Below are 259,511 nucleotides of genomic sequence, written 5' to 3' on the forward strand. Positions count from 1 at the left end.
GACATAGTATAGTAAGGCGTTTTTAGCCGAAAAAAACTACATAGTATAGTAAGGCGTTTTTAGCCCGAAAAAAACGACATGGTAGAGTACGGCGTTTTTAGCCCGAAAAAACGACATAGTATAGTAAGGCGTTTTTAGCCGAAAAAAACGACATAGTATAGTAAGGCGTTTTTAGCCCGAAAAAAACGACAGTATATATAGTAAGGCGTTTTTTGACGAAAAAAACGACATAGTATAGTAAGGCGTTTTTAGCCCAAAAAAAACGACATCGTATAGTAAGGCGTTTTTAGCCGAAAAAACCGACATCGTATAGTAAGGCGTTTTTAGCAGAACAAAACGACATAGTATAGTAAGGCGTTTTTAGCCGAAAAAAACGACATAGTATCGTAAGGAGTTTTTCACCCGAAAAAAACGACATTGTATAGTAAGGCGTTTTTAGCCGAAAAAAACGTCCATGTATAGTAAGGCGTTTTTAGCCCAAAAAAACGACCATGTATAGTAAGGCGTTTTTAGCCCAAAAAAACGACCATGTATAGTAAGGCGTTTTTAGCCCGAAAAAAACGACATAGTATAGTACGGTGTTTTTAGCCGAAAAAAACGACATAGTATAGTAAGGCGTTTTTAGCCCGAAAATAAACGACATATGACCGAAAAAAACGACATAGTATATAGTAAGGCGTTTTTAGCCCGAAAAAAACGACATAGTATAGTAAGGCGTTTTTAGCCGAAAAAAACGACCATGTATATATAGTAAGGCGTTTTTAGCCGAAAAAAACAACATAGTATAGTAAGGCGTTTTTAGCCGAAAAAAACGACAGTATAGTAAGGCGTTTTTAGCCCGAAAAAAACGACATAGTATATATAGTAAGGTGGTTTTAGCCGAAAAAAAACGACATAGTATAGTAAGGCGTTTTTAGCCCGAAAAAAACGACAGTATATATAGTAAGGCGTTTTTAGACGAAAAAAACGACATAGTATATATAGTAAGGCATTTTTAGACGAAAAAAAACAGTCTAGTAAGGCGTTTTCAGCCCGAAAAAAACGACATAGTATAGTAAGGCGTTTTTAGCCGAAAAAAACTACATAGTATAGTAAGGCGTTTTTAGCCCGAAAAAAACGACATGGTAGAGTACGGCGTTTTTAGCCCGAAAAAACGACATAGTATAGTAAGGCGTTTTCAGCCGAAAAAAACGACATAGTATAGTAAGGCGTTTTAGCCGAAAAAAACGACAGTATCGTAAGGCGTTTTTAGCCCGAAAAAAACGACATAGTATAGTAAGGCGTTTTAAGCCGAAAAAAACGACATAGTATAGTAAGGCGTTTTTAGCCGAAGAAAACGACAGTATAGTAAGGCGTTTTTAGCCGAAAAAAACGACATAGTATAGTAAGGCGTTTTTAGCCCGAAAAAAACGACATAGTATAGTAAGGCGTTTTTTAGCCGAAAAATGACATAGTATATATAGTAAGGCGTTTTTAGCCGAAAAAAACGACATAGTATAGTAAGGTGTTTTTAGCCGAAAAAAACGACATAGTATAGTAAGGCGTTTTTTGGCCGAAAAAAACGACATAGTATAGTAAGGCGTTTTTAGCCGAAAAAAATGACAGTATATATAGTAAGGCGTTTTTAGCCGAAAAAAACGACATAGTATAGTAAGGCGTTTTTTAGCCGAAAAAAACGACATAGTATAGTAAGGCGTTTTTAGCCGAAAAAAATGACATAGTATATATAGTAAGGCGTTTTTAGCCGAAAAAAACGACATAGTATAGTAAGGTGTTTTTAGCCGAAAAAAACGACACAGTATAGTACGGTGTTTTTAGCCGAAAAAAACGACATAGTATAGTAAGGCGTTTTTAGCCAGAAAAAAACGACAGTATAGTAAGGCGTTTTAGCCGAAAAAAACGACAGTATAGTAAGGCGTTTTTAGCCGAAAAAAATGACAGTATATATAGTAAGGCGTTTTTAGCCGAAAAAAACGACCATGTATCGTAGGGCGTTTTTAGCCCAAAAAAACGACCATGTATAGTAAGGCGTTTTTAGCCCAAAAAAACGACATAGTATTATAGTAAGGCGTTTTTAGCCGAAAAAAACCACCATGTATAGTAAGGCGTTTTTAGCCCGAAAAAAACGACACAGTATAGTACGGTGTTTTTAGCCGAAAAAAACGACATAGTATATATAGTAAGGCGTTTTTAGCCAGAAAAAAACGACATAGTATAGTAAGGCGTTTTAGCCGAAAAAAACGACAGTATCGTAAGGCGTTTTTAGCCCGAAAAAAACGACATAGTATAGTAAGGCGTTTTAAGCCGAAAAAAACGACATAGTATATATAGTAAGGCGTTTTTAGCCGAAAAAAATGACAGTATATATAGTAAGGCGTTTTAAGCCGAAAAAAAACGACATAGTATATATAGTAAGGCGTTTTTAGCCGAAAAAAATGACAGTATATATAGTAAGGCGTTTTAAGCCGAAAAAAAACGACATAGTATAGTAAGGCGTTTTTAGCCGAAGAAAACGACATAGTATAGTAAGGCGTTTTCAGCCGAAAAAAACGACATAGTATAGTAAGGCGTTTTTAGCCAGAAAAAAACGACATAGTATAGTAAGGCGTTTTAGCCGAAAAAAACGACAGTATCGTAAGGCGTTTTTAGCCCGAAAAAAACGACATAGTATAGTAAGGCGTTTTAAGCCGAAAAAAACGACATAGTATATATAGTAAGGCGTTTTTAGCCGAAAAAAACGACATAGTATAGTAAGGTGTTTTTAGCCGAAAAAAACGACATAGTATAGTAAGGCGTTTTTTGGCCGGAAAAAACGACATAGTAGAGTAAGGCGTTTTTAGCCGAAAAAAATGACAGTATATATAGTAAGGCGTTTTTAGCCGAAAAAAACGACAGTATAGTAAGGCGTTTTTTAGCCGAAAAAAACGACAGTATAGTAAGGCGTTTTTAGCCGAAAAAAACGACATAGTATAGTAAGGCGTTTTTAGCCAGAAAAAAACGACATAGTATAGTAAGGCGTTTTAGCCGAAAAAAACGACATAGTATATATAGTAAGGCGTTTTTAGCCGAAAAAAACGACATAGTATAGTAAGGTGTTTTTAGCCGAAAAAAACGACAGTATAGTAAGGCGTTTTTAGCCGAAAAAAATGACATAGTATATATAGTAAGGCGTTTTTAGCCGAAAAAAACGACATAGTATAGTAAGGCGTTTTTTGGCCGAAAAAAACGACAGTCTAGTAAGGCGTTTTTAGCCGAAAAAAATGACAGTATATATAGTAAGGCATTTTTAGCCGAAAAAAACGACCATGTATCGTAGGGCGTTTTTAGCCCCAAAAAAACACCATGTATAGTAAAGCCTTTTTAACCGTAAATAAACGACCATGTATAGTAAGGCGTTTTTAGTTGAAAAAAACGACCATGTAAAGTAAGACGTTTTTAGAAAAACGGCTAACTTAGCCCTCAAAAGTCCTTAAAAGGTCCATAAATAAAAAGCAAGTGGAAGAGTTGGAACCCTGGGTCTACAATTTCCCTTGGTGTCAGTGTGAGGACGAAGAGGACAAGAAAATGAATGGTCACACTTTTTTGGAAATCTGGGCAGGCAAAGGCAGAACGTGCAACCTCACAACGAACAGCCAGAGCCGGAATCGAACCCTGCATGTCCACAGTACAACACCAACTCACTAACCATTCGACTACCAGGCAGGGAATGAATGCTCTATATTGTTCCTCAGTTTGAGTGCTAGCACGAATAGTTGTGCGGGGAAGATCACAAAATGGATAGCCATGCATGTTTTTGAGAACAGGAAGGTTCGAGAGGGAATCGAACCCTCGACCTCCGCAGTGCAACGTTGACGCACAAACCATTCGACTGCCAGTCAGGTGACGAACAAACACTTTACATTGTCCGTAGCTGTCTGTGAGCTCGAACAGCGGAAAAGAGGATCAGAAAACATAGGGCCACACACATTGTTGAGAACAGACAGGAAGGACGGAGCAGGATTCGAACCGTGTACCTCTACCGCACAAAGCCAACGCACTAACCATTCGACTACCACCACATTGAACTCTATGCATTGTCAATATATGCGGTTTTTTGAAATGTGAGCGCATGGACGGGCTTTTTTTTTTTTTGGAAGTATTTTTTTCAGTATAGGAAGGCATTTTTCACAACAACAAAAAAAGACCATGTACAGTAAGGCATTTTTCACAAGAAAAACCTATGTTCAGGTGTTTTGAACCAAAAAAAAAACAACCATGTCTCGAAAGGCGCCTTACTATACATGGTCGTTTTTTCGGCTAAAAACGTTTGGGGTTTTTTCGAGTAAAAACGCCTTACTATACATGGTCGTTTTTTTCTACTAAAAACGCCTTACGATACATGGTCGTTTTTTTCGGCTAATAAAGTCCTTACTATACATGGTCGTTTTTTTGGGCTAAAAATGCCTTACTATACATGGTCGTTTTTTTCGGCTAAAAACGCCTTACTATACATGGTCGTTTTTTTGGGCTAAAAACGCCTTAGTATACATGGTCGGTTTTTTTCGGCTAAAAACTCTTTTCGAGTAAAAACGCCTTACTATATATACATGGTCGTTTTTTTCCGGCTAAAAACGCCTTACTGTACATGGTCGTTTTTTTCGGCTAAAAACGCCTTACTATATATATATACATGGTCGTTTTTTTGGGCTAAAAACGCCTTACTATACATGGTCGTTTTTTTTCGGCTAAAAACAGTCGGGTTTTTTCAACTAAAAACGCCTTACTATACATTGTCGTTTTTTTCGGCTAAAAACGCCTTACTATACACGGTTGTTTTTTTTCGGCTAAAAAAACGCTTTACTATGCATGGTTGTTTTTTGGGCTAAAAACGCCTTCCGATACATGGTCGTTTTTTTCGGCTAAAAACGCCTTCCGATACATGGTCTTTTTTTTTTCGACGAAAAACGCCTTATTACATGGTCGTTTTTTGGGGGGCTAAAAACACCTTACTATACATGGCAGTTTTTTTCGGCTAAAAACGGCTTACTATACATGGTCGGTTGTTTTTTTGGCTAAAACTGGCTTACTATACATGATCGTTTTTTCGGCTAAAAACGTTTGGGGTTTTTTCGAGTAAAAACGCCTTACTATACATGGTCGTTTTTTTCTACTAAAAACGCCTTACGATACATGGTCGTTTTTTTCGGCTAATAAAGTCCTTACTATACATGGTCGTTTTTTTTGGCTAAAAATGCCTTACTATACATGGTCGTTTTTTTCGGCTAAAAACGCCTTACTATACATGGTCGTTTTTTTGGGCTAAAAACGCCTTAGTATACATGGTCGGTTTTTTTCGGCTAAAAACTCTTTTCGAGTAAAAACGCCTTACTATATATACATGGTCGTTTTTTTCCGGCTAAAAACGCCTTACTGTACATGGTCGTTTTTTTCGGCTAAAAACGCCTTACTATATATATATACATGGTCGTTTTTTTGGGCTAAAAACTCCTTACTATACATTGTCGTTTTTTTCAGCTAAAAACGCCTTACTATACATGGTCGTTTTTTTTCGGCTAAAAACAGTCGGGTTTTTTCAACTAAAAACGCCTTACTATACATTGTCGTTTTTTTCGGCTAAAAACGCCTTACTATACACGGTTGTTTTTTTTCGGCTAAAAAAACGCTTTACTATGCATGGTTGTTTTTTGGGCTAAAAACGCCTTCCGATACATGGTCGTTTTTTTCGGCTAAAAACGCCTTCCGATACATGGTCTTTTTTTTTTCGACGAAAAACGCCTTATTACATGGTCGTTTTTTGGGGGGCTAAAAACACCTTACTATACATGGCAGTTTTTTTCGGCTAAAAACGGCTTACTATACATGGTCGGTTGTTTTTTTGGCTAAAACTGGCTTACTATACATGATCGTTTTTTTCGGCGAAAAATGGCTTACATTTTGATTTTTATGAGTTTTAAATGTTGCTAGCTTCTCGAGTTAGCTTTCGGCTGACGTCACTACCTTCTACTGTTCATTCCACAAGAGTTGGCAGCTATGCTTTGACAAAATCATCATCTATCCAAAAATCCCACTTACTTTTTTGCAAATCCTTGATCATAAGCAGACCGGTTGAGAAAGCAGTCATCTTTGAAGTGTAGATGGCAGAGAACACTCGTCGATGATGGAGTGAAATTCATTCCCTTCATGCGAATAAAAGATGTCCACTTACGTGCTCTGCTGTCCTTCGACCACTGGTACAACTTTTCTGTCGTTTGCGAACAATACATCACCACACACCACTGTGGCCACTTACCAACAAGCAATGCAACAATGGTGTTCAATGGCGGACTTCCCTCGCAGTTCTCCATGTGACGTCATTTCCGAAGAAAAGCATTTTCGTTGTCAAGGGCGTTGCTATGAGTTAAACAAATAGTCTGGAAAGGGTTGCGTTAAAAAAAATAACGGAAATATGTTTATAATTTTTCAGCCTTTTGATATTACTCAAAAACATAGTTGGCCAACTTTACTTCACACTTGGCCTATAAGGACCCGTGGGAACCCTGATCGGGCTCTCGAGCTGCAGGTTGCAGAGCCCTGAACCATGTGCTCCAACTAAATAGTAACTGAGTTTTTCAAGTAGTACTCGGTCCACAAAAAGCATGCCTTATGCCGAGGCAATATCTTTATTGATCAACTCAAGAAATTATTTAAATGTGTGGAGGGGGAAAACAAAGACATTTTAAATGAGCCGTTCATTTAAATACAAACGCAAGACGCTGCAGCTGGAACAGATGCTGACAACAACACGAATGGAGAAGCGCCAACGGCGAGGACACGGACACATTATTTGGTGCCACCTTTCTGTGGAGGTTGGATGGTGTGACCCTGTATCAAAGAAGCAAAAGTCAAAATTTTGTACGACTGGACTACAGGTCCCACTGGAGACTTGCCTTTTGGGGTTTTTTTCTTCTCTCTTTCTATTCATAAACATCCTTCTTGTCTGCGATGTAATTTACAATCTCCGAAGGAGTCATTAACTTCTCGGCTTCCGCGTCAGGAATCTCAAAGCCTGCAGAGGTAACGCATTGCTGAATATATGGCGACAGGACGGAGGGATGAAGACACTTACCGAACTCATCCTCCATGGCCATAATGATCTCCACCTGGTCCAGGCTGTCCAGACCCAAGTCTTTCATAAAGTGGGAGGACGTCTGCAGCTGAGACACATTCAAAGACACTACATTAACAAAGTGCCTTTTGCTAGTTTCCCAGCTTATTCATTTTAGCTTACCTTCTCGGGGTTAATCTTGTCGTAGAGTTTGAGGACATACATAACTCGGTCTTTGATGGTATCAAGGGTGAGAGGAGGCAGGTCGCTGTATTGCCGGCAAAGCACGCCTGAGGAGATCTGGAAGCGGGGAGGGAGGGAGCTCAATCAACACACTAACATAAGCGAATGTTATGTCCTTAGTACACTTTTCCTCTCTTGCCCTCACATCTTTCCCCGATTGCTGACTTGGTCTCGTTGCAGTCTTTTGTCTCAACTATCATACCAGCCTCCCACTGTATTTTTCTTCTGAAAATCAAAAGCTTCCGCTATATTCGAAACTGATTAATGAATGGCATTGACATTGTCCATTGGAGGAGATGATCTGAGATGAAAGTGTTAAGATTCACGTGTGGTCACATATCAAATTTAAGTTGTATAACCATACTGCTATTTTTTTCTCCGTTTTGATATTCAAATTTAAAAATCTGTCCCACCTTTCGAAACAACGTTATGCGATGCGTCACAATCAAAACAGTCGATTTGTACAATAATTTAGCACCTAATGTTATTTTTGTAATAGTATTTAACTCACTGACAGTAGTGCATTAACTAAATTTGAAGCCGAACGTGAAAACTGCCATAACAAAAGAAAGAATGTAACCATTCATACCACCTTAAGACTTGCATCGACAAACACGCATCAACATTGTTTCGCGAGCTAGCCAACCTGACGTACATAGTGTTGATTTTGATAAACTGCTTATGGGATGCCATTTTAATTGTCCAGCTCAACAACTTGTTATCCATCATTATTTTTCTCATGCTACGATAACGCAACCGTTTTGAAAGGCGTCGGTAGGTCATGGCGACGCACGCTAGGCCCAGCAACTCAATGATAGGGGACACTTACAGAGCTCTGACCGAGCCACCGCGTCTTCCTGCTGGCTGCGGTGAAGGAGAGAGGTCGGAGGGCGGCTGCAGCAGAGACCGGAGCGACTCTCACTGCCAGGTTGGTGGGCAGAAGCCGCAGCGAAGGTCGGCCGAGAGAGCGGACACACTGGCGCAGGACACGGGACGCCATGTTGAGAGAAGTCGTCAGGTACCCAGGATGCAGCGCGAGGAAGGGGACGTAACAAGGGCTTGCCAGTGCGCATGTGTGGTGAGATTCGATTTTTTAACCAGTAAACGGTATGTTTGAATATAAGTTTATTTTTGAAATGATTCTTGTAAATAGTATAATAAAAATATACAAGTAATAAAAACATGAGCACGACATACGCTTCCAGGCCTGTTCAGGCAAAAGTAATCAAAGTCCAACTACACAGCATTAATTAATGGAATAAAGTACATGACTAAGTACTTAAAAATCACAAATAAAAGTTCACAATAACCTTATGTTAAAAATATAACATTAATAACACATTCTAATTCAATATTCTGTTCTGGGGTGTGGCGAAATCAATCGATAACTTTTTACTCAACTCATACTGCCTGATCATCCATCCATCCAGTCCGGCTGTCAGTCTGTGGAGCGGAGCTAAACGAAACAAATGCTTCACGGTTGCCTTTTACTTATTTTCCCATAAACAACTCCTCGGTTTCGCAGCCATGGAGTTGTCTGAAATATTATACAACAAAGCGGAGTATATTGAGACGGTAAAGTATTCTTTCTGGACGCCGTTAGCTAGTGTGCTAGGTGGCTAACTAGCCGTACGGGGCGTGAGACCACAATGGCATCATTGTGTTAACTTGTGCAAAAATCACGCGTCTATGGATCTTGATGTTATATTTATGGTTCATTTCAGGCGTCTGGCAACAAGGTTAGCAGGCAATCGGTACTCTGTGGAAGTCAAAACATCGTACTTAATGGCAAAGTAAGTTAAAGTACACGATGGCATAATTCGTGGTATATTTTCATGACTTTGGTTGTGATTTTAGTCGTTTCTATTGTACTATCTCTCCTCCAGACCATCGTCATGAATGACTGCATCATCCGGGGCGACCTGGCTAATGTCAGGGTGGGTAGACATTGTGTCGTCAAAAGCAGGAGTGTCATTCGTCCACCTTTCAAGAAGTTCAGCAAAGGGTAACATGCATGTTTATTCTTATGACAAATATTTCGTGAACATTTGGATGAAAACTGGCAAATTGTTATAATCCCGCTGAACATGAATGTAATTTTTTTAACAACACATTTTCCTTTGTTGTTCTTGTTTGAAAGTGGATTGTGACTTGGCAACAATAGCAAAATGCGGCATATTCAAGTCTATTCCTCCCTCACAGAGTGGCCTTCTTCCCACTGCACATCGGTGACCACGTGTTCATCGAGGAGGACTGCGTGGTGAATGCGGCCCAGATCGGATCCTACGTCCACATTGGCAAGAACTGCGTAATAGTGAGTTTGCTCGCAGACTCACAACAGCGGCTCACCCGCTCTCGTCAGTCACATGCTAGTCTGGATGAGACCAGATGTTCTGCTTTATTTTGGATTGTTCTGGAATCACGGTTTGCATACAAAGTGTATGCAGAAAAGTGGTGAAGATTGCACGACTGTCTGTGTCCTATCTGTTGTGTTGTGTTATTTTTGTTATTTTGGCTTCAAAATGGCGTCGCGAGAGTGGCTGCCTTTCCAGCAGCTCCTATATTTTGTTGTTCTACTTCTTCCTTTCATAACTTTGCTGCTGTGAATTGGTAATTTCTCCATTGCGAGACGAATAAAGGTTTTCTTATCTTATCTTATACACAGTGTGTGTGTTAGCAATTGTTGATTTCATTTTCAGTCATGAATAGCCGACAGATGATTTGATTTTGAAAGAAGTGCATTGGTTCATGCATATGCAGTGAAGACTCTACATAACTAACAAAAACAAAAAAAGAAATTATCCATAATTGGTTTGATAATATAATTTTTTAACATTTTCTGTTTGTCGTGTTGTTGTCAGGGTCGTCGCTGTGTGCTGAAAGACTGCTGCAAGATCTTAGACAACACTGTTCTTCCTCCAGAGACAGTGGTGCCTCCTTTTACCGTCTTTTCAGGATGCCCAGGTCTGGGTTTTTTTCCTCTCTTTTCTTCATGAAGATTTTTTTAACCGTGTTTGCCTTTCAGGTTTGTTTTCGGGGGAGCTTCCAGAGTGTACACAGGACTTGATGATTGACGTCACGAAGAGCTACTACCAGAAGTTTCTTCCACTTAGCCAGATATAAGACCCGCCATCTCAACCTTCTTTTGCTTTGTACACGGTCCATCTTGCGGTCTCTGGATAGTCGGCAACGCCTTTGACTCCCGACAAGCTGAACATCTGTGCCGAAGAAGAAAAAAATGTTCAGACACAGTTTAACAGCACATCTTGAAAGATTACTGAACATGTTCTTTCCCCTTGCTCAAATATCATATCGTAATTTTATGATGTCAACTTTTCAGATTATGTGTCAGAGAGAGGAAAGAGAAGGCATATTTGGAAGGAACTTGTCACCTGTCATTGAGGAAGACTAACTTGGACCAAAATTAACACAATGTAAATTTCTAGTCTATTATTCCCAGCTATCTGGATGCATCGATGCAGTGTACATTTGTGTGCTGTCGTTGTCTAAGACCAAAGACAGCATTTTATCCACTCCTAGGAATGTCTGGTATGCTCTTGCTAGATTAAATTATATTGAAAGAATTTGCATCATTTGTTATTTGTTCCTCTCACATCTGCCGACCAATTGTGAGGTTCAAGGTTCAAATCTCGGTTTGGGCCTTTCTGTGTGGATTCGGCATGGTCTGCCCATGCTTGTGTGGATTTACTCCATCTTCCTCACACCCTCCAAAAACATGCATTGGAAACTCTAAATTGTCCATAGACGTGAATGTGGTCATCTGTAAATGTACAGATTTTACTCTGTCTGCGTCTGGGGGCCAGAAGTAGAACTGCGAGCAACTCAGTTTCACGGTCAACGAGAGCTCAACAATGCATCATGAAGGGATGCTCAATATTTATTGGACCGATTTGGGGGAAATAACGTCACTTTTATCGGTCTGATGCTGCAATATTAGGCCGAAATGGAAATAGTGTTCCCAACCGTCTCCTGAAAATCTTTAGGCATATATTTATATATATTTAGGAATATAAGTACCCGTTTCGTATTGAGTTGTAAAGGGACGTACTTTGTCCCGTACTACCGTGAGAGTTAAAAATAATCAGAAAAATGTCGATGGAATAAGTGAACAACAGGGCCCTTTATATGGTAACGTTCCGAGGACCTCCCCTGCTATGTGACCAAGGAGCTGACGTCACATTTATCCACGGATATGACGATTCAGAATCCGCTCATTCTATTGGTCGAGGTACTGTTGGTTTACAAAGTAGATCGCGGAAGTCAACAAAGCAGCATGGATGACAGTGACACACCTTCGAGCAGCAGCAATGCGACCGGTATCATCACTTATTCTCCGAAAAAAAAAGCAGAAATGGTTGCAAAAATGCCGAGTAGGCTGGGAAGCAGAAAACACACGTGCCGAAAGAGGACGAGAAAATCAAGCGCACTGCACTGTCTGCCGGCGCACTTTTACCAGTAAATACGTCAACAAATAGATAAAGACATAAAAGTAATACATTGATGAATAATAGATAAATGTCATCCAGATGTTCCCCTTTTACTAACTACTAGAAATGACAACTTACTTTTCATCCCTTTTGGTAGGCTGAACGTCTCTCAATCAGTTGTGTGAGGATTGTCTGTCAACAGCCTTCTGGAACGCCTCATACCTCGGGAGAAGGAAAACTGGCATGGAACAGGAACTACAGAGACATTTCAACATTCAGGACGATAGCCGACCAGCGGGACCTCCGTGAATTGTTGTATACGTAATTGGGTTCGTGAAAATGTCTTCACGTAGGCTTGTCACAATTATTATCAACGTGTCGTTTGATGAGAAAAGATGGACAACGTAGATGTGACATTAACACGAAAAAACCCGCAAATAAATTCGGCTCACTTTTCAAATTCTCAACAAAATAGTTTTCTTGTTTCAATGACTCATTCCAGCCATTTTGCAACTCAATTGTTTTATTTCAGCTTTACAATGTGAACCACATATATCATACCAACAATTAAATGTTAAGTATATAGATTAGCCATTTATTACCTTTTTGACAATTACGTATGAAGAAAGAGCTGACAATAGTGTTGGCTTCAGACGTGGCTCAAGTCTGCCCGTGTATAAAGTGACAACCAAAAAAAATTAGGCTTAAATTTCAAATGCTTCTGTTTTAAATTGTAGCTCTTGTCCTCACACGCACGTCACGCAAAGTTCCCTTAACAGCTGTGACGTGCAACAACCACTATGTTGCCTTTCAGTCAAAAGTGCTGCAGATGCGAGTGAATGTTAAACCACAGAGCATAGTTAAATGTGTGGGAAAAGAAAGTGAAGCAAATTATCCAAAAAAAAAAAAGATGATTTCAAACAATAGAAGCAGGCTGGAACAAATCCTCCTTTCACCATATATGATCACATTCAAGCAGGGGTTGAGGAACCCACGGGCCTCAAGAGCCCGCCATGCAATTTTAAAACAAATAAAGCCGCAGAGGAATTGCGATAAAAGCCCGAAAATATTTAACCAACAAATGCCGCAATATAGGATAAACATTTGTTTAGTTACATTTCTTTATCAATCTAACAACACCCTCTGAGGACTGACTCAAAGGTTCCCCACCTGTGATTAAGAGACTAACACTTCCATAGATGAAGTGTTTTACTTTAAGGGAAATTTCCTTAAAAAAAATCCTTCCTATGATAAATTAAGATGACTTTTTTTCCCCCTCAAAACGTACATTAACAAACAGCCGTCAGCAATGGCGCCCTTCACATGTGGTCAGATACTGCCGTCAAAGCAAATGCTACTTTTCAGTGGTTATGCAACAAAAATGAAAGACGGTCAGTTAGAAGACAAGCCAGCAATCACGCAGGACTATGAGAGCCAAAGTTAAACATGTTTGAAGTTTCACCAAAAACTGACATACACTTGGCCAGTTTCCATGTCGTCCAGATAAGAGCGCCGCCGATGTCACGGTTGCTCACTTCAAGTGTAAATGCCTCCAACACAGCAGAGCCTAACTGGGAGTAAACGCATCATTAAATATCGTAGGGCTTTCTTTTTAAAATCGGACTCATTTTTGGAAAGTATTCCGAAAAACAAAAGAAAAAAAAAATCAAACTTGAGCCAATCTGTCATCAGAGTCTTTGAGATCCATCATCTTGCATGTTGCATGCTGATGAAATCAAACTACAGCTCATGTAAGCGCAAACTATAAGATGGCTTGTGAGCACATCTCGAGTCTGGTGAGAAAATTTCACGACTCATTCGTGACATGTTACTTTTATTATTAGAGCACCGGCGTTCTCACATGAAGTTCAACCTTTTGTGGAAACAATACAGACGAGGACGAGAGAACGAGTGCTCTGCCGCGCGCGACGGCAAGCGCTCGCCAGCGTCCGCGTTGGAACAGGTAGAGGCTACAACTGCGATGCGATGGAAGAGCCGATTTTGTTTGCATGAAACCTTAAGTGCAAAAAGCCTTATTGCAACTCATCGGAAAAGTTGCACAATCACATGAACCAGCAGCTGCTTTTGAGAATACGACTGCAAAAATGGGGGGGGGGGGGGGTCGGCGAGAGAATCTCTTTCAAATCCTCTCAATAATCCTCAACCAATACTAGAATTAAACAAAACAAAGAAGGCGTGAAACTTACATTTGGCTATCACTGTTGCACAGCAGTGAAAACAATTCTTAACACTGGTGGTAAAAGAAGAGAAAGTGGTTGAAGCATCGGCAAGGACAGGATATCAAGTCGGGGCTGCAAGGGAGCAGCGAGTAACAGAAAAAAGTGTTTGACGTCCTTGGTGACACCTCACTTCCTTATTAAGGTGGTGGGTGGGGGGGGGGGGGGGGGTTATAAGGGCACAAATGTGTCAAGAATCAAGTGGCTTTAGCACAGTGCGTCTTCACCCACGGGACAACTGCCTGGAACCCTCCAACACGGTGGAGCGGGTTGCATGCGCGCACACGCGCGCACGTTCTGATTTGACGAGAGGAAGGGAGACGGCGCTTTCCGCGGTCTTCGCGGAAAGCCTCGTGGCCTCTTCGGGGCAGTTCAAATCATCCGGTTACGTTTGTGAGTGGGCGAGTCTGTGATGACATCACCGCACTGAGTGGAGTTTCGTTTCCTGGCCGCGCCCCCTCCCCCGGCCGTGGCGGAGCCAGACGAGTCCAGGTGCAACGCCATCTCCTCAGAGATGAAAGTGTTCAGGTCCACGTCCAGGATGCCGTTGCGTCGGCTGCGGCACAGTGCCCCCGAGCCCGAAGAAGCCCCCCCGCCGGCGCCGCCACCGTTACTGCTGCTCCCGCTGACGTGCGTGGGAGACCCCGGGGGGCCCGAGCGCACGCTGATGCTCGCCATGGCTCCGCTCAGACCTGGACGACGAAAAACACGCACGTTAATGAGAAGTGCCACCATAATTGTTAACATTCAATCACACAAGTGATATTTTTGTCCAAAACAAGGAAGACGTTTTATCCCTAAAAAGTATAAAAGTAGCTTGTAAATTCAAAAAGAAAAAAAACAAATCATGCACCGTTCATTACTATTGAAATCACGGAGACATCACATTGATCTGCTCTGCGGATATTTTGCATTTTGTGCACTTTTTGTGATCCGCCGCAATGTCTTTCATTTGTCAATAGATCAATGACATCATTGATTGGCTCCACCAAATGACATTACGGCTGCAGTGTTCCCCACATACAGATGTACAGGTACCTGTGGCGGCCGCCACAACTGAATTTTGGCTGCCACTAAAATATATTGGCGCTACCTTGTTTGCACGCAACTATTGGAATAACTTTCACTCGCACAACCGAGATATGCCGCTTGTGCGAGTGTGATAATGATTTAATTTGTCGAGCAATACTGCAAGTTGTGCGTTTCAAATGACTGAAGTATCAAAAGTATCATGACATAAGTTTGGGAATCGAGCTTCAAGGTGTCAGAGGCAGACACCGCCGACAGTTTCAATCCTCCACGCCACTCCGGCATGCGTTATGGCCGTCTCATCGCTTTCACACACGTAGCGTGGTGAAATAAAAACATGGTACAATATCACTGCAGTCTGTGGGATCGGGAAGTCTCAATCACGGCCGGGACTGAATTAAAAAGGACCAGACTTGGAGAACGGAGAGTGTATTGACTTGTTTACAGCTGTTGTCAACCAAGATAGCGTTCAGGAGCCAAAGTGGTCACTCGATTGACTGGCAATGTTCAAACTTTTTTTGGAGGTCTGGGGGGGGGTCAGTTGAAACAGCCCCTCCTTCGCTCAAAGCAACTTCCATGTAGTTATTGGCATGGTGAACAAAAGCATGAGAGACCCGCGGTGACCGCCACATTAACAACTTCGATTTGAGGGAAGTCAAACAAACACAGCGTGTGCTTTTTCTTCACCACGGACATTTTACAGACCACAACCCGCGAGCCCAATTGTCCGCAATTATACAGTTTTAAAGTTGCATAAATGATCTGACGAATAAAGACGAATATAAATGAATGCAGCTGCTAAGGAACGTGACGAACTCGCTTCGTAACGCTCTCACCGCCGTCAAAGGTATTAAGCCAAAGTCCCGCGTCTGTCATTACGGTAGAAGGCGTCGCACTACTTCATTCTACCATGCAGGTTTTCTGACTGAAATGTTTTGAAAGCGGTGATATTGCTACGACAAATCAAGCTTCGCTGGGCTGTTAACAAATCAATATTTTACATTCAAATCACATTCAGCTATAATCTGGCGTCTTTACATGCAAATGTTCACTGACAGGTGCTGTTCCTTTTTAAATAAAGGAAATTTTAAAAACACAAACATGTCAGCAGTAAATGAAGAAATTATTGAAATAGAGATCCTGTGATTATCCTTGTGAACGGTTATCTTGTTTTGGTTTGATTTAGCTAATTGGTGGGTGACCAGCCCCCAAAATCGTGACCGTGTAAGGCATAGTTCTTATGAGAAATCCTGTTTTGAAATACAAACAGATAAAGGTCAGGAAGAGGATGCTTTGCCAACAGGGATGATCTTTATCTTATAGGTTTTGGGCTATACATGTGTGAGAATATGATGGTCAATCACATCACATGTGCTATGTGACTGAAAGACACAGGCCCAAAACAGCAACAGCAGCAGGTCCACCCTAAAAAAGCAGAACTCAGGACGACCTCAGAGATATTCTTGCTCACGAACCCAGAGGAGTGTCCTCCCCCCCTTGTCACTGGCCCACATTGAACTCACCTTATCTCTAAAACGCATGTGAACAGACGTCCATCGATCCAAGTACACACTTGTATCTAGGTGCCAGCCGTTGAAACCATTTTGCATCCGACCGTAAAACCCATTCGAGTGTACATTTAAGAGTGTTTCATCGTCGATGGCTTGAATATAAGTGAGGGACAATTTTGTATTTCAACTACCATTTGACAATAAAGTTGGATTCAATTCAATTCAATTCAATTCAGAGCAGTGAGCATTTCGGCCAAAAAAAAAAAAAAAGAAGAATTGCTTCTGTTGACAGGACACCCATTTGATGTTGCTTACCATGCAGCGCGATGGCCTCCCTGAATGGCTGCAGGTCGGCTTCTACAGACGAGCCGGTCTCAACCGGCGAATTAGCCCGGCTGGGGGCCACCATGGCCAGCCTTGTGTTGGCCCTGCTACTCCGGTGGGGGGGTGCTTTGCCACACAGGAAGCTAATAAGATCCTCCCTGCGGATGGTTCTCCGGCGCTTTTTGACCCAGGCCAACATGTCCTACAAGGTGGAGTACAAGCAAGCCATTCAGTGATTTTTTTTTTCCCTTCTTCAAATACATAAATTTTCATTCGGCAACTTGATCTTAAGTCAAGTCAAGTCAACAGTATTTATAGAGCACTTTCAAACAGCCATCGCTGCATACAAAGTGCTGTACATGGAGCAATTTAACATGCACAATAAAGAGTAAGACAAATCGGTAATAAAGGCGGTAGAAAGCACCAAACAGTAAAACCAAGAACAAATCTAAGTCATGCTGAGTCTAATGCCAAAGAACACGTGGCCAACCTTATTACGCCGCTGGTGCCCTATCTGGATGCCTCTGTCGAAGCTTCTCTGATGGGCCTCGACACTCTCTGATGATGAAAAACAAAATTAAAAATGACTGACAAATGAAAGACAGCAGTCGCATCATTAACAGAGTTCAGTTCAAAGAAAACCACTGTCAACGCAATCTTCCAGATGCTTTGACAGAAATACACAGACGACAGAACAAAGAATCCAGTGCAATCTCATTCTTGGTGCCGCGCACAGCATTTGAATGTAGCTGTAGCTCGTGAATTCCTAACATTGTACCAGAAGAATATAGTAGCATTGTTATTAATCATACAACGAACGTGTCATTCAGCAGCATACTGAATGACAAGTGGTGACCTTCCTTTCAGGGGGTGGTTGCAGGACAGTCCTAAGGACTTTGTTTGTGATGGTAGATCAAGATCCACTATGGGCCATGAGATAGGTCCGTTTCCAAAAGTACGGGCCAAGTATCAACGAGCTGCTATTTGAAGTTGACTACCTCCAATTCACTTTTTTCTGGCTTCTTGGCGCGTAGGGGGAGACAGAGGAAGGGAGCAAGACGAAATACGGTAAACACTAATGCCTTTTTGCTTATTTTTGCTCATAGTTATCATACCAAGAGATGTCAAAATTAATCAACTAGTAATTTAATAATCAAGTAATCATTGAGAGCCATTCTTGAACTTAATATTGTCCAAATTCTCACATTTCAGCCTCTCAACAGTAATTCTCCGATTTCTGTTGTCCTTCGTGAAAGCAGACTGACAGTTAGGGAAACAATGACCAAATCGGTTGGCGAGAAGAATTAATGTTAATCTAATATTTTATATCGGCCCATGCCTAAATGGAATCTAGACTGGTGGTTAGCACCTCTGCCTCATAGTTCGGGCTTCAAGTATCAGGTCCAACCTACCAGTGTGGAGTTTGCATGTTCTCCTTGTGCGGTTTTCTCCAGGTAACCTCCGCTTATTTCCATATTCCCAAAACATGCATATTATTTTTCAAAAGAAGACTCTTTGAAGACTTGAAATTGTCTATAGGTCTGTATGATGCAAGTACCGTATAAATTGTTATTTATCTGTATGTGCCCCGCTCAGAACCACTTCAGGGCGGACTGGACCTCCCTTCCGAAGTTACCAGATATCAGTTCCAGCTCACCATAATGAGCACATGCTATAAAAAAAGGATATATGGCCGAATATAGACAGGCTGTATGTTAAGTGTTAGTCACTCTGTATGAAATTGTTTTTTTTAAGGTTTTATTATTAACTTCTTAGACCTGTAAAACTGTTTGTGTGGGAACGTTACCCGTAACATTGCATGCCAGGTTCAATGATGGTTTCTTTGTCCTATTACTTCTTAGGTATTAATAATTCTAAATTCAAACGAATAAGAGATGAACAGGTTTCCGGTATCCTAGAAAAGACTGTTCGACCTCACGAGAGGACTGCATCACTATGACATGTAAACAGAGTACATATTGAAGATTGTTGTTGATGTTCATTTGGCTGTATTTCCAAAAGCAGAAGAATGAAAAAGCAACAGAGGACAGGCTACCTTTGTACAGGTTGGTGACTGCTGTAGCAGCGTTCTGAAATGGCACCCACAGTGACAGGCCCTGTTGATGACATACTCGATCTGTGGGAGAGATTCAAGATGGTGAAGAGAGGGGAGGGGGTCATTTGGGTTATGCAGATATGACAACATGAGCCCAAACAGCAGCTAAACAAGATGAGGCCATTTTATCTTGGTATACTGGCGGCACCAAAATAAACACTTAGCGAGCTTGGCAGCAAAGAAAAGAATCGCACACTAGCTAAAGTGTCCTCTCAGCAGTAAAGTTGCAAGGCAATGTCAAACATATGTCAGTGGACACAACACGCTCTAAAAATATAGATATCGACTGTCACAAACTACCAGACAGTCGTGTCTGGCCGAAGTCAAACCAAATTTCATCCAGGCAAGTAATAATATTCACGCCATTTTGTGATTGGAACGCTGGCTAAGCTACGCGTTGTTTAGATAAGTGTCCAGTCAGCAGCTGACCGGGTATCTAAATGCGAGCATGTGTGTTGTGCTGATTAACTTTCGTCGCCATTATCCGAGACGTGGAATGTAACGCACGGCGAGGAAAACAGATGGCAACACTGACAGTTCCACAAACTGTCAGCTGGGAATGTCGCGTAGATACGATTGTTGTTACCATCGCCATTTTGTAACTAGCTTGGCTAACGACGGGTTAGCAAAACGGTCCAACAATCGAGTCAACATACTAGTTTATTGACACAGTACAACCTTCATTTATTTTTATTTTTGTTGTTTTTAAACGGCCGCCGTTACATTTCTCCAGGAACCTACACGTACGGGGATCGTTGACAGTCTCCCAACTTGTGGCCATGAATCAAGTTCATAGTTCATCATAACATCTGACACGAGTTCACATAAATTCTGCACATCTCAGTCAGTTGTGCAAGTTCCTCTGTACACTAGCCGAGTCCATAAGAGTTCGATCAATGTGTCACTAAGTCAGTCGGGCTGAGCTAAGTTGCTAATCAACAAGCTAAAGGGTAGGCTGGCGGTGTGGCTACGCTGTCATCATGCTAACAAGCAGGCACACAAGAAAGCGACGGCTTCAACCTTTGTATAACTGTGCCACGGCGGTGGCAGAGTTTTGAAAAAGATGCCATAGTTTGTCGTGGTCGTTGTCGGCCTCCTCCTCGCTCGGCTCTCTCTGCTCCGCCTCGGCCAAACACTGCCGCTCCCATTTTGAGAACCAGTGCTCGGGTCCGTGTTCCTGGATCTCCGAGTCCCCGTCTTCCTTCTTCTCCTCCATGAATACACAAAAAACTTGGAGAAACCTGACTTTTAAGAGTTTAAGGTACGTGTGTGTGTGATATAACGAACTGTGTAAGAATCGGTAAGGAGAATATTAGCGTTTTTTTACGGCTTCGCACTCGATTGTGCCCTACCGTGCTTCGACCATTTCCGAAGCTATGCTTAGCCGACTATTTTCTGAGTTGCCGACGTCAGGGATATATACAATCGTAAACTACCGTGTTGTTCGCTTCGACCCGCCCTGTAGTCAGTAATTTGACGGTGATTGGCTAAATCTATCACAAGAGGCGGGGTTTATCGTCAGAGTCACAAGTCCATTGCGTTTCCGACTTGCCCTTCACAGTTTTGCCACAAAAGAAATGTCCCCCATTTCGAAAGCTTGCAAGAGAGCGCAAGCTTCTCCAAACTACAATGCAAAATGTAAATACTGTTCGAAATTAATTGATAATCCTCTATATTTATTTTGGAAACTATGCATGTGTTTTCGTGAATATTCATTGAACAATTATACTGCCCCTTTATTTGACAATATCATCGTGATTATACTTTTATCGGAGTTGTTTTGTGCTTGAAATGCAATGCAGGGTAGTAATCATTCATCGTGCTTAGTTTTGCACAATAAATGTGTGCACGTACAAAAAAATACATTTGAAGATATAAACGCTGTAACATTTCCAGCAAAATTATGTTTACTTGCTTTTAATGCGTAGGGTATTTATTTGTATAAACCACGTTTTTAATATCCCATTGATGTCTGTATATACGCATAAAACAAACAAAAAAACGAGTGATTTTCTGAGCAATACATAGCACAACGAAGTGGATGGGTCAATACGAGCATGACGTCACACTCAGGTACACTATACGTTTCGTTTTTGAGTTACCCTTCTTGACAAGTTCAAAACAAACAATATCCGCCTCACGAAGATGGCATGGCCCGGCAAGAACGATGGCACGAAGGGTATGCTTATTTCTCAACGACATTTAGGGTGTCAAATCTATCTTTATGTGGAGGATGAACACCGTTTATTGCCCAAAGTCAGCTGGGATACGCTGAAAAGAATACGTGGTAAAGTTTATGGAAAGTGTCATTTTTATAAGATATGATAAGAAAACCTTTATTTGTCCCACAATGGAGAAATTTGCAATCTAAAGCCGCAAAATTGAACGGGGTGTGTGTGTGTGTGTGGGGGGGGGGGGTAGAAAAGAAAAACAAAGTATTGCATGCACAAAATAAATGTTTCATAACTCTTTCTCAGCATATATCAAGTTAGCAAAGCTGCTTTAGATTACAACAAAAGTTCTATATCTCGATGCCAATTCTAATGTTGATTTATTGTCATGTAATATGTTCCATTCGGTCTATAAATAGAAACATGATTCAGCAGCTATGTGTGGCGATAGCAGCTCAAATTAAAGAGATTACTATTGAAGTTACCTTAAAATGTGTGAGTCCTTATCAAATTCACTTCTCAAATTGCATAATTGTAGCAGTAATAATTTCATGTCGATCCGAACGTAGAACCTAAAATGCAAATTTTCCCCACTATCCTCATATCGTTTTCTCTCCAACTCACAAGTGGCCATTTTGTGAATATTATATATATATATATATATATATATATATATATATATTATAAATAACATATAAAAAACATGAACCACGCATGTTCACATCACAGACATAAAGGGTTATTACCAATACACATTTCTCGTGGTGGTGTTCGCCAAAGCCGACAAAGATGAGCACAAGCGAACGTGATGACATTTGCTCGGACGTTTGTTGCTTGACCTTTTCAAGCTATATAAGTATATGTATGTGCGGCCACCGCTTCTCAGAAAACCATTCGATTTTGCGTGAGTATTGTGTGTTTTGATTATAATTACGCGAGTCTCAACGGATAGAAGTTGGCTGTCACATACACACACCCAAAAAGTCCGCACTCAAAAAAAAGTGCACGTTATTTGGAGTGACGTTAAATAACGAAATGCACAATAATTAGTACGAGGGGAAAAAGCGCTAAAACACACACATGATAGTCAATATGGTAACAATTCATATTTTCTGAAACATTTTTATGCATTAAAAACAGCAATGAAATAATACAAAACAATACATAAATACAGTGATTCCAATGTTCCCAAAACATGAAACGTGTGTCTCAAGGTACCACCTGAAAAAAAAAATGAACATAGCTAATTGTCACCATCATGATCAACATTAAAATACAGTAAATAAAGTATATTTCATATTATAGGCCACTGTAACATTATTCACACTTTAAAACATCAATACATTAGATTGTACCTAAATAAATATAAATAAATTTATTTAATATTAAATGTTAAAAGTTCAATTTCTTCCTGTTTTTCATATTATTACGCTAGTTTTCCCTTTAGAAGAGCATCATGTTTTTCAACAATTTGGTTTGTTTTTATTTACGTTACTTCAAAAGTTAATTACAACTAAGTTTAATGAAGGCAGTGATGATCTTTTAAGTACCACTAGAGTGAGCCCGCGTATCACTAGTGGTACCCATACAACACTTCGAGAGTCCCATATTTCTTTCAAAAATATTTCTTCCAGTTTTTCCATTATGCTCATTTTTTCCCAATTTGATAGAGACTCACGTATTGAAACTTTTTTTTCGTTTCAACTACCCAAAATGAAATGAAAATGCTAATTATTTTATACTGGCTGTGAAAGGGTTAATGAAGGGGATTGAATGACTATTTGGGGTTTATTAGTGTACAGTACGCTTTTATTTTAATTACAATTATCACAACAGGTTATAATTTTTAAAATGGTGGTACAGGTAAATGAAAAACACGACGAAGCGAATATTAAACAGCGCGTATTTCAACGTATTTGTCTTTTTCGATGTAGCAGACGGTCAGCTGCAAATGTGCCTCTTTTAATCTGTCGTATTTATTTAAATTTAGCGAAAGATGGCACGCATATGATGAGTATTTCGCATGCCGGGTAAAGGTGGAAGTGAACCTTGGCGGGGCTTGGCCACTGTTTAGATCTCCATGCGGATGTGACATTTCATGCAAGATAGCGGCCGCCATTTTGACTTCCCACATTGAGCCTCGTACAAACCAACGGGAGGAGCGTGTCGAGGGCCAACGCCGCTCAAGTCACAACGATTGCATGATCAGGCACATTCCTCTTGGGGAACGGCACTTGTTTGACGGGAATGCGACGGCTTGCCGCTTTTTGTCAGTAGGGACGCTTTCGTGGGGAATTTGTTTGGATCGGGGCCGCGGCAACTCTCGTCTCCGCGAACTTCCAAATTAACGTCAGTCCAAGCTATTTCTATTTGCAACCTGGTTTGAATGGATAGCTTTCTCCTCCGCTCTTCCCCAGACGAGGGACACACGGAGGAGCACACGGACTGGGGATATCGCAGGCAAAGTTATTGAATGTGTGGCTACCGCAAGAGCTTTTGTTTTCATTGTTGTATCTTTAGCGTTTATTGGCTACCTTGTGTCAGGTAGCTAAGCTAGCTGTAAACCGGCTATTTGTTCCACCAGGTGCGGGTCGTGTTTTTGCTCCACACTTCCCGGTGGAAAGCCGGAATAATTTAGCTCCTTTCAGTGGGCCTCCCTCCTCGGAGCCCCGACCCGTACTGCCAGCCGCCGCCGCCAGACAGCTACTCGCATCCACCAAAGGCGCCGAAATTGGGCGAATAGCGAGCAAATACGTCCGCGTTTCTCTACCCGCTCCCCCACCGACCTCCCCTCCTCACTCCCCGGCGCTGACAGCGGACAAGGCCGAGGTCGCAGCAGAGCAGGCCCGGCCGCCGAGGCTCGAGCGGTCCACCCCATCTCCGCATCTTACCACACCTCATCAGCAGTCCAGAAACTGGTTCGCATCTGAACCGGACTCTGACGACGTTGACGGCAGCCGAGAGAGCAGGGAGCCCCGCATCGCAACGACAAAAGCTGCCAACATGAACCACCACCACCACCACACGCAGCAGCAGCAGAAAGCCGGCGAACAGCAGCTGAGTGAACCCGAGGATATGGAAATGGAAGGTTAGTGATTGCACTTGGAAGCGTTTGTCACACAATAGACGCCTTTGCGCGAAGTGTGCACGAAGTTGCACCCATGCGAGAGGGGTTGAACTTAACAGTAAACACGAGGGCCCGGAGTGAACCGGCTGCGTTTGTGCTGATTGCGCGTCCGTTGCAGCATACTTGCGTGGAGTTGACCTCGTTTTCCATTTTAAGCTTGTTAAGTTTGTGCGTGCCCGCATCCTCGTTATGCTTGAGGACTCCACAGAATACCATCCAAGCCAGGCTGTTAAAAGTCTTACAAAACATTCATTCACGTGCCGAGAAAGAACACGCCCGGTTTAATTTACCGCTGATAGTGATCCGGGAGACGGAAATATAGAGCGCTGATGCGCAGTTTCAATGTTTGTAAACAGTGGGCTCGTTAGTGTAATAATTAACATGGAAATTGCTGGATAAAACATTCACTGGGAGCTACGGGTGCGTTGAATTTTGACAGTTTCTGGCACCTGCATTTTTTGGTCAAGAGATCGCGAATCAATTTTTACGTGGCCGTGGCATGAAATGTTACACTCGTAAAGCTGTTTGTTCAACTAAACCTTGTTATGGCAGCCTCTCGCTGATGTTTGCGTTAGCATCGTGTTTGGTGAGGTGAGTTCACAAGCGGGGCCTGTAGAAACTCGGTGTGGGCCCTCCAAACACCAAAAGGAGTAGAATTGCATTGTTGCCAATTTACAACGTTGTCGTCTTCTGATAAAGACCTCGTGTGCTAAGTCGGTAAAACGTACGTATGCCGGTAGCAAGGCAGCTAATTTCAAAGCTATGCAATCAACCTCAAGGCCCACTTGGATTCGTACGTTCACTGTCTAGCACGTTAGTTAGCTTCACGCGCTAACCCTGACGGAGGGGGTGTGTGGCGTTCTAAAATGGTGGCCTGTTTTGCAAGCTTCTTCTTGAGAAGGACACCCGTTTAAAACTTTATTTTAGCACCTCGCATGTTTTTTTCCGTGTATATGTCCTGTAGTTTTGGGCGAAATTTGTCTTTTGTTGTTGATCGCAGGCTGTTACTTGGTACTTGCCACAGCGGCTAATGGTGGCCTTCAAGAGACTGGACGGTGGCTAAGTGTTTGCTAAAGAGCTAAGTGGCTAACGCAGATGCGTCAGTCCCGGTTTGCCAAATTGTCAATGGTTTAAATTGTGGCGTGAGTGCGATTAGGATAAGAAGTATTTAGAAAGACAGTTATACGTTTCTCCAAATGATAGTAAATGGTGCTGTGGTGGCTGTGTGTTTAGTTACTGTTGCCGCCGCAGTCGGGCCAAGTCCGCACTGGGGCAGCGCGGGGATTTGCTGCTTCATTGTATGGCAGACCAAACAGCATGGAGCTCGCCATTTTTAATCATCTCTGTTTTTGTTAGACCACTCTGTACTCGGGGCAGATTTGCCGGTAACGTTGCAGCAATACCCATAACACAACAGCGCGTAGACCATTTCAAAACCATTTACCCCCCCCTAGATGATTATTTTGGATCGAGTACGAGACTGCGAGCCCTCAGCATCACTGCGTCACTTATCCCTATTGATTTGGTTTTCTGGTTGAACACACTGCCAAGCGTTCTACACCAGCACGCAAGCCTACTCGTTTTAATAGTCACTTTAAGTTAGTGAATAACCCCGAGGTACTCAGACTTTTAAATTGTTGCATTTGATGCTTTTCATGTGAAGCAGGTCTCCCCAAAGCCTATTTATCATTTTACCATGTTCACTACCTAGGTTTGCAGTTTATTTTGTACTATAATTGACAAACGCCGTGTCAGTCGGATGATAGTTTAATCATAAACATAAAATCCTGTTGAGAGGGAAGAAATTTCATCTGTATGTTTTACATACAGTACATTTGACAATAAAGTTTATCCAATAAGTGTTGCATCAAATTCTACTACGTAGTTTAGGATTGTCACCTATAACTGTTAGCGTAGAGTCAAAACCTATATATCAATTTGCATGATTTCATAGTGACCAATCTAAAGTGTCATGATTTACTCTCTTTGATGCACTGTTAATGGTTTTTGGGGGTACAAGGATTTAACGATATATATTTTGATGTGGAGTTGAAATCGCCTCTTAAAAATATTTGGCAATGACCCCCCTCTGCTCCCCACTCAACCCAGCCGCAAATGCTGCTCATTGTTTTCACAGCACAATATGCTGTGATTTGTATTCTTTGTATTTTAATTATGGATAATAAAGTAGAAAACTTTTCAACATTGTATTTTCAAAGCTACGTATGAGTTCCTAGAAACACACAAAATGTCGACAATTTCTTTTTGTCTTGCAACTGCGATACCGCGTTTCATTCTGTTTTTAACGAACATACTAAGTGAGACGTCTTACATCAAGTCATTTGAGATCTTTCAGAAAATCTTACTCAGTGAATGGGAAAATATATTGACAGTTAAATGTAAATTTGTGTAATGTACCACACGAAAACAAGAACACTTGTTTATATCTCAACTGGAGAGATGGAGAAGACTGATACCTCTTGTTTCTTGACGTTTGAAGGGAGCAGACAAACACGGATGCGTATTAATGGTTTTAATGGCAGACAGGCAAACAGTTTTTGTCTCCTGACAACCTTGTTCGTCAAGTTTTCTAGGGTCAGACTTGACACCAGTGGCAGTGGTAATGAGTTAGATACTGTATTTATCTACGAGAAATTCTGGAAATCATTGAAAATAGACCTAGAACCACTGGTGCGCCTCCAATGAAATCTGTTTGTCATATATGGCGAGTCCCTCAATCTCGTTGCATTAAAACACGTTTTGTTCACACGTAATGCTCCGCGCTGACGCTCCTTTCTTCTCATCGTCGGCTCCTCAATCCATGCATCCATCCAGCCGCAGACTGTCCATCAGCACCGACCTTTTTGCTGAACAAAGCAGGGCTATGAAAATGCTGCCTACTTCAGGCGCAAGACACAAGCGCCCCGGGGATGTCCAGCAATGACAGTCAAATGGCACCGACATTCCTCCCAATCAAGAAATCAGTGCTGGTACACGTGTGCTGCCGAGACGGCGCAAACACCAAGCACACAGCTTTCCATGTTGCACCACCGATGTTTCAATATGATGAAAGGTCTCTGGCATAGTTGAGTTTTCTTAGAATGTATTGTTTTGTAGTTGTTGTGGTTGTAGGAGATTCATCTCCGGCTTTCCAGAACCCCCCCCCCCCCCCGAGTTATCCCAGTTGCCTGAGGGTATTGGGTGGTCCATGACTGGTCCCTCTGTTTTGTTTATTTTTTAGGCTTGTATGAGTCCTGCAGCTCCTTTTCGGATAAGTCAATTTTGCTTTAGTCACGGTCTGTAAATGTGCCGATTCACATGACCTATTGAGGAAACCCTCCCAAGGAAGGGCTTTGTCTTACGTTTGTGAATCCCAAGTTGTAAACAAATGTATTCTCCTGTGGAAATTGCTTCCTAGTTATGAATCCAATGTGCACATCCAGAGTAATTTTTTTTTCTTCTTTTAAATCCCCTACAAAATTTGACTTGTTTTTGCCCTTAGTCTACCTGTCACTAGGCATGGGTTAATCGTTGGTTGTGATGGTATTAGAAAATTATTGTGATATCGGTTTTAAAATTACACCTAAATTAAAAAATGATAATTGAACACAATTTTATTTATAAGTTTTATATACAGTGTGTATATATATATATAGAGAGAGAGAAATGAAGAAACACGCACATGGGCCTTTTTTTTTTTTTTAATACAGTGCAAGACATCTTTATTCATACAGTGCTTTCTCAATAGCTGCAGCTGTGACAAAGCATTTTCCAGAACATTTAACATAAAATAACAAATATAATACAATAGAACAGATCATAAATAGATAATAAGACAATTGGAAAACAACCACATCGTAACTCCTAAGTAGGCAATTCTGGGGACATGGCACTTGTTTTTTCTTTTGTGTTGTTAATAACAGTAGGCTGTTTTATAGTTGTTTGATGAATTTGAAGTATTGTCATTTTCAAAGGTGGGCATTCCGTCAGTGCTGACGGAAGGCTCATCAGTCCTTCACTTATGGACACCCGATTTGCTGCTGAATGGCGGGATAATTCAAAAAACTAACGGACTAAGCGTTGTCCGAAGTGGGTTTTTGTACATTAATTGGAGCAAAAAGGCATCTTTTCAGTGTATCCTCTGGGTCCCCCCAACCCATCCTCATCAGTTATGTGCTGAGAAGGGGGAAAAAAAGTTAATAGGAGCCAGTAAACTTCAGAGGTGGCTCATTTACTCAACTCTGCAAGCAGCCAATCATATGTGCTCTGCTTCAAAAGAAGAAAAGAAGAGCTCATTACAGGTGACGGCTATTATTAGCGGGTATCGAAACCATAACTTTTTAGAACCACGTCAAATCGGTAGTAGGCACATGCTTGGCTGTCATTCAGAATTATGGTATCGTCTCGCTCTCTCTCTCTTTCTGTCTCTTTATCTTTTTTCTTTCGTCCTTTTATTTCCAGCTGGGGACACTGACGACCCTCCAAGAATTCCGGCCAACCCAGTTATCAATGGTAACATGGCCATGGCAGATGGACACAACAACACAGAGGAAGACATGGAGGATGGTGAGGAGGGTGTGCATTGACACAAAATGTTGACGTTATCATTCTCGCTGCCTTTTCAGTGCGAACTCGAGACCTTCTCTTCCTTCATTTCTCCCTTTCACTCACCCCAGACACCAGTTGGCGGTCAGAAGCAACCTTTAGGTTTGTGGTGGAGCGCTTCAGTCGCCTCAGCGAGTCAGTTCTCAGCCCGTCCTGCTTTGTGCGCAACCTCCCATGGAAGATCATGGTGATGCCGCGCTTCTACGCCGACCGGCCACACCAGAAGAGTGTGGGCTTCTTCTTGCAGTGTAATGCAGAATCGGACTCCACGTAAGTGTATTCTCTTGAAATCAGGACTTTGTTAAGCTTCATACCACACAAGCGCACGCTGAATACAATTACAAAGTGGCATGTATTTATCCTGCACTATTCATGGAAAATGGTCACTAGGGGTTTGATAAGATAAGTACAGCAAGATGAAGAAAAATGTACACGGTAACAAATGCATGCTATTGCACATTAAGCTAAATTAATCAGCAAGCGGTAAAATACACAGAACCAGTACACATTAATTAAATTTATTTTTCCCTTTGTGCTTCTAATGCAGGATGTATGTTAGAGGTAGTACCGGTAGCTTGTTATCTTAGGACAATTAAAGGTAAAAATATTTGAAGGATATGTCTATTGTATACTATCAGGTCTTGCTTATCTATTTATCCCTATTTTCACAAATTCATGTTTGCTTACAGTAAGTGTGCTGTGTTTCTGCCAGTGTTTAATTTAGAAATGATCTGACATTGTTGACACCGACTCTCATCGTAACCAAACTGTTCTATAATGTGTGAAGAAAGCCTTTAGATAACAATGTCACCGAACCGTTTTTATCTTCAGGTCATGGTCATGCCATGCACAGGCAATGCTAAAAATTATCAACTACAAAGATGATGAGAAGTCGTTCAGTCGCAGGATTGGTCACCTGTTCTTCCACAAAGAGAACGATTGGGGCTTTTCCAACTTCATGTCCTGGAGCGTAAGTATACGTACATACTGAGATTCTAAACGGGACACCTTTTTTTTATTTTGCTTTTCACTTAGTTAGTCTTTTGTTTTAACCTTGGTGCTCTTGATATGAACTGAATGCCTTGCATTGTTTTGCAGGATGTCACCGACCCAGAGAAGGGCTTTATTGATGACGACAAAGTCACATTTGAGGTGTACGTCCAGGCAGATGCTCCGCACGGGGTGGCGTATGTAGCTTTTAATACTCTTTGGCTCATGGCTGTCTAAGCCTGGCTTTTTCAGCAGCACTGTGCCTATGAAGGCTTGCTGCAATCAGACAGTAACATTTGTTCTGTATGTGACTAGCTGGGACTCAAAGAAACACACAGGTTATGTTGGACTTAAAAACCAAGGCGCAACCTGCTACATGAACAGCCTACTTCAGACACTCTTCTTCACCAATCAACTACGTCGGGTGAGATATTTCATGTTTTCCCCACATCTCTGATAGTTGAACCCCCCCCCCCCCCCCCAAACACTTTTTCAATTCTCAACAGTTTTGTCAAAAAAGTTATTCTCAAAATGGTCACGGTGGGGGGGGGGGGGGGGGGGGGGAAGAGTCATTCTAATGTATGTCAATCCAATCATTGCAGGCAGTGTACATGATGCCAACAGAGGGAGACGACTCATCCAAGAGTGTTCCTCTGGCATTGCAGAGGGTTTTCTATGAGCTGCAACACAGCGACAAGCCTGTAGGCACCAAGAAACTCACAAAGTCCTTCGGGTAACTTGTTTAAACCTTTTTTTTGTTGTTGTTGATTATTTAGGTTAGATTTAGAACTCTAAATCAGCATTTTACAAGAAACTGAGACCAAGATCATCGATGGTCGGACTCAGGCCTGGGGTCCCTGTTTCCTCGTCATGGGTGCGTTCGGAAATATTCTGAGCACGCAGTGCTTCACTCTGACCAATCATAAAGTCAGAGCATTGTTTGTTTGTTCCATTATTCAGAGTGCTCAAAAAAAAAAAAAAAAAAAAAAAGAGTTCCGGAGCCCAGTGCGTCAGACATTACAGATGGAAACAGTTCTAGCATGAGCTGCTCATTGGTTTTATAACCGGCAGGGCTGCAGTTTGACTAGAAGCAACTGTGGCTAAAGCCAAACTGGCAAGGTTTTTATATGGGCCACCCCTGTTTATAACCTCGGCTGTGTTCAGAAATTAATGGGAAGGGAGCGTGCTCTGCCTCTCAGAATACACACACCCTCAAGAGTGGGGTCAGGGCATGAGTGAATTTCTGAATGCAGCACCCCCTGTTGACGGCAGTAAGCAAGTTATTTTGCATCTAACGTTGGAAACGTTTTTCTGTTCAGTTCAAAATGCCTTACCTTAACGAGAATCCTGCGTCGCATCGTGGCCAAAGCTTGAGTCTTTGTCGTCTATTGTCCCCATTTGGCGTTGTGCATCTTTGTTGTGGCATCATGAAGCTGCATGCTAAACTGACCATCGGTCACACATTTGTCTTTGAATGAATCACTCATGAAAAGTTAGGGAAAGCTGTACTTTGTTTTGCAGGTTGGCTGTTGCTTTTGGTGCATTAATGCTCCCTACACGGCCAGTGGAAGCGATGCACCAAAAGTGTTGCTAGCTTACCAAAAGAAAGTCCCAACTTGACTGAGTTCCAGTCCGTGGTCTAATTGGAAGATATACAAGTCACCCCTGAGCAAACGTTGCAGGACCAGCCAAACTATGAAACAAGTGTGACTTGTAGTCCAAAAAAAGTGCTAACGAAAGTCATTTTATTTGTATACTGTACTTGTCATTAGTAAGATGCAGTGGAACATCTGTCTATGCAATGATTTAATATTACACATTGCTTGAATGTCTTATTGATTTAGTGTGTTGCCTCAGTATGTCACAATGTATCTTTCTTGAGTGACATGCTTCACTCTGTTCTCGGAGAAACCTGGCTAACCTGATACTTTAGCCAAACATTACCATTACTCAGAGTCAGCTTTCTTTCTTTCGTTTTTTTTCCTTTCTTTTTCTTTTTAAATTTACAACTGCCCAAACGAGCGTCAGTAATCATATAGTTTTTAAAGTACAATATCATGGGGGATCTTGTGGCCACCAGCTTGAGAAACCCTGTACTGCTCCATTGACCTCTGCCATTCCTGATGTACTTTCCTGCCGTAGTGATCTCATGTGAAATTTTGCCACATGTTAGTGAACGGACCTTTTACAACTGTGTCTGTCAGGTGGTAAGTTACGATAGCAAAAACAATAATACTACTCGGCATTATGGAAATGTTGTTCTCAAAGCGGGTACTCAAGGTGTGCATCTCTTGGAGTGTGTTATTGTTCAGATGAATGAACTGTGGTGCCTCAAACCAGAGAAAAATCTGTCGCCATCTGTAGCTATCCTAAAAGATCTTTCTTTGTTTTTTGCAGATGGGAAACTCTCGATAGTTTCATGCAACATGATGTTCAGGAACTCTGCAGGGTGGTGAGTTCTCGCAAAACAACTGCGTTAATAAAGACGGTCTGTGTACATGTTATTGCTGGAAACGAAAATTATTTTGTATTTCAGCTCCTTGACAATGTGGAGAACAAAATGAAGGGCACATGTGTTGAGGGAACCATCCCGAAACTCTTCAGGGGAAAGATGGTGGTATGTTTTCTCCTCGCATCCTTTTCTTTGACAGTTGTCATGACTGAACTTCAGTAGTTGTTCAACAATTTTGGCCGTTGGCATGAGAATATGGTCTATTTGGCACGCTAATTACAGTAGATGCTCAATATGCATGGAAATAGATATTTAAGACATATGAAGTCCTGTATTTGCAGTTAATTTGGGCATATAGGCCATTGTGGTTTTGATAAGTGTGTTTGTGTGTCTCTTCAGTCATACATCCAGTGCAAGCATGTGGACTACCGATCAGAGCGAATAGAGGATTACTATGACATCCAGCTTAGTATAAAAGGAAAGAACAACAGTGAGTATATGAGCAGAACAACCCCTGCGCTTTTCTTATCCCGTAGAAGAGTGTTTCTGGCATTATGTACAGGGTGACCCAAAAAGATGCGTACCCATGAAAACTTCAATTGTGAGTTTGATTAAAAAGCTATTTATTTCAAATTACCACCACACATTATTCAGTTTATGGAAGACCATTCACCAGAGTCCATAGGTTCACCTTTCACGTCCTGCAACAGAAAAGACATTCGTTAAAAAATGGATTTTTTATCGAATAAAATATGGGTACGCATCTTTTTGGGTCACCCTGTACCAAGATGTCGGGGCTTTATCAGTCCTATTTGTTATTCCTAAATTAAATAGAAAACAAATTGTGACTCCGTTGAGTAGTGTGTAGGGCAAGAACCTGTATGTGCATATAAACATCACATAATCATGGTCAGTCTGCGTTGATTAAGTCCTTATAGTATATTGTATCATGAATGGTTTGATATTTCATCTTACAAATACTCTCCTTTCTCCAGTTTTTGAGTCATTTAAGGATTACGTTGCAACTGAACAGTTGGATGGAGACAACAAATATGATGCCGGAGAGCATGGCCTGCAGGTAAGGTTTAATTGTCACTTGGTTACCGTCATTTATTCCCAAGCATGCCCTTTGCAAATAAATTCAACCGCGCAATCTTTCAGCACAGTGTTTCCCAACCTATACTGCATCACCAAAAAAAAAATTTTTTTTAAGCATATACAAGTAAATGATGTAACTTTTCTTTAGTAGGTGAACATTTCCGTGGTCTGCCCGTCTTCATACTTTGATGGCATTGATTATTTGTAGTTAAAATATTTTTCAGACCTATTCAGTGAAATTGGATTCATTTCCTGTATTACGATCTCTCACAGCACACCGGGTTGCTGCCCAGTGGTTGGGAATCGCTGCTCTAGCCTAATACGAGTATCCCGCCACCTGAGATGCAAGCATTCAAGTCAAAATTCAAGATGCAATGTTCTCTCTTGCTTGCTTGTTTGGTCTGTAGGAAGCTGAAAAAGGAGTGAAGTTTCTCACTTTCCCACCAATCCTTCACCTGCAACTGATGAGGTTCATGTATGATCCGCAGACTGACCAAAACATCAAAATTAATGACAGGTACGGTAGTTAGAAGAGCTTTGTTGGGGTTTTTTTTTTTTTTTTTTTTTTTGTACGTGATAATCATCCTCTTGTCTTCCACAGGTTTGAGTTTCCAGATCAGTTACCTCTGGATGAGTTCCTTCAGAAGCCAGACTCCAAGGACCCGGCCAACTACATCCTGCACGCTGTGCTTGTGCACAGCGGGGACAACCATGGCGGTCACTACGTCGTCTATCTTAACCCGAAAGGAGACGGCAAAGTGAGTGTCAAGGAACCAATAGTGAGAACATTTTTTTTATACATTTCACCCAAAATTCTGTGCTTTTGTATTTGTGTGTGGATTGTTTGTGGCTGATGTATCTGTCAAGCTGTGTTGTTTGATCATGAAGCTCCACTATTTGAGATTCAGTTGGGGATGCTCATCTGTTTGGCCACGAAGAATATATTTTATCAATGAGCTTTATAGACTAGCGTTCGATGTATGCCTCTTAGATGTCCATCTTTGGAACCAACTCATTCAAAAGCAGCATTGCTTTATACTTCTCTTGTCTTGTCACCAGGCACAATGTAAGTGGCAGAACATCAGCCACAGCATGACTTGGAACAAAGTTTGACAACATTGAGTCACTTAACATACGTTAATGGTTGTCTCAAGTGTTCTGCGCTGCTCTCTTCTCCCCTCCCACCCTCCCTGCCTTTTGTTTGTTCTTCTGCAGTGGTGCAAGTTTGACGACGACGTGGTATCACGCTGCACCAAGGAGGAGGCCATTGAGCACAACTATGGTGGGCACGATGACGACCTCTCTGTTCGCCACTGTACCAACGCCTACATGTTGGTCTACATACGGGAGTCCAAGCTGAGTACGTAACACGGGGTTTATGGAATGCGGACGTCTCCCATGGCCATTTTGGAAGGCTACACGGGGGAGAGAAAGTAACGGGCTCAGCGAACACCCACTTTTTCTCTTCATCCCAGGTGAGGTGCTCCTCCCCATGACTGACGTGGACATACCCCAGCAGCTCGTGGAGCGTCTGCAGGAGGAAAAGAGGGTGGAGGCACAGAAGAGGAAGGAGCGTCAAGAGGCTCACCTATACATGCAAGTTCAGGTGGGAAATTAGAAGTGTTCACATGATTGATGATTGATGCTTTTTTTTTTTTAATGTAATGGTGGCATGGGGATTGACCAAATCCATCATAGTCATCATTTAACGGGGAGGTCAAATCAAACATTTTCTTTACCATATGTGGCCCCATTCATCTCAAACATGGCATTCTGTTTAATATTATGTTTGTGCAATATGAATTAAGCATCAAAGTCTCCCTGTTTTTATCCACATTCGAGCTGCTTGCAGATGGATTTGAATGAGTTGTTTACGTTGAACATTTGTTTTAAGTCGCGCGTTTCCCAAACCCTATGATGTGCTATTGCATAAAAGGGTATTATTCTTATTGGTAGCTATATTTGTGTTGTGAAATACTGATGCTGAGTTTTTAAGTTGTTAGAAATCGAGAGAAACAGTGGTGTGATTTTGTTGGATGGATAACCAGTCTTATCTGCAACATCCCGTCATGGCCTTACGGATAATGTTTTGGTACGCAGGCTTACAAATATGTCAATGTATTGTATTGTATTGTATTGTATGTATTGTGTGAGAGTTCTGTACATATTTTTAGCATTGTGTAATGTGGCAAGACATAGCTGTAAAATAATCTGTACATATTTGCAAATAACACAAAGCTGAGGATACTGCGGTCCCAGTATTTTGTATGTTGTGGAAGAAATCTTTTTCCTTATGAAGTGATGAGCTTTGTAGTGGGCGCCTCTCTGGAGAGGAAACTGCTATCGCCATAAAATCCGTAATACTTGGGTGACACTCCTATTTTCAGAGGTTGTAAGAATAAGTAGACGGGTGACGTTTTTTGTAGACAATATATTATGTATGTGTGTGTGGGGGGGGGGGGTTCCATGCACTTTTCGCAATTCATGGGCCGGCACAGCTTTAATCCCCGCAAATAGCAGATGTTGATTGTAAAGCCTTTTGAAAGCGATCAGTTTGGCTCAAATGTCAAATGAATGTCATTGCAGCGGTTTTGCAATTTTGCCAATCTGGATATTCAAACCGAAAGTAGCATCTGACTTGGCATTCGTGTGGCGATATAGTTGTAAAAGCATTGCCGTCTGCACGACACGTGAACTGATAGTAAAACAAAAAAACTTTCACCCTGCCATATTGTGGCATTGTGTTCTGACACTGCTATGCAGAAAGTTCTTCATTTTATATCTGCTTTGTATTTGCCGTTGTGGTTTGTTGTTCCACGTTCAGTGATTCAAAATTGCAAGCGTCGATGGATGAAACGTAACGCAGTTAATCGATATCCCCCGCAGATGGTGACAGAGGACCAGTTCTGTGGTCATCAGGGTAATGACATGTATGATGAGGAGAAGGTGAAGTACACAGTCTTCAAAGTCCTGAAGAGCTCCACGCTGCAAGAGTTTGTCCAGAACCTCTCCCAGACCATGGTGAGGAAAAAATACGCATGTTGAGCCTTTGCAATTTTTATCACTCTCTCCTATTGCGTTGCTGCTGCTTTCACGTCTTGAATTTTATATCCATGGTCACGGTCCATTGTTGGGATTTTAAACCTTGTCAATTTCCCCTCCGTTCATGTTGCCCTACAGAAATGCATGTATACCTAAATGCACAAAAATGTCAATGGAATGTTTTGGTGTATTGAGAAAATGAGAGAGTGCCGTCAAACATCAAATGGACCTTTAACCTGTTTGTTGATAACTTCACTTATCTGCTATACATTAGATCAGCAAATAAAGCATCTTTTATTGATGTCCGGAGGGGAAATGTCAGCGTGGACTTTCAGAGCACGATTCGAGCAAATTGTCCTCATTCACAGAGTGAAAGGAAGACATGCCGCCGTCAGACGTCTGAACAATACAAGGCAGCAGTTAACTGCACAAAGACGCCACTGTTTAGTCAGCAGTGTAATCTGTTTACATGACACCTGCAGTCATTATGATTTTCCAATTGCACTGCGAACATAAACTGGTGTGCTTGAAGGGTTTCCCACAGGAGCAAATGAGGCTGTGGCCCATGCAAGCCCGTAGCAACGGAACTAAGCGGCCCGCTATGCTCGACTACGAGGCTGACTGCAACAAGTCGGTGAGTGATTGAAAAGGGCCCTCTTGATTATTGATTGCGGCTTGTTATTTACTTTGATTTTGATTTCCCCCCCTCAGATGATTGGCTTGAGTGATAACGAGAATCCATGGACAATATTTCTGGAGACGGTAGATCCTGAACTGGCAGCCAGTGGTGCCACACTACCCAAATTTGACAAAGATCGTAAGTACCGAAATGCAGTCCTCATCCGACTCAGTCTCACGCTTTTGACATTATCACATTAGCGTTCAATTTGGATAGAACTGTTAAGTGCGAGATGCAAAAGACCAGAAGTATGAATTCCTCCTTGGGATGTCAACATTCTAGAAATGCGTTGTTTATTTCCTCAGTAGTCTTCCAATGCAAAATGAGTCAGACCAAGCTTGGGTCCCAAGTCCTCATTTTGTGACGCACTCACTTTAGAGAATGTATGTTGAGCATCTGATCTGAACCGATGGTACTGTCAGATTACCTTTTAATTAACAACAATAGGCATTCAATTTTGATGATTGCTTTTAACTTGAGCTCCGAGATGGAAATAAAATCTCATTTAAATTTGGAATGCAGTTGTTTGTTTTGTGAATTTCTCGTTTCTCTTATCTTTTCAGGTGATGTCATGTTGTTCCTGAAGATGTATGACCCAAAAACAAGAAGCTTAAATTATTGTGGACATATCTACACGCCTATATCCTGCAAAATAAGTCAGTAGCAGCCTCATCCAGAAGACGTCTATAAAAGGGTGCCATATTTATTTCTTCTCTTCCGTGTGTTACCAGGAGACCTGCTACCAGTCATGTGTGAGCGAGCAGGCTTTCAGCAGGAAACGAGCCTTATCCTCTATGAGGTGATCTATTTCTGTTGCTCGCACTTGTTGGCACGTTCCACGCTTTCTCACTTTGCTACTTTGGTGCACGCTGCCTTTGTACATTTATAGCATTGAATTTTCTCACCTACACAGCATGGTCAACACCTCAATTTTGCCATTCCAAAGCACTACGTGTCCCACAATCCCTTGTTCGTTACAGGAAGTTAAGCCCAATCTAACAGAGCGGATTCAGGACTACGATGTCTCTCTGGACAAGGCCCTGGATGAACTCATGGATGGGGACATCATTGTCTTCCAGAAGTAAGCAACGTGTGATCAGTTTTTGGTTTTCTACACCAAACCAACAAAGCCACGAATCGTGCCGTCATTTTCCTTCGATGATTCAGGGACGACCCCGAGAACGACAGCAGTGAGCTACCGACGGCCAAGGAATATTTCCGGGACCTCTACTACCGAGTGGATGTCATCTTTTGTGACAAGACCATCCACAATGACCCGGGCTTTGTGGTCACGCTCTCCAACCGCATGAACTATTTTCAGGTATACCTCTGCTAAAGGAGAGGGAGCGAGACAACACCTGGAAATTTTTGGTTGACTTCAATTCGACTGCCGTGGTGCAGTGAGGCAGAATTACAACAATGGTCTTCTCACTGCTATTGTCAAAGTGACATAAAAGACTGAGTTTAGACGAAAGGAGATGAAGTGTTCCCCGCTCGTAGTAACATGGTCATTTTGTTTTGGTGTCAGGTGGCGAAGACGGTAGCCCAAAGGTTGAACACAGATCCCATGCTGCTGCAGTTCTTTAAGTCACAGGGGTAGGAGGCTCGTCTCTCTCTCTCTCGCGCACACAATCATAGAGGCCTGCATGTGCTGTCATTGACACGGTTGACTTTGATGACATGCCGTCGAAATGTTGCATAACCTGTCCCCCCCCACCTTATTTTGTTGTTTCCCCTCTTCCTCCCACCTCTTCTGCCTCCCTGCATGTTTTCTCCCCACTTGGATCTTCTTCCCTCCCTTCCTCCCTCCCTCGGCCTCTGCCTCCTTTCCACCCTCTCCCTTTTCTCCATCCTCCCCCCTGCCTGGTGGTGTGGTGGCCAGGTACAGGGACGGTCCAGGGAATCCTCTCAGACACAACTATGAGGGAACGCTGCGGGACCTGCTGCAATTCTTTAAGCCTCGGCAGCCCAAGAAACTCTACTATCAGCAGGTGTGACCTCTTACTGCTTTTGTTGATCATGCTCTTCCTTAGTCCAGGTGCGCATTGTGTTGTAAAGTGTTCCGTAGGCCGCAGGTGCTCGCAGACCAGATTTGAAGCTGAAAAAAACAAGTTTCAAATGCAACACTTCCAGCTGCTCTCGTTCGTCTCAATCGAAGATTCTTTGTGCTTTATTTGTGCCAGAATTACACATCATTTTTTTTTTCAAGCACTCTTCAGCAGGGTTCCAATTTAAGTTAATATGCATAGCCATGTTTTTAAAAATAACTCATTTGAAGTTTCAGGTAAATGGGAAAAAGAAATAAATATTAAACAAACAATACAAATTCAGACATGACAGATATGAACTAATAACCTAAATGGCTTTGACGCCCTATTCCATCACTGTTTTTTGGTTTAGAGTACAGTAACGCTCCCTCCGTCGCATGGGTTACGCTTCAGTCATGATTTTTATTTATTTATTTTTTGCCCTAGATAGGTGCAACTTTTCAATTCAAAGGTGCCAACTGTTGTTCACACACAACCACACCACTTGTCATAAATTAAGATCAAAAGGGAGATTTTTATCATGGCCAGAGGAGCAAAATGTGTCAAATTGACAGAATGTAAAACTCAACATACAATAGTCATGAATGTTGTGGTTTCTCCCCCCCCCCCCCCCCCCCCCCCCCGCACACACACATGCAGTTGAAAATGAAGATCACCGACTTTGAGAACAGGCGGAGTTTTAAATCCATATGGCTCAACAGCCAGTTCAGAGAGGAGGTAAGAACGCACACACAAACACCCCTCCCGATGTGTTGATGTAGACGGTACACCCCTCCCTGCTCTCTGCAGGAGATCACCCTCTACCCTGACAAACACGGTTGCGTGCGCGACCTGTTGGATGAATGTAAAAAGGCCGTGGAGCTCTCTGAAAAGGGTTCTGAGAAGCTCAGGTATTTCGCCCTCACTAGTGTGTGGCCCCTTTTTTTTTTCTTGTCTGGGCCCTGTTTTGTATGATGATGGTGTGCGGGGCATTAATCCACCCTCCGTCTATCCTCCCTCCCCCGCAGGCTGTTAGAGATAGTAAGCTATAAAATCATCGGGGTTCACCAGGAAGACGAGCTACTAGAATGTTTATCTCCGGCTGCTAGTCGCACCTTCAGAATAGAGGTAATGTATGAGCACCTGTCTGTCTAGGCTTTCTTTACTTTTTTTCTTGTGCATATTGACCACTCCTACGTTGTTACTTTCTTCAGCGTGCTCTAAATGTTTGTATGTCTATGACCCGCTGCATGTTGAACACACTCCCAATGCAATTACTTAGATCTATTCAACCGTTTTAGTGTTACTTGTCCCGTAGGTTTAAACTTATTAAAACAAAAATTTAAACTCAAGCTTAAAATGTACAGAAAATATGGTAGCGCGTCTACATGTACATTCCTTTAGGAGGCGTGGCCTGGTTGGGCTAGCGTGGGATGCCATGAAATTTTTTTGGGAGTGTCTGGGCGTGAGCTGTGTGAAGGGCTTTCACCTTGATTCACGCTTCTGAAATGACACATTTGCCAAAGTTACAATTGTCTGGTGATCACCATGGCTGCTCTCACTCTCGTTGGTCTTGGTCGTCCAGGAGATTCCTGTGGACCAGGTCGATCTGGACAAGGACAGCGAGCTGCTCATCCCTGTCGCTCATTTCCATAAGGAAGTCTTCGGCACGTTTGGGATCCCATTCTTGCTCAAAATCCGACAGGTTTGAGTCTGCGTTATTTTGCCTTGTGAGCGCGCGGGCGCCATTGTCCATTTCTCAATTGTGTCTCCCCTCCCGACAGGGTGAGTCTTTTCGGGAGGTGATGAGGAGGATCCAGACAATGTTGGAGATCCAAGAGAAAGAATTTGAAAAGGTACATCTCACTTGGGGCTACTCGACTATCTGACAAGTGTTCTTCTCCAGTACGCGTGCTATGCTTTTGGGCAGTTATATGTGACGTGCTTCTTGTGTTCTCCTTGCTGCAGTTCAAGTTTGCCATCGTGATGATGGGCAGACAACAGTACATCACTGAAGACAAGTATGAGGTCAACTTGAAGGACTTTGAACCACAGCCAGGTATTTACTCATGGCGGGCACACTTCTAAAAGCCAAGTAGGTCATTTCCAGACGATAACATTCCTGAGCCCGATGTCCATTCACACATTTCAAGCAATTATAAATTCTATCATACGGTTGGGCCTTTTTTTTCCCGTCCTTAATAGCTGTTTGTGGAAAACAGTTTTAAGTCAAACTTCAAATTTACTGTAGCCATCGAAAAGACACCCCCCACTCCTCCAAACGAAAATGCTGCTGACACTGTACCGTATGCGTGCATGTGTGTATAATGTGTGATGTGTGTCCCTCTGCCGCATCGCAGGAAACATGTCACACCCGCGTCCCTGGCTGGGCTTGGATCATTTCAACAAAGCTCCAAAGAGAGGTCGCTACACCTACCTGGAGAAAGCAATCAAAATCCACAACTAAAGCAGCCCGTCCTTCCTCTTTTTCCTCCTCTTCCTCCCCGCCTACTTCACACCATAACTGACTGTAACCAACCTCACGTGTGTGCGCGTGTGGAAGTGTGCGCTTGATTGTGCGTGTGAGAATGTGGGCGCTCGTACGGTGTGCTCATCACTTTCAGCCCCCCACGTGGACACAAGCGAGCTCTGCACTGGCTCTTGTCTTCAGCCCATCTTGCTGCAGCTGATGGATTCTCCTTCAACTCAACCAACTGCAACTTTGGTTTTTTTTGTTTTGTTTTGTTTTTTGCCACTCCCTTAATTACATTTTTTTTCCTCTCTCTCCGGCTTCTCTTAACTGTTTACTGCCTGTGGTGTTGCCAGGAAGTGGCAGAAATTATTTGGATTTTAATATGTGGGGAAGTGTGACACAAGATAAAATATTACACTATAATGTATATATCTATATAAAAATACATAAAAGCTCTAGACTTTTCCCTGCTCTGCCTCAATTTTTTTTTATTTTTTTTTTGGTGGGTCGATTTTAAATGAAGACTTGCTGCTGTGAGGAGAGTTGAGTAGAAGTACATTTGCGAGGACTAACTGGCAGGGAGGATGAAAAAAATTCTCCACAACAAACCAGCTGGGAGCTGTTGGTATCCATCTTTTTACGCTGCCCGAGTGTGCTTCTTACATTTTCTGCTCTCGCCCTTTTAGCGCAACAATTAATTAAGTATTTCCACATTTACGCACAGTTGTCTCACTTAGTTTTGTTGGGAGGCTATTTTTTTTCTGCAGAACTTGTATTATGATATAGTAATAAGAATCCACTGCAAATGTTTAAAGAAAAAAAATAATAAAACGGCGTTAAAAATGAGGAGGATATTTGTCTGTATTTCATCTTGCACGCTGGCACTTAACGTCAGAGAGCTCAGGACCGGAAAATGTTTTGTCAGGTTGGATTTTTGAGTGACGCGGTCTCTGAGTTTCTCCAGTTTGATAGTTGGCCGCTTTCTCAGTCATTCCTCCCATGGAGCACCAAAGCAGTTCTGTCTTCATCCTTCCATCCCTTTCACATCTGCTCTGTCCCCCCCTGGTGGTTGAGAGCAGTAAGCCCACTGTGCTTGTGTGGTAGGGAGCAGCAGACTTGTAGAGCTGGCACATTTGAGGATTGTGTAAAGGACAAAAACCAGCATTGTAAGAAACACTTAAATCCCCAATGATTTTTTTTTAAGCACAGATGGAATGCGCCTCAGTGCTTAGTGTGGCTCTGTAAAGACAATTAAGAATTGTATATTTAAAAATACGAACATGTAAAATTGAAAGACACTCGCCTATGTTGTGGGGTACGGAAGGAGCCAGTTGTTCATATTTCTTGTGTGTAGTTTTTTTTTAACCCCTTTGCGTTCCTGATGTAACATTTGACAATTCTATTCTGTTACATTTGCATTTGTTTTCCAGACTAACTGCATCTGTTTTGTCTCGTCTCAAAGTGCAGTACAAAGATGACCGACAGAATCTCGTCTTTTTTTTTTTCCAATTGAAAATCCTCAGTGTAGCAGCAGTGTACGACAACTATTCCTGTATATTGACTTTTTGCTGGAAAATGTATGTTGAATAAAATTTTCTACAAAATACTGCTTGCTCTGCTGCTTGTCGATACCAAGTGCTTGGCCACGGTGACTCGACCTCTGATGAACACCACTCATTCTCAAAAATGCATCCCTTATTGAGGCCCATAATACATTTGAATTAAGTAAGACCACTCATCAAATTGCCAACGCACTTAAGCCACTAAATGTTTATTTCATACAAGTATGTGTAAGCTATAAATAAACTAATTGCATTTCAGGCAAATAAAATGCCTGTGTGAATGTGGAGGGGGGGGGCTGTAATTTATGGCACACTGGCAGACGTTTTATTTGACAAATACGGGTCCAAAATAATTAGCGATAGTGCAGCGGAGTCGTCTTACTGTGGGATTTATGTAACATTTTTATATATGTATTAATTTTCCTATTTAAGAGTTTGTTCCATAATTATTTTTCAAAAGGATCCTAGAACACAATATAGAAAATTTCATACTTGCGATGATATATTTGACAACATCCGAAAGATAACAGGTGATAAACCTCAGTTTTACGCAAGAAAAAAAAATGTCGCTTTTGGGGTCAAACTTGGTGCTGCCCATGACATCTTTTATCAGTTTTAATTCCTTCACAAAGAAAGACATACACTCATTCAATCGCTGCCTCTGTTGCATTGTGGCACAAACACAACAATTTCCACTTTTCAATTTGACATGATTGATCCCTTCAAACACTTAATATGCTTAAATGGTATGTACAATCCTTCATTTGAACTATGTATATGATAATCAATGGTGTCCGAGCTAAACAATCGAGGAGACTTTGTTGCTGTAAACAGGAGGAAGAAGTGCATGGGGAGGGGATGAATGCGATTGCACCATTGTTTAAGATGGAAAAACCATGCCAGCTCAATGGGGGGCTTATTTTGACCAGTGTGTGTGTGTGTGTGTGTGTGTGTGTGTGTATATATATATATGTGTGTCGGGTGGGGCTCAGTCACAGCATTTCCTCTTCTCCACATGCAGCAGTCTATTGCAACGGGGGCACGTGTGGTGCGCATCCTTGAATCTTTTGAAGAATAGGGGAAGCAGGCAGCAGCACAGCACCAACCTGCGCACACACACACGCACACACACACACACACAGGCAGATATGCATTGGTTGGCGCCCGAGGAAAAACAACTAATCAGCCACAGCAGGTGTGACAGTTGAGGTGTCAATCATTTCCCGCTAACCTCTGACCTTGGTCTCTGGGAGATATGCTGAAACTACACCGGAATATCCACCTCCGTAAAATTTAAAAAATGCAAACAAGGATGTAATTGATTTTTAATTAATTGCTGGTAAATACTTGAGGCACAGCTGCTAGTTTATGACATGAGGCCTATTTTCCCTCCACAAATCATTAATTTGTCTCAAGTACGGATGGTTGTTCGTTTATTTGTGCCCTTCCATTGGCTGGCAACCAGTTCCAGGTGTACCCCCGCCTACTGCCCAAAGATAGGCTCGAGCACGCCCGCCACCCTTGAGAGAATAAGCGGATTAGAAAATGGATGGATGGATAATATATTCTTGTTTGCTAATAATCTGATATATTTTAAGGTCACACATGGTCCACTCGGTATTTGTGTGTTGTGTGTTCAGCTGTCGCTCACCCGAGGCAGAAAAAGAGGAGAGTCATCAGCCAGGCATATTTCCCCGGTTTGTAAGAGACGTTGGTCATGACTTGCTGCTGGCAGGAGGGGCACGTGGTCATGCCAGAATGAAAACCCAGCGCTGTGTTGTAACTGGTCACGGTTGTTTTGCTCACTGATGGAAAGGACAACGGCGTAGAAGGATTAATGAATGAGAGGCAACCAAACATTAAAACGAGAAAACTTTTTAGAGCCGCCACTGTATGTAGGTATGTCTGTATGTATGTATTAATTGACAATTACATTCTCTGTAAATGATTGTGTATGTGACAGCGTGTGTTTACCTGGTACGACGGGTGTGATGGTCTCTGTGGTCACAAGGCGGAATGGAGTATGTAGATTATAGTTTGCAGGTGGGTCAACTAAAGCAGAAAAGAAAACAGCACATTGATGAAAAATGAGAAGATGACAATTGGAGACGACAACGATGATGTTGATGCTGAGCATACCGGGAATAGTGAAGGGAGGGGGATGTTTTACATCTGTTGCCATGGTGCTACGAGAGAAAAGAAGAGAATAAGATCGTCTGCAACTTCCATGCTTTGTAAGTTTGTTACGTTGGATTCGTTTTGTTTTCATGACTTTGTTTTGGATTTAGTTTTCTGTGTTTTATCAATACACTTCTTCAAGTTCACCCTGCTCCTCCCTCCTGCCTGCTTTTTGGGGTCCACCACCATCACGCAAACGTGACAGACACGGCTCATCTCGGCTAACTGGTTGCTCCCTTACTCTTCGCCTCTTACCAGAAGCAAGCGACATGAGGTACATTATTGTGGTGAGATTCCATGACACGCAAGAGATGAAAGGACGGGCTTTGACGGGATGCATAGGGGCACACAGCCCCCGTGGGGATGCTCTCGTCAGCAGATGATTTAGGCGGCTGCTGATAATGACGAAAGGGCTTGTTTGAATTGAATCAAAATCCCCTGCATGAGATCACAGCATGAGATTTGGGGAACCCTGTGAATATACTGAAAATACAATTTTCTAATGGAAGCACTTTTCAACCTCTTTTTGATACACTGAAAATAAAAACTGAACTTAAACGTTCACAACTAGCCACGCTGCTGTGTTGAAAAAATGTAGATGACTTGTAAAAGAAAAAGTTCATGATCAAGTCAGTCTGCATTCTGTGGTCACGACAACAAGAGTCACAACCCTCCACCCGCGTCACTTCAGCAGTCGCAGGCATCGCACCTCAGCCAAAGGTGTGGCATCTGTGCTGGTCGAACAAGACAGAAGGAGGAATGTTCATAATCCTCTGACTTCTTTTAATCAGCTCACAAATGAGCAGGCAGCCATGGGTAGTTGCCGAATTAAGAATGTCTTCACGGCAAAAGATGGGCTTATAATATAAGCCAAAAAAGTCCATCTATGCATCCATTTTCCGATCCGCTTATCCTCACAAGGGTCGCGGGGCGTGCCGGAGCCTATCCCAGCTTTCTTCGGGCAATAGGCGGGATACACCCTGAACTGGTTGTCAGTCAATCGCAGGGCTCACATAGACGAACAACCATTCGCGCTCACACTCACGCCTAGGGACAATTTAGAGTGTTCCATTAACCTGCCATGCATGTTTTTGGAATGTGGGAGGAAACCGGAGTACCCGGAGAAAACCCACACAGGCACAGAGAGAACATGCAAACTCCACACAGGAAGGCCTGAGGGGGAATCGAACCCTGGACTTCTGTGACCGAGTCAGCCACCACTTTAATGTCACAAATGGAAAATGCCATTTTCTGGTGACCCCATCAGACATGCGACCATAGAATTAGAACGTACTGTATCTGTTTTTGAGTATGAGAATTCCCTTAAAATTGCATTATTATTTGGTTGAACAACAATAAGAATTAAATAAAAACACAATTTCCGTACACGGTAAAAGAAAATGCCACTTTTATTTTCTTTTAAGATGGCGCCCCCTGAGTGGCTGCCTATCCAGCAGCACAAATAAAGTTGATCTTATCTTCACACCAAATCCATTGTTCTGTTTTAACAGTACACCTATGCTAACTAATCCACTGAATAAGTCAACTGATGTTTTGCAATTCAGAACATCCTCGCTGCTGCACTGCAGAATATATTCAGTCTGCTGTATTACGAGAATGCCTCCATTCTTTGGCAAGGTGACCACAACTACTGTGTTGCTGTGCTGCCTTAAAGTTTTGCCTGCATCTTCAGAACACAATGAGATTATTTGTATTGCCACTATAACCCAAGAAACTAACCTCCCTAAAAATAAAAATAAAACATGCTCATATTGCATGATCGCATCACCCACAAGGTTCTGATTGGTGCGCCGGATACAAAACGAGAAGTATTCCGTCTGGTAGTTGGCCTGCACAACTGTTTCTCTGCTTTAGCTTCTCATCACAAGTGAAGTCTGAGTTGGATTAGACACCTGACTTTCTCTTTAAAAAGAGAACTATTGAGCATGATCATCCAACATTCTAAGATCTGGATAAAATGAGCTACCTCGCAGTCAAGCGGGAGATTTAAAAGCTTTCCATCCACCGAGAACCAAACCACTTTGGACCTATTGTTAATTTTGTTCACTGGCCAATCTAATTTTGTTTTGCAAATCCGAACATGCCGCAGATGTGCCAGTCTCTTGATTATCAACAAAACAAAATTCAAGCCCTTCAAAGAAAATGGTCAGTTCCCTTTTTTGAACATCTGACAGTATAAATCCTGACCCCCGATTCATGACATATCCATACTCAGAGAACGATCCATCAGTGAGGGTCTCACCCGGTCCAGGCGCTGGTGTCACTGTGCAAAGTTGTGAGCGAGCTCCAGCCACGAACCGCCTCTATCGACAGTCCAGACACAACACCGCTGCCAGGTGGAGCTTTGTCACCTGTACCTCAAAAACATTTGCCTCACCCTCAACACACCCTCAGGCCCCGCCCTCTTCGCCGAAACGATATGCACGAGCCGAGCCGCAAGGCGTAACTAGAAAAGATTTCTACTTTGTTTTTTGGTCTCTGACTGATTATCGAAGGAGTGTGTGTGTATGTGTCAGTCATCGAAAGGACGTCAAACCTGTTCCGCTCCTGCTGAGGTGTGCCGTAAAACACATTGTCGAAACCGCCGGATTTGACGCTCTTTGGGCCCCAAAATGCAACCTCAGGGCCACAGACTAATATTCAATAACACGAGTTGATGTAACATCTGAGAAAACAAACAAGCAAACATTTGTCTCAAGACACTCATGGCAAGCATGTATAAGTACAATTACTCTTTGTGACTGTGCCTAAACCATTTTTCAGGCATCTTTACTATCAATGCTCCGAACAGTCGACTGCAGATCGCGATCGTCCGATTTCCACAAAAAAGTATGTGATCGGCATATTTCGATCAATGCCTTTCACCCCCGTCGATCGGAGCAAACGATCACCTGTCGCTCGTACTGCCGCTCGTACTTTGCAGCCTGCATTTTCTGCACTGTCATTTGGAAATAATATCACAATTTTTGGACAATCACGGGATGAATATTTGGATTTGGGAAAAAAAACCCCCACATCAGGGCCATTTCTTTAATTTCTTTACCTTTCTTACCATCGGCTAATTTAGCATTTGTTTTGTTGAGTCGGTGCACTATGGGAACACGTTTTGATAGTATGTCCAAGAATTTCTCCTCTCAATACAAGCACGATGCAAGTAAATATCCATGCGAAATCTATAGATGGATAAGCAAAAGGAGTGAAAAGGGGCGCTCTAGTCCGATGTTCCCCAGCGGAGCGAAATCGGACAATTTCCTGTGACTCACCTCATGATCTCTCGCAGCACATAAATGGGAATCGCTGGTCGGTTCTGAGAAAGTCTTTTGGAAGTGTGTCGTTTTCCCTAGACGACGCCAAACTATTGATCAACTGAACCTCATTGCGAGACTTCACACAGATTGTTGCCAGAGAAAAGCGGCCACTTTGCTTCGACCCAAGGGCTCAAACCGTGGTCCTCGAGGGCCCCTTCTCCTGCATATTTTAGATCCGCTTATCAGCAAGCATTGCAGGAGCCAGATAACAATCCTGATCAGGTGTGTTGGAGGAGGGAAACATCTAAAACACCTAGATCAGTCTCCTTTGTGAGCTTCAGCTCTTTGGAGACCGCGTTGAAGTGTGCCGCAGGGTTCTTCAAATTTCGTCATGCTTTTCTTCAATATCGCCTGCAACATTGTCAAAATCGCCTACACACTCTGCCATCATCCATCCAATCGGATGTGCCGTCTGAAGTCCCGACGGTGCTTCGCCCGACTTGAAAATATTATAATCCAGGCAGGACCCCACCCACATGTCAATGGGTTCATCATATTTTGGGGCAAGAGAAGGACCACTGAAGCTAATAAAGTGTGTCTTACTTTGTGTATCTTGCAAAATTGATTTGTTACAAATATTATTGTGCACCACATCCCTTCACATAGACTGAACAGTAGTTTTAAATCTAAATATTTGGTTGAGAGTTTTCCTGACTTGTGATTTCCAATACAATAGGGTGTTGGAAATGTACATCACAATAAATGCAAGGGCATTCGTGTTTTTGTAATCATGTCATGGGGTGATTATTGCGATGTGATTTTTAAAGTCATAAAGGCCCCTCTGAAGGAAACTATAACTGTGATGTGGCACGCCATGAAAATGAATTTGCCACCCGTGCCTAAGATAATGACAGCAAGCCGAAATTCAAAGGCATAAAATAAAGACTTGGATGACCCACAGTACATGTAGCAGTTTCCACTCTTGACGAGGCGGAGGACTGTACGCCTGTTCAGACAAATTTTTCAACCATTTGTCTCTGGATTAGTATGTACAGCACTGAGCACACGTTTTTATTTATTTTATGTTAAACTTTATATGCGCTGCAAGCTAAAGCAGGAGGATTTCACGGATGTGTCAGTATTCCTTGTAAAAATGTCAAATTTCACATGATTTGCAGGAAAATTTTCCCACCCCTTCCCATATTTGCAATATGATACATGTGACAACATTCTAAATATAACAGGTGGTTCTGTTATAAACTTCAGTTTTCATCAGGAAAAATGTTATTTTACAGGGAGCATTTTTTTATCAGTTTTAATTCCTTCATAAAGAGAAACATACACGCATTCAATAGCTTCGTCTATTGCATGGTGGCACAAACATGACAATTTCCACTTTTCAATTTCACATGATTGATTCCTTAAAACACTTAATAGGCTTATATGTATGTACAATCCTTCATTTGAACTATGTATATGATAATCAATGATGTCAGCGCTAAACAAAAGAGGAGATTTTGTTTGTTGCTGTAAACAGGAGGAAGAAGTGCAGGGGGAGGGGATGAATGCGATTGCACCATTGTTTAAGATGGAAAAACCATGCCACCTCAGGCAGGGTCACCCATAGAAGAAATAAGTGACTTTGTTGTTGTCAATTTGGTGCAGGGGTGGGTGGGGGTGGGGGGGGGCTTATTTTGACTAGTGTGTGTATATGTGTGTCGGGCGGGGCTCAGTCACAGCATTTCCTCTTCTCCACATGCAGCAGTCTATTGCAACGGGGGCACGTGTGGTGGGCATCCTTGAATCTTTTGAAGAAAAGGGGAAGCAGGCAGCAGCACAGCACCAACCTGCACACACACGCACACACACGCACACACACACACACACACACACACATTGGTTGGCACTCGAGGAAAAACAACTAATCAGAGACGGCAGGTGTAACAGTTGATGTGGCAAGCATTTTACGCTGATCTCTAACCTTAGTCTCTTGGATATATCGTGAAGTACTTTGGAATATCGGGCTCCGTAAAATTTTAAAAATGCAAACAAGGATATATTTGATTTTAAATTAATTGTTAGTACATGCTTGAAGCACTGTTGCTAGTTAATTACATGAGACCCATTTTTTCTACTCAATATATAGTGGATGGGCAATGAACACACATAAAATGGAATAGAGAATCTGTGTTGTTGCCATGGCAAGCTGCCTGATGTGAAGGAGCACCCTGCCAAAGGGGGATTCTGGCATGTGCTGCAACACCCCCCAAAATAAAGTAATAATAATAGTAATAATAATAATCCTAATCATTATTATTATTAGTATGTATTCTTGTTTGATAATAATCTGACACATTTAACCATTATGATGTATAAGAAAACACATGGTCCACTCAGGTGCGTTTTTCATCCGTATTTGTGAGTTTCTGTGTTGTGTATGCAGCTGTCGCTCACCCGAGGCAGAAAAACAGGAGAGTCATCAGCCAGGCATATGTCCCGGGTTTGTAAGAAACGTTCGTCATGACTTGCTGCTGGCAGGAGGGGCACGTGGTCATGCCAGAATTAAAACCCAGCGATGTGTCGTAACTGGTCAACTTTTTTTTGCCATCGCCGTCGAAGCCTGAGCTCAAGCCACCGCCTCCAGACGTGTACACTGATGGCAAGGACAAAGCAGGAGAAGAAATAATAAATTTATTAATTTTTCTCTTTTACAGTTGTACACGTATCACGTAGTGGCAACTTTATAAAATTAAACTGTATCAAATTAAACGTTATAAATTTATGGCGGACGTGACGCAAGAGCACACAGTGTGGCGCCTGCTTCCCGCCGTATGGTCAGTCAGCGCTAAAAGGAATGCACAATGGTGAGTTATTATACTGATGAATGGTGTGCCCAAGTACTTCCCCTTGATTGTTCTGAGCCCACATTGCTTTCTGTGTCGTTGTTAAAGTGACGTTTTGTCGACTGAAACTTTTTCCGTGTGGAGTTGATGAGCTAATGCTTGTTTGTTGCGCAGATAATTGACCTGGACTGAATGCGGCATCACCATTGCTTCCGCCATATTGAGTACTGAGTTGCAGGTAATGTTTATCTCTCGTCAATTTTGCTCTATCTTGTTGTTCACGTCGTTATTTTTCATTGATTCATCTGTATTAGTGGCGCTAGTTCGCAGTTCACATTAAGATTAGATACACAATTTTGTACTCGGGCAGAACTACGAGGAATGTACAGTACACACACACACACACACACACACACACACACACACACACACACACACACACACACATGCGAGTTACCACTTTCACCAAATACCTTGCCACCCCTACTTTTGCCAATGGACCTATCCATATAATAATCAACATGGTATTATAAACCTTTGAAAAAGAAAATGGTTGCGTCCTACCGGGCCAACAATTAGGGCAAAAAAAAAAATCAAGTGTATTTCATCTTGACCATCCCAGGCCGAACACAAACAGTTGAATAGGCTGCAATTTATTTGTGTTTGTTTTATATACATAATGTGTTAAAAGGGTCTGCCAAGTGTGACAATTTATGTGAAATGTGGTTGGGGGTATTTTTAGTATCTGCTGCTTAATGAGGTCTCGCGGCAGGATTAATTTAATTTATTTTACATTGAGGCCTCTATTGCTTGATAGTGTTTGTTTACCTGGTACAGCGGGTGTGACAGTCTCTGTGCCCACAGGGTTGAATGGAGTATGCAGATGATAGATTTTCACATTGTCTCCCTCAGGTTGGTCAACTTAAGCAGAAAAAAACAGCACATTGATGAAAAATACAAAGATGAAAATCGGAGAAGACAACGATGATGTTGATGCTGAGCATACCTGGAATGGTGTAGGGAGGGGGATGTTTTACATCTGATGCCATGGTGCTACAAGAGAAAAGAAGAGAATCAGTTTGTCTGCAACTTCCATGCTTTGGAACGACGCTTCCTGCCTGTAGGAGGCGTAAAAAAACATGAATGGTGGAGCAGAAAGGTAAGAGACCAAAGATTGAAAAAGTTTGTTTTGAGCCCACCAGAACCCCTTTACAAATGATCATTTTAGTCATCAATTAGATCATGGACAGACGGCAGTCTAATCACTAAATACAATTCAAAATGTGCTGTTTGGGGTTTGAATATCCGGCGCTCTCGGATTCGGGTAGTTCCAGAGCTGTAACTTCACAGAAGCCGCTTCATTCAGTGGCTCTTCATGTTCAGTTGCTCTCTACGTGCTTCAGCATGTTTAGCAAACATTTCGCAGAGAGCATCGGGTACATGTCAACGATTTTTTTTAGTGTAGTGTAATATGTCTTTATTCTGCCTACATGGCAAGCTGCTCCACACGGCAAAGCCTTTCTGTAGGCTTGACTCTAATAAACCAGGCTCCTCAGTGGCATTGTCTCAGTCATCACGTTCACTTTTTCTTCCACTGACAGGCTCCGATGTCCTGATCGGCTCAAACATGTAGGCATAGGTGTCAAACTCCGGTCCTAGAGGGCCGCCGTCCTGCATTAATCAGGTGTGGTGCAACGCGGAGGGATGGAAAGAAAACATGGAGGACGGTGGCACTCCAGGACCGGATTTTGACACAGATGATGTCGGGTTTGAAAACGCTCTTGTCAAGTTTTGTGTGTAAAAATCCCCTTCCTCGAATTAAAAAAAAGAAAGAAAAGTGCGGTGTTGTGTAGCCCATGGAAACTGCACACCATCTCAATGGTGTGGCGTGCTGGTTGGCTACTAAAACGTCACTTTCGGTAACCCTAGCGGTGGCTAAAGTAACAACAGCCACGATGCCTCAAGCTTACAGTACGTTCCGGAATGAAAACCTATATTTTTAATCGATCTGTATTTGACAACTTGCAGGAAGTGATGTATATGTATTACAAAGCATATTAGAAATGAAAATATGAATTTTAACCAGCTCCGAGTAATGTTTGGAATCTGAGCTGATCAATCACGCTTGCGATGTTAGGTGCTGTTGCATTGCATGCATGTTTGCTGTCAGCAGCCTGGACCAAGGCAACGCCCAGGTGTGGTCCCCGCTTGGCGTGCTTCCTTTTAGGTATGGCTAGTCATTAGCATGCTGATCAAGTGGGTTTAATTGCAGTCATGTGTTTTGCCTTGTTTTTTTTCTTCTTTTGCATATAAAAATATAAATTTAATGATTAGTAGACACACAATGGGAAGTTGTTTCCATAAAGCACCCTAGTCCTAAACTACAAAAGTGGTCCTGGTCATGTTATTGAATATCAAACACCCCACTAAATTCTTGCATAGGAGTTTTAGAAACAAAGAGTCACATTGATGTTTTTATCACTCATCTATATGTACTGTAGAAGTTATGGATGATATAAAAATGACTAGAAAAAAAACAAATACAAACAGCATTTTTCTGAACATGAACACTGATTCGGAGACCGGTGAAAGTAATATTTGCAAATTGTGTATTCATCTTTTGTCACAAAGTTCATCACAAGGCTGTCTTCTTTCCATCGGGCCGCACTGCTGGAATGCAAAAATGTGCTCGCACAAAAAAATGTTGACAAGGCGGTGCAAGGCGTTTAAAAAAAATGTAACCAATATTTAATTCAAGGGTAGGCCACAGCGAATGGAAGGTTGAATATTATTTTTCAAGTTGACCACTATTACGTGTCTAACATCGACAGTCCATTGATCAGTCGAGCCAGCCCACCTACACTTTTTATTGCATTAACCACAATGTAACAAACAAAAATGTGCAAGAGTTACCGAATGAGTGTGCATAAAAATAGACTCTGCATTCATACGCAAACACACTTACAATGACTCATTGCTGAGTATACAGTCTCTTGGCCACTTGACAAAGCAGATGATGGTTTCCTGTCAATGCTTCACATGCCCACATCCATGTATCCACACATTCTGGTCGAGGAATGTTGCTCAACCGCATGTTTTTTACAGATGGAAGGGTGTGCCGAGCCAAATGTTCGTGACTAACGTGTAGGATTGATTTGAATGCTCTGATCTTAATAGGTGAACACAACTGCCAATCTCGAGCAATTAATTCATAGTTGATATCAGCATGTATGCATTTCACGAGTGGAAAACGAACGGATTGTTTTCAGAGGCAAGATATACTTTTCTTGTCTTCGTTCGTGTGCGTCATGTGTGGCCAATGCAGCTCATCTCGGCGGACTGGTTGCTCCCTCACTCTTGGCCTCTGATCAGATGCGAGCGACATGACGTACATTATTGTGCTGAGATTCCATGACGCGCAAGAGATGAAAGGACGGGCTTTGTCTGGATGCATAGTGTCATCACAGCTGCCATGCGGATGCTCCCGTCGGCAGATGATTTGGGGAGCTGCTGATAATGACTAAAGGGCTTGGCTCCTAGAGACGTTTATATGCCAGGTTGTTTAAATTGAAACAAAATCCCAGCATGAGATCACAACATGAGAAACTGGCCGGGGATTTTGGGGAACCCCGTGAATATACTGAAAATACAATTTGCCAGGGGGCTGTCAGTTATGGTCCCTTCGAAGCACTTTTCAGCCTCTTTTTGATCGATACAGTTAAAAGAAAAGCTTAACTTACACGCTCACAAATAGCTAAGCCGTTGTGTTAAAAAAATAAATCCGGATGACTTGCGTAAAAAGTTCATGATCAGGTCGGTCTGCATTCTGTGATCACAACAACAGTCACAACTTCCCACCTGCCTGCACCTTCAGAACACAATGTTATTGTTTGTATTGCCAATACCCCTTGAGGTTAACCTACTAAAAAACAAAAATAATTTCGTATTGCATGATCGCATCAGCAACCAAGTTGCTGAAGAGTACGTCTGATACAAAATGAGAAGTATTCCGTCTGGTAGTTCACCTCCACAATCATTTTGGCGTAAATCTTTGCTCCAGCTTCTCATCACAAGTGAAGTCCGAATTAAATTAGAGACCTGACTTTCAAGCAGAAAAAAAGATATTCAGATTCGTAAATCTGATACAAAAAGAACTATTTAGCGTGATGAGCCACTTAATGGGAAGATTTTGTAAGTAAAAATTTTGAAATCTGGATAAAATTAGCTACCTCACAGTCGAGCAGAAGACGGAAAAGCTTGACAGAAACAAACCATCTTGTACCAAATGTTGATTTCGTTCACTGGGCCCTCGATTTTATTTAGCTTATCAGAACATCCTGCTGAGGTGCCAGTATCTTGCTTATCAACAGAACAATATTAAAGCCCTTCAAAGACAATCTTCTGTCAATATAAATCCTGACCCCCGAGTCATTACATATCCAAAAAAAGAGAACGATCCATCATTGAGGGTCTCACCTGGTCCAAGTGTTGGCGTCACTGTCCAAAGTTATTAGCTGGTGCCACTACTGCAGCTATCGAGGGTCCAGACGCAACACCGCTGCCAGGTGGAGCTTTGTCACCTGTACCTCAGAGCTCGTGCCCCACCCTCAAGACGCCCTCAGTCCCCGCCCTCTTCGCCAAGACGTTGATATGCACGAGCCGAGCCGCTAGGTGTAAGTAAAAAGATTCCAACTTTGTTTTTGGTCTCTGGCTGATTATTGAAGGAGTGTGTGTATGTGTCACTCAGCAAAAGGAAGTCAAACCTGTTCCGCTCCTGCTGATGTATGGCGTAAAACGCATTGTCTAAACCGGCAGATATGAAGCTCTTTGGGCGCCAAAATGTGACCGCAGGGCCACAGACTCATGATAACACGGGTTTACGCAACATTTGAGGAAAAAAATCACCTCAAGACATTCATGGCAAGCATAAAAAAGTACAATTAGTCTTTGTTACTGTGCCTAAATCATTCTTACGGCATCTTTACTCGTGGTGCTCCGAGTTTTTCACAGAAAAGTATGTGATTGGCATGTCGATCTTGCAAAATTGATTTGTTACAAATATCGTTTTGCGCCACATCCCTTTCACATAAACTGAACAGCAGTTTTAAATTTAAATATTTGGTTGAGAGTTTTCCTGACTTGTGATTTCCAATACAATAGGGTGTTGGAAATGTACAGAACAATAAATGCAAGGGCATTCGTGTTTTTGTAATCATGTAGTGGGGTGATTATATCAATGTGATTTTTACAGTTGTAAAGGCCCCTCTGAAGGAAACTATAACTGTGATGTGGCACGCCATGAAAATGAATTTGACATCCCTGCCAAAGATGATTACAGCAAGCCTAAACTCAAAGGCATAAAATAAAGACTTGGATGACCTGCAATTGACGTCAATTCCAGTCTGATAAAACAGTAGTTCCTGGGAGTAGCTTACCCGGGAAAGGTGTAACAATGGAAGCATTTCTTTGTTGGTCTTGGCCTGTAACGTCACCGCAAAGAATGTCAAAAGTTACAGATGACTCATCTTCTGCCTGTGTAATATTGGTCAAGACACTTGTGGCCTAAAAAACTCGATGTGCATGTAACAGGTTCCACTCTTGACGATTGGAATTCTCTCCCCCTTTTTGTAAAGACTCTTTAAATACCCGCATGAACAAAAATGCATTTGCTCTGATCTTAATCTGCGACTTTCCCCTGCTTTCTTTTGCTGTGCCTCTCTCACAGCATCTCTCCTCCAAATACGTCGGCGGAGGACTGCATGCCTGTTCAACCGCATTTTTTAACTATTTGTCATTGGATCAGCATGTACTGCACCGAGCGCTGGTTTTTAATTTCCATTTTTAAACGTTATATGCCCTGCAAACTAAAGCCGGGGGGCTTCCGCTGATGTGTTCACGTCTCCGGTTAAAAAGGCCAAATTTCACATGAATTGCCGGAGAATTTTTCAATCCTCCAGAGAAGAAACACATGAGCAGTGGTATCCATGTAGGTAAAGGTGTGTGAGAGGGTGTTGCCGGCGTATGATGTCAAATGGGTGAGGTGATGGTATGTGCGTGTCTGTTTCGACGGGCCTGATGGACAACATTCCTGACAATCGAGCCATCCTCGCAACGCTGTACATTATGCGACAACTGTTGCATTGTCAAGTGTTGAAATGCACATGGAGGCTGATCCTCTTATTTTTTTTGGCTCCGTGACATGAAAATCATGCTATTGTCATACTTTATAGTAGAGTCTATCCCCCCCCACCCCAAAAAAAAAGAGTAAAGATAAAGTAGAAAACCAGCACATTGCTTTGAAAGGGGCAAGTGGTGTTTCACATGCATGTATGCCAGATGTGAGCAGTAAATTGGGTCAAATCAAAGGACAAACTTGGTTGACGTTAAAGAAAGTACCGTGCAAAAAGTGGGTTCGGGCAGCTCTTTTAATCAGAAGTGGTTTAAGATGTTTTTACCAAATTTGTTGATATTAATCTGAAATGTATGCTCCCCTCTGGATCTAAAAGGCATAAACGCAGAAAGATTGCTTATCTCCAGTTTGTGTGGCCTATCTCATATTTTTGCTTGCAAGTCAAAGCAAAAAAAAATAAAAAATCCAAATGATTGTTTTTGTTTTGTTGTAAAAATAACATGACCTGTTTGTCGTCTTTATGTAATGCATTTTTATAATTATATTTGCCACTTGATCTGTTTGAAGAGCCTTGCCTTTTTTCATTGAATCTTTTCCACTGCCATTGTTATGCAGTTAAGTCGTGCTGTCATTGCCTTTGGGCATCAAGAAACATTTGTTCTTTTGACATCAAATCTGTTTCTGAAGCCACTAAGTTTTTTGTTTTTATTTTTTAAACTAGGATCTCCGTTTACCTTTAAATGACCACGTATCACTTGAAGGAAACTTTCAACCAGTTCCCGAAATCCAAAATATCATCTTGTCTTATTAGGATAAAGGAGACTATTAACATTAATTTTCATTCACTGTTATTTCATCTTTTGTACAAGACAAATCCAGTCGAGTATTTTTTCCCCTTGTCAAAAACAGCCAGAATGTCACTCAGTACTTTAAATATGCTGTCACAAAGACACGCATGCATACATGCAGCCGGATTGCAAACCTGTGACCACATCACTCCCTGTCTGTGGTAAATCAAAAAGAGGTGCCGACATATTTGTCATTACGCAACTATTTTACAATGTTTAAAATGTTTCACTGGCTTTCAGTATGCATGTATTCCATAAAGGAGTATTAAGACCGCACTGAAAAGTTATAAGAGGGGGGGGGGGGGGGGGAAGATGGAAGTATGAATGTCCGACCACATTAAAGTCTTTATACTGGTGCGATGTGATAAAATGTTTAAATGCAACTTGTTTGTGAAACTTATCTTAAAGTTTAACTTACCACAACATAGCTACACAGAAACTTAGAGGTAAATTTGACTTTATTCTTGTTTTTTTTTAAAATCAAAGTAAGATATACCATAATAATTTGTAATTGTTCCTTTAATATTGTGATTTTATGATTTTTTTTTCCGTGTAGTATTACGGTTAGTATTACTGTTGCAAATAGAAATGATCATTATCATCACTCTACCCATTTTCAAGAGTGTTTCCCCCAAGGGCAAGAGGCAGAGTACACCCTGGCTTCTGGAATGGTCGCCGACCAATCTTCAGTACCTCAAACTATGTGTCACACGCAACAAACAAGACCAAAGTTCTGCCATATTGATATCATATTTGGTGTATTTAGAAGAAAAAGACACAATAGTAACAGAAGCAGTAGTTTTGTATATAGTGAGTCTTTGTGAGTGAGAAGTCCTTCATGTCGCAAGTGCATTGGCATGATCATGATTAATAGTAAATCTGCGTGCCCTGAAATAGTTCTCGATTTCCTCCAGAGATCTGCCCCGGGTCTCTGGGACGCACCAGGCGGTGAAGAGCAGACACACCACGCATACCACCGTGAAAATAGAATACGGCACGTAAAGGCCGTAACTGTCCACCAGGTGAGTGAAGGCGTCCGTGAGCACGAAGGCCGTCAACCAGCTCACGGTGACACACAGGCCCGAGGCCACGCCCCTGACACCCAGTGGCAACACCTCTGACATGAGCAGCCACGTGATCGGGCCCCATCCCATGGCATATCCTACGAGACAAAGAATGGCTTGTGTGAATGCACCGAAGCACATATGTCTGTCAGTTGTGAGAATTTTTACATAAAATCTTCTGTGTTTGCGTGCGTACAGATCGCCGGATAAAGTTGAAGCTTGTCAGCTGAAGTCAGCCCAATATCCTTTACAAAAATGCACCTTGAAACTATTTTGAGACAGACTTGGTGTTATTGGGCCTGGAAATGGCAATGGATTAGTTTGACAGGGTGTTGCCCCTCAAAAAAGATTTTTCCCAAAGTACTGCGCCAAAGAACCAATAATTGTCCGGCCTACAAAAGTTCTCTCAAATGCCAGGCTAGAGGTGCACAAGGGAGAGGATTTTCCACTGGAATTATTTTCCTTCACAGTGATACAACGTGCAGTGATGGATAGTTGCTGTTGTCACATTGAAGCCATACAATCAGATAGTAGTATATCACTCACCAAATATAAATATCACAACGCTGATAATTGGAATGGGTCCTGCGGGTGTTTGATTGCTTGCCAGCCAAGTGACGTCAGAGTGAAGGTTGCGCTCCATACTTGCGGTGAAGTTCTGAGGCGCGGGCCTTGGTTGGTAAGGTGTGGTGCGTGAAGTCACGGTCAGGGTCAGTGTGGCCAGGAACATCAGAAAGCTGGAGGTGTACAGCAGAGCTTTGCGCCCCGCTTTGTCCATCAAAACCGCTGCCAAGCTGACAGAAACAAGGCGAACCAACCCCACAATTGCAGCATCGTACCTGACGCGGCAAACAGGGACAGGTAGCGACTTAAATACAGTATGCAAAAAATGCTCATTAATTAAAAGATAATGAGCTGTCATGCGCAGAATGAACGAGTCAGGTTGCATTTCACACCTGGGCTCCAGCGAGACATTGCTCTGTGAAAAGATGGGCTCCAAGTAGACAAGAATGGGGCTGATGCCGGTCAGCTGCTGCAGGAAACGCATGCCCACAGAGATGAGAATTGGCCGGTAGTAGACCGGCTTAGCCAGCTCGAACCAGGTGACGCGGCTCTGCAGACGGATGCTGTGCTGCATTGAAGTACACATGCAGTAAGTATACCTAGTTAGAGGTTTTTGAATCCTGAGAGTCGACAGTAGATAGAATGGCAGTTGTCCCTTATTGCCATTCTGCTCATGGCCTCTAGAGGGCAAACCTGCATGTAAGCAGGGGACTGTTATGATGCACTGTGAGCCAGTCCAACTGTATACCAAGTTTAAGTGCCAACTTTGTCCTGTAACTTCTTTATATGTTATTAACAGTTGATTACAGCACTCTCTGCTGTATGTGTTTGACGTTCTGATCCATTTCATCATTTTTATTGTACGTCTCACCTTGATGGCATCCAGCTCGCTTTGTATGTCATAGTCAGCTCCCCTCAGCCAGTGAAGGGCGTGCTCGGCCTGCTCCGCTCTGTCCAGAGAGAGGAGCCTTCTGGGGGAGTAAGGCATAAAGACTAGCAGCAGTACCATCAGCAATGCTGGCACACCTCCTGCCACCGCAAGCCACCGCCATGGTAACACTAGCCCTGTACATCACATAACATCCAGAATAGTACATACACGACGCACATAAAGTTAGGCTCCTTGTTAGAGAACAGAAAATTGTGCAAAAAGCATCGAGACATTGAACAGTCTGTATTCCAAAGTTTGTAGAGGGTCAAATTCACCTGTAAAGGTTCTAGTGCATTTTGGGTGCATTATAAATAGATTTTATGAAAACTTTTACCCAAAGCATAGAGCGCCAGCGCTCCGAATACAGCAGTAATCTGAGGGCAGGTTCCCAGTGCTCCTCTCAGTGATTTATGGGAGATCTCTGAAATATAAACCTGAAACAAAACAAAACACCCACTAAATGTGAAATTCACTGTGATGGAAATTCACCAGAACATAATGCATATGATCAGATGATAATAATAATATCCATCCATTTCCTAATCTGCTTATTGTCACGAAGGCCACAGGGCATGCTGCAGCCCATTCTAGCTGTCTTCGGGCAGTAGGCGGGGTACACCCTGAACTGTTTGCCAGCCAATCAGAGGGCACACAGAGACGAACAACCATTCGCACTCACAATCACACCTAGGGATAATTCTGAGTTTTCCATTAAGCTGCCATGCATCATTTGGGAATGCGGGAGGAAACCGGAGTACCCGGAGAAAACCCACGCAACCTACAGGAATGGACGCCGCTGTCACCCCCCCGGCGACACCAGTGAGGAAGCGGCCCAAGTGGAGCATCCATAATTCCGTAGCCCCTCCCAGCAACAGGTACCTGAAACGCACACGTTAGGAATGAAGTAACAACAGCCCTGACTGAAGTGTGCATGGACTATAATGAACTACGCAATAGCATCTACAATCCTTTCAAATACAGTTTCATATCTGACCCAATAGCAGAAGGGATGGCCGACACCATAATGCTCAGCTTTCTGCCAATCAAGTCATTAAGCAGCATGGTCCCGAGTCCGCCGCAGGCCACACCCAGCATGTAGATTGAGCCGAACAAGGCGGCCTGGGAGGTGTCCATCCTCAGCCGGGGGTCCGCATCAGGACCCTGGAGCACAGGCAGGACGGGAGACGGATAGACCAGGGAATAGCCGAAATTGAAGTTTCCTAAGACGGCTGCAAAAACAGCCAGGAACAGATTGGATTTGTTGAACTGGAATGGAGAGAAGAGGATGAATTAAAACACTGACGACGTTAGATTTTTACAGCTGTTGGCAGTTTTAGCATTCCTTTCCACTAAGCCATAAAATGTTTCCATATTAACATCATGAGTTCTCATAGGTTGCTAGCATGCTCGATGTTAGCATACGCATTTCAGTTGGGTTGGACTGTCCCCAAAGTTAAGACCGCTTTAGCGGCCAAACCCAACACCCAATGTCTGTCACAAACGCTACACGCACATGTAGCGGGTCCATTTAAACTTGGTTTAGTTATATTGCCAGTGATGAAAATGAGTCTAAAGTTCAAAAGTACTACATAAAGGTATCTGTTTTTGTTGTTGAGGTGAGTTTTGTATCGCTTACCGTGGCTTCTGGTGATGGCTCTCTTGGATTCAGTAGAGATCTTCCTTCATCCATGTCAGCACAGGAGGACTGCACAACTGCAGTACAGTCGAGCCTTTTATAAAATATCACAAATAAGGCCTATATAAAGTTCTTTTGCTGTTGTTTAAATCTGTCATATTTTAAAAAAAAAAAAAAAAAAGGGAACCTGTGAGATATGTCCAGTGCGGGAATGTCTGAGAATAAATCAACACAGTGGTTGCATAGAAGTGGCCAGCATGAAAGTGAAAGTAGGAAGTACGTCAATACTGGACTTTTGGAAATTACAACCAACTAGAATATTTCTGCTGACAATTACTCAGTCATCAAAATCTGACTCCGTGTGAGCCTTCTAGACCAGGGGTCAAGTTATAATCTTTTAAAAAATTATTTTTTTCTTTTTACTTGATTAATCATTTCTGTTGCTTGACATATCCATGATTTATTTATTTCTTACAGAGCTTGTCCTAAATAAGGTCACGGGTGAGCTGGGAATAACACCAGCTGACTGGGACTAGAGGTAGGCTACACTGACTGCTCGCCATCTTATCAATGAGCAATTCTAGACAAACAACAATCATCTATGTGCAATTTAGAGTCTTCAATTAACCCGTTTGAAAACACATTTCTGTGTTATTTTGCAATAAGCCCCCCCCCCCCACACACACACACGATTTGTAGATGAGATTTGCTCAACATAACAGCCTGAATGAAGCCACTCAAATCTAAAGTGAAAGCAGTGAAGTCCCCTGATTGAGTCAGGAGACAAAAAGTACAGTTGCTTTGCTCACAAATTCACATTTACCACTTCCACATACACCCTCACGATCAGCTCTCACGAACACATAAGATGGAAAATACCTCACATGCAGTCTGGAAGCGTAGCGAGGTAATTAGAAGAAGATTTTTTTTAAGTATTTAAACTAACTACTCAGTTAAACAGATCATAAACTAAAAAAATAATAATCGCAGGGGAGCACCAGAATATCTGTGGAGCTACACTAAGAACAAACGGGGATTACTTAAAGAGGTCAACTGAAAGAACATTGAAAATCCAGCAAATTAAAGGGGAAAATACAGTTTAAAAACAACCAAAGAATGAAAACAAATAAGTAAAATGAACAGGATTTCGGGGAGAATTGGAAAGAAATGTAGCGAGCGCTGAGGACTGGGATGGTCACAGAAGAGTCGATGATGTTGAAAGCTCTCATGCCCAGTCAAGAAATAAAAGTTTAATAAGAAAACTATAGATTGATAGTGCCACTCGTGGTTAGCAAGTGAGCCCCACATTCCAAATTTCCCTTGTTCAAATCTTGGCCTTTCTCTGAAGAGTTCCATGCTCTCACCGTGGTTGCATGGATTGTCGTTCTTCCTCCCATATCCCCAAACATGTATGGAAGGTTGAATTGCTCATATGTTGGTGCGAATCGCTGTTTGTGTGTGCTGCGATTGCCTGGCGACAGTATACACCCATTTTCCTTGCACAAATTTAGCTGGGAAATGCTTCAGCTCACTTGTGACGCAGTGAGGTCAAGTGCAATAAAGAATAAATTGCTTTGCTGTCAGTTGCTTAAAAACGATTCTCATTACTGGTGGGAAGTACATGGCTTATGTATGTCCAATGAAATATAGGTACATTAAAACTAAGTGCACTATAAAGTACATTAAAACGGATCTTTATTAAATTATTCATACCTCATGTTCGTACTTGTTTTATTTCTACCATCCAGAAGTAATGTGTTTTTAAATGTTATGTATAACCTTACACATATGCAAACGTACTGTATCGTCTTATGTAGGCTAGATCGTTAAAAACGTCAAGATCCATAATCCATTGCGACTAGCGGACATATTTGATCCGGCATGCGGCCGTTATGCTGCATTCGCTGAAAGTGGGAAATCAGAATATCACACTCGAAATGTCCCAGGTGTGACCTCAAAGCTAATGTAAACAATAAATATTTCTGATTCTGGTCAATTGTTTGTTGTTCTGGCTCACCACAACACATCTTCCCTCCAGCAAACCTTCATAATTCATTTTATTAATGTAAATGAAGGACACCCTGTGTAGGGCTGCCTGGTGGACGACTGGTTTGCGCGTTGACCTCACAGTGCGGCGATTTTAACTTGGCAACTTCTACCTCCCAGTTGAAACGGGTGCGCTAGTGCACTCATCCTGGTCGGAGTTTGGAAAAATCCGACTTACCCTGTTCCTCGAACGCAGCATTACTAAAGCGTCACGAGTCACAGGAATGACGGTCATGGGGAAATGAGAGGAACATGGCTCTATGTAACCGTTTATTACAATTCATGAAATAACACTGCAACCCTCGGAGGTACCGGGGGGCCACCATGGCTAACATCACGAAGAAAGTGTCGTGGTCGAGCCGAGCCGACGAGTCCAGTGCCGCTGGCGAAGCAACGCCGCTGATAAACGGCTCCGAGAAACGTCAACACGACGGGGAGGTCCGTACCACACAGATATCATGCTAAGCTAACAGTTGATGAGGCTTCTAAATGCATGTACAGTATATTGTCGCAATTATCTATCGTAAAATACTTAATGCTACACATTAGCACCGTGTATTTGCAACGACATAGCATAGTAGCTAACGTGTATTTTTTGCAAACAAGTTGTTCATCATCCCGTTACAGGCTGTTTTTAGGTATAAATAAGCTTTAAATGCCAAACAATCACAATGTGGCGTGATGCCAGAAGACCAATGTAAACAAATATATTTTTTGTTTTTCTTTGCGTTTTAAAACGGTACACGTGAGCGACGACAGTAATATTTGGGAATTTAACACGCTGAAAAAGTGCATCCCCGTCAGGTCTCTTAAGGCAGGCAGTGATTTCCTTTTTACAAACTCGTATCTATTTTTCTGTTTCATTTATGTTAGGTACGTAGTGACTGTTGTTCATCATGGCATGCGTGCGTATGCGCGCGCGCCCCGGGGTTATGCGTCACGTGTGGTAACGCGAGTGACGCGTCGGGCTTGGTTGCTTGAAAAGTAGATGTCGGTCAAAAAAGGTTGGACACAGCTGCCCGAGAATAATGACGACCTTAAACATTCACAAAATTACATGTAATACTTTTTTCATTTGATAATATGCCTGAAAATAGATTATTGTATTCTATAAATGTTTTTAATGGGAGAATTTCTGACGGCACAGAAGATGGATGAAGGAATTTTTGTCTGAATGTGGGGCTTTTGCCAGTGGTGTGCCAACAGCATAGATGTGCGTGCCGGTTACAGCCAAGTAGTGCTTAACCATTCCCTCCAATCGCCCACATGTTCAACAAAAATCTTAACCAATTTGCAAAGTTCCGTATATTTCCATCTGTCATTGTCTTCCATCATACAAACTGGCATAATTTAATTCTCTTAAAGTCTGTTCCCAAAGTGCCGCCGATTGTCTTGATGCGTCTGTTCTACTGTCAACATTAAGTCATGCAAGTGAGAGGATTATGAAAATCAATTAATTTTCATCAAATTAGTTGATGATTGTTGACAATAAATTCACTAGTCACTGTCCATCTGCTACATTCCTCCTAGTCAGCTGTTCCGTTTACGTAGCAGCACTGGAAAATGAGGCGTACTTCCACCAGAACTATTCATGTCACTGTCCTCACTAAAGGTGGAAGCACACTCAACTCTTTGTGTTTTCGGTACATATTTTCCATGCTAATTCTTACGTCTGTCATTTAGACTGCTTAATTACTGCAGCTAAATAAATCCTGCTATATCAAGAAAGTTTGATTGATTGATGAATTGGATTATGGTCATGACCCCCCATCCTCCATAATTGACTGTTGTTGTGTGTTGTCATGAAGTTCAAAAATTTATTAACAATTATATTTCTTGTTTATGTTTATGCTCCGTAGCCTGGAGGAGGCGCTGTCTTTCAAATAGGAAGACTCAGCAATGTGGATTTAGAGGAGATCACATCAGATGAGGTGAAGTGTCACTTGGAATGTTCTTAAAGGGGAAGTCAAGTCAAAAAAATTCTCAACAACACAATGTTTATGCACCCCCTACTAGTTTAAACACAGGATTCAGATTTTTATTGCATTTGTGCAATATTTATAAAGCAGACATTTTTGCCACTTGCTGCCAACTGAAAATAAATGCCACGGCTCACCTGGTTTCAGGTTTTGGTCATGTGAGTTTCGCAAGCTGAGCTCTCAGGGCCCTCTGTCGCTCTTTCTATGGCGTCAAGTAATGTTAAATGTCCGTTTTGGTTGCGTGTTGAAGGCAATTAAATCTGGTCAGGGTTTGCAAGCCAGCGGTGCTTATGCACAAAAATGTATGCTATGCCGTGGCATACTGTCATTTCAAATGTGGGATGGTATGTGTGGGGCACAAAGTCACATTTTCAACACTCTACAGGAAATATATATTTAGAGAGAATAAATCTGTTTTCCACTTGCAGGATTCCCATCGAGGTCGTCCAAAGGAAATCCCTCATAATGAGAAGCTGCTGTCACTCAAATATGAGGTAATATATATATATTCTTGGGAGGGCGGGGCTGGATTCCTGCAACAATCATCCAGATGTTAGCAAAATTTACTTTTTGAATGTAATTGTCCTTTAGAAAGGTTAAATGTTCATTTTCCCTGTCTAAATTTTATGATGGGGGCATAAGAATATCACCCTTGAATGATAACCAAAACAATCTTACTGACATATTGCATATTAAAAGGCTAACCTATATTTCTTGGTGTGTTTAGAGTCTTGACTATGATAACATCGAGAACCAGCTGTTTTTGGAGGAAGAGAGGCGTATGAGTTACCTGGTGAGTGGGTTGGAAACCCCGCTTGACACACGCACACATGCACAATCATAAAATAGATTCTGACAGCGCGCTTGTGCGTGTGTCTCCTTATTTATGGTGGAAGAGGTGTGAGTTGACACGAATTGTCTTTTCTCATTCCTTTAGGGTTTTCGCTGTTTAGAGATCAGTCGCTGGGTGATCTGCGGCCTGATTGGCTTTCTGACGGGCCTCATCGCATGTTTCATTGACATTGTGGTGGAGCAGCTGGCTGGAATGAAATACCAAGTTGTCAAAGAAAGTATCCCGGTACTTCCTCGAAGATGCATTTCAATAAAAGCAGCGGTGAAGAGTCGACAGTTAAACATTATGATGGGCACATCTTTCCTTGACCGTTGACCTTCACAGATATAGACAGGTTTACAGAGGTGGGCGGACTGTCGCTCTCTCTCATCCTTTGGGCTGTCCTAAACTCCGCCTTTGTTGTGGTGGGCGCAATCATTGTTGCCTTTTTTGAGGTAAGAGTCAATTTTAAAATCGGATAAGAAATGGTACTCATCTAATTGCTTCCTCCATCTGCTATCTGAAGCCAATTGCAGCAGGAAGTGGTATTCCGCAAATTAAGTGTTACTTGAATGGGGTCAAGGTTCCGAGAGTGGTTCGACTCAAGGTACGCACACTTACTTGGGATAACCCATGAAGAGACAAAAAGAAAACCCCAACCTTGTATTATACATGTTGTGTGTACTTTGTCAGACTCTGGTGGTGAAAGTGTGTGGTGTTATTTGCTCAGTCGTGGGTGGACTTGCTGTTGGAAAGGTAAGAAACATTCAATAGCTTTCAGAAATAGGCCAATCAACTGCATTGTGATGGACTGTCTACTTGTTTTCCCACTATCCTACAGGAAGGGCCTATGATCCACTCTGGTGCAGTAGTGGCTGCAGGTGTCTCCCAGGGCAGGAGCACATCTTTAAAAAGAGACTTTAAGGTCGGTGTCGGCCATGGATGCATGTGTCTTGTTGTAATGCTATACTGTGCTTTTTCTTTTAATGACAGCGCATGTTGAAAATATGTTGCTGCCTGTTTGCAGATCTTTGAATACTTCCGCAGAGACACGGAAAAACGAGACTTTGTTTCCGCCGGAGCCGCTGCTGGAGTCTCGGCTGCGTTCGGAGCACCAGTTGGTAAAATCAACAAGCTTATCGAAGTGGAGTTGGGCAATCGGGAAGTAGCCTCAGGTCTCAGAGGTATTTAGTGGGAACCAGTAGAGCCGCAGTTCATCCTGATCAAGCATGGTAGAAGGTTCAAAGGAAAGGCGTGTGCCTATTAAGAAGTAATGCTGACATTTGTGAAAGATGAGCAGCGGTTTTAAGTACGCACGACTGCTGGCACTGATATGAGAAGCGTGAGAAACCGTGTTGTGGTGACTCATCTTTGGTGGCTCCCTGAACTTGACTTTTTGTGGCCAAAAGACTCTCTTTTTAAATGGGTATGCTTCACAGCCACTCTTTTGCAGTCCGATCACCACAAAATCGCAATATGTCAAAATCACTGAGATTTTCTTTCTTGGGACAACAGGTGGCGTGCTTTTCTCTCTCGAAGAAGGTGCTTCTTTCTGGAACCAGATGCTCACATGGCGCATAGTAAGTCACATAAAGATCAAGATTTCCAAGTAGTAAAGTCTAAAATGATCACAATACCAAAGGTAGATAAAAATACCAACTGACAGTCATCCAATAAACAACACCGGTCAGTTGGCAGCCTCACACAAACATTTGGCCATAAATTGAGCTGCGTATTACTGTTCATGTCTGTGTTGAATGCATAATACCCAATAATTCAATTTTTTTAAAAATCTATCTTTGCCTGTGTAATGTCTTTCCTTTTCACCTGCAGTTCTTTGCATCAATGATCTCCACCTTCACCCTGAACTTCTTCCTCAGTATCTACCACAACAACCCAGGTGACCTCTCCAACCCTGGTCTCATCAACTTTGGACGATTTGAGAATGACGTAAGCACCTGAATTGCCAAAACGCAATTAACACCGATTTTTATTTATTTATTCATTTTTTTCTCAATCTGTATGAATGATGACATATAATTGTCTTCCTTTCACAGAGCGTGGCGTATTACCTCTATGAAATTCCCTTGTTCATTGCCATGGGTGCTATAGGTAACGTGATGTGATTCTTTCTGCATGCGTCATCTCAACAATCCGTTTGGTTCCAGTGTGGAGTACAAAAGAAATGTCTTTTCAGTATTTCACCGTGAAACTTTCCCATGCAGGTGGACTTCTAGGAGCTCTGTTCAACATTCTCAACTACTGGCTGACCATCTTCAGGATAAGGTAACCACTTGAATGGTGTCGTCGCATTAGTTGATGACGCACGTGTTATTGTTTTATGTCTGGAAGCAACGATAAAAAATATGTGCCCGTGCAGGGTACTCTCTCGTTGTTTGCGCGCACATCACCTGGAATCATGTGACTGAAGTATAAAAATAGTCCAATGTCAGAACAGGTTTGATCACTCTCGGGATGTGAGGGGATTTCTTCAATCACATTCAAACTCATGTGAAATGGAAGTCAGCAAACACTTGACACTAGGGATGTCCCGATCACACTTTGTTGCCACCCGAGTTTTTAGTTTGCGATACCAAGTCCCAATCCTTGGCAAAAAGAGCGCACAATTACTGTACTTACAGTGTAATCTTTTTATACTCATGACACGTCACACTTCATCATCATCTTTGATTCATTTTATGGAAGTATGGAACCCTGGCTATGAGCGCATGTTTGTCGTATAAACATTTTGCTGGTGGTAACACACTAGCATCCAAATATGGATGTGTGAAACCACAGCCTGATCTTGCGTGTTCCATCAGATACGTCCATCGGCCTTGTCTGCAAGTGATGGAGGCTATGCTGGTCGCGGCGGTGACCGCGACGGTGTCGTTCACCATGATTTACTTCTCCGACGACTGTCAACCTCTTGACCCCGAGCACATGGAGGAGTACCCTCTGCAGGTGAACGCCTGCGCAGAATTCAACATTCTGCGGATGATCGTTGTGAAATCCAAAAACTGTGCTTTTGCCTAATGCAGGAAATTAAACTGTCGTGCCGACGGGAATGCAGCACCACTTCCTTTTTGTTTTTCAGACTAAATTAGGTAGCAGAGTACTCTGTTAGATCACCTAAGATTGACATTTGACTCAAGAAGATGAGTTACAAGAGCAGACATATCCATTTATGAATGAATGTTTTTGCTTTTAACCTGCATGTTAAGAGATATTAAAAGAAAAAAAACCTAACCAGCGAACAATTGCGATTCATAGCGATAAATGACAAAGCGACTGTGTTTTAAGAGCGATTGAAGCTCGGATTGAGAAAAGCTGTATCTTCCTCTTTGTCTTCTCATATTTTCTGCACCTGCCTGCAGCTGTTCTGTGCCGACGGGGAGTATAACTCCATGGCAACAGCCTTCTTCAACACTCCAGAGAGAAGCGTCCGGAGCCTTTTCCACAACCAGCCAGGTAAATCGTGGTGATCGCTGTTCCTAAGGCATATTCCCTCCAAGTGCCTCAAGCCAATGCATATGACCAATATGTGAAGGAGAAAAAGACAAAAAGAATGTTGAATATTCCCCTCCCTCCTAAAGGATCGTACAATCCTCTGACGCTGGGCTTGTTCACACTCACGTACTTCTTCCTGGCATGTTGGACGTATGGCCTCACTGTGTCCGCCGGAGTCTTCATCCCATCTCTGCTTATTGGAGCAGCCTGGGGAAGACTGTGCGGAATTCTACTCTCTGCCCTCTCGGCCACCGGATCGGTACGTGCGCACCGAGAAAGGACGTCTTGTTCTGCGGTGAACGTTAAATATTCACTCGTAAAGCCACACCCTTTTCTTCACATTTAAAATGGTTCGTAGTTGCGCAAATAATATGTAGTTGCAGAAAAATAGGACCCTAATTATAACAGTAATGTGTTTTTTTTTTGTTTTGTTTTTTTAGATCTGGGCCGATCCTGGTAAATATGCCTTGATTGGAGCCGCGGCTCAGTTAGGTGGGTACATTTCACCGCTAATGGACAACGGCACTCACCGGTTTTTGCTTGATCTTCTGTCGTGCCGAAGGTGCAAGACTCTTCACCAAGTAGCGTTGTGTGTCCAGGTGGCATCGTTAGGATGACTCTCAGTTTGACTGTCATCATGGTGGAGGCCACGGGAAACGTCACATACGGACTTCCCATCATGCTCGTCTTGATGACGGCCAAGATCGTAGGAGACTACTTTGTGGAGGTACGCGCGGTCTTAGCCTCACTTGGCTTTGTTTAAAAAGTTTTCTTGTTGCAGTTGTCAAGTCAGTGTGGCGACCGATTGCATAAATGCTGTTGGAATGAAAAAAAAATGGCACAATTACATCTTATAGACAAAACTATTTCTCAAACGCAGATATTAAAATATTATTCCGCCTTTTTCTGTCAGGGTCTGTATGACATCCACATAAAGCTGCAGAGCATTCCCTTCCTACATTGGGAAGCTCCTGCCACCTCACACTGGCTGACAGCGAGGTAAAAATCCTCTTCGCATACTGGCGAAAACCACACCAATTTCACGGTGCTAAATAATCTCATCTGAATGTTGTCATTTTCCTTCAGAGAAGTGATGAGTTCTCCCGTCACCTGTTTGAACAAGGTAGAGAAGGTGGGAAACATCGTTGACATCCTGAGCAACACATCGACCAATCACAACGGTTTCCCCGTGGTGGTGTCGCAAAGTGATTCTGGTGAAGAGGTATGAGGGCTTCTCCGCTGTTCTTGGTCTTTGTATGCGTTTCATGAAGCTCGTCAAATGTGACAATTGGACTTGAATTAAAACGTGTCACAAATAATCCAAATATTTCCAGTGTGGCTGCCGGCCCTCAAAATTAATCCCTTTGATGCTTTTTCTTCCGTTCAGCCAGCAAAGCTCTGTGGACTCATTCTTCGCTCACAGCTCATCGTTCTTCTCAAACACAAGGTCAGTGGCGTGGAGACGGCGAGGTGGCCCATTGATCCGACGGGGTGTATTTTCACAGGCATCGGTGTTACGTTCAATCCATCGTCGCTAGTCCCCCTTTTGTGTGTTCGCAGGTGTTTGTGGAGCTGGCGCGGTCGCGGCTGACCCAGAGGAAGCTCCAGTTGAAGGACTTCAGGGACGCCTACCCGCGCTTCCCCCCTATCCAAAGCATTCACGTCTCCCAAGATGAGCGAGAGTGTTTGATGGACCTCTCCGAGTTCATGAACCCGACGCCCTACACTGTCCCACAGGTAATCCCCATCGGCGCATATCGTGTGGCATGTCTGTCTGATGTCTGCCGCTTGGGCGAAGCGACTGCAGTGAGATTCAGAGAGATGATTTGTTTGCAGGAAACGTCTCTTCCTCGTGTGTTTAAGCTGGTCAGGGCACTGGGCCTCAGGCACCTTGTTGTGGTGGATGATGAAAACAGGGTAAGCATGGAGAGTTGTCACAATTTATAAGCGCAAAATGTAAGGACACCGAATGTGTTTATATGCATGAGGAGGCTATATTTAGAGAATTACTTGCATAGTGACATCAGTACCAATGTCGGGTGTGAAGTATGAAACTTATAAAACAAGCCACAATAATAACGATGCTAATTCTTAATCCCTTTTTTTTAAGCAGGCGTCCGCAACAATGCAAAGCACTCTACTGCCACGTATTGGACTGGAATGTAACATTGTCCTGTCAATTTAACGACAGTTGAAATTTGCGACTGGGTTTAGTGGTTATTTATCTATTTACTTTTTAACATAGGAGAATATTTTTTACAAGCATCTAAAGTTTTACACACCAGCCATGAAGCAGGGAGGCAGGAATTTACTGCCCTCTGGCATTATTGTTTGGCCTTGGAAGTTTGCACTCGACCGAATGTGCTCTTTCTTTTTCCTTATTATGTGTTTTTATTGTGTTTTTTTATTTTTGCCCTTGATAAACGTGTCCATGTCGATGTTAATATTTGAGATTCTGATTGCCTGAACTGCTTGTTCTCTGTAACCTGCAGGTCGTTGGCCTAGTGACCAGGAAAGACTTGGCTAGATATCACCTGGGCAAACATGGACTGGAGGAACTTCAGCTGTCTCAGACATAGTGTTATACACACACAAAAAAATGCATGCAAAAAAAACGTGCCATAAAGCATCCCCGTAGCCCATCGATGACAAGTGCCTAACGTGATGGTCAAAGAGGATTACCATGACAACCAAACACACCTGCAGGCAAGGGCTTGATCATCAAAGAGCCCGTTTTGTCTTTGCCACACTCTGAGTGAAAATCATACAGTGACTTTCTCTACACACACGCGTTGTTGTCTCAAACAATCTCACACTACCCTGTATCACCAGAATTTGTTTTCACCCCTGAAGGTTGATTTTGTTTCAAGGAAAATCTTTGCACATCTTGACAGGCGGTAAATCTGTGGTGAAGTCATGGTGATGATGAAGTTGTTGTAATGCAAACTAAGTAGAATTGAATAATTTAAACCCAATGCTTTAGTGTACTGCATTGATTTTAGATGTTACAATTCCACAGTAAAACGGTACTCAAAGGTTTTTCATTTCATGTTTTTTTCCCCTCCATTCGCTATGTTCTGTTGTTTTGCACTGAAAGAATTGTGTTATTTATTCCTTGTTTTAGTTTTTACAGAAAATGCATGAGAAGATTTGGGTTTCATACAATTTGTCAAGTGTGTTTTAAAAACAAAAATGAAGTAACTGATTACGGTAGTTGCCTTTTTCTGTCTGCTTGTGATGCATTCTTTACTCTAGGTCAGGTACGCCCTTCTTCGCGAATTTGTCTGCTTCCCTCAACAGAATACTGTCAGGGGGGAAAAAAATATCTACGATGTATTATAGATTTTTTTTTAATCATCAAAAGTTTGCACTGTGGCTCGCTACTACTGAAAACTAATGTGTGACCCAGGAACTGTGATATGAATGTAAGCATAGTTTATAACCCAACCAATCATTACCCATTGATACCATGCAAAACTCAAAAATTCATATTTTTAATTTTTATCCAACTCAGTAATTATTGTCTGCCATTTCATACTCTGCTCTGTTACTTTCATTTTTGTGCTTTCTGTCACTTTTTGTGTTGTACAGTTCTCCATGTTAAATTTCAAGCCCGTGCTCTATTTTCTAACTACTGGATTAGATTTGTGAAATAAACGACATGATATATTGTCAATGATTTGTTTAATGCACAACAATTGTAAACTATCCATCAATTCCAATACCGCTTATCCCAAACAGGGAGGCTGGGCTGGAGCCCGCCCCAGCTGGTTTAGGGCGGAAGGCGGACTACACCCTGAACTGCTCGCCAGCCAGTCACGGCACACATAGAGACGAACAACCATTCACACCCACGTCCACACTCTCACTGAGTGGGAACAAATCACACGCAAGCAAGGCGAGTGTACCACTGATTATAGCATAAACGACACACTTGGAAACTAAATCCAGGCCTCTCATTCAGGCTGCCATGGGTGCCATTTTTTTTCATGGCATTTAAACTTCATAGCCTTCCTGGGTATTGCTCCAGACAATGCATTTTAATCGTTCCTTTTAGGTAACAGTGTAATTGGTCTCACGTGGTCTGTGGACGACGGTGTTGTGCATGATACTGTATTGACACAGCTACTCTAAAGCCCGCAGATTCCGTCATGGTGACATTCGCAAATGTCCACAAACTTCCCGGAAGAGCCATGAAACAGGCGAACTGGCGTCCAACACGGTTCTGAACAAGGCGTGGTATGTACTGTACAATGCTTTCTCACTTCATCGCTAAAAGAGGTCTCCACAAGATGTCAGCCAAGAGCCAAAAAGATTTACTCTTTGCTTTGATTTGGGTAGGGTCGTATAGTTTCCTTTTAAGTGCGGAACTGCCAACAGGCGTGTACTCCTCTGCTTACATTTGCTTCATTGGAAAGAGTACAATCAGCCAAAAATGACCAGCCCTTGTCTTGCAATCAAAATGGCCAAATATTTACACAAAGTTAATACATGTACAATCAAACAAATGTTCTTGATGGTACGAATATTTTTTTAAACAATGAAGCCTTCAGTGCCCTGAGGTACCTGATTGGCTTTGTTAACCCCACTGAAAACATTTTTGGATCTTATGACCAAACATGTCCAGCTTGCTAATTTAGCTTGTAAAATAGCACCAAAAATAAAAAGCTGAGCGAAGGCCACTTGGTATTGATATACAGTGCAACTGACTTAATAAGTATGCGTAATCAATTCCAGGCGGTCTTAACTCAGCTTATTTTTGGTGCTATATTACTAGCTTAAATTAGCTTGCTGAACATGTTCAGTTTTTCAGCTTTTACCCAAATTTCAAAACCCTGCATGTTGGATTGACTGAACCTTAAAAATCTCCGTACAACGTCAATAGTTGTTTGTCTAAGCGTCATGCAATGACTGGTAAGCATCTCCCTAGCTGAACCATGAGCCTAAATAACGACAAGCAGTGTTGAAAATGGATGGATGGAATATGTATGGTTCATTCCGCTTGGCCTGTGTTAGTATGTTTCCCCTGTGAAGTCGTTCACATATGATAGACTCTTTTAGTTGGATATTCACCTTTTATTTTCATGTTACAACCAATACGGGATTTAGCCCCGTGTTGGTACTTTAACAGTTTTGTCCCGTTTGATGAAGAAAATTGTGATAATGCACAGTTAAGCCCCAGGGGCCTTTACACTGACACACTCTTTATGACACCATGCAGGCTGCTGTGTTCAGGCATACATTTTTATAGATGGGCCCCCCACCTGGGACCACTGCTGCCTCTGATTTATATTTCCATAAAGCAATGGGAATATAATAGTTTTATGCTCCGCTTGCTTTAAGACAGACAGGAGAGAGACTCACTGCTGCCACTGACAGGCCGATTGATAGAGCGAGCCTGTTCTAGCACATTTATTTTTGTTGTCGTTAACCATTTTAAGATATTGGTTTAGCACATAGTGGTTTTAAGGCGACACTTTCACTGGTGGAATCTGCCCTGGTCTTCGGATTCAGTCAGGTTTATGTTTGCTCTGCACTTCACAATGCTGTTGTATCTCGATCACTAACTCGGATTTTCGTCCGTGTTGTTGTTGTTTTACACAGGGAGCGCGAATCATCCCGATAAAGAGAAAGCAGGATCACCTGAATTCCGCAGAATGCTTTTCAACAGAATTTGATGGAGGAATGCAGGCTGGGCTGCATGTTGGACCTTAGCAGGGCCACCTACAACATATTCTTGTAAAGGCAGTTTTTGAATTTGACTTTCCCTTTCAGCATTCTTGAATGCTTTGAAATAAGAAGAACGGTTAAATCAGCCAGCATCACAGAAGGGATTAAATTTGAATTTGAAAATTCCTTGGTTTTTGGCTTCCTTATTTTATTTTGTTGTTCAAAGAGTAGAAACAAAATGACACCAAATTGTAGTCGCTCGAATTTGTATTCAGCTCACTAGTTTATCACACTTCCTAATGTCTTTGTCATTTTTTTCGTTTTTTTTATCTCAACCTCCCCAACAACCTCATTCATCACCCTGAATAGCTTTTTTTTCCCTTTCTTTTTTTTTTAACAACATCAATTTGAATCCCATCTGGCTTCTGTTTCCCGGCATTAAATATAGTAGCCTATCCATTTTGCTTCTCTATATGCACATTTGGGAAAAGCCACTCTCCTAGTCTCTGCTTAACAAGAGACAAAAGAATAATGTTCGATTGTCTAGTGTCAGAGGTAACCACGATTTTTGAGGATGAAAATAGGAGGATGAGTAAAAGAGTTGTGGGTGCACCAGGGTGTGGTCACCCCAAGGGAGATAGAGAAGATGTGGGATAAAAAAAAAAAAAAAAGAGACGGCGATGACTGGGTGACAAATGTCTGGACGGAGGGAGAGGACACCTCGCGTGATAATAAAATATGAAGAGGCAAGTCAAAGAACGCACGAGTGCGTGAGAGGGAATGAGGTGTAAAGAGGTGAGAGGGGGTGCGGAGGGGGGGGGTTAAAGGATGAGCTCATTGCAGTCTCTGGGCTCATGACAGAGGTACTGTGAACGTTGGGGGGTGGGCGGCACAGCGACGGATCGATAGCCGGCGTCTGAGTATCACACTCGCACTAAAACACTGCGGACAGCCATGCTGCGGACACGCTAAAAAGGATCTTGCACTTTTGATTTGGGCTGTCTTTCTCTTTTTTTTTTTTTTTTTTTTTTCCACTGAGCCACACACGAGGAAAGAAGCGGTGGGAAGAAGTGTGGAAAGCTCCCTCACCCTCCTTGCTGACACCATTCTCTCTCTCTCTCTCTCTCTCTCTCTCTCTCTCTCTCCCACACATCCCCATCACATCCACACCCAAGGATAACCTCCTCTGCCACTCTCTCTCCCTCCAACATCAATCCGCTTTCCTGCCAAAAATCCCCCCCCCCACCCTTTCTGGCCCCCCCTCCTCTCTTTTGTTGTATTTGACTCCGAGGTGGAAAATGCACGCCTGACCCAGTTCTTTTCCTTCCAGCACTTCAGTGGATGCTCTACTTTTTTTGCGGGGTCGGCTACCTGTGGAGGTTCCCCGCTTCTCCGGTTCTTCCCCTACCCGGTTGGCACGTTGGGCGCAGCCCCGGCACGGAGGCAGCATGCTGCGATTGGACGCGTGTGAGTTTGGGGGTCAGCTGCTGGAGCTGCTGTGGCTAACTATGTGCTACAGAGGTGAGGCCATGGAAGTGCGTGAGCGTATGTGCTCTCTTTATCTAGCACAGTGCAAACTTGACCGATCCAAGATGATGTATGATGATGTGTTCAAGTCAACTCGAGAATGATGTTTTATTTGCCGTTTAGCACGTGCGGGTGCCCGCTTAAAGGGAGTGCAGAAATGCTCTCGGTGTGAGTTTGTGCGCGCGTGAGCGTGCACGCGCGCCATATGTCTCAATCGTGGCGGGTGTGGACATTTTTATGTCCGACATGAAACGCTGCCAAGACAAGCCGGAGATAGCAAATCAATAGCTATTGATCACATGTGTGCGCGTGCATATTTGTGTGTGTGTCTCCCCCGCATCATTGTGGTTCTGCCCATACAGCCACATTCATGTTTCTTCACTTCACACAACCTTGAATCGTTTTCATGTGGGGAGTTGCTTTCTTACTTCCAAAGGGATATTCTTTCATGTGCGAGAATAATTCTGTGTGTGTGTGTGTGCACATCTGATGACATCACGTATCCACCACACAAATGATGTCACCAACTTCTGAAGCCGCTCTGAGTGTGTTTGCGCCCGTGCCTGTGTGTGTTTGATGGCCTCTCTGCAGTAGTGCTGAACAAGTGACAGATGGCGGAAGGTTTCCGGGGGTTTCCCCGCACACAGGTGTATGTGCGGGGACTTTGAGGTTTATGACAGATGAAGACAAAAGGCTCTTAGGAAAAGGGAGAGTGAATAAAGTCCTCTGGATGTCGAGAGAATGTGACACTACAGAGAGAGAGAGAGAGAGAGCTCAGCCCTTTCATGAGAAAACTCAACTCGTCGCCAGAAGTGACACAATTTGAATAATCCGTCGCATGACTTGTGTTGGCTTTTGTCGGGTGGCACTTGGTGAGTCGTGTATCATGTCAAGTCAACCACAAATAACATTCACTGGAAATATTCCAATTTCTACAACCCATCTGGTCTAGTCGGACACCCAAAGTCGCTTGGGTTAGGCCTCAGTTCACTTGTGACCCGAATAAGGACAAGCGGTGATAGAAAATAGATGTACGCTGAAAAAAAATGTTTCATTTACTTTGCTTCAACAAACGTCATTTATTCAGGGTAGCGCAGTTTATTTGTACAGGTTCAGTAAATCGAAACGAACCGTGGTCAAATTCACACCTTTTCAGTTTCAGTCATATGCAAATTCTTGTCATCTTGTAGCAGCGGGTCACCGTATTGCCAGAGTTATGATAAGCGTCTTTGCATACTGCTGTTTGCATTGAAAGCTGTGCGCCCGCAAGGCTTTGTGTGGCCGCACGGAGCCACTAAAAGCCATTAGCTTGCAGTAAAAAAACCCCAGACATGCTTTTGAAGACGGCACTTTTGAGACTGAAGCACAGATCATTTCATTCGGTGGTTATAACTATCATGATGCAGCAAAAAGAAAAAAAGCCTTTGATAGTTTCTGTTATTTCTCCCAGTCAAGCAGTCTGAAGTTCCTGCCATCCCTCTTCAAGCTGTCTTTCCTCTCACACCGAGCCCCACCCTTCTTCGCCTGCCTTAATCATTTGACATGATAACAATGCGCACCCGCTCGTCTATTTCCCATCATTTTTTTTGGGACCTCATTTTCTTCTCTTACTCCCTCTTATCTCTTGGATTAAAAAGTCTCACCTCCACACTTGACTCATTAAATCCTTCTTTCACCCCGCCGCTCACTCACACAACACTATTTGCCGACTTTCTGTGAAATCCGAAAGCAACTCCTCGTTTTTAATGTTAAATTAACACACAGATGCGGTTCCGAGACCCACGAGGGACTCGCTCAACACGCGATTCAACATTTTAACGACACGGTCTTTGTCTCGCACAGGTGTCGCTGCTAAAAAAAAACAAAAAAACTAATTTAAACACCAAGTGAGAACTCGCCGCATTTCCTCCCCGCTCGTAAACAGTATCGACAAGCGCGCCATAATAATAAAAGGCTATCGAACGGCGCGACGGTGTTTGAGGTTTGCTGTAATAAAACAAAGAGGCCGGGGTACGTCACTCATGACACGCGAGTGTGCGTCGTGTGTCATTCGGCTCCGAAGCCTGGCGAGTTGGAGCGCCGACGTCGTTGTCGGCATTCGACAGATGGATCGCGGGCTAGTTGTCGCGTTGTTTCGGTGAAGGCCACGTGACTGCGAAGTACACCCACTCGTTTTAATGTCGCATCCGGTCGAGCTGAGCCAATTTGCGCTAAAAAGTGGTTGCTGTTGCTTTGGGAGCTTTGACTTTCCGTTTGTGTCTTTTCGGTTAGTATGTGAATGCACTATATGGTCCCACGGGCCTTTTTTTTTTGGGATGGTTTTAGAACAGAATCGTGACGCTGGGCCTCAAAGGAATAGAAATAGAAAAGTGATTGTAAAGTGTCCTTGAGTGTTTTGAAAGGCGCTTATGAATGAAATGTATTATTAAAGGAGAGAGAGAAATCAAATCCAAACACCAGGTGGGAAATACATTTTACGCTAACAAAATGAAAACTGAATTTCGATATCCCAATTTGCTGTCAGAGATATTCATTTTCTGTTCAATCTGAGTTCAATCCGAATCCAATGAATTTTTTTTTTTAAATGCCGTTTGGCGCTCTCCTTTAGATTATTGTTTGATGCCACCGCCGATGGGTACTAATGATGCTCAAGGGAAGCTCGATCATAATTATTAATAAAAAGAATTCTGCAGAAGAGCAGCTCTGGCTATTCAGTACAATATGAGCAGTGCAATTAATCAAGTCACATGGCCAAAGTTGACTCAACCAAGCAGATGTGATGTTTGCTCAAGATTTGTGTTCTTCATAACAGCAATGCCCATCAAGCATTATACACATTATTGCATTATCGGTGCATTTTATTGTGGAACCATTCGTTCAAATTTGAATGAAAATATTGCCTGCACACTTCATGAATATTTTTATGATGATGATAGATTTAGTCTGGGGGAAAAAATGATATTATTTCCAATGAGGAAACTTGTTTTTTTGAATTGGAAATATGGACATCAATGTGGATACTTTTAATGTGTGGCTGTGCAAATAGTGTTCCATCGTTTGGCTTTCTCATGTGAGCGTCATCTGCTCGTCTCCTCCGCCTGAAGCCATCTGTTGCCTGCCAAAGTCTTCTGTTGATTTTTACACAACATGTTGGTTTAACAAGAAAAGCCGGCAGCAACACTCACTCGGTCTTCCTAATTTGTCATGCAACCAAGCGGGCCTCCTTCTTGGCTAACGCGACTTGCGTTGCTGCAGTTTGGGACAGTCATTTCAGTCCAACTGGCTGCAACCGATGACAACTTAAAAAAAACAAAAAGGATTTGTTTTCTGCACCTGGAATGTACGCATAGGAATTGACATCTCCACCTAAATAATTAATACGGGAGGTCTGTCTGTGCATTTCAAAGTGTATCTTTTGTTGTTGTAAAAAATTTATCAAATGCGACACTTTCCACAGTTCATCATCCACTGACTGGACACTTTGTTCGGTACACATGCACACCGATGAGATCTAATTCAAGAGCTGGTTGCGCAAGGATATGAATACTTCAATTCGATAGATTTTTATTTTCACGTAAGACCATTTTGCAAGCATTTGTACGTATGCGAGTAGTTTCATAAGTCCACACACCAGATGGGATTTCTGTATAGGCCTGCTTTTTAAAAATAAATGAGAAGCGGGATAGTCCGCGTTCCAGGTCAGCAGCCTGGAGACCAAAGAGGAGAACATCGTGATCGTGGCTCTCAGACACATTCACAGTGCAGAGGGGGTGCGTGTATGAGTGAACGGCATAAATGTTGGTGGGCAAATCCTTTCTGTTACTGTACATTCATAACTGAGTTGAATTCCTACAATATTTAATGATGTAATTGGCTTTCACCGTTTGTATATGTGCATATGTTGATTGGTTTTCTTCTTCGAGGACCCAACTGGAATTCAACTCATACATCGTTATGATTAAATTTGATTTATTTCAGTCATTCGGAGAGAGATTCAATCCTTGAAGGCGTGTTTTCGGTTGTGTTTACCCTATGGAGAGATACCAAAGCCAGAGTGATATCTTTTTATATCCATTTGTCAAAGTCTGTTGGATCTCACAGTTTAAAAAAAATAAAATCCATTGAAATGAGTGACAGTTTCTGTCGGAAATAGAAAGCCGACAGGTTTTATTATTGCTGTCCACTTTAAACGAAGCTCATGAAATTCAAACCAGTGTGTAAGCGTTGGACAGAAATCAGCAATTCAGTCAGTTTCCAGATACCACGACCGGGAAATGTCAATCATCTTGGGTCTTTATGTCTCATCCATTTGATTGACAGGTGATGTGCCCCCCCCCCCCCCCCCCCACGCTCTGTCCCTCACACTCGGCCCCTTCGCGACCCTGCACGTGACACCGCTTGTTGAAATAGATTATGGCTGGCTGGCTGGATGTTTTATTACGTCCGGTGAAAACGAATGTCGCCAAGAGCGTCCGAGGAGAAGCAAAGGGAAAGCGATGACGTCACCGCGAAGGGAGTTGAAAGCGTTGCCACGGTAACGGACAAAGGCGAGCGCGTTTAGCTCAGAATTGGGTGTGGCGCTGCTGTAAGCGAGCGGCGCAGGGCCACACATGCACGCGCGCGACTGCGTTTCTTTTCAAGAGTCATCACGTGCATTCTTTCACACCTTCCGCGCGCGTGCACGCGCGCGTTTGCGTACCTCCTGTCTTCCAATTACCTCTCGCCGTCGCGACCTGATGTGCGATGACAGTCTCATTACAACTGACAAAGCAGAGTAAACAGCGGCTTGCCTCAGCCCCTGTGGCACATGCGCCGTATGAAAGGCGAGAATTTATTCCTGCTATATGGGCGCAAAAGATCACTAAAAGAGACTAAATTGGTTCTCTGTGCCAAGACTCGCCAAGAATCTCACAAGGAAGTACGGTTGCAATGTTTTGCAAACACTAACGATGGCACAATCACTGAAACAGTAAAAGGAAACAAAAAAAAAATCATAATATCCAACTTGTTCATGAGGGATGCATAAAAATGTTCCCGATAAATATGACGTAGTCCTATGAAATGCTGAGAAGCAACAAAACACACGTCATTTATCCATCCATAAATCAAGATGTATGCATTGCGTTGCATTGAAGGAAAAGGGACACATTTAGCGCCTGACAAGTTTAATCAAATGCATTTCAAACATATACATGACATCAACATATGTGATGAACAAAACATGCCATTATGGACCTCACAAACTTTGCAAAACGATTGATTATCAGGAAGGAGGTGAGTTCTATTATTTGCTGTTGAGTATTCGAGTCACGCGGGGCAGTAGATTGTTTAAAAAAAAAAAAAAAAGATCAGCCAAAAATTGTGTGGATGTTGAGATTGAAGAAGTTGATAAAAGCCTCGCAATGGAGAACGTGGGTGTTGGTATTCAAGTTGAGCAGAGGGTGAAGATTAGGCTGGGCCCTTTCCGATGAGTCTTTTACAGACATGTACATTTTAATATTTCACTCACACCATGTGCTGATCTTCATCCTCATTCCTCTTTTGCGACAGGATTCCTGATGGACAAGCGGGACCTGCCTTTGGAGGAGGAGGAGGAAGATGACAGGAACCTCAACTACAACCCGCCAGCTCACAAGACGTTGCAGGAGATTCGGGAACTGGACAAAGACGACGAGAGTCTGGTGAAATACAAGCAGACCCTGCTGGGGACGCGACCCATGATGGCAGGTGTGTGGATGTGTGTGATGTGGGTGTCCAGCGTGCATGTGTTGTTTTGTTGTCGTCGTGCGAGGAAAGCCAGTGGCCATGTTACTGCAGCTCGAATTCAATCGGTGCACCGGCTCCCATATGCATAGATGCAGTTGAAGTCATCGGGTTTCGATCACGCACACACACACACACACACACACACACACAGACTTGCTAGCTCAGCAGCATCTCATATCACACAGTCAGGCTGACAACTGATACGAGAACAACAACACAGACCGGAACGGAACCCAACATCACGCGCAGTCCATGTTGGATTCGTGTCGGCACGTTGTCCATTTTTATTGCACATCAAGAAAATATTGGTTTTAATACATGTGATATTCCGCAGATTTCTCAGGCCCAAATGTCCAAGTGACCAAAGTCACCCTGTTATTTGACGAGCCCCCTGGAGCCATCGCCATCAACCTAACAGGTACACGCGGCGCCAAGTGCTTCCTCAATACTTTCGACCGCTACTCTGCGCTGCCGACATGAACGCACAAATCGCTGGGCTGCCCCGGAGCAAGGCATCTGCCCAAGCTGTGCTGCATTCATGAGCGCAATGTCTGCATTGGGTGTGTCCGAAGAGAGAGAGAGAGAGAGAAACAGAGAGAGAGACAAGGAGGGAGAGCGAGAGCGAGAGACACAGCCAGAGAGCATGAGTGAGAGGGCTAAATGTTTGCTTACTGGGCATTATTGACATTTTCCCTTGGGCACAAGCGGAGGCAGCGGCTAGGGAGCTTCATGCATGTATTCATACACTCTGCAAGCGTATGGATTTGCTTGCAATAGCACTTTAACATTCACATTTCCTGTCTTTGCAAAGCAGTAACAACTTTGGATGAAACACTTTCCCGCCATGCAAATGGCCACATCCAAAAGTGCATCTTGTCATGTGGAACGTAATGTTTGCTGAACTGTTCAATCTGGAGACGGAACGAGCTGCTCCCTCTGGATGGAAATGATACAGAGCCGCCGCACCTAGCGCAAGATCGTGCAAACAACACAGAGTGGCCGTGAATTTTTTGTATCGGTGTGAAAACGGGGAGATTTAAAAATATATATATATTTTTTGCTTTCGCCTACAAGCAAAAAAATGTGCGAGCTCAACTTTGCCACGAGACAATTTGACACATCGTGGACAATTCTTCCATCTGTTTATTGCCACTCCTGTTTGAAATCTACAATCACATTAAACACGCAAAAAGAAAATTACACATTGTGTTTTTAAAACAATTGCAAGTCAAATTAGCCTCATGCTAACAAACAATGCAAAACACCATCGACGGACTAGTCAGTCAAATCAGTCTTGCGGTGGCGCAATGTTTAAAGCAACACATTTTTGAACACAAACGGAGGCACCAAACATGTAAATAGATAATACAAGAATACACACAAGCTTATATTCTTTATCCTCTGTGAAGAACGACTAACAGTACAGCATCTTACTGAGGTGTTTTGACCAGCCCCATGTACTGTATATCCATATGTTATAAAAATGTTTGTGTGGGGGCGGGGGTGCGTTGGGGGTGCGGATGGCAGGGTATTGCATTTCCATTCATGGGGAAAAATTATATACAAATGTATATGAATGTCTCTGAAGGCACCACTGTAATTACAGTGGAACTGCTTAGAGACCTCAGATTTCGATTTTTTTGTTTCTCCTCCTTAAAAAAAAACATTAGAATCGCCGGGCTATTTGTCGATCCCTCATGAAACCTTGATTAACAGTACAAAAACTGTCAGTTACCTTGACATCAATTGGAGTCTTCAAACCAAGGAAACCCGGTATTCTTCTCATCTCACATTCCTGTTAAAACCCCATTTTGAGGCCGCCGCATCATTTCCGCATAAATACATTCATTCATTATTGCGGCTCTGATAATGTGCGCCACAAAGCAAGCGTGCACGCCTACGTTCTCCAATTCTTGGGAATTGTTGTGCGTGGATGGGAAAAACTCGGGTGCAAGCTTGGCCGGTGTTGCAAATCAGAGTTGCACGTGAGCAGTATGCGCGGGTGTGCATGTGTATGCTACGCGCAATATGTCAGTGGGGATCAGCTAGACAGCGTGACCTATTTTCTCCGCAGCTTCTGTCTCCTCCGCGCCTCAGGGGAGGAATAAAAATGTATGGAGAGCGAGGGAGTCGAGGTTGAGGAGTAGGGCTTGACTAAACGTGCCACAATTCGTCTCATAGTCGAATAATTTAATTCTTTGGGAAGAGAACTATCGGAGCAGTGATTCAGGAGGTCGGACACGAAATAGTGGCAGAATAATGAATGTATGGTTTGACTTAAAATGCCTGAAGGTGTCACACGGACATCTATTTTTCATGCGGAAGCCTCCATCACCTGCAATGCCCTCGCACGTTTGGCCTTATGCGCGGACGTGCGTTCGTGTGCCTGCGCCTGTGTTCCCAACACATCCCCGCTGTTTTTATTAGGCTCATTCCGCTATCGTACTTCCTGTTTCACTGTCCATTAGGAAGCACTCAAGACCAAGGCTCCGATTTAAATTGAGATATAAAAGGATTAAGCAGTGAGTCCATTTCGGATTGCTTTTAAGACCTCTCGTCTCCTTCGGCACAAAAGCCAGTCAAGCCCACAGTGAAACAAAGTTCACCTTTTCTTTTCTTTTTTAAATACAGAAGAAAAGAGAGGTCTGTCTGGCTGTTGTAGTAAATAACAAATATACACATCAGTAGATAGCATGGATGACTATAAATTCGCCATACATCAAACTTTGGTCATGTAGCTAAGATCAGAAGTTTCGGGGGGTGGTGACAGTTTTGGCGCCAGAACATTCCTGTCGGCGGGGTGGGGGGTGAGGGGGTGGGGTGTTCGAGGACTCACAGTTTACTGCTCCAAAAAGCATGCATGTAAACATGCATATGCATCCAAAACAGGAATTCCCTCAGTAAAATTAAACACATGCTAATTGGTCCCATGAGAACCAATACAAGATGGACATTTTCAGAAAGGTATAAAAGCCTCCCGGACACCCAGACAGGGTTTAAAAAAAGTGGACCTGTCTGTGCAAAAGAGGACGTCTGGTCACCTTAAGGCAGGGCTGTCAAACTCATTTTTTGTCGTGGGCCATTTGGGCGTTACGGCTTCCCTCGGAGGGCCGGTGCAAAATCTCAATTATTTTTATTTATTATTATTAGTTATTTATTTATTACAATTTGACATTTTGGTCAAGATTTCAGCAAGAATCATGAAAGTTGACACACACAATTTGCTCCTGCGGGCCACATAAAATGACGTGGGGGGGCTAGATCTGGCCCCCGGGCCTTGACTTTGACACCTGTGCCTTAAGGTAACCCCTGCCTCACGACAGGAACAGAAATTGGCCTTGGTCATGATCATAAATGTATTGCAATTGAATGGTGGACCTAAAGTGGACTACTCAAGTCAAGCTCGGTCACGCTTGGCTCATGTGATCGCGAAGTGGTGACTCACCAGCATGTGGTCACGACTATGACGTCACTCCTCTTTCCCAGTCTGTGCGCTTTCACAGCTGAGGTCATCGTGTGTTTGTCCAGGAGACGTTCACAGCCCGACGGAGAAGACATTCACCCTGAAGGAAGGAGTCAAATACAGGCTCAAAATACACTTTAAGGTAAGAGGAGAGCCACGCTTGAGCGTTAAAGGTCAGCCTCCGTGTAGCTCATGTTGTGCTCTTGAACGCAAGCGCCTATCGCTGCGCGACCGTGTCGACACCTCGCCGGATCTCGCTGTCCTACAGCAGCTTCACGTGGTTTCTGCGTATGAGAGAAACAGCAGCGGCTTCATTTCATTGCAGTGAAAAACAAAAAGCAATAAAACAACTTTATGTGATGGGGAGTTGAAGGGCGGCGGGGGGCGGCTAACAATTTTCTTGAGCTCAATGCCAATAATATCAACATTCTGAAACATTCAGATGAACTGCCGCAGTCGCATTTTTTTTGTTTTCTCAGAGATGGTGTTTATTGTAGAAGCGTGTAATATGTACCCGAGCAACATAAAGCCTCCTTTGGATAGATTCAAGTGCTTTTCTGAATAGTTTTTGCTCTTGTGTATGCATCGTCTTGATTCTTCACGTCGTCCTGCGTTCGATCAGGAGTGTGGAACCAATCAACCGTCGGAGCGTTTACAACACAACTCTAAAAAGCAAAACAAAACACCCTAAGGGGAACGGATCACATGAAGCCCAAAAAGATTTGATCGAGGAATCTTCATCCAGTGCCCAAAATCGGGGACTACAAATTATTCATTGCAGTGTGAACACAAAAGCAATTTCCAGAAGTTGATGACGATTCGACTATAATTATTGTTCATTTGAAAGTGCGTGTGTGTGTGTGTGTGTGTGTGTGTGTGTGTGTGTGTGTGTGTGTGTGTGTGTGTGTGTTTGCAGGTGAACAAAGAAATTGTCGCTGGCTTGAAGTACCACCATGTGAGTTTCAGAAAAGGATTAAAAAGTAAGTCATCAGTTTGCCTCCACGATATTTTGCAACAAATCTCCGAATTCACTTCACAGGGTGCTTAACCCTTTCATGCACCCCATGACCTGATCACATCATCGGCTGTCCACTGTAGTAACTGCTGTCCCTGAAAGTGTTAACGGATTATACGATTCGCGAATGCGGAATTTGTTCCAATCGGCCGTTTGTCTGAATTGTTCACTTTGTGTCCGCAGTGGACAAGGTGTCCTACATGATGGGCAGTTACTGTCCTCGTGAGAAGGAACACGAGTTTATGTTCCCGACTGATGAGACGCCTCAAGGCTTGGTGTCGCGCGGCCTCTACCAAATCGAGTCCCACTTCACCGACGACGACAAGAACACCTACTCGGCTTGGGACTGGAACCTCGAGATCAAGAAGGACTTGGATGACTAGAGGTGTTCCGCTTCCCCTAACTGCCTCATTTTCTCACTCGTCCGCTCTCCTCCCTTTCTTGAAGAAAGTCTCTTCTTCTCTTGTTCCCCCCCTCCCCCCCAAAGAGCGTCTTTGTCACGACGGGACGCTTGTCTCCTCCTCTTAGCCGCATCCTACGTACGCAATTCTCTTAAAAACACAAACTGGGGACGTTCAGAGAAGTGTAGCTCCTCTTGTCTCCCTTTTGTCTCGCATTTGAAAAAAAAAACATTGTGTAATATCCATATCGTAAAGCTTTGGGAAGCCATCGCCCCCCCGCGCCCCACCTCCCATCAAATAACGTCACTCAGCAACAGCGGTTGTGAAGAAGCCGCAAGCAAAAAGAGAAAATCTGTGGGAAAATGAAGAGATGCTATTGTTGTCTGTTTATTATGTCATCAATTTTGCAAATCGGTGCATCCAGGTGCAGCGCAAGACACCACATTCACATTTAATGGCATCCAAAAGAAATGGAAAAAAAAACCCCATCAGAGACCGGCACAATAACCTCTGTCTCAACGTGTGTGCTGAAATATGAAGCTATTTTACAATTAGCTGCCAGAATTAAAGGTCATTATTCTTCCGAAACCTATTTAATATAATTGAGTACAAACATTGAACTCGCACATTATGGGAACCGCTTCATGAATCTTCCTGAAAGAGGAACATTTCGGGAATCGCTAACGTTATAATGTCCACTTTTTGCAACACGCTTCGCTTCGAAAGCAGCGGTTCCTTCAGGACTTTGTGAAATTTTTTTGGGGGGGCCGTAGAAAGACTTCCACCAGTTGGACTGTGTACAGTGTAGAAAGAAATGCATGTTTAGGATTTGATACTTAGCTCACACTCACATTTAATGTCAAGGCGGCAAATGTATCGCGAGGGCGGTCTAAGACGTGAGATGCGAATACGTTTGCTGTGAACGTAAACACGAGCCACGATGTTAGGCGCACCGGCGTTATCAGATCACATCCGATGCGAGCGCTGGATCCAAAATTCAGCTTTTGCCCCGCCCCCTTCCAAAAAACAACAACCTCAGCTCACATCACATAGGGGTCTGAATTTAACAATCCAATCCATTATTCATGATATTGTAGTTGAAGATGACAGTGGCGGCACTCCATAACGTCAAAATAAGAAGCGACTCGTTCTGATTTGATTCCGCCGGTCTGCCTAACATTGGTGAGTATGGAGGCCATTTTTTTTTTTTTTAGAGATGTACTGTATAGGAAACATCCATTCAGGTGTGATTTAGTCATCGGCAGACTCGTGCGTTAGACAGGATATTGTCGTTATTGATGAACGTCATGAACTATGAATTCATTCAACTTGTTGTAATTGAAGAATAATTGTAAACGTCAGCTGTTTGGTGTTGCATGGTTTAATAAGAGAGTATCTCTTTGTTTTTATACAACTCAATTGGAAAGAAAAAAAAACAACAAGAACAAGAACAACGCTGTGGCATCTCCGGATGTCGAGGCTGACTACGGAGATGGTGCGCTCTTCAGATGGATCGTCTTGAAAGCAGGGCAAGCTGAACAGCAGCGGTCAACGGAATTGTGTATGGATCACTGAAATGTTCAATATTGGTGTCAAATCTTGTACGCTGTAATCTTTTAATAAAGGCAATTGAAAAGAACCGAGACTCTAAGGATCTTTTTAAAACCTACATTCAAGGATTGACGGCAAAACACCCCATTTGTGTGCTATTTTTACCAACACATACAAATTAAGGACCATCACGAAAAGTACACGCAGAAAAATGTCTTTGAGTTCAGCTCATGAAAAATGTGACCAAAAGAACAAAAGTGTATTATTTATATTTTTGTTCAGTGTGTATAATTCTGTCCTGTTTGTCATTTTTATTATTATTATAATTTTTTTTGGGGGGGACACGTGTGATTGATTGTGTGCCAAGACAGATAGTTCAAATGGTATTGCAGTTTTTCAGACATTGGATGCAATCAAAAGGCAGACAACAAGACACTCCTGCCCCACCAAATTAAAAACACAACCGGTACTGTGTCAAAGGGGGCAGCCAAGAATGGATTGACCTGATCCGTGTCACACGACAACCTGCCTCACATAAACGCGCTTGAGATCGACTCACTGCATAGCAATTTGCCCCAAGGAACTTCCAGAACAAACATCTCCTTGAAACGCTACTCTTCAGCGAGCCAGTCCTCCTTTTCAGGCGACGTGAGCGCGCTGGTGTTGTTGCTGCGGGTGGCCTGCTCCAGAAGGGCGCGGTGGGCTACGGCGGGCAGATAGAGGAAAGCGTAGACCAAGGCTAGCAGCAGCAGAGCAAGCAGCAGCAGGAGGCCCCAGTCTGATGTCATGATGGGCTCCTCGCAGCGAGCCTGCAGGAAGGACTTGTTATGCATGCTACAAGAAAAAGCAAGTTGAGCAAGTTAAAGTGAGCCAGTTGGAAGTCAGTGAAATCCAGGTAAAACAGTAAAAAAAAAAGAGGAAAATGTTCCTGTTAGGGTCTCTTCACAAGCAGAAATCTGTAGAAAAATGTAGAAGCATATTTGGCAAGGATCATCTTGAACATCGGTGAGGACCTCCTCTTTGTGTCAGTGTCATCTCACTAAGAGATTGTTACTGTTTTGATGCTCTCACGTGCACCGCTATGTCTGTGCGCGTGTGTCCCAAGCTACCATCCAGTTTATTGCAGCAATTTCCTCTGAGGTGTTATGCAACATGTACAAGTAGACACACACACACATATGGTGGGAAATAATTCTTGATCGGCACCATCATATGGCGTGAGGAGATTATCTTCTGGAAGATTCAGAACAATATGCCCTCTAAAAATGGTAACGTTGACATTAGATCAAAATAGAAGAGGGGAGGGAACCTGTGCGTGTATTACATCTGCTGTCCATTATAAATAATAAACATTTGTTCTGTGGTTGAATGAATTGAAGAGTGTGAAAGAAAAAAACAAAACAGAACCTTACGCCACATTAGGAGTTTCATCTGAGCCGTTGACCATTGTCAGCGGTGAGTTTGAGGTGAGGGATTATGGATGTAGTAATCAATTGGTGCCTGACAAGGCACACTATTTACTCACACCACACAGACAGATTAAGCACATTCAATAAACGTAATGCCCTTGGGACCAGGGAATGTTTCATATTCACCTGTGTGTGGTTGAACAAGTTAGGAGGAAGATTAGTTACCCTCACTGAAGTAATAACCAGCAGCTACTTTGCATTTTCTATAGTGCTTGTCCTGACGAGGGTCATGTGTGAACTGGAGCATATTCCAATTTATTTATTATATAAAAACTGAGCGTTATTATCTTCGTTTTTTATCCTGGACAGAATTAAAGCGGCTTTATTCAAACCGTGCGGCATTTAGTCTCCGGTACGGTAGATGGCGCTCCATCGCTCTTTCACGTGAGCGTTCGAGTCACAAGCGGAAGCACAATCGCCATCGTCGTCACTACAACAATATGAGATGAGAATTTCAAGTTTGGTATGTATGGAAAAAAATATTTTCTTCAGTATGTGTCTGGAATTAATAAACGCGCGGTGTTGAGTCTATAAAACATATTTGGTGTTAGCTCATACTTGCTATCAATTAATTCTGGTGTTCAATGCTTAGTATTGAGTGGTAGAGTCATTTCCAATGGCAGGATTTGTTTTTAACTGTTCTTCTATTGTCGGCACTTTGACACAATAAAACTGTAATTATTTGAAAGGGATTCTTGAGCTGAGATTCGAACCCAGAACCTCTCAACTGCGTGGCAGGCATGCAAACCTACAATGCACTGATTCTCATGAAACATAATACGTTTTTCTTTGTGTTGCAAGAGGGAATTCTGCAGCAGAAAAGTAAAAAGCAGTGTCACAGGAACAACAGAAAAATTCGCCAAATATCTTAACTACAGTTTGTGCGTATTTACAACACAAAAATAAGAATAACGAGTCAATAGTGGGTAATGTGTCAACTGTACATGGGCCAATACCGTTATTCTAATAAAGAAATGTGTTTGCAAGGTGTGTTCTGTGACACCCAATGGAGCCAGCCAGTGTGGAGAGACTTCGTGTGCTCTTTCAGAGTGATGATTACATCGTGGTGGACAAGCACTGGGACATCCGCATTGATAGTAAGATGTGGTATGAAAAAAACACGGTGCAGGCCCAACTTCGCCACCGCTTCCCTCATCTAGCAGACCCCAGCACCTACTATGGATTCAGGTACTGTAGATTATTCCGAATGTAAAAGCAGCCTCATTGTAACCATAAAAGAGCTACAACCAGATTGAAATGGTTGCGAATCAATATTATCCTCTCCCTCTCTTCACGCCAGGTTCTGTCACCAGTTGGATTTCTCAACCAGCGGCGCCTTATGCGTGGCACTCAATAAGGCTGCAGCTGGCCTGGCATATCGCTGTTTCAAGGAGCGTACTGTCACCAAGGCGTACCTCGCTCTTGTATGCACGCAATAAAATACACTTTACCCTCACATTTCGTATGGGTGTCACTATGTATGTTTGTATGCATCTCATTGTTTGCAGGTCCGCGGATTGGTGGAAGAAGAGATACAAAACCTTGATTTTTCCATTGGCAAGAACACTTCAGAGGGAAAAACGCATATGATGTGTGTTGAGGGAACAGACGGTATGCTTGGAAGATGCATACAAGTAGAAGATAATGGAGAAAATTTATCTAAATACTGTTGCTGCAAATAGAGGAAATACAGGACAGCATCCATGTACTGTATTCTCGAAATATTTGCTTGTCTGTCTCCTGTCAGGTTGTGAGAATTCCAAACCATGCCAGACTGCGTTGACAGTGTTGGAGTACGGCTTGTATGATGGTGAACCTGTCACCAAGGTGCTGCTGCAGCCTTTTACAGGTAAAATGCAAAGCTCCCTGTTGGCCTGATGACACTGAGTGAACTTAGTAAAGCTTGTGATGCACTTGCCAATGGTGCTTTATAAATACTAGCTTTGTGTGCACCAGGTCGGACACACCAGTTAAGGGTCCACTGCAGTGCTATAGGCCACCCCATCGTCGGGGACTTCACCTACAGCTCAGGAACCGATGATGGCCCCTTCCGCATGATGCTTCATGCCCACCTCCTCCACATCCCCCTGGACTCTAAACCCATGCTTGTGTGCGCGGGAGACCCCTTTCTGCCCTCGGTGGATCCAAATTGGCTCCCGCAGCGCTCCTTACGACCCCTGAAAGCCACCGTGGATGCCCTGCTGGACCACAGGATGGACGAGCAGAGACAAGAGAAGGAAAGGGAGAGAGAGCGAGCGAGACAGAAGGAGGAAAATAGGCTTAACAAAAGCAGGAAAGAGGAGAGTGAGGAGCAGACGAAGCAGTGTAAGGAGTGGCTCAGAGAATGGGTTGGAGTCTCATAATATTGTTCAGTATCATTCAAATACCTGGTATTTGTTTTATTTAAACGATGTCAAGCTTTTATTTTCCACACCCAGTCCAAATTCCCTCAAGATTAAACCAACCATAAGGGTTTTAATTACCTATTAGCAAGATGACAAACGAGAAGCTTTGCTCACATTACACATAAGCCAAATATCTGTAACGTGCTCACCAAATATTTTTTCTCTATTGAAATGCTAGTAAAATGGTAGTTTGCTGTATATACAAAATTAAGATAATTTTAATTAGATCTCGACTAAAAGACAACCACATTGTCAATGTTAATTTTATCGTGTCAATAAAACCGATTGTTTTTCAGTTTTTCAAGCGGGTTCTTCCAGTCACTTGGCACTACATTACCCACAATGCCTTTGTACTTGACTAAACCAGGCATTGGAAGCCACACAAAACGGCAACTCTGTAAGGTGCAGAAGACTGGCTTTAGTTTAGATTTCGGATTAAACTCAGACTGAGGCGTTAACCTAGTTTTATTTCTCTTTTCTTTTTGTTGTTGCGAAAGTAGCTGTTCATTCGATAAATATGAGTTTTGAGATTTTGTCGTTTGAGGGTTTGGTGCATGCTGTGTCCGGAGCAATGGTAGGTTAGCTTGACGCAAAACTATTCTATATGAAAAAAAATGTTCAATAGCGACATTACGCAAAGCATTTTAATTGATATTTTTGTTCAAATGAGGGTTTAATTTTACTATTATCAATGTAATAACACGAGGTTACGGACCGGCATCTTTGCTTGCTTGTACAAGTTCCAACATTTAAATAATGACGTTGATTGTATGGATTTTTTCAATGTAATATGTATAAGAATCCGACCATTTGTAGCGACGTGATGCTTTAGTTTCCACTAATGGTAACTTCTTTTAGGGGAGTGTCACAGCCATGACCGTATTCTTCCCTCTGGATACTGCCAGACTGAGGCTTCAAGGTAAGAACGTCTGAACTGCATCAGTGTCTTGTGTAAATATTGAATGTTGTTTTTATATTGATTTGTACGTTGTGTGTGTGTGTGTGTGTGTGTGTGTGTGTGTGTGTTGAAGTGGACGAGAAGAGGAGGGCCTCATCAACTCCAGCCATTCTAGCTGAAATCATCAAGGAGGAAGGCTTGTGAGTTATTCTATACATATGTCACAGGATATTAATGAACTTGTCCATTGCCATGAAAGATTCACACGCTGCAAATATCCCGTGTTTGTGTGCTTTGTGCCTCTTTCTGCAGACTAGCTCCATACAGAGGTTGGTTCCCTGTCATTTGCAGCCTCTGCTGCTCCAATTTTGTCTACTTCTACTGCTTTCACAGCCTGAAGGCGAGCTGGCTGAAGGGACGTCAGTCAGCTCCTCGCACTGACTTGCTGGTTGGGATAGTTGCAGGTAACAGGCTCTGTTTTGTCATCAGATAAAATTGGTTATTTTCGGCAATCTTTAAGACATTTATTACACACAACTTATTGTGGCCTCTGTGAAAAATGGCAGTGGCACAAGGTGAATGCGACTGCTTTCCTTTCCTGTGATGTCTGACGACACTCGTAAAGCTGAACTTCATGGCGGAGAACAAAGATAAAATTACGCTGTATGCTGTGTGGAGCATTCCATCGCAAGAGCTGCGAAACATCTCATTTTTGACTTGATCGATATTGGGATCTGGAACAACAACACAATGATCTTGTAATAAGGGAACGCATTTCATTTCTTGTTTGTCTCCTTCAGGTGTTATAAATGTACTTGTAACCACTCCGCTGTGGGTCGTCAACACGCGGCTGAAGCTTCAGGGCTCCAAGTTTCACAACACAGATATTCAACCCACTAATTACTGCGGTATTTGGGGTAATCTGATCATGTCCCGTCTCGCTATTTATTCTCCATTCTCTGGTTGCGATTGATTTTCACTGATGTTTTGGCAGATGCACTCGGTCAGATCAGCCGTGACGAGGGCGTCTGGGCACTGTGGAGCGGCACCTTTCCCTCGCTACTGCTGGTCCTTAACCCCGCCATCCAGTTCGTGATTTATGAAGGTCTGAAGAGGCAACTGAGGAATGGAGTTACCAGAGAGGTGAGGAACAAGGTTCACTCCCAACACAGCCGCCTGCCTCACCACTTCTGGAAAAATGCTTTCACGTGCAGTCGATTTCTGCTACGGAGTGTGGTCTTCTCAATTACAAATGCTCCATAAAAGCATTGCCATGCAAGAAGTGAAAGCACAAACGGAGTTCATTGTGACGATGCGCCCAATGAGCCTTGCTAATTCAGATCAGATGATTCTTTTGAGGATTAAGCAGACGTCTAGGGGAATGTCGGAAGCGCGTCTGATCAAAACTACTATCGTGTGTGGCAAATCCCTTTTAGTTCGGCAGCTCAGTCACATCTTCTATGATCAAAGCACAAACCAAGCGTGAGAAATAAATGTGTTCGGCTCGATGCAAATCTGCATAATCAACGTCGCGCTTTAGTCAGGCAAGTATTTATAGTACGGATATAAAAAGTCACACACCTGTTCAAATGCCAGATTTATGCAAAAGAAAAAAACAAGACCAAGATAAATCATTTCAAACCTTTTTCAGCCACCAATGTGACCTATATTTTACACAATAACATTTGTATTTTTTTTATTGGAGGTGGGGGGGGGGGCGCTAAATAAACGGAGCTAATTAGGTGGCACAAGCGTACACACTCTTTTGTAACTGGGGATGTGGTGTTTTTAGAGCGAACCTGTTGCATGTTGTATTTTAACTCTATTTTTTTTTCCCCTATTTCCACTCAGCTTGCAGCATTTGAGGTTTTCATCATCGGTGCAGTGGCCAAAGCTGTTGCCACCACTGTGACTTACCCACTGCAGACTATACAGTCCGTTCTCAGGGTAGGTCTTCTGCATGTCTCCCTGCTTTTTTCATACATTACTCTGGTTTTCAGTTTGGTTTGGCCTCCCGAACAGAGCAAAAGCCAAAGACAAGTAAATACGTCACATACCAGGTTCATTTTGAACTTTGAATGAAGTTTACAATGTGGATGCAGGCCAGCCCGATCTTAATCCCTTTTGTGCAGTTTGCAGCAATTTAAATTTTATCCAGAAAGAAAAACACATTTAAAGTGTTGAAATATCCCATCACTTGGAAATCTCATCACATTGGTTTCCGCTTGATTGTCCTTATTATGGTCCCCATTACATTTTGTTTCTTTGGACCCAGAAGAAAGTCTTTTGAAAGCTAATTAGAACTATGAAGATCCTGGATTCTCGTGACAAATTTCTGTTTATTTATTTATATTTCCACAGTTTGGTCAGTTCAACAAGTCAACGAGCAAGTCAACGCTGCTGTCCGGTCTCATGACAATCAAGTGTCTGCTTGTCAACAGAGTGAGGTGGGTGCACAATTGACTTCATCTGAAAATGTCTCATTATAATATGCAGTATGTATTTCAAATAACACAATTAATAGATGACAACCATGTTAGACTGGTCTTGTATAATTGTGCATGCATCTCCGGGTTGGTGTGTGCTGAAAGACTTGTTTTACAAGAGACTTTTTTTTTATGAACAATTTAAGTACCGGTAATGTTTTCTCCCCTAGGAAATTTGGCATGTTGGGCCTGTTTAAAGGACTGGAGGCCAAGTTGTTGCAGACGGTGCTGACTGCGGCCCTCATGTTTCTTCTCTATGAGAAGATTGCCAGCTGCACCTTCAGAGTCATGGGATTGAGCAGTCACCACAAACACGCTCGATAGGAAGATGCCTTGGACTCCGGCTGCTTCACACAGTACTTATGCACCGAGGCACGATTGTAACCACCCTGTCATAGATTATATTATTGAAAGTTACTTTGACCAAAAAAAAAAACAAACAAACCTTTTATTTTGACATCTCATACCCTCCTGTGCGGGAGTCGTCTTTACCAGAACACACACTGCTTGCACAGCAAATGTGACTTCTATAAAGCCAACGTTAGACAAAGTATTGTGTATATGCTGTGGCACATGAAAAAGCTGTGAAAAATTGTAACATTGGTAAAATAATTAGGGATTTTTTTGGGGGGAGGGGGTGTCGACAGAGCATTCTGGCGTCCATTGACGAGATGAGAGCACCTTGCTGGAGGGGTGAGAAGTTGGACAGCGCTTTTAGTGTGGATTTAATCCATCCATTTTATATCATGTCACGGTGAGCTGGGTACAGTGGGTTAGTGACCAGTCAATCACAGGGCACAGGTAAACAACCGACAATTCACACACGCGTTCAAATCTATGGACAATTTACAATGTTCCATGAAACTAACATACATGCTTTTAGAATGTGACAGGAAGCGAGTACCTAGATAAAACTCCGAACCCAAACTGAGGCCGACATGCTGACCAGTAATCGACTGTTCTGCCATCAATTACGATGTATTTTTATTTATTTCATAATGTTTGTTATTGTGGATGTAGTTTGCATCAATGTAGACCTACACTCGTCCATCCCGAGCGCTGTTTCTCTCTCACGAAGCCAAATAAATTAACCAAAAGTTAAACATTTCTTTGGATGAGCCATCACGCTGTGTGGCTTTAATTTTACAGAACACATTGCATGTGTAAAAAAGGAAAAAATGCATTTCAATCACATATTTTAAATAAATTATATAAATGTTTAACTTTTTAAGAATGGTATTCATTTTGTTTTCTTCGGAATCGAATTGATTAAAATGAATTAAATTCAGAGCCGCTACGTCATATTTGTTTGACCAGTTGTATAAAGGCATATTACTCAAACCCGGATGAAGGCGCAGTCCGCATGTTGTCTCCCACGTGGAAGATCGTGCGCAGATTCACACATAACATGCTAGCGCAAAGCACCAGGCCTGTGGGCGGCTAACACTTCATCCGCATGACATACAGATCAAAAGGAAAGCGTTGCGTGTTACGTCATTAGACTTTCACAATTACGTAAGCACGACAGTGGCAGCGGCTGGACTCATTAGGCAATTTCCCCCTTCATTTTTACTCGAACATGGATTCCACAAACCCCAAGGAAACGGAAAAGCACTGCGTTTTGTGCTGCCAAGATATCGACATCTTCGCCTTCGGAAAATGTGACCACCCGGTGTGTTATCGCTGCTCCACCAAAATGAGAGTGCTATGCGAGCAGAAGTACTGCGCCGTCTGCCGTGAGGAGCTGGACAAGGTGCGGATTTCGACGCTACTGTGGCCCGAGGATGCCGCTTGGCCATGCTAGCCAGGCCGCGACATCCTGCGAGTGAATATTTAAAAGCCTACGTTTAAAAATAATGACAAAAAAACCCCAGACTGGTATCAGATCCATCATGGCCGAAGAATAATACGCAGCCTACGTGGACACCAGTCAAAAGTCATTCTTGTTAGCCTGCTAGTTCCGAGCCACTTGTGGTGCGTTCAAGACGACACCACTAGCCAAACTGCCTTCTTTTATGATAAGAGCGGCTGACAACGACAGCTCAATCTCTGCTTGTATATCTTTGTTATATGCATAAGTAGTGCTCGCTTTCTAACGAACATACCTGGCTGGTTTGTGTGTTAATGGATAACCTACCTGTCATTCCTATCTTCCCTGCTCGGACTTTAAACCCCAGCTAGACAATGTCGTACCAAAACGACCACCCTCACATCCGTTACTATAACGCTTGCTTGCTGAGTTGAGTAGCATTTTCAGGGACAGCATCGGAAACAATTGCCTCAGTCCTTCTCATGTCAGTAAAAAAAAAAAATCCCTTCAAAAGTTAACGTTAAATGTCCTTAATATTGTTCTCAGGTGGTGTTTGTGAAGTCTGCAGAGGCATTTTCTTCTCTGCCACATCAGCAGTTCACCTGTGACAAAAAGAATGACATCTATTTTGGTGATGAGAAGATCCATGCTCAGTACAGGTAACTTTTGTCCTTTTAGGCTGCCAATGATCTGTCCTGGCAATGCGGCTCCCTTCCTTTTGAATGAAGACTTTTCTTTCCCCCATCGGACATCAGTTCAAGCGGTGGTTTATTTTTATCTCTGTGTTTACTCAGGCACCTGCTGTTGTCACAATGTCCCTGCTGTGCTGAACCTAAGATCTTCTCCAAGTTTGTGGAGCTGGAGCAGCACATGAGGAAGCAACATGAGCTCTTCTGTTGCAAGCTCTGCACAAAGCATCTCAAGGTAGGGTGATAATTAAGCTGATTCGGAGAAGGTGCTGTTTTAAAACTTAGCAAGATGCACCTTTCTTGAGTACCAAACGTGCTATCTTTTGTTTAAAAATAAATTTGGCAAATTGTGCTCAATTGCAACAAAATGTTTGTTTTTATTCACGTCTTTTTTTTTTAGACCTTTTTTTTCACGTTTTGATGTAAAAACCGTATCAACACCCAATGCTGTCAATCAATCCAATACTTTCCGCCTCCAGATCTTTTCACATGAGCGGAAGTGGTACAACCGTAAAGAACTCGCACGCCATCGAGCTCACGGCGACCCAGATGACACCAGCCACAGGGGACACCCACTGTGTAAATTCTGCGACGACCGCTACCTCGACAACGACGAGCTGCTCAAACACTTGAGAAAGGACCACTACTTCTGCCACTTCTGCGACGCTGACGGCTCTCAAGAATATTATAGGTGTGACAGCACACGGGCCACCTGGCATTGAAGTGTGCAAATTTGTAATTATTTGTTTTGTGACTTAAAGCCCTGCAAGTCGTTGGGTTAAGCTTTGTCCTCCGAAATCTTGCCTTAACAGTGATTACCAGTACTTGAGCGAGCACTTCAGAGAATGTCACTATCTTTGTGAGGAGGGCCTCTGCGCCACAGAGCAGTTCACCCATGCATTCCGCACCGAAATCGACTACAAGGCACACAAGGCGTCAGCGCACAGCAAGAGTCGTGCCGAGGCCCGCCAAAACCGCCACATCGACCTGCAGTTCAACTTGGCTCCAAGACAACAGAGGAGAAATGAAGGTTTGACTCTGCAACACATCTATTGGTAGTGTGTGAAGTCAAACGGGAGTGTTTTGTTTCTATCAGGCATGGTCACCGGGGAAGATTATGAGGAGGCTCGTCACCACCGAGCAGGAAGAGGAAGACTTCAGGTGGGACAGAAGAGCTGGCGGTACTCTCGGTGAGTCTTAACTAGGTGGAAGGTGTGTTCATAAGAGTGGATTGTCCCACTCTGATGCGGTGAAACTGATGCATAAGCGACCTGAATTTTTTTTGCCGATTTGTTGCTGTCGGGCCAAATTCCAGTCATTCATGGGGGTTGTTTTGTCACACGCTTGTCTGCAGTGAGGAAGAGGACAGAGAGGTGGCAGCCGCTATGCGGGCGTCGATGGCAATTCATCGACAAGACGATCGACTGGCCGCGCTGGAGAGGAGCGCTCCCAAATATTATCGGGAGGAGAGGACCGACAGACCCCAATCGGAAGAGCCAACTCCCAGGACAGGGCCAATCAAACCGACAAGCAAACCTCCAGGTCAACAACATAATCTGCTTTATTTATTCACAGAGTAGCACCGATGCCTGGGTAGTATTATTGTTGTGTTTAGTTCCCTTTCATCTGTCCTTAGAAATGCTCTATGGACAGGCAGAGAGATGAGGCAGCACTATTGGTACGCATCATCACCAGCAGCAGCTGTAATTCATTTATTGCAACCTTTTTGCAGTCAGGACAATGAGGAGTTTAAATCCAATGGAGGAGGAGGATGACTTTCCGGTATTGGGAGCTGCTGCACCACCTGCAACGTAATATAACACAACACAGCACAAACGTCACCCTCACAAATTGAAACGGCTTCATATGTTTTTGTGTGTACAGTGTGAAGTCCTCTTCACCGGTGGTTCCCTCAGCTCCCAGGACCCTTAAGGAAGACGACTTCCCCAGCCTGTCAGCAAATAATGTCGCAGCCCCCATGACGCCGTCTTATCCCGCCCAACCAAAGAAGTCCTCTTTTCAAGAGGAGGATTTTCCCGCTCTTGTGTCCAAAATTCGGCCCCCCAAATCCGCAACGGGCAAGAACTCTGCGTGGTCCACTCACACTGTTCCGGCTCAGCCCAAAGCTCACCCCGCTCCTTCTTCCAGGCCTCCCCATCAACTCTCCTCAGCATCCCCCGGCCCCCAACTCTTGACCTCCTCAAGCTCCTCCTCATTGTCAAGGAGAAAAAAGAAAGTCGGGGAGAACTTAAAAGTGGCTCCCGTGTGCTCGCCTCCTTCCTCCGACGACGAGAGTGGCGGAATGACGCAGCAGCAGTTCCGCTCGGTGCCCACCATGCTTGACATATCATCTCTGCTGACAGTGAAAGGAAGTGGCGGCAAACCTTTCACCGCGAACAGCAGCGCGCCCACTTTAGCGCCTAGCGCTGACCTCCTTACCGCTAAAGCCAGCAAGAAGAAAAAACAAAAGAACACGGCTTCTCCTTCTCACTCCTCAGAATCAGGAACGCCGGTGCCCTCAAAGACGCTTTCGGTGGAAACGACGGCTCAAAAGGAGAATGTTCCTGAAAAAAACAGGACCAAGCCCTCCAGTGCTGCTGCGGCGGCGACGGCACCGAGCCGATTGGTAAATGGCTTCAACGAGAAACCAGCCATTAGTAAGGAGACGGTCACGGCTTCGCCACAAACCAACTCGGATGCATTTGTCGAACAAGAGGAAGACTTCCCCGCCCTCAACTCGAAGAAGCCACCTCCAGGTATCGATGTGTGCGCGCGTGTTTGTGTGTGTATAAGAATTTTTTAAGCCGTGCTGCCACATGTTAAAGGTTAAATCTTTCCACAAGGAAGGACGGGATACGTTTTCAGGCTCGCGGCCGCTAGTAACACTTGACATTATGTCACGCAGGCTTCAAGACCTCCTTCCCAACAAAGTCATCCGCTCCTGCCCCATCCTCATCAATGCCCCCGCCGCCGCCCGGCCTGGGACTTTTGGCCACCAAGCCCCCTCCGGGCTTCACTGGGATCCCCCTCAACAGTAACGTGGTGGAGAGCCCTCCTTTGGCAGTTAACCTGTAAGGCCGCCCTCTCGCCCGCACATTTTAGGTCTTGTCACAGCTTTATTTTTAGCTGCCTTACACTTGTTTTATTTCCCTCCGACAGCCTGCCGAAAACATCGAATTGTGATTACCTGGTTCCCGAGGACTTCCATCAAAGAAACCTGGAGCTGATCCAGTCCATTAGAAAGTACCTCCATGATGACGAGTCCAAGTTCAATCGGTTCAAGAACTATTCGGCACAATTCAGACAGGTACCGGTACTTAAAAATGTGTACACTGAATTTTCCAGGAAAGTCTTAAAGTGCGGTTGGTACACTGAAAAAAAAAGGTAGCTAAATATGGGTTACCTGGTGTGCTTTTTCCCACTTCACCTTGAAAATCAAACACAAAACCTAACACATGGGGACATTGGAGGTTTCTGTCCGACAGTGACGCGTTAAAATTGAATGCGTTTTAATTGTGCAAGTCAATTCAAAGGAGCATACTGAAAACTGCGACTTGAATGCAAAGCGGGAAAACGATGCATTTGCGTTGTGACTCACGACATCGTCGTCGTTCGTAATAAATGAAGAATGAGATGAACATTTTTTTATGGCGGTGACTCATTCCGCGACATTTCCTCATACTTGCTCCTTTGTCGTCATCAAACTTAAGGGTGAGTACACGTTTTCTCATTTTTGTATTACTATTAATGGTGGTAATGTATTTATTTACTTTTCTTATACTTGTGTGACTGTTCAGAATGTTCAAAAGCCAGTTAAGGGGTTCTTTTTCTATCATGTTACGCTGAATAAATCCTGAATTAAATGGCCTGAATTCAATCTCACCATCGTGATTTCTGATTTTCCTGTTTTGATTCGGATTTTAAATTACGATGAGCACATCCAGTTCTCGCACGTGCTTTTTCTCTTGCACAGGTGAAGCAAAACAACTTCAGGTCCAAAATCTAAATCAGAACAGCAGTTTTACCGAATGGATAGTGATACTCTCCACTGTCATTCAAATGATGCCATCCGTGTGACTTGGTATCTGCTTTTAACCTTGAAGCATCTCTTGACGCTCTCCATGTGTTTCCAGGGTGTCCTATCTGCAGCCCAGTATCACCGCAGCTGCAAGGACTTGCTGGGCGAAGACTTCAACCGCATCTTCAACGAGCTGCTGGTCCTGCTGCCAGACACCGTCAAGCAGCAGGAGCTCCTGACGGCGCACGGAGACTACAAGGCTCTGGAGAAACAGTCGGAAACGGGAGGAGGCGGTGGAGGAAGGAAAAGCAAGAACAAGAAAAACGCATGGCAGACGCATAGCACGCAGGCTAACGGCAACGGTAACGCCAACGCTGTCGAGCTGGACTGCCAGGTGTGCCCCACGTGCAGACAGGTGCTAGCCCCAAAGGATTTCAACTCCCACAAGACGCTGCACATGCGGGACGACGACGAGTTCCCTTCCTTGCAGTCCATTAGCCGAATTATCAGCTAGCCCCGCGGTGCCATTAAGTACTCTGTTGATGGCTCCCATCGACAGCTGCCAGCATGGAAGACGGCCGCGGTGGCTCACTGCTCAAAAGGGGGACAACGTGGTTCCCGATGAACACGACGTTCAAACATGTAACGGTTAAAATGTCGTCTGAAGTCGCGTTCCAACTGAAATGTCGGCGCTGTGCAATGTGATTTCAAGAGGACGGAAGACGCAACCTGATGATCTTACTTGAAGAAGGCCTTTGCTCCTGACAAGCCCCCCTCCCCCAGCTCACGAATGACACGTTTTCCCCTTTTGGTTACCATGACAGTTGATCCTATATCAGTATCAAGTCAGGATGCCTGGTTCAAAAATAAAAGCAGTTCCAAACTAAATTATCTAGCTCATTGTGTTAATGTAGCTGTTGAGCTCCATTGAAGTTGTGACTGTATGCAAAAATAGAACAAATGTCTTTTTTTTTTCATTTATATCTGTTCAAACTAATGGAAGTTTGCAATTTTGATTTTTTTTAATATATACTGTATGTATATATATACAGAGTATATAATTTTTTGTTAAAAGAGGTGACAGTACTACATGATAAATAAGGCGTCTCTGGCTCAATTATGTGCCAGACAAGAAACCACCGCGCCCGAGGAAAAACAACCAGAGAGAGTGGAGTTGATTCATGAGATTTCAATTATTTGTCGCGCAATCACAGACACACTCGTAGCAGAAATACTCCCACCACCCCAGGGTGACTTGTTACCACATAAAAGCACCTTATTTGTGATTGAGTGTGCATTTGGTATGGCCCTGGGGTTGTCCCCCGCTACGATGAGCGCAAGTGTACGACTAAAGATTGACATAAGTCACACCTTTTGACTGGTTATTTTTCCTCAAAGACAACACGGGGCCAATAGCTTCTAATTATTTTCCACAGCTACTACTGTATTCATCAGGTACTACTGTCAGGTTGTATTGGCTGTCTTAACAAATATGGTGAAAAGTGTTTTCTGTTTGCTCGTTTTTTTTTTTTTTAATTGCAAACCCTTCAACTTACTTGAGGACTGATTAAAACATTGGACCCGATTTATTTGATTTAAATTGAACCGCACTCAAATGAGCAGTGTGTTCTGTTTGCTTATTTTCTGTTTAAATTATACACTTAGTTTTGAATAAGCAGGTTTAATTCACCTCACAAAGGTTAAGAGTAGCACATTTGTATTTCAGCCCCCATAGTTTTAAACAAAATGTATACTTCAACACTTGCGTTGGCACTCTTCTCTCAGGACCTTCAGCTTGCAGTGCTGTGTATCAAGCATGACTAACTTCATGACAAACCACATGTAGTTTGTCTTTACATCATGCGGCTGCTGGTGCTACCGTTTTGATTTTCTGTCAGGCTCCAATAAAGCCATTTGTGTTGGATGCATGTTGCTGAATGTTTTTCTTTAACCTTAATTCTAATATTTGTTGTTGAGTCCCCGCGGTATTTAATTTTTTTTTGTCATTCTCTGGATGCATATCATGTATTGGTTATCACTACACTGCGTAAGTGTTGTGGCTGGCCAATATATGCTATTACCGTTTATGCTCCAACTTAATTTGACTCACGGAAAGAAACAGGCAATCATGTGTTTTCTTTTTTTTTTTAATTGGGAGTGATGCTCAGACTGCAGTCCAGAGACACTCATGAACGAGTGACACATGTCTGTACACAGCGTTTTCCTTTTCCTCTTTTTTTTTGTTACACAGAAGTCAAAACACCGTCAAAACAAGAAGGGGGTGAAGAACTCAAGGCATTTCGTAAAGGCAGCACGCAAAAATGAAAACTCACTTGTTAGTTGATGGGCTTTTGATTTCCATCACCAATCTGACGGAGGAAAAATTTTAACATCCATGCAAAGAATTATACTGGAACCCTCACAATTAACAGCACCAGCGTTACTACAAATCACTTGTATTATATCTCAGTCCAACAAAACTACAGCATGATCACAGACTTAAATTTTTGTGTCCATGGCCCATTTAGAAGTGCTGAAAATATTTCTGAACAAGAGCGCACTTTTGTTCAAAATTATTTGTCATGTATATATACTGTATATATATATATATATATATATATATACTGTATAGAGAGAGATTTTTTTCTTGAAAAGGAGTACAGGACAAACCAGAACTTGGACATCATCACATACATGTTCCAATTATTTGAATAACATACTGAATTGTACAATCAACCAACACACAGCAGTGTACATGGGCCAGAGCACAAAACACAGAAAATGTTGGACTTAGGTTTTTTGGGGTTTTTTTTTTGTCTACCACACTGACTGACAGAAAAAGAGAACAATACAACCTGACCCGACCATTAGCCTCACTTGACATTGCGCTACTGCTTCTACATTGCCTTTGAATTGGATTTTCTCCCCATGTGGGTCTTAATTTAAGTTAAAAAGACTCACACGGTTGGATAAATTGTTTGCTTTCATTGGGACTCAATTGATGTGATTGTGACATCAGCAATGTTGAAATTGAATAAAGGGTCAGCAGACTGTGTCACTCAAAGACTCTAAGGCCCATTATCGTCCCAGAGCCTCACAAGAAATGAAACACTGAAGAACAGCCCGAAGTTTACACAGCAGCATCATGCAATATTTTATTTGGGGCGGGGGGGGGGGGGGGGGGGGGTGTAGCGCGTTCATACGCATTGGAACTATGATAATTATTAGTAAAATGTGTGAAACAGTAGAGGACCCTGTCGGCTGCATTCGTGGCTGTTGAATCTTTACAGTGTTAGTTTCATACAATACTATCATGCATTTTCCTATGATGATTACTTTTTAAAAAGACAGCGTTAGTTGTCCCTCTGCAGCCATACCAGCTGTGTCCAGCCGAGGGCGCTGTTGCTAATTCAGCACAGGCAAGTCTGAAGCGCGAAGAAAATAATCAAACGGATTTGAAAATAATCAAACGGATTTGGTAGAATAGATCTATTAATTAGTGTAGCAATGTCCTTCCTCGGTGCTAAACCTTGTTCTTGAAAATAATTTTAACGCAACAACATGTTTAACGCATCCGCACACTCAAGCATACACACGACTGTCACGCTTGCACCTTGGCGGGCCTCCTCCCTCCCTCTCACCATGGCAACAGAACCCCAAAGGAGATTTATAGTTTTGGCGTGTGACCACACGACATCCTCTGCCCGCCCTTTCTCGCGAGTCCCCGTAAACAGACAGCAGTAATGTCTCCAAAAAGAAGAAAAGATTCATAGGAACAAAAGGGCAGTTTGGCAGCTTTCTAAAACGTAAACAGAAACACACCTGTCGTACAAACGAATCTGCCTACTCACTCGAAACAAGATTCGACCTAGGACGCCGTCTCAAATGACACACCACCTACATTCCCTGGTACAGAAATTGATACACGTACATTTGGCTGGAGTCCACCTCAAATTAGCGAGGAATATGTTGCATTTCACCATAACATGCACGACGAAAATAAATATTCGTTTAAAGCTTGAATTGGAATCAAAATTCTACAAGTCAAATTTGCCTGAGTTTTGGTAGTACAATTCAAAGCTGAATAGAGTGTGTCATTTGAGGCAGAGCCTACCAGTGGTTTGATGATGAATGTATAGAAAGCGAACACACCTGTGATAACGTGAATGAACTTTTTCCAAAAGAGAATGTGACATATAACCTTGACAATAATCTGAAATATTTTGTTCCAGGGACTATGCACAGGTAGGATACTCGTATGTGTCAATCATTTTGAATATCAAAAAACTAAAACTCATGATACAGAGATCATTTACTACCTTACATCTACATTAAAAATCATTTTGATTATTCAAATTTGGAGGGGCTCCCCATTTGTACAGATTATAGGTCACATTTTTTTTTCTCAAAAAGCCATCCAGATATTAGACCAGGGTATGGTTTCACTTTCTATATTCACCACAAAGTAGTCTACTTACACCACAGTACAGTAAAGTACACAGCAATCTGCATGAGAATGAAAGATATTGCACTTAGTCACAAAAAACATTGTCGTTGTGATGATGATGTTCAGCATGTGGAAATCTACTCAGTTAAGTCACTGTCAGTACAGTATGGCACTTCAGTTGCTATCTCTACATTTGCAAACATGCAGATTCAATACACATGATCACCGTTTAACTGCAGCAAAAGGAGGAGAACATGAAATGAATAAAAACATTCCTCTGAACAGTTTGCCATGAGAGAGAATAGTTTAGATTTTAAGTGGAGGTGCTTTTTGTCATACTGCTTACGAGTTGATCTCCGATTTTGGGTGTGAATACAGCAAAATTGCCTCATTTATGGTTCCTCCTCTTGTTTGCTTTACCTTTTTTTTTTAAATCAATTTTATCCTAATCTGCATGACAGTCTAGAAAAGTGCAGATCAAGCTGGAATGTTCACGTAAACAACAAAAGGAGGAAACAAAGTGGCTGAATTTTATTTGATTGAATTTTTTTTTTGTACCACCTTTGGAAAATCAGCCCACAGCGACTGCGAGCGGACCGCGACAGAGAGCAATTGTATTTTAATTCCCCTCGCCTCATCTTTTTCTACGTATCATCTCTAGTAAATGGGAACCTGGTATGTGGGTGCTGCGTTGTTCTCTGTAAACGGAGGGTTTTGGTAGGTGTCTGAGGGCTCGGCGGTGACCCCTCCCCCCGGCGAGTTGGAGGGTAACGGCTGGGTGGGGGCTGCGCCGTCCAAGTGCTCTGAGGTGAACAGGGTCATGTCAGTGCCCAGCAGGTACTTCTGCACCGCGCGCACTGTAAGACCGGCCTGTAAGCACAATCGGATGGACACGCTTAGAAAGGAGTGCACCGGAACCGATTCAGCCATACCTCCGATCATTTCCAACATCGCCAGTCCCCGTAGGATATATTTCTATATATTTTTTTCATGCCATTGTACGGAGTTGACTTGAAATCACTGCCGACATAGTCAAGTCAACTCGGGTCACTCGTATCTCAGAGCACCAGAGAGTGGTTGCAAATCGCCGCCTTAGTTTGCGTTCGGTTTCTTACCCAAGTGATGATGGAGAAGAAAGAGAAGGCGATTGCAGCCCGAGCTGCGTCAGCGCCCTGGTTGAGAGGCAGCTCAGCCGTGGTTGTTCGAGACCACTGGTTGGCCAGGAAGCAGAAACTTACAAAGTACAAGAAGGCCCAAAAACCTGCCAGAAACAGAGACACGGCCGCTTTGTCATGGGAGAAACCACACAGTTGTGTGAGTGTCATCAGCTGGTGTTTCGTCATTGAAACCTAAAAGGTTGTCGTCAAATCTCCTGACGTGTCATGGATCAGAAACAAAGACGTGGGTCAGGCTGGATACATCTGAAAGTTATTTTAGACATCGACAGTACCCTGGGGCTGGACCGTTGAATCAGCCAGCCAATTTAATCAGTCGATATATATATATTTTTAACTCATTCAGTACCAGCCAATTCTAGACCAAGTCTGAAAAGACGTTTAAAAACGTCTTTGGGAGTGAATGAGTTAATTGGCCGCATCCTCACCCGAGAAGCCGATCTCAAGCATGACTGCCTTCTTGCGGTCCTTGACGGAGCTGATGGAAGAGAATTTGTAGTCGAGCAGCAGGAAGAAGGAGCAGGCCAGGAGGCCCACCAGGCCCACGAACACACCGTAGTTACACGCGTCGGCGTTCTTGTTGAAGACGCAATAGAGACGCTCGCTGCCTATGTTGACGTAGCCCTCGTTCACGATGGAAGCGAACACCACCAGCGAGAAGATCTTGAGGACACGGACCCGGAAAAGGGAGATGAGACAATTTGCAAAAATAGAGTCAGGCTCAAAAGATTATTCTTATTTTCTAATCACTGGGCATTTCATTGGGTGTAGCTGGACAAGCAAAAGTAATTCTCTCTGTTTCTACGCCAGTGTTGATATTCAACCTTTGTTGCTTGAAGACTAAACGAGGGCCACCTCAACGGCCAAGTTATACATTCCCTTTTGCCTCAATTGCTTTGAGACACAATCAAGAGAAGCACAGTTTGCGTGGTCCCGCCCACTCAGAAGTTTTCAACGTGACACATTTATGTGATGCGTGGCAAAAATCCACATTCAATCTTACATATATCATGCGCTGTCGTCTGCCGAAAATTTTCGACATTTCGGCCCACAAGTGCTCGACTTTATTTAAAACAGGCAGCAATTATTTGTCGATTAGTTTTATTAGACACGTCTCTCTTTAACAAGCACGCTCGGCAGTGTTGCAAGTGAACGTCTCTTTGCTCGCGCTCAGACCAAAGGCATTAACCTCATTTCCATCCTTTCTGTTACAATTGACCGGAGAGTTGGATGCTTCGCTTCCTTTCCAGAATCAAACAGTCCTGAGGCATTGTGTGCGTGTGTGTGTGTGTGTGCGTCTGTGTGTGTGTGTGTGTGTGTTTGAACAGCATGAGCGATACAAGCAAATGCGAGAACATTAATCGTCTTTCTCTTCATGATTATCATCAATTCTCCTTTATAAGTCCGTCTTTATTCCTCTCGTACATGCACATACTAGTCAATTGGGTAACAGCGGATGGCAGAACAGGGCCATGTGATACGCACGCACCCCCCCCCCCCCACCCGCATGGGGGGGTGTGGGTCATATGATGGTGGAAGGACACACAAAGGGAGAATGTCAGAGCCACAATCACGTGAGAGCTTCTAATCTGCTTAGATACACAGGTGGTTCGAGTGGCTTGGTGCTTTTGCAGCAAAGCAATGCACCTGCAAAAAAAAAAAATCACATGACTATCATTGTTGAAATTATTTCAATATTCCCGATTGCATAAAAAAAAAGGATATACACATGTGTGACGTTTTTGTGAAACGTTTTGTGACGACAAGGAGAAGCAAGACTATCTACAGCAGTGGTGTCAAACATACGGCCCGCGGGCCGGAACCGGCCCGCAAGGAGGTTTGATCAGGCCCGCAGGATCATTTAAAAGTGAAAAAATGCATAAAAGACACGGAATGAATATTTTTAATGATGTGCAATTCATGAAATATCCGCTAGGGGGACACACTGTTTTGATCAGAGAAAAAGACAACCTTGTTTTGATCAGAGAAGAAGACAATACCAGCCTCAGTCTGTCACTGAGACAGACCCAACACAGCAGACGCTATCAAGGATATGTGAATACTTTATTCTTTACACATATTATAGCACTCTCCTTAGTTTGTAAGGTGTAGGCAGGGATTACATTTAGAATTTATATGCTCGTGTAAATGGTTTTAAAAATTCCTTTCTTTATAAATCTTGTTTAATCTTAAAAGTGCATTACTATATTTTTCAATACCAATTACTTGTTAAGGTTTGGTGCCTTTGTACAGTCAATGGGATCAGCTGCAATGCATATATGTGAATGATAAAAGTAAATTGCATATTTGTCTAAGGAAATCTAAGGTCCTTCATGTAATGTTTTGTAAAAAATATATTCATTAAATTTCAACATTTTCCTAGTATTCTTGTGCTTCTTTAGACCAAAACAAAGGATATACATATTATTTTGGTTATTTACAGCAGAGTATGGTGTCATTTTTAATGGTCCGGCCCACTTGACATCTACCGAGGCTATATGCGGCCCACAATGTGAAATGAGTTTGACACCCCTGATCTACAGTATGGCTACTGTATTTGGATTCATAGGGATACTCCAACTAAAGGCCTTATCCACTTTATGATCTTACACGTTGAAGCCGTTATGTTTGGAAGAAGAACCTGCAAAGTGTCAGGAAAAAGATGCGCTTCATCATGTTCGATGATTTAAATAATAAGATAATGATGGATGGATGGATGGATAATATGGGCAAATAGCTACGGATGGATGGATGGATTGCTGTAATAGACAAAGTGGCAGACTGATGGACAGCAATGGGGAGTTGTTTGTATTGAGCGCATGTTAGCCGTAAAGCCAGTTCTGATCAGATGTGGAACATATCATCAGTGCCAGCATCAACGCGATCATCTGAACCAAACAGCCCTTTCGTGTCTAACATTGACACCCATTTCTCGCCCTTACATCACAGACATTCCCACATTGGTCGTGCCAGTGGGGGGAAGAAGACCTTCTGCATGCCACCCTGAAGTGACGCTTGCTTTCACACGTCAGGCCGCGACGTGAGTTCGTGGGACTGGGTGCGTGCGCAGGGGCGTTCACGGACCAATCACAGGTGAGATGACAGACGACGTTTAACGCAAATCGGCGGCTAATTTTGCTGAACAATAAGGCTGTGCATAATGAATACGACTATACATGATCATTTAAAGGATGCAGATACGAGGCTTAACGTGATTGAGGATGTTTTTGGCTCATTTTAACGCAGCACAATGTGGCACGTTTAATAGATTTTTAAAAAACCCAGAAAGGCGGTGTTATATTGCGTTTGTATCTCTTGAACATCTGTAATAAGACAAACGCTCGTCGCTGGGCCTTGGTTTCATCCTCTGCACTAACACACCCAAGAACAGAACATTTGCCAGCCCTTCCTCATAAATACTCCATTTATCGTTCGTGTATTTCTCGTTTCTAATCGTTATCTGTAGATTGGTCCGAGGACCCCGTCACGAGGCTCGCGCAGCTACGTTAACAGAAATAACCTACGCGCACAAATAGCAGTACGGTAACTAATCATTTGAAAATAAAAAAAAATAGCATCTCTCACCCACGACAAGGCTCTGAGGATGGTTTGTGGCTGTTTGGCGAAGCTAATAGGGTCGATAGTGGACCCGGCGCGGCCCGCTCCGAACGATCCCACTCCGTCCATCTTCGCTGGTTCCGTGAACGCTCCTCGAAGCTCGCTCGCTCCTCGCGGCTCCGGGGCACGCGCTGCCCAGCTCTGCTCGGCTCTGCTCTGCTGCAGGGACGCTCCTGCGCGCGCGCTCACGCCTTCTGTAGCGGACACGCGCGCGACGTGCACGAGGCTTGCTCTCGCCCTCACTTCTGGGAGCGCATTAGGATCAATAATGCACGGTCGAGTCATGACTGTGGAATATTTAAACACATACCTAATGTTCTGGATATTTATCTATCTATCTAAATAACCGGTGAGCTATTTTTTTTAGAACAAGACCCACGGGCTACTCATGTGGCCTATGGGGGCTAACTGGTGCCTTCGGGCACCGCATTGTTGATCCCTGGAATAGAGAAATGTGTGATGCATACAAAACTGCTGAGATCACGTCAAGGGTCAACGTTAGCAGACTGGTATGCACGTGTGCCCATTTTAGTGTTTATTAATAGCCCGTCTATAGACAGGCTCACGCAAACAAACAGATCATATCGCAATTGACTTTAAAAGTCCTTTGGCTTGCAACTAATTTGTCTACCCATGAGAAATCAATTTTGGTTGAAAATGTCTTATGGTTAGACTCCAAAAATGTTATTTAATGATATGACAAAGTAGAATGACATATAAATTTGATAGGGGGGAAAAACCTTTAATGTGGAATTCGTTGCACCAATGAGAACAAACACCAAAGCATAAATATCCAGACTCAATACAGTGTCCCGTCACAGTCGTAATGTTTCCGTGTTAGTGTTGGTCCAGAACAGTTTGTACCCTTAATTTTGTTAATGGGAACAAATATATTCGTAGAGAACAAAAGGGGAAAATCCATGAAAAATTAATTCATATCCTGTCACATGATCTCGTTCAAAAGCTGGCAGCGTCGGTACTCAAAAGTTGTACAAGGGTTTCTCTCAGTCACAGGAACCATCTTTCCATCCATCCTTCCATCGCTCATCAACTCGAGAGCAATCAAACTCGGGCTTGCCCAGACGCACATTGATGTTGTTATGGAGTCGACAGAACCACTGGGACAGAGCGTGACGGCTCCCGGTGTCCGGCTGATTGGTTTTTAATCTGTAGGGAGGAAATGATGTCATATGATAAACTGCCTCGACAAGGACAAGATACAATATTTCCGAAAATAGCGAACTAATGTCTATGATCTGAGTTAATGTCATTACTCTTGTTTTTCTTCTGAGAAAAGTAGAGGCGTCTATTTGAGGGATGATACGCGGTATAGCTTTTAAAGGAGACATAACGGAAATTTGACTTTTTAATCACATGCCTACAAATACATATATCTAAAATTCACTACTATGATAATATCTGACCTGTTCCTAAGGTCTTCTGCACATTCATCACAGGGGAAGAATTTGGAGAAGAGGTTAATGAACTGGCCCATCTCTTGTTGCTGGTGGACAGTTGGTTTTTCGGGATAATATGCAGCCATGGTGTGCAAAAAGGACCAAGTGTTACGCCCCAGCTCTTGCCTGTCCAGTGGACACTCGGGATCTTGCTCCGCTTGGGACTCCTGAAATGGTTTAAAATGGAGGTTGAATAATAATGTGCTGGACAGTAGAATCTGCTTTCAGTTGATTTGTGGTATTTAGTTGGACACTTTTCAAGTCAAGTCAAGTCAACAGTATTTATAGAGCACTTTCAAACAGCCATCGCTGCATACAAAGTGCTGTACATGGAGCAATTTAACACGCACAATAAACAGTAAGACAAATCGGTAATAACCGATTTCATGGTTTGTCTTCTGAAACAACTGACCCCCCGCCCCAAAAAAAACAAAACATGATTGATCTTCAGAGTTTGAAAGAAGTCTTATTATCAAAACCAGCTGGATACGCTTTGCCTCTATGAACAAACCACTTGTTTGAGCCATGTGATTTTGTAGTAGAAAAAAGTAATCCCACAAGCTCTTGTACCAGTAATGAGCAAGAGAAACAAACTCCTTTGAAGAGCCATTGCCGCTGCAATTGACCTTCTAGTTGCCGCATAAGGGCAAAGTGAAACTTTTGACTAAATGAAATTCCTCAACTCACTTCAGCAGTTCCTTGACACCAAGCCGCCACAAGATGGTGCCAGAGTAAGACTTTTGCTTTGCGTTGAGCAGAAAACAGTGAATAGGTGAGTTTCAGACAATAACAGTCAGTAGGTTAAAAATCAGCAATTTGTTAAAGAGAAACAAGTGCAAAATTCCACCCTAATTACAACCACTACACTCAGTGTAATGGTGAATGTTTATTAATGTGTTTTTATGCGTATCTCTGCCGGTCTGTAGAAACCAACCTCCCCCCACCTCTTAAAAAAGGTTGACGACCGCTCTTCTAAAACACCTGCCAACAACCTGCGTTGACCTCATGTCACCTGCACAGCAGCTGTCGTCCGCTGCTTCTGTGACTTCATCCATGATTTAAAATCCGTACAAGCGCGGCACGGCTTCTTTTTCACTCCAGTTGGCTGCTGCTCCCCGCTGGAGTTTTCCTCAGAAGTTCTGCCGACCACCGGAAAAGGAAAACCGTCAAAAGCAGGTGAGTTGGAGGATGGTGAGTCTTTCTGGGATGCGGACGCAGACATGTTTGTCCTCCGACCCGCTAAATTAAAATAGTTATTTACTGACTGGTTGTTAGTCTGCAAAATGATTTTAAATGTATTATTCTTAGTAGCGAACCAACATGCTTAATCTGCAGATTCTGCATGCTTCCCCGTGTGATGTAAGTCCTATACTTGGCGTGTCTTTGACGGAAGCGAGAACCCAGTATGTGCTTACGGTTTTCCGGATCTAACGACATAACTGGGCGGAGTCTATACATCTATACTTTGGTAAACACTACCATCTAATGGCTCAAAACGGAACACCAAGGGGAAACCGTTCACGCATCGACGGTGCAGTGAAATCAATCACGCAAATGTGGATGATGGTGGATTCATTGACGCAGTGGTGAGACGCCAGGGCCAGAAAGTGGCTTCTCTGCTGTCTTGAACACTATCAGAACAGAGGCACCGATATACATTTACAACCTAGATTCGAACATGTGAACCATTCAATTGAAATCAATTCGGTCACATAGCCATAACAAATTTCTTCATTCTCTTTTGCTTCTTTAGGCTGCCAAGTTACAAATTAATAAATCGGTTATTTAAATGCAATTATTTTGTTTTTAGAATAAACTTTTTACATACACATGTTAACACTTAGGGCGGCCCGGTAGTCCAGTGGTTAGCACGTCGGCTTCACAGTGCAGAGGTACCGGGTTCGATTCCAGCTCCGGCCTCCCTGTGTGGAGTTTGCATGTTCTCCCCGGGCCTGCGTGGGTTTTCTCCGGGTGCTCCGGTTTCCTCCCACATTCCAAAAACATGCATGGCGGGCTGATTGGATGCTCTACATTGTCCCTAGGTGTGAGTGTGGGCGTGGATGGTTGTTCGTCTCTGTGTGCCCTGCGATTGGCTGGCAACTGATTCAGGGTGTCCCCCGCCTACTGCCCGGAGACGGCTGGGATAGGCTCCAGCACCCCCCGCGACCCTAGTGAGGATCAAGCGGTTCGGAAAATGGATGGATGGATGTTAACACTTTGTCTTTCAAAGTTGTTTAAAACATGGTGTCAAACTCAAGGTGTGTGATTGATATATTGTTTTATTTAATTTTTTGTGAATTTATTTTCATTTAATCAACAAATCATCTTGCTCATTGATTTAAAAACGTTCCCCTGAGCGTTCAGTAGTTCACACTCCCCTCACAAGAGAGCGGTATTTCCCCTTCTATGTTCGTGGCCAATGGCGTTGTAAACGAAGAAGTGTCCCCCCCCCCCCCCCCCCCCCCCGCTGTTGGTTTTGGTCTTCGGGAGCATGCTGAGCAGTGGAGTTTATGTTAAAGTGTAAACCTATGTTCGTGCAGCTTTGAAAACTAGACGCCATACGCTGTGAATGCGGATCCTCATTTTAACAATTGTGGGTTTGACTTATCGTCCTTTTTAAATTTTATTTTCCGACTGTTACATCTATTTGCATAGCTTTACAGCGGTTTCGCGAGCCGTGCTAGACTGACACGTTTTTGTATGGGTTTTCCTCATTTGACAGTGCAATTGCAGTCCAGCTGAAGTGCCATTATGGGGATTTTGGAGAAAATCTCCGAAATAGAGAGAGAAATTTCTCGGACGCAGAAAAACAAAGGTAACGTAGGAACAAGTGGCTATCATACTGTTAGCAATGAGCATAATGGAAGAACTTTGGAGTGTTTTATGCCAGTGGCATGTCACTCTGAAACCTGCTTTGAACACAAAATAATATTTTTATAACATGTGCTATCTACTCAAAGTGATGACAAACAATTCTGCCTTGTCTGTGAAGACGTTAACGTGACAGTTGCAGAATAAAAGTGCTGGTCCGTGGTGATTTACTTCCTTTCTTCCACAGCCACTGAGTACCATCTGGGCTTGCTGAAGGCCAAGTTAGCAAAATACAGATCTCAGCTGTTGGAGCCCTCCAAGTCAGCGGGGGCCAAAGGCGAAGGCTTCGATGTTATGAAATCTGGAGATGCACGTGTTGCTCTTATTGGTTTCCCCTCAGTGGGCAAGGTATGTCCTCATATTTCGGTGATGGCCCCTTATGAAAATCTGAACACTCGTGAGCATTTTTCTTTTAAACTTTGTGAAACTGTACTTGTACTTCATCTTTAATTTCTTCTTCTATTGTTAATCTCCTGTATATAGTCACTTTACGTAGTGCCCCCTTAGTGTTGAAACCTAGACACCACATAACTGAATTCATAAGCACGGCTGTTGGCTCATAAAGCCAATTTTATGTATTCAATCTTGTGTGCTCTAGTCCACTTTCCTCAGCTTGATGACATCAACAGCCAGTGAAGCCGCTTCCTATGAGTTTACCACCCTCACCTGCATACCAGGTGTTATTGAGGTACACTCATTCACATCAGGACACATCGAAAGTGTTCTCTTGGCTTTTGTCCCACCCACACTTGCATGTCTTTCAACATTCAGTACAAAGGGGCCAACATCCAGTTGCTGGATTTGCCAGGAATCATCGAGGGCGCCGCACAAGGTAATCAAAACTGCTCAATCATGTTTTGCTGAGTCAGTAACTGTCATCCTTCACACCAGACTGCCCCAGTGCGGATGATTATTGTGTAATTATGATACACTGACAGGTAAGGGAAGGGGTCGTCAGGTCATCGCCGTCGCCAGGACAGCAGACGTTGTGATCATGATGCTGGATGCCACCAAAGGGGACATCCAGAGGTGAGTGGTGTCAAGTCATTTTACGTGCGTGTGTCAGTGTGTCTCATTTTCAGACTATAGCCATGACGTTTGTCTTTTGTCCTTAGAACACTTTTAGAAAAAGAGTTGGAGTCGGTGGGCATTAGGCTGAACAGGGAAAAACCAAATATCTATTTCAAGGTAAGCGCTTTTAATTATTCCCACTCACATTCACACCGATGGACAATTTGGCGTGACCATGAGGCAGATGCGTTAACCTCTCTTTTTCTGTGCTGCTCTAAAATTAACCATTTTATAAGAAATGTCAATTTTATTTTATTTTTTTTACAAAAGTCGGGATTGTCTCGAGAGGCATATTTTTCCCGACATTTTGATCAACATCTGAATTTTTTTGACCTCGGGAGCTTTTGGCTTCAGAGGCTCCGCTCTTCTCTCTCCAAACGGACAAATGTAATGTTTTATATATATCATTTTTTTCCCTCCCCTGTACTTCCATAGCAAAAGAAAGGCGGTGGCCTCTCCTACAACTCCACAGTACCTCTAACCCACTGCTCGGAGAAGCTGGTTCAGCTCATCCTTCACGAATATAGTATCCTTCACAAGCAGGAAAGCAGAAAAGCAAATGAGCATCTGATGCGCTTGTTTTCTTTGACCATCCATCAGAAATCTTTAACGCCGAAGTCCTTTTCAGGGAGGACAGCACGCCGGATGAGTTCATTGACGTCATTGTCGGGAACAGAGTTTACATGCCTTGTCTATATGTCAGTTGTTTTATTATTATTATTATTATTATTATTATTGAAGGCTTGTTTTGAGTTGCTGGTCAACTTGTGTTTCTCATATATGCAAAATATTGATCTCTGCATCAACCAGGTGTACAATAAGGTGGATCAAATCTCCATTGAGGAGGTGGACCGCCTGGCTCGCAGACCTCACAGTGTTGTCATCAGGTCGGCCATTTTACCGGGCGCTATTGTGTGCGTTGGTTTACCGGTTCACTGACTGTTCTTCTTTGACTAGTTGTGGGATGAAGCTCAACCTGGATTACCTTCTCGAGACGCTGTGGGAATACTTGGCTTTGATTTGTATTTTTACCAAGAAAAGAGGAGGTTCTGTATACAAACATAATGCTTCTAATTGCTTCTAAATGCCTTCTGCAGTCATTTTTATCAACTTGTTTTTTTTTTTTTTCCTCACCACCTCAGAGCGCCCAGACTTCGCTGATGCCATCATCATGAGAAGAGGAGCAAGTGTCGAACATGTGGTCAGTAGGTTCTCAGCAAATGTGCTGCGGAGAGCCGCATGTCATCACATATTGCAGTGTGTCACGTTGATTTGAGGCCAACATTGCACATGTTTGTTTGTTTTTGTTTTTTTGCAGTGCCATCGCATCCACAGAACCTTAGCGAGCCAGTTCAAGTATGCTCTGGTTTGGGTACGTTTTTACACAGCACCGCCGTGTATTTGACTCCAGGAACGGGCATTGGACTACATTTCCTCGATTGATGCGGGGAAAGTTAACTATCAGTTGATTCTTGGTGATATTTTTAAAACAGGGCAAAGCTCTGTGTGATTAATTAATATCCTGTTGATTTTGATGCAGTTAGCTAATTGAATCACTTTAAATGGTAATTAGAGCTGATTCAAGACTTGTATCAAAGCCGTTCCCCATCATAAAATGTCGCGCCTGTTTGCAGGGCACCAGCACAAAGTACAGTCCTCAGAGGGTGGGCCTGACGCACATCATGGAGCACGAGGATGTCATCCAGATCGTCAAGAAGTAAAGACTGTTCTGCAATGGAAGCGCACCCACAAATCTCTTTATATTTCTTTTAACAAAAAAAAAAAAAAAAGATAAAATATATCAAGCCGTTCTGAGTTAAGCAAAAGTTGATTCATTTCCCTTTTAACTCAACGACTAAATTCATTGACAAAGACAGACATGATGAAGAAAGAATAAAGTCCACCTTAGTTTCAAACCAGAAAGTCCTCGTTTGTGTTATGCTCTAAACATCTCATGAGTAGTTGTCTCCCTGCATACCTCCGACCTTCTTCCCACCATGCCGCAGGTAAGGGTGTCTAATTTTTGAAACCTTCCCTGCCTCCATTCCAACTACCCAACTGCTTCTCTTTCTTTGTTTCTGTTTTTTTAATCTCTCAGCCAATGTACATGCTTCTCACACACACACACAAGCACAATGGCAACATTAAAAATTGAGCAGCATCTCTTGGATGAAGAGGAAGAGAAGTGGGGATACACTTTGCCAAAGGGGAGAGGGGCTCTAGGAATCCCCTCTGTCTTCTTTGAAAGATGATCTCATTCAAGATCTCTTCATCATGTGTAGTAGTAGCAGGCCATGGACCGAGAGCTTTGTAATAACCTGAGTGGGAAGAGAGGAATGATAGAGGGATGACTGCCGGGGGAAGAGGAGAGGACAGGTACAGCGGACTGAGTGTGCAATTGCGTGAGTGGAGCAGACACTTGATGCTACTTGAATGCTGTGTTTGCGTGCGCGTGGTGACTGAACACAGGCTAGAATTGCGCTCGTTCGTAAGCCTTCTCATGGTTTTATCGCGGTGTGTAAAGCTGTAAGTTCATTTCTGGAAATAGTTTTGGGCTAAAATAGATGCAACAGTTTGATGACTACAGCCTGTTCGAGTCAGTCATCGACAAAATGAATGTCAAGAAAGTGTAGGCACTTAAAATATGGCCTGCTCTATTATTCATTCCGACCCGGTATTAGTATACAGTACTTCTAAAGGCAGATTTTTGTTGATGCAAAAGTTTTATGGACTCTTAGTATCGTAGAAATGTATCTGATGTTCTGGCCGCTGATTGCATCTTACTCATGCAAGAGGTGGTTTGCGACGTTTAATGACAAATGACATGCGAGACCCTCGCATACAATGTCAGCTCATCCTTGTTTGCGTATCATGCGAGAGAAGAGCACATGTTTTATCACTTCATGCTGTGCAAACGTGGATGCGGTGTTTGAGCTTCGGCAGACCTATAGCGACCCTGTGAACAAACACGTTAATAGCAGCCTGTTTACTCACCTTTAGTTACGATCTATAGGAGGCTTTCTGGAGTCGAAGACCGGGTTTGAAAGTGGGTTTTTTTTTGCAACTAGCTCTGGAGTGCAATCATCCACCCACTGTTGTCTTTGTGTGTCTATTGTCTCTTTGTGTGGCGCAACCCATGACGTCCCACATTTATTGTGACAATTTGACCCTGCGTGTGGGGGTGCATGCGTGCCTGAGAGATGTCTTTTTGCGGCAAGTGTATGTGTGGCGCACTGATAAGCACGCACACACAAGCCTTACAACCTTCTGTCATGGGGGGGAGGGGGGGTTCACTACTTCAGGCTTTGACGTTGGCAGCCAGTGTGGGATGATAGCTTGTTTTGTGTGTGTGTGTGTGTGATCCCACCTATGAACACACAATAGGTCTGAGCAGTGGTTTACCCAGGCTACACATGCACACACACACACACACACATATATAAGTGAAGCATGTTTACTGTGAAATGTAATATTGCAGCTCTCATGTGCAGATGTATGGTGCAAATAGTGGGCGTTTGTCCTACGAATGCTCATATAATCCACAAAACATTGTTCTTTGTGTGCGTGTGTTTAGTGAGCTATAAAACGTGAACAGATGTACCAGAGAAGATCTCTGAGGTCCAGACAGACCGTATCTGTGGGCACAGCGAATGCTTCGATGGCTATAGGTGCACTATGACAAGTGACTGTGGCTCTAACTAAGCAGGAAGGTAAGTCAAGATCATGTTTTGTTATTGTTGGTTTTTCTTTACAGTACAGTATACAAATTGAGTAGAAAAGGATTGGAGGTTGATAAATGGATGGGCGGAAGGTCTCGCTTCTTTTGTTCTCAATGCAATTTGCCACTTTTCTGCATACACGCACAAAAAAAAGTGATATTTTCATGTTATCAGTGTGTGACATTATGTCAAGCCCCAACTACCCTTCCCAAAAAATATAGTCAAGGGAATTTTATAAGTCGGTCTGGTTGGAAAGGATGACGGAAAGTGACATTAAAAAACTTAAAGGACTTGTTAGATATTAATGACACGTTTGTCATTCTAGTTGTTTATATGAGGGTAAAACCACTCACACCCTTGACAAATTTGAAGAAAATAATTTTGTACTATTCTTAAGAACCCTGGCACAGGCATTATTACTAAAACTGCATTACATTTAATGTGCCATTTACAGTCAAAAGATAGCTGATTAAAAAAAACACGTTTAAACTGTAGATTGTAGGTCAGAAGCAAATCAATCAAGTTAAACTATGCCACTTATTAACTAGAGTAACTTATTTAAGATCCATCCAGCCATTTATTATAATGTGGGTCTTCATGAGCATCAACGGTAAATTCATGCTAGCATCACGTGATGTTTAAGGTGGACTGTTTTATAAATATAGCTTTTCAAATAAACAAGTGCTGCAATACATTTGCATTATTAGCAAATTCGTTAGTTTTAAGTCCTCTATTTAACTGAAACAAGCGTTGAGTTCTTTATCTGCTCCATGCTCAAAACCGGTATGTCATCAACGTGAGATCTTGTTCTAAAAAGCAGATTGTGTTGTGTGGTCCTCTAACCACTAGGTGGAATCACCGCATCTACGTCGTCACAAAGGCATTGGTCCCCCTTTTTTTAAAAGGTCATCGAAATCAATCTTTAACATGAAAGGAACACATGGTTATAGGGAACAGATAAATAGCACAATGGTCGTCCTTGCGTTCTGAAGTGTGGGGTTATTTTCTCCTTCCTGGAATTCAACAATGAGCAAAAAGATGACCTGCACTATTGTACAGCCTATTCACGATGCATTTTTCGTTATCACTCATTGTCTTTGCTGATTTTCAGAGTGAAATCAGCATGTTACAAGTCGAATTCATGCGCTATGCGGTAATGAGTTCCTTTCTTTTGTTCATCCGCTATCTGCCCTCCATCTGCTCTGTGCTATCTGGCTGTTAACCCCTGACACTTGCCTGCATGTATAATATGTCGTTCGGCGAGCGCGCCAGGGTGGGAGGTGATGCTTTGTGATATATTTAGAGTGGCCACCAATGAATGTTTTATCCACGCTGTGTAGGCAGAACACAGTGGCAGTCATCAAACATTCATATCTGCCACTGAGATGACCTCCTTGAATATCAGCCCATCACCAATGAATTAACATGATGCAGTTTTCCATAAAAACCTTTTAGGAAGGACCAACTTGTGTGTTTTTTTGTGAAGAGAGTCGGGCGTCCCTAGATTAAGCTGTTATTTTTTTGTCCCTACTTTAAGTGGAACTTAATATACTTGATTTTTGAATGTGTTGCAATTAATGGAAATGTTAAAAATGCCATATTGGATCATGAAGTAGGCTCAGTAATTGTGGTGTATTTGTTGTCCCGATCGTGATGTCACTGTCAATTGATGAACTGAGTAGAAAATTGGGCGATTAAGATGAATGGAATGCATCATCAGCCAGCCATAAACGCATGGAAGCCCCTGTGCAAAGTGTGTAACATTGATGAGGGTGAACGTTAATGTAAAGAAGAGACTGAGCAACAGGGTGTTTCTACTCAGTGTCTACCACTGGGCCTTCAGGTGTTTGTGTTTTGACTCTGTGTCGCTTTGCCTCTGACACACAGTTTAGGAACAGCTCAGTCAGCCTGCATTATTCATACACAAGCGAGTCCACAGATAGGGTTACCCTGAGACAGTACATTAAGGTGCCCCTTACAACAGAGGTAAGAGACTCTCTCACAGATACTGTCAGAATGTTCATGATGACATTAAATTAGGTTGAAGTCGCAGTGAGCAGTTACAAAAGGCAGCAGGAGGTCACAAAGCAGTGAGAGAGGGTGTCCAAACGCTCATCCTGGGACAAAAAGGAACGTACCCTTCCAGCGCCAAGATAAACTGCCCGCTCTCAGTTCTCTTCGCCGAGGGAACCTTCCAACAAAGTTTGCGTGGCAGCCAAGATGGGGATGCACTCCGGAACTTACAGGACATAATGACAATGGGAGCCACACAAAGGACTACACGTACTCCATTGCCTTGCCTTTTATTCTCTGTGTGACCCTGCGAATATACTTTCATGATGTACAAAAACAAACAAGGACCAGGAACTTATATTTTCTTCTGGATACGGCATTTGTGAGGATCCAGGGGACCAAAGGCAAGAAATTTAGATAACAGGCAGAAGTAAAATTATTTTATAATAGAACGTTTACATTGAATGCGCAACCAATGTCATTATTTAAACTTAAATGCCTTGTAAATAAATCTTTCTGATTATTTTCTAAAATATAGAAATACATTTTTTGTGGCTAAGCTTCGACAACATGTTTGAGTGAGCGCTGAAGGATACGCAGTCATTTTTTTGGATCCAGGACTGAAGGACCATGCTTTGTTTTTGTCTCAGTGTTGACTGAATTTTTTTTACAGTGTGCAGTTTTTCTGGAGTGAAACTTGATGACATTGAAGAAAACAAGACATGATGGAAGGAGGTTGTCTTGACACCAATCAATTTAATCACTGTGTGGCTACCTTTCCATACTAGCTGATATCATGCCATCCAAGAAAGCTGATTCAAAAGCGGTTGCCAAGAAAGGCAAGTCACAGGAGACAAAGAAGGGAGCAAAGGACACTAAAAAGGCAGGGAAAGATGCAAAGAAAGGGGCAAAGAAACTGGAGGAACCAACCAAGGGAAAGGGGAAGGACAGTGGGAAAGTAGGTAAGAAAAAGAAACCTGTCAGTGAGTCAGAGGAGGAATCTGAGGAAGAAGAGAGTTTTAGGAGTGAGGATGAAGATAGTGATGAGAATGAAGAGGGAGTGGTGGCTAAGGTGTCAGCTCCTTTTGATATCAATAAAGGTCGAGCAGTTGTTAAAAATGCCTATAAAGTGACAGCTGTAAAGGGTCCTCGGCCTCCCCCAAGTGATTCACCTTCAATGGATGATGAGGATGAGGTACTAGACATTGGGAAAGCACAAGTAAAGAAAGGGATGGATGCAATCAACCTGAAAAATGTGAGTGACATCCAAATCAAGGGCGCCTCAAAAGTCATGATGGGCTTAGCCGCAGAGGAACAGAAGAACGACATAGCGGAAGGGAAGTTGCAGAAGACGGCTCACGCCAAGAGTCACCTCCGAGGGGCCTCGAAGGTTATCAGCGGTCTCACAGGAAAGGCCTCTCCATTTAGTTTCCCAACCAAACAAAAGCAGCCAGAGAAACCTCAACCAAAGAGGAGCCTTAAAAGCACATCCAAGCTTTTCATACCTCTCTCTAAGAAAAATGAGAAGCCACTGCCTTTTGGTAAACCTCTTCTAAGCACCACCAAACTTTCAAATGGAATTGGGCCTAAATCCACCCCTGAGGAGCAAAAGCCAGGTCCATCGGGGTTCCAGCTTTTAAAAGGACATGGGTCAAAAGATGATGAGCAAAAGGCCAGTCTCTCGGATTCCAACCTAGTCAATAAAAAAGAGAACAGTCCAGGCAATTCCAGTCCCCCTCCTCCTCCCAAAAAGACATTGGACCTGTCCAGTTTAGGAGGGACGGGGTGCATGGCCACAGAGGCGAAGGGTTTGAGAGCTAAATTCAAAGGCATGTTTGGCCCCAAAAAAGTGGGATTAAGGTTCAAGACAAAGGGATGGATGCTAGCAAGAATAGCTGCTGCCACCAACTGGTTGATAGCGGGGTTGCCAAGTTCCAAGGGCCGAGGTCAACTAGGGGCATGGGCACAGCGTCAAGGACGAAAACGACTGTCATTTGCAAACAGATCACCACGGTATTACAACCACCCTTTGGATTATGACGAGGATGAGTTTGGGTCTGAGGAAGACTACCACAGTGGGCAGCCAGAGGACTTTGAGCACGATGATGATGATGATGATGATGAGTGGGAAAATGAATATGGTTACTACGACGATGATGGCAACTTTTATCCTGATGATGAGTTTTATGACGATAGTGATCTGGATGACTACACTGATCCATATGAAGAGTATGAAGATAATTGTAATGATGCGGTGGAGTATTACTATGGTGACGATGGAAAGCTCTATGCCATTGTGCACGAGCCATTTGATTACTCCGGTAATGCCATGGAGATGATCTATGATCCAGATGAATCTGAAATGTACACTGATTCTTATTTTCATCATAATATGGGTTATGACTATGGGTTGTCAGCACACTATGGTATGGTGAGTGCTGGTTCTGCCTCTCTCCCAGGGTTACCCGTACATCAAGATCCAATGCAGGGATATTTAGATGTTGCTAGAGTTCATTTACCTTACCAGCAATCATCCAATGTTGACAGTGGGCTGGCTCCAAAAGAAATGGAAGATCTTTACAGATATGAGCAAATCCCTTTTGCTGATTCTACTCCTGAGCAGTTCAGAGTCCCCAGGCCTCAGGTTAGATTATTTGGAAAGGAAAAACTGGATGTGGAAACCTTGCCGCCACCACCACCACCACCTTTGACCCCCATGTTTTCATCTCAATCTCTTGATTTTGACCTGATACATCATAATGAGCAGTTCCTTCCCACTTACATCCCAGCACAGCCCCATTTCCCAACTGCCATTAACCACCAACAACCCCTCATCATACCACCTTCACAAACAGCTGAGATGATTCAACATGACCACGTGCAACTAAACCACCCTACTCACCCTCCGCTGGCCACTTCCCCTCATCACCTGCCATCATTTTCTTTACCTCAGTTTGCCTCCCAGTTGAATAAACCATCTTACCGTCGAAACCCACCAATGTTTCAAATGAAGCAAATGCCATCAACAGTCCCAAGAGTACAAACCGATGACCTTTCATCGATGCATCCACCGTCATATCCCCCGCTGGCCGCATCAAAACCAGTACATGGCATCAACCCTCCTCCCTTACTCAGGCCAGGAATGTCAGCTAATCATATGGACTTTCAACCACACGTCCAGCCAGACCACTTTTCCCCTCACTTGTACAGAAGAGACTTTACATACCAATCCCCAATTACAAGCCAACGGCCAACCTCTCCACAGAGACTACAAAACCCTTATGTTTCACCACAGTTCCATGCGAATGGAGAGTCTTTTACTTCTCAGCCACCTGTTACACCAGTGAGGACTGGAATTGGGCTTCAGAAGGTTCAATCTCGATCCCCACTTCAAAGTCCCATAACTACACTAAGAGGATCCCTGAGGAAGGGAGAGGGTCCGCCCCCTGATGCAAGACTATATCTCAGACAACAACGGCGTTCAAATGCATCGCCGCTTCCATCTTCCAGAGCACAAAGTAGACAACGAAGATCCCAAGTGAGGAGATCGCCTTCTTCACCTCCATCTTTTTTACCAAGAGAAAGAGCTCCTCTATCTGAACGTGCTCAGTCTCCCCATCAAACTGTCCAAGCTACCCCCATCGATCATCCTCCCTCTCCTTCCCAGTCGCAGAACACCAGGCAGCCCCTCCCCAACCACACTTCTACTCACAAGTTTAAAGATGTTTCAGGAAGCCCAAATCACGTTCCTATGGGGTCTGTGAAACCCTCTCCAGCTAACGCCCACCCAAGAAGACGAAGTAGACGTAGACCCCCTGTTACTCAGCATGTAGCTCCATTCAGGTCGTCTATTCGCAGTTGCCGAAGCCCTCCCTCTGGACAGTTAAATGGTGTAATTGAGATCCCTATGCTAGCAAGGAAAGGGAAAGGTTTGCAGTCAAGGGACTCAAAACCTCAAGTGGGCTTCCAAAGACCTATTGGTAGGGGACAGCCACTAGTACGTATGCCCAGACATCAGTCCTCTCCTTCATTCAGAGCACCTCCTCCAAGGCCCCTGGTGTCTCGGCAGCCGTCATTCACACAGGCTCGCTCATTTCCTCCTCAACCATTTGGGAATGAGCTCCATAATGGACTGCAATCTCCACATCCATTTCAGGAATCATCTACCATACCTTTAGCTTCTCCTCAGAGCAATGGATTTTATTCACATCCCTCCCAACGAAATAGGACCAAGAGTCCCCAGAATGTCGGAGCAACATCTTTTCACCGTCCAATTCCTTATCCGATACCACGACCAAGTACTCCTTCACCCTCTCAGAGTGTGAAAGAGTTTGGCTACACAGTTAGTGAGCCAGCTACATCTTTACTTCTAACAAATTCATCTCAAAATCATGCCCCATCTCCCCTCTATCAACTTCCCTCTTCTCTATCCTATGTCACTCACCACACACCCCAAAGACAACAGGAATTTTACCCTCACTCATCTGCTGGTGAGATTGTGGCTGAAGCCCAGAATGGCCAAGAAGCGACTCAAAATGCCCCTCCAGGTCAATCCAAATATTTGATGCAGGGCACTCACCTACACAGCTCCTCTTACTCATCTCCCCTCCACCCCAACGCCAACCCGGACACAACTTTTCTTTCACAAACACATTCATCAGTTCCTGGTCCCTCATCAACATCATCACCCCCATGTTTATCCTCTGCTATGCATAATACCCAGCTACGTAATAAATCTTTTATGTCACCCCTTCAGCGACATCTCTCTCCCATGTCTCATGCCTCTACTACTGCTCAACAAACTGTCAGAATTAACTCCTCACTTCTCTCTGGACTTCAGACCTCACAAATCAAAGAATCAATGTTTAAACCCACGGTCGACACCTTAACAACACCCCCAAATCCTGTTGAAACTCAATTTACCATTGTCGATGGAGTTGATGGAGCTTGTGGAGCAAATCAGTCATCCCCTCTTCTCTCCAATGCTATGCAGAAGTCAAATTTTCATCAGGCTTCCTGTCAACTACCTGATGGCATGATTATAAATCAAAGTGAACCTGCTGAATACTCTCCTGTACAGTCCCATTCCTCCCCTGTGTTGTCCTCTGCACTTCTTAATCCCCATTTACAGCGAGGCACATATCGCTTACCGAGTGGCATGCTAGGGACCAGTTCAGAGGCCAAAACCACAACCATTCCTGCATCACCAATGCTTTCTTCAGCAATGCTTAATCCCAAAGTTAGGAAACCTATTTACAAACTGCCTGATGGTACGACAGTTTTGAGAACAAAGCCATCGTCTGAGACTGTTGCGACCTCCTCTCCTAGACTGTCTTCTGCACTGGTAAATGTTAATGCCCTAAAGTCCCCTTATCAACTCTCAACCAGTTCAATTAAAATTCAGCCAAAGGAAACAATGAAGAATCCTGAAAGTACATCCCAAATACTTCCTCATCTTCATGAGGCACAGTCTCAGCTTCCGGAAGGTTCATCACATAAAATTCAAGCTTCAACGTCAATGGCCACTGGACCTGTCCTTTCTGGTGCCTTGCTGAACACGAGCATCCGTGGTGCCACTTACAGACTCCCAAACCCATCACTACTGAGGGAGACTGCTCCTACAGTGGCTCCAGGCATTGACCTTTCCAGTGCTCTACGAAACCCGAACATCAGTCGTCCTACCTACCGTCTGCCAACCAACATTGTGATGGCCCCACACCAGTCCACCTCTACGCAGAAAACAATTGACCTGTCCAGTGCTTTGTCAAAAAGCGCTAACATCCGCGAAGCAAATTTCCATCGATCTGACAACAGTATTGTGCCTCGACTCGATACCCCCGGCACCCCGGAGCCCCATTCTTTTGATCTCTCTGGTGCCTTAAAGAACCCAGTCCTTCAGGGGGCCTCTTATCACCTTCCTTCTTCATGTGCTGTGGTTTCACCACATGTCCAGAATTCCGTTCCTGAAAAGCACTGGGCTCATGGCTCCGAAGTTAAAGTTGTGGACCTGCAGCAAGACACGGATGTATGGGGTGCAGAGAACATATTACATCACGGGACAGTACAAAACCTCAATAAATGGTCTGTGTATGGCGATGAAAACTTAATTGACCACCAGCACTTGATGACTCAGCAAAACAGCCCTAAGACAGGGGTGTGTAATCTCAATAGGGAAGGGGAACCTCAGGGTCCGTGGTTTGACAAGGTAAGCACTTTTGACAGCCCATATCCCATAAATATATAATTATGTGTATTTCAGGTCTGTTAGCAGAAAACGCCTGATGAGAATCGACAATCTTTTTTGCGAGTAATGCAATATAAAAGCATGACGTATTCCCCCCCCAAATGTTATTTCAGATGTACGCAATTAGAAGCCAGCCCATAGTAGCTGAAAGGGAGCAACGAGAGGAAGATGGCGTGGAAGACATGACACAGCTTGAGTAACAATTTTTTTTGGACTGTACAAAAAAAATCCTAATTGAGTATAAATCACCAAAAATAGTACACATGAAAATATGTTATTCACAATCATCTCATCTACTTGCTTCGTCTTTCATTAGGGAGATGCACGACAATGCTGTTCTTCTCAATCTAAAAACAAGGTTTGAACGGAATCTTATTTATGTAAGTGTCACATTCATTTATGTCGTTGTATTCAAAAGAGCAATCATTTCCATTTCTTTTTTGATGCGTCACTTACTTTTTTTTCCCCCTATACCTGTCAGACCTATATAGGTAGTATTCTGGTTTCTCTGAACCCTTATAAGATGTACAATATCTATGGGACGGACATGGTGCTGCAGTACAAGGGTCGCGCCCTGGGCGAGAACCCTCCGTAAGTCATTCTTTCAATTGGTTCACGACGGGTTTGGAATCAGTCCACGCAGTCGGTTATTGCATCCGCTTGCCAAAGTGACATATCTTTCCTCCTCAGACATTTGTTTGCAATAGCCAACGCTGCTTATTCTAAAATGATGGATGCCAAACATAATCAGGTCATAATTATCAGGTAAGAGACTGATATTCAAGTCGCAAATAAACTCTTTGAATAGTTTATTTTTTTTACTGTGCATAGCAATATGATATAGATTATCACCGCACAATTATGTATAATATGCATATAATGGACTAGCGGTTAGGTTGTACCTCATCTGATGAAGCTGTTTTCAAATATTTATGCATAAGATTGTGTTGGACTAATGAAGTGTCTGCTTCACTGAACAAGTGTAATACCTTTGCAACCCCATCAAACAACTTGGGGATGATTTTTTATTTTATTTTTTTTAACAGTGGGGAGAGCGGCTCTGGTAAAACTGAGGCCACCAAACTTGTCCTTCGCTACCTTGTAGCTTTACATCACACATGTAATCTTGCCCAACAGGTATGCATACATACTGCCACACGTGCGCACACACAGATGCACAGTCATTCATCCTAACTGAAAATATGGCTCAATTCCTTGTGTTTTTCTTTTTTTTTTCTTTTTGGGCACAGATTGAGGTAGTGTAAAGTTCCCTTGCATGATTTGTTCTGCGTACTATCAAATCCATTTCCACATGTGCCATTATCATCACCTTTGCCGTGTTTTGTTGTGGTGTGCAACATCATGCATTGACACGGAGACTTCATGTGCTTACCGTTTATGTCAACATATCTATATCCGAGAATTGCAATTACTGCAACATCTTAAGTTCAACGTTGGTCATAAAAGATTTCATTCTCACATATTTATCATTTAGCCGTGAGATGTTGAAATGCTGTGTCTTTGAACTGAACGGCTGCTAGATACTTGAGGCTGCTCCTCTTCTTGAGTCATTTGGAAATGCCAAAACTGTGCGGAATGATAACTCCAGTCGCTTCGGGAAACACATGGAGGTCTTTATGGAGGAGTGAGTATATGACAGTTCTGCAAATGTATTTTGGTTTGAGCACCCCGAAGCTCAGTTTTCATACACTATACTTTTTTCTTCCTCAATTCTTCTGCCCGTAGTGGTGTGATCAATGGTGCCATAACTTCTCAATATCTTCTGGAAAAGTCGCGCATCGTCTTCCAGGTAATGCAAGCAGACATCCATCATCAGGTGGCATCCTTTCATCGGGTGTTGAAGGAGGTGTTTCAGGCAATGTTTGTTTCCTCTTCAGGCCAAGAATGAAAGAAACTATCACATCTTCTATGAGATGCTGGCAGGTCTTTCATCTCAGCAGAAGCAGACTTTCTATCTCCAGGAGCCGGAGACTTACTATTACCTCAACCAGGTGGGCTACACTCGGCCGCAAAATCTGGAGATCTTCCTCAGGTTTCTTCAAGATGGTGATAGTGAAAGATGTACAGTATATCGCATTATTTTGTGCTTGCTTGCTTCCAATTCAGGGAGGGGATTGTGGGATTACAGGAAAAGATGATGGCGAGGACTTCCAGCGTCTGCTCGCTGCCATGGAGATCCTCCACTTCACCCTAGACGACCAGTCGGTCATTTTTCGAGTTTTATCTTCCATACTGCACCTGGGAAATGTCTACTTTGAGAAACATCAGGTCATGTTTCTATACAGATTTTGAAATGTCTGCTGTGTGTAAAATACTGTCTAGTACAGTAATTCTAAAAAAGCCGTGTCCCCCTTTCCTGCACTTCAGACTGACGGCCAGGAGGTGGCGACAGTGGTGAGCGCTCAGGAGATCAGGGTGGTAGCAGAACTGTTACAGATCTCTCCAGAAGGCCTGCACAAAGCCATCACTTATAAAGTCATGGTCAGTTTTTAAAAATCCGCACTCACGCCTAGTATGTAGTGTACCGCATTACGCATAAAGGACAAATTTTCTTCTGTTTTCACAGGAGACGATGAGAGACAAGATTTACACCCCACTGACTGTAGAAAGCGCTGTAGATGCCAGGTGATGCATGTTGTAGTGTCCAATAACATAACCGTGAATGGCCAAAAACGGCACTGAGAATGATACTGAATTTAGTTTCCACCAAACTAATGAAATGCATTTAAGCACCAAAAGTAGTTTTAACAGCCGCCATCTTCTCTCTAAATGGCGGTGCAAAAATGTCACGTTATCTCATTGATTATTTTGTCTCCCAGAGATGCTGTTGCCAAGATCTTGTACTCGCTGCTCTTTCATTGGTTAACAGAGAGGGTCAACACTCAAGTGTATCCTCGCCAACACACCCTCTCCATCTCCATCCTAGACATTTATGGATTTGAGGTAAACTGCTGTCATCTTCTCGTGTGGCCTTTTGTGTATAGATGAGACACGTATCCTCGTCCTAAAGTTTACATATTAGGTGATGACTCATGAATGACCGGCTTTGTCACTATCCCTTGTGTGTGGTAACAACAGGATCTGACATACAACAGCTTTGAACAGCTGTGCATTAATTATGCCAACGAGTACCTGCAGTTCTTCTTTAATAAGATCATTTTCAGGGAAGAGCAGGTAAGTCGCTTGCATACGGCAAACAGCTGTGAGAAAGACAAGTATTCATCCAAAAATGGAGCACAAAGCATTAGTGTGATTCCCATGCAGGAGGAGTACAACAGGGAGCAAATTCCATGGCAGGATATTCCATTTAATGACAACCAACCCTGCATTGACCTCATCGTCGCTAAACCGCACGGCATACTTAGAATCCTGGATGACCAGAGCTGTTTCCCGCAGGTGGGCAAGGGGAAGCCCTTCTGCATACATCCTGTATGCAAGACTTTGTTATTCTGCTGGTCAAACTTCTGGTGTGTCCATAGGCAACGGATCATACGTTTCTCCAAAAGTGTCACTATCACCATGGCAATAACCCATTGTATGTGAAGCCAAAGATGCCCTTTCCCGAGTTCACCATCAAGCATTTTGCTGGACGTGTCACCTATCAGGTACGTTGATCTGAATCGGTTTGGAGACACAGAATGACAATTAAGTGCAATTTAAAAAAAAAATCCTGTTAATGTTGCAGGTTTACAAGTTCCTTGATAAAAACTACGATCAGGTTCGTCAAGATGTGCTGGACCTATTCATGAAGAGCAGGAACAAGGTGAGAGAAGCATCTCCAAATATATTTTAAGTGTGAATGCTCATCGAACTGAACTTGAACCAGATTCCCATCTGATTGTGCACGATTGTGGCCTCTCAAAAAAAAAAAAAAAGAATCCAATCTTGTTCATGTTTTCCTCACCTCAGAACTCACTGTGTTTTAGATGGTGTCGAACCTCTTCCTGGTTCACGCACAAGTCCTGGGGCAGAAAAGCAACACGGTCACCAGGAAATACCAAGCATCCACCGTCAGCAGCAAATTCCAACAGTCCCTGTTGGAGCTAGTGGACAAGATGGAGAGGTGAAATACACTGTTGATACCTAGGTCACCCTGAACCATTTCTCATCCGTCTTACTTTGGCTCTATTTCAGGTGCAACCCGTTTTTTGTCCGCTGCATTAAGCCAAATAACACAAAGGTAGATGTTGACAAAGAGCTTCCTGACAAGCCCCCAAACACGGTCAGTCATGACATGTTGAGATGTACGTCTGCGTTCAGAATGCAGGTGTGTTTGAAGACGACCTGGTCAAAGGTCAGCTGCGTCACTCCGGTATCATGGAGACGATCAGGATCCGGAAAGAAGGCTACCCTGTTAGGATGCCATTTTCTATCTTCCTGTTCAGGTGAAAGGCCTTATTTTCTGGTTCAGTCTTGAATGACAAAACATCCCATCTGTATTCTTAAACTGGAAAATTCATCCAAACTCAGTTTGACTATCACCGAATGCATCAACATGTGTTCATCTGGCATAGATATAAGTCCCTGGTGGGAATTCAGCAGCTTCCATCAGCCAATGGAGACAGCTGTGTGCTGCTGCTCAGTAAACTGTGTCCTCTCAAACCAGGAGACTACCATGTTGGTGTCGCAAAGGTTTGCACCTCCCTCTCGTCCAAGAATTGTTTATTTTTTGTCCTTTTTTTAATTCTAGGTTGTCACTCACAATGTACTTTGCTGTGCTTGTTGCAGTTATTTGTGAAGGAGGCCATCTACCAGCTGTTAGAGTGCAAACGGGAACGCTGTCGCCACCTCGCCGCGCTCACCCTGCAGCGTTCCGCTCGCATGTACCTTGCCCGGAAACGCTACGTGAATCTACGCCACATGATCATCAGGCTGCAGGCGCATTGCAGAGGATTTCTTACGAGGTGGGCCACAAAACCCTCATCTCAAATCTCCACGATTGTCTCTAGCTCACCCACAACCCTAGTGGGGGTTTTCGAAAATTGGATTGGATACAACTTTATTGTCAAATGTACTGTATGTCTAACATACAGCACAGATGAAATTTCTTCCCTCTCAACAAACAAACAAACAAAAAATCAAAAAATGGATATATCGATAATAATCTTGACAGTTTTAGACTAATGAATTTGCTGGTGCTCATCTTTTAGGAGGCACTATGTGAAAATGAGGCACAGCCTGGTTCGGTTCCGGTCCCTCGTCCATTATTATATCGGCCGGAAACGATACGTCAAGGTACACCGGTGCAGACTCACTCTATGTGAAATCAAACAAGCAATAAAGGAAAAAAAAAAATCACATTCAAATGTGTTGCTTTTCTTTCGCATCCTAATGACGTCCTTGACTTGATTGTTGCGGTCTGCCTGCAAGACGAAGTTGATGGCCAAGCGCAAAGCTGAGGAGGAGACGAAGAAGAGAGAAATGGTAAGCCCAAACTCGCATTCCTGCGCACACTGTTGCTTTTTATTCCATTGTCGACCAAAGTAACTCTTCTCACAGGAATTGATGAAAAGAGAAGTGGTCAATGTGACGCACTTGGTGATCCCTGCAGAGCTTGGCACTCTACTGCAAGCAGCAGGAGGTTTGTATGCTCTCTGTATGGATAGATTGTCGTCCAGTACACACCGTGTACGGCAGTGCTTGGTGATTTATGACTAATCCTGCCACTTTTCTCTCTGTCAGCCAGGCGAGAGTTGCACTCTGACTGCTTGGCTCTGCTTCAGGCTCCTCATATCCGAGAGTCCTCTTCCGGTCAACTCACTTTGCCTCTGGACATTAACAACTACCCCTTCGATCGTTACGTGCTCAGATACTTCAGAGTAAGATCTGTCAACATAATCTTCAAACTCACTTCAATCCTGTAAATACTTTAATGTCCCTTTGGAATGACACTCCCCCTGTCAATGTATTCTTGTGGTAGGAGCCCAAGTTTGGGATGTTGAAGACACCCCTAGAGGCCCCTCTAACCTGCATCGAAGAGGACCTGAAAGCCGAAGCTCTGCAGCTTTTCAACATGGTCAGTGGAATCATGATATTGTTTGTATGTCGAATGTCACAAAACACCCTCAAATAGTGTGTCACAAATTGTGCATTATTATAATTTATTATTTTTTTTTTTGCATTTATGCATTCTTTTGCAGGTGTTAAGATTCATGGGGGACCCTCATCTGAATGGCGCGCAGGAGAACATGTTTGGCAATTACATCATCCAAAGAGGTCTCTCGTCTCCAGGGTTACGAGATGAGATCTTGTCTCAGGTGGTCAACCAGGTGTGGCGCAATGTCAACGCTGACAATGCGGAGAGAGGCTGGCTTCTCTTGCTGGCGTGTGTCTGCAGCTTCGCTCCCTCGCCACAGATGGACAAATATCTGCTCAAGTAAAAGGATCGACGACATGAATTCAGTTGCCATGAATCATACCCTGCCTGTATGGTGTTCAATATGGAACGACCTTCCTCAGGTTTGTTTCTGACCATGCTGCCACTGGTTGTCAAGCATTGCTGCAACACCGACTCATCCAAGCCAGTCAGAAGACGCAGCAGAGTTCAGGCCCCGCCCCCGAGACTTCTCGGACCTATCCGCTGTCCCTTCTGGAGTGGACAACCAATAGGAAGAAAGCTAACATGGCGTTACATGTGCATTGTTTTGATGGTAAGAAGAGCGTCAGCGGAGTTGATGACGGTTTGAATCGATTGATAGAACGGTTGTAAAATTCAATTCAATAATAATCTACTCCTAGTTGTGATTCAAGCCACCAACTGGCCAAGTGATTCCTCTTTTTATTTAGGATCGTCGTTCCTGTGCCCAGTTCACTCCTGGACCAGTGGCGAAGATTTAGCGGGAGACATCCTGCACCACAGGTGCTCATTCAAAGTTGATCAATTTCATGAAAGCCATTGGTGTCCATGCAATAGATGCAAAAAACCCTGTGGGTTGTTTGAGGAAATACAGAATTTGCATTGTGGGGGTCTTGCAGGGGCGTGTCAGACTGGTGGAGAGGAAGTTCAGTCCTGATGAAGGAGCACGGCCAGTGGGTGGAATTAGCGGGTCACGACTACGTGATGGACCTGATTGCAGACCTGGAACTTCCAAATGTCTTCCCAAAACAGAAGAGCTACTTCGTCATCAGTACTGACAACCCCACGAGAGTCAGGGCCAATGCCAGCCTGTCAGTACACTTAGGAACACCCCATGCACGCCCCAATACAGTATTATCATCGACATCGGGTTTTTTTTGTTAGTGTGTTTGTTTGTTTTTGCTATAAAGCAAATGTCTTCTTTCTTCTTATAGAACACTATTTGGGAGCGGCTTTGATTCAGATGATGAACCTCCGCCTTCCCTTCCTCCGAGCGGAGGCTGCAGACCAGCCTACAGCCTCTCTGAATCTGACGGTTACCACAGCCACGGTGCACACATTCGTTTATCTTTCACTACTTTATTGACCGAGTTGATTTGGAGATCACCGCATCACATTGGGAGACGTTACACCTTATTCAGCAACATGAAAGATGCCATAGTAGTCAGTCATGCAGTTGTACCTAATGAATTGGCCGGGGATTGCGCCACAATGCAATGGAATGAAGCTGAGTGTCTTTCTGCTTGATGCGCAGTGGAGTCCGATGCATTCAGTGACGGTCAGACTCAGAGAGGAATGGACCGTTATCTGGACAGCCTGTTCGATCCCGTTCTGTCTGACGGCAACATGGTAGGCGCATCGTTTTATCTAGATTGGTCAACATTTTCCAGCACTCACCAATTTCCTTTATTAAGAATTACGATAAATTAAACAAGAAAGCCAACGCTTTCAGTGTCGCCTAGTGTAATGTACTGTCGAACAATTTGTTGATCATGCCCAATCGATACACGTGTCATAGATTTTATTTAGTTGGAGATACTGCGCATTTCAAATGAAAACAAAATTCGCCCTGCCCTTTGTTTAAATTACTAAAGGTGTAGAAAGAAATCTGCCTTTGCGATATACAGTATGCTCATTTTAGATCAGGTGTGGGCCTATACACTACGGGGACAGTATTAGAGCTGCAATGATGTCTTGATATTTGGTGGAGCATCTCTTGCAGTGTTTACGGTACTTCCAGGGGCGTATTATGTTCCCTCGCTCCCGGTAGTCGAGTCAAGTGACCTCTTGAGCACGAAATCAACATTTTTGTACACTCTTGATGCCTCCTGACGTGTCCTCCTTCTTTTCTCTCTGTGCTGGTCCCTTCTTATTCCCACTTCTTATTGCCAGGACATGGAAAAGGCCGGAACTTTGGCAGCAAGAATGAAGGGAGGCGGAGGTATAGGTATCTCAGGAGGAGAAAGAGGAGAGGAGGAGAGTCATCTGGTCCCCAGTAGGCCACATCCACCTGGAATACACCCTGGAGGTAAACATTAGGAATAAAAATGGCTTTTTTTTCCCCCTCCACTGAGGAAATTCAGATTCAAATTGGCTGATGGTTGTTGATTCCGACATTATTCAAGGTCGAATGTTCTTGTGATATTCAATCGAGCCTGTCAAAGTTTTAACTGTACACTCGCTTAAGTTTAGAGACCGTAATGGGCAGTGTTCCTCCTCATGGTTAATGCATTGACCTCTATTCAGTAGAAGCACACATGGCTCACCCGATCTTCTTCACTCGCATTCCTATTAAAGCTAAACGCTCGGTTCTTTGCTTGCCAGTCTTTCAATAGCTACGTGCGGATAGGCGAATGTGTGTTTGTGTAAGTGTCTTTTAATTTCAGATGGATGTTTTTCTATCCATATTTCTAAACATTTTTTTTCCCATGTGACTTATTTGCAGTTCTTCATTCTGTTATTCAAACGGATAATGTGGGGGAAAAAATACCAATTTGGCATCTGTTATGAAAGATAAAGAATCTCTATAATCACTATGTGACTGTATATACACAATATCATATGTGTTGCATTTGTAGCACGTTCTTTTTTTTTGAATGAGTGTTGGAAAAAGAGCTCTTTCCGATGCTCCAAAAATGTGTGACCTGTAGTTGCACGTTCTGTTATGGCCATAACATATATAACCATCCCAATCCTATTCGGTTGAAACATTTTCCAACTCTTCCGTGTTCCTTGCTGCTTTCTCAAGCTGTGCCGGTGCTCCCAGTAGCAGGAGGCATGATGCCACCTATCCCTACCTTGCCCACCTCCTCTCACCACCATCGCCATGAACACCACCAACAGCAGCCGCAGCAGCAGCCACGACAATACCACCAATACAACCGACCCCAACACCCTTCCCATCAAACGACTTCGTCCACCTCCGCACACGTAACCCCCAGTCGGACTTCCTCTCGCGCTCCATCCGAAGCCCCTTCTACACCCCCCTCTGCGCACCCTGGTCCTCTGAGTGCTACTGATGTAGCATCACATGGCACCGGTGTTGCAGGTTTGGGGTTGCCCCCACTTCCGCCCATGCCTGTAATTCCAAGCTTGCCTGTTTTGGAAGGTGCGTCAGGTACAACAATAATGGTGTGCTCTTCGCATGCGTGGCCTGAGGGCATGATGAAGTAAGTTGTGTCAAACAGTAGTGGTGTGATGTCAAGTCCGTTCTTTGTTGCGCACTAACACTTGCAGTGCTTTTTTCTTTTTCAGTGCTCAGTTTATTTCCTTGTACAGGAACCTGAAGTATTTTATTTGCTTGCCCTTCAGGAACGGAGCAGGCAGCACTGACTCAACAGCAGCAAGCCATTATCAACCAGCAAGCCATTATTCTGGTACAGTGACTATTTATGGTACAATATCATGGAAACGTTCATACTCAGTACACATTTGAACGCGTTAAAACTGAAACCCGTTCCGGCTTATCTCATGCTGAATAAAAATGATCATTTGTGGTTTTGGCTCTTCATGAGACCATCTCCACTTCGGTAAAAATGCTACTGCTTGGCTGTTATCGAGACTCGGTCCATATTTTGACCTCTCTGATTGTCTGTGTGTTCTGCAGGCCCAGCAGATGACCATGCAGGCCATTGCAATCCAGCAACAGATGATATCCTCTTACCCCGCCTCTCACTCGCCGCCACTACATTATTACCCACACTCGCCGCAACATTCTCGCACACCCAGTCCAGTAAGCAGACACTCACCGGAACTGCCTGCAATCTACGGACTTTGCTGTTGTGCAAGCGTGCATTTTGGACAACCGCGTTCCGATTTGTGTGGCCTTCTCGATCTCTGCAGACTAAAGAAGATCGAGACAATTCACCGGCAAGGCCCAGCTCTCAGCGCAAAATAAGTAAATGTGTCACCTGTTTCGTGCAGCGTATTTTTCAGATCTTTCCAGAATCAGATTGACTCTCAATTCAAGCTTCGGATTTAAGACTTGGCTCTGGCTGGGCCGTTCAAGGACATTTAAACAAACTGTGACCCAGTTTCATTATAGATTCATACAAATTGTCACCACATGCTCTTATTTAAATAATTAATTTCCAGGTCCAACACACAGCCCGCCTCCAGACGCTGTGGTCCGCGCCAGTGTGAGTAACACTGAGCGCACGGAGCCCAGCCATGACATCAAAGACATCATCAAACAGCATCAGCCTGCCAGCATGACTCCCTCTGGACTTTCCATCAAACGGTAACACACAAACATAAAACGCACATGATTGTATTGATCAAAAGAACCCGATGACATCTGGTTACATGTGCTCAGAAAAGATAATGGAAAGGTGTTCATGAAGAAGCCAGACCCTCATGATGAAGCCATGGAGATCCTGAAAGACCAAATGGCCAGCCCACCTCAAACAGTACATTACACACGCGTACACAACCATACACAGAGTTACCGACCGGATTAAATTCGGCCTGACCTTTTTTTTTTTCCTCCTCAGACTCGGAAGAAGTCTTTGCATCATAAAGAGGAGGGAGGAGATCGCAAAATAACCAAGCTTAATGAACCAACTCACTCCAACGTAGACCACGCTCCTCCTACAGGTGAGCTTTTCACATGAGATTTGGATTTCTGTGAACATTAAATGACCGCGTAGAAATTTGCGACTGATTTGTATGCGTGTCCAGTCTGCAGAGAGTTGCCAGTTGAAAATGAGGTCATCCAGACTCAACTCCACAGCAGGACCAGCGATGAATATTATACCTACACCAACGTCCCCTGGAAACTTTACCTGAGGAAGGAGGTGCATGTGCATTTCAAACGGCCACCGCTATTCATCGATCAGCAAAAACAGGCTTTTATTCATTTGATCATATTTGTGATTTAATGTCCCAGGTGTTTTACCCGAAGGAGAACCTCAATGATCCGCTAATGTTGGACCTAATCTTCAGACAGGTTGATTGAAGTATTCATTGTACACTTGCATTGTACATTTACTCAACATTGTTTTATTTGTTCTACACACAGATTACACTGTTGAGCAAATGTTTTTTTTTCTTTTTTTATTCCAAGGCAGGGAACTAATAACCGTAGGGATTTTTATTGATCGTATTTCTGCAGGTAGTACATGACACATTCTCAGAGGCCTGCATTCGAATCACTCAAGAAGAAAGACAAAAGATGAAAGCTCTCTTTGGTAAGGAAACCAACCCAGCCATAAGGTGGAATGTAAATGCTGTACTTGCATCCAACAATTTGCGAGAGTGCTTCTCCTGTCCAGGGTCATGGGGAAGCTTTGTGATTTGCAGCCATATGGCACCTTGGACTGATCACGAGTCAATCCCATCCTGGACTCACGATTACATATTTCTTGCAGTGGAAAACCAGGTGGATCAGGCTCCAGGTACTCACCATGAGGATGTGAAGAAAAAGGTGGTTGCCGTGGCGAGAGACTCGTGGGAGATCTACTTTTCTCGTCTTTTCCCGGCTTCTGTGAGCTCTTGGCCTTTTTGATAATGGAGTCCAAACATTCTGTCTTAAAATGTTGAATTATGAAACTGTTATTCCATTCCATTTTATCGGCGTTTATTTGCCTGTGATATACTCAGCTGTTTATGTTGTCGTGTGTTGCAGGGCAGTGTGGGGACGGGTGTGCAGGTGTTGTCTGTGTCACATCAAGGCATCAAGCTGCTCAAGTTGGTGAGGAGCAGCTCCACCGCTCCAGACTACTTCAGGGTACTGAGGCCTTACAGGTGCATCTTAATTAGGGGATCAAAAAAAAAAAAGACGTCAAAATAATCATTTTTAACCCTTTCATGCACCAGCGGTGATAACCTGTAGCCTGGTAACACGATAAGCTGTCCACTGTAGTAACAGCTGTCTCTGAAAGGGTTAAAAATGGAAAGTATAAATTAGATCTCTGTTAAGGACAATTACCGATGTTTCTCAATATGTTTGTCCATCATGGATTGTAGCCATCATAAAAATAACTTCATTTGAAGTTTACAACATCCTCCATTTGTGTGTGACTTCCTGTGCAGCTACTCGGACATCCTGTTCGTGTCCGTGCCATCGAAAAACATGTTGGAGTTCAATCTCGTCAATGAGAAGCTGATCCTGTTTTCCGCCAGGGCCCAGCAGGTCAAGAGCATGATTGACGACTTCCTCACAGAGATTAAGAAGGTCAGCGAGTTTTTATTTTGAACGAGTGTGCATCTGTAGGTAATGACAAACCTTTTTGGGTGAGTGTCAATTACTTGTGGGCTTTCACTTCGCACGGCAGGACTGAGTCCTTGAACAACGTCGAACAGAGCAATGCATTATATGTCCACACGCTGCGTTTCTCAGGATTCAGAGTATGTGGTGGCGGTAAGGAACTGCATCAATGAGGACAGGACGCTGCTCAGTTTCCACAAAGGAGACATTATCAGACTACAACACATGGATGGCTTAGAGGCGGGTGAGACCCACACTTGTATCGCCTTTCTGTCAATCACGTTTACGCAGTCCACAATGTCTGGGCTTTATGTCATGTCTCTCAACACGTGTGTGTGTGTGTGTGCTTAGGCAAAAGTTACGGCTGCATTGTGAAAAAAAAGGTGATGCAACTGGAAGAACTCAAGAGCGACACCCCTGACTTTGGTGGGTTGGGAAGGGTTTTATCTTCTTGTTGACTGGATTGTCATGACGTGGTTCGTTCACAGTTGTAAAATGGTGCTAGCGTGCATTTGTGTATTTTTGTTTCTTGTGTCTTTTTTGTGCAACCCCTGCAAAGGTGGGCCAGGCATTTGGTATCTGGGCCTTCAGTTAAGAACTTAATCCCCATGGCAATTATGGAAACAATAATACAGTATGCAAACATGCAAAATGACATCACGACTATTTATGATTTATCTTTTGCAAATGTGTGTACAGGCTGGCGGTTCGGGGCGGTGTGTGGGATGTCGGGAGCGTTCGCCAGTGAACATGTTCGACCTGTGGCCGCTCCGGACTTCTTGCTACTCCCAACAGAGAGGGCGGAACCTCGTGACAGACAAGGTTGCGTCGCCGCCTCGGCTGCTGTTGCCGTAGCGCTGGGCTCAGCGGTCGCGGCCCAAGAGCTTGACCGCACGACGGAAGTATAAATGTGTTTAATCCTAGCGCAGTACAATCAAAACTGATCGTTCTTATCTTTGGAATGGCAGAACTTTTGATTCGGGTGTTGTGTTTATTGAGTGCAAAAATAACGGCGCGATTTATGATATCAGGTAGTGAAGGACACCTTTGTGGAGAGTCCAGATGAGTCAATGGATGATATGTTGCAGTATGGCAGCCAGTACCCCATGACTGAGTTTGCCAAGAGGTACTTCAGAGAAGCACAAAGAAACAGGAAGTACGACACCTCATCAGGATTTTTATGATCAAACTCTGACACGTTTGGATTGACACTTTTGCTATTATTGTGCCCACAGTGATTCAAAAGCCAAAAAGGGGAGAGCGGGAAGGGAACCCGCTGACATGATCAAATTTTCCAAGGTCCGCTTTCTTTAGGATCCTGTGGATTCATTTAACCTTTAAATTAATGCACCTCAGGTCTATGTGCAATTTTACAGGTGTTTCCTACTTCCCGTCTGTTTTCTTTTCTTTCCATTCCAGTCTCCACTCCAGGAGTCTCTGATTGACTTCTCAGACGGTTCAATGAACAGAGTGGCCGCCGACATCTCCTCAGGTAAGAGAAGACTTGCGTCAGCTAGTTTAAGCAATCACTTTTAAATACAATTTCGTATGCAATGTTTGCTGACAGCTGTAATGAAGTTCATGGGAGATCTGCCATTGAAAGGTCAAACTGAGCAGGACCTTGTCACAATTATACTGAAGGTACGGTAATCAACGCAAACGACGTCTTGTTTGATGTCATACATCCAGTATCCTTGTTCATGCGCGTGTGGTTGTTTTAGTTAAGTGCTGATCACGGCCTGATGAAAGATGAAGCCTATTGCCAGGTGATGAAGCAAGTCACTGCCAACAACAGCTCCAAACCGTAAGGACCCGTGACACGCGCGCACAGGAACTGCGGGGGTCCTTGTTTTACAAGACTGTCTGCTTGCATATGATGGCGCAGAGACAGTTGCCAGAGAGGGTGGAGGCTCTTGTACATCCTGACTGCTTTCCATCGCTGTTCACACGTCATGAAACCATTTCTCTTCAGCTTTCTACACAACGCCAGTGTCAGCATTGGACTGCAGTATCAAGGTAGAACAATTTTCTGTTGCATCCATTTATTCAGAAGTCAATCACACATCCACCCAACAGTCGTCCATAATCAGCGCCTCTTATAGCCACGCAGTCATTCTTCGCCAACCATCCAACACATTCTCTGTATTATTTGTGTACAGGTATTGCCAAGGCATGTGAGCAGAATCTGAGGAAAACATTTCAGTATGGAGGACGCGTACAGTATCCCAACAGCATGGAATTAAAAGCAATGATGGTTAGTGCCGAGAGTCTCTATCCTATCCATGGTACTCGGATACATGACCAAAAGCAGTCGTTTAGTGTGGCTTTGTTGAACAACAGCGTTGTGATGGGTTGCGTATGTTGCAGGCAGGGCGGAGCTCCAAAAGACAGCTGTTCCTGCTGCCAGGCGGGATTGAAAGGCACTTGAAAATCAAGACATGCTCTGTAAGTACACACACGCACTCGATCGTGTGTAGATTCAATGATAATTTCCTATCTCAGTTATGGGTTTGACACAAATGCGGTGTCCTCTAATTGTTTTGAGTGCCATCGTTTATGACAGGTCGCTTTGGATGCCATTGAGGAGCTTTGTTATGAAATGGACCTCCACAGAGTGGAAGCTTTGGATGAATATGCCATCTTTTTGGTTACACACAGAGGTAATAAGGATTGCTCTAGGTACGGCATATCTACCTGAAATACACATACAGCATTTTTTGAAATGTACAAATGTAAACTTGTATATCTTTATGTGCAGTGCACGTGGTTAGCATGTCTATTTTGCATTCAAATATTTTAGGCTCAGATAGTTCTACGTGCATTTGACATGTTCTCCCATGCTTGGGACGGGGTATATTTGTGTATTTTCGCAAAAAATATTGAGATACTTTGATAAATGCCCTGTGTGTTACTTTTGTCCATACTGCTTAGCAATAAGAATAATCATTGCAAGTTGCTATCTCACATATTGAAATGCTTAAAGCGTGTTTTTGCTAGGTCAGAATGTTCGGCCCCTGATCAAGAGGGAATACATCTTGGATGTTGCGACAGAAGCCGAACCGATGGATGCCAACTACAGTCTTTGGTTCCGAAGAGTGATCTGGAGTCTTGCTTTGAAACTTGATAATGAACTCTATGTTACCATGCATTATAACCAGGTAAATAGAAAATGTCACTTATTGTTGACTGAATGTTTTTTTGACAGCTTTCAACATATGGATTATCATACTGTACAAGTGCCAGTTTTACATTTCCTGAAGTGCAATGGATAGTAAAATATCCATCTGTGTCTGTGCCAGGTGTTGCCAGATTACCTGAAGGCTTTGCTGAGTGTGGTCCCTCTAGGTAAGGCAAGTGAACAACATCTGCAACAGCTTGCTAGACTGGCTGCTCTCCAGCACCGTGCCAAAGACGCCGTCTATCTGCCTACCATGTAAATACACATTGACACCTATGCTATATTTCCATATTCTTTTTAGTGACAACATCCCTAAATAGACCATAATGAGAACAGCAAATATGTATTCAAGCCACCACTATTACACAATGAAGTCCAACACCATTGTGGTGGTGGTGGTGTTGTTGTTGTTTTTTTTTTTTTTTAACAAAAATTCTCAATTTGGGTTGACATGAAGTTTGCAGTTGTTTACAACTGTACTGTACTGGACAATGAGAACTGTTTCCTTGCGTGTGTTCAGACATGAGTTGCAGGAGTGTGTCCCCCCACAGTTCTTCAGCAAACAGAATCCACATCAGTGGCTCAATATGGCAACTCAACATATGCAACAGGTCCAGCCTCTAAACCCACACCAGGCCCGTGCACAATTCCTTGGTAAGACAGAATGTCACAGTAGTTTTGGAGTCGATTTGTAGTGAGCCTTCATGTGTACTTCCTCAGGTCTGGTCAGTCCCTTCTCCATGTTTGGATCCTCCTTCTTCTACATCCAGAGTTCCAGCTCGGCCTCCATCAAGGCTCCGTGCATTCTGGCGGTGAATCTTAATGGACTCCATTTTCTTAACAAAGACACTCACGTATGACTTCTGCACACACACACACACACGCTCTCACACCTAAATAGTACACAGTACACTTTGATATTTTCCTCACTTAAATGTATTTCTTAAACAGCACAATTTGATGGAAAGCATTATTTGAATAATTGAACTGGTCAACTAGCATCAGCGTTGGCAGATCCCTAATGCAGAACCACGGTGTGGTTATGACTACTCAGCTACTCACATAGTCTTCCATTACAATTTGATACATTTAAAGCAAAGCATTTGGCTCCCCCTGTTGGACTCCTGCGCTATTCTTGGTTGTACAGCGGAGGCTCCAAATTCAAATGCCTCAAAAGTGTAGTTCAACTAAAGTTTAGTCAAAAGAAAATGCTTCAAAACAAGTTCAAACCATCATCGTCCGTCATGTCATGTGAAATCTTGTGTGTCATCCACTCAGTGGGTTGTCAAAGCACAGGTGTCAAACTCGAAGTCTGCGGGCCAGATCTGGCCCTTTGCATCATTTTTTGTGGCTTGTAAATGATTGATACCATTTCTGTACTATCCATGCAAAGGAAAGTAATCAAATACAGAGGCAATTATTTGTGTCAGCAACCTCGCCAGTTTTTGGGGTTACACCCCTTTGTTTGCATATTCCTTGGGCTAGCTCTGTCCGCAAGTGTCCATGCCATAAGAAACCAGATGTTAACATAAAGTCCCAAAAAAAAGAATTCTAGATGTCCTTTACGGGTAATGCTGTATTTTCAATAAGCTCTTTTCACTTCACTGTCACTCATCATCCTTGCCTTTTTGATATGAATGACATCGCCGACTGATGCCTTTGGTGATGTCATGATGCTTTGGTGACAGTTAAATACAACTTTTGGTGGGAGGAAGACTTATGGAACATTGGAAAAAGACACCATTTGAGAGTGAGCGTCATGAATAATGTTGGCAATTACTGGTGTTGCTACATTGATAGCTTCCTGGGCAATATCACCAAAGATCTGGATGCCAACAGAACTCGTCTACTGTCATGTCACCCATGGGAGAGAGAAGAAGTAAAAAACGAAATCAATGTCCAAGTTGCTGTCCTGGAGTATCTACAAGGAAGGAGAGTACATGACTTGAACCTGGCTCAGCTTTGGACGGAGCTCATTCCTCTTCGAGAGAAATTGAAGGCTTCGGAAGAAAAGGAGCAGCTTAGCGAAAATAATTTACATGCAAGTTGGAAGATAATCAATGACCTCAGACATCAGCTTCATGAGAGTCTGATCAAGGAGAGAGAGAGCGTGGAGACCGCAGAGAAGACCATTGCGGACCTCCAGGCTCAGAAGACCGAGCTCCAGTTTCAGGCGCACAAGATGAAAGGACAGTTTCTGACCTATGCCTTCAAACTTGTTTCTTCAGAGCAGGAGCAGCAGATGGACACATCGGAGATGGGAGAAAAGCTCCAAGCTGTACAAGCGTGCATGGATTTGATTGACAAGCTGGGGGAGCGACCAAGCACCAGAAGGGCGGTTAGTCCCAGGACCACAGAGGGTCAAGGAGCCTCTGAACAAATCCTGTCGTCATCAAGTACAGACAGCAACAGTGGTCCTGATACACCCACCTCAGAGGAAAAACGGGACCCTTCAATGGAAGGCGCAAAGAGGAACCACAGAAAGGGGGACTGGTTGTTGCAATGCTTTCCTTTTTTCCAACGAGCTCAGAGGGACCATCAATCAAGCCAACAAAACTGAGCTCAACTCACCACAACAAAGGTCAACAAAATCGTTTCCTGTTGAAATAAACCAACGCTCGTCTGAAAGAAATTCCGAGAGACACACCGTTCACCTTCTCCATGGCACCGTCCCAAGACCATTCATGTACTGCACCCTATTCATTTTGAGCTCCAAAATGGTCCTTTTGGTTCATGCATTTTCTAGTGTACCTGTCATTCAGTACTGCTATAATTTACATGTTGATATATTGCACTAGCTTATTTATGAAGTCATTACTCCAACGACCACTACACGATTTAACAATTACTTCACAATTTGCTGTACATTTAAATATTTGTATACATGGCATGCTTGTATTTATGTAATTAGGAGGCCATGGTGTATTTCCCTTTAAAAGAAGTCCAGTCAACCCGCACCCAGAGACCAACGTCTGGCTCAAGTTACCCATACGTTGAGATCACGATTGGAGATCTGCTCAACCAGCGCATCACACAGCTTCAGCTCGAGCAGGTGTGTGCCAGTGTATGATTGTGTGGTGGGTATGCTGAGAAATCGGGTGTATTGCTAGTTCCACTTCCACTCTGCAAATGATTTACATACATTGTGCTTGTGGTATGTGTTTTTCAGGGTCTGGAGCTGTGTAGAGTGGTTGCCATGCACATGGAGAACATGCTGTCTGCCAGCGAAAAGAGACTCACGCTGCCACCAAGTGAAATAACTCTGCTCTAGCATACAAACGATACATGGGCGCGCTTGGCATAATGGGACTGAAAAGAGCTCATCTTTGCCTTTTTTTTTTCTTATGTGGATCGTCCACACGGAAGTGTGATGTCATCGGTTATGCCGGTCAAAGACAGACATGATCCAACGTTGGATAAATGCACACGTACAGTATAGACCACCCATTACAATGACTTTCATTCCCCTAAAATGTACTGTATTTGCCTCTGTTTGCATCATGTGCTGTTTGTTTTCTCCTTCCGATTATGGCATCTGTAAAATGATATGAATCAAATCCCAAAATTTCAATGGTGAATAACCAAGAATCATTTCAGTCATTTCAGCACAGTAAAGGCTAAGTATGTTCTTTAATCCAGTCATCATCGTAAAACCTTGTTTCAGCAACTGTTAGACTTTTTACATACCGTATATAAAACATTTGAGCTCATTTGAAGAATATTTGACGTTCACTTAACTTTTATGAGTACATATATTTTAAAGCCCTGCAGTCCACATGACTACACTCATACAAACACACATCAATGAGTCAAATGTCTGCGTTGATGCAACGTGAGTCAAAAGTGGAAGTAAGACGGTGTCAGGAAGGTTCTTGTCAAAGATTGAAGTCCTCTTTTGGTAAGTCCCTGTTGTCACGTGCTTAATTTTTAGGACATTGGGATGAGTAGGACTTCCTTTCTAAGGAACAGAAAAGTTTTGACTTGCCTTGAAAACGGAGCAATTGAATTTAAATAGCTCATGTTCTATGTGAGCCAGGGGCTCTGCTGTGGTAGCTGCCAACTTATGTTTCCTGTTTGTCCTTTCAAAGATGAACATGACATGCATTCCAAGTGTACTTTAATGTAACCTTGGCTTTTATACTGGGGCAAACAAATAAGAAGGATGCTATTGATACAAAACAAATAATTTGTACTCCCTGTCATGAATTCACAGGGGAGACCGGATGCATATTTTGGCAATATTTGAGCACTGCCTTCAATATAAATACAATGCATAAAATGCTGTTGTGAATACTTATTGCGTATAATAATTGCATGTGAAATCATTAAAGTTTGTATCATAACCGAATAAACTCAGCAAATGTGATTATTTTATTGCGTATCCAAGGCCAAACAATCCCCTTGACAGACAACTGCAAATGTAATTTTCCCCATCAAGGTTTCCCCTAGTTCTGAAAGTAAGCAAGCAATAGAGCATAGTAGTAAAGACAACAAATTAAGAACTTGTCCTGTCACCCTCAACAATAGTCCATTCAAAAATGTGCCCCCTTCTTGGGGAAGTCTAATCGAGAATTTCTTTACATGTTCTATATACCCCCACTGGTCTAAACACGTTCTGATTAATATTGCATTTGTTGAATATGCTGCCCCCTGAGATAGATAGAAACGGATGGATTTTGCTGCTTAATGCATATTCAACAAACACCAATATTAATCACAATACCGTGTCTGATATTGTTGTAATGGACATTTTGACTTGACTTCCCCTTTGATTTAAAGGCTTTAAATTCCATGACAACTGAATGTTCATATTAAGGAAATGAAATTTTTAAAAAAAATCAACTTTTTGAAAATCATCAAAGGGGCGAGACTCTTCCACTGGCATAAAACAGGCCCAAATAGGTTTGGACATTTTCTCCTTCCTAAGTAACATTTTAATTCAGAAACTTCGTTTTGTGTGATGATCTGAAACAGGATTGTGATGAATATGCAAAAATATTTCGAAATCAGTCCCATTTTTTTTCGCTGACTGTTTTGATGGTGCGCTTCATTTTTTATACAGACTTGCCGATTGCCTGTCCATCTGATAGGTGTCAACCGAACCTAAAACTGGTTCGGTACGTTCGGTACCTCAAACCCATCACCCCCACGCTGTACTACTGGCTGTGTGGGCGTCTCTGAGTAATTGCCCACAGATTTCTCCGCTCCCATTGGTTACCAACAATGGGGTCCGTGTGAACGGAGAGAAGGGGAGCGGTGGCCAAACCATCTCCGAGCCGAGCCGAGCCGAGCCGAGCCGAGCCAGAGGGACTAAAACGGAGGAGAACCGCAGCCCGCAGTAGCGTCGCAGCTTCGTAAGCCTCGCGCTCACCCCGTATGGGCTAGCCGGCAAGCTAGTAAGCTAGTCTAGCTTCGCCGCCCTGGGTGATACCCGCTCCAGTGCGTGTTGCCCCCCCTCACTCGAGCCCTCCAGCCCGGCTTCAAAATGATGAAGTTCAGATTTCGTCGGCAGGGCACCGACACGCAGAGGGAAAAGATAAAACAGGAGCTCTTCGCCTTCAGTAAGGTAAAGTAACGGAGCGAGACGCTGCCTGTCCAAACTACAGCGAATGTTCTTTTAAGTCTCAGTTGAATGGAGCAAGTCGTGCCCACCGCGGTGTTCAAGCCTCTCCTTTTCGACGTCTGTCTTGGGTTTAACGGGCTTTTGCAAAAGGAGCAGTAACTGCCGCGGTTTGTGCTGTGGCGCAAGCAGGGGCGCTTTGTTGATAACTTGTGTGCTGGCTTCAGTTGTTTGCTCGGCGTGTTAATTGGCCGAAGGCCCGCGTCCCACATTAACAACACAACACCGAAACTGACTTCAAGATTACGACCAGTAACACTGCTCAGAACGGTCGTCGTCATTGCAGGTTAACATAAAACTGCGTTGAACGCTTTGGTGAGACGCCAACTAGTGAGTAAATCCACTTGTGCCCTCCTTAAATCGGTGCCAAAAAAACACAGTTCGTCTTACTTTTGTTGTGAGTTCAGATCTCTGAGCTTTGTGTGCACGAGTGTTTGGGGTCAGCACAATGTCATCTCATCCACACTGGTGTCCAAAATCCCACTACATCTTTATTGCCATGTATTTGTATCAGAGTAAAAACAAAACAAGGGAGCTTTTCCCACCATTTTAAAAGGAACAGAGAATCCTTTCTGCCGATGTAACTCGTAATAATATTTATACCTTGGTAGTCTCAGCCGTTGTGAAGATTAGTTATTTTTCTCCACTTCAAAGCGAGAATTTACATGACTAAAACGTTTAGCAAGATTTGAATGTGGGCTCACTTAACTAATCCTCCCCCTCAATCGTCTGATTTAAGCCACACCCCTCACTTATGTGCAATTGGAAAACGTGGCCATTCATGTGAGAATGAAACTGTGTAGGCAAAAATACGTTGTGTCCTTCGAATGCCACATTTTCGACCACACATCGTCACTTCCGGCGCGAATTGACCGCACATGCCCACAGGGGCATTTCCAGAGTGATTGTTCACTGTGATGATTCACAGGTTGTCAGTCATGCTTTCCATCTCTGATTGGTTGTTTTTCCTCGGGCATGGTGGCTTTAGATACAAGGTGATGCAATTGAGGTTTTTGTTTTTTCCCCTCCCCTGTTTTAATTAACTACTACTGTCAAGTATATTGACACATTTGTTTATTATTATTATTATTTTCACAATTGCAAACTCCCTTTTAATACTGCTCACTGCCAATTGTGTACCATTTCCATTGTGGTGCGACACTAAAGAGTGTTGCAGCAGTCTGAATTGTATTGGTTTTCGTGCAGATCACATTTCAGTTACAGGTAATCTACTGCGCAAAAACAACTGGCCTGAGTTCCGCGGAAGCCTTGAAGATTTTGTCTCCTGTCACTTTGCACAGTGTGCCACTTGTAATGTAGCTCACACGATACACAAATTGCTGCATACAAAGGGGGGGACACGCTGACCGAATAAACCACACTTGTCTAGTTGAAATAGTGTCGTTTTCATTGCGTGTATCATTACAGTGAGTTTCATGCACTTTTGGCTTTCTAATTTTCCTGATTCATAGAGTGAAACCTCCAAGGTTAAACCCGTTTTATTTCGGAACGCTGGTCACATTTTGTTGGCTTTCAAATGCATGAAATGGAAGTAACATCATAAAAACTCCATCAGCCGCACATATAATGCGGTGTTTAACATTTCAATCATGTCACATGATGCGTTTCCAACTCAGCCTTGTTCAAAACAAATATTTCACCAAGCATATAACTGTGCTCTGAATCATGAGAAATTCCGAGGTCTTATGGTGTTCCCACTTAAGTGGTCTTTTTTAAAAAGTTGTTTGTCATGTTCTTGGTCCATAAAGTGCTGGTTCCACTGTTAAAACAAACACGCTCACGCATACTTTTTAAGGTTGGACGCCAGCTGCCACAACTGACCCAGAGGTGGTCTCTCAACAGGAGTTTGCGCGTCTCAGAGCCTTAAACACTTGAGGGTTCATGTTTTACTTCCCTTCTCCAATCAAATAAGACCTTAAACTCAACCTAGAACTCTTCCTCCCATGTGTTGTTCCTTCTTTGTACGGCTAAATGCTTTCCCAGCTGCTGTGCGGGGCCACGAGGACCGACTTTGAATTGGATCTCATTAAACAAAGTCTGCAGAGCATTACCCCATAAAGCAATGGCTGCCATTTTTGAGAATTCACCACAAACTTTATTAAGGGCATCCTCCCTTTTTGACGCCTTCGTCTGACCTGTATAAACACATGCAGACACGGGCGTGTCTTACACAATGTCTTGCCTTGAAATGAAATGCATCCAGGCTGCTCATTAACTGTAGAATGAGACTTTGTGTTGTGTGGCTTTGTCGCCATTTCGGAAAGAGTTGCTCATTGGTCATCCAGCCGCTGTTGTCAATTTTTTTTCCCCCTCACCGTTTGGGGTAAGATGATCATAAATCTGTGCGCTCATTCATTTTTCTGTCTGTGCGTCACCTTCACAGACGGTGGAGCATGGATTTCCACATCAGCCCAGCGCGTTGGCCTATGACCCCGAGCTGCAACTCATGGCTATCGGCACCAAGGCAGGAGCCGTCAAAGTGTATCCTTCCTCAAGGTTGAGTTGATGCATCCAAGCAGTTCTTGCGGGGAGGTAGGAGCCGGCAGCCAGTACAATCCAATAAAAACTGTCAAGTGCGTCTGTTAAATGTACAATCCATTTTTAGTCCTCCTCGTGTGTTTTGAAATGGGACAAAGGATTACTCGGATTTCTTTTTTTTTTTTTTTTTTTTTTTTTAAACCGTGGCAGTGTTTTATTGAAGTGAATTACAAATCTGTTCTTTCTAGAGCCATGCTGGAAATAAAACTTTGGTGCTGCGTGAAAAGTTACACTTCTACTTTAAATCGGTTAAAAAAAAAAAAAAGGAAATCTAGTCCCAGCCATTTGGTCCCCGTGTGAATCTGCATTTTGAGCTGACAACATTCACGTGGAACTATCTCATGAATTAAAGCTCGCTACGGTCAAGCCTTTGAAGGACTTTTCGACGACGCAAGCACTTTTATTTGCTCGAGGCGCCACACCGTAGGGAGCGCTATCTACTTCTTGAAGGCAGCAGTTAGTGGCACCAGGACTTGAGGGAAAATTCCCCATTTTCACTTCACTGCAGGAATAAGTAGACACAGATTCCGGTTGTGCTTTTCTCCATGGATCCACATTTGTTTACACGCAATGGATCGCACACATACACATAGCTACTTGGTAAACATGAGCGCTCGCTTACGTTCGCTCTCTCTCGCTCTCTGGCTTCTCCTGAAACGGTTCGCACTTAGCATAACAAATGACACTGAATTAGATATTCAAAATCATTCAAATGTGCCTCTAATTCTGTTTCAAATTTTAGATGTGGTTCATTGCTAAACTGGTTAAATTTGTCTCATTTGGGATCGGTAGAAGTCTTTTCTGAAAATGACTTTCTTTTCGCTTCTGAGTGGCTAAAATGTGTAACTAAAGCAATTTTAAAGTTGTGGGTAACTAAATCTAATACTACCCTTGTCTCTGGGATTAATTTACAAAAAAAACACTCCTCAAAAGAAGTCATTGATTGGCAAAATGGCTCCTGAAAAAGTCATTTCAAGCCTCGTAAACAATGGATTGTCTCGATTGTTCGTAACATCTATCAATGTGGGTCGCGACTTTGCAACAGTTTGGCAATTTGGCTCCCGGGTTAGCAAAAACTTGAGAACCACCGTCAAAGATGGACGCCAGTGTGATCTTTCTGTTGTAGTGGATGCTGACTAAACTGGCGGCGAGAACCACGAACGTTGAATCGCAAAAGGAAAACACGATCAGCCCATATGCAATTTCACTCGTGGAATTTGAGAATCCCATAAATGCGTCGCTTCGGTTGCGGCCAAGAGGATTGTAGCACCCTACCGAATTCCTTCCTTTTGACACAACAGATGTGTTGATCGTTGTGTGGTGGCGAACATTGGCACCATTAGCGTGGTGGTTTTGTGATTAATTGCCGACTTCTTTCTCTACATCATGTTCTTCTTCTCCCGTTTGTTTTCAAACTGGGGGAATTTTAGTCCTTTAAAATAGGACAGGTCTGACAAGAGTGTTTGTGTTGTATAGTTTCTTCACATACTTCTTGTCATTCTTGCGTATTTATTTTGGGAATGAGTGAGGTGCAGCAGCAAATAACGGGATACGTCAACGTGCCACTGTCTGCTTAGCAACTGTACCGTTGTTTGGCCAATATGCGCTCATTTATCGTTGAGCGGGAAGCTCTGTCTATTTGTGTGTGCGTGCGTGCATTAGACAGGAGAATCAGCTCTTTGAAACGCAGCTTTCAGAGTCCCACAGAGGAGGGGGAAATCGGCAAGACAGGCTGGTGGTACCAGGCAATTGGAGAGCAAGCCAGAGAGTGATGGAATGAGAAATGGCGGAATGAAACAAGGCGGATAAATGGCCGCTGTATAGACAAACTCGACTTGAGTGTGTCAGCTTGGAAGAAAAATAACTCCGCCGCTGCTCCAAAATGACCGATGCAGCAAAATCCAGACAAGTCTTCCTCATTCTTGGAGAGTCCCAGCTGCTGCTGGAATTTCTGGAAAGTCGGCGCAGACTGCAAAGCGTGCAAAGTCGAGGAAATGCGCACCCGCAGAGAGTCTGGAAAACCTGAAAATGAGTCATTTTTGGTGGAACAGGCTGCAACCCTCGCACACGCAGAGCAAGGGCAGTAGTTGCCATGACCCACCTGCAGATCCCCCACGGTAATTTATAGAAAAAAATATATATATTTTGAAGTTGTGAATAATTCCAACCTATTACAGAAACGACATGCATCTTGAATAAATCACTTAAATGTGAACCCCCCCCCCCCAAAAAAAAACCCCTCCTCTTGTATTTGATTTGCTACATTATACTAGAGCTCGCTATCCATGTTGGCAGTCATGAGACTGACTTCCAAATGGAATCCAAATGTTACTTGTGCTTTCATGAAATAAAGACACAACCACCTTGATCAAAATGGAAAATGGAGTGCACTTATATAGCGCTTTGTCTACATCAGACTGTGCACAAAGTATTTTAAACATTAATTCAGTGTAAACATGTTAAGATTTTAGTAATATACACACAGAAACAATTTTTACGACTTTATACGTTCCATTGGGGATGGCCTCACAGTGCCGAGGTGCCCGGGTTTGAGACGGGCTCCGGCCTTCCTGTTTAGAGTTTGCATGTTAACCCTGTGCCTGTGTGGGTTTTCTCCGGGTACTCTGGTTTCCTCCCGCATTCCAAAAACATGCATAGCAGGTTGATTGGACACTCCAAATTGTCCCAAGGTGTGATTTTGAGCGCGAATGGTTGATTGCCCGGCAACCAGTTCAGGGTATCTCCCCCCCCCCCCCCCACCCCACCCCACCCCCGCCTCCCCGAAGACAGCTGGGATAGGCTCCAAGAACACCCGCAGCCCTTGTGAGGTTTAGCGGATTAGAAAATGAATGGATAGATGGATGGGTGGAAGTTCCTCTGGAGCAACTTTGTCCTCTAATGAAGCATGCAGAATATCTGGAGTGAATCTTTGAGCTGTCGTGTTCGAAGACACGTCAGATGAAGCAACACATGCCGAGTCGTAAATCTGCAGTCTACCGTAGCATGTGTGCAGCGGCTTGAGGTAATACCACACACTTAACCAACCGTGTCAAATAAAAAATATGGCAAAGAACACGCACCCACTCGGGTCATGGAAGCAAAACAATCAAGTACATCGTTGTGAGCCTTTGGCTGGATCACACGCGCCCCTAAACGCCGACGGCTGTGTTTTTAACCTATGTTTTTGTGTTGTGACTACCATATTTATTTTGAATGCACGCATTTACATTCCTACTTTAATCTCAGACTCTTTGACATGGGCTTGACCTGGAGGCCCATGCTCGCATACTCACTCGCGTTGTACAGTATTGCCAGATGAGTTGGGGGTGGGGGGGGCGCCCACCTGGGAAAAGGGCTGTGTGTGTCTGTCAAAAATCTGGCAGTGGCGAGACATCCTGAGTAAAACTTGACATTTATGTTGTAAACGCGCCATTTTTACCCCCTCTTGTTCCCATGCATACTCTTGAGTATTTCACCTCCCTCGTACTCTGTGTGCTTACAAGGGCGGAGTCATATTACGGCCCAAAGTTTCTTCTTCAATCACCGTCTGAGGCTCCGAGAAGAGAGTGGGACAATGCATGTGATTTTTGTTTGTTTGTTTTGTTTTTTAATGTATGTGCATATCTTTCAAGAGAGCGAGAGATAACATGGGGGGGGGGGCAATGTTGAGAACTCATGTTGTGGAATGTGTGCCCTGGGTTAACCCTGTGTGTGTGTGTGTGTGTGTGTGTCTGTGTGTGTGCGTGTAGATCGTGAGTAAGCGCTTTGTTGCTCGGTCTCGTCTTAATAAAGGGAGCTTTAGAATTGGTTTCCAAGACAACCGGTGCCGTTGCCTGGGATGAAGTGCTCTGACCAAAAGACTTGAAAAATCTGCACCTCAGCACATCAGATAAGAGCGCTTGGCTTACCGCAAAAACCAGGACCGCTTGAGGTTGAAGTGTAGCAGAGTCAGACTGTGCTGTACCTTGCTCTGTCTGTGCTCAAACACACCAAAACTTTGTAACCGCACACCTCCTGGTATCGGTGACTAACATCCTGAGGATGAGCTAATATTTATACACACACGCGCAGAACATTGCTTTGATGTTGTGCGTGTTTCAGTTGCACACACACACACACACACACACACACACACACACACGCAGACTCACGCTGGATTGAGGGCAGTTGAATAGACCAAAGTCCCAAAGGTTTGGGACACTGTGTACTCGATAAATCAAGATTGCATTTATTTGAAAAGAATGCACACAGCACTCTTGAAACTGGAGCTAATCGACGAGATCTCTGACAGAGTGCAGATCTCAAAGGAGTGAATGACTCCGGTTGTGGAATCTGGTTTCCCAACTGAATTGTGGAGCTGGATCAAACTCGACATCCTTTTGGCGATAAAATCCTTTAAGCAACCTGATGTGATGAGATTTGACAGAAATAAAAGAAGGGTTCATATTTTCCATGGGGACTTTTAAGTCTGAATTTTAAGATGAAAATGGCAAGATTGATGCATCATTATACAATTTTGCATCTGTCTTGAGCCTTCTCGTCTTGATTTCAGAGCCAAGTATCTCTGTTGCACTGTTGGAAAAGTGGGACACAAGAAATCCCAGTTGAGGCAAGCGATGCAAATTAGACGAGGATTGTGTCTCTAGTGGGTGGGTGGAGTTGTTTGGCTCCTTTTTAGTGGAGGCCGTCATTCGGCAAACATCCTCAAAGTTTGAGTTGCCGTCAGGAAGTGTGTCCAATGCTTTCATTTCAATTCAGCTATAAATTTAAACACGTTTGACCTCTGACCTTTTTACAACGCAGTTTTTTTTTTCTGTCTGGTTGTCTAGTCAACTTTTTACAAATGTCCCGTGTCGTCCTTCCTTCCTGACATCCATATCTTGTGGGTGCGTGGGTGCGTGTGTGTGTGTGTGTGTGTGCATGGAGGACAATACCTTCTGTTTGTCTGTATTCAGACCGTGAAATCGCTTTATCCTAGCTAACACTCTTTCTGCATCACTGGCCAAGTGTGTGTGTGTATGTATATGTATGTCAGAGAGAGAGAGAGTTTTAGTGATTGTGAGCTACTGTAGTCTACCATTGTTAACATTTCGGGGCAAGCCAAGTGCCCTATCAATGAGCACATTGTGCCTTCAACAGGTTCGTCACCATGAACAAGATACAGGAGACGTCTCCCATTCTTGTCTGTTTTATTTTGTTTTTGTTTTTTATTGTATTTTGTAAACTGCCTTCTGTGGACAATTTGGCTCACAGTTTCAGAGTTGTTTTTCCAGCCCTTTGAGGTTTGTTCTAATTACTGCCTTGCTGATATTTCCAACTTGTCACATACGATTTGGTCTTCAATTCATTGTTCCCGTTTGTCTTTGTTTGAAGTCCCCGATGCGCTTGGCCGAGCGTCCTGCGCGTTTGCGGCGGCTCCTTTTGACGTCTGTTTTGCGCAGGTTGGATTGTCTAAAATGAAGTACTATTTTAGATGGTGTTTGTGAAACATTAAAACTAAGTATAATTTTGATAGATAATATATGTGAACCACTTGTGGGTATCACACTTGAGTTCTGTGTGTGTGTGTGTTCACGTGTTATTCGACCATCGCCTTAAACACTTTTGCTCTGTGACATTCACTTGACACCAATGGCCTGCTTCCTTTTAGAAGTGCTGCCGACCAGGACGGTGTTCGTTTCTGTCCCAGGGGTCGCCGACCTTTTTGAAAGGGAGAGCTTCTTATGTGACGAATTTAAAACGAAGGGCCAGCCTCACAGTTTGATACGCGCTTCTGAACTCACAGATGTGCTCCAATTACCTTACCCAAAGAATTAATGATGAGTGGTGAGCTAATTTTTTAGAACAACCCCACAGGCCACATGTTGTCATGTGACTCGTCGGGGGCTACCTGGTGCCCACGAGCACCATGCGGGTGACCCCATGGTCTATGTTTTAATCGCAACTGAAATACTGCTTTTACCTTTTGTTTGTAATTTTGCGGCCACTTTCTATTGCTATGCAAGTGTGTGTGTGTGTTACCCGCTGCGTTTAAATTGGACCCATGTGAGTCGCCCCCGTGCACCTTCAGCTATTTGGGATGCGTGCTACTGCAGTGCTAAAAGCAGGTGACAGGAAGTGACAATACTCAGGAATGCTTGTATAACACAACATTAGGCCTCCAGCGCAAGTGGAAATGAAGAAATTCAATTTTTGATGTAAGAATGCGATACACGTTTTCAGGAAATTGGATTTATGACAGTATGATGTTTTGGTCCAGCAAGATCCACATGTCATAGTCCTTTTTATTTCATTTCAGGACTATACTAGTTGATCATTTAAAAAAAAAAAAAAAAGTTTGCCAAAAACTACAAAAGATCAAGAAAGTCACTCATTTGCTCAAATGTGCTTGAATAGGCCAAAATCTCACAAGGTATTGTTGGTAGTTACCTTGGCCGTTACCGATACCACTTTGAGATGTGTTCATCGCAAACTGGTATCGCCTCAGATTCTTTTTTTTTTTTTTTCTCAAACTCACATGCCCCCAAACATCCGAGTCATCTACATCAGTCTTAAGTGTTTATGTGAAGCTTGTAGCAGTTGGCTACCAATTCACGTTGGCATTGTTTTTTTGTTTTTTTTTTTCCCCCAGTTGTGCTTAATTTATCCGACAAAAATTGCTCTTGATTACATATGCACAGTGGTGTTATTTTCGACATTTGCGTCAGCCGCTGTTGAAAATTGCTATGAGCTTTCTTTGGCGCTCCAATAACCTCTCTACTCTTACATTTAACGAGTATGTTTCATTGGCCTTACAGCTCACAATTACCCCTTTTAACTGTCTTCATCGCGAGGCCCTCACAGTCACATCCGAGGACAGATGCAGTCTGTATTAAATAAGGAGTACCCCCCCCCCCCCCCCCACCCCTCCAATCAAAGTTATTTGGATGTATCTTAACAATATTCTCAGTTACGGGGCACCTGGTGTGGAGTTCACAGGGCTACACAATGACACGACTGCTGTCACACAAATTCACTTCCTGCCAGGACAGGTAAGCAAAACCTGGTCTCCCTCGTGTCATCCTCATCAATATTGATGAGGCCGTACTCATTTGTGGTGTTTTGTCTGTCACAGGGCCGCCTGTTGTCACTTCTGGATGATAATAGCATTCACTTGTGGGAGCTGACTGCCACAGCCCCCAGGCAGGTGGGCGGGGCTATGAGAGAAGGTGCGGTTATTCTTCAGGAAGTGGGCAGCTACAGCCTTCCGGGAAGACCAGGCATTGACAGCTGCAGGTAATGATGAACATTTTTTTTTATTTGCTTTATGTTCCCTATTGGAGCATTTTGTCATCCTCAGAATTGTCATGGCGTGATGTAATGGGCTGTAAACGGAACTGTGTCAATGTTTTGTACCAGTGAAGTACTCCACCCTCTCCTTTTTACCCCCCAGTACCACACGAGTGACCGTCCTCCTCCTGCTGAAGTCATGTGACCTCCTCTGTATCGGAACAGAGGGAGGTGGCGTCTACTTCCTGGATTTGCCCAGTCTGTCACTGAAAGCCAGCCAAACATTGCCCCAGGATCAGGTCACACAGAGGTGAGACTGTTGCGAATAGGACTTCATTGATTGTCAAACTTCAGGAAAAAATGAGAAATTGGGAAATAGAAGTTCAATCCAGGTGTGATTTGGGTACCATTCGCAAAACTAAGAAGAACTGGTGACTTAAAAGTTGATAACACGGTCTGCTTTGTGTTTTGTGTATGTGCAAGAATGTAGTTTATCAAATGCTGTGTGACTGACTGAATCACAGTTGCCTCAGTATCTTAAAAAAAATCAAATGCATGAATATTTCATTTCTTGAGTGTGAGTCCAAGTGAAAACGTGCACATTCGATCTTACATCAATTAAAATGGATCCAACTTGCTGGCAAGATTTCTCAGGAATGTCCGGTGTGCCACCGTACCAGCCCCGATAGTAAACTCGTCTCCACTCACACCCAAAACACTCACATTTTTGCACTTTTTTTTTTTTCTTCATATCAAGCCAACCCTTCTCGAAATAATTTCTCCTGCCTTGTCAGAGCACCACCAAATTTCAATAATAAGAGATAATACAAGCATGCGTTGGCATCATGGTACGATAGTGGCTTGAACTTGCTTGTTCCAGTAAACGTAACATAAGTATAGCTGTTTTCATCGGGTCAGCATTTGTTGCTTTACTGGCGATGTTGCAGGGCTTCTGTATTGTGCGGCTGTCTGACTGGTCCAGCAAACCCCTCATTAAGCGGCCTTGTAGAAGCAAGCGGGCAGGACTGAGGCCTAATGAGGACCCTGATAAGGATGTGTGTCTGTATGTGTGTGTATGAGTGTGAAGGATGGGAGGTTTTTGCACAGTGAGGCTTTGTACCAGCTGCCAACACGTAATGTTCCGGTTGGGGAAGTGTTTCAGCTGAATATACAACACTTAGACGCGCGTGCACACACACACACACACACACACACACATACAGGCTCATCCCTGAGTCCCTCTAGCAGGATGCTGGATTCCCTAAAAATACTCATAAAGACAATGGAATTCTGTGTTTGGGAAGTTTCTGCCTCTCCGCTTCCGGAAAGGATCTTCCTCGTTGAACCCCACCAAAGCGACTGGATGTCTGTGCGTGTGTTTGTAGACGGAGATAAGATAAAGAAGAGTCATGCAGACTTTCGTTTCTTTTCGTTCTGTTTTCTTGTGTCTTTCCAACTTGTTTTGATTGAAGTCCTCCGTCCTCCTCCGCGATCCAACCACCGTTTCCTCCCACTCTTCTCCCCGTCCTGTGCTCAGGGAATCCTCCAACATCTCGAGGGTGTGTCCTGTTGAACATTCCTCTTTTGCCTCAGAGGAATGTCTTATTGGCGAGGTCCAGCAGCTTAGTATCGACCTCACTTGTGTTGTTGGAGGACCAATCTCAGCTAGCGCTCACACAACCGCTCTATTATATGCATTCGATTTGTTAGGTTTTTATGTTATGCTTTTATTTTGTTTTGGTAGGGGAACCGTCATTAGTTCTTATCCGTGACGATCAAAGTTCAGTCGTCATCGAAGAAAACGTACCAAAATGGCCTAGATGCAGGATTTTGTCTCGGCGCAAATTATCATCTGCAAAAACATTGACAAATGCGGGTAAATGATTTAATGTGCGGCAGGGTGGCTTCATAAGCTTCAGCTCACCTGTGACCCTGGTGAGGAGAAGCGGTGCAGAAAATGGATGGATTCTTACACATAATGTAATATGTAATCTCTCTGTTCAGTGGCAGTAGCCCTGAATGTATCATGTGCTGTTACTATGCATCCTGCGATCTTTCATCCCAAGATAATGTTAATTGTCAGTCTATTTGTTTTGAATCGTAAATATTTAGTTTCTACCACTACGGTTAAAGATAACAGTATGTTGCCGGTAAACAAGACGTTCAATGTTTTCAGCCTGCCAGAAGACTACAGATGTGGGAAATCATTAGGGCCTGTGGAATCTCTTCAGGAGCACCCTCGGCAAGCCGGGAAGATTCTAATTGGCTACAGCCGAGGCCTGGTGGTCCTGTGGGATGTGAGCGGCCGTCAAATAGAGCAGCTCTTCCTTGGCAAGCAGGTACCAAAGCAAACTCGGCGAGTGCTCTGTGTTGCTTTTATTTTTTATTTTTTTTCCCAGAATTGTATGAAACCATAGCGCACATTTCTTAATCGAAAGTTACAATTTAAGTCTGTTCTTTGGCAAACGGGTAACGCTTAAGTTGAGACGGTTTTGTAGCTCTATTAAACATCATTAATGAGTATGTACAGTAGATGTGCTCATGTCATACATGTTGGTGTAATTCCTCGACAGCAGCTGGAGAGCCTGGTGTGGGAGTGTTCGGGAAACTTATTTGTCAGCTCCCATAGCGATGGCGGCTACTCCGTGTGGGCTGTTGCCAGCGGCGATGGCAACAATCAGCAGCCGGTGTCCTCTACCATCCCATATGGTGAGAAGTGCTCACTTGTGTCTGTGTTTGCCGGCTGGAATGTGTTTGAGGCATGTCAATCGCGTTGTTACAACTGTAGCCGTCGTTAAAGCGTGATCTAAATAATATTGTTTGTGTCAAGTGCCCAGTAAGCTAAATGGGCAACGTGCTTCCATTTCATGTGTTGGGATGCAGCACAGTGACATGGTTCTGGCAGGGCTTGTTTCACACACAATCATGCGACAGGTGTGTCTTTAGTTGGATGAGCAAGAAAGTTTCAAAATCAGACATTTGCTTTTGTTCTTCAGTTGCGTTTTTATTTTCATTTTCTTTGGTTGTACCAATTGGCGGCAGTTCACACCACAAGCCAAATTGGCCAGTCAAATTGATGCTAAAATCAAAATCAACAATCTATTTTTTTTCCTTTATGTCAAAACATTGCTTCACAAATTGCTTTCCACAATTCTAGCAGGGTCAACAGATGGGAGACATGGCACGTATCAGCGTTATTGATAAAACTTTCAGGAAATGCCACTGAGTAAACACGAAGGGCGGGTTCGAAAAAAATGCCCGAACTGTGCATCCCCAAAGGGACGTTTCGTTCTGTTAGGCACCGCCTCTGCCGGACAGCAGGGATGATCAAGAACTGATTTGGATTAAGGAGAGAAAAGAAGAAAGGAAATATGTAAAAGCAATAAAAAATAGTACATGAGCAAAGTAAAAAATGCCTTTTGAAACTCTATACGTTGTGTTAATGACAAAGCACTTACCGAAGGCGTCCATGATTTTCTCACTATCATCTCATGAGAGGTTTTCTATTTTGTGTTTATCTTTTCAGGTCCTTTTCCCTGCAAAGCTATAAACAAAATACTATGGAGGACAACGGAGACTGGGTGAGTCATGAATCAAAGTGGTGCAACCCCTCCCCTCCCCACAAAAAACCCCAACCTTTTTTCATTTGGAGTTGATGGTGCTGTTTAGGAAACTTATCTCATATGGTTGGCAGACTATTAGCAGCAATTTACAGCACTGTAAGCAAGGTCTGAATTGGTAAAGAGTAATACATAGGTATGATATGTACATTGCATGACTCGAGTTGCTAAGAAAAGGGTCTGAACCCGCAAAACCGCTTTCTAAGATGACAAATGAATAATCGCACACCTCTGCGTTTGCCTCTGTAGGTCACCGGTGTTGCTGTACAGCGGAGGAATGCCCAGAGCCAGCTATGGCGACCGGCACTGTCTGACCATTCAGCAGGACAAAGACCACATCACCCTGGACTTCACCTCCAGGGTCATTGACTTCTTTACAGTTCACAACGTTGAGCGAGAGAACGGTCAGGGCACCACCAAACTTGAAAATGGCCCAAGTTTTGTACTTGGACCCAACATTCAGAAATATTCATTGTTCTTAGTCAGTCATGGTGTTACAGGCATACTACAGCGACCGGTATTTAATGGCCTCTTCTCGCTCTAGAATTTGATGACCCATCTGCGCTGGTGGTTTTACTCGAAGAGGAGCTGGTTGTGATTGACCTCCAGACTCCCGGTTGGCCCTCTATGCCCACTCCCTACCTGGCTCCTCTCCACTCATCGGCCATCACGTGCTCCTGTCACATAACCAGCGTCCCTCCCAAACTGTGGGAAAGGCTGGTCAATGCTGGCAAAGCGCAGCAAGGCCACCAGCACACACCCAGGGTGAGAAGTCATAATTTACCTCGGTGAGGTTCAGAGTTGTCACTTTGGTCCACTCTTCAAAGGTTAAATTTGCCCTCGAGAAACTCTCTTTCCCCATTATGCAACGCATCAATTTCACTTGGCTCATGTTGAGCAAAGTTCAAGGTTTTGTCATATCTAGTTGCCGGTAGGTCTACAGTGAATGGAAGATCCCAAAATTACCCCTCCCCCTTTGTCCACTTGTCTTGGAATGTCTGTACAATTCTGCTGTTGTGGTGCGCAGTTTCATATATTTGGACGCCATGCGAGCCAAAGTCTGTAAATTGGTTTATTTGAGGATTCTGGACTTTACTATCACAGGAAATCCAAGATGCGAATAAGTATCTGAACCTATGAACTTTTAATATCAAGCCACTCATGAATTTTGTTGTACTGTAAAGGTACTCTTGTTACACCGCGTACAGAGCTGTACGTACACGCACACGCCGAGTTGTTGACATTCTATTTTGTTACTCGGTTGTCTTGTCAGTCAGTGAATGAATGTTGGGATGTTGTAATTATTATCATAAACAATGACTCAGTCGAATCGTGCGGTGATCTTCAGGCAGCTATGAGCGAACAAGACGGCATTGGCAGTTAAAACAGCTTTGCATAGACTGCAGCTTTTATCAGCTGTTTCACGCCAAAAAGCCAAATGAGACGCACACGGAGAGAGCAAAGCCGACTCGAGCTTTGTGGAGCCTCTATTTTGATCTGTGCTCACCGTACAGTGTCACTTCCAATCATAACGTATGCATTACTGTTTCTGCAATGCTTTCTTTTTTCAAACCGGGAATTCTTATTTGTTTGTGTTTGAAGAGCTGGCCCATATGTGGAGGGAAAAACCTGGCTCCTCCACCCAAACAACACGAGCTGCTTTTGACCGGGTACCTGCACACACACACACACACACACACACACACACACACGCGCACGCACATGCACAGACATGCATGGTGAGTTTCAAATCATGAACTCTGAGTCATGACACATTAGTGTTTAAATTTCTCACCTTGAGCCTGGGGGGTTTTCATTCGGCCACAAGCTGAAATGTTCCTACATTTCCATGGCAACAATTAACGAGCGCACTTTAATAACAGAGGCATATGCTTGGCAGAGGTGGTATTGGCTCGGAGCGCAGGCAGTGAGACATCCGGGCACGATGCCACAACTTAGATACAAATAAGAGGAATATTTGAAAGGTTTGCGAAAAAGGTCGGACACCGGACACTTTGGAACGTGATCATCACCGTGACAAACTTTTGATTGTTTGTTTCAACTGTGTCTCGTCACAAGATTTCTTGACACAACATGCGTTTACAGACACGAGGATGGCACCGTGCGTTTCTGGGACGCGTCCGGGATCGCCCTCACGCCGCTGTACAAACTGAGCACGGCCAACGTCTTCCACACAGACTGCGACCCCTGCGATGAGCCTCGGGACCCGGGCGACGACCCTGATGTGCAGCAGGAAGAAGAATGGCCTCCCTTCCGCAAGGTGAAAACAAAACAGATGAGCGTAGAAGAATGAGCAAAAAGTGACCGTCCTTCCTCATCATCAGGAGCAATGTGAGAAATAAAAGAGTCTGCTTCGCGTGAACACGCATGCGCTCGGTGGCCTAATTTCTCATCAGATTGGTTTCATGTGTTTGGTATTCGGACTCGCCACATTTTTCCTGCTATTAGAAGGCGATTCTAAAGGGAAGACGTACTCCAGGACGTCTGTGTTTGGTGCAAATGCGCTTTACCAACGGCAGGGATGTGCGTTGATAAGAAATGAAGACAGATGCACTTAACTCATTCAGTACCAGCCAATTCTAGACCAAGTCTGAAAAGACGTTTAAAAACGTCTTTGGGAGTGAACGAGTTAATGAATATTTCAAATGCAGTGGTTCGAACATCATTGTCAATGTTTGCGTAGATTTCAGCGAGACTATCAAGGGACCTCTCTCCTGACCAAACTACGGCCTATCTGAAATGTTCCCGACGGCCTTTGTGTCTTCATCTCCCAACACTCGTCTGGTGTGTTTTCATATTCCTTTGGCTTCCCACACGCTCGCCTCCATGCAAACCCGCGTTTATCTGCTGTATCCTGTGGTAACTGTGCTGCGTGTTCAGGAATGAGGCCCTCTTATGGGATGAGAGAGCCCCCCCGCCCCCTCTCTGTAATGAAAACCAGACCCATCACCCCACTTCTTTTCTGTGACCGACTTCCAGGAGATTCGATTGGAATTCATTGTGTATATGCGAGAGACAGATTCACACGTGTTTTCTTGAGTATGTAGGAGCGCGTTGTTGGCGTGTTCGGCAGAAAATGTCAGTTGCGGCAGATTGCGGAGGCGGACTTGAGTCTCAAAGTGTGGGTGTGGGGCGGGGGGGTTAAAGTTTCCTTCATGTAACTATTTCCTAAAACGCCCGAGTTTACAGATTACCTAACTGTGGATTCATTCTATCTCATTCCCATCGGTGTGTCTGGCCTCTGTCTTGCATGCGATGCACGTAACACACACACACACACACACACACACACACACACACACACACACACACACACACACACACACACAACCATGTCTCAATACTTGTTTTATATTGCAACGTTTTTCCTAATAAAATGCGTGTGTATCTAGGTGGGCTGTTTTGACCCGTATAGCGACGACCCCCGTCTGGGCATCCAGAAGATCAGCCTATGCAAGTACAGCAACAAGTTGTTGGTAGCAGGCACCGCTGGACAGGTAAATTAGTGGACCATTCAAACAATAAAATAGCGCTAACAGCGTTGAACCAGTGACCGGTGTGCAATTTGCGTGCATATTTTGTCAATGACCAAATTCCATAGTTGGTGTGCACAATATTAGTCCTTTCTTGACTTTTTTTTTTACTTTCAACCTGACCACTGATATTTGATCATATAGATCATCTTGCATTTTTACTCTGCCGTTTGCTACTCTCACATTTGAATTGCCCATTGTGGCGATGCATTGAGCCAAAAAAAATACATCTTTCTTCAGTTTTGACATAAAGTATCATCAACAGTGGGTGGGATACATTGTGGGATTGGAGTTGTTAAATAAAATGGACTGCATATTATGGATCATCGGTTGTTAGTGGTTTTACTTTTTTTTTATTTTTAATTTTGCTCCTGAGTGCAGCAGTAGTTTTGTGCAAAATTTCAGAGATACTCCTCGAGACGACTTTGAGTTATCCTTGGGTTGCCTCTCGACTGCTCTGTGCTTTGGCGGGGAACAGTTGGAGCTGTTTAAGATTTCAACTTTTATTGCGCAACACTCACTTGATATCCAGCAGACCCTCGTTGCGTTACTCAATTGGGCCCGCATATTTTCCGCCTCCCTCAGGTGATCGTGCTGGGACTGAGCGACGAGTGCTCGGACCACACGGTGGACGTCTCCGTGGTGGACCTGCTGCAGGACAGGGAGGGCTTCACGTGGAAGGGTCATGACCGACTGGAGCCGCGCCTCAAACCCGCCCCTTTCCCTCCAGGCTTTCAGCCTCAGGTGCTGGTTCAGTGCATCCCTCCGGCTTCGGTGACGGCTGTGGCGCTGCATGCCGAATGGAACCTCATGGCCTTCGGAACCAGTCACGGCTTTGGCCTCTTTGACTACCACAGGAGAAGTGCTGTCTTGGCCAGGTGTTACGACACGACTATTGGGTAGAAGCAAAGTACTTTATCGCTGTATTGTTCTTACTCTTGGTCCTACGGATATCATTTAGATGTACCTTACACCCAAATGATTCCCTGGCTATGGAGGGTCCCCTCTCGAGAGTCAAGTCCTTGAAGAAGTCCTTAAGGCAGAGTTTCAGGCGTATCCGCAAGAGTCGGGTGTCTGGGAAGAAACGCACCATCACCGCACCCACCAGCAAGGTGATGCGCTCGCCAGCCGCGGCACCCCGCGACTACAGACGGCATCGTTACGATTGTGTGTTTCTTGACCACCGTGTGCATGTTTGTTTGGCACAGGTCCAAGAAGCCAACGCCGCGCTTGCTGAGCATGAAGAAATGGCTCCCATCCAGCGAAGGATTGAACCTCGATCGGCGGACGACTCGCTGTCGGGAGTTGTTCGATGTCTGTGTTTTGCCGACACCTTTCTGCGCGACGGTGCGTTAAGTTCATCTCTCGTATTAGAACGTATCTTTTTTCAAATTCTCAAATGTAGTGCGGTGTTCCCCCACAACATCGCAATCCATCTACTGCGACATATTTGTTGGCCACGTGTTCATTGTAAGTGAAACCAAGCGTTGCAGCTTTGTAATGGCGCCGACTGTGTTACCCAGGCACACACCATGGACCGACGCTGTGGGCAGGCACCAACTCGGGGAGCGTCTACGCTTACGCTCTGGAGGTACCCGGCATTGGCTCGACCCGCGGTTCCGAGCGGGGGATCGCCGGTGAGAGCGGCGCTTGCGTGGAGGCCGTGCTGGGCAAAGAGATCCAGCTGATGCACAGAGCTCCCGTCGTGTCCATCTGCGTGCTGGATGGACGCGCCAAACCGCTACCCGACCCTTACGAAGCCTCGCAGGACCTCTCCATTGCTCCGGATATGTCCAATCCTCATTCCGTGCTCATCGTCTCGGAAGAACAACTAAAGGTAACTTCAAAATATAGTCCTGTGGTGCCTCGACTCTTATATTTATGCGTGTACATTATATGTATAAAATCCAATTGGTGGTTTCCTGTTTTCCCACTGGTAAGATCCAAATTTGCGAGCATGGAAGTCACTGCCTCTGTTCTCTTTCGCCGTAGGTGTTCTCTCTCCCGAAGGTGAGCGCCAAGACGAAATTCAAGCTCACGGCTCATGAGGGCTGCCGGGTGAGGAAGGTTGCCCTGGTGGTCTTCAGCTCCACTGCTCAGGAAGACTACTGCGAGCACACGCTGGTGTGTCTTACCAATATGGGCGACATGCACCTCTTCAGCGTGCCTGGCCTCAGACCACAGGTAGCTTGAAAGGCTTATTGATACCGATTTGGAAAAAAAACAAACAAACAAAAATCGCATCCGTCCTACTGTCCTGTTGTTTTTAGGTACGCTATGACTGCATCCGAAAAGAGGACATCAGTGGTATTGCATCCTGTGTCTTTACCAGAAATGGGCAAGGTGAGGAGGAAATGACAGTGTCATTCAAATGCTGCATAATAGTTGCCAACATAGCAAGCGCGACTGTCTAATGTGTGTGTGCAGGATTCTACCTGATCTCCCCCTCAGAATATGAGAGGTTTTCCTTGTCTGCCAAGGTCTTCACTGAACCACTGTGCTCGGTTGCAGTGGAGCGACTCTCACAGCTCACATTGGCCAGGTGATACACGATGAAAGCAAGTCACAGGTTACTTGAGACCCATGTCTCTTTTGGGCGCTAAAAAGCACCCCCCGCTCCCCTAAGCCCCCTTCAAAATTTGCAATATTGTAAGGGCACGAATGATGAACTGCAATTATGGCAGAGGAGCACCCTATTAAATTACATTGTTGCCTAAATCTGGACAAATGAAATGCTGTCCCCTTTGAGCACCACCTGCAGACCTGCTTGTGAAACCGAAGAATGAACAGAAAGCTGGCAAAGCACAATCAACTGTGTTGGTGTTCATGTGTCTCCTCAGCGATGGCACGACAGTCCCCCCGCAGGCCAACGGAACACACAAGAACCAGACAGAACAAGCTGAAGGTACCGCACGCACTTCTCGAGCTTGTTTTCATTCTTTTTTCTCTCCACTCCATTTTTTTCTTTTCATTCTCTTCACTGCTGTGGACCTTTTAAACTCTCCCCAAGTCGGGGTCCCCTCGGGTCTCCATAGTGACCATTCAGCACGCAGCAATTGTCTCTCCTGCTCCGTGAGGCCTGTGGAGGCCTGTCGTCATGCGAAATTACTTCAAACGTTTCTCATGCTGGACTTCGTTGTCATTAAATGTTTTTTCTTCTTCTGGAATCTCATTCAAGTTTAAACGCCACTTTATTTTGCAATATTACATTTTTTTCTTTTAACATCAGAAGATACCGTAATTTTAATATGATGGCTTTATTTTTGTAAGAGTCTGATTCTTGTAATTTCATGCTCATATCGTTATCATTCTATGAGGACATTACTGTGTTTTCTCCCCATTTCAGTGTGGCCGTCATGCTCTGTTGTTGCCCTGAGGAGTTGTTTTTGGCTTTTCAATGGCTTGCAAGATTCGACAAGTTGAACATGAATGACGTCGAAGACTCAGAGCTCGGCAGTAATGTTCTGACTTGTTCCCTGGCAGGACGAGCAGAGGAGCCCCCCAGCGCCGTGTCCTCTCCCATCTCGGATACGCCCCTGGACTCCCCTCTCAGCTGTGGTGACATCACTCTGGAATCGACGGGGGAGCTCACCGTGGAAGACGTCAGAGACTTCCTCACGTAAGCGCACAGTCGGAAACATGACTCGTCTTCATTTCGGTTCACCGCGAAAGCGACTTCAGAATAAACTTTTTGGGTCGTTTGTTGCGCAGCACCGTGGACGAGGAGGAGAACAACCTGAAGAACATTCAAGAGGAGGAAGGACACCCTGCTGGCATCCTCATCAATTGAACAGGTGGCGACCGCTCACCACATGGCCACCCGCTGCACTAAGTACGGCTGATGACCACATACGGCACACCCAGCATTTACGTTCATCTGGACAACACTAACATTTGTAAAAGCTACATATTCCCTTTGTATTTTTAAAGAGTAAGATATGAAAATAGATGATCCCTAGATGGGAAATGTATGTGCCGCAGCAAATTGTTCAAAATAAATAAATACGTAGAATGAACCAGTTTGAGCTGCAGATAAAGTACAATGAAATTGTTTTTATGATCAAAGTAATACAATTTAAAAATGAAAATGTACAGTATTCTGGATTTTATTTTGAAGAGAAACAGTCCCTCCCCTTCCCCACCAATCTCATCCACAAGTGACCTGACCCATCTGTCATTTTAAAGTTAAAATGTGGTACAATACAAAAATAATCGTTTTACTTTTTTTTTTTAAATATATTTTTAAAAAAACAAAACTCTTTTGTTTTGTGTGAACTTTTTTGCCCCCTTTTCAAAATGACAATGTAGCATTTCAAAAATGTTGAGTAAAGCTTGAGAGGATGTTGGCAGTTGTGCTTACAAGGTTGTTAGCACAACTGCCAAGTTGAGTCATGGCTTCAGGGTTCGTGTTTTCAACATGTACGAGGAGACCATGATGATATCGTAATCGCTACAGTTTCCAGAACCTACCCAGGGATGAGGAACACAAAAAAGATTTGGCTGGCATCTTCATTTGAAAAGACCAAAAGTTGCACATGTGCTTCTTTCGTTTTGTGGGCAAAAAGCCCACGGGGCAACTTTGTGCTTGCGTTACGGCAAAACCAGCGAAGAAGATTCGCCGGGTGCCCCACAAAGACTGAGAGCAGTTTCACAAGAACATCAGGTAGGATTTCACGTGTATGGGAGGACGCGACACTTTCGAATTAGTCAGGCCAAAACATGGAGGCTACCGTATGTTTTTTCTGAAAAGTTGTGATGCGACTTGCGTTTGAAAGGTTGCTGGGTCAATATGAACAAAAAAAATCCAATTGTTTCAGAACAGAGATAATACGATTCAGTATTTTGATATTCCGCAGTTTTTCGATTGCCGATTGCACAATCTGCTGTGTTCAGAGTTCAGAATTTTGTTAAACGTGCGATTGTAACCTATTTGCCACATGATGACGTTATCCTCCTACCTCGCTACATTAGTAGGAAGCGAAATTATAAATGTTTTCTCTTTCATCTGCCTTTCCCCATATTGAACGTCAAAAGTGGACTTGCGCAAACACTTGCCGCGGTTCTGCTTTATACCGGAAGTCGCGCCCATTCACGCAATGGCCCACGTGGGCTCGGAATGAAGTGAAGTGACCGGAAACCTTTTTGGACAAGTTGCTAAGTGTCATTTTTCCATCGTTTTGCAGGGAGGGGCTCAGGTGGTCTTTGGATGGACTTGATTTTAGTGCTGGACCACAAACATCTCATCACCCCATCTGAAGTCCACTGCAAAGCCCCCCTCCTGCTTTTGCTCTGCAGTCTGGGTTCCTCAGAGCATGAAAACTTAGTGGGACGACTAAGTCCTACACACGCACGGAACCACTTCCAACTCCCATCCTTTCCACTTAACATAGGAACATTAACTGCTCACCGTTTCATTCCAGAGAGGTCGGCATGATGTGCGTGTAGATTTTCTGTAGGGGAGACAACACGGTTGTTCTTGCACAATGCCAATATTGACAATTTGGTACAGGCTGGAAAAAAGCCTTATATGGAAGTTTGTGCAGCTGGTTTAAGGTGGTTTTTTTTTTCTTCTTAATTGATTTCGGGAAGGTGGAAGTTTGACGGTGGCACTGTGGCTGTGAGATTTTTGAACACCTTTTAAACACACTGACACTTGAAGCAGTGTGTTCATAATTGTCACTGTATACCGACGTGACCATTACAGTGGCAGGAAAAAACAAACATTTTATTCTATAGCTTCCATTTCTCCGACAGAAGTCTTGTGGGAAGTGTGGCAAGTAAGGAATCGTGGGCTTGAATGCAAAGTGTGTGTTAGTTGTACGAGTGTAAAGAATGCACCTGTTTGGATTGCATTGTGGCTAATGTATGCTGGCAGCAGAGCTTGAATCACCAGTATTTTTTTTCAAACTTTTACTGTGTAAAATCAAATCTATGTATACATGCCGTGTCTTGATGTAGGGTAACATATGATATGAGTCACGTGTTCGAGCCTAAACAAACAAACAAAAAAAAGCTTCCAGCATCTTTTAATCGCAAGACTGACAAGCCTAAAAAAGGGACCTCAGTACTAACTTAACTAGCTCAACAAGTAGAAATTCTATCACGTCTACCTTTTTGTCATTTTAGTTTTGATGTTTTTGACTGACACAAGTCATTAACCCTTCCATGCTATAGCTGGCATAGTTTTTAATTCCACGGTTGTTGTTGTTTTTTTTTTTTTCTTTCAGTCATTATGTTTTGTGATTTGGTATTTTAATAGTGTTTAGCATTTCAGCTGATGAATTGTGAACGTTAATAAAAAGATGTACTCAAAGTGACATTGGTTTTATTGGTTTGTTTGCAACCCAAAAAAGAACATTTGTTGAACCCTAGAAGAGGGGTCAGCAACCTTTTTGAAGCTGAGAGCTACTTCTCTGTACTTATTTCATGTGAAAGTTACCAGTTTGATACTTTTAAGTTCAATTAATACTGATAATTATTGATTACTCAATTTCAAATGGTAATCAGTCCCACTACTGATGTGCTATTTTCAGAACAGGCCCCTTCAACCCTAGTTTGTAATCTGTAAAATTTAAGAGATTCTACCATCAAAGTGATTATGTGAAGACTCAAATGTGGTTTGGTGTTTTTACAGAGCCGTTGCTACCTAAACACACCATACCAAAAAGTAGCAAGAATGATGATAGATGTGACATTTTATTTTTAAAAATACAAAATACATAAATAAAGCATCAGCAGGTGGCATCAGGAGCCCGTGCACTCAAACACTTAACAGGCACATAGGTCACCCCGAGGGAATGACAAAGATTTGTAAATCTGCTCGGACAAACCATCTGACTTGTGTTCTTCATTGTTGAAAAGAAAAAAAATATTTAGAGATGTGATATGAGCTCCCATTAAAATATCTCTCAACTGTAGATTTTAAACCCGTAAAATCTCACGTGGTGGCCTTTGCTCGCAAAGCGCCACAAAAGCAACTTTAGTCCGCGTGACTGTGAGGAGGTTCTATTGGCTGCGCGTCGGGTCACTCCAAAGCGTCGATGTGACTCATGTGTCTGGCATGCTGACTAAAAGCAACGAGCGGTGACTCATCACCATCAGTGTATAGATGTGATATCAAGTATGTCGAAAATAAACATTCCACCGAAGAGTGAGGACAGTCTGCTTTTTAAGTCCTCAATGAAAAACAAATCTATAGAATAACATGCTTCAGATAAACTGTGCAAAATGGCACTAAGCATTTACGGCACGAGCGTCTCATCCATTCTCAGCAGTATGCAGAGTTGCTAACAATCTGTTCAATATCATGTAGCAATTTTCATTGCTTGTGCAGGCACAGAAATTTCTTGGCAGATGGATTTTTGATTCATGTTTATCATTAATTGATGTACTGTGAGCCTTTGATAACCATACGTGATATCTTGGGGTTTTAAATTTAGCCCTGGGCTTGTAATATGGATGAGCTGAAAAAAGTTTGGGACACTCGGCGATCGAGGAAGTTGGCAGCATGCGAGTGTCTATGCGGGGGGAGTTTTGAAAGCCCCCCAGGCGTGGAAGCAGCGTGCGAAGCAGTGCGGCTCGTTTCCCTTGCGCACTAGTCGCAGTTTTCTGGGTTGCTGGTTCTCTTTGGAGCGCATGTGCTGGATGTACACCTGCAAAGATGCACAAGGGGGAGGGTTGGGTATGCAAAAATGCACCACGCCAAAAAGCAAAGCAAAACAAACAAACAAAAAACAGACGACGTAACTGACCTGACAGGCTTTGAGACTCAATTTGATCTCCACTTGGCTCGTCTGTGTGCCGACCCACATGTACACCTGGAGGCGTCGCAACAGAGGTCAGCTTTCGCCCACAACATCATCATATTACCAATCCCTACCTCTTGGCCGTTATCGAGCAACATGATGTCGTCGTCAGCCAAGTCGTCCTGGCAGAAGTCGGAACACTTCTCCGACACTGAGAAATAACCTTTCTCATTGGAACACCTTGAAAGTAAGAGAGGGAACGTTTTCAAGTGCCATCGATTTTTTTTTGTTTTTTTAAATTGGCCATCGACAGATGGACTGTTTACAATTCGTGTGGGGTCAGCTCAAAACGCACCTGAAGAGACGAGCATATTTCATGTACTCTGCGTCCTCGTCGTACTGCTTCTGAGCACCGATGCCGACCCAGAAGAAGTTCTCTGGTTCTTCCCCCTCATTGATGACCTTGGAGGGGGAAAAAAAAAAGGAAGGTATGGCTGTACTTGTCAAAACACAAATTCATCCATCCATTTTCTAGGGTTAGTTCTGATCATTTTCCCATTGTGGTACCTGTTTGCTGTAGGTGTCATCAAACATGCTGTTCATGATGTCCTCGGCCAGCTTGGCCTCATCCGGGTCGGCGGCTCGGCCCACCCAAGTGTAAACGATGCCTTGGTTGTCTGTGCTCTCGAAGGGGACCTGCGCACCACACGGACACCGACGAGGATGCCTCAAGGACTGTTCTGAGGCTCTTTGGAGAATTACATTCAAGGTGAAACGATGACTCACTTTGAGAATGAAGCAGAACTCCGAGTTGAGATTGCCGGAGTCCGTTCCGATCTGGATGGTTCTAACGGAGAGATGCGACGTTAAGTTTGAACTCCCATCTTGATGCCGTGTTCTCTTCTCGAGTGAAGGTTGTAACCTCGCAGGTTACAAAGCGGACACCCAAGTGCAGCTCGTTACCTGGTGCAAAGCGCACTCCCGTTGGTGCGGATGTGATAAAGAGACGGCTGGGCCGAGTCAGTCTTCTGTTTCCGCTTCCCTTTGTGGATGATGAACTTCCTCTTGAAATGGGACAAGAACTTGAGGTTCTCCTGCTGCTGGGTCATCCGTACCACCTGCAGGGACAACCACGGAGCGGATGATTCCTCCGTTCAAACATTTGGAAGGCATCGCTCGTCGCGCGTGCGCACGCCGCTCACGTTACCTTCAGTTTTCCCGGGAAGAGGCTTTCAAACTTCTTCTGCAGCGAGAAGGTGAAGGTGAGCCAGCCCATGTTGGAGGCTTGTCGGCCTTGCCAGAAGTACACCACGCATTGGAAGTCCTCCTCGGGCTGTTTGTCCTCCTCGTCCTCCCTTCTCTTGTCTTCGCCCTCTTTCTTCTCCTCGTCTTCCTCATACTCCACGGGCACCCAGTATCTGCCAAAACATGGTGAGATGATTTAAAATAACTTTGGCTAACTTTTTAACTCATTCACTCCCAAAGACGTTTTTAAACGTCTTTTCAGACTTGGTCTAGAATTGACTGGTACTGAATGAGTTAATATGGTAACAAGTCCTTTCACACTGACACTATTATTTCCCCCCCTCTCTTAGCTTCATCCCAACTCGTGTTTAAGGCGGTGATTCCCCAAAAACGGAGCCAGGGCACTTTAGTGTGTCTTGACAGATCATCAAATGTGCCGCGGGAAATTATCCAATCATTAATCGGCATGGCACGACAATGGTCTTGCTCCACGGTGACAATTTATTAGTGGCAAGGCTGTGCGAAGACGCTATTGAGACACAGGCACACCTGCAGAGGAAGACGTAGCAATCCTGAGTGAAAAAGTGTCCAAACTCCTCCTCTGGAAGACGAGCAAATTTTTTGCCCTCCAGCACGAAGCCTTCCATGCCATCCAAGTCCTCGTTCCACTCCTCCATCAGCTGCTCCGCCTACACACCGAGTGGGGGGAAAAAAACCCCCAAAACACATCAGCGGAGGCTGCCCGTTTGCGTCCCGGCGAGTATGTGTGTTGCGTTACCTCGGTGAGCGGCATGGCCGGCTGCCTGGGAAGAAAGAGCGCCGTGAGGTCGGCTTTCATCTGGTCTTTCTGCTCTGTGTCTTTCTTCACCTGACAGATAAAACACACGGAAGGACACCGCGTGAACCAAAGCAATCATCCCGATGAAGAAAAATGTGCCTGCTCGTCGTGTCTTATCTGCTGACCTTGCCCTGGAGGGTGTCTTTCTGCTGGACGGTTTCCGCGGCTCTGGTGTAGTCCACCTTCAGCACGTCGTCCCAGTTCTTGAATTTGGACTTAAAAACCTGACCAGGGCGATAAACGAGGAGAAGAATGTTTGAAAGGTCAGTTATTGACGTTAATGTGCCTATGCTCTTTTTTCCACAATCTTTAAATTATTTTTAAAAAAAAAAGGTATCCACATATTGAATGGACTTCGGTTACTTTCATCAAAACCACTCTGCAAATGATAAAATGCAGATAGTCATTGCAAATGTGTCGCATCACGACAAATCAGGAATGCTTCGAGAGTGACGGTGACATCCACTGATTACATGAACAGTGGCCACGGGCCATGCAGGACTTGTGAGGCGTAAACAAAACCTTTTTGCAGGTCCCAAGGAGTGGACAATTCCAGGCAGAAAGGAAGGTGAGAGCTCGTAATTTTGACATTTGGAAGCGCTACCTGGCACTCGGTGCCCTCGAGGTTTCGAGTGACGCACACGTGTTTGGGCCGGTGCAGCATGGAGCAGATCTCCTGACCCAGTTTTAAGGCGGCGGCTCGGACGAGTCGGGGAGACTTCCTCCCGATCCAGATGAACACGTCAGACCAGCAGTCCAGGATGTACACGCACTTGGTGTCCAGCAGCGACTGCAGCTGGGGGGGGGGGAGATGATGGAAGTAGGTCACATGGAAATTGGCTGTTTGATCGGCAAAAGCAAACGTGATACGTGTACAGACGCCAAACTTTGACAAGCACTTCTTGGATTTTGTGTGCGGATCATTTGGGATTAGTTGTGAGCCCGATCTGGCTAATCTGAACTGGATTAACATACCAGTCTGAGCTCTGGCAGCGTGTCCAGTTTGATCTTGTGGTCTTTGTGCTCCACAGACAGCTTGTAGTTAATCTGAGGAAGCTCCAGATAGCCAAGACCCAAGCCCACCTAAAAGACAAGGCAAGTCAGCAATCCGCCCGTTTCTCTGTGCGGTCATTCTGAAACGGCCGTACAAATCCAAACGTTTTGACTGACCTTGTACAGTTTGGGTCTGATGGCGGTGAAGTCATCCGGAACGTGTTTCTTGATCTCCTCCGGTTGTCCTCCGAGTAGCTCCCAGAAATTTGGAGGCTCCTGGTTCTGTTTTAGAGTTGTGATCTCTGCCTTGCCCTTACGCTCATTCTTATTGATCTTCTCTGCAAATAACCTGAAAGGAGGAAACAAAGAGCCTGCAGGTTTATGCGGCACTAAAGACTAAATCAATTTTCAAGACCGATTTGAATGCGCTCTTAACTCCCGGACTTCAAGAAAATTGGTGCCAAACTGAATCGTGACTCCATTATTATCCCCCCGCACCCCCTGACCTGGCCTTTGTGGTGCCACTCAGCGTAGCGTTGGCTCCCCTCCAAATAAAGATTTCCAGTCCGGCGTCAAGCAGGAAGACGTAGCTGCCAAACAGAGAATACATCACGATATACCACTCAAACGGACGCTGACAAGTCGTGAATATTTGAGGAAAACGTGACTGAATCAAGAAAGTCACCGTGGATCGAGAGAGCAAGACTTGACAGGGACAGACTCGAGTCTGATGTTTTTCTTGCCGTAAACTCTGTACAGCCTGAGAAAACACATGTGTTTGGGGTTTAGTGCCTCCAAAGGCTCAATTCATTGAAGAGGCTAAAGACCATTAACTCATTCACTCCCAAAGACGTTTTTAAACGTCTTTTCAGACTTGTTCTAGAATTGGCTGGTACTGAATGAGTTAAGAGTGGAGTCGACCTGACGGAATACTGCGTGTCCTCCACAGTGTAGAATCCGCTGGACGTGCCTCCCTCGATATAAGATATCTCGTTGTTGAAGACCTTGAAGACGAGACAATAATAGCCGTCATCTACAGCAATGATGACTGACGCGTTATTGTGTATCTGCACGCATTAAGGAGCCGCTTTGACGACCTACTTCACTAAACTCTTCGCTCTCGTCTCCCATCTCTTCCCTTATTGTCTTGCACTCCGCTCCGAGGAGATTCCTGAGGTTGACGGCGTGGATGGCGGAGCCGGCCTTCTTGTCCAGCGTGGCTTCCTGGCCAATCCAGTAGAAGATCTGCCAGCTCAACGCTCCGCTGTCATCCAAAAAGGTCTACGGCCGAGCGAGCAGAGAGGGAGTACTTGAAAGCCAAGTCTGAACCGCGTTGGGTGACTCATCCACGGAAGCGGCGGCCGGTTGCCTCGGTACCTTGAGGACGATGTAGCAGTCGGCCTCGTAAAACTTCCCGTGGAACGTTTCATCCACTTGCATGGGAACAAAATTCTCGATCTGCCACACGGCCACGCCTGGCACCTGCAGTGAGGAGAGGACATGCTTACGGTGCATTTGTGACACAGAAAAGAGGGAAAATAATAGCCGACAACATCACCTGCCCGGCATCATCCGTAAAGAACTCGGAGTAGTCCAGTTGAGGCTTCTCCAGACCCTGATCCCATCGCCGGACTTTTAAATCTGCATATTTTAAATCCCCGTTTTCCTGCAAAATGTTCACAAGATAATCAATCTTCCTCTGCTCGCCAAAACGCACTCCTTCATTTCCATTTGTACCCGCTTTCCTCACCTCCAGGTTCTTCTTTTCTTGTGCGACATCACTCATGCCCTTCAGCACCTGCTTGGCCTGATCATCCTGAGAACAGTCCTTCCTCCTCCTCAGCCTCATCTTCCGTGCCAGGGGATCTTTGGGGCTGCCCCCTGCACACACGGACACAAAACAAAACCATGTGTCGGGAGGACCTTGTGAGATTTCAAACGGGTAAATATCGTTTCTTTTGTAACCAAGCACGTCAGACTCCTCCATTGCATTTGGCCTTTCAGAGAAGTCTCACAAAAGTGTCATTCACAGGAGTCAAAATCTAGCGCCACTGGAACGAGATAACTAAAACGCATTGATGTCTACGGGCGCGCGCGCGCACCTCCTCCGGCCGCGGCCACGGTGGCAGGCGAGGCTCCGGCCAGCCGCAACTGGTTCTGCAGGGAGAAGTCGATGTTGTACCACTCGGCTGCTCTATCGGCTGGTTTCGGAGGCATCACGAGGTTGGGGTTGTCACGCACATCCAGTATCTAGAAAGGTGAACGTAAACGGGGTTCATATTATTTTTAAAAATATATATATTATATATTGGATACTGTACCTCCAAGTCAGTCAAGAAATGGACGGCCTCCGGCAGTGTCACAAGGCGGTTTTTGTTCAGCACAAGCTTCTTCAGCTTGCCACACCTGCATGTCAAAAAGGTACTCGTGATGATAAAAAAGAAAGTGATGTCCCAAGGCATCGCATGTACTGTAACATCTCTTGCGCTCACCGACAGAGTCCCTCGGGGATGAGTTCCAGGTTATTGTTGGCCGCCATGAACTCTGTGAGATTGGATAGTTTCCCCATGCCAGGTGGAACTCCGTCGAAATCCAGTTTGTTGGAGTTGATGTACAGCTTTTTCAATTTGGAAAGCTTACAGACAGCCGACTAGATATCGAGAGTTATGAAGGGTTATTATTTATATTGCAAGGTCACGTGGAGTAAACAAACGGAGAAAAAAAAATCTTTACAGGCAATGAGGTGAGTATGTTGCGGCTAAGGTTCAGTGTTTCGAGTTGGGTCCACTGGTCGATGCAGAGCGACAGTTCCGATATCTGATTGCTACTTAAGTTGAGTCTTTTCAGACTGCCCAGTGAATAGAGACACTCTGGTACCCGAGTCAGGTCGTTACAAGACAGGTCAACATCTGTAGACAGAGGGAAGAAATTGCGATATAACCGTTGAGCGTTATCTGATTAGGTAGTAATCCAGCTATCAAACTTTTCTGGGTCACAACTAAGTGGCCATTGAAAAACAATGTCGTGTGCATACGCGCGTGTGCATTACCTGCTAAATTCATTAAACCCTCCAAGCTTGTGGGCATATTGCTCTGTGTTCTCTGAGTGTTCCTCAGGTGGAGAGTTTGTAACGCCACCATGGCAGGCAGCTGGCTGCTCATGCAAAATTACACAGAATCCAAAAAAAAGGGGGTCTTATCGTACAAGTACTCGCACGATAAATGACCAATATGACAGAGGTTGAGCCTTCTCACCGCAACTGCGCATGCATCAGCGGGTTGTTGTTAAGGATGAGGGTCTGTAAATGAACCAGGCGTCTCATCTGGGGTGGCAGGCTGTCCAGCTTGTTGTCACTCAGGTCCAGATACAGCAGGTCTGTCAGGTTGATGAACAGCTGGTTGGGGATTGAGTCGATGCCATTGTGGCTCAGGTTGAGGACCAGCATGTTCCTGCTGTTCTCCAGGTCTCTGGGGACCTCCGTCAGCTGGTTGTAGCTCAGGTCCTGTGCGTTATTAGAATGGGGGTTGAAGTCAGTCACATCATCCGCAGACTGGAGTTTGTATTGAGGGTGCGATTAAGGCCGACTGAGCACCAGGCAACACCGCCGAACATGACTAAATGGTTGCGCGTTGGGTGCGGTTCTTTGCCGAACGTTGACCACGAGCGATTTGACATTTGTTTGCAATTGTCCAGTTCGGTCACGTTCAGCCACGTTGCTTGCCGTGCAGCGGGCCTGAGACAAAAGGAGAAAATCGTGTACCAGCACAGAGAGGTCATCGAGTTGAAAGATGTCATCTGGGACTCCTGAGTTTTTTAGGCTGTTGGAACGGGCAACCACAGCCTGCACAAAAAGAAACAAATATTTATACCACATTAAATCACAAGTTTCGATAAGTTAAGGAGTCAGGCATGGAACCACTGTAAACTTAGGTTCAATGTCGCAGATTGGGATTCAGAATGTCAAGACCATTTTCTGAACAAATGTACTTCAGTCTTACGAAAGTCAGAGGTCAAACCGCATGAAATTTCAGAAACTCTCACAAGACTTCAACTCGGTGGCTATTCAAAGGATGAATTCCCTGAGTGTATGTTTTGCAATTTTGGTCTTTCGTGTGAGACACCAGAATCCCAGCAAGAGCAGACGAGTGTGATGAACTGCTAATGGAAAAGCTATCCGCTCTCCTTTATCGCGACAATGGGTTCTTAATAAAAGAGGAACGGAACGTACGGCGCCGAGTCAGCAGAGTTCAGTCTTTATGTGACAAGAAAAAGCAGTAATTCTCTCTCTCTCTCTCTGTGTGTTAAAAATGTGATGCAAATCACATTATACAGAGGTTGATATATTTCTACACTTGTTAATATATTTCGACACTTTCATATTACGGTAATGACTATTTAACCCTGGAACAGATTTCAGTGACACAAAATAGTTTCCAGTGTCCCACAACAGATTTGGTTTCATCTCAAAGCTTCCGCTGTGTTCATGTTAATCACCCTCAGGTTTGGCAAACTGGAGAGCTCCCCGTGCAAGGTGGTCAAACTGTTGTGGCTGACTGAAAGATGCTCCTGAGGGAAGGCAAAAAGATAAAAGTCAGCAATTCAATCATTTCAAATTGAAAAAACCAAACAAAAAAAACCACCGTCATAAATAATTTATCATCACATTTTTTTCCAAGCTAATTGTTTTCCTAAAAGGCAGAGAAATATCAGAATGACATCAGCACATGGGTGGCTGCACCCTTCAGTAAAAACTGTAATCTCGTGTACCAATAAAATGGAAAATCAAACAAATTTGGATTAAAGGCCACACTAATCCTATCAGAGGAATTGGCTTTTTTAAAAGAGAAATAGATGAAGTTTCCACAAAACAGTCTACTGATGCAATCGCTTCTTGTTAACCTCCAAGGCCCCAATTCATTTCCAAACAAGTGTGTTTGTTGCAACGCTATTACGCAACGACCTATGACACATTATAGCTGACAGGCATGCTGGTATCACCGTAGATTTAATAATAAGCCGTTCTAACATACTCTCCTGCACAAATATTTTTCACTTGAGACTAAAAATGCCTTCACAAACTCCTTTTTGCTATGTTAAGAATATCCAATCCGTGCAATTAACAGGTGCCATGCTCAGAAGTAAACAGCAATGCGGTTCTTACCAACTTCTGCAGAGAGGAGAGCTCCTCTGGAAGGTAACACAGTCCCGTCCGGTTCAATTTGAGCCATCGCAGGCTACTCATGCATTTGACATGCTCGGGAAAATATCCTCCCTGAAAGTTACGGAAGAACGAAAATGAAACATTGAATTAACCCCTGATGACATCATAATATGATGTTGCCTACCTAGCAACAAAAAAGTACACGTGGTCTAAATTCAGCTTAATTTGAACCTGGGTCGAAAAAAACGCCAACCCAACAACAACAACGCAATGTGTGGTTGTATTGAAGTTGAATATGGCATTACTGTTCATTGGTACGATATTATCGCCAGTAGCATGAAAGTGAATTCCAATAGGTGTAATAAACACAGTTGTTACACATACATTAAAAACCGATGCATAAATAACAGCTGTCAGTGCCGCCAAACTATGAAGGCACGAATAAATTCACAAACTCATATAATCCACCGTATTATTCTAAATTGATTCCGCTGATCAAGTTTGCCCATTTGTTGGTGAACGGGTTGTGGAATTTAGGAGCGTGTTCAATCGCACTCTCCATACGCTAAAAATAGGAGGGTTAATAAGACCACAATCGCATTTTGCACGTAGTTCCGTCGCAACAGTTTAAAACTCATTTGACAGCACTGTCTCGTGTCAATACATCAGATCACTGGCTAACGCCCAGCTAATAGCGTAAAGCTAAGATCGTGTTCTTGATGGCCAATCGTTTGGGGTTCCGTTCACCTGGATCGCTTTTCGCCAATTTGATGAGCAGTCAGACAACCATGATAACTAGTCACATAGGGTTTGAAATCCTTACTTTAAAGTCGTTTCCGCTGAGGTCCACCCCTCGTATAAAGGGAAGCACTCCGGTGGCAGCCATTTCTGCAGAGTGATGTCAGCCGTAGCCAAGTTATTTTGGTGCAACTGAGTTGGCTGAGCTCACCAACTGCGCTTCTTCTTCCTCCTTCTCCTCTTCTTCCCCTTTTCCAATTATAAAGGTGGAAACTAGGCGTCAGGCACACATTACCGCCACCTTTCGTTTCATAATCTATCTTGTATACAGTACAGTTGTCTACTGTATAAGCAGACAGCGCCCCCCCCCCCCAGTGTAGAAAACAGGAGACTGCATTTTAGCCATAATTCATTTTATTTTGACAGCATCAAAAGCGGAAATGGTTTTACATCATATTCAAAGGCCCTCCCATTCAGCGGTGACTCGAAAGATTTCAATCATCGGAGACAGCTACCGCTAAACGAACCTTTTACAGGAGGTTTCGCTATGGACAAGAATTCTGCAAGATATAATGTACAGTTATATATTTATGATCTTTCTCGGGGAATGGCACGCAGTCTCAGTCCTATCATGCTTGGTGAGTACAGACCACCGATGAGATGTTGCCCCCCCCCCCCCCCCCCCCCGGCCTCACTAGCATCATACAGTCGGCTTTCTGTTTCAACTTATCTTTGTTATTTTTAAACACGGCTGTCTAATGTCTCGTGTAAATAACACGTCAAAATCGATGCACGTTGCTCTGCCACAATTGATATTTTTCTGGGGGTTAAATGCACAAATGTAAACAAGTGCTTCATTTTGATATTTTCGAGCCGCTTGTTTTGAATATTTTTGTGCCACCGCATTCAGTTTCTAACGCCTTTTTATTTATTTTTAACAGGAAAGCAATTGGATGGCATATGGTAAGAAAGCAAATTCGATTAATTCGTGTAGCTACGTAAAACGCTTAGTCATTTCAAGTTTGCTTGACAGCTACTGTGGTGCTGGGCCCCTTAGCAACTGTAGACTTTTCGTAACACTTTGGGTTACATCAGCTTCTGATCGTGTTATTATGTGTTCGAGGAAAATCAAGAAACCCATGCATAATTATTCCAGCCCATTCTAGAATATTGCTGCATTACACAGCATGTTATTCTTCTCTAGGCACACAGCCATCGTGGCATATGGAGATGAGTTCTTTTTCGGAGGAGAAGGAATCTCCAGCTGTTCACCTGTAAGTCCATTTTACTGTACAGTATATCTTTTTACATTTACAATATTACCTTGTTATGCCTTGCACAGTCAATTAAAAAAAATTGTGGGTTTCCTTTATGAAGATATTTGCTCTCATATTGCTCCTGATGCAACACTGCCGTCAGAACACTGCTGCGTTGGGATTGAAAATAATACTTTGTCGGCACTATTATAACAATATTGAATGTTCTGTGTTCAAGATAAGTAGGCCTAAACAAACACATTTTATTACATCCACAAACACATAGAAAAGTGAATGATTAAAGTACTGTACTTAAAATGATCAACGTTATCCTGTTACAAAATCAGAGGAAAACAAAGACTCACTTGTCGAAAAGCAGCTTTATTTTCACGTGGGCGAGTGAACACAGACAGATTTCTGTTCATTTTCAATGCACTACAATCATGTCTCATTCATTACATTTCCCTACATCATTAATACGACATTTCCCCTGTGGCTTAGATTTTTGCCATATTAAAAGTGATCGGTTTGTTTCCGATCTGGCAAGCTAAACGGGATTCTTTGTGTGCGCTTTCCAGGGTGGAACGATGCTGGGACCCCCAGACACAGTTGTGGAACTCGGTGAGACCGAAGTTTCAGAGGACATCTTCATGGAATATCTCTCATCCTTGGGAGAAAGCACTTACAGGTTCCTGTTAAAACTTATTCACACAATTTCTAATTATTTTTCACATAATAATCCAAACAGCGGGTGGCGCGTCGTTGGACGGGTCAACAGAGGTGCAGGGTTTGATTCCGGCCGCGGCCTTCCTCTTTTTTTGTTTTTCAGAGGTGACAGGTATCGATTGTTTGAGCACAACTGCAACACGTTCACCAACGAGGTTGCTCAGTTCCTAACGGGCATGCCCATCCCCTCCTACATCACTGACCTCCCGTCCGAAGTCCTCGCCACGTGAGTTTCGCCCCGCCCATCCAACTGGAGTAACTGTCTGAGAATTGTTTCTTATTCTTTTCCTTTATTTAACTTGGTAAAAAAATGTCATTGAAATTCAAATCTCCTTTTGAAGAGGGAATTGATTTAGAGGGCATTGTTTTACCATACCCCAAAAAAAAAAAATATATATATATATATATATATATATTTTTTATTTTAGATGTGCAAATTTTGAAAGATGTCTCATAAAAAACTCATTTTATTATTATTATTATTTTTAGCTTCAAGATAAAGGCCTTTTGGAAACTTATAGCAAGTGAATGAGGTTTATATGAATGTGACAACCCCGCCATGTAAGGCACATTGTGCAAGGTTTCCGTTGAGGGCACTCATCCAATCTGCTTTCATCTCCAGACCGTTTGGCCAGATATTGCGGCCCATTCTGGACTCCATCCACATCGCGCCCCCCGGCGGAAACGTCATCAACGGCGGGAGAAACATCTAAATTGAAGGAGCAACGCACTCGTAGGCTCACTTCCATTGGAGTCAGTCAACAAGGAGTCAACAATTAAGGCCCCCCCCCATCAACAAGCATCGCCAGATACCGGTCTTTGGAATCACAACCTGGTGCCATATGCCTTTGGAAAACAAGACGATATTAAGCCTTCAGGTGAAAGGCGGCAACATAGATTTTTTTTTTTTTTTAACGTTGCACTTACCAAAACATGAGGCACACCTGCGCAATCTGTTCGGATCCAACACAAGGATTATTTTCAACATTCTTCATTGTCAGAAAGATATGGATTTGAAAAATGTTATTGTGCGTATATTTGGCCAGAGTGAAGATCTGCACTGCAGCTCTGAAGCTTTAGTTCAAATCCAAACCACTAGTCGTCTCTTCAAAGTAGGGAAGTTGAATGCAATCTCACTGCCTTCTGTGCCATGCCGTTGTGCACTCCACTCCACGTTGATGTCATCCATGTCTTTACCCCGAAAGTGGGGTGGAAGAAAAACCAATCACACAGAGCCAGGTCAGGTACAGTCGGGAAGTTGCTCCACCGCGGCGACGCTTTTCTCAGCCAGGAACTGTCGGATTCTCAGGGCGTTGCGAATGGGCCCGTTGTCGTGTATAAGCAGTCTCGAATTGTTGGTATTTTGAACTTTTCGGACACGGTGCGTATTTACAGTACTTGTGTGGGTCTCCATAGGTTGTGTAGGTGTGCCGACCGAGACCAGGCGTCGTGTAGCCTAATATGATTTTCTTTTAAACCGTAAAACCGACTCACTGCTCGTTCCTAATGACTTAGATTTCATCGGTGCAACTCTGGACCAGACGAGTCCAACATTCTCAAAGCAACACGATTCATATGGCGGCGGAGTTGTGAGACTTCTGCTGCTGACTTCAATGGAGCACATTTATTTCAGAGACATCTTTAATACATAGTTTTGGGATGATAAATGTTCAATCTCGAGTCTTTTATTGTCGCTCATTTAATGTAGACCGGTAATCTTTTCTTTGGTAATTGTCCACCCCAGACCCTTTTTGCACCGTTTGATTCAACCCGACATTTGCCGCCTCCTTCTGCTATCCATTCCATTTGTGGCACTCTTGTTTTACAATGTAAGCGTATGATTGAATCTGCAGTTTTGGAAGCGGTAAATACAACCCACGCTGAAGCTATAAAAACCTTTTTGTTGTTCAGTAGTTAGTTTTCAAGCTCCAATAAGGTGATCAAAACCCTTCTTTGTACACCAGACGTGTGCGTGTGTGTGATACTCCAAATCTGTGCCTTCATTTCCCTCTGCTGAATAACTTGACATGTCTTATCACCTTTTTTATTTGTTTTTCCTTGAATGCACTAACACAACTGTAGGTTTCTTAATGCTCACCGGTAGAGACCCTGCGAAAACTGCAATACTTCTCATCCCAGTGCCCACGCATCTCTGATGCCACCGGAGAATTTGAGAGAACGCTTAATTTCTGGAGAACAAAACGATTGACATGCAAGTTAGGAAGTGAGTGTGAGGTGAGATGACACCGTGTAAGCAAAGTTGAAGGATCACCCAAAAACCAGCACTAAGCCTCTTGAAGAAGTGAAAAGAAACTCATTTTACCTTTGATGCCGGCCGTCAACATTTTGCCACCTGTACCTTTGTTTATGCCTCCTCACACAAAACATTTTCTTGTTGCTACCCAAGTAACTGAAATCACCTGACCACTGAAATGTATTAATGAACAAATCTTTTTGTTGTTATTGTAGCTTATCCTTTAAGATATTTATAGTTCTATACAGTATTTCAACCACGTTATTGCGTATTGTCGCTATTGTTTGTGATTGTTTTTGTGAAATGACCTGCTCATAAAGCCATTGTCTATACTTTCTTGTGTTATTTTGGCTTTTTTGTTTTTTAAATCTTGGGTGTCAACTAAAAAAGCAAAAATACTTTGTTGCCTTACTTCAATTGAAATTTGGGGCATTTATACTATAATGGAGTAGTTATTTTACTGACTTTATTTGGATAGGTATTTGTACTTGCTACGATTGACACACGCACACTTTATTATTTCATTTTAAATTGCGTTCATTCCAGTTTATCATCGTTCAGATGAACAACCCGAAGGAAATCGAGCTCGGATAGATCGAGTAGATTTTGTGGTTGGATGAGAAGCATACAGGAAACGTAGTTTCTAGTTCCCGACACACTCCCGTTTGTACGCGATGCGTCGCACCCACACGATGACAGCTCGCCACACTCAAATGAAGTGCAGCCAAACAATTTGGTCGGTCAAAATGTTCAGTTTTTCCGTGTTAGCAGCAGTGAGAAAAGACAGCAAACCATCGCACATCCCTTGGAGAAGTCATCAGCAAGCTCTGCGGAAGCCTGCCATTGAACCTGTTCATTTGAATCCGGTGTGTTGCAACTTGCAACCCGGAGACTTGGAAAACATACAGGACAGCAGCGGCCCTCCAGCGACCTGAGTTTGACACTCCTGTTCTGAAGCAACTCCTTTCGTTTGCGCTGCAAACTTGACAAAAGTACCGGTGGCAGCAGCTCACGGCTTTCAAAAGCTCGCCGACCAACTTGAACACGCATATTGAGGTATGATGCGAGGTTATCGAGAGGTGTGGCGGGTGTGAGACTTCAGACAAATGTTATGAGTTTAATTTCTTGCTATATGTCATACCAAGCGATTATAAACTGGGTTGTGCCAATTGTGTTTCGCTATTGATGGCAGAGATTGCTTGTCATCCCCTGCTAATTACGATCACTGTGGAATTATATCGTGCAATGGTAACAGCTACAATGCTACTATTTTTATAAACAACACGACTATGCCGTGAACTACAGATAACGCTGTACTAAATGTTAAACAATTTACACGTAAGTCAAAATTAAATTCATCTTGTGATGTTGCTTTTCAACCGTGCTTTGTGCAAGTTTGAAGGTCAAGAACCTGTAATGATAAAATATCTCCGCAGTTCTTAGAACAACCACTAGAAGGCAGTGTTTCTCTTGTTTTTGAGTTTAAGTGCTGTTTCATGCCAGATTGAGTTTGGCTGTGTTGTTTGTGCCGCGATTTAAAAGGAACCACTCGGTCAACAGGTCACGCAGCCGCTGTGCCTGCTCATAAATCCCATTTTACTGAAGGTAAATGCTTCCCCGTGTTGTGCCAGCTGATGCACACCAGCCATACAGTAGTTCCCCGGTCTCAGATCTGCTGTAATTTTGTACAGCAACCGGTCATACACGCATACTATACAGTAGTGCAATATACTGTCCAACAGAGGCTTTGCTTTCTTGTGAGTTGAGTCTCCGACCTTTCGGTTCGAATGCCAATGAACTGAGCCTTTGCTGCCCTTGAGATAGAAATGTCACATCGCGTCATTCGATGGTGTAATTCCTCTCAGGGCTTCAAACATCCACGTCACGGTGACCAGAAATGAAGTCCTCGTCCTCTAACATGAATGTTCATAAAATAATTCTGAAGGCACATTCGCTCGAAGTGCCGAGATGCTTCAAGAGAAACTTGAGGAATCGTGAGGGACAGAGAATGTGTTTTTCCTGCAGATTAAAAAAAAAAGTAATTTAACATGTTATGAATTGCATTGCTTATATTGTACAGAACAGACAGACTGTGTTATAGTAACATCATTTCGTTGAGACTTTGCCTTCTGTCACATCGCTACCTTTGCGCTTTTGAGGCGCTTCGCCGTGGAGGTTCCTTGGTGAGCCTTTAACACACGGCAATAAAAACAATTGTAATATGCGTGTTGAAAGGCCCTTTATGGTGAGCGAGAAGGCTTGCAAAGAGATTTTTATTAGGATTTTTTTTTTCCCACTGGCTCTCCCCTTGCAGTGAACTACATCACAAAGACTTGATGCTTCAATTAGCCTTTGATATGCAGAACTAAGGGTTTCATGTACTGTTTTTTTTTTTAAGGTTAACCTGGCACTTTGAGCATTAATTAATATGCGCCATGTGGCTCCCGGGAACAAAACGTGTCTCTCTCCGTTCAGAGTTCACGTTGTGTGCGATCCGCATGAAACGGTGCAAATAAATGCACGTATTGGTTTGTGTCAGGGCAAATAATGAAGCTCGGCGTGGCGCTGGAAAAGGAAGATGATGATTATTCTCGCCCAGTCATGCTTGCTCAGGCGTATCTGCTGTGGGTGTCACTTGACATGCATCGAATGGTTGCAGTCTAGCCTCGGTTAGCAAAAGGCGCGGTTCATCTCTGGACCCTCCTCCTAGTTTACTTTGTTTTGGTTCTTTCCCTCTGATGGTCTCCCACCTCAGTTGAGTTGTCCTCGTGTTCTTTCCCTCCAAGCACGCTTCCCTTCACAATGCCCTTTGTGTCTTTTCTTTCATTTGGACCCGCTTCCCGTAGTCTCCGAACTGTACTTTGGATCCCTCTTGCCCGATTTGCTCCAAATTACCCAGAGACCTTTTGCTTGACTGCACCCTTGCTGCGCTTCCCAGGCTTTGTCGCTTCATTTCTCTCTTTCGCCTTCTCAACCGAGACTTTTTTTTTTTTCCACCTCTCTCATTTGTCGTCATCCATTTTTTTTCTTGTAAAGTCGTAATGGCACAAAGCCTTCTTGTAATATTTCTTCTGAAGACAGCGTTGGGCACTCATTCATGATTTTCTGTCATGCTTTGTAGTTTGAACATGACAGTCCAATGTAACATGTTTCCCCTCACGCGGGACGAGATTAGCGCTTTAAGTAGTCATGGCAAAATGTTCAATGAGCTGCATCGTACGGTTGCGTCATTTCAAGTTTCGGAGACAAAGTCAAAGTCGTCCTTCATTTCATTCCGGTTACGACTTCTTCACCGAGTCCAGGTTCTGTCTCAGCATCTCCCGCCAACCTGCTGGGGACAGCCAAGCACCTGGCCGGGTCACCCATTTGGACTCGCTTATGTCAACAGCTGCTGCGAGCTCCTTATCCCCCCCCGTCAAGCCGCTGCCATGACCTTGCATATTAAAAAACATGGATGCATAAATACAAGGAGAAATGTGAACTGTCCTCGAGACCTTCTGCCGCATCGCTCGGCATTCGCTCTTATTTGCTGGAATGCCCTTGGCTCGGCCCATCTGGACGCTGCTGGTTAGGGTGCGTGTGTGCATCGGCTTGCCTGTGCTTTATTTGTGGCCGTGTGTGCGCGCGCATAAGCGAGAATATTTGTGTGTGGAAAGCCACGCGACGACTTGAAGCAGCCTGATCAGTTTGAGCTAAGCGGGCAAGCGCCTTATGTTGGCTTTCGTGTAAGCACCCCCGCAAACTATCCAGCCCGTCTGCAATATTACTTGCATATTTCTGATGACAATATCGGTTATTTCAACATGTGCACATTTCGGGAGTGATTTACGCATTAAAGGGAACATACGGTATGCAGTATTAATCACTATTTAAGTTCTATGAGGTTCTTTGGAAGAAAAAAAAAACACACCCGAGGCTAAGGAGAGTAGGCTTGCACTTAAATTTACACTTCACAACCTCAGTAATTGGGGGTGGAGCTTGGGCGTTGCGGCTAAGTGAGGGCTACTCACTGTTGCCATCCGAACGGCCTGTTTTGAGAGACGTTTTCACAACTGGACAAAAGATTTACGTGTAGTGTGAATCCACTCCAGTTAACCGCTAGCTAACGCGAGCCAATTGGGTCTGAGTGCGCCGTAGTAGCAGAACCGTTGAGCAAAGCAGGTTGAGGTCCGGAGAGGTGAAAAGCACACGCTGAGCTGAGGTTGCAGAAATTTGTACGAGACGCTGGAAAACTGCCACATCTTGTGGCGTCCGACAGTAAACGGCCAAAACAACATGGCGGTTGTTTACTGGCCGTCACGGGCCAAATTGTGGCAAGAGATGCTTGCGTGTCCTGTTTTTAATGGAGCTCATAGGCACCACATTAAGGCGGCTTCAGCCTTGTTGGCATGGAGGCTGTTTTGATTCAGACTGTGATACACTAAAATTAGAACAAGCCTGGAAGCTTTTAAATTCCTCTCGAGCAGCAGAACCATTCCATTTTGTCTCCTTTTTTTTTTTTTTCCTCCCACTGGATGGCACTCGCTCAGGCTCGTGTTTACATCCTGCCTGCATGGACTATTTTGGGGTGCTCTGAATATGAATTCCCGCTGAAAAGACATTTCCTCACTTGAAATGGATCAGGAATAAAGACCAGCAGAACCAATCTAATGACCTTAAAAAAATATATATATTCACGCAGCTTAATATTCTGTTTGGTAAACTGCGCTTGCAGGCATGCTTGGTCAGCTAAAAAGCTAGCGTAGCGTCTTTAGCGGAAAGCCTCCCAGCTGATTGATAGTGTTGGATTCGAGGTCGGTCCGGGTGAGCGCCCAACAGGACAGAATGAGAGGCCTGATACCTGCCCGGCCGACTGATTTACTGACTCCGCTTCCCCAAGAGTTCATTTAAAAGAGCACCCGCGTAAACCCACTCATTATGGACGCGTCCGATAATCTGGGATTTCTGTTGAATTAATGTTGCGCAGGACGTCTCTGCTGAACCGATCCATCAGTTTTATGCGCCGCCTGCTGTCCGGCCCCCATTGCGATCGTTCCCCTTTAAAACGCGTCTATTGATCGAGCCTTGTCTTCCTTTTAACCTCTTTGTTGTTCCAATGCAAGATTTTAAATTAAATTTTTGTCCGAATGCATTCATCAACTTTTTCTTTTCTTTTCTTTTCTTCCCCCTAATGGTCAAGATGACTGTAGCTTAATCAAGGACACGTTTTCTGTGACATTTTCACGGTTTGAGGTACTGTATTCATTTCACGTAAGCATACTCGAAGATGAGACTGACTGGTTGAAGTGAAACAAATGTCGGGCTCCCAGACGCTGTCAAAATCACAACTCCATTGAGTGTCATGGTGGGTTGTATTTCTCATGGCTTCTTGTCGTTTGAATTGTTTTTGTGCTGAATCCAAGAAAACGTTTTGCGACGTGAAAGGGCTCCGAGGGGCCCAAAAACGTCGAATGGCTGCTTTAGACCACGCGGTGTTACATTTTGGCTCATATTCATCATGCCTTGTTGAGGAGTGATGTCATTTTAATCCATTATATGCCATTTGAGAAATGGAGAAGGGCGGAAGAGTGCTATATAATTTTATTTATTTTTTGCTTGAAGAGGGGATGTGTGCAGCTTGATCTCGGGCACTTTTTAGATTGCTATGTGTTCCTCCTCAGGAGATCCGCACTTGAAATGAGTTTCGGAAGCGGTGAATGGCGCTGATTGACAGGAGGCATCCGTCTAAAAGTACTCTAAACTCTCTTTCCTCCTCATGTCCTCAACCTTTCCTCCCTTTAACTCACTCACTGTCCAACCTTTTTGAACCGCAGCCCGACCGGTTCTCGCACTCGTTCGTATCTTGGTGACCACTTCCCAGTTTGTGATGAAACGGAGAAGTAGGCTCGCTGCTTTCTGTTCCTTGTACTTTTTTGAAAAGTATTACTCTTACTGACTTTTATGATGGAATAGTTGCCGTATAACGGTTGTTTGGTTTTGCAGCCCTGTCCATTTATTATTTTTGTTGTTGTTCAAATTTCAACCGGTTTGAGCGTGCGGATGCGCGAGAAGCCCGGCGGATTAATTGGCGCCTGCTTGACATTGAACAGTTCAGTGGGCAGCGGCCATGTTTGCTGCGCTGTCAACTCTCCATCAACAACAGGACAAACTGGATTAACCTTCACACCGCTTGTGTCTCACTCTGGTTGCGCACCCCCAACCCCCCCCCCCCCCCCCCACTCCCTTTTTGCCGCAACACTTGCATATGCCCTTTGGTTCTTGCTGCCTCTTTGGCTTGGAGTGCTTGATGTCGCCTTCTGTTCGTCGTGCGCGTCTCTCATCTTCCTTCCCGCGTCCCCATGCAGCTGGAAATGTCATCTCCCTTCCCTCACCCGTCTTTTGTCTTGCCTTTTATTATTTCGGTATAATCGGGGACGGTCTCATTCATGCCATCATTCTCTTTTTGACAGTGTTTCTTCAGAGGATTGATACACCCCCTTACCCCCCCCCCCCACCCTCCCCACCCGTCCCCATCCTGATTCTCCTCCTCCCGACTTTGTGTATGTCGTCTGTAGTCAATGGCTTTGTGCGGCAGTTCCTGTCTTATCTGGCTCTGTCAGGTGCCTGTTAAAATCCCTTCTTTGGAAGGGTGCATAAAGGTGAGCTGGTAAAATGGCATTTCTCCCCTATTGTTACATTTGGAGGCATATTATTTTTTTGGGCGGGACACACTGGCCTACTTGGCAGGAATTTAGTTGTTTGTCTACTTTTGGGTCAGCATAGAATGGGAATTGGGTATCTTCTGTTATCGCCGTGCTGGGGACAATGGAGTCAGAGAATTCATCAATTTTCAATAGCGGTTGTCCCCATTAGGCTCGCGGGTGAACTGGAGTGTATTCCAGCCGAGTTTTGGCGAGAGGTGCGGTGTCCTCTGGACGCAAAGTAATCACAGGGAGGTCATTGAAACTCCGCGCAGGAGCTGAGACTCACCGTGATGCGTCGGAACATTCAATGAATCTGAATTTTATATAAAAAAAATGTTTCTCCTTGCTATTATTTTAGGTCTAGACCAAATTGTACCCCTTCATAATATATTGTGGATGCCAGAGTGTTTGTAATTAACATTTAATGCGATATAAATTGAGCTGGGTGGAAAAAAAAATGGTGAAAAACATTTTCCTCATGATGTCGTCCTATTCTATTGGCGGGGGGGGGGGGGGGGGTTGGAGATCACAACACTTGCCTCTGCACATTTTATTGTCTTCTTCATGTGGGTGACTCAACACACTCAAACACTAGAAAACACAGCGCTAGTTCATAAGCCACAAAAAACACGTCCGGTTGAATCCCACATGATGTCAGAACAAATCAAGAGGCGACATGCCCCTTCTGAAGCGCAATACCTCAGGCTACGAATGCACGTGTGTGCGTGTGTGCGTGTGTGCGTGTGTGCGTGTGTGGGAGAACAAACCTGCATGCTTCTGTGTGTTTTTCTAGTCTTGTTTGGGAACCGTCAACCTTAAATGACATCACCTTCTCCATCTCTTCCTGAGCACTGCCGCCAGTGTCAGCTGTCATCATGACATCATCTTGCATATTATATTGTGTTTAAAAATCATAGTTCCATCAAGACTCCTAAACCCGTAAGGATATCGGGTTAGCAGGCCGACATTTAGGGGAGGGCCTCATTTCAAAACCACCAATAATGTCACAGGGCTGTTTGGCTGCCTGGCTCCTCCCTCCTCTGCCAGTTTAACGCTCCCCGTCGGTGATGATGACAAGTCGCCTTCCGTTTGGATGTTTTTATCAAATGTGGATGCAAAGTACAGCGCGTGCGAGATATCTCGTAACCTGCGCAGGAATGCATCAATTAATTAATCCATTAATTAATCCATTAATTAATCAATAATAAATAGCAGCAGCAGCAGCACAAGATGACGGCTGTATTTCACAAAGATTTATTCAAACAGGACACACAGGCTGGCGCCATTTTAATTGTAGTTTTTGTATGCATGAAAATTCATTTCATATCCCTTTAAAAAAAAAAAAAAAAAACCTCCAAAGAAATTTGACTTGAGTTACAGTGTGTGACATCAGATTACCCAGTCTGCATTAATATCTATAAAAAGCCCTTATATACTGTAAGCTGAGTACTCAACACATTTCACAGCAGACAAGTGGGACAGCATACAGACTGTATATACACAGTTAGTACATAGCAATCAAAGGCAACCTACTGCTGCCTGGTACAGTTTATCCTGAAATAAAGTATGACTTCATATTCTCCATTATTATTATATATATATATATATATATATTTTTTTTTGCAAATACAAATCTGAATCCTCCTCCCAACTTTCAACTCGCGTGTTGGCCAAAGCACTTTGATAGAATGCAATATGTTAGCACATCAATCACATGAGGGCGCGTGGACCACACAATGCCAAAAGATCACAAGTTTCAAAAGTATGACATCATCTGGGGGGGTGGGGGGGGAGAAGAAGGGAACGTGAGCTGGGTTGGGGATGAACGTCGCGCAGCCATGAGTCTAAAATCTGGAAGCACTTCTAACTTTCATTGGTCAGATGAACATGAATATAAATACTTTGTTGTTGTTTCCATTCTTGAAAAAGCACAATACAAAAAAAACAAACCAACAAACCAATCAAAGCAACCAACAAAAACAGACGGAAACCCAAAAAAGAAACCATTGAACCAGACACCGTAATCTACATATTGCTAGGGAATCGTTTCGCCCAAGTATGTCTACCAGGTCGCATTCGTGAAAACCTGCGGTAGAATACTTGTGCGCTTGTTTCTTCTAGAGAAATTTACAAACAGTCAGTCGGCGCCGAGCCGAGTCAGCGTCGCCACCGTTTCAGTTACTTATTGGCGCGAATTACGCTCGAAGATGATGATGATGATGATCCAAAAGTTTTGGATGTCAAAGCATCAGTCGGGCGTCCTCGTCTTTTTTCCTCCCCCTTTTTCAAGCCTTTCGGTCCTGCTTTTGCCCACCACCGCTCTGTGGACAATCTACAGAAGATATCATTTAGTATTGCACCTCCCTCGTGCAAATATTTACACGGTGTTGTCCATCTCAGGCCTTTTATAGCGGCCCGTCCAACATTGAGGATGGAACCCCCCCAAAACAAACATGCCGCGGGGGGGCTTCCTGGATCCAGGTTGGAAATAGAAAACCTTTTTGTGTCCTCTTTGTACACCTGTACTTCGATGAGGAGTTTCTCCCAAGGATGAAAAAGTCTAAATCCCCAATTCGCAACGTGGCTTTAAAATGGAGGCGGGGCCATCTCACCCCGAAGAGCTTGTTGCGGGTTCCAATCCTGGGCAGTAAACGGAGAGCGGTGGGTGCGGCTTCCACGTTGCGCGCTTTACTTCTGAGCTCAGTGCTGCTTTGAAAGACCTTGATGGAAAATGCAAAAAAAACGCTCCCGAGTGCGTCTGAGTGGCGAGAGACCACCAAGACATCAATGTCAAATCTGGGTGGAAAATCATCCATGTCAACCCCATTTTTTTTTTTTTTGCGTCTGTCTCCTCACAGGCGCTCATTGACCAACGAAACTCTTACGACGGACAGTCGGGCACTTATTGCTTCCTTGAAACCTATTGCTTCGTTTCTCGCTATTCATCGGTGTCGGTTCTGAACCTCTGATGCTTTCCGAGCGGTTCGGGTTGGACCCCCGCCCCCCTGCAGAATATTCTCCTCTGAAGTGACCGCGCAGGAATTAAAAAGTCAGTGAGAAGGGGGAGGGCCTTGACAAAGGAACCTGCAGTAGCATGCTGTGCGTCGCTGGCAAGCGCATCCGCGCAAAATGTGTTTGACGCGCATCCCATTGATGCTTTTGTATTCCTGATCCCCCACCTCCCCGGACCCCCTCCTCATTCTCAGCGGATCCCTTCTTACAAAAGCACGCCAGCGCCAGCCGAGTGGTACGGCGGCGTTGGCACGAGCGGGGCATTATATTGCTAATTTATTCTCTGGCATTAAAGTTTAACGATGCCGCTTCCATTTTTTTTTTTTCACCGCCCCTCCCGCACTTGTGTACGTTCGTGGCTCCTTTTTACTGAGATGCAAATTGCAGAATGCGGCTAACCGATGCACGCTGGAAAGGCGTCGCTGCCCCACAAAACGATCAGGTTCCAATCATGAGTGGAACTCAAATGAGATGGTGAACTTTTTTCTAGAATGACATTGAACATAGAAGAAATGTTGCAATACCTTTGACACAACTGAAGGATTCATTTATTTAGGGTTTAAAAAATTTGTTTTTTTTTTGTTTCATGTTTTACCGTTCTAGTAAATCCGGTCATTATTTTCGATCAATGAATTGTTTTAGGGGATGCCTTGGATTCATAGTAGTCTGATTTAAGTCTTTCATTGGGTCCATGTTCAAACGTATACATCGGCAACTGTATTTGAGATCTCAAAATCTAAGAAGAAATAACACGTGCTTGTGAAATTTCGACGAACTCATGACTTATTTTATTTCTCATAAATTCAACGCCGTGAAACCGTTTTATTTAAGAGGACTGAATGATCGGAAACCGACTCTTGTCGAACCACTTTTGTACGCCGTCCGATGAACGAATGGAGGATAGTTGGTGGGGCACGTTTGTGGGCTTCTTCCTCATCTATTTTCGAACGTTCTTGTGATTTTAACATATCGCGTTGATGAAGAGGCCTCTGTGAAACGTGTGTTTTGCCCCCCCCCCCCCCCCCCCCCGAACCACAATTACGTTCCTCTTGAGCGATGCGCGTGGTTTCTATTCGGGCTCTTTATTGAAACAGTACAGCACCTCTGGCTAGGTGATAAATGGAAGGTTTTGCTTTGAGGCTTGCTCCACATACATCATCATCGATTATATCGCAAACGTCATTTGCGCCGTTTTACTCTCGCCTTTGAGTTTTCTCAAAGGGGGGGGGGGAAGAAAGCACAACACACATCGTGTGACGGGTGTGCTCGTTGTTCATTGTGGGCTTCAAATAAACACATTTAAAAAGAAAATATATTGACTGCATATTTTTCTGGCGTTGGACTTCTCCATCCTGCCACCTGCTCCGCGTCTACTCAAAGGGCGCCATTAAGACAGAAAATATTTAAATGCCACTTTGACCCTTTTGTTGCACAGCAAAGCAATAATTGCGCAATACTCTGAAATATTAATGTTGTCCCGTCATCGCTCCTGCGGCCATTATTTGTGTAGTTAAAGGTCAATATTAGCAATTAAGGTTGATTAGTTTCCCATCGCACAGGCAATTAAAGTCGCAGCACTAGAAACACACAATAAGGGCTTTTTCGATTCCGGCGTGCATATTTTGCGACCAAACCACGAAAGTCTTCATGCGAGTGTGAACACATCACCCTTTTCAACTCTTTTGCTGACAAAGGGGGGGAAATGACTTCAAAAAGATCTCGACGGGTGTTGTGTTTTTGCAGCCATTGTGGAACGTTCTGAAGCATGTTTGCTATTCGCAGCGCCATGAGGGAGCTTGACTGGGATGCGCAATCTGCCGCAACGGAGCTTTCTTGTTCTTGTGTGCGGTTTCCGAGGCTGTTGTGTGATGAGAGAAGAATCTGATGAGTTTGGGCCTGCGTTGTGGTCTCTGACGCTCCCGGGTAAACCCTCGGTAGTTTTCGACCAGCGTGTAGTCTGTGCCGCCGTTGTGGTCGGCATCCCTCTCATCCTTTTATTTGCCGCTGGAATAAAGCAAATAAGCCTCACCCCTCCTCTCTGCTACGAATCGCCAGGCTGATCTCTGACTCCGCCTCGGGCCGGAGGGTGGTGGGAACTGACAACTTGATGGCATTGTCTCTGGTGATGGGAAGCTACAGTCTCGGGGGGGGGGGGGCGCAAAACACTGCCCTGGCAGACTCGGATAGGACAAAAAAAATGGGTAGAGTGAGCTGGCGCATGCAGGGTAAATAGAGCCGCCGCGTGTGATTTCCTCGCCACAGAGCAACGGCGAGTCGCGAGCGTTCGGAGGCGGGTGGGACGGAGCGGACTTAAGCGCTACGCCAACACCCTGAGAAGCCGATCGATTATTTACATCACGGCCGCCACGGCTTGTCTGCGCCTCCGATCCTGTAATCTTACAAAGCTCACCCGTGTTTTTATCGACGATGATAAGGAAAATGCAGTCATTGAAAAAAAAAATCTTATCATACACGATATTTGCTTGCCCCTCCTCCACTTAAGCCGCGGATATAAAAGATATCAGGGCATGCCTTTTTTTTTTTTTTTTTCCCCTCCCCTTCCGGACATCTCGGTGTTCAAACGGTGACCTCCGTTTTGCTGTTGGTCGGCAGTCCCTTGTGCTTGGGGTGCACGTGCGGCGAGTGGCCGTAACCCAGCGGCTGGGAGAAGAGCTCGGGCAGCGTCTCGATGCTGAACTGCCGTTTGTTGGAGTAGGCCTGGCGCCGGCTGTTGGGCTGGTGGTGCAGCGCTTGGTGATGCCGCTGCTGGACGGCGTGGTGATGCTGCGGCGGCTGAAGGACCACGTGCGAGGCGGCCGGCCGCTGGGCGTGGCCCTTGCTGGGGTCCCACGCTTTGAAGGCCGAGCCCGACGTCAGCGGGTGGGTGTTGGTCTTGGAGATCTTGGGCTTGGGGATCTGGGAGGAGTTGATGGTAATGGCCAGCGGAGCGTGGATGTCGGGTGGCGGGAGGAAGGATTTCTCCTTCGGGTGGAAGTTGATTGGCTGGAAAGTCGGAGGAGACTGGCGGTGGGTGTAATCCACCATCGGGTAGCTCTTGTAGTAGTCTCGGGGTGCCGTATCTGGACGAAGAGGACAGAGAGAACTCGTACATGACTGCTCAGCTCTGCTCTTGTCTTACAACAGAAAGTGGATATTAGATATTTTTATATTTTACGTCTTTGGATGTGATTTATAAATGTAAATCAAGAGATGATCAATTTGTTAGTCTGGAGAAATTCGGATTTGTTGACTGTAAACACAATGAGAGATAGGAAAACAGTTACATGTGACCTCATATCTACATGCAATATTGTTTGTGTTGATTTAGATGGCAGAAAATATAGATAATATACAGCATTAAAAAAAAAAAAATCGGGCATGACGTGCCACGTAACTAGGGATGGGCGAGTATCGATACCAAGTATCAGTAGCGAGATGATACCGGCACTATTTTAAGCGATTGGGTAGTCATGGGTGATGCCGATACTGGCCACCGATACTGAAAGCCCAAAAATAATAAAATAAAATAAAAATAGGACATTGAGTAAGTCTTCCTCGCCAGAAAATGACATCTTTCCTTTTGGAACAATCACGATGTGTTACAGATGTAATGAGTTCACATTCTTGAACGTGAGTGAATAATCGTACTCGTATCGGTAGGGGGAAAAAAAAAAGTGAAACGCTTCATTCAAAGCAAAACAGGAGAATCCTCGACAATCCGTTCATCAATTCTGATCTTTCCCTAACACGCGGCTAATCTCTCGTCTAATGAGCAAACGGAAAACTCAGTTCGGGGAGACGACATCCGCGGGCTGTTTGCGCCCCAGAGAATGCGAGTGCTGCATTTTTTTCATTGGAATTGTCTGCACTCTGATCATGAAGAATTAGGAAAAGATGAGGACAATGACTTCGAAGAGAAACGAGCAACAAAACAAAACCAAAATAAAAAATAAAAAATTGGGTGAAGGAAGATGATGAGGGAGTGTTGCACAAAACTGTCGGGAAATGAAAGTAGAACGGGTTCAGCATGTCATGTCGGATTAACGCGACTCTGCTGCTCGGTCATCACCACTGCAGCCCCTTTTCCCCCCAACACACACACACACACACACACACTCACACACTCGCCTTAAGACACCATCAACCTTGTTTTCCCCCTTTATGAATAATTTGCTTCCTCAAGAAAAAACAAGCTGTTTCCAAAAAAGGTGTCGTCTTCCAGTTTCCCTGCGTACGAGTACGCTTGTAGTTTTGTTTTTTTTTTGGCCATCTGTGCGTTCTGCTCTGCTCTGTCACTAAATAAAATGTATTTGTCGAGTTTCGGCGGAAATAGGAATGATATAATAATGTGGTAATATTATGTCGCTTTCGAAGGTCGTCTGCGGTGTGAAATGTGTTGAGAAAAGTTCCACCTCGCAAACCAACCCCGGAAGTTGTCCGTGGCGGTGTGTGACTTTGTCCACGCGGTCCTCAACGGCCAACCCTCGGGAAGCCATCGCTCACTTTCTAACCAAGTCGTAATTCATCCCCCTGGATTGAATGATTCAACACAGTTCGTCTGTCTGGTCTTGTGCCGTCTTTTCTTCATTCCTCACTCCGTTCTTCTCTCGTGGAAGGAATCAAATGTTTACGTCTGTGCATCGGACCACACGCGTTTTGCGTGATGTTAATCTCCGGCAAATGTTGCGTTTAGTGTCCGACGGGCAAGCCAGAGGGTGAGTTGCGGGACTTTACAGAGTCGCCTCGCCCCGCTGCTGTCCAGACTGCTGTTACTCACCATGAATGCCTCGCTGGGGCGCGCGTGCGCACTCGTGTTGCAGAGACACAAACTGTATGCGAGCGTTTGTGGGGATTCGATTTTATTTTTTTTTGGGAGTCATACCTCATGTCACTTTGTCCCATCTCATCCTTTCTTTCTTTCTTTCTTTCTTTCTTTCTTTCTTTCTTTCTTTTTTTTAATTGCCAATGCCGTTTCTGTTCACGAGCTGGCATTTCTATTGAAAGAAAGGTCAGCTGTCAATAACTGTCAGCGCTCTAGTGGCTGAGCTCGAGACGGACGCGTAAGGCATCCATCGACGTGTGCTGATCCCAGTTGCAAATCGATGCCGGACTTCCCCGGTTTCATCATGCTAATGGACTATTAATGCAGTTCAATGTGATGCATAACCAGGTTCCCAATTATAAAAAGGAAAACCACGACAGTGGAATGAGAAGCCGAGACATGCCGGGTGATTAAATGCCGGGTTTCAAGCGTGCAAGACTTACCGACACCCTTGAGTGAGGAGTACTTGTTGAAACCGATTCCCAGGTTGTTATGCGGGTGAGACAAGGCCATGGCTGGACCCAGAGGAGACAGGGCTGCATTATTCAAATGGTTATGATCTAAAAGAAACAGAGCGCGAGAGAGAGAGGAATAACCCGCGTTACAATTTGGCGGGAAATTGGGAAAAGAATGACAGAAAGTTAATTTAGCATCGTATTTTTGTTATTTATTTAGTTATTTTTTTGTGATTCTGCAAACCTTGTTCACCGCATTCTGCTGCTGCAAGAGTTGGGCTCTTTTGCCGGAGTGCACATAATGATTATTTGAGGCTCGATATTTGTGCATATGCGTCAGATTCATTATGTCATATTTCATCTTGAAATTCAAACGCATCTATTTATGCTGCCTTTGGAGGTGCAAATTACAAATACCACACACACACACACACACACACACACACGTGATGAGTAAAACGACAACTCCCAAAGCTATGAACGTCATCCTGACAGCGATGTGGAAACGCATTTTATCCAGTTTGACCTTTTGAACTTGGCCGCTAATGTTCACCACGGCCGTTCTCATCCGCTATTTTACAGCCACAGCAGGCAGCTGTTAGCACCGATAAAGCTCGCATCGAGTCCCCGCATGCAACGTGCAAACTATTTGGTGAACATTATGGGGCATACAATCGCTAAAAAGACTCGGAGGGAGACCAGAACCGCACTAAAATGATCTGCAGTGTTGTACATGTGGACCTGCTGCAGAATACTGCACTCCAAACAATTAAGAGTGGCCATCGATTCCCAAAAATTGATGTAAAAGCTTAATTTATTTCACATTTTGGCCAAATTCTAGTTGTTTTGTACTTTGTACTTGCAAAGTGAGAGACGGACAACAACACGCAATTCCCCGCTCGCGAAGCTTTTGTGCAGAGGAAATACAAATGAGTGCTCCCGGGCTGAATTTAATTGTCTTTGACTTTGGTGCACTCTAAGGTGCAGGCAGCAATCTGATGCAGGATTGAAAGTTTGAAACTGTGGTGGGTTTTTATTTGGATTTTTTTTTCACATTTCTAAATAGAACTTGAAAAGAACCGTTGCTGTTGCCCTGAGAGAAGGCAAACATATTTAACATGTTTAATAAGTTCATTTCTTTTTAAATTCCAATTCATGTCTTTATCCGGTGATGTCATAAACCATTTGAGAATGTCATTAAAGCAGTAAGGGCGGCCCGGTAGTCCAGTGGTTAGCACGTCGGCTTCACAGTGCAGAGGTACCGGGTTCGATTCCGGCTCCGGCCTCCCTGTGTGGAGTTTGCATGTTCTCCCCGGGCCTGCGTGGGTTTTCTCCGGGTACTCCGGTTTCCTCCCACATTCCAAAAACATGCATGGCAGGCTGATTGATCACTCTAAATTGTCCCGAGGTGTGAGTGAGGGTGTGCATGGTTGTTCGTCTCTGTGTGCCCTGCGATTGGCTGGCTACCAATTCGGGGTGTCCCCCGCCTACTGCCCGAAGACAGCTGGGATAGGCTCCAGCACCCCCGCGACCCTAGTGAGGATGAAGCGGTTCGGAAGATGAATGAATGAATGAATTAAAGCAGTAGGCTGAAATCAGCAAAGCACACTGTATCTGTCTGCCCCCCACCCTCCAAAACCTCAAATCCTAACCGTATACTCAATCTGTTCTGAGCTACTATTAAACCTCCATTTTGTTAAACTTGGATGAAAGCATTTTTCTTTTTTCGACTGAGGAAGTTGAAATAATAATTTCCAGGGTCTAACTATCACCATTGTAAAACTTTAGTAACTGTACAGGCCATATTTTGAGCATTTAAAAAACAAAACACTCCAGCTTTTATTGAAGGAGGTGAGTCATAAAGCGGATCTCATTTTTTTCACATTCTGACGTCCCATGCTACTGCTAGTGAATCAAGACGGCTGTGTTCGCACCCACAACAGCGCAAAACACCCCATTTGCCATCACGCGTCAGCGGCAAATACCGAAACTAATTCTAGCACACCCCTGCGCTAATTTCGACCCTGCCTCGTGTCAGACTTGCACCGGTCACGAAAATGGAGCCAGTCGACTTCCCCCATTAATATTGCGCGTAAATTATTCACCGAGTTCTCACGCTATGCGCTCGGTGACCATGCAATGTTCATGATGGAAGTTCTCGTAAAAGTCCGGTTATATTCTCCACGCGCATTTTAGCGGTGGTCAGAATTGTAAAACCTCAGCGGCAAACAACCTTGGAGGTTCTACTATATTCTCTGCGTTTACAGACTCGTAAACCTAACACCTGTGACCGCCAGCTCCACCGGAGGGAAGGAAATGCAGCGAGGGCCGAAGCGGGGAGACTTAACAGAGAGTGAGGGATGTGACGGCTACGGCGACCGATTGAATTGGAAGCACATCTTCACTTCCCCGTGTAATTGATATGCGGCGATGACACGCTGCGGACGGACGGGCACGCTGAGCTGGGAGGCGCAACCGCGGGATGCCCGTTTTCTGTGTGCGTAGCCGCATGCGGAGACTGCTTGTCGTCTGGCTGCTGCCACCTGCGCTTCCAAAATAAACATTTAAGGAGCCGGTAATCGACCGCGGCAAACGCCCGACGACGTATGCCTGATGTCGGACATTTCCCTCGACCAGCGTTGTCCGCGCCTGCAAGAGCAGGACTTTGACAAGGCTGGTCGAGGGAAATGTCCTACATTCTCAAGCGTTCTTCGAGTGAGCCAGTCGTGGAAATCATCATGGAACTCTCACGGAGGGAAAAATGAACAGAATCAGAGAGGCAGTTAGCCAGAGAGAGACTGCAGGGGGGAAAAAAAAAATCAACTAATTGATGGAAAGATCCTTGGCTCGTCTCCAGTTTGACCACAGGGCTGTTCCCAGCCACCAGAGAGCTCCCAGAGAGTCGGGCGCAGCCATGTATGGGTCCTTTTCGCTTTTCTGGCTCAGGTTCTGCCTCCTTTCTCTTGTATTTTTCATACATCTTGAATTATTTCACGACAACCGGTTTTGCGGCGGTGCACTTCAGTCAAGTCAAACTCAACACTCGAGACGAGGCGCTAATGATTTGATTCCCCGATAAGCGTCGAGAGGGAAGTCATTTGATGTGTCCGTGTTATGACAAGCTGTTTTCCACGCATGTCTATTTCACACATTTGCTTTATTGCACACGCAAGTCGGGGGAGGACATTTTCAACATGTACCTGACACTCGCGCTGTCAACATGGGACTATAATTCATTCGGGGATGCACAAAATGCCTTTGGAGTCCTTTTATGTTCATGTGAAAATAGAATTTGAATTATGGGGCATTCAACTTGGGGGGGTGGGGGTTCGAATGCATGTGCTTCAATCAGTGTGTGTGTGTGTGTGTGTGTGTGTGGTGTAGGCCAGCAGGGCTCTGCATCAAAGTAGAGGACTGCTGGAAGGGCTTCTGCCAGCATCACTCTGACATAACTCTTTCTCACGGGCTGGCGGATCTGTCAGTCGGGAGCGCCGCGCCGCTGTGGGAGTGGTCAAAGATGATTTCAATCATCACCAATCAACGAGGCTCCTGTTTCTTTCTGATAAATGCGGCGCGAGTGTCGCGCACTGGAGTCTCGCGTCATAGCGGAATCACACCCGATTGCTTGAGTGTCCACCCATAGCTGTGCCGAATGGTAGGATGATTTAAAAAAACAAACAAACAAAAAAATAAAAAATCCCAGTGCAATGATGGATGAGAAAGCAAAGCGTGGAGAGTCTCTTGCTCTGAAATGCACTAGTAGGCTCAGTATTAAAACCGATAGATGGATGTTAGAGGTGTTTTGACCTTTGGAGGTTCAACTGTCGTTCGTAACATCCCATCTGTCCGCGTGAGAGGGAAAGATAGGGCAGAAAATCTACGACATTACACATCCATGCTCGGAATCCACTAAAAACTAAAAGGCTTTAAAATGCAACAAAATGTTTGTGACTCAGACTTGCCTTCTGGCACATGTGCTCACTTAAATTAATAAAGCATAAACTTGAGTATGTCTTGACCCCAAAACTGAGTTTGTGAGGATTGTAATGGTGAATAATTTGGTGATATTTTAAAAAAAATTTTAACAACTCCCTTGGAGCAAAGACATTCCTCCGGAAAGTTACCAAGCCCTTGTCCTTCACCCTAAAAACCCCCAACTCTCTCCTGTATGGGATGCCTGGACTTGAAAACCTCTGATGTAAGATGCACGGTGATGGCACGTGACTGACTTAATGAGTTTAACTCTTGTGTCGTGTGTTGGTTAGAAGGAGGTCACCTCACAACAACAAGGCTCCGGGTTTGAACCTCCTGGCCGGTTTTCATATTCCCAGAACCTCGTGCTCTTCCTGCAGGGGTTGCCCATTGGATCCTCCCACAGACATGCATGCGAGGTTAATTGGACATTGCTGCTTGCAGATGTTATTGTGTGTGCGTGTGTGTGTGTGTGTGTGTGTGTGTGTGTGTGTGTGTGTGTGTGTGTGTGTGTGTGTGTGTGTGTGTGTGTGTGTGTGTGTGTGTGTGTGTGTGTGTGTGTGTGAATGAAATCATGTTTGTGATCTGTCCTGGCTGTACCTCCACCTCTGACCCACTGTCAGCTGAGATAGACTGCAGTGCCATGCAAACGGTGCAGCGCAGCAAATGGATGGGAAGGAAGGATTATTATTTGAATCGTGTTCTCAAATGTATGCAAAATAGGACAGAAATGAATATGCGCTCCCGTTGCCTGAGATGCATATTAAAGCTGAGGCATTGCTGGGAGGAAGTGGCCCTGCATTGCAATCTAGCCAAGTGGTGGCGGTATAAGATGTGGGCAGATGACAGCCTTGAGTTACCTAAAAAAAAATAAAATAAAAATAATAATAATGTCACGAGCAGCAATGTGTTGTGTTGAATTTATTTATTTATTTTTAGCCCTGTTGTAACAATTTAATTGAGAGTTTGAAAGAAAGAAAAGCTGATCGATTGTATAAAATAAAATGAAAACATTTTTTTGAATTAATCATTCATTTAAGAAGGTGCAAATGTATGAATACAAGTACGGTATCCTAAACAAACATTGGAGTTCACTTGCTATATATTTTTGAAATTGCCATTGAACTGTTGTTACTTTTAAATAAGCCATTTGTTCATTCAAGAGTCTTGCTGGAGCACAATATTTCCTCCATGTTGATGTTTGGGCAGCATTGCCTCGAGTGAGACACGGAATAACTTGCGTAATTCAAAAGTTGAACTCGTAACCTGAAGAAGACCCGAGTTTACCTGCCGAAGTGACATTTTTCTGCTTCTCTCCGTCTTATCTCGGCTTGCCCTTGGATAAGATCTGTACTTGCAGTATTCTTAATCCAGCCCCTATTCCCACTCTGTGTTTATTCCTATCTGAATGCGTCAGATCGACTTCAGATCGTCAATTTACTCTCCCACTTTTTTTTGCTCCATCCCTCCCCTGCCAGAACACAATTTGCAGGCTAACCGAGGGCGTATAACCCCCATTATAGAGCGCAATAACTCGGGCTGCTTGTCCACTGAGCACTGTACATCATCCAAAGGCCCACGATACATAAAGAGTAAACAGAAGAGGGGAAATAAACACAAGGCAACCTCCGGTAAAAGGGCAAAACATGACATTGGCCTTTGAAAGCACTTTTAATTGTTTTGGAAACCGCTTACACGTGACGTTGCCTTGTATTAATTCGCTGCTTATTATTTACAATTGATGGATGTGTTTGTCCGCGCCGTTATTTCCCTTTTCCTGCTGTACAAATTGGTGCTCGGAGCGCGCCGGGCATCTGAAGTCCCTCTTGCCTCCTTCCAAGTCATTGTGAGTTGTCCATTATTCCTCCCTCTTACTCTCCTTTCCTCTCTAATTGTTCATAAGTGAATCGCAATACGCCAATGCCTCTCTTCTCAAATTTCAATTTTTCCCAAAGATGTAATTCCCCGTCATCCATCATCTGTTATATTTGTAAGCATGCTCATCTTTCTGAAATGTTCTGCGAGCGTCGGATGGAATATGTAACGTCTGTGCAGTGTTGTATAATCATCTGCGGCTCTGCATAACAGCTGCAGATAATTTTTTTTGTTTTGTGTGGTGGGGTTGTAGGGGGGGGGGGGGGGTGAGGAAAAACCCACGTTACGCAACAGGACTCCACTTGGGTCCAAAATTCACAAGCCTCATTTGCCCCAATTAATTTGCCAGGAAGTACTTCAGATTTCGGATCAGCGAGTCATCAGAGAAAAAGAAAAAGAAAAAAGATTCTAGAATCAATCTCTCGAAAATTGAATGAACTCGTCGCCTCAGCGTTTTTCCACCTGGAAAGTATTAAATCCTTGCCGGACGAATCCCCTTTATAAGCACGTGTGCATCCAACCGTCTGTCTACCTGTGGAACGAATGAATTGATCATAACCAACGGCGTCGCATGTAAGTCACACTGGAGCGGTGATTCCCTCAGCCCTGGTGAAGTGATGAATTATTGAGCTCATCTGAGCTTTGAACTTGTTCTTTCATCACAAGGGCCAAGCAGACCCCGGAGCTTTTTCACTTAACACACACACACACATCCCCCGACTCAAAGGCTCCATCCCTTTCAGCTGAAATTTCTTTCAAGTCCAGCTTGTTGAGTGTCTGGTCTCCTTCAGACGCAGCATATCTTTTACGGCAAAGAATTTTGCTGTCGATCGAAACATGTCGAGCATATCACGATCCATCACGTTGTACTTGACACTGAACAGGTGGGAATGTTTGCCGTTGAGATGTGCTGACTAGGCGGGTCTGTGTAGATTTAACATCTATCTTTTTTTTTATTTTTTATGGGGGGGCCTTGGAAGATGTACCGGGATACACTTTGTAGAACGTCCTGCTACTTTTTATGCGTTCAGGAAAGGAACGCGGAGGAATTTAAGATTTCTATTTTCTGTGCACTTCATTTAAATTGCGACCGCTGTCAGACTTGCAAGGGATTCATTAATTTGACTCATTTGATTGGCAAGAGAGCACCACGTCTGAGAAAAAACAAGCAATCGGAGACGGACAGAAACCTGGACTGATGACGTGTCAATTGTTTCTCTTGCACTTGCAGACGCGCCAATTGCGGGCACACCCTCGTGACTTGCGTTGCCCTTTTTGAGGTGGAGGGACCTCGGACAGCTGAGAGATTCCAGGACTGACGCCGAATTAGCAACATTTGGACCTGGCAGGTAAGTGCGTTTCCTCCTTTTGAGCTTTTGATTTCACGTTCCCAAAAATAGAAATTCAATTTAAAAAAAAAAGATTTTTTTAAAGTAACCGGTAACCGTCAATTACAAATGAGTCATACGTAGTAACCTATGCTAGCAATGCTAGGCTAGCATTGCTAGCACTGCTATTTTGGTGACCCTTGAAATGTGTTTCTGTGAATTTGCCCTAAGTAGCCAATAATACGTTGATGTGTATGTTGTCATTCTGAGATGGACTTTCTGGACAAGTCCACTGCAGCATTTACAAACAAGATTAAGGTCAGCCCCCCTCCCCCCCTTTTTTTTATGCAAAAGTGGCAAGCGGGGACTTGTTTATGAATTCCTTCAGATATGCGTTTTAAATTTCCCATGAAAATGTCAAAACAGACCTTTGGGGCAACCAATGGATTACAATAAAGAAACGAAAGAAGTCTCATAAGAGGAAAAATAGAGCCATGACGACGGAGGAGGGTCAGGGAGGGACAAAAGTGAAAAATGTGAATGATGTTGTACATATTAGAAGCTTTTATTTACACATCCGCTCCCCCGTAGTCTGGATAGCAATGGAACAAATAAACCAACACACACAAATATACATCAGGCATTGTGTGTCTTACTTGAAATGTCCCCCATTGTAGCGACCTGTAACTCGCAACGCTCTCAATCGTCCAGACTTCCCTCGCGCGTGTGTGTGTGTGTGTGCGCGTCGTCATGAGTAGAAATGATCTCATCCATATTCTTGGGATGAACCGCAGTGGCTCCGCTGGCTGTCTTTACGAAGGCCCATAAAACCCTCCTGCGGCCGTTCACCACGGTCGCCCAGAACAACACTTGGCACCACCGATCATGAATGTGAAATGCAAGCATCGTAGGGGAAATACTCATTCATTCTGTCGACAATTTGTAATAATAATGCCTTTTTTTTTTCTTCTTTCTCTTACCAACCCGTGACTGCTTAACTCATTCAGTACCAGCCAATTCTGAACCAAGTCTGAAAAGACGTTTAAAAACGTCTTTGGGAGTGAATGAGTTAACTAAGTGAAAAACGGTTTCCGTCCAATATGCAGTGGAACCTTTTGCGGTCCTTCTTTTTTACTTGCCGCTCCAAAGGTCACGGCACGCCCTTGAATAGGACACATAGTTCGAATTCAAACTGCCAACCTCCGAACCGTGTGCCAGATGTGCTCAGCACTAGGTCACCGTGCCACCACACGATGATCAGTCATTCACAAAAAAAACCCCCACCACCCACTCAACGCTCAGCCTTTGCCTCTGTCCCCTCTTTTTGGCTCAAGAGCCCGGCTTCATGTTTTCAAGCATAAATCTCCTGCCAGTGTGTCCACCCACCATGTCTAACAGAGATTTATGCCGCACGCACACGCACATTATGTGTGGGCGAGATACGTCTGTATGTGTGCGAACACACGCCGCGGTTTGACCTTCAAATCTTCTCCCAGCCCCCCGCTACCACCTTCCCGCCCCCCATATTTGATCCCCCATCTTGTGACTGCTTACCTTATTAACGGACCGGTCCGGGTTAGTGATGTAAAGGCCATCCGAGAATTGGCCCTAGCGCTTGGATGCGTTCCCGCGGATTTTACGTTCGCCGCAGTGTAGCTCGGAGGAGTGCGGACGAGAGGGAGAGGAAGCTCAAGGTCGCAAACGGCGGAAGATTTTGAAAGCAAATGGAAGTAAAATAAAAATCACGCGAGAAGCGGCGAAAGACGAATAAGTTGGCGGGGAGGGCGAAAGGAGCCGACAAAATACGGTCAACGTTTCCGCTGCTGTCTTGTCTCAGAAGCACCTGCTCGCTTTGTCACCTTTTGCTTCAGCTCTCGTTAAAACTCTCCCATCATGTTTTTTTAATACCCCGCCTATAAATAAATGTCCACATGCACATATATCTCGATGATGCCCATCTGTTTCTCAGCCTGCCTTGCCCCCCCCCACTACCAAGGAAAGTGATTTGTGAATTCTGTCATCTGCTGCGCCGGGAAAAACAGAGAGAAGGATAAAAAATGAGATGACATGTCTGGCGAGATAATTACATGTTCCCTTGTCTTCGTGCTGTACCAAAATAATCCGGCTCTCTAAAATATGTATTACTCCCGTTTCAAAGAAGTCAAAAATTAGCTTTCATATACTTCACCTTGGTAATGAGGAGTTTATATTACTGTCGCGATTGAGGGGGAAAAAATAGAAAATATACAGTATATAAAAATATACATGTATATATCAAATGAGGAAAGGATATTTCTTCCCATCCCGAGTCTCATGACAAATGACTCCGTCGTCCGAAGTGTTACCTCAGGAGTGCAAATTGTTTGGAAAGGGAGATGTAAACATCATAAACGATGGCCCTTTTGTAATTATTCACCTTGATGATGGCAGCTTTCCCTTGCTCATAAATCCCCGATTGACACGCGCAGCTTTGGGAGACACATAAAGAGAGAGATGAGCGACTATTAAAGGGATCAGCCGCACCTGCGCCCTTCCCTTATTCAACTTGTCAAAATGTCCCGCAACAACAGCGGGGGCGCCGATGCTTACGACATGTAAATGAAGGCGTCGTTGGAAGCCCGCAACGTTGTCGTCCTTTGTGCGAAAATGTCCTCGTCGCCCAACCGTTTCTCTTGATTTCCCACCATTGCGCATTTTCAGGCCCAACTTGATGAGAAAATCGGAAACCGCAGGATCGGGTGGCTGCAGACCCTTACGCAAAACCAAAATGTCGCTCTCCTTTAAACACGTTCCGGAAGCAAGCGCAACGCTTTCTTGCTCGCATGTCAACAACGCAGCTCCGCCATACAACATAAACGCAAAGCACAATATCGAACTCGAACACGATGCAAGATGACTTTTCATCAACGGAACTCGATTTCTTGTATTTGTGCCTGCCTCGAGATTCGCCAGAACATGACCCAGTGACATGCGCGCTTGCGCACGAAACGCACGCTGTGTGAAAGACGTCAGCAGTTTCTCCATGCTTGACATTTCTGTTGCTCTGCAGCCAGCACATGGAAGCTGTCCACTGACATTTCTTTCTCTCCCCGCTCTCGTTCGCTCTCGATCTCTCTCCCTTTATGTCCCACCCTTGCTCTCTCTCTCTCTCATTCTCTCTCTTCTCCTGGCCCTCTCCCTTTCTCTTTCCCCTATACTGCGCCCGTCTACATCTTCCTGCCCCCCCCACTGCCCCCTCACTCTCCACCTCTTCTCTACGGGTCACTCGTCCCCCTCTCTCACTCTGCCCGTTCTCTCTTACTCGCACTCTCCTCTTTTTTTCTTTATTTTCTGTTCCTTTGTTTTGTTATCCCTGCGATTGGCTTGCAAGCGTTTCAGGGTGTCCCCCGCCTACTGCCCGAAGACGGCCGGGATGGGCTCCGGCACCTCCCGCGACCCTTGTGAGGATTAAGCGGATCAGAAAATGGTTGGATGGATGTTGTGCTAGCTTTCTTTATTTAAATCTTTTTTTTTTCTATGTTTCTTTTTCTCTCATTAGTTTCTTCATTTTTGTTCCTTTCTATCTTTCCCCCTCACCCCTCCCCCACCCCCACCCACTCCCTCGCTGCCTCTCTCAGCCTAATAAACAATTTTCAGACCTCCCACATGCAGCTTGCTCGTGTCATCCTTCTCACTTGGCGTTTCGTGTTTGACTCCCTGAATCCCACAATGCTTCTCACCTCATTGCCACCCTCTTGCCTCACACACACACACACACACACACACACACACACACACACACACACACACACATGCACAAACATATGCCCGTGAGTGTGCACTCATACCAATTTGACACCTCCAGAATTCTTATTTTTACACCCCCCTTTCGCACCCCCCCTCACTTAATTGCTGTTCCTGTTCTCTTCCACCTGTGTCCTCTCAGAGCGTCCTGAAAATCCCGTTAAGCGGCGTTTCATCGGACGCCTCTGTTAGTTCTTGTCCCATTTTTCTCTCCCCTCCGCTCTTCCTCGATTCCCGCGGGCGCACGTTCCTGCTCGGCGGCCAATGCTGGCCTCTCTCTTTGATTCCCCCATAATGCATTGTGATGGCCGTGTCAGCGCTCGCCCTGATCTCACCGAAACTCTCCAGGAAACAAGCCGGGATCAATAGTGCGGCGTCGCCACGGGAAAAGGGCTCCGCTCTCCGCTTTCTCCGTCTGTGCGATTATCTCTTTCTTTTAGGATTTATCTTTTTCTGCCGTCATGTAATTCTTTTACAAGTTCACCCTTTCCACTCCACACAGTGCTTTCTTGTTTTTTTGTTCCCCCCCCACCAGTTTGCTTCCGCTCTTTACCGCATGCATCTACCGGTTGCTACTGATGCACGGGGACATATCATTGAAAAATTGACTTTTTAACTCATTCACTCCCAAAGACGTTTTTAAACGTCTTTTCAGACTTGGTGTAGAATTGGCTGGTACTGAATGAGTTAATTAATAGCTTATATACTAATAGTTGGGTCTCTGCGCTTGCCCGGCCATCAAGTGTGAAATTAAACAACCAAATACTGTAAATCTTGATCGTGCTGCTTATTTCCAAAAGATTGTCTTGGGCATAGAAAATGCCACTGAGCCGCATGCTTGAGTTGAGTTCACCACCTACCAGTGGCTTCATTCATTTGGGACAATCGCAGAAAAGTATGAACATCATGAAGCTTGTTTTTGGAAGTGACAAAAAGCTTGGAAACATTGCGTGAGAGTATGGCGACTGGGCGCGACTCACAAAAGGCAGTCATGTGTATCGGAGCATCCTTATGGGAGCAGAGAAAGCAGCGGCAAACAGCTTCCCCGCGTTAGCGTGTACTCAGGTGGCCCTCGAGGAAAAAAAAAATCTTGAAAACTATCCCAACATTGAGATATACTTGCCAGGTGTGATGACGGGGGGTACTTTCAGGGTAACGTTTCCCCTGGAAGAAAGCAATCCGATGTGGACACGTTGCACACGTCTTGCTAACTGGTTAGCTTTTTTTTTTGTTCAACATGATGGTGATGATGATGATGATGATGGCTGTGAAAAAGCAATTTTATGTTGTGACAGTCCTGCTTGAATAACACTGAAGTTGATTAAAGCTAAAATATGTGTCAATGTTGTCCTAAAATAACTTGGTGGATAATTGGAACTGAATTGAACACTGGCTTGGAATAATACGGGTCTGCGTTGGTGACTCGGAATTATTACATTGCCGATGAAAGATATTTATTCATATCACTTCAACGCTCAAGCTAAGACAAACAGATTTTCGGATGGGTTTGACTCGCAAAGATTGATGCAAACTGAATCACGTCAACTTCACGCGGAGGTGCTGGAACTATTTCGATGATTCGTAGATTGGATGCGACTATTCATTCCCCCGTTCTGGTTACTTCGGAGAAATAGAAGGTTCGCTGGATACGATCGTTGCTCAATCACAAACTCAAGTTTCAAGTAGAACATCGATACAGTCGAGTCACTTCACACATCATTTATGTCTTGAGTTTAATTTAAAAAAATTTTTTATAGGATATGCTTGACTGCAGTGTTCTCCCCTATTTTCTCTTTTTTTAGCCGAACTCGATAAATTCTACCAAGAGCCTTCAAAGGGCAAATCTCGAATCCGGGGGGGGGGGGGGGGGGGGGGGCTGCATCCCACTGTGTGTCTGCCTATGATTTAATGCTGCGGAAATGAAACATACAATTAGTCACTCTGTCTGCCTCAAAGTCTTGGCTCCCTGCTTCGACCCGCAGAACCCCCCCCCCCCCCCCCCCCCCAACCCCCACCCGCATCTCCGCCATCGCTGTGCGTAGGCCTTGTGTTCTGCGTACAGTTCAACGCGCGTCTTAAAAAGCAGCCTGTCGGTCGGTGCTCTCGAAAGCCCGTGGCTGTCACACAGCGCATCGGCTGTCATAACAGACCTGACTCCCCCCCCCCCCCCCCCCCCCCCCATCCGAGGTTCACGCATGGCTGAGTGTGATTAGGTTAAACACGCTCGCTGAGATGATGTGATGTGATGTCGCGGCGTGCGTGTGCCCGACAGATACGGAAGCGAGAGGGAGCGGTTGCGCGTTGGCGTCACATGCGTCCACGGGGTGAGCACGTGTGTGCCGATTGCGGTTCCTTTGTCCGCTCCCCAGCCACAAAATCGGGCACACCTGCCGAGGAAACTTTTTCTGTACGTATTTTCTTGAAACCAAATGTAGGGCATTGCTCTCGTTGTGGTTCATTCGCCTGACTTGGCTTGATTTCTACCTCGGTGACTATGGGACTGTTTGTCTGGCTCCGTGCGCCATGATTGACTGGCGACCAGTACAAGGTGTTTGAGAACTGGGACAGACCCTTGAGGGGGGGGATAAGCGGTTGCAGGAAATGGATAGACTCTTACCTGGGAGGTTGTTTGTATGTGCCGCACTCTTTGTTGCAGTTTAACAATATTTATTGCTACTGACCGGAACAGATTTGAAAAATAGTTGGGGATTCCGTGATCTAATGTTTGTATGTATTATTCCAATTTCCTGTGTCTTGAGTTTCTGTAGGAGTCCCGCCTTCCTGCACTTTCTCAATGTCCAGTCATTGGCTAGCTTTTTCGTCACTATTCACACAATCGTTGGATGTTGTACATTTTCATCATTATATGCACCACCATTTGCTATCCATGAGGTCACTCAACTGCACAATTTGCTCCCTATTTTTGTGCCGAGTGAAAGTCTTCGGCAAAAGGCAGTCCAGCATTTTCCATATTGCCTTTCCCCAAAATCAATGAGGCAAGGTTATTCAAGGCATATATGCTTCCTTGTTTTAGCTTATTGGCATTAGCAGTGAGCTCATTTAATCATGAGCCGTGAAAAGCTGGCCCCTTTATTATTCTTAATACTATTTACTCACCGGTAATTGGCAAATGATTCACGGCGCGGCAACGAAGCCAAGTAATATTTGACTGGAATCAAATTGAAACGTCACCTCACCGATATGAGGATAAAATGCAAGTCATTCTTTGTTATGGTACCTTTTCAACTATTTAAAAAAAAAATCCTTCTTTATATACATACACATATACACTAATAAAAATATTGGGGAACTAAATATAAGTAAGATAAAACAAGTATAATCCCTAAAAATGGTCTTATTATTAAAAATAATAATGCATAGTGTTTTTGTAATGATTTCTGCATATTTTGTGCCAATCCAATAAAAACGTCCTTTTATTTTTTGGAATTCCCCCTCAATGTGCTCGCCTTCCCTTCTACTCTTCATCATCCGCCGTTTCTGCAAGTCAGCACATCGGCCACCCTCGGCCTGATGCATTCAGCGGGAAGTCGTTGAGCGGGGTTATGGCTCATTATGGCTTGATAATGATGCCAAAATGGAGCGCCATCCCGCCCTTTCCCTCCATAACATTAACACTATCAGTAGGCCTGCAGCAGTCGGGGATAATCCTGCCATTTTAATGTATCACCACATGCTGCACTGCTCAGTAGCTCATATCGGCGGCCACGCACGCATGCGCGCACACACGCACCCCTTTCCATGCGGTCTCGGCCCTGACACGGATCGCCTGCCTGCACGTGCAGCATGCAGGGACATAATTCAGGATTACCTCTACCGCACACTACTGAAACGCTCTCTTACACTCGACTAAAATGCTCTCTCACACACACCACTAAAATCCTCTTACACATCATACAGCTTGTATAATATACTGAAATGGGATGACATACGATACTGAAATTTGCATTTCAGCAGTGGCTATGAGAATGTTTCAGTTGCGTGCATAAACGTATTTCAGTATTTGTATGAGAGCCTTTCGGTAGTTCCATGAGAGTGTGAAAAGGTGAGATTCACGTTTATGCTTCACTGAAATTTTTTTTTTTGTTCAATTTACTCGATTTTATACTGTCAAGTGGCTGCACCAAATAAAATCATAGGTGTTATTTTTTATTTTATTATTTTTTTAAGGTAGAATATGCATCCAATTAGAAAATGTACCTGGATCCAGAAGATTTTATTTGGTGCAGCCTCTTAACGAAATAAAATGGAATCAACTCAACACACCACTATCTTCAGGATATACACACGTGCGGTATAGGAAGGGGTACACACAAACATGATATATTAATTCAGTTGATGGCAAATGTGTCCTCTATGCTGTCATTTGTCTCTATTGAGCTTCGATTGTCCACTTTATATCATTGCTTGTCAGAGGGTGTGTGGGAGGCGGTACTGTCTATACTGCATGATGTGTGTGTGTGTGTGTGTGTGTGTGGCCCTGGAGAGGCGTCGAGTGTCCTTGACATGAGTGAGGAAAATAGTCTGTCAATGCTCTCACACCTTGGCACACACGATGTCATGTATTTTCACTCCACATCCCAAATGCCACGTTGCAGGTTCACTTCCACATTTTTCTTTTCTGTATCCATCTGACAAAACCCAGACATAGAATTTGTTTTTAATGACACGTCAACATTGCCATTGATCGTTCGATCTCAACTTGGAAACTACCGGTAGATGAAAAAAAAATATCCTCCCTATGTGTAATTATATCTCTTGAATGGAAAATGGTGACAGAAATGTCAGTGTGCCTTTGTTTGTGTTTCACAGTCTTCTCATGAGTTTTTAAAACTTGATCTTAGCACTTTGTCATAAAAACAAAACACAAGAGAAACATTTTTTGGTGGGGGATGTCGGATGAAGTTTGAGTAACCTGTGAAGATCCACACAAGAAAAGAAATCCACACAGGAAGACCAGAGCCAAGACTCAAACTTGAACATCGGAACTGTAATCCCAACATGTGACTGTGCTGCTCTAAATGATTTCAAAACGCCCACCTTGATGCAGAACAGGTACAGTGAGCCTTGCGCCTGCACTAAAATCAGGTTAGGTCAGCATTTCCTCATGCCCCGCCTCTGAAAATAGAGTCCATTGTCTTTTGACTTTACTGCTGTACACCATGAAGTCATTGCCCGGAGGTGCTGTCCCAATAACTATCAAAGTTGCCTTTGAAGTGCCCTTTTTTCACGCAGCGAGTCATCAGATCTATTCATTGGAGCTCTGCGATCATTTCTGGCCCACCTTAGTGTTCGGTCAGAGTGAGGGATCAGACAGCTCGGTCTCCGCCAGACAATCAACGAAAGAAGAGCGGAGGGAGAAGCGACGGGGACAGAGAGATATACCAGAAAAGGAGAAAAGGAATGAAGCAAATGCCTGCGAGGGAGAAACTGAGGCAGAGGCGAAGTGACGAAGGCCTGTTAATGAGAGGGAGTCGAGAGGGCGAAATGAAACATGAAAGAGGAGGAAAATGGAGTCAGTGATGCAGTAGAGGATTGCAATGCTGATTTACACCTTATTTAACCACCCATCAGCATGTTCTTTATATCCCTATTGGATTTTGTGGTGCATAGCGCCCAATTTTTTTTTCTTCTGCGAAGGTTTCCTGTAGCTGCAGATCTGATGTGGACAATAGTCAGGAGGAATTCTCTTGTTAGAGTTCAGCAGTGTGCTTGGGATGACTGCTTTGAATCACTCTCTTGATGTTATGCCCCAAGGTCTGAAATGGATTGAGGTTAGGACTCTGACCGGGGCACTCCAGAAAGGCGTATTTCTTCTTCTTTCTGATGTTGATAATCCTGTACTTCTGTCGTTGTCGTCTTACTGCGTTACCCAACATTTGTTTAGCTTTAATTGGCAGATAGATGGTGACATGGTTTCCATGACAGCAATCGGTCCAGGCCATGAGGAAGCAAAGCAGCCACAAACCGTGATGCCCCCTCCACGGTGGCAGTGAAGTTTTTGATGTTGGATTTCTTTTCTTTTTTTTTTTTTTTGACACATAGCATCGTGTGTTCCTTCCAAACAAATCAACTTTGGTTTCATCTGTCCACATCATCTTCTCCTTGGCTGTAACACCATTTGCAAATTTCATACCTGTCGAAATATACTACGTTGCGGCAGAACTTGTCGGACTGAAAGACACCGCACGACTGTCTGTGTCCTATGTGTTGTGTTGTGTTAGTTTTGTTATTTTGACTTCAAAATGGCGCCGCGAGAGTGGCTGCCTTTCCAGCAGCTCCTATTTTTGTTGTTCTACTTCTTTCCCTTTCGTAACTTTGCTGCTGTGAATTGGGAATTTCTCCATTGCGAGACTAATAAAGGTTTTCTTATTTTATCTTACCCTATCCGGAACTTTGTCCATCAGTGTTATAGCTGTGGCTCTGCATTGCAACTGTTTATCCTCAACCCATGCAAACGATCCACGGGTTCTGCGGCGCGTTGCTTAAAAACGCATGCCAACTCATCAAAGTTGCAGATTTCTACATTTCTGTGTGCCATTAACATTTAAGCACCCTAAAGCTGTCTGCAGCGGCCTGAACGCGCATCGGTGATGGCTTCCAGTTGTTTATAGTCACATAAACAGTAGTAGCGCCCTCTCGTTCTCTCTTTCTAAATAAAAGTCGTATAAGAAGCCATCGAGACAAATCGCCGAGCCCGTGTCGGCTCACGCACGGTCGTCTGCTTTTTACGCTCGATCGAAGGTCACACTCACACACGTACGTGTCGAAATAATTCCGAATATATATTCATGCTCGGTTCGGCTGTCATCCCTCTGTGTCTCAAGCTGTCTCTGCGGTGGGGTGTCATTGACAAGCTCACAGAGGATATAATTGGCACTGGCCCCATGTGGCACTCTGATGACACTCCATGGTATTCAAGGGCGCACAGATGTAAACACACACGCTAACGCCTTACCGCACAACAACCCCCTACGTCTTTTCACTTAACAGCCGCTCTGCGGGATCCCATGATACTCATTTTCTTATCGCGCTGATTGCTAGCTCAGTCTTCCACGCCTCGTCCATTGACGGAAGCACGAGCTCATTCTCTGCTTTTGCCTGCGTTCCGTCTTCCATCTTCAACCTAACGTCTTCCCCGTCTAACTGGGATTGTATGCAAATTGCACCCCACAAATGTTAATAAGCTTTAAAGGAGGCTTTCCAGCGGAGAATTGGAGCACGTATTTTTATTGTCGGGACGGTGGCGGGATTTTTGGTTTTGATGGCTGAAACAACAGCGTTCGCACTGGTTCAAATTTCCACGATTTGATTATTGGTGTTTTGTTATTAAAGAAAAACGCTCTTCTTATTTCCTGTGCAGTTGAATATTTGCACCTCATAATTCAGCATCGCCATCCCTGTTTCATATTTTGCAAAGAAAAAAAAATCATTGAGTCACTCATATTCGTGTTAAAGCCGCCTGCAAATATCACCGCAGCAGTGTTCAACTAAGAGCTAAAAATAAGACCAAATGAAGTTCATTTTCATTTTGCTCGGGTATCTTTTAATCGTGACTTGCGTCATTAATTTTGTCCTAATTTAGAGGCGTTCGTTCCATTTTACGGTGCATGCGACGCTTGCACGGGTCTGCGTTTCCTCAGATGGTGGTGCTTTTGCTGTTCACGCTGCTGAAACCGTTGCATCGGTTAAGTTTAAAGAACCGTTCAATTTGGACTTCACCCAAACTTTTCCAGAAATATACGCCCAAAGCTCAGTTTGAACAGTCATCCTGCTTTGCTCCTCCCCCTTTTTGCCTCCCATTGCCTCTCTTTCCGCCTTTTCCATAATCTCTCACCTCCTCTCTCTTCCATTTACTCCCAGCCGCTCTTTAACCTCCCACAAGCGTTGTTCCGCATCCGCCAAAGGAAGTGCGGTGCACTCGTGCGCCGCTCTCTGTCATGTGCTCAGGTGACGCGAGCTAAGGTTCCGTTTGTTTGCAAGTTTACATGCAACCATCTGCAAATGGACTGCGAGTACGGGGGCGTGCAAAATTGCGAGAGCAGGTTTGTGTGTGTGTGTGTGGAGAGCAGGGTGGCTGTCCTCGGGGCAGCTCTCCCCACTAGAAGAGAGCGGGGCAGCAGCTGACCAGCTGTCCCCCTCGCAGCTAGCAGCATGTTGGCTCTTCTCTCTTGCTCTCCCTTTGCTTGTTTCTCTTCACCTCGCCCGCTTGAGCCTCTCTTGAAAACTGCTTTTTGCTCGCATCATCATCTCTGTCCTGTTTCACCAACTGTAACATCACCCGACCTATTTCTTTCGGTAAGCCGCCCAGTTTTCTCTCGCAAACATTCCTCAAATTTTACATCCTGCAGGTTTCATCCTTCCCTTCATCTCTTAAGCAGTATCCAAAATATCTCAGGCTCAAAATGAGCTCAGGAGGGGTGGGGTGAAGTGGATGCTTTGAGGATTTGACTCCAGATTTAAAACCTTGAGGGGGAACATGTTCTGCTCGTGTTCATCAGATACTTCCCATGACTTGTGGCTCCTCTACCTGTTAAGGCCAATTACTTAAATCATCCGACGTGGTAGCTCAAAAGCTGCCAAATTCTGTCGACGAATGAAGGCGCTATGTCATGCGCTCAAAGTATTGGAAGCAACAAAGACTCAGCGGAAGAGGTAAAAGGCTGCAGTAATACGCTCCCTTGGTCACACTCTTATCGCTCGGGATTACATTTGATTCCCGTTACTCTTTTTCCGCACCTTAAGACCACGCCCGCATCTGACCGCAAGTATATCATCTTACGTCTAGCGCATGCGTGTTTCAGGAGCACGGATGTGCTCGTAATTCGCCAAACACAAGCGCGGGATCATCATCGAGAACCTTCATCTCATTAATCTCGGTTTATTTCAATCCTCCGACATAATAAAGGTCTGTGTGGGTCCCCGTCTCTCTCTCTCTCTCTCTCTCTCTCTCTCTCTGTCTCTCAGTCGCACCCGCCATCTCTTTGGCCCGGAGGATTTAAATGAGTTTAATTAAGAGGTAATTGTGCGTAGACAGCTGACACAGCATGATCTCGAAGACTTCATCCTCCTGCCCTCTCTGTCATCTCTGTGTACTTTCACTCCTGTTGCCAACAAGCCTGCATTCTTTATAGTGGTAAAATATGAGCAGTTAACCCCCCCCCCCCCCCCAAAAAAAAGCAGTGCGCATAACGCTGAAGTAACCTACTTTTGAAGTTAGTGAGGAGCAGAGAAGGAATGCTTAAAATTTGTGAGTGGAAAGAGCTTCATAAATCCTAAAATAATAAACACACGAGCGAGAGCGCAGGAGCGCACGATGGAATGTTTGCGGTGGTATAATTACCCACGTACGTCTTCTTGGGCCATTGAATAAACAAAACAAAACAATATGCAGGCTATTGCGAAATGCAAAGTGCTAAACATTATTATTTTTATTATTATTATTATTTTTTTTTTTACCAGATAATGATGTTATGGAAGTGAAGGACTCCAGCAAATTGGGGGGAGTAAAGACGATAGAATTCGATAGCAGGGGAAGAAAGAAAAGCGGCGCAAGATAGAAGAGTGCTAATAAGCACAGCATGGGGTGAAAATGAGGCCAAAATGTGTTTATAGCCGTGGTGGGAAGATGAAAGTTAGTCTATTTTTTATTTTTTTCCCTTTTGTCTACATGCACGAGTGAACATCGCATGTCGTGTTTGCAATGGTGTGAAGCAGGATCATAAATTAGAGATGAATCGACGTATACAGGATACGTATGAATCATTTTCTACGTTGATGTTTGATGATGTAACTATCTTTTGGTCGTCTTGTGCCGCACGATGATTTGGCTTCGTGGCACTAATGAATCCATGACATGAATGCCGGGCAACAAATAGTTCATATTCGCAGATGTGACGCGGCGGGGACCTTTTTGTCCTTTAACTAAACACGCCACCAGTCATTGCAAACGAGTCCTTGGGAAATCGACTTATTTTTTTGTCCGTGTGAATGTTTGTGCTGTCGAAAAGTCGAAAGAAAGAGAAAAACAGATGGGTCACTCCAGCATTCACTTCGTGGGTCGGGATCTGGAACGAGGCTAATGACGTCTTGTTTACATATAACCTGTCTAGTGTGTGTGTGTGTGTGTGTGTGTGTCATGACTAGTGATAAGCACATCTTGGTGTCTTTAGCCCCTCACCATATTCACTGTCACTTGTGTGTACTAGTTTTTGGCCATTCAGGTGGCAACGTGTGTGTGTGTGTGTGTGGTTACTTCCCCCCCATCCCATCCTCCACACGCGTGTCACCAAACTAATGGCAACAAACCAAAATGGCCAACTCCGCCTTGTCAGTTTGAGGGTGAGCTGGAGTGTGAGGACTTACCGTTGTTGGAGCGTAACGCCCTGGCCGAGATGCCGTTGGTCCCTATAGGGTGGTGTATTCCGGTTCCATCCGCAACTCCCGCCTCGCCTGGCTGCTTCAGCAGCTCTGTCAAAGTCCTGAGGAGAAGAACGAGAGCGTGACATCAAGCAAAGAGGAGAACGAGACAAAAAAAGGGGGCAACAACTGTCAATGCTAGAAAAATCTTAGCACAGAGAACTTCGGCCTAAATGGTAAGGCTTACACTTACACTTGTAGATATCATGCCCCCCCCCCCCCCGACAACAGCCTTTATATAAGCTGTCCAATGTTCCTCTCCGTAAATCTACAGACTCTAACAGAAAGCTCTTTTGAGTTATCATCAAGAAAAGGTACGTGTCTTTGGATGTTTTCCAACGGGAATGTCGAACAATGAGTCCCCCCCCCCCCCCCCCCCCACCTCCCCCCATTGCCGCCTTTGGCTGCCGGATGCCTTTGAACAAGTTCAGATGCGGATGTCTCAAAAGTAAATCAATTCGGGAAAAAAAATCTCACACCTGCACCAGCAGATAAAAGCTCTTTTGGAACCGACTCATCTCTCTCTTAATAAACGTCCACGTTTCATTTGCGGTGAATAAGCAGAAGTGAATTCACCTTTGTGCTTGCTTATGAGAAGCGTGTGTCCCTTGAGTTGCGCGAACCAATTCCTGTGGGCAACATTGTTTGAACCTTCAATGGTTTAACCCTTTCATGCACCAATAATGATAACCGGTCATCTGCTAACATAAACTGTCCACTGTGGTATCCGCTGTCCCTGAATGCGTTAATATACTTGATTGGTGACTACAACTAGAATTTACATTTTTTTTTTCCCATCCAGTCATCCATCCACCCGCTCAACTTTCAAAATCTAAAAATGTCAACTTGGACCAGCAGTCGCTACGATCTCCTGTCCTCACGATTTACAAGGTTTGCACAACTGCCCCCCCCCCCCCCCCCCCCCGCTGCTAGAATGATGGCTCTGGTTATGAGAGCACTAAACATGCAACATGAGCAAAAGCTAAATGTTGCCACAACCGCGCGACCTCGACTAGGTAGCCTGGCTCTCACGCCATGACGCCGTCGCTGCACGCTTTGCCGCACACGCACACCTGCGGGGTGTGATTCCTCCTTGCACAGAGTGCAGAATACTATGCAAGCAGGGGTGACTTTTATCGCTACCTGATGATGTTTGGAGAGCCCTAACTGTGATATCAACACATACAGTACTGGATCAAGTGTTGATCTACAAGTCAACATTATTCAAGCTTTCATTTGTGACCCTCCTGACAGATTTGCGTTTTGACATCCGACAGTCAATATGGGCAAACTACCATGTTGGTTATTGTTATTATACTTTGCTGTAAACAAGGCCAGTGAGTGAGTGACATCCCCCCCCAAGGACTGATAGAAGAGTGCAGCCATGAAGAAAGTAATGTAGCCGCGCTCGGGCCGGCATCTCGCTTGCCCTTGCATTGGCTCGTCGCTCGCCGATTCTCTTTCATCTCTTTAATATCTGTCCACTTCCACTGCCGTTATCGGTCTTCCACTCCCCCCCAGCTCTAATTTTCCATGCAAATAGAGGGAGCTCTGAGCCACTTTCCCTCGCCCTCCCCTTCCTCTCCCCGTGTTTTCATCCCCTTCAGGATGCTTAAAAGCGCTTGTTGTTCTCTATCTATGTCCCAGGAAAGATCTTCTCTTTCCTCGTCTAATCTTGTCTGCCGAGCGTTCCACTTTGGGCGTCAATCACCCCCCCCCCCCCACCCCCGCTTCCTTCCTGTTGTTCTTGTTGCCCATGCTTCATTTTCATGGCTTGTGTATCACTCCCATACCTGTCTGCCTTTTTACGTGCATTCCGAACTGGCCCAGAAGTGTCTGGACGATCACTCAGCTTTTGGGAAACTTTATTTTTTTTAAGTCTCATTCTTTTTGTCTCTTTGCCAAGTTTTACCTGAATTCCTCTTGGCTATTTCTGTCCTTTTGAAATAATACAAAATGATTAATTGCAAAAGTCTTGGACCAATACGAGTCATTGAAGTCATTTTGACTCAGAGTTAAAAACAACAACAAAAAATAAACGAGTTGGATACATAGTAAAAATGTAAAAAAAAAAAAATTGCTCAAATTGTGAGATGAAAACCAGATATGTTACTGTTAGTCCATTTAAAAATATATATTTTTTACAGCTCTGCTCAAAGCCTTTTGTTCCTTTTAATAATGAATTTATTTCATATATTATTGATTGCGTGCAACAAGCTGCTGCTCAAATATTATTTCCTATTTATTATAAAATCAAGCATCTAAGTCTTTTCATCAGTATCAGTTAAAAAAAAAGTGTGATGTCTGAGAGAAGTTCTGTTTTTAACTGCAACTGCGGTGATTGAGGCCGTTTGGTGACATTTTGCAGTATGATCTGATGGAGCTGAATTTTGGCAGCGACGGTTTTGAGGGAATTGCATGCAAAGGACAATGAATCTAATCTCCCTTTTAATTAAAACAATGAGATGTTCAGCCGACCAATTTTGTGCACTGGAATGAAGTGGATGTGTGGCGTCCAATTTAGATCACGGATACCCAGAAATAGATCCAGACCAAAGGTTAACGAGACGTCGCAAGTGGCTACTCTTGTCTTTAAGGCCTGTAGATGATTTCAAGTTTAACATTTGGGCTTTCATATAAAATGTATATTATATACTCTCGTACAGTTACCATGTATAACAGTGTTATGTCAGTGTAATAAGTTACCAGTTCCAAACTGGAATTCTTGTGTGTGATTGGTTTTTCAGTATGTTTCGATTGGTTTCCATGAAACTGGTGGTGTGATTTATTTCTTTATTTTTTGTCTATATCTGCCCTGTGATTGGCTGCTGACCAGTCCAGGACGTACCATGCTAACTACCCCCCCCCCCCAATAAAGACAAGCTGTATAGAAAACTGATAGATAGTTCAAGTGTAAAGTGGCTTACGTTGATTATTGTCCGCATATAATCCGCATTGTGAAAAATATTTTTTCTGGCCATAAATTTTCAGGAATCGTGTTCAACTCGAGTAAAGAATGACAGGAGCGCTTTCGATTTAAGTTGAATTGGACCTCACATTGTTAGAGCACCAAACAAACAACAATTCCATCTTTACCACCACAGCTCCCAGGGGCAGTGTAGTGACCCAACTAAACACTTAACTAGCTTGTTGTTATGACGTGACCAAAAACGTGCATGATTAATTCATTCACCCACATTGACCTCTGGCTTTTGAGAGTGGAGGCGAGAAGGCGCCCGCACTTGAGTTTGCAAATCGCATATTGGGGAGGGCCAAGGAGTCAACCACTGTGAAAACAAACAGCTGCCGCGGCGCAAGTTCTCACATGATCACAAGATTGTGGTGGCTCCATGCTTGTCGTGTAGCTAAATGGGCTCCCCCCCTTTGAATTGCCAAAGATGCTAAAAATAAAGTGAGGAAACCACCCCCTGGTCATTGAATACGACATACACTATTGTATACACACGCGAACGCACACACGGTGCAGTTCCTGGCGCGGGGGCGGGGGGGGGGGGTGTATAATATAACACAGCATTCTGAAGCTGAATCACTCCTCACTGTCAGAGCAGGTTAGTGTGGAGTAAACACCACCCACAGATCATTCCAAACACGGAGGCAGATACGCGGTCCAGTGGACTCTCTAAGGTCTGAGGGAGTCACGGAAACGATCCATTCCTGCGCATACATTTTTAAAAGTTGAATTTCAAGACTCGAAATAATCATCCAGCCATTTTGTTTTGGTTGCCCAACTGTTCAGGGTGCCGGATAATCTGGAGCTCAATCAAGCTGATAAGACTGCGCCCTGGACTGGTCACCGGTCGGCCTCGGGGATATTCCCTGTGTTTGTTTGTTTGTTTGTTTCAGTGACTGTTTTCTAGATTGACCAAAGTTGCTTGGAAAATGTGTCATGCAACGACTGGGGTGATTATATACATTTCTGCACACATAGTTGTGCTATGGCTGCCAGATAGTGCTCCCTTATAGGCTTGGTACAGAGCCTGGATCTGTCTCCCACCCTGCTCTATTCCTATTAGAGCTGACAGCTGCCAAATAATGTCCCTTGGCATGGCTGAGCGGGCGCCACGCCAGGGCCTGTTTGTGCTCATGCACTGGCTCTGAGCCACTTACATGAAACACTAGAAGAGATTCCCAAACATGGGCCGCCTTTGGGAATCAAGCATTGACCTAAAAATCAACACGCACTTTCACCCGGTAATATAGTTTGAACACACATCACTGAAAGTAAACGTGCAATGCTAAATTTCCCCTTGCACTTTGAAACTTTTTTTTGTTTTGTTTTTGGTCCTGCGTGTGTAAAAATAAGTTCACCACTGGAAGTAAAACGTCAATGCAGTGTGACTTATGATGTGTACTCTTCTTCTGTCCTAACGTCCTTCTCTTGAGGAGGATGTCCCCTATTTTGCAATGTGATGCAAAGAGTGTTTATAAAAAGCCAAAGAAAAAGCAAAATGGGCAATCGGCCAGCTGAGAATCTTTTTGAGGGGTTTCCTGAAAATCTGCCTCAAACTTAGAATTGTACACAACTCATTGTATTTTGGTTTGTATATGTAGTAAGTGATATAATATTTGAAGTAAGTGCATATTAATATTCTCTCATCGGAACAATTAAGAGTGAGCATTATCTCTGGAAAGGAAGTAGTTAGCTCTTGTATTGAAATCTCAGAACATTGTTTTATGTTCTGTGTCCCGCCAGTGATTTGCGGGGAGTATGTTTTTGGGTGCATCTTGTTGTGACAAAAAGAAGCTAACATGCTGCGGGCCTCGTGAACCAGTTGCTGGCAGGCTTACAGCACTGAGGAGGCGGTGTTTGGTAAAGATGATGTCACAGAAAATACCATATGTCACATTCTGACTCACTGCCCCCACTCATTTTTTTTTTTTTTTAGGGTTTGGTTCTATTTTAGGAACAACAAAAAGCACTCCCAAAGATTCATTTTGCTCAAGGGCTTTGTTCTCAAACATGCAGCGGCATGACGCACGCACAGCCCACGCATGAATTTGCCCACACGTACACACACACACACACACACACACACACACACACACTTGTCAGCAGTAAATCCATCATATTACCTGGCCTTTTGACATTATTCATGATAATCATTATTGCTGTGATGATGGTGTGATTCACCATCATCCACCACGATGTGGTGTTATATTGATCTGTTTTTATCAGCTCTGCATTACTGTCTCCACGCTTAAATAACTCACCCGTAAGCCCATCTACATACTGTCGGAGGGCAAATGTCATGACACAACGACCGCATACAGTGTATGATTTGTCTCCAATTAGCGTTTCCTCTGTCGCAAAGACCCTGCAGCCGAGGTGGGCCCATAAAAGTAAATGTAAATCTGTCACCAAATGTCGTACGGTGGCACAGATTGTCGTTCTCACTGTCAACCTGCTTTATGCACCGATGTCATCTTTGCAACATTTGGAAAATGTGTCAGGATGAAGTATTGATTGTAAAATTCTAATTAGGGGCCGATAAAGTATATATATTTTTTTATAAATAGTGGTTGTGAGTACCGAGTGTTTATTTTGCCTCATCACCTTGAACAGAAAGCTGTTATGCAACACTTTTTTTCAAAGTAACCAGAAAATATAGACGATGATAACGATAACAATATATCAATGCTTGCTTGAGTTGTAGAATTTTAAAATGGCCCTTGCATCCTTGCGTTTTTCCCAACGCGGCCCTCATACACGGGCTGCACATGTCATGTAAAATGTGTCAAAGTCGAGGGCGACGGAGATGAATTGGTAGCCCCGCATCACTCTGGCAGCGGTGCTCTGTGGGGGACGCTGCTTTGTGAACTGCGGTTTAGTGACCTTGGATGACACACTCAGGCACGGAATGGCCGTGACCTGCGTGAGTTATTCACCCAAGGCGCACTTTTTAAAATGAAGGTGAGACACGGGCTCGTCGAAAGAGCGAAAAAGGATGCACGTGAGATCGGACCGTGACTATTCTGCTGATTTCGGATGCTTGAGAGACGGGATATGGCAGTCACCCAGACTGCTTCTATTTGCGGTTGAGAGGATGCAGCTGGTTAGCAGGCAACGTGAACTACAAATGAACTGAGACGCAGCTTAGCTCGTATTCCCTGAATTCTGCTTTTAAAACAACGCATATCACTTTTTTTTTTTTTGTCATAAGCCTCTCCAGCAAATACCGAGTATTGCTCATGCCGTTGCCGCAGTGCCATGTGGTGAAACTGAGAGCAACCTTACAAAGCGGAGCAGTCAAAAGAACTCAGCGGCCAACGTGCGTTTAACTCATAGCACACGTTCACACATGCACACATATTGCCATCGCGTTTGCCTCAAACTTCTGCAACGGCGTGAGAGAAGTAACCACAAATAGAAGTTTGTCCTAGGCCACACACACACACACACACACACACACACACACACACACACGCACACACGCACCCACACATTCACATGTAGTGCCAGGAGTGTCAAGCCCAGTGTAATATAGTAATGGATCAACAGGCCTTGCCAAAGTCTCGAAAATAAATGAACACATCACTCACTCACGCCCCCCCGCATGGACAGTAAATCTTGTCTGCGACCCCTCACATGACGAAGCGAATAGTCGTAATCTATCAAGCGGTCCATTCGAGTGCACCCAACTGCATTCCCGAGTTCCTTCAATCTGTTCTCGTGGACTCGGATTCTCACCTTCTATCACGTTTGAGCGACGATGAGCTGCGCTTCCAACCATGCTTTATTTCAGGGAGTTACCTTTTGAGTTCATTGAAATAAAGAGTGGGCTTTTTGAAATAATAAACAGTGAAACATTTTTACACACTGTCCCTTTTAGACACAGGTGTCAAACTCAAGGCCCAGGGGCCAGATGTGGCCCGCCACATCTTTTGAAGTGGCCCGCGAAAGCAAATGAAACGCGTCAACTTCCACGACCAAAATTTGTAATTCGCCAAAACAATAGTTGCATGAACGTTTATTGTTGACTTTATTTATATGGTTTCAGTCATAACGGCCCTCCACTAAAATGTGGCCCACAGCAAAAATGAGTTTGACACTCCTGCTTTAAGACGTCACTTGTGAATTGAACTGAACTTTGTGAAAACTCTTCGTTAGATTTTTGTGACAAAAGCTTCAGTTTAAGGTTTCCTTCAGAAATTTGTTTAATATTCAACAGTTCTCGCCAGGGACATATCAGAGCAACTGCTAATCGAGTAGGAGTGGAGAACGTGGGGAGTGGCGGTGCTAAATTAATGGAGTGAAAGGGGAGTTCTCGTCTTTTGATTAAATGCCAATTTTAACCAATCTTGTTTTTTTTCCCCGTCAGTTAATCTCGATTCCTTTAAACAGATTTCTCTGCTTCTTGCTTCTTTCCCACTCAATCTTTAATTGCGCTCTCGCTCTGATCTTGCAATTCCTCATTTTCTCACGCCGACTTCGTGCCTCTTTCCTTCTCTCGCCCCCCTATTGTCTCACTTCTTTGTGTCTTGCTTGATCCTCATCTCTCTCTCTCTCTCTCTCTCTCTCTCTCTCTCTCTCTCTCTCCCCCCCCCCTCTTTTTGTGTCGCTACCGCTCTCTCTCTCTTCCCCCGTTACGTGTGCTGTTTAGCTTTGCTTAGCTTCACCTGTCAGCTCGGATCAGAGCTGTGGAGCAGCAACATGACAAACTGCCCTCTGATTCACTTGCAGACAACACACACACACACTTGTAGCATCTTCAGCCCTTCCTGGCTTTGGTTCCCTGGTTTGTTACCGAGCGTGGATGCATTTATCCTGATCTACAGTGTAGCTCACAACAATGTGTTGACAAATAGTTAAGCTGAAATAGCCACTTACTGTAGACCTCTGTTTTCACCCAGCGCGCAACAATTTCAAGACTTTGTTTTTTCCCCCTAAAAGTTGCATTTTCTAGGATGCCGGCGGTGTTGCTGGGTACAATTTAGCCGAGGCACGTCATATGCAGACAAACAAGCATTCTGTCATTTGAATTTAATATGCTTGACCGTATCCTACTTCCAAGAGCAGGCCGATGGTGATTTTGACAAATCATGCAGGTAGGCAGGACTCGAGTCCCAAGACATGAATAATAAACGGCCACTGATAATATGAAAGTCCCAGCCGGACATGTTTTACTGCTTCCAAAGAGTGTCAATTTCCAGGGCAAAGAAAAAAGTAGTTTCCCCTCACAGGTAGAAATAAATTAGAATGTGTGTTACCGGGATTGGAATGAATGTAATTCATCCTTTCATGGCGTCGGTTGAAGTGGAGCTTATCCCAGCTGACTTTGAGTGCGAGGAACATGCTGTGGTGGTTGCCAGCCAAGCGCAAGGCACATATAGGACAAATTCGCACTCACATTTCACATCCAAGGACCAAACATGCATGGTTTCAAAATGTGGGAGGAAAACCCACACAAGCTCGGGGAGACCACAACTCCATGACAAGCGGGCCTGAGCCAAGCTTTGAGCCCAGGAACTTTGGACGGCGATGTAAATGCGCCAATCACCGCTGACCTTACAGAGCAGCAACATAACCCAGTTCCTTTACAAAATCATAAAATTCAATCGTTTTAAAATTTGGCAAAAAACGGCATGTTGATAATTGAAGTCGGCTGGGACCACTCCCACAGCGGCGCAACACTCGCAGATCCCCCGGCCTGCACTCTTTTAAGCTGGTCTCCAAAAGAAAGCTTGTGTGTCATTGCACAGCTTCTCTCTTCACTTTCATTTCCCTTCCACGCTCCATTGTGGCAAAGTTTGTGCATCTTATTGGCAAAATGACAACACCCACTTGACCGAAATGATTCAATGCTCTTTAACCATCTTTCAAAACGCGCTTGCTTCCTTCTATGCTGCTGACATTCAGATCTCTCTTGAAAAATGAGACCGACACGCATCAAAACAACGGAATAGGATCTTCGCAATGTTCCTATAGCTGCCCGTGAGAGGGAAAACCCCCATAAATCCACTTAATGGCTGCAGCTCGGCTGGTTGGAAGCTCATCACGTAAAGGGACACGGGGAGCTGCGGGTAAATAGTGAGAGACAGATGGCGGCACAAAGAGATTTAGAGGCAAAGTGAACAGTAAACAATGGCTCATGATACATCGAGTGCTGATATGAATGTGTGAAAATGAAGATGTAACTTCCGCACACACGCGCACGTACGGGTAGGTGCATGTATGAAATTAAACCGTGCATATATTGAGTGCCTCTGTTGACAATAACTGCAATCGTCAAACATTCGGAGCTGAATGGAGCTGCGATTTAAATTCACAAGCGCCAACAGTAGGTGTGCTTGATTTCTCCCGCTTTCTGTCGAGTGAAAATGACATCGGTTTGCCAAACTTTGTGCTAACGAACGACATGTTCAAAATTGTTCCAGAGAAGCCCGATCCTGATCCACTCACAGTGTCAAAAAGTCACCGACTGTCCATTTGTCAAATCTTAGGTCTCCATCATTCATCAATTCAGTGCTACTTTTCTGTCTCTAAACGTTGTTTGGGGGTTCAGAAGGTGGCGTTCAAAGGCTGTGTTGGACCCCCCCCGCCCCCTCCCACCCCCACTCGCCTCCTAAATAAAAGCTCTTAACATCTGTTAGAACATCCACTGCCTTTGAGCCGCAGTGTGTGTTCAGCATATAAAGAAGGCTCCATCCTTCTTAAGATTTATCACGCTCATTTGTGCAAAGAGAGGCGGGAGGATGTGGCTCGAATAGAAATGCAAAGGAATCAACAAACAGGTGAACGGACAACAAGAGAGTTCAGACCTCCGTCAAGGTTGAACAAGAGGGAAACAAAATACGTGGTGCCCTTTAGTGTCGGCCGCATCTTGATTGGTAGAATAAAACATACGCTTTCAGGAGGGTAAGGGAGGAGAAAAGTTGGACTCGTGGTTAAGGGGCACAAAGAATCATAAAGAGAGAGGCAACACCTCATTAACTCTAATTAACTAATTAACTCTAATTAACACCTCATTAACTAATTAAAATTCACTCCCAAAGACGTTTTTAAACGTCTTTTCAGACTTGGTCCAGAATTGGCTGGTCCTGAATGAGTTTTAATAATGATCAACACAAATGTTATTATAAGGTAGGAGTTACTGGCACAAACCACCACCGTGTATATGTACGGAATGTAGAATTAAACCCAACTTTGGTAAGACACAATGCCTCATTTTCTGTGGTACCGCATGTTGTCCTTATTCCCTTGTCTTTGACGTCGCACGTCTGTGAGCTTATTTGACTTTTGCAGTTTGTCAATGCCAGCTGTCTGTCTTATTTCCTCCCATCTATCTTTTCAGCAGCCGAGTCAGATGCACAAGGCTGGATTTATTGGTGATGGCGGGAACGAACGGGCAGGTTCTAAAGTTGTTTTTGGAGGCAAAATGGACTCATCTGGCCTGTCTCTTTCTACTTTTTTTCAAGATGAACGATGAGTTGAATAATGATGGGATTCATGAATGAAAACCTTGCAATTCACATATGACATGTTTGGGTACAGAGCAGTGGAAGCGGATGTCAGATTGAAGAATGAGGGAGTGAGAATGTGGGGGGCGGGGGCAAGGTGATGGATTGCAAAAGAGATACGTGGCGAGAGGGGGGCGGTGGATGGATAAGCAAAGTCGAATTTCAACCATCATGGCTGACTTGAAATGAGGAATCTCGCTTGTCCTGTCCTTTTCTATTGTCATCGCGTTATTTGACGGCAGCCCACAGGGAGGAAGCGATGGTTCCCACTCTCTTTCAAGGCCGAGGCATGGAAATGTCTTTACCGTTCTTCATATCAAATTGGGCTTTTTCTTTCTCTTGCTTCTTCTTTTTTTTTTTTTTTCTTTTTGCCAGTGTGAGACATGACATTGACGTGATATTGACGTCGTTAGAACGCAAAGAAAGACATTTATAGTTTCCTCTTGGTACAAAGGCAGCCGCGCAGGTGCAAAAAAGTCTTTTGGGCCACTGGAAAAACAACCAAACTGTGTCATATGAAAAAGATATCGTGTGCATGCTGCACAAGTGCTCCGTGCACCATTTTTTAATTTATTTACTATTTATTAATTTTTTTTGTGCAGTACTGTAGTTCTCATTGGTCTTGTGCTACGCCATCGTTGACAAATACTGCAGCTCCTCTTACCCACTCTTGCCAGCTTATTTGGAGTTGCCAGCAAACATGCTGCCGCTGCCACTGTCATCCCCAAAAACTAAGTAGGGAGAAGAAAATGGGACAAAGTGGCAGAGAGAGTGCAGGAATGATCAAAAAGACAACAATGGTGGAATGAGAACAATGGATGGCTACCCAGCACGGGAAGCAGGATGAAAGTAGAGAGCGAAAGAGAAAGATGTGAATTTCCCCGTGATTTTCTTTTCTTTCCACAACAATTGGCGCCGGCGTGAAGTTATTTTCAAATTTATAGCGGAAAGCAAAGATACAAGGATGCTGATAAAGAGGAACATGAAGGCCGGGAAGAGGGAAAGGAGAAAGATGAATTGTTTCATTTCGTTTAGTTTGTGGAAGTGGGAAGGCGGACGAAAACGGATTTTCTTTCTTTCTTTTTTTTTCTTTTTTTTTTGGGCTAGTCAAGAAAAGGAAAAAAGTATTCAAATGTATGAAACACTGTCTAATTAGGCGATGATTGGAGCCAGTTTAATGTGTTTGGAAAAAGCCTTGTTTCAATAAATTGCTATGTGTGGACATATGGTACATATGATTATAGACAAATTTGAAACAAAATTCATTTCATTTTTCTGTTCTAAAAATCCATCCATCCATGATCTGGACCGCTACCTGGTGTAGTTCCATACTGCCAATATGTCCGAATGAAATTGATACATGCTAGTTAAAAAGAAGAAAAGGCTTGGAAGATATTTGCGGACTAAATTTCAAAGGATATTCCGTCATCATGAAAATCGTAAAGAGTGAACGAGAACAATAGTTACAATTTCAGAGGAGCTTTGTCAGGGAAAAGCTTAGCGACGCGAAGACGCATATCTCACACTGTTTATTTATTATTTGTTCTCGTTGCGATGTTCCTTCGAGTATATTCGAGCAGTCCGCTCCCCACTTATCAGGCTACTCTGAAATGTAACTTTGGCTTTCCAGTTCGATAGCTGGATGCATAGATAGACGAGAAGCTATATGGCACAGGGACGGTCCTAATGCTCGCCGCTGTGCACGCTCCAGCAAGCGGCTCCCGTGTAAGCCGTTGATTTTCTGTCACTGCGACTTGTAGCCAGTGTCAATCTTCTCGGGTGCAAGACCATTATCGGGATCGTTGGAGTGCAAATGGAACCCACGTGGGACACCTGAAGTTGACCCCAACACGTATCGTACAAACAAGTCGACCCGAGACTCACCCTCAATAGAACGACCCCACACATCAGGTATAGGAAGGCCGCGTTGACTCACAAACGGTTTGAAATGTCGTGCGGTGTTTGTGAATCTTGGGAGCTGGTTGCCATCGTGGTAGAATTTAGCATCTATTTTTCACATTGCGCATAAGTAACCTGACCACATGCATCATATGAATACTGCACTATCCTTTCCAGTGCTGTCTGAGCATCGGGCCATCTGTGAAACACACATGGCTAAAGATTGCAAACATGCAACGCTTTCCACATGAAGCCTTTTAGCGGAAGGCGGCGAGCGCGAAATGAACAAACAAAGTCGGAGGAGTCAGATTTTGACTGTGCTACTGAAAACATGAGGAAGAGGAGGAAAGAGTCAGATAACGGGAAGATGAGAGAGGGAGAGAGAGAAAGAGTCTCCAAATGTGCGTGAAAAGAAAAAAAAATTGGAGATATATTTTTTTCAGTTGATTAACTACAGTACATTGATAACGTTTTTGTTGAATTTACCCAGTTTTATTTCATCAAGTGGTAGCATGAAATAAAATCATCTGGATCCGCGTACATTTTTTTTTTTTAAAAGAAGACTGCTTGAAAAAGTAGGAAGTACACCTTTGTCAATGGAAGAAATAATTGAATGAAAACAGTGTCTGAATATCTCTGACTGACTTCGTAAATGATTCCTGAAAACAGTTTGTCCCTCGTGTGGATGTGTTTGGAAGATACTGAGGAAGTAAGGGGGCTAAAGAACTTCACAAGATGGAAATAATCATTGTTTTCATCCTCTCCCAATCCCCTGCAGGAGGATGAAGAGATTATTATCAAATCTAGGGTGGAAATCTATTTTCTCAGCTGTTGCACCATCAAAGAATGTTTTCGAACTGAGACTTGCGCATAGTGGGAAATTAATAGAACAAGAGTTTTTTTTTTTTTTTTGTAGAATAACACCAACTTGTTTTTGATCCGTTCATTATTTTATCATTTATTTTTCATTGTAATTCTCACTGTTTCACGGCCTTTTTACATATTTCTCATCCAAACCCGTTGTTGTGCGTTGAAAGCCGAGTGGAGTAAGATCTAATTGCGCTGATAACTTTGAAGAGAGAGGACCCCCCCCCAAAAAAAAGCACACGCGCCGAGACCCGAGCTGCGGCCGCAACCGTTTGAGAAAAGCGGAGCGGCGCGAGCGCTCATCGCTTTGCAGTGAACACCTGTCACGGGCGATGATGAAAAGTGCCACTGCGGCTGAACAATAAAGGAAATAGAAAGCGGCGAGGATGAAATGCAATACAGTAAAGCAATAGATTGGCCCACGGAAATGGTCGTTTGGCTCCCCTGTGACTCATTCAATTGGTTGTGCCCTTGAACGCAAAAGCTCTTCTGGGGAATAACTTATGATGAGGTGGGTAATGCTATTAAAAGGAAAGAGGGGCGCACTTTACACTGCTGGCTGTGTTTGTGGATGCGAGACGATGTAAATACCAATAGATTCGACCGCAAAGTCGTTCAACAAACATACAAAACAAGAAAAGAACAGCGGGATATCTGTTTGGTAATAGTGATATAAAAAATAAAATCGTACAATTCCCACGTGAACATCACTGCTTCCGCTATAGCTTGTTGACATAAATTCATCCGGTAATTCTTTAAGATATGATAAAGAGTTGTGTTGATGATGGGGCGAACCCAAGGAAAGGCGCAATTTCAGTTCGTTACGCAAGCATTCAATTGCTGAAGCTGATAAAAGATTTTATTGTTTGCCAAACTTCAACTTAATTTCAACTTGACCAGGGGCCTCGTGCACAAAACCTTCTTTTTTTGGGGGGTGGGGGGTGGGGGGGTCAAGTGGTTGGTGCAATTTTACTCTTGCCGAGTCTACCCAACTTTCGAACTCGCACGGCCACGACGTCTCTGAATAATGATGATAATCCAGATGATTTTTTTTTAAGTACACTATATCCACTAACAATGTATCTGTATCCAGATTTCTTTTATTATTTGTGTGCCACCACCTGACAAAAAATGTAGTAAATTCAACAGACCATTTATTTTACTGTATTTAAACAAGTATGGTAGGAGTTGTTGATTAGTTTGAAAAACATTTGGTGTATCGCTTCTCTCGACGGAATCACGTATTTAACGTTGCTTTGCAGCACGCCAACAGAGAGATGATGAGCAAAACAAAAACAGCCTCTTGGGAGACAAGGAGAAGTGTACGGGGTTGGGAGGGGGGGGGGGGCCGGCGACACGGGGAGCAATGCACAGCTGTACTGAGAGGCGTGCGTGTGTGTGGGTGCGCGTTTGTTTTGAGCTCTACATCAGTGCGCCACTGACTGTGTTGTGATTGCCTGACCCAGGATTTCAGCGCATTAGCACCTTAACAGCTTTGTGGCGAGATTTATCTTGTCTGCTGCACCGACATGGTATACTCTCTCTGTCACACACACACACAAGTACACGCACACACAAGCACATCACAGCTGGCGGAAAGTACCTGACAATCACAGGTCGAGAGTGAATTTGACAATGTGATTGGCATGCCGAGATGAGCTCATCTTTTCCGAATAGAATCACATTTCGGTCTTTGGCCACGAAACAGCTGATGTCAAGCCAAATGTGTTGGACAAGATCTTGAACTCTGAACTTTCCTCTGCTTGAGTGGGTTTCTTTCGGGGCGCTGCAGCTTCCTCCCTCTATCCAAAAGCATGGATAGATATACATACATACTGTACATGGGAGGTAAATTGAAGACTCGAAGAAGGCATTTATACGAGCACTTTTAACAGAGTCAATATTATTTGTTTCTTTTTTTTTCCCCCACCCCACAACTTAAAACAGGTGTACAAATGCCCCAAGGATAAAGAATTACATCACGCTTAACATCCACTTCAAAGAGCTGCCAGCTTACATCACGTTATGGGTGTCACAGTTTACAAAGACGGGATTAACGAGTGCTGGTGTCCAGTAGTCCTCACTCTCCATTAGACCCCCACACCATCGTTTTACTCCTCTGCCGAGTAGGCTGAGCGATGTGGTCATGACGACATTTTAAAGGAGCCCCCCCATGGCGCAATTCTTTACAGCCAATAGGCTGGCTGGTCACACCCAACACACTGACACACACTTTGTGTCTCTCGCTTGTCCTCACTGTTCTGTGCACTAGAATTAACCGTTGGCTCCTCTCCAGTCACATCCGGTCAATATTCCAGCCCTCCAAAAACCACCCGCTCTCTTCGGATCGTTCACTGGAGGCCAAACATTGTCAGAGTCACAGTTGTGTCACAGCAATCAATCCCAGCGTCAATGTGAAACAGCTGCACCACCAGTCCGCAAGCAAAACACGACGCGAAATCACATACACGTTTTGTCAAATTCCCGCCAAAGTAAAAGAACTAAAAGCATCCTAATGTAACCCCCCCCCCCCCCCCCCAAAAAAAACGTACATATGCACCGACAGATGGAGGAAGGCGCTTTCATGGTGGACTTTCAGATTTTTAGATTTCATCTTCGGATGAAAGTCGCATATGATGTTCATAAATGTGCAAATTGAATCTAAACTCTTATTTTTTTAACCAAATGGAGTTGATATTCCTAAAATTAACTAGAACCTCGGCAGTGAAATACCATATTGTAAAAAACAACAAGAACAATATTGCTTAGTAACAGCATGCCAGAAAGAAACAATACTTTGCTGGAGTGTAGTGACGACTTGTTGAGTGTGTTTTGTGGCCATTTAGGTCACAGCAGCAATTGGAGACGTGGATGCTCTTATTCTTGGACAAAAATAAACCAAAAATGCAGTCTACTTGGCAAAAACGGCAAGGTGGCTCTGAGTACAGCGCATCCAATCTGTGATTTCTGTGGACCCGAAAGCACCTTGGCTTGTTTGTGTTCTGTAAAGCGAATGTCATTTCTAAAAATCAATTACTTCATCGCGATGACGCTTTGATTAAGGTGTCACGAGAACAAGAGCATCAATGGTCTTTTTTCAAAGTCCTACCTGGAATTGGTCATATCCGTTTGTCCGCCTCGACTCTTCTCCAGACCCAACTTGGTGAAAATTCCGACGAGCACCATGATGGCCACCACGCCACAGATAATATACACGATCATGTGGGTTCGGTCGCGATCCGGCTCCTGGTGGACCTCTGTGACGGGCGCCGCCGGTCGCCCGGTGTTTGCCCAGACGGGCGTGTCGTAGTTTGAACAGGAAGTCTGATCCAAACTGTGGATTTTGAATTGGCAGCAGAAGCGGTAGAAGCAGGAGCCACAACAAAAGCTGTAGATCCCCGCGTTACAATTGAACGGTGGGTCCCACTGGCCCATGACGTCGTAGTAGCCCCAGCAACGATTCGCGCCGCCTGGAGTTTTGTCCTCCGTTTCCGCGGTCGGCGTTGCCAGGGCGGCCTCCGGTAACACAGAGGGCTCGGTTGTGAAGTTATTCGGAGGAGCCTGGGCTGAAACCTGACCCAAAGGCCGATGGGGAAGTCCACCCGGAGACGTCAAAGCGAGAAGAATGGCCGCTGAGAAGCTGACCAGCATCGGTTGCATGTAGGCAGACATCTTGGGTCCTTTGGTCTTGATGCCTCAGTGTTGATGGGTGACTGATCGGCTCAACATTCAAGAACCTGGGGGGGGGGGGGGGCAAGACGAGTGTTAAATAGTCATTCTCACACCACACCAACATGGTACAGTCACCATGTTGAATCAAAAGCATTCATTCAAGCTAAACTTTTTTTTTTAACTTATTGACTCATTTTTATGCTTTCATGTCAGTAAACAAATGCTAAATTAAAAATCGGCTGCTCAAGTTAATAAAAGTTTGATGATGGTGACAGTTTGACTCTGGGGAATACATAGAGTTTTGCAGTAGGTGCACCCGTGTCCCTGAAATTTGACAGTCGCTACCTGACTGACATGCACATGTTATGTTTGTAGGCGAGTGGTCCACAATTGTGGAAATGTCACCTTCTCTTCTAAGACTCACAAACAATCCACAGTTCCCATTTTGGAGGGTTTCTCAATCCTCAGCCATGCTGGTATTCCTGAGTGGGTAACACATCTGATGAGTGGCGCCAAATCACTTTTGACGTCCCGAGGAAAACTCACCGGAGTGTGTTGGTATTCCCACGGGAGTCGCCTGCCTCCTCGACTCCTCCTCGCTTAACTCGTGTCTTTCATCTTCCCGCTGACAATGTCAATGCACAACGGGTGCACTTTTATTTTCGTGGTGGGCATCTTTTTCGCTCTTTTCCGTCGTCTTCCTATTCTCCGTCAACGAGCCAACAGGTAAACAAGGCTGTTCTTTCCAAAGAACAACCCCCCCCCCCAAAAAAACTCCCGGGGCGCTCATCCGGCTATCATCTTCCGATGACGGCTGTCCAGAAAGCGCCTCTCCTTTTTTGCACGTGTGTGTCTCTCTCGCTCTCTCACACACACACACACAGCTTGAATTTCCCCGACTGCTCTTTCTTTGTCAGCGGCTTCCAGTCACCACCCAAGGAGTCCAGTGCCGTTATGCACCTGGTCCGCTCTTGCTTGACCCCTCTCCCCCTCCGCCCGCCCTCGCAAGTCCTGTTATGCCCGGACCCCACGATCTGTAACAGAGCCTGGACACCAGCTGGGTTTCGTCTATTTAGCTTTGTCCTACTTGAGGAGGGAAGGACAGGGGAAGGGGAGGGGGTGTGTGTGGGGGGGGGGAGAATATGGATGCTGTTGTGATGTTGGCTCTCAACGTCTTAGTGAGGCTGCACAAGAGACGCTATAAAAAAAAAAAGAAAGATGATGGATTTATTGAAGGAGAATCCCACATCATGGATTTTTGTTGACTTTTGGCTAAGTTCTCTTAAAAGGAAGAAATTCGTCCCTACCCTTAATTTGAAATGGCCCATAAAATATACCTGATCTCTTTCCAAGCCGGACTGTTGGACTTTTGTTGAAGCTCACCAAATATCAGCGTGAGGTCAAGGGAGACCTGCTCTCTCTGCATTGTGAGATGCGCACGAGCACAAGTTTTGGCCAAAATAAATGTCCGTCGCTTGTTGTGAAGAACGAAGGTGAAGCGGTAATGCGACAGCCCAAATGGCAGCAGAAGCAGGAGCAGCGGCGGCGGTGGCGGCGTGCCACCAATCGGCACATCAAAACATGTCCCGTTTTCAAAGGAAGCCTGCCTGGACTGCAGCAGATGCTCTTTTGTTCTTATTTGGGCTGGTTCAGGTGCAAGTTGGTCAAATTTTCCACTCGCATTACGAGCGCCTGAGCAAAAGCTGACCCAAAAGAATCTCAAGCCACCAATATGCAACAGTTTTGAGCTAATTGTTGCATATGATCTATTGGAATCATACGAGAGGATTGTCGTCAGTGCTCTCCTTGTCCAGCAGCCGCTTCTTTGAAAACAGGCATAATTTGATATATATGTAGAGGAATTTTAGATATATATCATATGTATGTGTTTTCACTGTGGGGTGCTCCAAAACAGAAGTGGGAAGAGACAGAAAAGTCCGCAAGCAACAAAATGCTTTCTCTCTTTCTGTCATTCCATCCTTTGCCTTTGCGGACGTCGCTCCCTTTGGTATTCCTTTATTTCCACGTTGCTCCCATTCCAGCGCTTGCGTCCGTATCCTCCAACTTGCCGATGCTTCCGTTGCCGTTCTCTTCTGTTCTCTGGCAGGACTGGATGACAATATCTCCAACACTCCTCCCTCTTCCGCTCACTCCTCCCACTCCCAAGCCCCCCCCCCCAACCCCCCTCACCCCCACCCCGCCGCCTCACTCTCACAAACAGATTTTTTTTTTTGTTCGCAAATGAGCACAAGGTCTTTCTTGCTGACTCTCCTCCTCTGCCCCTCGCGATGCATCACTACCACATTCGTCTCAACGTTGTCCCACATATTGCTTTGCTTTCTTAGCTTTTAGAAATTCCTTGTCCCCTTTTCCTCTTCTCCTTTCCTTCCCTGTCCTCATCTTTTTCTTTTGAAACCATCTCCATGTGCGCACTTCTCTTTGGCTCCTTCCTTACTCCATCGTCATCATCTCTTAACCCACTCTAAAAACTTTATTATCTTTCATATCCAATGCGTGTGTGTGTGTGTCTGTGTGCGCGCGTGTGCTTAATGACTGGGCTATAATACCTCTGCGCAGCCTTGCCTCCACATGAGCGTGTGTGGTGCACGTGTGCTGCTGCAGTCTATCGGCAATGATTTAAGGAGCGAGATCACAAGGATGGATGTCGGGGGGAGAGGAGTGTGGGAAGAGTGAGATAAACAGCGGAAGGGAAAAAAAAATTGCCGGGATAGAGGCAGGGTGGGGAGGATGCCAGTGTGCCTGCCGTAGAGAGAGAGTGAGCGAGAAGGGGGGTGGGGGTGGGGGGGGGGAAAGAAGTGAGGAATTAGCACCCGGGAGGGAGAGGGGGATTAGAAATATGGGAATAGGAAGTGACAGAGGGAGAGTGGGAAGGATGTGGGGAAAGATGTATGGGGAGGGCGCGAGGGCAGGTAGCGGGGGGGGAGAGAAAGCGCTTCCTCAAGGGAAAGTGACATTATTGGCCTATAGAGGCTGAGAGACAAATAGAAAGAGTCAGCGTACAATGTATTTCCCTGGACATTCGAGAAGGAAGGAAGGCGGCAAAGGATGGGAAGGCGGCTGACATTTAAGTAATATACAGCCCCCCCCACCTCCCCCAATTTTCCTCACAGGAGGGTATTGCTACGACCTTGACTTTGAGGAAATATAAGAATAGAATGAACAAATGCTAGCGATGCTCAGTTTGAGTCGAACTGTCACTCTCACATCCATTTATATGAAATGCACGAACAGTATCGTAACATCGATAAAGTGACTTTTTTAGTCACATGGTGCAAATGCTTTGTTTTTGTGCTGATTTTTCAGGTATTTACGTTTTTAAATATTTTTTAAAGACCTTACCAGTGTGCATTCTGTTCTTTCTCCTTTACGATTCTTGTTGACTTGGTGCCAAGACAATGTCGAATCTAGGCTCCCGCGGTCAATTTTTAGTTGTATCTTGGCCATCATCACGTCCCTGCTACTCTTCCGGGGCGACATCATGATCATCGAGGCTCATTTAGATCAAGCTTCACAAAATACGCTCAAGTCTTTGATTCAAGCTTCAAATTTCGATGTGACTTTTGAGGACGTGATCTTTGGTTGAATTCCCAAATGTACACCCTTTAGGGCCTTCGACTTTCGAGGTTCTACGGTGTTCATCTTTTTGTCCCTCTCAGACCGATACATTTGTTCTGATTTGCCACGTATTCCTATTTGTATTTTTATTTTTTTTTGTACTTGCTGGATGTGCTCATATCCCAGCCCTCTCGCCCTAAACTGCCTTCAAATCTTTTGCAATGCGAGTCTGGCGCTAGTCTTATTCTTAGCGCACAAGCACATTACAAATGTGCAGCTTCACACAAATGCAAATGCGAACTACTCACGATGCCACACAGTGCGATGCGCCTCAAATCACCTAATCCGTTTCCGCCAAGCAGCCAATTTCGGCTTGACATTAAAGTGCCCTCTGTTAAATTTGAGGCATGTCATTCCGTCAGGATAAAAATTGCTGATCGAGGATTGGCCCACTATCAAATACTCCGTCATCTGTATAGGACGATGCATGGGAGTTGTACAACAGGAAATGTTGAGGGTAAAAGGTGCTGAAGGAGAGCCGAATGGAGAGGAAGGAGGGATGAGGTGGGTGGGGGGAGACGGATGGAAAGACTGTCGGGGGGGGGGGTGACGACTAGTGAGTACAGACTGAATGGAATATCTTTCTGTATGGCTTTTGTACAGCATCCCGCTCCCCCCATCTTTGGTGTATTTTTAAACGTGCACATAACAGACGGACGGTCTAAATGGGTAGATAATGTAATCTAGTTAACGCCATTAATTGACTGAATTGGTTGATCAAAGTTGTAATTTGCTCCCGCATGACTGCACGGGTAGTCCAGGAACTCTCAACTCCAGCGTAGGCGCTTCCAGGTGCATATCAGTCACACCGCATCAGTAACTCAAATATACCCCTCAAAGGCAACCTTTCTCATCATCTCGGCTTCCTCTTCAAAGCCCTTCACCTCTTCATACCTTGATGTCATTCTTTGCCCAGTGCCCCTATTTCTCAACTCATTTCCCCATCCGCTCATATAAATGTCTGCTAAATTTGAGTGTATGTCACACCAACCCACGACACGCCCGTCACTCCTACTCTGTTTTCACTCGAGGGAGCCGAGACTTTTTTTCCTTGCTCGGCGTCACCCCCCTTTCGCTCGCTTAGTTGCTCATCATTCCTGTGCTCTGTGACTGTCACTCACAGTAGATTAGTTCAGGGTGGAGATGAGCATGGGGAGGAAGGATGGAGTCGGGGGAACTCAAATAAGACCACAAGAGGACATTTGGGACAAGGGAAAAGCCTCAATAAAATGTCAATCAAATCCTATAATAGTCTTCTCTCTGATATCTCCGTCGTGGTCTTAATAAAAGCTAACATTCCAGAAACATGAAAAAATATCGAAGGCACGCTTGAATACCATATAACAAAGAATGCTGGGAACACGCCCTTTGAGAACCAATTAAGGCCATTTAGCCACCTATTTTTGTCCCGGATCTTTCTATAAGACTCAATGAAGCGTAATTAACTCATTCACTCCCAAAGACGTATTTAAACGTCTTTTCAGACTTGGTCCTGAATTGGCTGGTACTGAATGAGTTAAACATTTACAATCACTCATCAGCTCCAGTCACAGCTGTCTTGTGACTACTCTTTGTTTGGTTGTTTGTTTTTCACATTACATTAAGAAAAAAAAACTGTCAGAAAGCAACGGTATACAGTACCACTCAAGTGATAAACCATGTAGGCCGCAACTAGTATTTTTTTTTTTAAGCCACAAAGTTAAAAAAAAAAAAAGTATAGTAATGTCAATATATTCTTGTGAAAAGACAGTATTTGTGCTCACAATTTACATTGGGCAATATGTCTCCATATTGCTGGATGAATGCAAATGATTCCGAAATCGGCTCGCATCTTAACAAGTCGAACTAGTCATGCTTCCCATTAGACGTCAAGAGAGGATAATCCTGCAGCTTCTCGTTGGGTGCTCTGTGTCATTATTAGCTGTCTGGCTCTGTTTCATCCTTACGCAGTATCAGCCCCGCACCTCCCCTCCCCCGCTAAGCCTTTATGGTGTGTGTGTGTGTGTGTGTGTGTGTGTGTGTGTGTGTGTGTGTGTGTGTGTGTGTGTGTGTGTGTGTGTGTGTGTGTGTGTGTGTGTGTGACAACAGGCACGACCGCAGTAACTCAATCAGCCGGTTCGAGATGGCTTCTGCCCTCACTTGAGCCAAGGAAAACACGCCGAGCGCAGAGTGATGCCGGCAGAGCAGATAGATAAGAAGGTCATCTAAAGGTGAAGGGAAAAAAACCCCCCCAGCAAGGCGCTTTGAGTGAAATAGTGGAACAAAGCAAGTGATGGAAGAGTCAAGACCAGTGGTGTCAAACATACGGCCCGCGGGCCGGAACCGGCCCGCAAGGAGGTTTGATCAGGCCCGCAGGATCATTTAAAAGTGAAAAAATGCATAAAAGACACGGAATGAATATTTTTAATGATGTGCAATTCATGAAATATCCGCTAGGGGGACACACTGTTTTGATCAGAGAAAAAGACAACCTTGTTTTGATCAGAGAAGAAGACAATACCAGCCTCAGTCTGTCACTGAGACAGACCCAACACAGCAGACGCTATCAAGGATATGTGAATACTTTATTCTTTACACATATTATAGCACTCTCCTTAGTTTGTAAGGTGTAGGCAGGGATTACATTTAGAATTTATATGCTCGTGTAAATGGTTTTAAAAATTCCTTTCTTTATAAATCTTGTTTAATCTTAAAAGTGCATTACTATATTTTTCAATACCAATTACTTGTTAAGGTTTGGTGCCTTTGTACAGTCAATGGGATCAGCTGCAATGCATATATGTGAATGATAAAAGTAAATTGCATATTTGTCTAAGGAAATCTAAGGTCCTTCATGTAATGTTTTGTAAAAAATATATTCATTAAATTTCAACATTTTCCTAGTATTCTTGTGCTTCTTTAGACCAAAACAAAGGATATACATATTATTTTGGTTATTTACAGCAGAGTATGGTGTCATTTTTAATGGTCCGGCCCACTTGACATCTACCGAGGCTATATGCGGCCCACAATGTGAAATGAGTTTGACACCCCTGGTCAAGACAAATGAGGGGGTATTTCGCGCACTCGGAGACTGAAATGCGGAGAGAAGAAAATTGAGAAAATGAACCCTGTCGACGCGGCGACACTCCCCAACTCGCTCTGGGTGCCTCTTGCTCTCCTTCCGCTCAACTTTTTTGACACAAAGCCGATTTGTGAAATCCTGTAGAAAGCAAAGGCAAGCACGGCCAGCTCACACACATGTGCAATGTGGCCTGTCATACTTCAGGGGGGTTTTGGGTTATCATTTGCTTGAGATGATCAGTCCATTCACTTGCTTGTGACGAGGCACGGTTTGGCTTTCAATGGATTAGCCTAGTTTCCGCCTGATATTTTTATCAGCCAAGTTCCGAAACTGGCGGGTGAGTCATGATTCGCCGGTGACGTCACGTTGCATTTCACAGCGCGTCTCCCCCTACAGCTATTTATCCACTTCTATATTTATCAACATCTTGCTCTTTGAGAAACACGTTTGAACTGGGGCAGGAGATTACCTGCTTGCCGAGGAGAATCTGTTGATCCTGGAGGGGTCCGAGACCACAATAAAGCCTCTTGATCTTTTTTTTCATGTGTAAATATGGATCATGCACTTGCAAGCAAGCCTGTTTTTAATTTTTTTTCTTCTTCTTTAGTGATACGATCACATTCAAGTCAGCGCTTCCTCTTACTTGGCCCTGAAACCTTTGAACTCACTTTTGGAGGTCAATAGTTCATAAAGTCCTTGAGTTAGTCACCATATTTGTGCAAGTACGAATTTGCGGGCAAGGTCAGGGGCTCACGCATTGCATGCCTATGTCGAGTGTCACTCATGCGTTCATAAACGGCTGCATCAACAATTAACTAGTGAGCTGTGGATGCTGGAGCGCATCTGTTTTAATACTGCGCTGAAATGATAGATGGGCCCCTCGTGCCATCGGCGCTGATGAAAGTTCAGTGAGAGCGCTACAATTCGACTTCCAGCCGAACAAATTCGTTTAGGCCTTAAAGGACCATTCGCCCCGAATACTCTGAAAGATCAAACCTGGGTGGCGGCCAATTGCGTGCATTAAGAGCTTTACTGGCACCGCAAGTGATTTTTGTGCTTCCTCTAAAATCTCCGCTGTTGACAACAAGCTGCGGTACTTTTCTCTCCTTCCCTGCCGCCGCTCCAAACTTGACAAGAAGAGGCTTTTTCAAAGGGCTGCAGGCCAAATAAAAGGCCAAAATTCTTGGAAGTATTACAAGCTTGATTTTCGCACAGTAACTCACCGCCTGAAGTCTGCCATTTGCACAGTTGACTGTAAATGAAGGAGCTTTAACCCTTTCATGCCCCCCTGTAACCCGATAACACGATAAACTGTCCACTGTCGTCACCGCCGTCCCTCAACGGGTTCATACTGTTCATGCAGTTTGACGATTTTTATTGCTGCGCATCTCAGGCACTGTATTAAATGCTACAAGCACTCCTGGAACACCTTTGTAATGACTCGAATGACCTTTTACAGTGACTGAGTCGCATGGATCATGTTCCTCTCGTAAGAGGACGGCGGGTTTTACATCACCGCCAAAGGTTTATCTCGGAGCTAATCAATACGGTCTGACTTCTATTAGCTTTGCGGATTGCATTAGCATCATATTAGAGTCGTGGAGAAGTGTAGCGCTGTCTTTTAATGCCATCGTCACTCAACTAACCGCTGTTATTGAGGATAATGGGATGGATATGGCGCAGGAGAGCAAATGAGGCGGGTACAGCAAAGCAGAACCACTCAACCTGTTGGGGAAACACGGGATTCAATACAAGTTAATTCATGAGATGACACCTGGCGACCAGTCTGGGGTGTACCACTCCTCTCCCAAATTCACCCCTGACCCGAATAATGTACATGCCCTAAAGAAATACAGTATATTGTGCATTCAAAAAAAGTGTACAGTGATATATAAGTAACACTTCTTTTTTTTTTTTTTTTTTTTTTAATCATGTTTGTTTCAGTGTTGCGGCCAAACTCATTTATTCTGACATGACACCTGCTGATAGTTTTCGATCAGCGCTCCGCCAAAGTTATTGTGAAATTAATGGCTTGAAGTCTTTCCAAAAGTGTGCCGTCAAACTATATAACAAACTCCTCTCCGAAGCATCCCCCTTAAAATGCCTTAATGGAGAGTGGGGCGAAAAAAAAAATGTGTGAATGAAACTGAGTTGACAGCGGTGGATTCATGGCCGCATGTGGAAAAAGCCCGAAAACCACATCAAGTACTGTCGCTGTTTAGATTGCGGACATGTGCGTCAATAAGTCGACTAAATTGCTTGTGTAATGAGGCAGGAAGTGTTGTAATGAATGTTAATAGGAATGAATGATTTTGCTTGACTTGTTTGGAAGAAAAAATGCCGAGCATGCTCATTTCATGTGCGGGTTCGCATGAGTTCGTTTCAGACTGATCGGTCACACGCGTATGCAAAAACGGAAACGTGGGCGAAGGCTGATTTAAATAAACACCAGCCCCATTTACATGACAGTGGCCAAAGTTCAAACGCGGTGCCGTTCTGGTGTATTTTAGATCGAGGCGTGAACGGAAAGCACATTATGATTTGCATTGAAATTCTTGAGTCATTCCTCCAGAGATCTTTTCTATAAACCCCTCAATGCTGTTCATTTCACACATCGTATGCTCGGGGCATTTTGGAACCTGCCCCAAGAATATCCTTCTAAAAATTGATGATTAGACATGTGAGAAAATGAGAAAAGGGAAAATTGTAATTTCAAAGTGCAGATCTCGCTTATGTTTCCAGGCATGACCTCTTCACCTCTCTATGACTTGTGGCAGTTAAGATCCGACACCTGTTTTCTGACAATGAGTTGCGATTGGTTGTGACCTGAACCCTGAACAATTGTGATGTCATTTTCAGTCAACAGCAAGTGGCAAAATGGCCCCCCCCCCCGGAGATGGAGAAAAATGGGTGGATTTTACTGCGTAACCTCATAGTCCGCAAAGGCAATATTCATCAGAATCTTGAGACTATGGCGGCCCGGTGATCGAGTGGTTAGCACGTTGACCTCACAGTGCAGAGGTCATGGGTTCGATCCCAGCTCCGGCCTTCCTGTGTGGAGTTTGCATGCTCTCCCCGGGCCTGCGTGGGTTTTCTCCGGGTACTCCGGTTTCCTCCCACATTCCAAAAACATGCATGACAGGCTGATCGAACACTCTAAATTGTCCTCTATGCGTGAGTGTGCGTGCGAACGGTCGTTCGTCTCTGTCTGCCCTGCGATTGGCTGGCACGCAGTTCAATAAAAACTTCTCCCAATGAGCACCTTGCATGCTTGTCCCCGATTCTCCCAATCCAAGCAGACTATTGGCTGTTGCACTTGTGCATTTGGCAACGGAGAGCGATCAGGTTGAAATGTTTGAGCCGTGCAAGCTTCTTGGCTGCGATTGTACGTGACTTCCTGTTAACAACCCTCCATTTAAAAGGTACAAACGGCAAGATGCTCGTCATCTAGCTGGGGGGCGTATCACACGACGCAATAATAGCATCAGCAGTGAGCCGTGAAGCCACCGTTGGGGATGCAAATGTTGTTCTGTTGAGCCAAGGAAGGCCTAAACCCAAAGATAGAAAACCAGGGGCTGAGGGAGAAAGGTGCATTTCAGTTTAATTAGCGAAAGCCAAATAATTAGCGGCAGGATGTGAATTAATTAACGCACTAAGGGCACTGCCGCAAGGTCCCGTAAGGCTTTACGCTTGTTGGCAGCCCACACGTTAAAGCCTATTAATTGGCAATCAAATGCTTCTTGAATCTCAGCAATTTTGTCTTAATATATTTCATGATGATCAATATATTTCAAGGTCACGGGATTCTCTCTTCTGCTAGTACTCATTAGTACACATGAGTATTAGTACTCATGTGTTGGAACTGCTCCCTCCCCGCATTGTTTTGTCTCCAGGTGTGGTTGGCAACGGACTGGAACGCAGGTGTCAAATTCATGGCCCGAGGGCCAGATTCAGCCTGCCACATCATTTAATGTGGCCTACTAAAACAAATCATACGTGTCTACTTCATGTTCCTCGCTAAAACCTGGACCAATAGACAGTATGGCTCTTATTTGTTTCTGTTCATATTTCAGCACGTTTCGCTTAGACAGGCGAAAACTTGCAAATGCAACTTGACTGTGGAAACGGCGTTGCCTTCCGTTTTGCTTTGCTGACAGATCCATTTGATTCATCGGGCTTGATTTCTTCGCTAGTAGGCACAAACCTCCCCAACTAATTTAGAACATGACAGCAGCAGTTTTCCGGGCGCTTTCTGCGATATTCTGACGCTGGGGTGGTAATCAAGATAACAAGCAGAGTGTGTGTGCACGGAGAGGGGGGAAAAAAAAAAAAGGGAAAAATAATTTAAGGCCAAAGCCTTGGTTACTTAACACTGCAGTTTGCCCCGAAGCGGAGCATGACATCTGCGATGATGAAGTTATCATTCTTAATTTTGTTTATGTACAAATTCATATTCCAGCGCTCATCTTTGGAAGCGATATCATTTCCGAAACCCCCGGCATATTACGACCGCATTTTGTGTCTTATTGACTCGCTACCACTTTAGATGTTGAGCCAAAATCATTTCTCATCAGAAATACAAATGATCAAGTACGCATATCATCCTTCTCGATGTTGTGATGTAAACTGCTGCCACATTTTAGGCGACCTTCATCCTAAATAGTGAATTACACTTTGGCGTATGTGGAGGATCGATTGCAAGAAATCAAGATTCGCATTCACGCTTTCACCGCTTGCCTTGAAATTTGGTTGACAGACCATCTCGTTGCAATACAGAAAGGAAAAGACAGCACTTGCGTGGCACTTGATGTTCCTGGCCCTTTGGCTCATAACTTCTCATCCAGGACGGAACAAATATCTTCTCCCGCGATGAGGCATTTCGGCAAACTAGAAGTTCAATTCCGATCTGAGAAATGAGGCAAAACTGTCAGTGAAAATGTCACACTGAGGAAACTTGGCATGGACCGCATCATCGTTTCTTAATTGCCTTCAACCAGAGTTATTGAAAGCAAGCGCACGTTGTACCGAATCATCACTTCATGAATGAGATTAAAAATAAGGTCCAGGTGAAATCGATTCATATCTTTAGCTTCTCAAAAACACTCGCAAAGACGATGATGTTCAATGGCGGAGGAAGTTCATGTACAGTCTCTCGAACGAGCTATTTTTGGTACAGTTTATTTACTTTTTTGTCAAGCCCTTCGCTAATGAGGTAAAAAACGTGCTTGTGTGGGTTTTCTCCGGGTTCTCCAGTTTCCTCCCACATTCCAAAAACATACACCATTCTAAGTTGTTGATAGGTGTGATTGTAAATGTGGATGGATGTTCATCTTAGTGTGCTCTGCGATTGTCTATCTAGTGAGGATTAGCGGTTTGGATAATGGAGGAATAGTACAATATTTATGATTTGCATTTTATACTGTACTTGACATTTGTAGGTTACAAAATCAGGAAAAACAATAATTTTGTCCTGTACTGGACACTTTAAGGCCACAGGGAGAAAAAAAAAGTCATTTAATTTAATGGACAATTGGCTCTATAATGGACAACATCTTCCACTAATTAATCCGTTCAATCGAATTTTCACAGTATGGGAAACACTTGTCAGGGCCTCGTGGGATTCGGTGTGGTCATCTATCACCCGGCATCATTAGTTTCTAGTCGTCCTCTTGAACTCTGGTAGGCTCATTTGCACTGTGACAGATTTGGAGCGTAATGCAGGCTAACAAGAGCGAACGCATCTCGCAGTGTGAAAATGTAACGGTTTGATCAATGGGATTATTTATTTTGGCAAGCGAGCGAATCGTTGCGTTGTTTTATAAATGAGTTTTTCCTCCTGTTTAGATCACCTTTCCCGTCTTCATGATCATCCGTAGCTTCAAATTTCCTTGTTTTCCTGCCGCCGACATCCCATCAGTAATGAGCACGCAGCCTTCATGCGCTGACTTGAAAGCAGAATATGGATACAATTGACGTCGTCGTCGTCGTTCGGGAAGGTGGGGGAAAAAAAAAATCTTGTGAGAGTTGAGACGAAGCATTTGCCTCGCGCACCGCGTCTCATCTTAGCAGCATCTGTGGGAACGCTGTGAAAACGGGTTTAAAAATGGCACGCGCGGGAGTGGAAAGTAAGTGCTTGGAAATTCAACTAATGAGAGACAACGGCAGCAGGATGCAGAGTGAACATTTGGCAAGCAAGTGAACAACAAACCTCCTTGCCCTGAAGCGGATTATCGGATAAGGCATACCTGGAAGTTGTCCTTGAGCAGACTCCCACACTTCAACATTTCACACAGATTGCAGTTGAGTGAAATAATCAGATTTCGAACAATCAGCACGAATATATCATGAGACTTGAGCCATCATGGGAAAGACGCAACTTGAACGAGTTGGAGCCGCTTCAGCTGCCTGACTTGATCTGCAGACCTTTTGAGATTCTCACAATTGTCTGCTCTGATGCCTGATGGGAAATAAAGTGCATATTGATGACAGCGGAGGGTTTTGCGGACAATGTGCGCACGCTGAGGCTTAAACAATTATCGCACTGGAGATTAGCGGTTGTGTTCATTTGCTCTGCGGCAACAACTGAGTGAGTTTGCAACACGGGTGTATTCACGCTTGGAAGATGAAATGGGAAAGTTAATTGACCAACAGTTTTCTTGATTCTGACAAAAACATGAAAAGTATTTCCCTGAAATCGCCTCATTCAACTGTTATTGACTGCCAAAAATGTCAATGTATCATTTTGCAGTCTATGCTGTGTTTACATTTTTTTTTAAATATTTTTGTTTCTCAGTCTTCATCACTGCAATTTTCATCATAGGTACACATCAAGCGTGACAGTCAGATTGTAAAAAAAAAAAAAAAACACACACACAGGAAATCACATTCGATGTGTACCTATGATGAAAATTCCAAACCTCTCTTATCTTTCCAAATGGGTAAACTTGCAAATATTTTGCCGCTCTCGGTTGCAATCTGAAAACACAAGAACAAAATACAAAAACACAACAATCATAAGTGGACCGTGGTAGGCTGAACTCTCTGCAAGCGCCGCGTAAACAAAAACACTGACTGCGACTTGAGTGCGCAGCACATTGCCTTAATGCATTTTACAAACAGCCTGAAGCTCGCAAAGAGGCCAAAGGAGGGCACTCTCACGTCTTGACGTCTGAGAACATATTTCCTTTGTGCGAGTTAATGAGGATGTGAGGGATTAATTGACGGACATAAAAACAGGCAGATGGGCAGACAGGCGTGCAAGATCAAACTTATAAAGGTGACGGATATCCTGACAAGAAGGACTGCGCGTTGTGATGAACAGATGGGAACCTGGCAGAGCACAGACACTGCGTGTGTGTGTTGTGTGTGTGTGTGTGTGTGTGTGTGTGTGTGTGTGTGTGTGTGTGTGCACGTGTGGAGCCTCTCACAAATGCAGGAGTTTAGCACTTTAGCTGAGCATAGGGAGGATGTGTGTCGACTGTCAAACAGCATAGGATGCTGCCTCTGCAATTTAAAAACAGACATGGAGAGAAAGGACGCACACGCATGCACGCACACACAGACACACACACGCACACATATTTCAGCTCATAAAGCTCACATTATGCCAGCATCCTTTTCCGTGTATTATTAGTCAGGCACTGCGCATGAAACGTCTTTGCTGACAACGCTACTCTGACAACCTGAGAGTCCAACATCCCGTGGTTTGATTCTGCATGTTGCGACACACACATTCATGTCGGCCGGCAGTGGTTGGCCTGCTGATGTTGAGGTATAATCCCCCGGTAGCCTTCGGTTTCAGCATAAATCTAATAACTGTCAGGGATTTCGTTTGCAGTCTATGCCTGACCTACATCAGCTTCTCGCATTATGTTGAGTCACACTTGGCGGATGCCGCTGCAATTAAAAAAAAACAGGAGTATATATGCGTGTGTACACACACACATACACATCTTCATCGTGTGCTATTTGCAGCAACATGACGGTAGCAATTAGAGATGAGACAGCCAGACCGTGGGCCGTGATAATGGCCCACCTCTCTTTTGGTTCTGCGCTCTTTGGATCAAAACTTCTCCGACCCGTCGGCACATATTTTGGTGCAGTCAAATATTCCAATCTGGTCCTCCTTGAATTGCCTTATTTCCTCTCTGACTACGTCTGAGGGCCATTCATGTCCAATTGGACCGATATGCCATGTAATCAGAATTAGTTCGGTTTTATTCAACAGGTTGAGGCCTAATCTAATTTGCATTTTTCAATTTGTCACTGGAGTTATTCTTTATTGGTGTGACAGTCTTTCTTTTTTCTTTTTTAATTTAGCATACATGCAATTTATTGTCCCCCCACCCCCCACCCCTCGAAGCTGAATTCTCCATCTAAGGCTGGCCTGATTTTCTAATTGACTAGTTTCTATGGTGGCTGTCAAACAGCGCAACTCTCCTGCTGAAATTGATCCAAAGATACCTGAACTCCCCCATTGTGTGCCTTCAATTCATTAGACAAAGTGTGGAAAGCATGTCTTGAATAATAAAATAGCCCGGATCATGACACCTAATAGGAATTGTATCGCATCGACAATGACAAAGAGCCCCCCCCCCCCCCCATTCACTTTTTCCACCAGTGGATTTCGTACGAGGGCGGATTTCCATTACATCCTGCCATGCATGTACCAACAAATTCTGACTCCTTATAAGCGGACTTGCGATTCTGATTCTGTAAACGGCATTTAATTTAAGACGCAATCAAGTTGTGTTTGGTTTTAAACCCAAGAGTAGCTGAGGCAGCAGCTTGCAGGTGGCGCAAATGGCTTACATCGTTGGCTGGCATGAGTTTCACATGCAGCTGCTCTACCTTCAGCATCAGCTCTCGGGGATTAAGAGGGATAATTGGGTCACAAGTTCATACGTTATCTATATTGTTGTTGTTTTTTAGCTTTTCCTTGAGGCTATTCAGTCAAGGTATAGTGGAAATGGCACATAAACTGTAGTTGGGGTGATAATGTTGTGTTTCGGTGCATTTTGCACGCCTTGCTGTTCTCTAATAGGAAGGGGGGGGGGGGGGTGCTCAATTGTTCTTTGATCCGTGGATGGCCCAACGTATTTCTTGTCTTAATTCAAATCCTTGATATGCTTACTGGCGGCCCGGTAGTCCAGTGGTTAGCACGTCGGCTTCACAGTGCGGAGGTACCGGGTTCGATTCCAGCTCCGGCCTCCCTGTGTGGAGTTTGCATGTTCTCCCCGGGCCTGCGTGGGTTTTCTCCGGGTGCTCCGGTTTCCTCCCACATTCCAAAACCGTGCATGTCAGGCTGATTGGACGCTCTAAATTGTCCCTAGGTGTGAGTGTGGGCGTGGATGGTT

General features: G+C 44.0%; 20 protein-coding genes across 31 annotated transcripts; 11 read left to right on the top strand and 9 right to left on the bottom strand.

Moving 5' to 3' along the window:
- Nucleotides 1-6,636: 6,636 nt before the first annotated feature.
- Nucleotides 6,637-8,364, bottom strand: ndufab1b (NADH:ubiquinone oxidoreductase subunit AB1b). Its single transcript, XM_086133046.1, has 5 exons — nt 8,157-8,364; nt 7,268-7,384; nt 7,106-7,193; nt 6,927-7,045; nt 6,637-6,861 (listed from the first exon to the last, which is right to left on the bottom strand). Exons 1-4 carry the CDS (start codon nt 8,325-8,327, stop codon nt 6,954-6,956), a joined length of 468 nt encoding a protein of 155 aa, XP_085989172.1. The 5' UTR covers nt 8,328-8,364; the 3' UTR covers nt 6,637-6,861; nt 6,927-6,953.
- A 374-nt stretch (nt 8,365-8,738) lies between these two features.
- dctn5 (dynactin 5) lies at nt 8,739-10,911 on the top strand. Its single transcript, XM_086133967.1, has 6 exons — nt 8,739-8,902; nt 9,052-9,120; nt 9,214-9,332; nt 9,530-9,641; nt 10,189-10,291; nt 10,353-10,911. Exons 1-6 carry the CDS (start codon nt 8,855-8,857, stop codon nt 10,448-10,450), a joined length of 549 nt encoding a protein of 182 aa, XP_085990093.1. The 5' UTR covers nt 8,739-8,854; the 3' UTR covers nt 10,451-10,911.
- Nucleotides 10,912-12,280: 1,369 nt separating this feature from the next.
- On the bottom strand, nt 12,281-20,413 carry hapstr1a (HUWE1 associated protein modifying stress responses a). Its single transcript, XM_086133512.1, has 5 exons — nt 20,013-20,413; nt 18,933-19,013; nt 17,367-17,434; nt 16,868-17,078; nt 12,281-14,704 (listed from the first exon to the last, which is right to left on the bottom strand). The coding sequence occupies exons 1-5, from the start codon at nt 20,206-20,208 to the stop codon at nt 14,385-14,387; spliced, it is 876 nt and encodes a 291-aa protein (XP_085989638.1). The 5' UTR covers nt 20,209-20,413; the 3' UTR covers nt 12,281-14,384.
- A 3,270-nt stretch (nt 20,414-23,683) lies between these two features.
- usp7 (ubiquitin specific peptidase 7 (herpes virus-associated)) lies at nt 23,684-43,262 on the top strand. Of its 5 annotated transcripts, none has more exons than XM_086132488.1 (31): nt 23,684-24,251; nt 28,752-28,856; nt 28,967-29,165; nt 29,727-29,865; nt 29,994-30,082; nt 30,201-30,309; nt 30,488-30,618; nt 32,283-32,337; nt 32,422-32,502; nt 32,737-32,827; nt 33,333-33,415; nt 33,843-33,952; nt 34,037-34,214; nt 34,651-34,795; nt 34,911-35,041; nt 36,322-36,456; nt 37,010-37,111; nt 37,189-37,294; nt 37,720-37,812; nt 37,888-37,955; nt 38,137-38,237; nt 38,324-38,477; nt 38,685-38,752; nt 39,039-39,147; nt 39,844-39,921; nt 39,994-40,094; nt 40,212-40,311; nt 40,769-40,888; nt 40,968-41,039; nt 41,152-41,242; nt 41,544-43,262. In XM_086132488.1, the coding sequence occupies exons 1-31, from the start codon at nt 24,167-24,169 to the stop codon at nt 41,648-41,650; spliced, it is 3,336 nt and encodes a 1,111-aa protein (XP_085988614.1). In that variant the 5' UTR covers nt 23,684-24,166; the 3' UTR covers nt 41,651-43,262. The 5 variants fall into 5 exon arrangements, with proteins under 5 accessions (XP_085988614.1, XP_085988612.1, XP_085988613.1 ...); XM_086132486.1 differs by having other exon boundaries at nt 24,011-24,251; nt 39,045-39,147; XM_086132487.1 differs by having other exon boundaries at nt 24,011-24,251; nt 34,037-34,193.
- Nucleotides 43,263-43,802: 540 nt separating this feature from the next.
- On the bottom strand, nt 43,803-47,819 carry LOC147192521 (lipopolysaccharide-induced tumor necrosis factor-alpha factor homolog). Its single transcript, XM_086134036.1, has 5 exons — nt 47,660-47,819; nt 45,358-45,404; nt 45,193-45,270; nt 44,870-45,023; nt 43,803-44,324 (listed from the first exon to the last, which is right to left on the bottom strand). Exons 2-5 carry the CDS (start codon nt 45,398-45,400, stop codon nt 44,207-44,209), a joined length of 393 nt encoding a protein of 130 aa, XP_085990162.1. The 5' UTR covers nt 45,401-45,404; nt 47,660-47,819; the 3' UTR covers nt 43,803-44,206.
- A 2,145-nt stretch (nt 47,820-49,964) lies between these two features.
- Nucleotides 49,965-56,131, bottom strand: LOC147192522 (uncharacterized). Its single transcript, XM_086133454.1, has 5 exons — nt 55,985-56,131; nt 52,515-52,561; nt 52,337-52,429; nt 51,120-51,318; nt 49,965-50,512 (listed from the first exon to the last, which is right to left on the bottom strand). The coding sequence occupies exons 2-5, from the start codon at nt 52,555-52,557 to the stop codon at nt 50,395-50,397; spliced, it is 453 nt and encodes a 150-aa protein (XP_085989580.1). The 5' UTR covers nt 52,558-52,561; nt 55,985-56,131; the 3' UTR covers nt 49,965-50,394.
- Nucleotides 56,132-59,227: 3,096 nt separating this feature from the next.
- On the bottom strand, nt 59,228-62,983 carry slc2a6 (solute carrier family 2 member 6). Its single transcript, XM_086133342.1, has 8 exons — nt 62,682-62,983; nt 62,040-62,311; nt 61,828-61,924; nt 61,380-61,479; nt 60,986-61,179; nt 60,507-60,682; nt 60,097-60,389; nt 59,228-59,648 (listed from the first exon to the last, which is right to left on the bottom strand). The coding sequence occupies exons 1-8, from the start codon at nt 62,733-62,735 to the stop codon at nt 59,323-59,325; spliced, it is 1,512 nt and encodes a 503-aa protein (XP_085989468.1). The 5' UTR covers nt 62,736-62,983; the 3' UTR covers nt 59,228-59,322.
- Nucleotides 61,793-74,724, top strand: clcn7 (Cl-/H+ antiporter 7). 2 transcript variants are annotated; one of them, XM_086133341.1, is made up of 26 exons: nt 61,793-61,920; nt 63,159-63,219; nt 66,587-66,658; nt 67,135-67,200; nt 67,434-67,499; nt 67,644-67,776; nt 67,884-67,993; nt 68,065-68,145; nt 68,232-68,294; nt 68,380-68,463; nt 68,566-68,659; nt 69,054-69,118; nt 69,372-69,488; nt 69,596-69,650; nt 69,764-69,824; nt 70,361-70,502; nt 70,916-71,009; nt 71,135-71,307; nt 71,489-71,540; nt 71,648-71,775; nt 71,962-72,047; nt 72,135-72,270; nt 72,436-72,495; nt 72,609-72,785; nt 72,885-72,965; nt 73,541-74,724. In XM_086133341.1, the coding sequence occupies exons 5-26, from the start codon at nt 67,488-67,490 to the stop codon at nt 73,625-73,627; spliced, it is 2,091 nt and encodes a 696-aa protein (XP_085989467.1). In that variant the 5' UTR covers nt 61,793-61,920; nt 63,159-63,219; nt 66,587-66,658; nt 67,135-67,200; nt 67,434-67,487; the 3' UTR covers nt 73,628-74,724. The 2 variants fall into 2 exon arrangements, with proteins under 2 accessions (XP_085989467.1, XP_085989466.1); XM_086133340.1 differs by lacking the exons at nt 61,793-61,920; nt 63,159-63,219 and adding an exon at nt 64,926-65,165.
- Nucleotides 74,725-77,574: 2,850 nt separating this feature from the next.
- arhgdig (Rho GDP dissociation inhibitor (GDI) gamma) lies at nt 77,575-90,529 on the top strand. Of its 2 annotated transcripts, XM_086133224.1 has the most exons (7): nt 77,575-77,778; nt 78,049-78,239; nt 83,796-83,972; nt 84,346-84,429; nt 87,540-87,616; nt 88,391-88,454; nt 88,673-90,529. In XM_086133224.1, the coding sequence occupies exons 2-7, from the start codon at nt 78,167-78,169 to the stop codon at nt 88,870-88,872; spliced, it is 675 nt and encodes a 224-aa protein (XP_085989350.1). In that variant the 5' UTR covers nt 77,575-77,778; nt 78,049-78,166; the 3' UTR covers nt 88,873-90,529. The 2 variants fall into 2 exon arrangements, with proteins under 2 accessions (XP_085989350.1, XP_085989349.1); XM_086133223.1 differs by lacking the exon at nt 77,575-77,778 and having other exon boundaries at nt 77,808-78,239.
- Nucleotides 90,530-92,300: 1,771 nt separating this feature from the next.
- On the top strand, nt 92,301-94,615 carry rpusd1 (RNA pseudouridine synthase domain containing 1). The gene is made up of 6 exons (XM_086133220.1): nt 92,301-92,373; nt 92,898-93,098; nt 93,211-93,334; nt 93,419-93,521; nt 93,658-93,759; nt 93,867-94,615. Exons 2-6 carry the CDS (start codon nt 92,917-92,919, stop codon nt 94,271-94,273), a joined length of 918 nt encoding a protein of 305 aa, XP_085989346.1. The 5' UTR covers nt 92,301-92,373; nt 92,898-92,916; the 3' UTR covers nt 94,274-94,615.
- A 67-nt stretch (nt 94,616-94,682) lies between these two features.
- On the top strand, nt 94,683-98,802 carry slc25a17 (solute carrier family 25 member 17). Its single transcript, XM_086133219.1, has 9 exons — nt 94,683-94,889; nt 95,174-95,234; nt 95,347-95,413; nt 95,526-95,677; nt 96,014-96,130; nt 96,208-96,356; nt 97,065-97,160; nt 97,575-97,660; nt 97,870-98,802. Exons 1-9 carry the CDS (start codon nt 94,833-94,835, stop codon nt 98,021-98,023), a joined length of 939 nt encoding a protein of 312 aa, XP_085989345.1. The 5' UTR covers nt 94,683-94,832; the 3' UTR covers nt 98,024-98,802.
- A 412-nt stretch (nt 98,803-99,214) lies between these two features.
- On the top strand, nt 99,215-106,140 carry znf598 (zinc finger protein 598). The gene is made up of 12 exons (XM_086133716.1): nt 99,215-99,452; nt 100,056-100,168; nt 100,304-100,433; nt 100,678-100,889; nt 101,011-101,228; nt 101,295-101,388; nt 101,553-101,740; nt 101,931-102,009; nt 102,083-102,954; nt 103,104-103,269; nt 103,358-103,505; nt 104,332-106,140. The coding sequence occupies exons 1-12, from the start codon at nt 99,279-99,281 to the stop codon at nt 104,728-104,730; spliced, it is 2,793 nt and encodes a 930-aa protein (XP_085989842.1). The 5' UTR covers nt 99,215-99,278; the 3' UTR covers nt 104,731-106,140.
- Nucleotides 106,141-107,392: 1,252 nt separating this feature from the next.
- Nucleotides 107,393-113,597, bottom strand: syngr3a (synaptogyrin 3a). The gene is made up of 4 exons (XM_086132608.1): nt 113,424-113,597; nt 110,267-110,501; nt 109,779-109,924; nt 107,393-109,533 (listed from the first exon to the last, which is right to left on the bottom strand). Exons 1-4 carry the CDS (start codon nt 113,523-113,525, stop codon nt 109,321-109,323), a joined length of 696 nt encoding a protein of 231 aa, XP_085988734.1. The 5' UTR covers nt 113,526-113,597; the 3' UTR covers nt 107,393-109,320.
- A 580-nt stretch (nt 113,598-114,177) lies between these two features.
- Nucleotides 114,178-116,331, bottom strand: gfer (growth factor, augmenter of liver regeneration (ERV1 homolog, S. cerevisiae)). Of its 2 annotated transcripts, XM_086132610.1 has the most exons (4): nt 115,926-116,074; nt 115,601-115,656; nt 114,881-115,080; nt 114,178-114,623 (listed from the first exon to the last, which is right to left on the bottom strand). In XM_086132610.1, the coding sequence occupies exons 1-4, from the start codon at nt 115,966-115,968 to the stop codon at nt 114,461-114,463; spliced, it is 462 nt and encodes a 153-aa protein (XP_085988736.1). In that variant the 5' UTR covers nt 115,969-116,074; the 3' UTR covers nt 114,178-114,460. The 2 variants fall into 2 exon arrangements, with proteins under 2 accessions (XP_085988736.1, XP_085988735.1); XM_086132609.1 differs by lacking the exon at nt 115,601-115,656 and having other exon boundaries at nt 115,926-116,331.
- Nucleotides 115,945-120,778, top strand: drg2 (developmentally regulated GTP binding protein 2). Of its 2 annotated transcripts, none has more exons than XM_086132607.1 (14): nt 115,945-116,089; nt 117,636-117,728; nt 117,972-118,132; nt 118,383-118,472; nt 118,556-118,616; nt 118,723-118,813; nt 118,900-118,972; nt 119,291-119,381; nt 119,456-119,553; nt 119,666-119,742; nt 119,813-119,901; nt 119,998-120,056; nt 120,174-120,227; nt 120,490-120,778. In XM_086132607.1, exons 2-14 carry the CDS (start codon nt 117,665-117,667, stop codon nt 120,574-120,576), a joined length of 1,095 nt encoding a protein of 364 aa, XP_085988733.1. In that variant the 5' UTR covers nt 115,945-116,089; nt 117,636-117,664; the 3' UTR covers nt 120,577-120,778. The 2 variants fall into 2 exon arrangements, with proteins under 2 accessions (XP_085988733.1, XP_085988732.1); XM_086132606.1 differs by lacking the exon at nt 115,945-116,089 and adding an exon at nt 117,375-117,506.
- A 10,166-nt stretch (nt 120,779-130,944) lies between these two features.
- On the top strand, nt 130,945-150,933 carry myo15aa (myosin XVAa). The gene is made up of 63 exons (XM_086133201.1): nt 130,945-131,027; nt 131,148-131,211; nt 131,313-131,422; nt 131,522-131,596; nt 131,878-131,968; nt 132,373-132,476; nt 132,578-132,641; nt 132,730-132,843; nt 132,959-133,120; nt 133,220-133,333; nt 133,419-133,477; nt 133,672-133,795; nt 133,931-134,026; nt 134,117-134,248; nt 134,332-134,457; nt 134,538-134,615; nt 134,779-134,915; nt 134,987-135,032; nt 135,113-135,237; nt 135,367-135,484; nt 135,581-135,756; nt 136,003-136,087; nt 136,223-136,276; nt 136,352-136,433; nt 136,535-136,671; nt 136,773-136,868; nt 136,993-137,228; nt 137,312-137,502; nt 137,639-137,711; nt 137,828-138,019; nt 138,143-138,258; nt 138,463-138,557; nt 139,101-139,236; nt 140,520-140,584; nt 140,815-140,940; nt 141,051-141,105; nt 141,303-141,447; nt 141,523-141,616; nt 141,701-141,803; nt 141,888-142,003; nt 142,096-142,155; nt 142,321-142,396; nt 142,577-142,692; nt 142,834-142,952; nt 143,241-143,382; nt 143,548-143,659; nt 143,767-143,841; nt 144,115-144,317; nt 144,447-144,571; nt 144,651-144,714; nt 144,835-144,907; nt 144,983-145,056; nt 145,137-145,219; nt 145,301-145,431; nt 145,575-145,669; nt 145,783-145,860; nt 145,979-146,075; nt 146,413-146,573; nt 146,715-146,848; nt 147,114-147,247; nt 147,314-147,447; nt 149,505-149,645; nt 149,763-150,933. Exons 1-63 carry the CDS (start codon nt 130,945-130,947, stop codon nt 149,862-149,864), a joined length of 6,924 nt encoding a protein of 2,307 aa, XP_085989327.1. The 3' UTR covers nt 149,865-150,933.
- An 836-nt stretch (nt 150,934-151,769) lies between these two features.
- llgl1 (LLGL scribble cell polarity complex component 1) lies at nt 151,770-175,532 on the top strand. Of its 2 annotated transcripts, none has more exons than XM_086133205.1 (24): nt 151,770-152,159; nt 154,618-154,715; nt 161,722-161,803; nt 161,887-162,047; nt 162,205-162,351; nt 164,218-164,380; nt 164,618-164,750; nt 165,568-165,622; nt 165,911-166,065; nt 166,206-166,426; nt 167,264-167,331; nt 167,768-167,942; nt 169,075-169,179; nt 169,801-170,093; nt 170,177-170,327; nt 170,424-170,562; nt 170,739-171,052; nt 171,208-171,399; nt 171,486-171,558; nt 171,643-171,757; nt 172,056-172,120; nt 172,699-172,834; nt 172,927-173,009; nt 174,399-175,532. In XM_086133205.1, the coding sequence occupies exons 1-23, from the start codon at nt 152,079-152,081 to the stop codon at nt 173,003-173,005; spliced, it is 3,201 nt and encodes a 1,066-aa protein (XP_085989331.1). In that variant the 5' UTR covers nt 151,770-152,078; the 3' UTR covers nt 173,006-173,009; nt 174,399-175,532. The 2 variants fall into 2 exon arrangements, with proteins under 2 accessions (XP_085989331.1, XP_085989330.1); XM_086133204.1 differs by having other exon boundaries at nt 151,771-152,159; nt 164,615-164,750.
- Nucleotides 175,533-175,892: 360 nt separating this feature from the next.
- flii (FLII actin remodeling protein) lies at nt 175,893-186,230 on the bottom strand. Its single transcript, XM_086133202.1, has 31 exons — nt 186,021-186,230; nt 185,198-185,308; nt 184,531-184,602; nt 183,797-183,877; nt 183,291-183,538; nt 183,086-183,189; nt 182,770-182,945; nt 182,529-182,686; nt 182,358-182,442; nt 182,139-182,286; nt 181,787-181,917; nt 181,595-181,702; nt 181,414-181,518; nt 181,138-181,317; nt 180,958-181,040; nt 180,722-180,796; nt 180,543-180,626; nt 180,214-180,385; nt 180,019-180,126; nt 179,648-179,839; nt 179,169-179,267; nt 178,984-179,073; nt 178,755-178,894; nt 178,168-178,378; nt 177,924-178,078; nt 177,747-177,807; nt 177,528-177,656; nt 177,316-177,422; nt 177,095-177,200; nt 176,967-177,032; nt 175,893-176,867 (listed from the first exon to the last, which is right to left on the bottom strand). The coding sequence occupies exons 1-31, from the start codon at nt 186,081-186,083 to the stop codon at nt 176,733-176,735; spliced, it is 3,783 nt and encodes a 1,260-aa protein (XP_085989328.1). The 5' UTR covers nt 186,084-186,230; the 3' UTR covers nt 175,893-176,732.
- On the top strand, nt 182,153-190,503 carry desi1a (desumoylating isopeptidase 1a). Of its 2 annotated transcripts, XM_086133207.1 has the most exons (7): nt 182,153-182,294; nt 185,160-185,230; nt 186,877-186,898; nt 187,140-187,209; nt 187,770-187,879; nt 188,021-188,143; nt 188,540-190,503. In XM_086133207.1, exons 2-7 carry the CDS (start codon nt 185,185-185,187, stop codon nt 188,628-188,630), a joined length of 462 nt encoding a protein of 153 aa, XP_085989333.1. In that variant the 5' UTR covers nt 182,153-182,294; nt 185,160-185,184; the 3' UTR covers nt 188,631-190,503. The 2 variants fall into 2 exon arrangements, with proteins under 2 accessions (XP_085989333.1, XP_085989332.1); XM_086133206.1 differs by lacking the exons at nt 182,153-182,294; nt 185,160-185,230 and adding an exon at nt 186,292-186,573.
- Nucleotides 190,504-202,423: 11,920 nt separating this feature from the next.
- LOC147192536 (protein shisa-8-like) lies at nt 202,424-245,584 on the bottom strand. 2 transcript variants are annotated; one of them, XM_086133768.1, is made up of 6 exons: nt 244,793-245,584; nt 244,002-244,653; nt 242,893-243,520; nt 226,485-226,600; nt 205,132-205,248; nt 202,424-202,946 (listed from the first exon to the last, which is right to left on the bottom strand). In XM_086133768.1, exons 3-6 carry the CDS (start codon nt 243,453-243,455, stop codon nt 202,444-202,446), a joined length of 1,299 nt encoding a protein of 432 aa, XP_085989894.1. In that variant the 5' UTR covers nt 243,456-243,520; nt 244,002-244,653; nt 244,793-245,584; the 3' UTR covers nt 202,424-202,443. The 2 variants fall into 2 exon arrangements, with proteins under 2 accessions (XP_085989894.1, XP_085989893.1); XM_086133767.1 differs by having other exon boundaries at nt 244,002-245,584.
- Between the last annotated feature and the right edge of the window lie 13,927 nt (nt 245,585-259,511).

Source organism: Hippocampus guttulatus, chromosome 16, assembly GCF_054856545.1.
Source record: "Hippocampus guttulatus isolate MCC_2025c chromosome 16, RoL_Hgut_1.0, whole genome shotgun sequence".
NCBI lineage: Eukaryota > Metazoa > Chordata > Actinopteri > Syngnathiformes > Syngnathidae > Hippocampus > Hippocampus guttulatus.

What these genes read in the sequence shown, in the direction of transcription:
- ndufab1b (XM_086133046.1), bottom strand. Translation starts at nt 8,327, where the DNA reads ATGGCGTCCCGTGTCCTGCGCCAGTGTGTCCGCTCTCTCGGCCGACCT. An exon ending in ACAAGATTAACCCCGAGAAG is followed by an intron (nt 7,194 to 7,267) that starts GTAAGCTAAAAT and finishes AATGTGTCTCAG; the next exon opens with CTGCAGACGTCCTCCCACTT. An exon ending in GGCCATGGAGGATGAGTTCG is followed by an intron (nt 7,046 to 7,105) that starts GTAAGTGTCTTC and finishes TTACCTCTGCAG; the next exon opens with GCTTTGAGATTCCTGACGCG.
- dctn5 (XM_086133967.1), top strand. Translation starts at nt 8,855, where the DNA reads ATGGAGTTGTCTGAAATATTATACAACAAAGCGGAGTATATTGAGACG. An exon ending in ACATCGTACTTAATGGCAAA is followed by an intron (nt 9,121 to 9,213) that starts GTAAGTTAAAGT and finishes TCTCTCCTCCAG; the next exon opens with ACCATCGTCATGAATGACTG. An exon ending in TTCAAGAAGTTCAGCAAAGG is followed by an intron (nt 9,333 to 9,529) that starts GTAACATGCATG and finishes CCTCCCTCACAG; the next exon opens with AGTGGCCTTCTTCCCACTGC.
- hapstr1a (XM_086133512.1), bottom strand. Translation starts at nt 20,208, where the DNA reads ATGGAGGAGAAGAAGGAAGACGGGGACTCGGAGATCCAGGAACACGGA. An exon ending in CGTGGCACAGTTATACAAAG is followed by an intron (nt 19,014 to 20,012) that starts GTTGAAGCCGTC and finishes TCTCTCCCACAG; the next exon opens with ATCGAGTATGTCATCAACAG. An exon ending in GGAGGCCATCGCGCTGCATG is followed by an intron (nt 14,705 to 16,867) that starts GTAAGCAACATC and finishes TTCGTCGTCCAG; the next exon opens with GTCTGAGCGGAGCCATGGCG.
- usp7 (XM_086132488.1), top strand. Translation starts at nt 24,167, where the DNA reads ATGAACCACCACCACCACCACACGCAGCAGCAGCAGAAAGCCGGCGAA. An exon ending in GATGCTCCGCACGGGGTGGC is followed by an intron (nt 30,083 to 30,200) that starts GTATGTAGCTTT and finishes GTATGTGACTAG; the next exon opens with CTGGGACTCAAAGAAACACA. An exon ending in AACATCAAAATTAATGACAG is followed by an intron (nt 33,953 to 34,036) that starts GTACGGTAGTTA and finishes TGTCTTCCACAG; the next exon opens with GTTTGAGTTTCCAGATCAGT.
- LOC147192521 (XM_086134036.1), bottom strand. Translation starts at nt 45,400, where the DNA reads ATGGCAACAGATGTAAAACATCCCCCTCCCTTCACTATTCCCG. An exon ending in CCCTCCCTTCACTATTCCCG is followed by an intron (nt 45,271 to 45,357) that starts GTATGCTCAGCA and finishes TTTCTGCTTTAG; the next exon opens with TTGACCCACCTGCAAACTAT. An exon ending in CATCACACCCGTCGTACCAG is followed by an intron (nt 45,024 to 45,192) that starts GTAAACACACGC and finishes CCTTTCCATCAG; the next exon opens with TGAGCAAAACAACCGTGACC.
- LOC147192522 (XM_086133454.1), bottom strand. Translation starts at nt 52,557, where the DNA reads ATGGCATCAGATGTAAAACATCCCCCTCCCTACACCATTCCAG. An exon ending in CCCTCCCTACACCATTCCAG is followed by an intron (nt 52,430 to 52,514) that starts GTATGCTCAGCA and finishes TTTCTGCTTAAG; the next exon opens with TTGACCAACCTGAGGGAGAC. An exon ending in CTCCTGTTTTTCTGCCTCGG is followed by an intron (nt 50,513 to 51,119) that starts GTGAGCGACAGC and finishes GTGTGTGTGCAG; the next exon opens with GTTGGTGCTGTGCTGCTGCC.
- slc2a6 (XM_086133342.1), bottom strand. Translation starts at nt 62,735, where the DNA reads ATGGATGAAGGAAGATCTCTACTGAATCCAAGAGAGCCATCACCAGAA. An exon ending in TGACAGCGGCGTCCATTCCT is followed by an intron (nt 61,480 to 61,827) that starts GTAGGTTGCGTG and finishes GTTTTGTTTCAG; the next exon opens with GTTTATATTTCAGAGATCTC. An exon ending in AATGTCTCGCTGGAGCCCAG is followed by an intron (nt 60,390 to 60,506) that starts GTGTGAAATGCA and finishes TTGCCGCGTCAG; the next exon opens with GTACGATGCTGCAATTGTGG.
- clcn7 (XM_086133340.1), top strand. Translation starts at nt 65,052, where the DNA reads ATGGCTAACATCACGAAGAAAGTGTCGTGGTCGAGCCGAGCCGACGAG. An exon ending in AGGAGATCACATCAGATGAG is followed by an intron (nt 66,659 to 67,134) that starts GTGAAGTGTCAC and finishes TTCCACTTGCAG; the next exon opens with GATTCCCATCGAGGTCGTCC. An exon ending in TTGGACGATTTGAGAATGAC is followed by an intron (nt 69,489 to 69,595) that starts GTAAGCACCTGA and finishes TTCCTTTCACAG; the next exon opens with AGCGTGGCGTATTACCTCTA.
- arhgdig (XM_086133224.1), top strand. Translation starts at nt 78,167, where the DNA reads ATGCTGCGATTGGACGCGTGTGAGTTTGGGGGTCAGCTGCTGGAGCTG. An exon ending in GCTAACTATGTGCTACAGAG is followed by an intron (nt 78,240 to 83,795) that starts GTGAGGCCATGG and finishes CTTTTGCGACAG; the next exon opens with GATTCCTGATGGACAAGCGG. An exon ending in GGCTCAAAATACACTTTAAG is followed by an intron (nt 87,617 to 88,390) that starts GTAAGAGGAGAG and finishes GTGTGTTTGCAG; the next exon opens with GTGAACAAAGAAATTGTCGC.
- rpusd1 (XM_086133220.1), top strand. Translation starts at nt 92,917, where the DNA reads ATGGAGCCAGCCAGTGTGGAGAGACTTCGTGTGCTCTTTCAGAGTGAT. An exon ending in GTGTGTTGAGGGAACAGACG is followed by an intron (nt 93,522 to 93,657) that starts GTATGCTTGGAA and finishes GTCTCCTGTCAG; the next exon opens with GTTGTGAGAATTCCAAACCA. An exon ending in GCTGCTGCAGCCTTTTACAG is followed by an intron (nt 93,760 to 93,866) that starts GTAAAATGCAAA and finishes TGTGTGCACCAG; the next exon opens with GTCGGACACACCAGTTAAGG.
- slc25a17 (XM_086133219.1), top strand. Translation starts at nt 94,833, where the DNA reads ATGAGTTTTGAGATTTTGTCGTTTGAGGGTTTGGTGCATGCTGTGTCC. An exon ending in ATGCTGTGTCCGGAGCAATG is followed by an intron (nt 94,890 to 95,173) that starts GTAGGTTAGCTT and finishes AACTTCTTTTAG; the next exon opens with GGGAGTGTCACAGCCATGAC. An exon ending in ATCATCAAGGAGGAAGGCTT is followed by an intron (nt 95,414 to 95,525) that starts GTGAGTTATTCT and finishes CTCTTTCTGCAG; the next exon opens with ACTAGCTCCATACAGAGGTT.
- znf598 (XM_086133716.1), top strand. Translation starts at nt 99,279, where the DNA reads ATGGATTCCACAAACCCCAAGGAAACGGAAAAGCACTGCGTTTTGTGC. An exon ending in CCTCCTTTGGCAGTTAACCT is followed by an intron (nt 103,270 to 103,357) that starts GTAAGGCCGCCC and finishes TCCCTCCGACAG; the next exon opens with CCTGCCGAAAACATCGAATT. An exon ending in ATTCGGCACAATTCAGACAG is followed by an intron (nt 103,506 to 104,331) that starts GTACCGGTACTT and finishes ATGTGTTTCCAG; the next exon opens with GGTGTCCTATCTGCAGCCCA.
- syngr3a (XM_086132608.1), bottom strand. Translation starts at nt 113,525, where the DNA reads ATGGACGGAGTGGGATCGTTCGGAGCGGGCCGCGCCGGGTCCACTATC. An exon ending in GCTTGAGATCGGCTTCTCGG is followed by an intron (nt 109,925 to 110,266) that starts GTGAGGATGCGG and finishes TGTTTCTGGCAG; the next exon opens with GTTTTTGGGCCTTCTTGTAC. An exon ending in TCTTCTCCATCATCACTTGG is followed by an intron (nt 109,534 to 109,778) that starts GTAAGAAACCGA and finishes TTGTGCTTACAG; the next exon opens with GCCGGTCTTACAGTGCGCGC.
- gfer (XM_086132609.1), bottom strand. Translation starts at nt 116,135, where the DNA reads ATGTCTGCGTCCGCATCCCAGAAAGACTCACCATCCTCCAACTCACCT. An exon ending in GGACGACAGCTGCTGTGCAG is followed by an intron (nt 115,081 to 115,925) that starts GTGACATGAGGT and finishes AAACCATTTCAG; the next exon opens with GAGTCCCAAGCGGAGCAAGA. An exon ending in GCAGAAGACCTTAGGAACAG is followed by an intron (nt 114,624 to 114,880) that starts GTCAGATATTAT and finishes TCCTCCCTACAG; the next exon opens with ATTAAAAACCAATCAGCCGG.
- drg2 (XM_086132607.1), top strand. Translation starts at nt 117,665, where the DNA reads ATGGGGATTTTGGAGAAAATCTCCGAAATAGAGAGAGAAATTTCTCGG. An exon ending in CATCGAGGGCGCCGCACAAG is followed by an intron (nt 118,617 to 118,722) that starts GTAATCAAAACT and finishes ATACACTGACAG; the next exon opens with GTAAGGGAAGGGGTCGTCAG. An exon ending in AACCAAATATCTATTTCAAG is followed by an intron (nt 118,973 to 119,290) that starts GTAAGCGCTTTT and finishes GTACTTCCATAG; the next exon opens with CAAAAGAAAGGCGGTGGCCT.
- myo15aa (XM_086133201.1), top strand. Translation starts at nt 130,945, where the DNA reads ATGTACGCAATTAGAAGCCAGCCCATAGTAGCTGAAAGGGAGCAACGA. An exon ending in GCCCTGGGCGAGAACCCTCC is followed by an intron (nt 131,423 to 131,521) that starts GTAAGTCATTCT and finishes TTTCCTCCTCAG; the next exon opens with ACATTTGTTTGCAATAGCCA. An exon ending in TCATGAAGAGCAGGAACAAG is followed by an intron (nt 134,616 to 134,778) that starts GTGAGAGAAGCA and finishes ACTGTGTTTTAG; the next exon opens with ATGGTGTCGAACCTCTTCCT.
- llgl1 (XM_086133204.1), top strand. Translation starts at nt 152,079, where the DNA reads ATGATGAAGTTCAGATTTCGTCGGCAGGGCACCGACACGCAGAGGGAA. An exon ending in TGGAGGACAACGGAGACTGG is followed by an intron (nt 165,623 to 165,910) that starts GTGAGTCATGAA and finishes TTGCCTCTGTAG; the next exon opens with GTCACCGGTGTTGCTGTACA. An exon ending in CCAGACAGAACAAGCTGAAG is followed by an intron (nt 172,121 to 172,698) that starts GTACCGCACGCA and finishes GTTCCCTGGCAG; the next exon opens with GACGAGCAGAGGAGCCCCCC.
- flii (XM_086133202.1), bottom strand. Translation starts at nt 186,083, where the DNA reads ATGGCTGCCACCGGAGTGCTTCCCTTTATACGAGGGGTGGACCTCAGC. An exon ending in ACATACTCACCTCATTGCCT is followed by an intron (nt 182,687 to 182,769) that starts GTAAAGATTTTT and finishes CTCGATATCTAG; the next exon opens with TCGGCTGTCTGTAAGCTTTC. An exon ending in TCAGACCCAAACTGTACAAG is followed by an intron (nt 180,127 to 180,213) that starts GTCAGTCAAAAC and finishes CTTGTCTTTTAG; the next exon opens with GTGGGCTTGGGTCTTGGCTA.
- desi1a (XM_086133206.1), top strand. Translation starts at nt 186,483, where the DNA reads ATGGACAAGAATTCTGCAAGATATAATGTACAGTTATATATTTATGAT. An exon ending in GAATCTCCAGCTGTTCACCT is followed by an intron (nt 187,210 to 187,769) that starts GTAAGTCCATTT and finishes TGCGCTTTCCAG; the next exon opens with GGTGGAACGATGCTGGGACC. An exon ending in TTGGGAGAAAGCACTTACAG is followed by an intron (nt 187,880 to 188,020) that starts GTTCCTGTTAAA and finishes TTTGTTTTTCAG; the next exon opens with AGGTGACAGGTATCGATTGT.
- LOC147192536 (XM_086133768.1), bottom strand. Translation starts at nt 243,455, where the DNA reads ATGTCTGCCTACATGCAACCGATGCTGGTCAGCTTCTCAGCGGCCATT. An exon ending in GGCGTTACGCTCCAACAACG is followed by an intron (nt 205,249 to 226,484) that starts GTAAGTCCTCAC and finishes TGTTTCTTTTAG; the next exon opens with ATCATAACCATTTGAATAAT. An exon ending in CTCCTCACTCAAGGGTGTCG is followed by an intron (nt 202,947 to 205,131) that starts GTAAGTCTTGCA and finishes CTCTTCGTCCAG; the next exon opens with ATACGGCACCCCGAGACTAC.